At 42.6% G+C, this 249690-nt stretch overlaps 2 protein-coding genes and 1 non-coding gene across 8 annotated transcripts; 2 read left to right on the plus strand and 1 right to left on the minus strand.

The window, feature by feature from the left end:
- Positions 1-12681: 12681 nt before the first annotated feature.
- On the minus strand, positions 12682-12789 carry LOC123785577 (U6 spliceosomal RNA). Its single transcript, XR_006777674.1, has one exon. It is a non-coding gene; the product is annotated as a U6 spliceosomal RNA (small nuclear RNA).
- Positions 12790-26619: 13830 nt separating this feature from the next.
- Positions 26620-196264, plus strand: PRLR (prolactin receptor). Of its 3 annotated transcripts, none has more exons than XM_045787232.2 (10): positions 26620-26780; positions 150126-150187; positions 173274-173386; positions 176412-176544; positions 177902-178071; positions 181970-182139; positions 184235-184376; positions 185662-185761; positions 186266-186335; positions 188074-196264. In XM_045787232.2, the coding sequence occupies exons 3-10, from the start codon at positions 173317-173319 to the stop codon at positions 189094-189096; spliced, it is 1878 nt and encodes a 625-aa protein (XP_045643188.2). In that variant the 5' UTR covers positions 26620-26780; positions 150126-150187; positions 173274-173316; the 3' UTR covers positions 189097-196264. The 3 variants fall into 3 exon arrangements, with proteins under 3 accessions (XP_045643188.2, XP_045643187.2, XP_045643189.1); XM_045787231.2 differs by lacking the exon at positions 26620-26780 and adding an exon at positions 68219-68389; XM_045787233.2 differs by lacking the exons at positions 26620-26780; positions 150126-150187; positions 173274-173386; positions 176412-176544 and adding an exon at positions 176552-176730.
- Positions 196265-207127: 10863 nt separating this feature from the next.
- On the plus strand, positions 207128-239558 carry AGXT2 (alanine--glyoxylate aminotransferase 2). Of its 4 annotated transcripts, none has more exons than XM_045787227.2 (14): positions 207128-207290; positions 212867-212955; positions 214449-214633; positions 217387-217510; positions 218770-218864; positions 220403-220496; positions 221150-221243; positions 224975-225075; positions 225754-225846; positions 228614-228746; positions 229975-230066; positions 231594-231743; positions 235077-235175; positions 238850-239558. In XM_045787227.2, the coding sequence occupies exons 1-14, from the start codon at positions 207203-207205 to the stop codon at positions 238955-238957; spliced, it is 1545 nt and encodes a 514-aa protein (XP_045643183.2). In that variant the 5' UTR covers positions 207128-207202; the 3' UTR covers positions 238958-239558. The 4 variants fall into 4 exon arrangements, with proteins under 4 accessions (XP_045643183.2, XP_045643184.2, XP_087724069.1 ...); XM_045787228.2 differs by having other exon boundaries at positions 212870-212955; XM_045787229.2 differs by having other exon boundaries at positions 207207-207290; positions 212821-212955.
- The last annotated feature ends 10132 nt before the right edge of the window (positions 239559-249690 follow it).

The following is a 249690-nucleotide window of genomic DNA, read 5'->3' on the forward strand; positions in this document are numbered from 1 at the left end:
CACAGGTGCACACGAAGCCCTGGCTCCAAGGTCAGAGATACATGTAGGACACATGCGGTATTTTTCAAGGCATCAGAGGGGATGGGTGGGATCTTTCTTAAAAAGTCTCTAAAAATATTTCCCTGGACCTCGTCTTAACTTATGTACTTAGCATTGGCTCCTGTACCCAAGAAGGGAGAAGAAGGAGAGAGAGAAAGGGAAGACGAGAAAGATGAAAGGAAAGAAGAAAAGCAGGGAGGGAGGGAGGAAGCCAGGGAGGGAGGGAAGCATTAATTGAATGTGGTCACTAGGTTTTAGGCACTGTTGTTTATATACTTTCTCACGAAAAAGGAAATTAGGGCGCAAAAGTGTTGAGTTATTTTCCCACTACCAGCCACCTAGTAAGGGATGATGCCAGGCTCTCTCTCTCCACAGCACATGTTCTTTCCAAATGCTGTCTTGTCTCTCTTTGAAATGTTTACCAACTTATACTAGTGACAGAATGAAACAGAACAACCTCCACAAATAAATGCAAATCTTCAAGGGCTTTGACCCTGTGAGGCACAGATTTATGGATATCGCCTAAAGAGGGTCCAGATCCTTTAGAATGTATAACGGAGAGAGGATGGTCTAGCTAATATAAAATAAATTTGTGCTAGGACTGTCACAAAATCACCAATGTTGAGTAATTTTTAGTAATTTTATTGGGCATTGGTAACATCTACTAAAAGCAAGTTAATGAGTGGATTTTTTCATTCCAGTGAAGACTTCACACTAATACTCTGAAAGCAAGCATTTGAAAGGGCTTGCTGGCTGCCAGGAAAGGAACCTGGAGTTTAGAAACATGTCTGTCCAATAGTTGTAATTATCCCCATTTAGCAACTGAAGAAATGACAGTTCAGAGAGATAAGTGATTTGCTCAATTAAGTAGTCATGAGTAGCCAAGCTGGGTGGCAAATCAAGAAATTTTTACTCCCAAGACCACACAATTAACCTTTCTGTATTAGCCAGTGTTATAATTAACCATATAACGTTGGCATTATCTTAAATCTGAACAATTAGCTATAGTAATTAGACGCTACGTAGTTTTATCTTAAAAAGAGGTCAGTATATACTGTTATAATTATTACTATTCTAAATCGAGAATAAATTACTTTCAGGTCATTTGTAACTGAGACATATCCAAAATCACATGAAATTCTCCCGCCTACTATAAAATTAAAGTAGAATGTATTCTCTAATAAAAACAATAGCTAGCCACTAGTATGTGCTTGGTAACATTCTAAATATTCCTGTAACGATTATACCCATTTTATGCCTATTGTTGAGATGTGACTGAGGCACAGAGAGGTTACATAACTTGTATAAGATCCTAAAACTGGTATGTGAATCTATGATTCCAACTACCTGGTTTCAGAGCCTGTGCTCCTAAATAATGAGATCTGTTAGTGCAATCAAAGCAGACGTATGCATGCGTGTGCACACACACACACACACGCACAGTTAAGTTAAAAAATACAGGAAGACGCAAGACCACTAGTATGGACTCATTAAAAATGTCAGTGTCACGGAACGCAGGATGATTGCTCCAGAATAAAGATTAAAGACAAATGACAATCAAATGCAAAACATGATCCTTAAATGAATCCTGATCTGGGAAAAACACAAGCTATACAGGACGTTTGGGGACAATTTTGGAAATTTGAGTCTGGACTGTATATTAGATAAGATTATTGTCTCGCTGTTAAATTTTATACTTTTGTGGTTATACAGAAGAATGTCTGTGTTCTTAGATGCTGCATGCTAAAGCGTTTGGGGATTTAGTCTTGTGCTGTCTGCGACTTTGTGTCAAATAGTTCCAAAAAGATAAATATACAAACGCGAATGAGAGATAAGGCACAGTGAAGTTCGAGGATACAGCTATAGATACATACGCACACGCACAGAATGACAGATAAGGAAAATACAGCAAATGTTAAATAATTGTCTATGAAGATTTCTTTCTCTCCCTAAAATCTTGAAAGTATATCCCTTTTAGCTGCTCCCTCTCAAACTTTCCCTGGACCCTGTTTCTCTCACATGCCAACTTGCATATAAATTCTGGCAAATAACTCTCCCTTGAAATCCTGAACAGATTAATTCCATTCTTGAGGTCCTAAGCTCCCTCCTTTCTGAAGTCCCTGCCCACACTGTTCATTTCCTCTCGGCTTATCTCTCTTAAAAACTGCGTTTTTTTCCATGTCTCATTCTGGATGAGTCACACCATTAAGCAGTTGCCTAATGTTGATGTGTTTTGCTCACTAAGGTGCTATTTACCAGGGCAAGTGGTAAGAAGGGACTATGGGTCCTGAAGATTTACTGCAGGGGGTGGTCTGCAGGACTTTAGGGATTTACAAAATTCTCCTGGAACTGGAAACATTTAATGAAAGATCCACCTTTTTCAATATCACTCTATCTGCATTCCAGTCTTCTATCTTCTGTTGGCTTTTGACCAACAGGAATAAATTTGGTTTCTGAATTTGATATCTCGAGGCTTTGTACTGGAACCTGTCTTCTACCTCAAATCTTTCCTAAAATCTCTAATTTGAAGCTTTTGTGGAAATGGAGGATATTCCTAGTTAGCATCTGTGCAGAATCTTACATGTGGTTCTGAAGAAAATTAATGCAAATTATACCCATGTGTGATGAAAAGTAAGTCTCTGATAGACCTAATAGTGATTTTTCAAAATATAGTCACCTTGCTTCTCTAACCAGTCAGCAAAAAGGGAAAAACACACATCTCCTATTATTTCTAAATTTTATATTTGCCCTTTGCTAATGACCATGGTGAATTTTACTGCTTACCTTTGATCAGTTGGTCTCTGACATTCTTGAGTCATTTCCTATTCGTTTCTTTGAGGTGTCATACAGGGCATGAGATAGAGGATGGAAGTAGCAGCGAAGACAAGCTATAACAACTGAATTGGTCTTTCAAAATGTGCGCAGTGCTGGAAATGAATATACAAGGTGTCACAGTCACAAATTCACACAGCAGTCAGAAGGCGACATGAACAAGTGAAATGAGTCTGGATATAAAAACCACCTTCCTTTTAACCATTAGACTCTTTCCATGTGTTCCCCTAGAAACACAGGGCTCTATCAGTTTAATGTTTACTTTGTCACTTGTAGCAAACTAGACAAAGAAAAATATTGGTCTAGGAAAAACAACAATGCAAGTGAAATAATAAATAACCACCAGCCTGTGGCTGGGAGCGAGCACCATGTCACAGAGAAACCACCACTCAGTACAAGTGACCATTGACAGGTGGGAATGGGAGCCCCTGTGGAGACAGACAGTATTTTTTTTTTTCAAGAAAAGCTGTGAATATACATTTTATGGTAAAATCTCCCAATTTTTAAATACTATGTGATCTAGTCATTCCACTACTGGGCATTTACCCAAAGAAAATGAAAACACTAATTTGAAAAGATTCATGCACCCCTATATTTATTGCAGCATTATTCGCAGTAGCCAAGATATGATAGCAGCCCAAGTGTCCATAAACACGGAATGGATAAAAAAGATGTGGTATACGTACTCACTGGAATATTACTCAGCAACAAAAAAGAATGAAATCTTGCCGTTTGTGACAACATGGATGGATCTAGAGGGTATTATGCTAAGTAAAATAAGTCAGAGAACGCAAACACTCTATGATTTCACCTGTATGTGAATCTAAAAAAACCCCAAAACCAACAGACTCATAAATACAGAGAACAAAGTGGTGATTGCCAGAGGGGGGTGTCAAGAACGCATTACATAGATGAAGAGGATTAAGAGGTACAAACGTCCAGCTATAAAATAAGTAAGTCCTGGAGATGAGAATACAACATAGAGGATGCAATCAATAATATTGTAACAACGTATGGTGACAGGTGGGGACTACACTTATTGTGGTGAGCACTGAGCAATGTATGGAATTGTTCGACCAATATGTTGTACACCTGAAACTAATATAACATTGTGTGTTCATTATTAATTAAAAAATTAAAATAATACAAAAATTTTATAATACAAAATCTCCCAACTTTTGAAAAAAAGTATATGAGCGGCACTCAATTCCATTACTAATGTTGCCCTTTATGGTCTCGGTTTTATGTATAAATGAAATGACCTTGTATCAGCATAAAAACCTGCACTGTGTGATTGGCTCAAATTGCAATAGCATGAATAGAGATTTAACAGCACCAAAAGTATTATTTCCTGGAAGATTTGTGTAGTTGATGAAAACGGAGGTAGCCTCCTCTTAAGAAAGGTGTTTATCGGAAGAGCAAACATCAGGACAATTTTGAGAACAACCTCACTTCCAGAAAGAGTGTAAAATCATATGATGTCCAAGGTCCTGCGGCCTTTTTAATTCAAGAAGACAATAAGCCAAGTGACTCAAGCAAAGGAAGAATTTCCACTTGGCCTGGGATCGTTGATCGACTTCCGGTTTACAGCTGAATGATAGAGGGCAAGGAGCACAACTACAGAAAAACAAATCACTTTCTCCCCAGTACAGTTGGAGAGGGGTGGGTGCCACGCATCCGGGTGGACAGTGCAAAGGTCTGCTTCCTCATGTGAGCAACGAGCGGCGGTGTTTGCCTTTCCGGGGAGCCGAGCATGCTGTTTGCCTTGGCGGCCACCCCCTGCCCACGTGGAGAACCTGGCACGTAGGAGTTCTGTGAATTGCCGGTCCTACCCTGGAACAATTTAACAGGAGACAGGGTAGAGAGGGCAAGGAGAAGCGATCCTGCCACCTGCCCAGCTCATCTCTTTCTCTGTCAGTCCGAGGCAGACAGCAGCCTCTGCTCACCCCATTCCTCCCATATGGAGCGAGAGTTGGCTTCATGATTCCAGCCAACGAAGGAGCCCCACAGGTGTGGGAGAGGGTCTGGAAGAGCCTGGAGAAGCCGCTGTCCACGGCAGCTCTGGCGGGAGCTGGTGGAGCCAGCACCCCCCACCCCTGCCAAGTGGGGTCCCAGCTGTGTGGCTCAGCCCCTCTCAGCCTTCAGGGAGCCTTTGCTCGCTCCAAGAAAAAGCAGCTTCTTTGAGGCACCCTAGGTTGGACAGAGAAAGAGTGTACTTTCCCTTAAGATTAAAAAGAGAGAGAGAGAGAGAGAGAAGGAACAGCAGATCAAATGATAACTTCCTAGATTTTGTGTCTTCCCCACTTTCTAGCTAGCAGCCAGCAAGCTGATGATTTAGTCAGAGAGGGGGGCGACAAGATCTTCCTATCTCTGCTCCTACCAGCGCAGTACCCCATCCTAAGGACGTGCCTCAGGACAGAAGAGAGCTGACCCTGTGGACGGACGGCTGTAATAAACATAGACAGGGGCCAGGAGTTCCTGCCTGTGGCCGAGGGGATCTGTGTTCCCAGCCTGACACAGGCCAGTGGCAAAGGAGCAAGATAGCAGACCGGCAGTTCAGTAGGACCAAAAAATACACTTATTCCTTCTACTCTCCTCTCCTCCCCTCCCTGCCCTCCCCGGCCTTCCATTCTCCTCTCGTCCCTTCCCTCCCATTCCCTTCTGTCTGCTCTCTCTCCCTCTCCCCCATCCCATCTTCCCTCTCTCTGTCTCTTCTCCCTACTCATGAACATTGAAATTAATATGTTTATAAGATCTGGAAGAAAACAGCATTTGGAGAGTGTATTTTCACTTCCCAATGGGCTCATCCTGACTCTTTTGGTTCCAGCAAACTAGTGGTGTTTTGTTTCGTTTTGTTTTGTTTCTATAGACCCTACCCAGAGCCACAACCCCCCTTGAGATGCATTTCAATGGAGGTGCACTGTGCCTGTGGTGGCAGCTGGGAATGTGTTTCATAAAATTCCCAGCCAACTAGTGGTGTTTTCTTTGTTCACGTCTCTGTGACTTGAGGTTAAAGCCCTGCAGAGGTGAGTTGCGCTCAGCTGGGTACCACCATTCCCTGCAGCCCTTACTTCGGTCTAGCAAAGAACTATAAGTTAAGGAAATCCGCAAACACCGTCTAGAGGACAGTACTTGGAATCACTGTTCTCTTACAGCCCAGTCCTGAAGCTCTGAAGCCAGGAAAATGTCCTACACTTACCTCTTTCTGTGTAGGAAGTACAAGAAAAGAGAGGAAATGATAAGCGAGAAGAGGGGCAGGCTCCGAGAAAGTTTTTGTTTCCAAGTCAAAAAAAAAATAAAAGGAATTAAATGATAATAAAGATAATGCTTAAGAAAATCTCTTGGAACTGGACCCCCCAATGTCAACGTGTTTTTATGACTGTGTTGAAGGTAGCTTGCAGGCCAGGCAAGCCTAAGCAGGATGTTGCCCGCTGAGATGCGCGTGGCAAAGAGAGCCCGTCCCGATGCACAGAGAGCAGGTGCTCTCACAGGTAGATGCTGTTACTGAGACCACTTGGGAGCCAGGCTTCTCTCTACATCACCCACAGAACTCCAGATCCTTACAGTTTACAACTTGGCTTCTTAGATATTTACAAAGTATCAGGTTTTCTTTGGCTCAGAGGGAGACGTGGCTGGAGGCTTCTGTCCCATAAACTAAATTGCCAATGTCTCATAGAAGCTAGACTCACAGCAGTGCTATGATGTCATGGCCCTGCATGGCCTGGACCCAGTTTTGTGACTTTGGAGAAGCCTTCATTTCTCCGGCCCTTGATCCCTTAGTTTCTAAAAACAGGGGGGAAAAGTTTTTTCTTGTTATAATAGCATTAATTGAGGTAAAATTCACACACCATTAAATTTACCCTTTTAAAAAGTATGCAGTTCAGTGCTTTCTAGTATATTCACAGAGTTGTGCAACCATTACCACTATCTAATTTTAGAACATTTTCATCAACCCCAAAAGAAACTGTACTGTTTAGCGGTCAATCGCATTTTCCCCCTCCCCTCGGTCACTGGCAACCACTAATTTACTTTCTGCCTCTATGAATTTGCCTATTCTGGACATTTCATATAAATGGAATCATATGTCCTTTTTTGTTTGGCCCCTTTCACTTAGCAGAATGTTTTCAAAGTCCATCCATGTTATAGCGTGTATCAATACTTCATTCCTTTTTATGGCCAAATAATAATTCCACTTGTGGCTCTACCGCATTTTGTTTATCCGTTCATCTGCTGAGAGGCATTTGGGTTATTTCCACTTTATGGCTATTATAAATAGTGTCTCTATCAACATTCATGTAAAAAGTTATTGTGTGGACATATGTTTTCACTTGTCTCGGGTATATACCCAGGAGCGGAATTGCTGGGTCATATAGTCACTCCATGTTTAGCATTTTGAGAAACTGCCAGACTGTTTTTGGCCACGCCATTTTACATTCCCATTGGCAGTGCTGAACAGGGTTCCAATTTCTCTACATCCTCATCAATGCTTGTTACTGTCTGTCTTTTATTTTAGCTTTCCTAGTGGGTTGGAAGTGTTTTCTTATTGAAGTAGAATTGCGAAGAATATCCCACTAGCATCAGGTGTACATCATCCTAATTTGATGTTTGTATATTATGAAATGATCCCCACAGGGAGTGTAGTTCCCGCCCGAGGCATGCCAAGTTATTACAATATCACTAACTATAGTCCCTGTGCTGTGCATTACAGCCCCGTGACTTAATTATTTCATAAGTGGGAATTTGTACTTCCTAATCTCCTTCCTCTATTTTCTCTGTACCCTCATCCTCTCTCTTCTCTGGCAACCAACAGCTTGTTTCCTCCATCTATGAGTCTGTTTCTGTTTTGTTTTGTTCTTTTAGGTTCCACATATAAGTAAAATCATATGGTATTTTTCTTTCTCTGTCTGACTTATTTCACTTAGCAGAATACTCTCTAGGTCCATCTCTGTTGTCACAAATGGCAAGATTTCATTCTTTTTTATGGCTGAGTAATATTCCATGATATGTATACACCACATCTTTTTTATCTCTTCATCTGTTAGTGGACAGTTGCAGTTGCTTCCATGTCTTGGCTACTGTAAATAATGCTGCAATAAACATAGAAGTGACTATACTTCTCTGAATTGGTGTTTTTGTTTTCTTTGGATAAATACCCAGAAGTGGAATTGCTGGATTGAATGGTAGTTCAATTTTTAGTTTTTTGAGGAAACTCCATACTGTTTCCCATAGTGGCTGCACCAACTTACACTCCTACCAATAGTGTATGATGAGTCCCTTTTCTCCATATCCTTTCAAACATTTATTGTCTTTCTGATAATAGCCAATCTGATGGGTCGGAAGTAGTATCTCGTTGTGGTTTTGATTTGCATTTCCCTGATGATCAACGATATTGAGCATCTTTTCACTGGCCTATGGCCATCTATATGTCTTCTATTCAAGTCCTCTGCCCATTTCATAATCACGTTGATTGTTTTTTATATATTAAGTTGTGTAAGTTCTTTATATATTTTGGATCTTAACCTCTTATTGGATGTGTGCTTTGCAAACATTTTATCCCAATCAGTATGTTTCCTTTCCATTTTGTTGATGGTTCTCTTCACTGTGCAAAAGATTTTTAGTTTGATGTAAGTCCACTTCCTTATTTTAGCTTTTGTTGCTCTTAACTGAGAAGACTGGGCCAAATACATACATAAATAAATAATGCTTAGACTAATGTCATAGATAACTACCTATTTTATCTTCTAGAAATTTCATGGTTTCAGGTCTTATGTTCAAGTCTTTAATCCATTTTGAATTTATTTTTGTATGTAATATTAAAAAAATGGTCCAGTTTCAGTCTTTTGCATGTAGCTGTCCAGGTTTCCCAATATCATTTATTGAAGAGATTGTCTTTTCCCCATGGCATATTCTTGCCATCTTTATCATAGATTAACTGACTATATATGAGTGGGTTTATTTCTAGAATCTCTATTCTATTCCATTTTCTGCTTTCATGCAAATACCATACTGTTTTGATTACTATAGCTTTGTAATATGGTTTGAAATCAGGGAGCATGGAAGCTCCAGTATTGTTGTTCTTCCTCAAGACGGGGCTTTGGATATTCAGAGTCTTCTGTGGTTCATACAAATTTTGGCACTCCTTGTTCTAGCTCTGTGAAAAATACCTTTGGTAATTTGATGGGGATTGCATTGAATCTATCGATGGCTTTGAGTAATACAGACATTTTAACAATATTAATTCTTCCAATCCATTAGCATAGTATATCTTTTCATTTATTTTCACTTATTTCCATTTATTAAATGAAGAATTTGTCTTCAATTTCTTTCATCAATGTCACAGTTTTCTGAGTACAGGTCTTTTACCTTATTGGTTAAATTTATTCCAGATATTTTATTCTTTGTTTTCTTCCAAATCTTATTTAAGTTGCAGTTAGGTAACAAACAGTTTCAGGTGTAGGATTCAGGGATTCATCATTTGCATCCAATACCCAGTGCTCATCACAATAAGGGCCTTCCTTACTACCCATCACTCATCTCTCCCATCTCCCTACTGACCTCCTCCCCAGCAACCCTCAGTTTGTTCTCTAGATTTAAGAGTTGCTTTTATGGTTTGCCTCTCTTTCTCTTTTACCCTCCATGTTCACCTGTTTTGTTTCTTAAATTCCACATATGAGTGAAATCATATAGTATTTGCCTTTCTCTGACTGACTTATTTCACTTAGCATAATACTCTCTAGCGTTATCCACATTGTTGCAAATGGCAAGATTTCATTCCTCTTCATGGCTGAGTAACATTCCATTATATATATGCATGTACATATACTACAACTTCTTTATGCATTCATCAGTCAATGGACACTCGGGCTGTTTCCATAGTTTGGCTATTGTTGATAATGCTGCTGTAAACATCAGGGTGCATGTAGCCCTTCACATCAGTATTTTTGTATCCTTTGGGTAAATACTTAGTAGTGCAATTGCTGGACTGTGGAGCAGTTCTATTTTTAACTTTTGGAGGAAACTCCATCTGGTTTTCCAGAGTGGCTGCACCAGGTTGCATTCCCACCAACAGTGTAAGAGGGTTCCCCTTTCTCTGCATCTTCCCCAACATCTGTTGTTTCCTGACTTGTTAATTTGAGCCATCCTGACTGGTGTGAGGTGGTATCTCATCATGGTTTTGATTTGTGTTTCCCTGATGATGAGTGATGTTGAGCATCTTTTCATATGTCTGTTGGCCATCTGGGTGTCTGCTTTGGAGAAATGTCTATTCATGTCTTCTGCCCATTTTTTAACTTGTAATTATAAATGAGATTGTTTTCTTAATTTCAATTTCTGATAGCTCATTATTAGTATATAGCAACACAATACATTTCTGTATGCTAATCTTGTATCCTGTTACTTTACTGAATTCATTTATTTGTTCTAATATTTTTTTCATGGAGTCTTTAGGGTTTTCTACTTAGAGTATCATGTCATGTGCAAATACTGATAGTTTTACTTCTTCCTTTCCAATTTTGATGTCTTTCATTTCTTTTTCTTGCCTAATTGTTGTGACTAAGATGTCCACACCATGTTGAATAAAAGTGGTGAGAGTGGGCATCCTCATCTTGTTCCTGATCTCGGAGGAAAAACTTTCAGTTTTTTACCACTGAGGATGACACTAGTTGTGAGTTTGTTATATGTGACCTTTATTATGCTGAGGTTCATTTCTTCTAGACCCACTTTGTTGAGAGTTTTTATCATAAATGTTTGCTAAATATTGTCAAATGATTTTTCTGCATCTATTTAGATAATCCTATGATTTTTATTCTTCATTTTGTTTTTGTGGTGTATCATGTTGAATAATTTGCAGATGTCGAATCCTCTTGCAACCTTGGAGTAAATCCCACTTGATCATGCTGTGTGATCTTTCTAACCTATTGTTAAATTCAGTTTGCTAATATTTGGTTGAGCATTTTTGCATCTATATTCACCAGGGATATTGACCTGTGATTTTCTGTTTTGTGGTGTCTTTGTCTGATTGCTACCAGGATAAAGCTGGTCTCATGAAATGAGTTTAGAAGTGCTCCTTCCTCTTCAGTTTTTTGAAATAATTTGAGGACAGGTACTAACTCTTCTTTAAATGTTTGATAAAATTCATCTATAGTACTATCTGGTCCTGGACTTTTGGTTTTTGAGAAGCTTTTAAAGTACCGATTCAATTTCATTGCTTGTAATCAGTCTTTTCAGATTTCCTATTTCCTTGTGATTCAGTCTTGGAAAGTTGTGTGTTTCTAGGAATTTATCCATTTCTTTTAGGTTTGCAACTTGTTGGTGTATAATTGTTCATTGTAATCTCTTATGATTTTTTTCCTGTGATATCAGTTGTAACTTCTTTTTCATTTTTTATTTTATTTATTTGGGATCTTTTGCTTTCTTTTCTTGACGGTCTGGCTAGAGGTTCATCGTTTTCTTTTTATCTTTTCAGAGAACCACTTTCAGTTTCATTGATCTTTTCTATTTTTTTAGTCTCTATTTCATTTGTTTCTGCTATGTTCTTTGTTATTTTCTTCCTTCTACCGACTGGGTTTTGTTTGTTTATTTTTGGTTTTTGTTTGGTTTCTTTGGGTGTGAAGTTATTTCTTTGAGACTTTCCTTGGTTCTTGAGGTGGACCTGTATCATTATGAACTTTCCTCTTGGAACTGTTTTTGCCGTGTCCTGTAGATTTTAGAAAATTGGGTTTCCATTCTCAATTTGTCTCAAGGTATTTTTTATTTTCCTCCTTGATTTCTTCATTGATTTCCTCTTTGAATGCTTCATTGTGTGTTTAGATGCATGTTATTTTAGGCTCCACATGTTTGTGTTTTTTCCAGTTTTCATCTTGTAATTGATTCCTAGTTTCATACCATTGTGCCCAGAGAAGATGATTGATCTGATTTTAATCCTCTTGTGTTTATTAGGACTTGTTTTGTGGTCTAACATGTGATCTATCCTGGAAAATGTTTCCTGTGCACTTGAAAAGAATGTGTGTTCTGCAGTGGTTGGATGAAATGTCCTGTATATATTAAGTTCATCTAGTCTAACGTGTCATTTCAGGCCAACGTTTCCTTACTAATTCTCTGTCTGAATGATCTATCCATTGGTATTAACTGGGGATTTTAAGTCCTCCACTATTATTGTATTACTGTCAACTTCCCTCTTCATGGCTGTTAATGTTTGCTTTATACATTTCAGTGCTCCTAGTTTGGGTGCATAAATATGTATGAATGTTACATCCTTTTCTTGGATTGACCCCTTTATCATTATGTAATATCCTTCTTTGTTTTGTTACAGTCTTTATCCTAGAGTCTGATATCATTTGAGATGACTATTGCTACTCCAGCTTTCTTTTTGTTTCCATTTGCATGGAATATTCTTCTCCATCCCTTTACTCTCAGCCTATGTGTATTTTTAGATCTGAAGTGAGTCTGTTATAGGCAACACAGAGATGGGCCTGGGTTTTTTTTTTTTTTTTAATCCATTCAACCACCCTATGTCTTTCGATTGTGGCATTTGGTTCATTTACATTTAAAGTAATTATTGAGAGGTATATATTTATTGCCATTGTGTTAATTGTTTTTTGGTTGTTTTTGTAGTTCTCTGTTCCTTCTTTCTTGGTCTTTCCTTGTGGTTTGATGGTTTTCTTCAGTGTTGTTTATTGCTATGTTTTTTGTGTCTCTATTATAGGTGTTTGGTTTGTGGTTATTATGAGGTTCATATATATTGATATATATATATATATATATATGGCAGCCTATTTTAAGTTGATGGTCATTTAAGATCAAATGCATTCTAAAAGTATGGGACCCTTCATGAATTTGCATGTCATCCTTGAGCAGGGGCCATGCCAATCTTCTCGGTATCATTCCAATTCCAAAATGAGAAATTGATCAGTAATTGTCAAAAATGACAACCCTGAGTGAAAAGTACATTTTATTACAGAACCCAATATAAATTTAATTTATACATCTTATTTTAATTTAATAATTATAATATGTATGTTAAATCACTGTATTGAAGTCCAATATTTTATAAAATAGTATTTACCCTTACTACCTGCAATATACTTCTTTTCTCTCTCTTTTTATTGCTGGTGGTCATGAAATAAATTGCATGACCTGCTAAGTAGTTCACAGTGCACAGTTTAAAGTCTCTGATCTAGATCATTAATTCATTCAAAAGTATTATTTCAACACTAGCATATGCCAGGTTGCCAAGTATTGTTCTAAGTTCAGCAGAGAATTAAACAGACAAGAATTATTGCCCCCATAGAGCTTCCATTCTGGAAGTGGGAATACACACACACACATACACACACACACACACGATATATATGATATATCCCTATAAATTATATGGTATGTCAGATTGTGTAGCAGATATTATTAGTGCCGCACACATAACCCTTAATATCAAATCATATCATCTTTGCACACTTTGGTGTGCTTCCTCGTATTCCAGGAGCCAAGATCTGCATGTCTTTGCTTTGAGACTTTTTCCAAAATCACAGAAGGCTTATTTGCCCACTTTAAGGAGAAGCAGAAATTAATACTCCATCCCCAAGAAGCCTACACCCAATGACTGATGGAAGTTGGTGTAAAAATACCCCAGCTTCTTCTGCACTTGAGTAGGGTAATTTTGGAGCATCTTCCGAGAAACCACTTATACTTGAAATCTTGGCACAAAGTCTACTTCTGGGGTAACTCCAACTGTGAAAGAAGATATACATGTTTTGATAAAAAAATTAAACAGGAAAAGAGGTTAGAGAAGAGCATAGGGGATAATTTTAAATGGGGAGATCTGGGAAGGCCTCACTGATAAGAAATCAGTGCTATTTGAGGAAAGGCCTGAAGGCAGGAGGGAAGAAAGATATGTGGCTATGGAAGAGAAAGTATGTTTCAGACAACGGGAACAATAAAGTGTAAAGGCCCAGAAGCAAGAGTAAGTGGACGAGTGCAATGGACTAAATGTTTGTATCACTGCAAATTCATATGTTGAAGCCCTAATTTCTAATGTGATGGTATTTGGTGATGGGCCTTTGAGAGGTAAGTAGCTTTAAATGAAGTCATGAGAATGGGATCCCCCATGATGAGATTAGTGCCCTTATAACGAGATGAAGGGAACCAGTCCTCTTTCAGCCATGTAGGGATATAACAAGAAGTCAGCTGTCTATGAACAAGGAGGAGAGCTCTCACCAGAACCCAACCATGGTGACACCCCGATCTCAAACACCCCGCTTCCAGAACCAGGAGAAATAAATTGCCTGTTTAAGCTACCCATGATATCTATGTTACTCTGTTAGAGCTTCCCTAACTGACTAAGACAACCAATGGAACGACAGCAGGAAAAGACAGGAGATGCATGGGAGAGGTCTGAGATATAAGAGGTATATCTAAGTAGACACTTGTAACCTCACCATTTTGTTCTCTGACCATATATTGCTGATTGAGGGTTGTACATCTGAAATCTGATTCAAAATTATACCATGTTATTTAAAGTCAGAAAATGTGGTAATGGCAGGCAGAGAAGCTGACAGAGGTGTCAGGGGTTGTGTGTGAACATATCAGAACTTCATATATGTTGGTTTTTTTTTAAAGTAAGCTTTCTAAAAATAAATAATAAATAATAAAGTAAGCTTTCCACATTGACTTGCATGGTTTCCCATTATTAAGTAAGTCTTACCGCCAGGCTTTAGGGGTGCCCTGGGAGCTTTCACATTTCCAGTCATTAGCTGATCTGAACCTTTTCATTGGCTGTTTATGGCGCAATGCAATTGTCTTTTGACATCAGTTTTCTCATCTAAAAAATGACTCTACCAGCCTTGAACACCGCTGACACCATCATACCTGTTTGGTAAACACTCATTCATTCCCTTAAGGAAGGGGATGGATCAAAAGAACAGTAAGAGAATAAAGGGGCTTGAGAAATAACTTTTGGGTTGTTATGGGGAGAAAGGTCTCCTCCAACTTTTTTACAGTCACGTTTTAGAGAAGGGAATTCCTTTTATGCTCATCCAAACATAGAGCCCATCTTTGTTTAAACTCTTTCAGTGATGGACTCCTCACTGCTTTGCAAAATGGTCATTTCAATTCTCATGCCCCATTGATTATATTAAAAGTTCCCCATTATTTTGAATTAAACTCCAAAGAACTTTCTAAGCAACTCAAGTATCTCTTTCATGTGACAATCCTTCATATGATTGAATAAAACCAACCCACTTGCCTCGGTTTTCCTCTGCCAAACATCATCAGATCTATAAGACATTCCACATATGATTGCAAGCACTTGAACATAACTTGGGCGATTTACTTGTCAGCAATTATACTAACCATAAACCTTACTGCACACCCGATGCTGTTCTAAGTGCTTTTAGTTCAATTATCCCATTTACTATTCAAGCAGTCCTATGAGGTGAGTACAATTATTATTCCTATTTTATAGATGAGGACGATATGAAACATAGAAGGTAAATAATTTGCCTAATGACGTATAACCAATAAGTTGTGGAGCCAGACACTCAAACTTGCTAGTTTGACTCTAGAGCTCATATTATTCACTCATTCTGTCCTACCACCTGTCAGAAGTTCAGAAATAACAAAAGTAAAACCAATGAATCACTGATGTAGTACTGAGTAAAAGTTAATTGTGCAATCACTAAAAAGACAATTTGCAAACCAGGAGCACTCAAACCAAAACATGGAAAGAGGCTCAAGGGTACATTGTTATAAAGCAGCTTTACAGCATGAGAAAACAGTGATTTTATTCTTCACAGTGATTGGTTATAATATTAGAAATTTCTTAAATAATGAGGAATTGGTCAATGGTCCTTATATCAACCTTGAAAAACAGTTTACGTTTTGCTTATGATTTTTAGAGACACAAGAAAAAGTGACCCAGGTCAAGTTAGTCTTGCAAAAATAAGCTAAGTTAAGTTTTGTATGTTTGACTTAACTGGTTTTGTCTCCTCAGCGAATTTTCAAGGCAAGTATCTGTTTGTTTTTTTAATTTTAACACACCTATCCACTAACAAACCCATGGTTAATTACTATGAATCCAGACTAAGATTCAGACCTTCCGGCTCCTAGTCCAATGCTCTTTTCACCATGTCACATTATCCTGAGTGTGGATGGAATGCCCTTGGGAGAAAGAAAGGGGGTTCGGGGAAGTGAGAAATGGGTATAGAATTCCCAAATCCGAATCCCCAGAAGAACTGCATATCTGTTTATCTTTCACTTCTGTTACCAAAAATAACCTTCCCTATTTCTGAATTTAGTCAGGAAAAATGCACATTGGCAAAGACAAAAAGGTAGTCTTGCTCTAGAAAAGACTTCTAAGAGTCTCCCTAATTCTCACACCTTAGGCCCCAGTGAACACAAAGATCAGGGAAGTCTTCACTTCGAACCAGGAAGGAAGCAGTGGCCTCCAGCCACATACCCTTTTCACCTGAGGCTGTTGAGATGGTGAAAATTCCGCGGTGAAAGCTTCTTTTGTGTGGTGTTTTCCTTCTTCCCCAAAGAGCTAAGAGATGGAGTAAGGAGAAAGGGATGGCCTCAGCTTATAAAGCTGAATCTGAAAGATTTCATCAAGAACGTGAACTCTCAGGAAGGGCTCATGAAGCAAAATCTCAGAGAAAGGAACCAAGGAAGGAGACAGAGATGACAATTGCCAATAGCATTATCAATTGTCAATAGCATGGCAGCAGGCAGGGCGATCTACTCAACGTGAAAGCCAGCTCATGCCATGTTGCTCAATGCCCCAGTGGCTTCCCTCTTCCCTCTCAACAGGAGACTTAATTCAGAAAGGCACTATCAAGTCCTCATTCAGAACTCTGCTGAACTTAAATTATCAGAGAGGGTCATCTTGACTCTGGGACTTAATTCAAATTCTCTCTATCCCATTTCTCTGCTTTGTTTTACTTCTTAGCATATACCACTCCCTGGCATATGGTTTGTTTGTTTTTAGTCTCTCCTCTCCCCAACTCCAGAATATAATACCATGGAAGACATTTCAGACTGAGTCTAATTTTTTTTTCCTGCTATAATCCAGCATCTAAAACTGAAACTGATAATTGTTGATGGATGGATGAATGAATGAAAAAAAATGAATGAACAAAACTAGGAGGAAAAAAAGAAAGCGGATAGGTAAAGATAATAACAAACAAATGAATAATTTCAATAGTAAGGAGACCTGAAAAATGAGGTTTGTAACCCAAATATGGACCGGAAGATGGGGCAAGATGAGAGGAACTGATTAAGTCCTTAGGGGTTTAAAAAATAAGAATGTTCATCTTGTCTGCAGACCAACCAAAAGCCTGTTTTAATAGCTCTTTCTCTCCGATCCCACACACACAAAAATGATTCCAATAGCTTTTACTTAGTGAGCCAGACATATGATCTGTACTAGTTCCAGTCTTCACAGTGACCCTGAGATTAAGGAATTACTATTCCCACTTTGCAGATGAGGAAAGTGGGAGCAAAAAGTTAAGCAGTTTATTCACAATAACCAAAAGTTGAACACCACTCAAATGTCCACCAACAGATGAATGGATAAACAAAATGTTGCATATTATTCAATTATAAAAAGGAATGAAATTATGATACATGGATAAACCTAAAAAAAAAGAAAAGAAAGAAAAGAGTGTGCTATGTGAAAGCAGCCAGACACAAAATGTCACCTACTGTATGATTCCATTAATATGAAACAAACAGAATACATAAATCCATAGAAACAGAAAGCAGACGGGTTGCCAAGGACTGGGAGGAGAGGGATGGGTGCTTAATGAGTGTAAATGGGTCCTTCTTTGGGGGTGATGAAAATGTTTTGAAACTAGATATAGGTAATGGTTGCATGACATTGTGAGTATAATAAATGACACTGTATTGTACACTTTAGAATAGTTGATTTTATGCTCACCTCGATAATTAAATTAAGCTTAAATTACATGGTTAGTAATTTGCACAGTGTTAAAGTGAGTTCCTCAAGTTTAAACGAAAGGACACTAAACAGCAATAAGAACACATATGAAAGTATAAAACTCACTGGTAAAAGTAAATATACAAATGAATACACAAAACTGTAATACTGTAATTAGAGATTAGCATTAAGAATAACTATAACCACAAATATTTGATAAAGGATACACAATATAAAAAGATGTAAATTGTCACCATAAAGCATATGGGGGGAGAGGTCAAAGTGTAGAGTTTTTATATAGTATAGAAGTAATGTTGTTGTATGCTTAAAATACTCATAACTATAAAATGTTTTATGTAAGCCTCATGGAAACCACAAAAAAATACCTCTAATAGATAAACAAAGAGAAAGAAAGCAAACATATTACCACAAAAAACCAACAAAATACAAAAGGAAGAAAGCAAGAGAAAAAACAACAAACAAAAGAACTACATGACAGACAAAAACAATTAGCAAAATGTCAATAGTAAATCCTTTCATATCAATAATTACTTGAACATAAATTAATTAAACTCCCTAATCAAAAGAATGGCTAAATTAATTTTTAAAAAAGGAGAGAATGAGCGAACCAACTATATGCTATTTACAACAGACTCACTCTAGATTTAAGGACAAACAGGCTGAAAGTGAAGAGATAATAAAGATATTCCACAAAAATGTAAAAAAATAAAAGAGCAGAGAGGGCCAAACTTATACAGACAAAATAGACTTTAAGTAAAAAACTGTCACTAGAGGCAAAGAAGGATATTATGTAATGACAAAAGGATCAGTTCATCAAGAAAATATAACAATTATAAACATATATTCACCTGACAAGAGAGCCCCTAAATAAATAAAGCAAAAGTTGACAGATCTGAAGGAAAAAATAGACAGTAACATAATAATAGTAACAGACCTCAATAACCCACTTTCCATAATGGATAGAATATCCAGACAGAAGAGCAATAAGGAAACAGAGGACTGGGCAGCACTCTAGACCAAATGAACCTAACAGAAATATATAGAACATTCCACTCAACAGCAGTAAAATACACATTTTCTTCAATCACACATGGAACATTCTCCAGGAAAGAGTACGTGTTAGGTCACAAAATGAGCCTTAATTTCAATTGTAAGAATATTGAAATCATACCAAATATCTTTTCAAAAACAAAGTGGAATGAAACTAGAAATCAATAACAGAAGGAAAACTAGAAAATGCACAAATATGTGGAAATTAAATAACACACTCTTGAACAACCATTGCGTCAAAAAAGATATCAAAAGGGAAACCAGGAAGTTACTTGAGACAAATGAAAACAAAAGGATAACATACAAAAACTTAGGGGATGCGGCGAAAGGAGAACTAAGAGGGAAGTTTATAGTGATAAACACCTGCATTAAAAAAGATCTAAAAACAAAACCCAACCTTAAACCTCAAAGAGCTAGAAAAAAAGAAAAACACTAAGCCCAAAGTTAACAGAAAGAATAAATAATAGAGATTAGAGAAGAAATCAATAAAATAGAGAACAGAAAAACAAACAGAAGAAAATCAACAAAATCAAGTTGTTTTTTTTTTTAAAGATAAAGCAGACAAACCTTTAGCTGGACTAAGGGATACAAGGAGAGAAGAATCAAATAAATAAGATTGTAAATGAAAGGGGAATTATTACACCTGATAGAAGAGAAGTAAAAAGGACCACAAAGGACTACACAGGAGAACCCCTGTGTGCTGTTGGTAGGAATGCAAAATAGTGCAGCTGCTTATGGAAAATAGTATGAAGTTTCTTCAAAAAATCGGAAATAGAACTAACGTATGGTCCAGCAATCCCACTTTGGGTATATATCCCCAAAATTGATATCAGGATCTCAAAGAGATATCTGTGCTCTCCTGTTCACTGCAGCATTAGTCACAATAGCCAAGATAGGGAAACAAGTTAGTGTCCATGGACAGATGAATGGATAAAGAAAATGTGGTATGTTCATGCAGTGGGATACTATTCAGCCTTTAAAAAAGGAAATCATGCCATATGAGAGAACGTGGATGACGCTGGAGGACATGATGTAAGGGACATAAGCCAGTCACAGAAAGATAAATACTGCATGATTCTACTTATATTTGGTATCTAAAATAGTCAAACTCATAGGGATGCCTGGGTGGCTAAGTAAGTTAAGTGTCTGACTCTTGATTTTGGCTCAGGTCATGATCTCGGTCCTGGGATTCAGCCCTGCATCGGGTTCCCTGATCTGTGGGGGAGTCCGCTTGAGATTCTCCCTCTCTTCTGCCTCTCCCCCACCTTGCTCACGCACCCACATGTGTACGTGTGTGCACGCTCTCTCGCTCTCTCAAATACATAAATAAATCTCTAAAAAATTAAATTAAATTAAATAGCCAAACTCATAGAAGGAGAGTGGAATGGTAATTTCTAGCAGCTGGAGGGAGGAGAAAATGGGAAGTCATGGTTTAAGGGGCATAAAGTTTCAGTTCTGCAAGATGAATAAGTTCAAGGAGAGCTGCTGTACCATGTTAGGTCTATAGTTAACAATATTGCATAGTACACTTAACATTTTAAGGGGGTAAATCTCGTGTTAAGCTTTCTTACTACAATTGAACATACGATAATATAAAACAATATTCCTCATGTATCAGAAACGTAGTTGGAAATTTATCTGACAGCATGTTCCCAATCATATGATTTCTCAATTTTACAATCTGGGAAGTGGAATTTATAACATCCAGCTGTCCTTATATTTCCCTCCATCCCTTCCCCAAAATACATACAAGATAGAGATGGAAAAAGCGTGTAAGTCGAGGTCAACTTTTCCCCTGATAACAATCAGGCACTTTGAGAGGAACACACCTGTTACCCTCACTTGGGCTTTATGAACTCCAGCCCTGAAGCAGCAGATCTTGTCAAAAAACAAAGTCAGATTCAGAAGGTAAGGGTCGGGTCTGAGATCCTGCATTTCTAATAAGCTCCTAGGTGATGCCAACACAGCTCGTCTAAGGACCACACTTTGGGTAGCAAGACGCATACACACTAGCCCAAAGAAACCCGTGCACCTAAAGCACAGACTAACAACTCGATTACATTTTATGCAGAGTGCCCAGTTTCCCTCTTTAAGGTCAGGAGACGTGGATCCTCATCGGTCAACAGACCAGCTCTCTTAGCATCTTCCACGTGGAGAAAAATATTCCCATTCCCATGTTCATAAAGGTTCATTGTACTTAGCCTGACTGCTTATCCACTAGTGAGGGTTTCCTTGGAAGAAAGGAAACATTATCTAATAATAGTAGTGCCCTATATTTACACATGGGTTTATGATTTACCAAATGCACTGACACATGTCACCTCATATCAGCCTCACAATGATCTTTACGGGTAGAACAGAGGAGTAGATTATAAACCTACTTGATCAAGCAAGCAGATAGAAGCAACTGCCTTCAGAATTGCAGTGATCAGGGAAAGCTTTTAGAAAAAAAGTGACTTTGAATACGAAGATCAGGAACAGATACAGTTTTGAGTAGGTGAGGACTGGGGGCAATATCATGCCAAGGAGGGAAGATGGGATTCAAACACACTGTAAATATTTACTGAGCTACTACTCCCCAAACCAGTAAGATCAGCAGGAGCAAGTAGGCACCATTAAGGAGTTTTAATTCAGGGAGTGATCTTGGTTTTTTTTTTTGTGTCTTTTTTTTATAATAATATTTTTTTATTATTTTATGCTAGTCACCATACAGTACACCCCTGGTTTCTGATGTAAAGTTCGATGATTCATTAGTTGCATATAACACCCAATGCACCATGCAATATGTGCCCTCCTTACTACCCATCACCAGCCTATCCCATTCCCCCACCCCCCTCCCCTCTGAAGCCCTCAGTTTGTTTCTCAGAGTCCATAGTCTCTCATGCTTCATTCCCCCTTCTGATCACTCCCCTTTCTTTTTTTTTTTTTTTTAAGATTTTATTTATTTATTTGACAGAGAGAGACAGCCAGCAAGAGAAGGAACACAAGCAGGGGGAGTGGGAGAGGAAGAAGCAGGCTCCCAGCAGAGGAGCCTGATGTGGGGCTCGATCCCAGAACTCCGGGATCATGCCCTGAGCCAAAGGCAGACGCTTAACGACTGAGCCACCCAGGCGCCCCTACCCCCTCTTTCTTTATCCCTTTCTTCTCCTACCAATCTTCCTAGTTCTTATGTACCATAGATGAGAGAAACCATATGATAATTGTCTTTCTCTGCTTGACTTATTTCACTTAGCATTATCTCCTCCAGTGCCGTCCATGTTGCAGCAAAGGCTGAGAACTCGTTCTTTCTGATAGCTGAGTAATATTCCATTGTCTATATGGACCACATCTTCTTAATCCAGTCATCTGTTGAAGGGCATCTCGGCTCCTTCCACGATTTAGCTATTGTGGACAATGCTGCTATGAACATCGGGGTGCATATGGCCCTTCTCTTCACTACGTCTGTATCTTTGGGGTAAATACCCAGTAGTGCAGTTCAGGGAGTGATCTGATCAGATTCAGCATGGGAGCGTTTGGTTTCACACAGGCAAGGCTGGTGAGAGGGAGGCCATCCAGCAGGGGGCTACAGAAGGGGAAGAAGTGAGAATCGATGAAGCGATGAAGGCATGACCTGGAGCATTAATAGTGGAAAGGGAGAAGAAAATACTTGTGTCTGATTGGGTGTAGATTGTGACAGAGGGAACATTAACAGTTGAAGCCATCAGAAGAGATAAGCTTTTATATCTCAAGGACCATAAAAATGTGCATGCCCTTTGACTTAATTATGTCTCACTGGGATTTTAGGCTAAGGAAATAAATCCCCCAAAGGCAAACTTTCTTTCCACAGACATGTCCATTGTAGTATTATTTATAACAGTAAAAGTTTGGGAACAACTGAAATGTTCATAAGATGGTATGATTAAGTAAATTACTGTGCAATGAGAGTAAAACGACATTATAAGACTGAAGAAAAAAATGAAGAATATTTTTAAAAGACCGAAATAAACACAGAGGTATGTTTCCTGGGTGGAAGAATTAATGCTTCAATACTATATATTTTTTTCAAATTAATAAATAAATGTAATGTAATGCCAAAGAAATTTTTTAAATTTGAACAAATTGATTCTAAAAGTTTATGAAAAAATACATCATATGTATCAAGAAAATTTTAAAAAGAAAGACTGTGATAAAGTACTTGCACTAATTGGTATTATAATATGCTATTTTTACAAGACAGTTACCAAAATCATGCATTATTGGCATGCAAACAAAACAGAGTAGTGCCCAGAATAGACATGAATATACATGTAAATGTAATGTATGATATTAACATCAGAAATCATTGGAGAAATCCTGGATTTTTCTATAAAGGGAAATGGGATAATTGATTATGCATTCAGAAGAAAATTAATATTTATAATATTTATAAATAAAAATATATAATTGTATTTAATGTGTGTAATATGCATAAATATTTAATATACTAATATGTTAATAATTGCTTGGTCACATTTTAATTAAAATATATTATAATTGAATATTAATTATATAGTTCATATATGTGATATTTATAACATATTTATAATATTTATAAATATAAAATGTAATAAATATAATGTTTACAATATTTTTAAATTCCTAAGATAATTAAAAAGCTATTGTTAAAAAATTAACAGTAGTAGAAACAAAGAAGCAATAGAGAAAATCCAGAGCCTTAACCCAGAATATAACGGACAGATTTGATGAGATGAAAACTCAAAACTTATGTGCAGTAAAATAGTTCATAAACAAAATCAAGGGAAATAGGTCAGAGAAATGTTTACAATAGATTTTACTAGGTGTTAATATGTATAATAGCAGAGACCTCAAAGATTAATTTTTAAAAAGACAAACATACCAGAAGAAAAATAGGCATAGGATTGAACAGCCACAGCATAAAAAAAGAGTTCAAATAATAAGCATATGGACTCAACCTCCCGAGAAGTCAGGAGACTGTGAATTAGAACAATAAGACACCATATTTTGCTTACCCGACTGGCAAAAGTCAGATTGATAAAACCCAGTGGTGCCAAGAATGTGAGAAAACATCATTGGTAGGAGTATATATTAGTAAGAGTGTATGTTGCTAAATATTTGGGGAATATTTACCTACCTTATGATTCAGTAATCTCACTTCTAGGATTTTCTTCTATAACAATTTTGGAGAGCAACTTGGCAGTGATCTATCAAAAGTTCAGTTCTCATTCCCTCTGACCCAACAATGCCATTTCTAAACGTCTATCCTAAGGTACATGCAAAGATAATCATGGCAGCACTTTTTACAATAAAAAGCTGAAATTACCAAAGATCTAACAATGGAAGGATGGTAGAATATATTACAAACTAGACAGCCATCAAAAATAATGAGTTAAGTCTGTAGCTAGTAACCTAGAATTTATAACTGCACTAAACTTAAAAAAGACAAATCACAGAAATTGTTACATTTTTAGTTTAAAAAATGTTTGCAGGTGCATATGGAGACATGACGACATACATGTAGGAAAGGGATAGATATGCCCCAATCTGTTCATGGCGGTCACCTCCAGAGATGAGATCAGAGGAAAGGAGGAGAGAGTATGATTTGGGAAAGTTATATCTGACTTTATAGACATAGATCTAGATTTTTTTTTAACAGTGCTGTGATGTGAGTGATTTTTTTCACTCTTGGTATTTTAGCATTTTTCTTTTTCTTTCTTTCTTTCTTTCTTTCTTTCTTTCTCTCTCTCTCTCTCTTTCTTTCTTTTTCTTTCTTTCTTTTTTTTTTATATATATTTTTGGAAAGGAATATAGTCCTCAAAGAAAAAAGATGAAGAACCAAAGGCAAAACTGTTCCCAGCCAGGAAGAAGGAGAAAGAAGAGAGACACGGGCAAAAGGAAACCCAGAGAAGTCATGGACAGGACAGAAAGGGTCTGGGGAGGGCCGGGGCTGAGAACCAAGGAATGGCAGCTTCGGGAGGAAGAAGGGAGGGAGGCAGGGCACTGCGGAGAGGCCAGGATGAGGATGCCACCCAAAGCACAAAGGATGAGAAGCAGTGTTGCAAGCCGGGGTGCAAATAGGGATTAGGCAGCCCTGTTCCACTCTGCCTGTGCGTCTCTGGAGAAACAGAGAATCAGGGCCTCACCCTAAACCTCCTCAGTTAGCAGCTCTTCAAGTGACATCCAGAAGCAGTAGCTTTGAAACACTCCTCAGATGATGCTGGTGTGCAGTCAAGGTTGAGAACCACGGATTGAAGGCATTCAAATCCCAGTGAGTCAAGGAAGCTGAGGAGCGAGGTCCCCACCTTCCAAGAGTTGACAGTCTGGACTTACCTAGAGTGCTATCTTTTTCACCAGCTATTAAAACTGTCTGACTAGAACAAGTCCAAGAAAACGGAGTAATCCTTTGCCTTGCAAAGGTCATACAGAAATATTCTGTCACTGAAGTTTTCATGTCAGCCAGCAGTTTGGGAAATAAATAGGGTTTGCCGACTTGTGTGGCCATGATGAGTGGAGGCAAAGGTCCCTGGAGGATCACAGGGAGCAGATGAAGGCCGTGCATGAAAGATGCATCTCCCCCTAGAGGGACAGAACCAGATGGAGTCTCTGGCCATGTTACTGAACAGGAAGCATCAGGTGATGGAGGTGGGCTTCCAGTCCAAAAGGATGGCCAAAGCATCCTGGGATTTTCAACGTCTTCCTGAGGCCTGGCGAGTGGCTGCCAGTAAACATTATTTGCCAGTGATTCCAGGGGTGGCAGTAAAAGTGCCATCAAAGGCGGGAAAGCCCAGCGTTCCAGTAACTTTTATTTTTGAAACAAGAGAGGCTTTGTTTATAATATCTCCTTGATACTAGCTCTGGGTTATGAAACAATCAGCTGCAGTATTAATCAGTGGCATCAAACAGACACGAGCAACTTAGTAATCGTTGGATAGCTAATTGATTCAGGCACTTACTATTTGTTTCAGTACCTGTTTTTGCAAGAGAAAAGGCTGCGGTTGTGGATGGTTTTGTTATTACCAAATTAAAAAAAAAAACCCTATTAGAAAAAATAAATTCTACATTTGCAGAAAATAAGAAAAGGGTGGCCCTACTTGTGTGGTGGAAAGGAAACACACAGCACCCTGGAAATTTGGGCTTTGGGGTATCACGAAAGAAAGCGAAACCCTGCTTAGGTCACTGACTGTTTATTTTCTTCTGCCCCTTTCACTCTGACCCCTCCTTCTTGTCAGGGAAGGGGAGATTCAACTCCCTGGAGCCCCCGCCAAATATTGTCAAGCTGCCGTTACTCAAAAATAAGGAAAGATTTTTGACACGGAGACTCTCCACGTCTTGACTGCCTGCAGGAATACCATCTTTGAGGTCATTCCATTTATTAAGCCGTTCTTAACGATTATTTTGTCTCTGCATTTTCTGGGGCCGGCTCAGTGGAAGACGTGTGGCCCTGATCCTGCGAAACCAATCTGGGCTAATCAGGTATTTCTTCTCCACGTCTTTGCTGTGCTCTGGCTCCCCCCAGCACCTCCCTCACCTTGCAAACCTGGCAGGCTCTGGACATTTTGCATGCTGAAGAAAATCACTGTTTTGCCTCCAGCAAGGAACATAAATGTTGCAACACTGACTCCTCCTCTAATGAAGAAAGGGGGAACAAGTGCACCGAGTTGAGCTGCTTCTCACGGAGCCACCGGGCTGGGGACGGTGGCGCCCAGGCTGGGATCCTGCGCTGCGCGTCTTCTGGGCTTCCCCCACCCCGCCCCCGCCCCCGCCCCCGCCGCCTTTCCGTCTTACTGGATCCTCTCCCTGTCTCTGGATTTTACCGGCTGTTCGAGAAACAGCTTTACACACAATGGATCTCCACGTCCTTTTGCAGGAAGTGCTCACGGACTGATATGGCAGACTTTGCTCCCAGGCAAAAGTGAGTAGCCACCGCCGGGCTGAGCCTGCGGCGGACGCGAGGGCTGCGGGTTCGAGGCCCGGGAGGCACGAGGGCAGCGCGCGCTAGGCGCGGGGGACTAAGGGTTCGAGGCCCGGGTACGGCGAGGGCTACGGCTCCAGGAAAGCACCAGAACCCAGCCGTAGGCGACAGAGGCGCTGCCTGGCAGCGGCCGCAGGTGCGAAAGCCGGGGCTGTGACCGCAGTCAGCCTTGCTGCCCCCTCGGAGAGAAACTAAAAGTGCCTCCTCCCCCTTACAACAGCACACCTTGGTCTTTTTAAAGGATGCGCCCTGGAGAGGGAGTTTCGGCGTGACCGTGGGATTCTCACAATGTAAATCATTTACGTCAAACTGAAAAAGAAAAAATAGCGGGAAGGGGCTCGGGCATGTGAGGTGATGGCCGCGGGCTCGCGCGGGCTCCCGCCGGCGGCGCACACTCCCGGGCAGCCGGTGGGGAAAGTTCGGTGTCACCCGCGCCGGCCCGAAAGGCGGGGCTCCCCCGCGAGGGCAGTGGGCGCCGGGGCAGGTCCGAGGCTCCCGCCAGAGCCGTAGCCCCGAGCGGGGGCGGGAGGGAGGCTTTCCAGCCCCGGAGGCAGCCGCGGGCGGGCCCGCCGGCTGGGAGCGGCGGACTCGGGAGGCGGACAGGCACGCTCGGGTAACTGGGGAGCGGGGCGCCGTGCGGGGACAGCAGGGCGGGAGTGCCGGCTCCGGCAGCAGGAAAATATCCTTGCAGTGACCTCTACCTGTATCCTGGGGAAACAGCCCGCGTCGCCCTCAAGCAATTCAGGGTTTTCTGTGACTGCACTTGAAAACGTTGCAAAATAGTACTATTAATCTGGAGAGATGCGTTTGTTTTCATTCATCAAGTTGGCTGGTAAAGATCCCCCTCCCCCCACCCCCGCCGCCCAGTCTCATGCTTCTTGGTCAGTGGAGTGCTGCTATCCCTAGCGGTGCCTCTGGCTGTGCAAACTCTGGCAAGGCAATCATCCTCTGGGCCTCGGTTTTCTTTGCAACATTTAGGGAAATTAATCATTCCATATATGTATCATTAAACGTTGTATATGTATATACATAGTGTATTTTATATATAATATATATACATTTACTATATATATATACATTTACTATATATATATGGGGTAAATGTGCTGAATAGTGTAAGGAAGAAGCAGATGAAAACTTTAATTTTAGTGGTTCTTAAAAATTGGGAATCATGGGTGCTTTTGAGAATTAGCTAAGAGTCTTCTCCCAAGGGGGAAAAATGTTCTTACCTAAAGTTTTGCAAGCAATCCCTCAAGATTTGTGGACACTCCCTGAAAACCCTGCCTGAACCCCAGGTAAACATTCCTCTTCTTCCTTTTGAGGACCTTTTGTATCAAGACCACCTCCCTAAGCCTCTGCTGGCAGCTGGGCTGGCTAGGAAAGTAATCTACAGCCCTCCGTGGGGGTATGGAGTCAGCCATGCTGCTGAAGGAGCAAGCACTCCTGTCATGAGTAAGCTCCTGGGATACAGTTTCCCAAAGGCTTCACCAATCTCTGCCTCCGGGGGAACCTTCCTCACAAACCCTTTTCATGACTTTCCAAAGGTGAGGTCCTCACCCCTGGAGTTTTCAGTCCTATACACAGCACTCGAAGGCCACCTGTAGAAGTCACGGTCTCAAAGACAACTCTTCAGGTCACCCAGCTGGATGTCAGACAGTGAAGCCGAAGCTTTTTTTCGAAACGAAGTGCTGTTTGCTGCCCTGTGCATAGTAAGAGTAGTAATAATGCTCTTTTGGACCTATGCACTTTTCTTTTAAAGTACTAAGGATTCCTACTGGGGCACCTGGGTGACTCAGTTGGTTAAGCGTCCGACTTGATTGTGTCAGGCTCCATGCCCAGCATGGATTCTCTCCCTCTCCCTCTCCCCCCACCAAAAAAGAAAAAATAACAAATAATAAATAAAATAAAGTACTAGGGACTCCTGTCTTATGGGACCCTGAGGCTTCCATTGGCAATGCTGGCAGGGTACAGCAGAGGACACATGGAGCTTTGGAACCCAACAGACTGGGCTTCAAATCTCAGCTCCCACACTTGAACAAGTCACTGAACTACTCCAAGCCTCACTTTCCCTGTTTGTAAAATGGGGAGCAATACTGCCTTTCTTGCACAGTTGTTAGGAAAATGAGAAATGGAGGGGCGCCTGGGTGGCTCAGTCGTTAAGCGTCTGCCTTCGGCTCAGGGAGTGATCCCGGCGTTCTGGGATCGAACCCCACATCAGGCTCCTCTGCTGTGAGCCTGCTTCTTCCTCTCCCACTCCCCCTGCCTGTGTTCCCTCTCTCGCTGGCTGTCTCTAACAAATAAATAAATAAAATCTTTAAAAAAAAAAAAAAAGGAAAATGAGAAATGGAAATGGCTGGTTTCTAGTCCGTAGTAAACTGGTATTATTAATATTATTGTGAGGTTATAAGTAAGTGTTAAATAGTTTCATGCTTTTTTTAAAGCAGTTTACTCTTCCACGGGGCTTGTGTCAGCAAAAGAATGAGTAAAGTCAATTCTGGTCTAATTAGTGTCAAAGATGAGGGGTGGATTCGAAATACAGAGTTGGCTTTACTGCTTCCCCTTTATCAAGCGGAGCAGTCTGTGTTGCCAGCAAATAAAATGTGCCCAGACTGACAAGGATTCTCGACCCTTCCTCCCTATTCTCTTTTGGCCCATAATCTCGAACATGGACTCGCTAGCTCTCTGCTTGTAGTGACAAATACCCCTGCGTGGACACTGGCGAGGTCTCATGGTTTCATCCATTTCCAGAAACCCTAGAAACTGTCTCTGTAAAGAGAATTGTCCCCACTGTCATCGTTCAAAGTGAGGCACAGATATAGCCAATTGAGCTTATCCCGTCTCTCTGTATCTCTCCACTTCTCTCTGTGTCTCTCTTTGGTACTGGCCCCTCAGTTTCGAGAAGCTGGATGACGTGGAGATGTGGGAAAGAGATACCAGAATCCTAAAAGGAAATTGGATACCTTCAAAGTAGCCATTCCAAAGATTGGTCAGTTTTCCGGCAAGGCATTCTTGCATGCAAAGACGACAACCCTGGGACCTCCTTTTCACTGAGCCTTCGAGACGGACTAAGCACTTTGCTACGTGACCTCAATTGATTCTCATAGCAACACTGCAGGGTATGAATTATCATTTAAAGCTTTACAGATAAATTGAGACTTTAACAAATTTACATAATTTGTCCAGTCTGCAGAGCTGCTGAAAGGCAGAACCAGGATCCCAGCCCAGGTCTGTCCGACTTTGACGCTCACTTTTTTCACACTGCCTGGTGCCGCCCAGCTCGCTGGCATCAGAGGGTTGCCTCATGCCCAGGGGGTCCCAACCCAGTTCTTCTTCTTCAGAACATTTAGAGCAGGAATAAGCAAATCTTCTAGATGATTTAAGTGGTGTGAACATACACGTTGCATGCGATACCTTTTAACAGGCAGCGACAATGAAATGGCCTGTGAAGAATGATCTTCTCAACGCTTTCCAGATCCAGCTGGGAGAAGTGAGTTAGGCAACACCAGGCCTCGGCAGGCAAGGCTGGCTCTGAGCCACTCACTTCCTGCAACTCTTTTAGGTTCAGAAGAGCTCTGAATGTTCGCTCTCCACAGCCTTGAGAATCAGGACACCATTTACAGTTACCTCCCTGCGTGAAGCATTTATTCATTCGTTTATTCATTTAACAAACACTTGCAGAGCTCTGTGTAAGGCAGACAAGGTCCCGGCTCCTGCGGAGCTTCTATGCTAGAGAGAGGGACGGATAGGAGGCAGGTGAGCAAATGCAGAAATAAGATCATTTCAGATACTGAGAAATGCTATGAAGAAAGCGAAGAGCGGCTGGGGGCTCAAGAGTAACCGGGCTTGGAGGCAACTGGAAATACAGCAGCCGAGATTTCCGCAAAGAGGTCACTCTTGCACTTAAACCTGCGTAAAAAGAGGGAGCCAGCCTGAAGAAGGCCTGGGGACAGACTGCCTTCGCAGAAAAACCCCCAGGGAAAGAGCTGGGAGCGGAATAAATGGACCAGTAGAGCCTCAAATATAATGAGATGGCACCTTGGAAATCAATTCGAGTTTTACGGAGGGGAAGTTCTTGACTGACTGCCCGTCATACTCTTTCTTCTCGGCTGTGCTGTGGACTTATCTCCTATCTTATTTAACCTCCCCAACCACCTGGTGAGTTTGCTGTTTTTGTCTTGATTTGATAGTGGAGGAAACCAAGATTCACAGAAGGGAAGCAGCTAGCATGAGGTCACAGAGCTGGTCTTCGAATCCCGTGGTCTGTTTTGCTCCAAAGCCGAAAACTTTTTGCTAACATAGCATGTGGCCTTTGAAATAATCTCTCCCGGAAGATAGCAAGGAGCTAACAGAAGGAGAGTGTCAAAAGTATATTAGGTGACTAAATGCTGACAGGCGATTTGTATCTCGTGCCCCAAATTCCAGTGAGCGTGTCTAAACTTGCTCCGTGCAGCACATCAGCTCTAGCCACGTGTGAGGACTGGGTACTTGAAATGTGATTAGTCCAAACTGAGATGTGCTGTAAGTGTAAAAATATACGCTAGATTTCAAAGACCTAGAGCCAAAAACAAAAACAAAAAAACAAAAAAACCCACCTCATTAATTTTTATACTAATCATATGTTAGAATGGTAATATTTTGGATGCATTGGTTTAGATGAAATATACTATTAAAATTAATTTCATCTGCTTCCTTTTAATTTTTTTTTAAGATTTTATTTACTTATTTGAGAGAGAGAGAGAGCAGGAAGGGAGGGGGCAGAGGGAGAAGCAGACTCCCCGCTGAGCAGGGACCCTGATACGGGACTTGATCCCAGAACCCTGGAATCAGACCCGAGCTGAAGGCAGATGCTTAACCGACTGAGCCACCCAGGTGTCCCTCCTTTTAATTTTATTTTTTTTAAAGATTTTTTATTTATTTATTCGACAGAGATGGAGACAGCCAGCGAGAGAGGGAACACAAGCAGGGGGAGTGGGAGAGGAAGAAGCAGGCTCCTAGCGGAGGAGCCTGATATGGGGCTTGATTCCATAACGCCGGGATCACGCCCTGAGCCAAAGGCAGATGCTTAACTGCTGTGCCACCCAGGCGCCCCCCTCCTTTTAATTTTTTAATGCGATTAATAGGAAAGCTCAAATTGCATATATGACTTGCATCATAATTGCATTTAACAAAACTGGTATAGACTAATGGGTGACAAATATATGATAGGAAACTTTTCTCCCTTCTTCCTAACATAATTTCATCTTTATTCTTGGCTCAGACTTCTCAAGTCTTACCCATAAGGCAAATCTCAAGAAGTTTTCGAACATCCTAAGACCAAAGCGTCATTTTGAATCTAAAATTAGATTTACCTTAAAGTCACTTCCCAGGACAATGTCTCTGTCATTCTGGCACTTCATAAAATTAGATTAGGAGACAGCTAGGCCTTCATGTCTGTGTGCAAAGCCCATCAAATAAGACATCTCATTGGGATGATGTTTCTTCCTCTCTTCCTTTTGCTTAAAACAGCCTGAACAATATGAAGTCCCAGTTTCCAGAAGGACTGCTCCAAGAATATCACAGAGGGTCATTTTGATTTCTTTTGTCCGCTAGCTAAAGTGGCCCTTGAATATCACATCACCAAAGTAAAGATATGATTTGTTCCTATAATTTCATGTATTCCAAAGGGAAAGCAGTCTGATTCTGAAGTTGTTGCAGAAAGCCTCTGACCTGGGATATTGGAGGCCTGGATTCTACTTCGTCTACTGGTTTGTGTAACCCTCACCCTGCTTCCCCCAGCAATCCTGTAGCAAGTTCAGAGCTGATGAGATAATGCCACATAAAACGCTCATGAAGAAACATGCTATACAAATGTTGGCTGGGTGTCACTGATGACCTGAGGACTATAGACATTCATCCATGGGAAAGAGTTTCCTTTCTGTAGCTTGAGCAAAACACTATAGGAGATGTTCTGGGACGCCTAGGTGGTTCAGTTTGTTAGGCGTCTGCCTTCGGCTCAGATCATGATCCCAGGGTCCTGGGATCGAGTCCCGCGTCAGGCGCCTTGCTTAGCCGGGAGCCTGCTTCTCCCTCTACCTACTGCTTCCCCTGTTGTGCTCTCTCTCTCTCTCTGATAAATAAATAAATAAGATCTTAAAAAAAAAAAAAAGAAGAAGAGATGTTGTTTCAGATATGCAAATAGTGTTTGTTCATTTTCACTTGAAATCTACATCTGAGGGGGAAATGACAGTGAGAAGCTGAGCCCAAGTGAATTTTAGTATATCTACATCAACAGCAACCGTATCCTTCAGCATCTTTTAAGTCAAGAAGTCTGTGCCAGACTCCAGAAGGAAAATAACAGAACAAAACTGAGGGCTTTGCTCTGGAGGAGCACATTATCTTGTTGAGAAGATGGGCATAAACATAAAAACACCAGGAGCAATGTCAGATAATATTCTCCAAGTGTTAGGTGAATGAAACAGAGTTTGGAGATTCCAGAGGGCAGTGTGCCCGAGAAAGACAAGGTACAAGATGGACATCAAAGGGTGTAAAATGAGGCTAAGGACAAATGGAGATGGGGAGAGAGGGCATTTCCAGTAAGGAAACATGCACGTAGTCCCACAACAATAGGAATGTGCTGAGAGGGTTTGGTGTTGTGAAAAGGAATGATTGGCATCATCACCGGGGAAACTTTTACAACATACTGATCCCTCAACCCCACCCCCACAGTTTTCATTTAATCAGTTTAGGAGTAGGGACGGGGTATCAGTATTGTTGTTGCTGTTTTTTTTAATTCTCCAGAATATTCTAAAATGAATATTGTGAGTCAGAGTTGAAAATCACTGAGCAAAAAACACAAGGTTTTTAGATCATAATCATGGGAAGGTAAATTTAAGGGGTAATATTTGAAAGGGGATTAAATGGACAATCAAGAATTGTGGTCTTTATAGAAACTTGATATACACGTATATTTCTTTTTTTTTTTTTTTCTTTTTAAGTAGGCTCCACACCTAACATGGAGCCCATCACGGGGCTTGACCTCATGACCTGGAGATCAAGACCTGAGCTGAGATCAAGAGTTGGATGCTTAACCAACTGAGCCATTTAGACACCCCTATACATGTATATTTCTATGTAGTCTTTTTAATTCATAGATAATTGTTGTTCATAGTGACCCTGTCCACTTGGGTATGGCTAAAAGTTGTAACTAACTGCCTGTTTCCTTACTCTGTGTGTGCTTTCAGTGTCCTGTAGTCAAGTCCTAGCTAAGTGTGGGGCAGTTGGTATCTCACAGTTGCTCGTATCCACCAGGCTTGGTGTAATCTTTGGGAAGGGCTTTATTATCATGCCCATTTGTGCCCACAGTAGCTATTTTACAGTAATCTGTAAACTTCCCTCACCTCTCCAACTTGACAAATTGGGAAATAAAGTTTAATTACTTGCCTTGGGCCTTGAGGCTAACTGGCAACGAGGTGAAATGAGAATTCTCATCCACTGCATTCCCCATATCTTATTTGGCTCCCAAAACGAGTCAGCCCAGTCTCCTGTTGATTTAGAATACGCTGTCCCGGCAATGTTATTTCTTCAATGAATGAATCAGTGTTATAGATCAGTAGGTGAAAAATGACAAGTTGGCCTGAGCTGCAGCGCTGTGATGATGAGTGTCAGCAGGGCAGAGGCAGCCACAGCAGTCCCAGGAGGCCCAACCCTACGATCTAGGAGTTCCTATTCAAGTGAAAGTTTGGCCATGCCTTTTACAGCTCCTCCAGCCCTACCTCTGTGAAGCGAAGGCTCCTTAACCCCAGAACTTTGGGGCTATTCTAATTCCTCTCTGAAGCTCCTGTTCACTAAAAGATACAGATTTTTGTTACACACCTGAAAAGAAGAGAAGAAAGCCCAGCAATTTTTGCAGCTGCATTTTTAGGGAATTCTTTGTGTGTTTGGGGAACTTCTGGATTTCTTGGCAATGGTGAGGCCGGGAGATCTTCATGAAAGGTAGTGGAAAAAAGCTAGAGTCTGGGCACTAGACTCTTTAGAACAAGAAGATCAGTTAATTTTGCACCATCCCCAAATGGGTTATTTCCTCTTTCTCTGTCTCTAAGTCCATTACCGATTTAAGAACAATTTCCAGGATCTTCTGTTATAGCAAAAAGCAAGTCTCTGAAACCGTAATCCTCAACACCAATTGCTCATGACAGTCATCTCAGGAGCTTTAAGAATACACATGCCCAGGCCCCACCCACTGACCCACTGAATCAAGATTCTGGGAACAGAGCCTGGATATCTGCATTTATTTACAATTCTCCTGGTGATTATAATGTGCTTCGGTACGAGCTGATCTTACTGCTCAGCTAAGATCAAAATCTTAATTACTTATTTGTATTTCTCCTTTTGTTTTGTTTTAGATCACATGACCCCAGAAAATCATCCAAACCATATTTTTGTTGTCATTTTCCTCTTTGGGCACCATGGTTTCTAGCATAATATTAAGTTTTCTACTTATCTAAACTAACTCCAAACTCAGAATGCCCTGCATAGCCTCATGACAAAAATTTCTGTAAGTGCCATTTGGAGATCAGATTGCCAGAAGCTCGATAAGTATGAGATTGAAAGATAAAGGTTAAGCTTCTCTGCCACCCATGCATTAAATTTCCCAATTGCTATGTTCATCTTTAGCAACACTTGCTTTCCTCTCTCAGCCATTTCAAAGCCAATTAATTCCATTCTTGTTCACACCCTTATTAAAAATGTAATTACAGCAGTATTCTCCGGGGATTGTCATTGGATAGACTTTACAGAGTGAAATGGCCAAGAGCTAACTAGGTTGTGCAAAACCCTCTCAGCCCGAGAAGTCATTTGGGATACAAGAGACTACCAGCCCCAGGGTATGTTAGGTAAGTCATGAATTTTAGTTTGGAAAGAGACAATTACAAGTCACCCAAAGGTAGAAGAACCTAGGATACAGAAAATGGTTGTGGAATCAATCTGAGAATAATAATCCAGGGTCTAATTAAGTCTGAGACTTGGAAGGTTGTATTAATGCCAGAAAGCATTGGGTGGCCTAGTCGGTTAAGCGTCTGCCTTCGGCTCAGGTCATGACCCCGGAGTCCGGGCATCCAGCCCCACATTGGGCTCCCTGCTCAGCGGGGAGTCTGCTTCTCCCTCTGCCCCTCACCCTGCTTGTGCTCTCCTCTCTGTCTGTGTCTCTCTCAAATAAAAAAATCTTTTAAAAAAAAACAACCAAGTTTTTATACTAGATTTGGAGGGCAAGGGAGAAAGGGAGTGATGTACCGTTGTACTTTTCTACAGTGTTAAGATTGCAGAATTAGAAGATAAGAAATTGTGAAGGACGTTGCAAAGAGTAGGGTGGACAAAGCCCTCCTGGTAGCCAAGCATCATGGACGTTGGCAGTTTTTATTCACTCAACTTTGACAGAGGGTCTGCTACGGCCAGAGGCTGTTACGTGACCTGGAGAGAGAATGATAAAGTTCCTGCTGGAATGGAATTTATAGTCCTGTGAGAGGAAACAGATATCCACATTAAGAAATCAGTAAGTAAAATCCAGTAAGTTGGTTAGTGCTTAGATCAAGTGAGGTAAAGGGAATGACGTCTGATGAGGGCTGCTTTGAATAGGATCACAAGAGGTGTTCTCTCTGACGTGGTGGCATCTGAGCTAACACGTCAGTGTCAAAGCAGTACAAAAATCAGGAAGACAGAAAGCCAGGTAGAAGCCCTGAGGTTGGAAAAGGGTTGACAGTTCAGGAAACAAAGGAGATCAGTATGGCTAGATCTCAGCGAGGAAGAGGGAGAGTCAGGAAACAGCCCAGAGGGCTGGAAGTCATGGGGTGGAGTTAGGATTTTAAGTGCTTTAAGGAAATTGTTGGGAGGTTTTAAGTAGGGGAGTAATGTGTTCTTTTTTTTTAAATTCAATTAATTAACATCTAGTGTATTATAAAATATCTTATAACATGTATTATTAATATAGTGTAGTTTCAGAGGTAGAATTTAGTGATTCATCAGTTGCATGTAACACCCAGTGCTCATCACATCAAGTGCCCTCCTTAATACCCATCACCCAGTTACCCTATCCCCCCCTACTTCCGCTCCAGCTACTCTCAGTGTGTTTCCTAGAGTTAAGAGTCTCTTCTGGTTTGTCTCTAGAGGGTATTATGCTAAGTGAAATAAGTCAGTCAGAGAAAGACAATTATCATACGATTTCACTCATACGTGGAATTTAAGAAACAAAACAGATAATCATAGGGGAGGGGAGGGAAAATAAAATAAGACGACATGGGGGAGTAACGTGTTCTACATTGCATTTTTAGAGCTCTCCTGGGCTTCCGTGTGCAGAATGCAGCATAGGCTGGAAGCAGAGGGGGAACAGGGCAGGTAGAGTGGGTGAGGGTGGACCCACTAAGGCGGGAGCATGGAGTAGAAGAAGGGTGGGAGTCAGGTGCGGTGTTGGAGGTGGGGCCAACGCGCCTTCCAGGTGCATAGGGCCAGCAACAGTGATGGCGGACCTAGTCCTGTCTAAGATCGTCGCTTCTGCCCCATCCCTACTTGGGTCACTGGTTTTGAGCCAAAATGGAATAAGATCTAATGCTATTTGGAAACATTAGGGATTTTACCCTAGCTTATTTAAGCAGAAAAAAAAAAATCAAATTCCTGTCCAGGGAGAAATTTGTTTGCTGCTTTTTACCTCCTAACCCTTAAAATGTCATCCTGTCTCATAAGACTTTTTTGATGGATTTTATTGGTTTTGATTACTATGCTTTCCATAAATGCTGGAAACGTCACATTCACGTTCCTGAGTTTATCTTTTTTTCTGAGTATTTGGACACTCTGGCTGCATTTACCGAATCCTTCATGCCATCAGACATTTACACATGGCTTTTTGCCATTGGTCAGTTTCTCCACGTAAATGCTGACATCATAATAGTAAGCATTTAATGAGCACTTACTGTATCCAAGGAATTGTTTTAAGAATTTCACATGTAATCCTCTCAGCCACCCTTTGAGTGAGTACTCTTACTACTATCATTTTATAAATGAAGAAACTGAGGCAAAAAAAAAAAAAGAGGTGAAGTCATCTGCCCAAGTTCACACAGCTGGAAAGTGGCCAAGCCAGGTCTTGTACCGAGGCTCGCTGCACAGCTCCACATTCTCTAGCTGTGCTGCTTTCCTTCTGTTTCCTTTCCACTCTTTGCTACATAACTGAAGCTGCTACCTTCAGAATCAGACTTGTTTCTTCTGCAAAACCCCAGGGTGCCACTAAGAGACGCTTTGGCGGGGGCAGGGCTTCTGGGAGTGGGACTGGAGAGGAAATGCCACAATTCAGAGGCTGGATGATTCAGCCCCTCTCCAGGAGGACTCTGCATCTAGGGCATCCGGCCAAGGTGGGAGGAGACCCACCCTCCCAGGGAGCTGGCTGGACAAAGTTGCCAACACCTGAGGACTCTCATGAAATGCCCCCTCTTCTCCTTACCTCCTCTTCTGCCCACTGCTCATAGTTCCTGTGTTGTGCCCACCTACCTGTCCCTTCTCAAAAGATGGAAGAACTCAGAGTTCCTCAATAAGCAATGCGACAAATTCTGGTTGCTCTGCGGGGTCATCTGAGGCTGGCCTTTAGAAACTAATGACAACAAGAGGGTCATTAATTTGTTTGTTATCACATTTTTTTCAGATGTAGTGTTCATAATTTATCAGTCGAGTATAACACCCAGTGCTCATCACATCACGTGCCCTCCTTAATGCCCATCTCCCAGTTACCCCATCACCTCACCCACCTCCCCTCCAGCTACCCTCAATTTGTTTCCTATACTTAAGAGTCTCTCATGGTTTTTCTCCGTCTCTGATGACTTCCCATTCAGTTTTCCCTCCCTTCCCCTTATGATCATCTGTGCTGTTTCTTATATTCCACATATGAGTGAAACCATATGATAATTGTCTTTCTCTGATTGACTTATTTTGCTCAGCATAATACCCTCCAGTTCCACCCATGTCGATGTAAATGGTAAGTATTCATCCTTTCTGATGGCTGAGTAATATTTCATGATATATATATATATATATATATATATCACATCTTCTTTATCCATTCATCTGTCAATGGACATCTAGGCTCTTTCCACAGTTTGGCTATTGTGGACATTACTGCTATAAACATTGGGTTGCATGTGCCCCTTCGGATCAATACATTTGTATCTTTGGGGTAAATACCTAGTAATGCAATTGCTGGGTCATAGGGTAGCTCTATTTTTAACTTTTCGAGCCGCATCCATACCATTTTCCAGAGTGGCTGTACCAGCTTGCATTCCCAACAACAGTGTAAGAGGGTTCCTCTTTCTCCACGTCCTGCCAGCATTTGTTGTTTCCTGTCTTGTTAATTTTAGCCATTCTGACAGGTGTGAGGTGGTATCTCATTGTGGTTTTGATTTGTATTTCCCCAATGCCGAGTGATGTGGAGCATTTTTTCATGTGTCCGTTAGCCATTTGTAGGTCTTCTTTGGAGAAATGTCTATTCATGTCTTCTGCCCATTTCTTGACTGAATTATTTGTTCTTTGGGTGTTAAGTAAGTTTTTCATAGATCTTGGATACCAGTCCTTTATCTGATATGTCATTTGCAAATATCTTCCTCCATTCCGTAGGTTGCCTTTTAGTTTTGTCAACTCTTTCCTTAACTGTGCGGAAACTTTTTATCTTGATGAAGTCCCAGTAGTTCATTTTTGCTTTTGTTTCCCTTACCTTGGAGACGTGTCTAGTAAGAAGTTGCTGCAGCCAAGGTTGAAGAGATTGCTGCCTGTGTTCTCCTCTAGGATTTTGGTGGATTCCTGGTCACACTGAGGTCTTTCATCCATTTAGAGTTTATCTTTGTATATGGTGTAAGAAAATGGTCCAGTTTCATTCTTCTGCATGTGGTTGTCCTAGCCTCAGCAATCAGACAACTAAAAGAAATAAAAGGCATTCAAATTGGCAAGAAGAAGTCAAACTCTCACTCTTTGCAGATGACATGATGTGTTATCATATTTTTGCTTTAAAAATATTGAAGATTCTCTCCATAGTTTCATTATTAGAAGTGAAATAAGCCTGGGGAACACAGTAGTCCAGACTGTTTTCCCTACCTTCTTCTAGAAAATTCTCTCAAGTTACTTCGTTTTCCAGTAATCAGTGTGAAAGTAACAGACCTTCCTCCTTTCCTAATGGTAGTATCAGCAATGAATTTAACAGAACTGAGGTTTATACAAAGAAATGCATTAAAGTTTATCTCCTTTAATGAATTCTTCAGCAGCAAACTGTAGAGGCAATAATTGTAAAAATTCATCTTCTGTGCTGTAAGTTTTAACTTATTATATATTTCAGTTAAATAGAAGGCATTTTTTCTTGCTCCAATTGCCGTAAGGTAATTTTCTATAGAAACTGACATGCATTCATTGGAAGTGTTGAATTTATGTAATCAAGTCATCAATCTGTTCATTCAACTGTTTGATTTTCAATAAAAGTATTATTTTAAAATGTTATACAATGTATGTCAGATATTTCCTATGGTTGTATTAACTTCCAAATTCAAAACTACAAAGGAAAAAGAGAACTATAATTATAGTTGCATTAGACTCTCATCTTATTTAAGTTAGGAAGACAGCAGTGGGACATCAATTAATTTTTAAAAAGTCTTCGAATATCTTCCAGATAGCTCAGAACCCTATAGACAGCTTCATTTTAAAAAATTTGTCTTTAGGATTTTTTGTTCCAGATCTTTCAATCCTAAAATTTGTATGGAACCAGAAAAGACCCCGAATCACTAAGGAAATGTTGAAAAAGAAAAACAAAGCTGGGGTCATCACGTTGCCTGATTTCAAGTTATATTACAAAGCTGTGATCACCAAGACAGCATGGTACTGGCACAAAAACAGACACATAGATCAGTGGAACAGAATAGAGAACTCACATATGGACCCTCAACTCTATGGTCAACTGATCTTTGACAAGACAGGAAAAAATATCCAATGGAAAAAAGACAATCTCCTCAATAAATGGTGCCGGGAAAATTGGACAGCCACATGCAGAGGAATGAAACTGGACCGTTCTCTCACACCATACACAAAGATAAACTCTAAATGGATGAAAGACCTCAATGTGAGACAGGAATCCATCCTACAGGAGAGCATAGGCAGTAACGTCTTCAATATTGGCCATAGCAACTTCTTTCAAGACAAGTCCCCAAAGGCAAGGGAAACAAAAGCAAAAATGAACTGTTGGGACTTCATCAAGATAAAAAGCTTCTGCACAGCAAAGGAAACAGTCAACAAAACAAAGAGGCAACCCACGAAATATTTGCAAAAGACATTACAGATAAAGGGCTGGTATTCACGATCTATAAAGAACTTCTCAAACTCAACACCCAAAAAACAAATAAGTCAAAAAATGGACAGAAGACACGAACACTTTTCCAATGAAGACATACAAATGGCTAACAGACACATGAAAAAATGTTCAACATCATTAGCCATCAAGGAAATTCAAATCAAAACCACAATGAGATACCACCTTATACCAGTTAGAATGGCAAAAATTAATAAGGCAGGAAACAGCAAATGTTGGAGAGGATGCAGAGAAAGGGGAACACTCTTACACTGTTGTTGGGAATGCAAGCTGGTACAGCTACTTTGGAAAACAGTACAGAGGCAGCTCAAAAAGTTAAAAATAGAGCTACCCTATGACCCAGCAATTGCACTACTAAGTATTTACCCCAAAGATACAAATGTATTGATCCGAAGGGGCACATGCACCCCAATGTTCACAGCAGCAATGTCCACAATAGCCAAACTGTGGAAGGAGCCGAGAAACCCTTCAACAGATGAATGGATAAAGATGTGGTCCCTATATACAATGGAATATTGCTCAGCCATCAGAAAGGATGAATACCCACCATTTGCATTGACATGGATGGAACTGGAGGGGATTATGCTAAGTTAAATAAGTCAAGGAGAGAAAGACAATTATCATATGGTTTCACTTATATGTAGAACATAAGGAATAGCATGGAGGATATCAGGAGAAGGAAGGGAAAAATAAAGGGGGGAGGAATCAGAGAGGGGGGTGAATCCTGAGAGACTATGGACTGCAGGAAACAAACTGAGGGTTTCGGGGGGGGGGACGTGGGGGGATGGGTTAGCATGGTGATGGGTATTAAGGAGGGCACTTATTGCAATAAGCACTGGGTGTTATTCGCAAACAATGAAGCATGGAACACTACATCAAAAACTAATGAAGTACTGTATGATAACTAATATAACAATTTTAAAAAGGAAAAAATTCATCTTTAAACCAATAAAGTTATTTCCTCCCTTATTGGAACAGGTTTGATTAAATATTCAGCAAAAAGTGAGAGTGACTATGTACCAAATGTTTGTACGTCCAGAAACCAAGTCATTCAAATCTCAGAGCAGTGTGATGGGAGCTGTTCGATCACAAGGGTGACTCCATCCATCACCTCCTTCAGGGCTTAACTAGAAGAATTTTATTTTTCTCTTAGCAAACTTTTCTGATTTTACTTTTCAAAGGACATCACTGAAACCGTAACACTGTTCAGACCTGTGACTTTTAAAACTGTACTTATTTTTGTACACGGTTTAAAATTCAAGGTACAAAAGAGTGTTCATTGAAAAATACTTCTTTCTCCTATCTTGCAGCCACCCTTTGCCCCCATAGGCAATCACTCTTACTGGATAATTATCAAAAATATGCCATGCTTTTATGAAGATACACTATGCAAATATGGGCTAGATGTCCTTTGTTTAGTTATTTCATAGCTTTAAGATGCTGCAACCCCTTGAAGCCAGAGCTTGCATTCTATTGCTGACCTCCCAGTCCTACTAGCATGGATTCTATATTGGTCCCGGAGCTTCCTGTCTAAACTCAAGTTTAGGCACACTCAGTGTGCCTAGTAGAGGATGAATAGCAATATTTTTGGAGAAGGTTCATCTGACAGGTATAGAGGAGGAGATGAGATTACATAAGATGTCCATGTGTGGGTATTGGTAGGCATGCGCTTTCAATGGTGATTTTACAAATAATCCAGATGGAGTAGTTAAGTATCAGGGTGAGAGTTACCCTCTGTGCCTTACTTTCTCATCTCCACAATCAGGACACTGAAACATCCGTTCCACAGTTGCTGGGAGAATAAGACAAGATGAGCGTATGTAAAATGCTTGGCACCAAGGAAGCACTCCATTCATGGGAGTTGTTAGTTTCACCTTCATCAAAGAACTCATGACTTAGTGGTGGAAACCAACGAATGTACGGTCAATGAGGCAAAATTATAAGGGCATGGACTCAGTGTTGAGTCTGAGCTTAGCATGATTAATGAGCCTCTAAGTCCCTCAAAAATCCTGTCTGTGTCATTCAGTTCAAACATTTCCCTTCCTTCCTGCACTTCACCAGCAGACCAACATGGCAGTTCTAGTTGGCAGTCCTTATAAAAGAATTGACGTGAATGCAAAAGCAGCATATTCCTTCCTTCTGCTGAATCTGTTTCAATCTGTGCCACTAGGAAGGGTCCATAGAAAGTTTGCTAAACCTCTCTTAGGCCTCAGTGTCCTTATTGGGAAAAATGGAGATGATAGTGCCTACATTCCAGGACTATTCCGAGGATGGAGTACAATCATGGATGAGAAGCACCTCATCTATGCTTTCCCCTCAAATGAGCCTGTGCCCTTCTCCCGTGAACCCCATATATTCGGATGGTTAAAGCAGTGTGTCGCACCTAGAAGAAAGGCTCAGGATGACAATCGTTGGATTTGGTGACTTGTGCACCCAGCCACACATGGTGCACTTTCAGGACCGTGCTTATAGCCAGATACTTAATTGGGAGTACATGGGCCTTTAGAACCCAAATCTGATAAGTATTCAGGAAAACTCCTCAAGAGAGATGATGCTAAGAGATTAGCTAAATACCCTTTCTCCAGTTGCCCTACATTTGATGCCAGCAGGCACATCAGAGCCAGTTGGGCAGTGTGCGATTCCGAGAACTGAGAAAAGTGGAGAAGCACCTGTTCTTCCTCCAGTAAAACCAAGGCAAAGGGAAAAGCTCAGGGATAGATTGTACCATTGCAAGCACAATGGGGAAGGTTGGAAATGGGCTGCAAAAAAAAAAAAAAAATCTCATTGCTGGTGAGGACACGGCTTCTCACTCATGCTAGAGAGCCTGTTAGACTAGTCTCAGGCCAGACAAAGGCCAGAGTGGCCAGGGGCTGGACTCTACGGGCACCGGGCCCCGGGCACCTAGGATTGAAGACCAACCTAACAAAGCATGTCTGTTTCCATTTGTGAGAGATGAAATGATAGGGGTTTTGTGGAAAGCCAAACAATTGCAAAAGCAAGAATGCCTGCTTTCCTGTGGCCACATAGAGGGGGCCTCAGACTCGGTGGCTGTGTGGCGCCGGCTCTGTGGACTGTGCCAGAAGGAACTATTAGGGTTAGATGGTTGTTGTTGTTCTCAGGTTAATTCTTATTCTTTCCATATACTTCTGATTCCTTAAACATAACTGTGACTAGTGCTATGAAAAGGACATTTCCACTTGTGAACAAAGTGTGTGGTAAGAATCCAACAGCAAAAATCTGCAAAAGACTAAAGTAGGTATAGGAACAGCTGTAACAAGGGCTTCAGATATCCTGTGTTGTACTGTTCAGGTGAGAATCAGTAATGTCCGGGGAATACTTGGAAACCTAAGGCACGATCCATGTGTAAATCACTTAAAAGGTTGTGGGTTTCTTTTAAAATTAAAATCACATATGGCGGCTTAGGGAAATCTTCAAATGGAATGTAAGCAATGTTCGTGGATTCTCACCAAAGTTCTCAGGAAATGGAGTAAGAACTTGCCAACTACACGTCAGATGTAAAGCCGCTTCCCACAGTGGTATTTCATGGAGACCTGCTTTACAGAAGTGGACATTGACTGGGACCTTTTTACTGATGCTCCTTTGGAAGCAATGAATTTCCCGGTAGGACTTGATTATCGTACAATGTGATAGGTAGCTCTGATTATCCAGGCACCTAGGACATTATTCAGAGGCAGAGCACTAAGCTTCTCCGGGAATCTTTCTTCTATGCAGGTAGGCGGCTGCTATGGAGACTTCCTTTTTGTGGGTGAATTTGCCCAGCAGATGGCAAACATTCAGTGGGAGAAGAAGGATGACACCGATTATCGCTGATGATGGTTAAAAATGAAATTACCTTAATGAATCTCAGACTTGGACTTAGTGACTGAGTCAGAGCTCTAGTTTTGTGCATGAAAGGCTCAGTCATCATGTCTCAAAGTCGAGATCTTGATCATTAACTGCTGGGGCTTTTTTCTGCTCGGTTTTGACAGAAAATTTAAATTCTCTAGGGGATTCAATGTTTTAGAAAATAGGAGAGGATTTTAATATTGCCAACCCCAACATAGCAACTCCCTGACTTCCAACTGATATCAATTTGTCACATGGGAACTACATTCAACTACAAACTCCACCTTTAACAATGGTCTCTATATTCTGGGCACTACTGTCAGAAGAGGGATCAAGGCATTTGCCCACAGGTGGAAGTTTGTCCCAGAAAATGTGTTTCATTATGCAAAGTGGGAACAAAAACCCCCAACAATGGCTCGGTTTTTCTAACTTATTCTCTTATATAACAATTTAGGCAGTGCAACTGTTGTGATTACCAAAGTCATGTCATAATACATGTATGCAGATTGATTTCATACCAGGGAAATTCATGGGGGGAAAAAAAGAAGAAAAGAAGTCTCTATTTCCAAAGACTATGAATTTGGTGTCTCTGTGGGTAAAATCCTGCTAATATATTTGGTGTACAGGAAAGTGCAATATTTTGATCTGAAAATCAGAAGCCCTAATCTTAATTCCAGCTGACCTTATGGCATCATCTCAAACTTCTGAGTTTCATTTCCCAGTAATTCCATGATTCTTTGTGGAAGGGGAGCCCCAAATTGGAAAGCATCAAAAAGAGCCAAAATACAATCAGAAGCGTGTTTTCTCATCATCCCCCTAAAATTCAGGAAGCATCCTTAACTTGATTACCAAACCTCCAAAGATATGATGATCAAATGATGGCTAAATATGCATTTTTTAGGCTTTTCATATGATTATCTGAATTGCTGCCCTAGCCAAAATCCTGCAGCAAACAAGGGGTGTTCATCTAGAGAAACGCATTTCATCTTGCTTAACGTGGACCTCAAATATGAATAATATTAGCATGTTCCTAATATGTCCTAGCCTGGAATCAGCAAACTTCTTTTGTATAAAGCCAGATAGTGAAAAGTTTTAGGACTTGCAAGCCACACGGCTTTTGTCACAATTATTCCACTCTGCCCTTGTCAGATAAAAGCAGCCCCATAGCCAATGCATAAATGAAAGATGTGGCCATTTTCTTTTTTTTTTCAAGATTTTATTTATTTATTTGACAGAGAGAGAGAGAAAGAGAGCACAAACGGGGAGCAGCAGGCAGAGGGAGAGGGAGAATCAGGATCCCCGCTGACCAGAGAGACTGATGTGGGGTTCGGTCCCAAGACCCTGGGATCATGACCTGAGCCAAAGGCAGATGCTTAACCAACTGAGCCACCCAGGTGCCCCTGGTGTGGACATTTTCCAACAAAACTTCATTATCAAAAATAGCCAAAGGGGTCACATTTGGCCCATGGGTTATATTTTGCTGACCCCTGTTCTGGACTCTCTTAATACCTCAGTGTCCATCTGCTGTCATATCACAGATTTAATTTATACTAAACCCTGTTTAACTTATTAATATTTTAGTTAATGTTATATAATACATTATGAAACTGTTGTCACACCGTACGTGATTGTATCTAAATTCTTGTTTGCTCTATTAATATTTAGATAATATTACATCATGAATATGTTGTCATATCACATGTGATTTTTTTTAATCTTTGTTTGTTCTATCAATATTTGTAGTCAGTAACAAACATGACTTGAGGTAATGAGTCTCTTAACTGCCTAATGGTTAATGTAGTAAATCCTCTCCCCTTCCTTGACCTTTTCTGATGCAAAGAGATTTTACATAGTTACAGTATTGGGAATAAGTCTATTTACCATATCCCTGTCTCTCTTGCTATTAACCATATCCTGTGATAGCTTTTATCTTTGCAGAATGAATAGCTGTAATCTTCATGTTTTGTCCCTCAATAACCCCATCTGCCTCATCTCCTTGATCACGATACGCCTCCATCAGTGAGTCTCTTCAGGCTTTGTGGGTCCTTGTAGTGTAGTGACTAGACCGGGACAGAGTGTTCCGGCTTGGTCATATCCTCTCTTCCTAATGCTGTCCAGTTGTATCTTTTGACTGCAGCAAGCAGTAAAGAAAGTAAAAAAAGGTGAAAGTGGGGAAGAAATTGAGAAAACCCAGAGGATTTTTGGAAGAACAAAATGGACCATATGAGAAGGAAATGTTGACTCTTGCAAAACACTCTGAAGTGGCTATTAATGCATTCTGTAATTCCTTTAAATCTTAGTTGTGGACCACAGTTATGCTTTCTGGAAGGTTGAAAGAGTGAGAACAAAACTAACATCCTGCCTTGCGTAGGAATGATCTTGTAGAAATTTCAAGTGAAGAGCTCTGGTAAGAGTTTGTCTGTGATGGAAACAAACACGCAGAGTGTACACAAGTCACACTTCTGTGTGGTGAGAAAATTTGGGACATAATTTAGCACAATGGGCTAAACAACTCTGAAATGAGCTCTCCTGCCCCGACAGGACTACGCTACTTAATAGGCAAGATCTTCCTTTGCAACTGAATTCTCTCCTGTGCCCTCCTGACCCAGTGGGGAAAGTTAACCTGATTAGAGAGGTCAGTTATAAAGGGACTGTGTCATCACTGAAAGTCCTGTGCAGGGGCATCTGAGTGGCTCATTTGGTTAAGCTTCTGACTCTTGATTTCGGTTCCAGTCATGATCTCAGGGTCATGATATCGAGCCACATATCGGGGGAAAAAAAAAAAAGTTCTGTGCAGAAGTTCAAATTAAAATTTATTATAATCATCATTGGAAAATGCAAATGAAACAAACATATCAAACTTCATGAAACAAACATATCAAACCACTTAGACACTATGCCTAGTGCTGGGGAAATAATAGCAGAATGGTCTCTTCCCACGTAGAGCTTGTAGTATAATGTGGAAACAGAGCCAATCAAATGCAAGCATGTTTGTAAGTATGGTAAGGACAACAAAGGGGAAGTACGTTGTTTACTAAAACAGTAACTGTGAGAAAGTAATGATTGACCTAAGATCAAAATGGGAAGGAAGAGTTTCTCAACAAAAGGAACAGCACATGCCAAGGCACCAAGGTAGGACAGAGCATGCCAAATGTGGGGGAATAGAAGAAACTCAGAGAAACAAAATATAAGAAAAAGCTGGAGAATGAGAGAGATGCCAGGCCACATAGGATCTCAAGAAGCAATAGGGAGCCTTTGGGGTGTTTGAAGAAGAAGGATAGCATGTCCTGTTGGTATTTTTAAAAGGAAATATCAAACCATTCATTTAGGGAAGAAATAGCTTAAAGTTAATGTTTTATCTTCTTTTTCAAAAAATCAAAATGAAATAATCTAAGGGAAAAAAAACCAACCACTCAGGCTACTCTGTGGAGAATATTGTCAGAAGCAAAAGTCAATGCCTATGCACTTAGTATGATTTTTAAATTATAGCCTGGAAGGTGGCCCAAGCCTCTGTACCATCACACAGTTAAGACGTTCCTTTGGGAAATGCTTGGAAATGAATGTTTGATTGACACCCTCCATGAGTTTTAATACTTTGGGATCTCAGGCAAATATTTAGAGGATGAAAAAGGGATTTAATTACCCTCTGTTTAGGAACTCACCAGCCCTGATTTTCGCTACTGTTTACCTGGTATTTCCATCTCCATGAATTACTTCCAGCAGTAAGCCAACCAGTTGGTTTATCCTCCAAGTCTGGTTAGTTCTTAACTGTGGGTCTTAAGTAGCTTATTGGTCTCTGAGGGTTTGTTTTTTTATTTGCCTACCTCTTGACTTTGCCCCAGGAGAAGAACTGTGCAGGAGTTCAAATTAAAATTTATCATAGTCATCATTGGGAGTAACTCTGCAAAATTCATGATACAAATGTATCAAACCACTTAGACACTATGCCAAGTGCTGGGGAAATAATAGTGAGCAGAATGGTGTCTTCCCATGTAGAGCTTATAGTATAATGAGGAAACATGCCAATCAAATTTGCTCCAAGAGAACTGTTTTTAGGTCAATGGAGTCTAAGAAAGTTTGATTTTATTTGGTACTTTAGGGAGATAAAATAATTTTGCATAAGAATATAAATGTTTACATATTATAGAGTAGGTGAGGAGTCCAGGAGTCAGTGAATGGTTAGAAAAATGGATTTTTAGGGGCGCCTGGGTGGCTCAGTCATTAAGCGTCTGCCTTCGGCTCAGGTCATGATCCCAGATTCCTGTAATCGAGCCCCACATCAGGCTCCTCTGCTGGGGGCCTGGTTCTTCCTCTCCCACTCCCCCTGCTTGTGTTCCCTCTCTCGCAGGCTGTCTCTCTCTGTCAAATAAATAGATAAGTAAAATTTTTTTAAAAAATGGATTTTTATATAGGCTTAAAATTTTAATTACTTTTTTCTGGCATTATAGAATGGAATAAAGAAAATTGGTATCACCCATATTCCACCACCTAGAAAAAGAATTACTGTTTACATATGGTAAATTTTTTCCTCTTTCATTTCTAAAAAAAATTAGCAATATATTATATATGCATTTTTTAAAACCTTTTTTTAAAACTTAATGTTACATGATAATCAATTATATGTGTTTCTGAAAACATGTGTTTGAAGCCGTCCTAACATTCCATCCATAGGAATTACTGATTTTGCCAATTTGATAAGTCTAAAATAATATTAATTTTCATTTCTTTGATTACCAGGCATAATTATTTTTTCATACATTTACCACCCTTCATATGTCTTCTTTAATGAATTACTTCTTATGTCCATTATCAAGATTTCTATTTGTTTCTCAGTATTGTCTTAATTTTTAAGAAATGAACTCTCTTTTAAGGATATTAATCTATATTCTATAATATTTATTATACATATGTTTACCCACTTTGGTCTTTGTCTTTTAATTCTGTGTCAGGTATTTTTGGTAAACACACTAGTAGATTTTTATGGCTCGAGTTCTATCCCTGTTTTCCTTTGTGATTCCTTTGTAGCTGTACTTAGTGTTATGTATCAGGCAGGAAGCAACATACTGAGAGTAAAACAGAACAAGACGGGTGGCTTTGCCTTTCAGAGCTTATAGTCTACTGAGGAAGACAGACAAAAGCCAAGCACATTATATTACACATTATGTAATATGTGAGAGAAAGTACAGGGCGGCATGAGGCCCCTAATCTGGATGCTGAGTTAAAAGAAGTCTTCTGGAATGAAGCAACTTTCTAGCTGAGTGTGAAGAGACGGGGTGATGTCAGTTGGGGCAGAGAAAAACAGTATGTGCGAAGGTGCGTGTTCAGTGACCTCAATGCTAAGTGTCCACTGTGCGTAGGACATGGAGTGCCATGGGAATGATGGTGGAGGGTGTGGGGAGACCACCAGGAGGCTGCTGTTTGCAGTAGTGCAGGGGAGAGAGAATGATGATGGGCAAGGAATGTGCTGCATCATCGTTCATCCCTTTTCCCTGGATAAACAATGCTTTGATTATACAGTTCTCACGCCTATCATATTGTCTACTACAGAATAATTGATTGTTTTATTGTCCTATGTCAGTTCGGGGGCCAGCACCATACTGGTTTTGAGTTTTATGAAACATTTAAACTGGTAGGACATGTATCCTCTCATCACTTTTCACTTTCAGAATTAATTTGTCTACTCTTGTCAGTGTGTTCTGGGTAAACTCTAAAACGATTTGGAAAAATTAGGAAAGCGTATGTATATATATGTGTGTGTGTAGAGATATATGTGTACGTATGTATGTATATGCATGTGTATACACACACACACACAATCTCCCATTGGTAATTGGATAACGCGTTAAGCCTATAGATCAGTCACGAAAGAACTGACAATCTTTTTAATAGAGTCAGCTCATCGGGAAGCATAGAACATCTACCCATGTACTCGAATTTTTTTTTATATTTCTTGTTAAAATTTTATAGTTTTACTCAAATAGGTTATTCTTTTTTGTTAAGGTTATTCTTATGTATCTTATAATTTTTGTTTTTTCTTATGAATGGATCTTTTTTTCCATATCTTCTCTCTGCTATTGCTGGACTAATGCACATATATTTTCTTTATATCTAACTATTTAACTCTCAATTGATTATAAGAATTTTTAGTTGATTATAAGAATTTGTAATCATAGTGTCTATTAATAATATGGTAATTTTCCTCTTTCCAATAGTTCTATCCAATTTTTATTTGATGTCCTCTAGCATTGATTACAACTTTTATTAAATAGTAATGATAATGGTGAACATCCTTAGTATTAATTTTAAGAACAATGCCAGTTATTTAATATTTTTTTATAAGTATGTTCTATGAGAGCTAATAAAACAAGCATGGGAAATGCTACAAATGAAATCCTCTCTCCCAAGGATTAATAATTCATATTCATAAATTAATGGTATGAGATATGCAATAAAGAAACTAGCTGACCTGAGCTGAACCCACATTTCTAAAATGTATTTGACCACAGCAGTCTTTTCTTTCATTTGGAAATTTACACCAGTGATAACAGTCAACACTATATTCATTTGATCTTACTTTTTTCAATTTTTCTGTGCACCCTTGTCTTTTTTTTTTTTTAATCTATTGCCACGTGGACTGTGGTTTGGTTTTGCTTTTATTTTTTCCAGTAATTTAGAAGACAGTCATCCTCTTTTTATTCTACAAGTGATTGCACTTAAAGTTTTCCAAACACTTGCACCTGTATTTTATACTTAACTGAAGTCATAGACATGACCGACATGACCATCTGCTTTTCTAATCAAGTTCAGAATGAAAGGATATGCTTAAATAGCCCTATTAAAAATGAGACATTTAATCCATTTTTTTCCTTTCAACCATTTTCTCAGTATTTGTGAGAATAACTTAACATTTTTTTTCAGGTTACTGTCAGTTACACATTTTATATTATTTTACTTCTCTTTCATGAATTTTTTAAATCTATTCAGCAACATAATCATATTCACAATACATTCTTGGATAGTTACATGGTTATCTGGTTTCTGTGTACATAGGTATTGGCTACTTACACTATAAATTTCTTATTTTGACTCATTTTAATTAATCTCTCAGGCAGCTAACGATATCTTTAAGAGTTATTGTAAGTAAAGCAAGGAGATCATATTTTTTTGAATCCTTTGATCTGCTTAAACAAACTTCTGTTGTCTTTCACCATAAAGAATGATTTTTCCTGTGTATAATATTCTTGTCTCACCATCTTTCTTGCCTTTTGCCTTTAAGTCATGTGGTGGAAAAATCTGAGATGATTCATATTTTTGTTTCTTAGTAACCTTTTTTCCCCCCTGGACTTAAAGGTTTTGCTTTCCAATTCAAATATTTTGTCATAACGCATCTAGGTGTGAGGTTTTTTTTCTGATTTTCATAGCACTTGCTGAATCATGTCAATTTTCAGAGTCAGACCTTCCATTAGCACTGGGACATTTTCTATTTTCAAAGCTTCTTTTCTGATTTTGAATATTTCTTCAGTTATGTTTTATTTATTCTCTTCTTTAAAATGCATTCTTAAAATTTGAATGCTTTTTTATGAGATGTAACTTACATCCAGTGAAACACAAAGACGCTAAGTGGACAGTTTGATCAGTTTTGCCAAAACTCATATATATCTAAGTAACCACATCCCTACCAAGATAGCTAACAATCCCATCACAGAATTTCCTCATATCCCTTCCCAGGTAATCCCAACCACAGAAGCAACACTGATCTGATTTCTATCACTTTAGATTTGTTTTGCTTGTTCTGAATATCATATAAATGGAATCATACAATAATATTATGTATGAGACTTCTTTGCATGAATTTTTTAGATTTTTTTGAGATTTTTAAACTTTTTTTATTCAGGTTTATTAAGTGATGTATTTTATATTCTTTTACTTCTCTTTCATGAATTATTTTATCTATTCAGCAATGTAATCATATTTACAGTGCATTCTTGGATAGTTACATGGTTATCTTTTTCTGTGTACATAGTTTTTGCCCATGTTGTTGCTTGTATCACTGATTCATTTCACGTGTTGCTGAGTAGTATTCTATTACATGGATACTGTATGATTTGTTGGTTGATTTTCCTATTTATGGATACCTGGCCTATTTTCAGTTCAGGGCTATTATGAATAAAGTGGCTGTTAACATTCTTTTTAGGTTTGTTGTGGACATAGTTTTCTTTTTTCTTTTCTTTTTCTTTTTTTCTTTCTTTCTTTCTTTCTTTCTTTTTTTTTTTTTTTTTTTGATAATTCTGTAGGGATGGAATTTGGAGGTCAAAGACAGAGAATATATTTAACTGTTAAGAAACTGACAGCAGTTTTCCGAAATGCTTGTTGCCATTTTACATCCCTCCCAGCCATTTATGAGTTTCACTTGCTCTATATCCCTGGTGAAACTGGTGTTGTCACTCTCATTTAGCCCTCCTGGTAGGCATGTAGCACTATCGCATTGTGTCTCTTTTCCATGAGTATAAATTGGCCCTAATTTGACTGTGTGACCTACTTTATGTTTCTGGCATCTCGTCTCATTGAATCCTTTTAAGGAGAACAATGTAGGGCTTCTATATTTTAAGGAGTGTCTGCTTCTGTGTCCCCTACTGTCAGTCTTACCTCTTACTGCCTTCAGAGGACATAGTAATACAATTATTAATACTATTCATTTTTTTATTTCCCTACCATCGTCCTTGACTGACCCAGCCTTCTATCTCCTAACAGCTACCTGTCCACTTTCACGGTGTCTTTTTTCTACATCAACCGAGAATGAGAAACGGTTTTCTAAAATTGTCTTTGAGAGGGTGTTTCAGTTTCCTTGTTAAATACTTTATCCACTGTCTGTGCTATTTGCTTTTCGTGCTTACTCATCCAGGAATGAAACTGAATCCACTTAGAACCAATATTTGTGAACACATGACATGTGCAATGTGTTCTGGGACCTGTTCGATACGTACCAGGCTGTAAGTTTTCTGGTTCACAGCTGGAGGGCAGAATGACATGTCCTAGTTCAGAACAGCCATGACACTGGTGTAGCTTTGTGTATCGAGATACGATCTCCTCTTTCCCCACCACCTATTCTCTTACGCTCAAGGCAGGAACCACAAAAATTCATCATCTTCGAGATGCCTTTCTTCCAGGACTCTTCCGCTCTCCCCCCACTAGTCTTTACTCATTGGATATATGTTCCAGGATCCAATGTGCTGTTGCCTGCTCTTGTAATGTCCCAATTCACTGTTTTCTGAAGTTTGAGATTTCTCTGTGAATATGGAAGGGATGCTCTGCTGGGTTGAAGATGGTCGCATTCAGCGAAAGGGTAGCTGAACAGTTTTCAGGAAGGGAGTGAACTATCTGCCTGTCTTCTTTGAAGCCAAAGGTTTGGTTTTGTTTTCAGCAGCAAATTGTGTTTGTTAGTAATTGGGGTTCACCTTTCAGCACCGTGGATCATGTTAGTCCTGATATTTCCTCGGAGTTTCTGGCTGCAGACTGACCGTAGGTCTTGGGGTTTTTTATATTGTCTAGACCTATTCTTCTCTTCCTTTCGCCACACCATGTCTTTATGAGTAGTCAAAAACAGGTACTTCTTTCCAGAAATCTAATAAATGTCTTCTTAAGTCCTTTTCAATTTTAAGATTTTATCATTCTGCCCATTTCCTCCATGAATCTTGGCTAACTTCCTCACCTAATCAAGTCCAAGTTTGTGTGAACAACTATCATATTTCTTTTTTTTACATGATGAACTCTTTATCATTCTTTAGCATTTTGAAGTTCTATCTCCAGCAGAAAAACCTTTTACAGATGACCAGATATCCTGGGGGAGAAGAATGGCAGAAATCTAATTAATCCTATTCTTATTATTTTCTTAAAAGGATGACTAGGTGTGTGTCTTGAAAGATGTGGCATTATCATCTCTGAGTGGCATCTGAATTCAAGACACCTAATGCTCACTGAGGTCCTATGATGCATCAGGAATTGTACTAGAAAGTAGATTATAAGACATGATCTCTTGCATTGAGGAATTCAAAGTCTTCTTCTTACCTCTACCATTATCATGGGCAGGACTGGTGAGTCCAGCCTTTGGAATTTGGAAGTCACCCACATTGTTTAAAATTCTTTTGACTAGAGATGCCTGGGTGGCTCAGTTGCTAAACATCTGCCTTTGGCTCAAGTTATGATCCCAAGGTCGTGGGATGGAGCCCCAAGTCGGGGGCCTTACTCAGCAGGGAGCCCGCCTCACCCTCTGCCTGCTGCTCCCCCTGCTTATGTGCTCTCTCTCTCTGACAAATAAATAAATAAAATCTTAAAATAATAATAATAAAATCTAACAATAAAAATAAAAATCTTTTGACAGTCATACAAATATATATTTTTTCCCTTTAGGAGTATATTCTTTATGTCTCTCAGGAAAGTTTTTGACTCTGGAATTATATTGCATTGTTCTCTGAGGGTAATAAGATTGGTGAGGTGAGAGCCTTTGAAGAATAACACTAAATAGCCCAGAAACTAAGACTGAGGCTTCAGCGTGGCTCTCAAGGCATCCTATAGGAATCCTCTGCCGCGTACGATGAAAATCACAAACCCTGCTCCCTCAGGAAGTAGACCTACCCTAGCCATAAGATTCAAAACATAGCTATTAAATATTCCATCATCATACATAAGTATGTGTTATACACAGGATACTTTTCTAATCCAGGAGTTAATCTTCTTTTTGAAGTTATAATCTTCTTTTGAGAGAAAAGTTTCACACAATTAGCCTTTGAAATATATTCCCTGAAGTACCATGAAAACATTGTCCCACAAAACAGTGTTTCTAAGAAACACATATGTCCCTGCCCTTGATTTTTCTTATCACCACCAATAAAAATAACAGCTAGGTTGTTCTCTTCATGACCCTCAAATAAATAAATAAATAAATAAATAAATAAATAAATCAGTCTTTACTTTCTCAATCTTGACTTGTAACCCCAAGGATACCAAACAAAGATAAAGGTTCAAGGAGAAAAAGATCAACTACCTGCTCAAAATATGTAGCATAGCAATTCTGAGCTTTTGATAAAGACTCAAAATTCCCATGTTTATCCACTAGCTGAAAAAAGGAGCTTTGTTATTAGGAAACCATATTCAAGAAGTAAGGTAGCCCTACTAACAGCTTTCCTGCTCCCATATGAATTACTGGTCTCTTTACACAGATGTTTGACAGGTTCTTAGCAAAGCTGTATTGGACCAGCACAGAGCCCCATCAGATCTGTACTAATTGCTATGGAACCATCATTTACTAGATTTCTGCTCCCTTTTATGCCATGAGTGGTAGACAACACTTCAGACCACAAATGGGCAGAACATGTTGAATCCGAAGTTTGGGCATGACATGATGCTGTCTGCCTCCTTGTGATGATTTCAGATACAATGGAATGACCCTGGCCATGGTAGGAACTCAAGAAATCTTGGTTCATCATTTCTTTTCTTCCATCCAATGGGTCTTTTTAGTTACACATGCAACAGAATGTCCCACTGAACACGGCATCTCCTGCTGCCACTGTCCCCTCTGGCATAACCACATGGTAGATAGCTAAATGGGTTTTTTTTTAAGATTTTATTTATTTATTTGACAGAGAGAGAGAGACAGCCAACAAGAGAGGGAACACAAGCAGGGGGAGTGGGAGAGGAAGAAGCAGGCTTCCAGCAGAGGAGCCCGATGCAGGGCTCGATCCCAGGACTCCAGGATCACGCCCTGAGCAGAAGGCAGATGCCTGACGACTGAGCCACCCAGGCACCCCAAAGGGTTTTTTTAACTATATTTTGCCAGGAGCCCAATTTCTATAGCACTAGACTCCCAATCACTAGACTTCTACTACCTATAGAAAAGGACAGCTCAGTCTTTCTAAAAGGATTGTTCTCAAACAAGGGAGCATTTGAGGCAACTCATCAACAAGGTAGCCTGGTAATTGGTGCTCCTTCCAAAGCCAGATGAAAGATTTGTGGTTGGCTCAGATCGTCTTCTGTCCCATTAGAGAGCAAAATTTACCAAGGACACAGCTGACACCGAGACGCCATCAGAGATATATGACATGTTTAAGAATGAGGTCAGGAATAAGGTCATTAAACAACATCCCTTATTTGATTACATTAAAGGAGGAATTTCCACTGACATTTTCAGAGACATAAAATAATTGCCAGCTTTCACAGGAGCATAGGACTGACCTAAGGCTGTATTGCATTCATGTCGTGTCTTTTTGTTAATATATCTTGTATTATTAGTTTACTTTCAAACAGATGCCCCAACATATTTTTCTGAAGTAGAAACAAGTCATATTATGATCATTGTTCTTACGAGAATTACCTAAAACGTATTCATTTAATCTCGCAATCATTTTCCAACTGCTGTTCCTTGCCCTTTATACACTGAATATGATGTAAGGCACAAATATAAAAAGGTGACCATTTTCTACCCTCAAGAAACACCCAAGTCGGGTGGGGGAGAGAGATGTAATAAAGGCATGGATGGGGGTGGGGGCAGTTATCGAACAAGCGGAAGAAGAGAGTAAGGAGGAGATTCTATAAAGGAAATAGCACACACAAACTTGTAGCGAGTCACATGTTCCTGAGGTCTGGAGCAGTTGCAAGTAGCCTGGCAGGCAAAACACACAAGGAAGAAGTAGCAAAGGACAGCAAGCGTAGCTGAGAAAGTAGTTTGGGTCAGACTGTAAAGAGCTGGATACCGAGCTAAGTGCTTTCTTCTGTGATTTGTGGGAGTCACAGTTAGCAGAGGACTTGAAGTCAGACCTCTTGAATCGCAGGCATGGTTTCGTCTGCGGGATTACGCTCGTCCCTCCTGATGCAAATGACCGCCACACTGGATTTAACTGAAGATCACCGAATGCAAATACATAAATTGCCTAGCGGAAGCAATCATGGAGTTTTCTTCTCATTATCTCCATGGAATAAATGAGGAAAGTAAAGTATAAAGAGTTAAGTGACTCGTCCAGAGTCACACGACGAGTTAGGTGATCCCAGGCAATCTGGCGTCAGAGACTGTAGTCTTAACTGCACCACGTATCCCCCTTAGACCTAGAGATCTTTATGCATTTGTGTGTTCGACTGACGTGAGCATTGGCAAGTAAAGGCTCCCTTCCGGAATAGATTTGATAACTGGCTAAGTTGGAAACTAAAAGGATGAATGGTCTATAATGCAAGTCTTGGGATCAAGGAATGAAAGATACTCCCTAATCATGTCTCCAGATATCTTTTTCTTTACCCTTTCCTGGCTCTTTGAAACCAGGCATCTGGGACAGGGCAGCCTCATCCTGTTAAGAGCAGTGAAGTATTAGAAGGATGCTACTCTGAGAGGCTGCAGATACTGCAATTGTATTCACTACCCCAGACTTTGAAGTTAAAGCCTGCAAACCTGAGAGAGAGGATTTTGTGCCTGATTAGTATTGGTTGTTTGGTTTTGTTTAAATATTCATGGAGAGAATGGCAAAGAAATTGGACTGTAAGTTGAAGTTCAAGCAGGACAGACAGGCCCTACAATGCTTCTCTTTGTGCAATGATATTAATAACATCCAAACAGGCCTTAGGGCTGTCTTCTTCCTTCGTACTTATCAAAGGAGTAAGATATCATTTTCCTTGGAAGCTTGAATGTTAAATATATTCCACAACAGGATTTGAAAATCATGGTTTTAAAAGTCACCTATTGTGTTTTGAATATCTCTAGTCTTCGATACCTTATTAGGAGTCAATATTTGCTGGAAGTTTAACATCAAAGATCCATTGTGTGGTAGGAGGCAGAGATAGCCTGAAGCATAGAATCAGTACGGTGGCCATTGTTGCAGCAGGACATATCTAACAGTGTAAAGAAAAGCTTTCAGCTAACTAGTACAGAACTTCCTCAGCTTACAGTAGGGTCACATCCTGGTGCACCTATTGTCAGTCGAAAATACATTTAGGACACCTGACCTACAGAACCTTACAGCCGAGGCTAGCCTACCTTAAATGTGCTCAGAACACTTCCATGAGCCTCCAGTTCATCCCAATCATCTAACACAAAGCCTATTTTATAATAAAGTGTTGACTGTCTCATGTAATTTATTGGCTACTGTACTGAAAGGGAAAACAGCATGGTCGTACGGGGACAGAAGGCTGTAGGTGTAATAGTTGTTCACCCCCATGATGGCTCTTTGCCATAGCCCAGCATCACCAGAAAGGCTCTTCCCACATATCACTAGCCCAGGAGAAGATCAAAATTCACAATACAACGTATGATTTCTACTAAATGCATATTGCTTCAGTACTGCCGTAGTCGGAAAATCCGAAGTCAAACCACACTGAGATTGGAGACCGTCTGCGCGGGGGTACACTGCAACTGCTGTGCCCAGTGGTGATCTCCGTTTCCCCGGAAGTGTTCGAGCAGGGATTGAATGACCCTTGGAGGGTGGTGCTGAGGTGGAATAAGAGCATGATGTCCGAGGCTAGAATGGCCTCCAAGTGTTCCTGCAGCTCTCAAGTGTTAGGAAATAATTTGCAAGCACGGGCCTGCCCAAAGACCTGAGTATTCCATTTTATCATACTGACCCATTCCATATGGAAGAGGATGTTCAGTCCACTTTTTGGAAGTCGTTGTCATCTTCATGTTCATTTTTCTATCTCTGAAATTTTAATATATGTTGAGCATATAGATATTATATATCCATATGTTATATATTCATATGTTATGTATTGACAAATAGTTATATAGGTCTATGCATCTGTGTGTATATGCATATGGCAAATACCTTTAGCAGCATTTCAGTAATCCTCTGACCATGTTTGCAAGGTAGAACATGAGAGGTATTTCTATGATTATAGTACAGATGAAAAAACAGGGGCCCGGGATCTTCCCACAGTCTCCTGCCTCTGATGCTTGTTTGGTAATGGCCCTTTGAATAGAGTCCCTTATTTTATGTGTGGATATTTTGTTCAGTTTTAATTACAATGAAAACTGCTTAAGGGAGGGGCCATAGGAAATTTGGATAACTTTCTATGGAGATTGTATCGTTTGTTTGGTTGCTCTAGAATGCATTGTTCTTGGTCTAAGATTTCCCCTCCTCACACATAGGTAATATTTAAGAAGCACATCTTAAATTCAGTTGTCATGCAAGCACTTTCCCAATCTCTGGTCAGAGCAAAAGGAGGCTATGCACAACTTACATCTGATGAGACAGCTACACGTCAAAGCATCCCGACAACAGGGCGAATTTCAGGTAATGTGATGCTTCTAGGATTTACATAGAAGTAGCAAGATAAATGTGTATGGGTGACGAAATCAGCTCCTGCCTGGTCAAATGGTAGATTTCTCAAAAGCATTTGTAAAACTGGATCCAACTTTTGTTGCCTTAGGGAGACTGTATAAAGCAGGAATAACTGCTAGATTAAAAGGAGAATTGGTTTGCTTTCCTGTTGTGATGTTGAGAGGCAGGGGTGATGGTTTGGTTAGACCCTGCTGGAGAGCCCTCCAGAAAAAGATTCAGAGTCCCCTGCTTGGAAATAAGAAGTCAACTTTTTTCTTTCTTTCTTTCTTTCTTTTTTTTAAGATTTATTTTATTTTAGAGAGAGAGAGAGAGTAGAGGGAGAGGCTGAGGGAGAGAATCTTCAAGCAGACTCCCTGCTGAGCACAGGCTCAATTCCATGACCCATGAGATCATGACCTGAGCCAAAACCAACAGTTGGATGCTCAACTGACTGAGCCACCCAGGCACCCCTGAACCTCTTTCTGCTTTGGCTTTGTATAAGAAATCTCACTCAAGAATCAACTACATATTTTTATAAGGTCATGGTTTTGCAAGATACTGGTACATGTTTTCCCAAGTCAGTGGTTTCACTAAGAACTGAGTGTCCTAGAACTGCTAACGTTTCTGAGCCATCTTGGTAGACACTAAATCAAATAAGCCCCCACCCCAGGGCTTGTCTGTATTCCAAGCCAACACAGGCATTATTCTCTCTTGCCATAAAGATTCATTTGCGGTACTCATTAGTCATTCTCCAAGCTTTTAACTTGGGCAAGCACAGATCAGTGTCAGATGCTTTTCTTTTTCTCTGTTGGGATACCCTCAAAAAACTGAGCTGTACCAACTGGTGAAAATTCTACCTTTATTTTTCTTGTCCAGCTGAATCTCCACTTCTTCCCTTTCATCTTATCCCCTTGCCCCAAAGCAGTGCTTGGTATGCTAATGTCACTCTCATGATGGATTCTTAAGATAGCACCAGGAGAGTGAGCAATTGAACTTCTACCTCTGTTTAGTGCAGTGTCCCTGAGTCATAGAAGATGGATCCAAGTTTTTCACTGCTCTCATGAGATAGGAGACTCTTCACCAACATACTTCACTGCCAAAACATGGGACAAGAAGGAGAGAAGGTTTCCAGTAGATGAATTTCTGCTCACTCCTGCCCATCACCTTGCCTTTGCAGAGTTCTTCCAGGGATTTATTTCTCATTCCATCCTCATAGAAACTCCAGGAAGTATGTATTATCAGTCTCATTTTCAGAGATGAAGAGAATGAGGCAAAACGGTGAAGTGACGTGCCCACGGCCACGTGGCCAAGAAGCAGCCAGGCAAGGGCCTGGGCACAGGTCTTCTGACATGTGCCGTATCCAAGCCTCTTTTTTCTCCTTCCTGGCTGCCTTCCCAGTTTTGTGGAAAGAATCAAAGCCTGGAAGGATAAATAACAACAACAAGAGTTAAAAACAAAAAAAGCCTTTGCCATGTGCTAGATTCCACACTAATAACATCAGGTACATTATTGCTTTCCACCCTTTCATAATTTCCGAGGGCTAGCCTCAGCATTCCCACTGAAAGAAGAAACTGGGTTTCAGATAGTGTAAGTGACTTGCTCAAAGTTACATGGGTTGGTAGAGACAGAATCCATCTCTAGGTATTGAACCATGGAATCTGCTAGTTCCATCAAGCAAAAATTGGAGGGGAGGAAAAGAAAGAAAGAAAAAAAAGCATGGCCTTGTGAACAGAGTCCTGAGCAAAAAGGGTAAAAGATCTGCGTCTGAGTTCTACCTCTGCTTCTATTGCTCTGTGTGATCTCGGGCGAATCTGATGACTCTGTGGACTGTTTGCTTCTTATTATAAAATGGGGCTGGTACTGTTTGGCCTGGTATCTCAGAGAGGAGGATCCAGCCAGGCCAGACATGCCTGTAGTCTCTCAAAGCTGGAGAACACCGTACAAAGAGAAGGTATCATTCTTAGTGTTAGAACTGCCCTAGTGTCCTGACCCCTCATAGCACTACAGGCCAGTCTGGGCTCTTCCCTCAGCCCCCTGTTCGCTCCATAGCTGCCAGATCAGCTTGGTTAGGAAGAACTTCATTCTCAGAGAATGTGTCCATAAGAGTATCTCCATTTCCTTGTAGTAAGAAAATTTATTGAGTGAGATTAAGCTACCCTCTACAAAATATATATATATATATTTATATTTATATTTATATTTATATGATAGATTTTATTTATTTATTTGACAGCAGAGAGCACACAAGCAGGGGAAACAGCAGAGGGAGTGGGAGAAGCAGGCTCCCACTGAGCAGAGACCCAGGTGTGGGGCTCGATCCCAGGACCCTGGGATCCTGACCCAAGCCAAAAGCAGACTCTTAACCACTTAACCGACTGAGCCCCCTAGGCACCCTAAACAGTATATTTTTGAGCAGTCTTTTCCTGGCCTCTGGGCAAAGCCATTGTCAGTTAACAAACTAGAAGGAATCACTGCCTGGAGGGTGTTTATACTCTGGGAATGACTACCAACCTTCTCTTACTCTGGAGCAAGTAGGGCTTTCACAGGGAAGATCCTAGGGCAGCTTGGGGCCAAGGCCAAGACAGAATGAATTGCTTTTGTGTCCAGGGTCATTGACCATCACGAGAGTCGCCATTTACCGATTGCCTCCTATGGGACAGGTGCATTAATACATTATTTCTCCTGATTGCATTGTGAAGTATTTTTATCCCCAGTTTCCAAAGGAAGAAAGCTAGGTTCTGGGAGAAATACTTCTAGAGCTCTAGTAAGTTTTATACTGGTCTTCCTGTCGTGTCATCCATCCCCTGTCACCTCAACAACTAGCCAAGTTTCCAGTTTCCCACCCCTCCTCCAGGGCAGCCCTCCTTCCTGCCAGTCATCAAAGCCACTCAGGGCTCAGAGGGCCATGCTGGCAGGAAAGAAACGGCATTTTCTGAAACTCACACCCACACTGTGGGTTGGGTCTAGGCTAGGACTACTGACCCGGTCTCTACTTTTTTTTTTTTTGGTTGGGAGGAGACTTTCTCAAAGCCTCTGTTTTTCTTCTATTCATTCAGTCCTGGGTTTCTATTTAGTTGTGATGACAGATAAAATATTTTTGGAAATTTTGCTGCCTTGGAGTACAAATTTGGCATTTATGGCGATTGAGGAAGCTACAAAATGTAGTGGGAATTGAAGTATGCCAAATACTAGTTTTCAGCCTCCTTTACAAGTCTCAGTCACCTTACTTTGGAATATCAAGATAGGTTATGTGGTTACTGCCTTGCTCAGGTCATAAGCAGATTTTATTTAAAGAACTATAAAGGACAAAATGGAAAGGGGGAGAATATATTTGGTTTTTTTCAATGTTCAAGTTTTAAAGGAAAGTGTTTTAGAAAATACTTTAGAAGTTTCCTAAATTTCACTCCCTTTAAGGTAAACTTATAGCTAGAAGAGTGGTGATTTAAAAACCTTTCTGTCATTACCCGAATCACAGGAAACTGGTGGAATTTTTTACTACTAGTCACATAGAACCGCAGAGTAGATCGCAACTCTTCCTTTCAGAAAATAACATTTTCAACCAGATATGTTATCTGCCTCATAGATGTCATCATTTTCACATCTGGGAGATCTTAAGCTGATAATGTCCACAAATCACGCAGGCTGGCTGGGGGTGGAGGGGAGGAAGGGGGTCCACCCTGAATTCTGTCTCTGGGAAGATCCTGCATTTCTCCTATAGCACTCTTTACATTTAAAAAAAGCCCCATTGTCTTGTGAACCGGCAGAGCCTCTGTAACCTTTTGGGGAGGTTAGGGGGCTTACAGCCACATTTCTACGCCTTTTCCCTTGTTTTTCCTGCTTCGGAGGAAAAGAAGTTTCCTCTGACACTGGAACTTCCTGCTCAAGGGACTGACTCTGCTTTCTCAATGTGGCCAACTCTGGAGAACCAGAAATCCAGCCTGTTGGGGGCAGCCGACATCACGAGCAGAGGACACATAATTAGCTCCTTTGAACTTTGCTGTTGTTATTGTGGTGGTGGTGGTGGTGGTGATTGAGGGTCAAAGAGTTCAAGGTGGGGACAGATCAGCTGGCTGCAGGGAAAGTGTCAGGCTTCTTGGCTTAATCAGCTCATTGAACTAACAGGTTACCTGTAGAGAGTATCTGCAGCTCTGAGGACAGTGCTGTCAGAGCTGCGGTAAACACAGTCTAAGTGACTGATTCTAGAACCTAAACCAGGTAGTGGTAAAGAAGGGGTGGGCAAGAAGGAGAGAACAAAGACCCAAGTGGTGAAAGTTAGTAATAAAAACAAAGCAGGAAACCAAAAAAATACTTCTTTCGACAGCCAGCCCGTTTTCCTGTTTAGAGAACTGTTGTCCCCCTGCTTAACCACAAATAGCAAAGAATGAAATAAATCAGGGCACCTGGGTGATACAGTGGGTTAAGCAGTCGACTCTGGGTTTCGGCTCAGCTCATGGTCTCAGGGTCGTGGGCTCGAGCCCTGTGTCCAGTTCCACACTCAGTGCGGAGTCTGCTTAAGATTCTCTCCCTTCCCTCTGCCCCCCTCCACCACGCTCTAAGTAAATAATTAAATAAATATGTTTTATAAAAGAATATAATAAATTAAGATTAAATGGCCAGTTTACTCAATGGGAGCAGGGAAGTTAGAGTCAGGAAATCCTGCACTTGTCTTTGAGAAAGGAACGAGGCAAAGAGATGATGAAAATGCCGTTGCCTGTTCTGTAAAATAGAGAGACTTCTGTAAGCAACCCGCAGAAACACACCTTTCGTCTGACGCCAGGAAAGCCCACGGGAGATTATCAGCCTTGCAGCCTCTGTAGGGGCTCCACTGAGTCAGGGCACGAATAATAAAGTGTTCTGTTTGGGTACTTCGGCAGGTATAAGACAGCTTCCCTGAGTACTGCTCTGCCACGGCCCGGGACCAGCACTATGTGAGCAGGAAAAGGGAATCCTCCGGAACAAGGTTTTCTCAACCCTCCTGCTCTCAGAGGGGCCTGAGATGGCTCCAGGAGAAGGATACAATTTGTCAGCATCACGGAAAAATTCCTGAGGTGGATCTGGGCTCCCCAGAAAACTGCTCTGTCACCGGGGGAGCCAAAGGGAGGCCAGAGGATGTTGTAAGAGGAATCGAAGGGCTGGCTAGAGAAACGGTCCCGTGCCTCCCCAGTGCAACACCCAGGACTGCTGCAGCACTGTCAGGGCAGGGCCCAGAGGCTGGTTTGCCCTCTCTCCAGGACGGGCGTGGCTCCCCCGCCCGCCAGTCTCGTCTTCATGCCGTTGCATGCCCAAGGAGCATTCCCCAGGGGCTGAGGCAGACCCAAGCTGGCAAACTCAAGTGGTAAGGGAGCCCTGAGCCTTGGCTTCTGGTAGCTTTGCTCTGGTCCACAAATTGAGCAAGGATGCGTGCTCAGAGCAGCACTTACTGGTGACAGAGGCTTCCTGAAGGGGGTGGGTCTCAGCCCAGCCCCAGAGTGCTCTCTCAGAGATGGTGCCAAGTTAGCGCACTGGTCTACCTCCAGCCGCCATCCACATACACACCCTGGAGGTCCTTCTCTCCAGCCTCATGACTGAATGGCTGTGATGAGAGGACTGGCAGTCGTGGTCGTCGGAAGGGAGAGAGGGAAGCTGAGCTGAGCGGGTGAGGCAGAGATGCAGACTCGAGGAGAGCTTAATCCTTCACCTGGGCTCCAACCCCATCTTCAGTCCCAGATCCGAGCCAGCCCACAGGGAAGCCCAGCAATTGGGGAAGCAGCCAGAGGGGGAGGAGTTGGCCCTCTGGCTAAGTGGTGTTCAAAGACAGAAAAGAGAAAAGCAAAAAGTGATTATAGCTTTAAACCCTTCCACTGAGTCTGTGAGTCCCTCCAGGTCCTAGAGCAAGGCACATGTGGAAAGCTGGTCTTTCCCTCTTCCTTTCCCATGTGTGATTTATTTCTCCTCATGACTAAAGTTCTCGGTAAAATGATTTACCTTGGGTGAGAAAAAGTTGAGGTCAGTGGAAGGTGGTGCCCAAGGACCTACACATCCTTGCCCCTGAGTCCCATTCCCTCGGAGAGGTCTTGATTGGCCTCCGCTTAGTCCATTTGCAAACACACTGGAGTGTCTTTGCCAGTGACTTTGGGCTGCTGTCCAGGCTCCCAGGCAGAAGCTCTGTGCCCCCCTCCTGTGCAGCAGTCCTCATGCCTTAGCCTGGGGAGTGAGGAAGATTATTTCAGCAGAAGCAATGCTTTTGAGGAGGCAAGCCCTGCTAGCTGAGGTTTGTTCTGCTTTTGCTCATGGAGGTCCCAGCCTACCCTCTGCCTTTTATTCACTTTACTTCTACCCCCTGCCATGCAAGACTCCTTCAGCTTCGGGCTAAGACCAGACCACTTTGACATTTTAGAATATGGTTTTGTAAGAAACTCCAGCTAGGGCAGTCATTGCCAACCTCACCTCCTCAAAGGAACAAGAGGACTTCTCTTCTCTTAACTGCCATTGCAGTGGTTTCCGTTGGTGGTCAGAGCACATTGGTGGGCACACCTTGGTGGGCAGTTGGAGAACATTGAGCATCTCTACTCTTATAAGCAAAACTTGGTTGACTTCTTCTCTTTCCTATTTTTCCCTCAAGGATCCAGGGAACTGCTCAATGTGCCCCAGAGCCTTGCCATGTCTTCTTCAGAAATCTTGGAGACATTCTCCCAAAGGTGTGACAGTTTACCATGCCCTGGGCATCTTCTCATGCTGGGGAAGGCGGTAGAAAAGAAAACTATGGCTTTCATAGCGCCATTTCCACACCCAGCCTTCCTGTCATTATCCTTAATGCAAACAGAGGAGGAGGGGCTAGGATGTTCTAGAAGAAAACGGTTGGCACAGTCAGTTCAAAAAAGATTACCCTGAAGCTGTGGCTCCAATTTTATACAGCCATTTATTCACCTAGCGTTTATTGAACACCTACTATGTACCGGGGTTCTAGGGCTACAAGGTGGATGACAGACGGCACTACTGCAAAACCTAGGGGGTTGAGTCTAGGGCAGACCCTCACGGCCAATGAGGATTCTACGCTCAGGGCAGATGTCCCTCGGCCCCAGCTAGCTTCTGCTGTGGGGAACTGCCTGCCTTGCGGGCTGCTTCTGGAGGGAGCAAGTGATTAGGTATGAGGAACAAGGGTACAAGGAGATGCTTCTCCTCAGGGAGTCAGGCTTTGGAGAATTCCTTCACGAGTTTCAGTTAGCCTTAAGTAATCCAAAATGGGCTTGCCCTTATATGAGCCCCCTTTCTCTGTGTGTGTCCAGTTTCTGAACAGGCAGACAGCATGTGAGTGAGAACCTTAAGAAAGTAGGACTATTCTCTCACTCTTTTTGCTTTTTCTCTATTTAATTTCCTCTCTTCACTTCCTTTCCTATTATCCTCCCATACTCTTGGCACTCCCCAAAAGCTTAGTGGCTCTTCCCTGCCTACAGGATTGAGTTCAGACTTCTCGGCTTGCCCTTTCATGGCATCCAAGCTCAGTATAGGACTGTTGAATATGGTATCAGAATGAACCATTCTCTTGGCGTTTTTCAGTACCTGTATTTCACAGGAGTTGATGGACTGCTTTTTCTGGAAACTTGAGGATTAGTATTTTTCCTTCAAAATCAACTTTACTTTTTGCTTAGAGCCTGTCAAAGACAAAGGTCTTCTCCCCACCCCCGAGCCCAGCCAAACCCAGTAGACAGAGGTGAGCAAGCTTTCCTCTGACCCCATATTCTGACCCTTGGAACGAGCTGAAACAAAGTGTACCTCATGTTTTTCAGCAACGGGTTTTCTTGCCTGCCCTCTCCCCATAACTGAACAATGATTACAATCCTCTGTACTTTAATATGTAGATAAATTATTAACAGTGGGTTGTACCTTTTCCCAGGTTGTAAAAGGATGACTGGTTAGAGTCCCAGCGTTCTCCTTGTCAGTAGAGGAAATGTAGGGGAGGATGTCATCTCAGGTCACTAAGACTTAGAGACTCAAGTCTCTAAGACTTGTAACAAAGATGTGGCAAGCTCCAGCCAGGAGTGTGAATGGGGTGACAGACAGCAGGAATGCCACAGGTGAGCCTTGGTGACTTTCACCTTTCTTTGTCAATTTTGATCCTTTTTTTTTCCGTCTTTCTCTTCTGGAATTGGAAATGGGCAGGGGGCAGGGAGTATGACTAGGATATCAATGATTGTACAAAGGTCTTAGGGAAAGGTCTGTGTTTTAATACGAAATGGGCAAGGGCACTATGTGTTAACATAAAGGCCAACGTGAAGGCCCACTGTGGAGCCCAAGTATTGCAGGAGGAAAGTGTGGACCCAGCCTGGGCACAACGATCAAAAGGCCAGCATGATAATATGCCAGCATGATCACATGACAGACCAGTCTATCCTAGGGGACTGGGAAGGGGCAAACTGGGGGGTGGGGGAAGGCAGGGACTAAAAGATACTGGAGTGAAGGATGCATTGCCTTGATGTGCAATTGGAAACATCTCCACATCCAGGGGAAAGGCGGAGAGAGAGAGGCCAGCCAGTGAACTGTGCAGAGCCACAGGAGCCCATGCATGCCAGATTCAGGTCAGGGTGATTGGGGCTGAGGTGTTTTGTTTCTTTTAACAGATGCCTTTTTTTAGAGCAGCCTTAAGTTTACAGAAAAATTGCAAAGAAAATACAGAGGGTTCCAGTGTCTCCCAGTCTTCCCTACCTACAAATTCCTGTTACTAACATCTTGCATTAGCGTGCTACATTTATTACAATGATGAACCAATATGGATTCATTGGTATTCACTCAAGTTTGTGATTTACATTAGGGTTCACTCTTTGTGTTGTACAGTTCTGTGGGTTTTGACCACCTCATGTCAGATAGCCACCATTACAGTGTTACGTGGAATAGTTTCACTGTCCTGAATTCCCAGCTCCCCCAATCCTCCTTTCTCCCAAACCCTTGGCGGCTACTGATCTTTTTACTGTCTATATTTGGCCTTTTCCATGATGTCATATAACTAGAATAATATAGAATGAAGCCTTTTCAGATTGCCTTCTTTCACTTAGCAAATATGCATTTAAGTTTCCTCCATGTCTTTTCATGGCTTGATAGATCATTTCTTTTCAGCATTGAGTGGTATCCCATCGTGTGGGTGTGCCACAGGTTGTTTATCTGTTCAAGCAGACTTTTCCGTGAGTTAAAAGGCAGAAGCAAGGGGCGCCTGAGTGGCTCAGTCGCTAAGCGTCTTCCCAGGTCCTGATCCCAGGTTCTTGGGATCGAGCCCCACGTTGGACTCCCTGCTCAGCAGGGAGTCTGCTTCTCCCTCTCCCTCTGCCCTCCCCACCTCCGCCTCTGGCTTGTGCTCTTTTGCTCTCACGTGTGCATGTGCTCTCTCTCAAACAAACAAATAAAATCTTAAAAGAAAAAAATAAGGCAGAAGCAATGAAAAGAGTGGATGAAGGGAAAGTAGCAAGGGCCACATCACAAGATGTGAAAGAAGTGAAACATTTGGAGAAGTGGAATAACTTGAGTGAGAGGCCTGAACCAGCCTAAGGGAAGGTTCTTGAGACCAGTATTCAGTGGGAGAGGCCAGCGGCTCACCGACTCCCACCAGGCCTTCCCTGCTTTTATAGACATGAAATTTTATAGAAACTTCATAAGGGCAGGAACTATGCCAGCCTCACCCTAAGAGCCCAACACATGGCAGATATCCAATAAATAATTGTTGAGCCATCTAAACCTCCAGAATCTTTTCTAAAGAGCAAGCTTGCCCAATCACCAGGAGATCTGAAGCTCCTGAGGCTGGCCCGTCATCTCAGGCTGTCTCAGCTGCCTGCTTGGCCGAGACCCTCTGTGCCATGGGGTAGGGCAAAGGTTACCTGCGACATTCAACTTCTGCACTGGGAAAGCATCTCTCTCACCACCATCTTCACCTGCCTTGTGAGATGTTCTGTGGACACAAGCAGAGCCAACCGTAGGGAGGCAGGAGAACCAAGGGAGGAATAGGTCAACCTAACATACCAAGTAAAAAAAACCATTCTCGCCGTAGGATTAGAATCTGGCTTTCTGCGCACTCATTTTTCAGCCCAATCACATGGCAGTAGAATTGCCCACATAACTTCTGTAGAACAGAAAGAACAAACAGGGTGATTCAGGTGGTCAGCAATAGCTATGAGAGCCAGAGGAGCCATGCCTTCTGCTCAGAATGGTTGCTCACACGTGGGAAGGAAGCCTCCGTCACAACAGTCACAATCGATGGGCGGGACTGGTTGGAGCCCGGCCAGGGGAGTGCAGCTGGATGGAAGGGGTTGCTCTCCAGGGGAGCTGGTAAGTCAGGTCAAAAATTGCAGGACAAATAAAAATGTGCCAGTTACAAATTACTAGCTCAGTGGTTTTCCACGGGCAAAAGAGCATATCACTGGTATGTTGGTGCAAGGTCATTGCTTAAAATGTGGTCCTCTCCTAGGCCATGATATTGGTGTTCCTGGGTACCCATACCACTTTCTCTCGGTGTAATGAAAAGGGTAAGTGAGCCCAGGGAGACGATGAGGGTGTTTGGCTTGCAATCTGTTTCTCTTCTACCCATTATGTGCTCCTGTGTCTCAGGCAGTCACCACAACCAGTGGAGAGCTCTTGCGAATGTCTTATCTACAAAAAAGAATGTGGTGGCTACATAGCCCAAAGGCTGTCCTGAGCAGTGGGGCTCCTCCGGAGACACACATGGACTCCTTGTCCCCACTGTTACATCCCTCAAGGAGGCAGAGTTACTGCGGACAGTTCATTGGACAGAGGGCAGAGGTAGAAACATGAGGCAGGCTGAGGACTAGCTGCCTTCCCGCCTTGCAGCTCCACAGTGGCAATCCCTGAGGAAGGAGGACACGTCTGTGAGGTGGATGGCTCAGGGCGATGCTGTATGTTCCCGGAGGGGCAGCAAAAGGAGCCCCAACATCTCCATGGAACCAGAAACGCAAGCAGAGGAGAGCCAAGCTCAAATCACAGTAGCGGGTCAGTCTTGGGGACAGCTGGCCTCCCCTAACGCAACAGCATCCGGCCCCTTCTGCTGCCCCTGGCCAGTGTCTGCGACATTGCTTGCTCATACGGAGCCCACAGAGCTGCAACAAAGTTTTCCGTATCCAAAATATTTATGAGGAAGAGAGTATCTGTGCCTCACTGGAGTCTGTTTTCTTGGGGCATCTGCTGTTTTGGTGCTTTCCAGCACAGAACTTTCATCTTAAATTCTTGCTCATTTGCTTTTGTCTTCACATGGAGGGCCTGCCTGTGGAAGTCCAGGGCACAGTCTACCACTTGGCAATAGCGGTGGAGAGACAGTGTGAGCCTCAGTTACTCTGCCCTGGGAATATGCATTGCAACAATACAGTCCTCCTCTTCCCTCCTCCCATTCATGCTTTTCCTCCCCGGCTTTCTGGAACACTCTTTAGACTTAGCTCCTTCCGTCTTGGTCTATGCCCTTCCTTCCCACCCATCCTGTTTGTTAGCCACAGACGTTGGAGCCCATTTAAACATCCACCCATAACCAAGGTAAAACCTAAGCATGGGGCTCAGAGTCCCCAGAAAATTGGGAGGTGGAGGAGAGAGGAGGTCACAGAGCTGAGAATGGCATGCAGAGGCAGGCACTGGCTCTTTCGCAAGGAGCCCTGAATTCTCAGGGCCATTAACGAACAGACATTTATGACAGAGCCCAGAGCCATGCCCTTACTGTTCCTAACGAAATTATAGGTCAGTCACTTATTGATGTATTGTCTCAGCAAATGCTGACTGAGCACCAGTGAGATGACAGGGTAGGCCTTAAACACAAAGATACCTTGTCCCCAAAACGTGTGTGAGTGACACAGACACCTGGACCCATAATGGTGTCAACAAAGTGTCATGAAGTCTGGGGTCCTGAAAGACACCCGGGCGGTGGGTCTGCGTGAGGAAACTGGGAGCCCATCTGGGCTGATCTGGGAGGAAGTCATAAAGGACTTGACACCTGAACTGAGTCTTGAAGGTAGGGTTGAGAGGAGGAGGGCACTGGATAGCATGTTCTCGGCAGGAGCCAATGCAGGGGCAAAGGCACTGAGCAAGCAGGGAGGTCATTGGGATTAAAGTGGCTGGAAGCCTCAGTGCATGGCCCAGGGAGAGTGAGACCAGAGAAGGCAGAGCCAGCTCAGGAGGGACCCGGAGGTCTTTGCACGGGAGGACGGTGCACCAGAGAGGTGTGCAGTCAGATTTATACTTCCAGAAAGAAAGCCTAGCTGAAATGTGGAGAACAGTTTCGAGGGGACAAGACAGTAGACACAGAGAACGCATCGGAGGCTGTTACAATAAAATTGGCTGGAAATGATATCCTTGGAAGCCTTTCTCCTGTCCACCTTGGGCTTCCTGTCAGAGGGGAAGGCGAGCTGGAGAAAAGAGCTTGCAGGAAATCATTCATTCGTCTCATCGTCTTTGTGCTGCTGGTGACTGCGATGGCTTTGTGTTACAGTCACCATCACGTAAAATCACCATTGCGTGAACATTCCCCTCTGATGAAAGCTAGCCTCCAGGAGTGTGTGAGACGACAGACATCTGGTGTGTAAGCCGCTCAGCTTGCGGTCCTTGTTCTGGCAGCTCCAGCACACTAACACAAGCAGGAGGTCTCACAGTCCCTTATGGAGGATACTGAGGTGCAGAGAGTAAGGGCTCTGAGTGAAGAAGAGACACACCCTCTACATCTCCAAGATCTCTCCAGGGCGAGTCCAGGTTACGTTCTAGTCTGGATGCTGGGCAGCCCAGCCAACAAGACAGTGTCATGCTGTGGGAGAGCCGCAAGGCCAAGTGATTAGCACTCATGACACCAGCACCTCCCAGGAGAAATATAAGGCACTAATGTGCTTGGGAAAACTTTCTCCTGCTCCCAGTATTTTGAACAGAAACAGATGCAGCCAAATGTAATCCCCACTTTCCTCCTCCCCACCCAGCCTCTCACCACAAGGACTCAACAGGCTACTCTTAGAGCAACAGACTCGTGGTCGGAGCAGAGACGACTGTTCTTGCTCCTTCATGAGCCTCCACCTGTCCTTCCCAGCAGTGTGTATGTAGAAATTCCACCAGTGTCGCTGCTCCTGCTAGGAGTCCCAGAGTTAATTATCAACAACCAAACAAATTCAGAGTGAGTGCAGATTTGGTTTTGTTGCAAGGCTTGTACATTTTTGAGAAGCACGTTTCCATGGGAACTTCGCCCCCATTAGATTCCTCGTCAGGGCTCAGGGCAGAGAGACAGACACATGTCAGGTATGTAATTTTAGCTAAAAGAGACCCAAGCCAGAGACCTCAGAGAACTCACTTGGAAAGTTTTCCCAGGAAAGTGGACTTCCCTATTCGACATCTCAACCAGACTGGTGTTTGGAGGGAATAAAAATCATGTTACCTTGGAAGGAACTGGGGTAGTCTGGCCTGACTTGGGGATTATTTAGAGAGAACATCATTCATTGTACAACAGAACTTTAAATGACGATCAGCTCTTAGGAGAATTTGACTCATTGCCTACGTAAACCCACTGTGAAATGAACACATTTTGGAATTTAGGGAGGAAGGGAGGTGGGGATTCATTTTGTTTCTTCTTAGTGTGTGGATGAGGCTTCTGTAATTAATGGATAGCCCATGTCTAGAGAGCAAGACTAATGCCTCCTAGGTCAGTTTGCTTCCTGCTCAAGGAGGTCTGAAAGCCTGGGATGCTTCAGAATGCCCTGTAATAGATGCTTCTCTAATGTCCTTCAAACAATTCCCTAAATTTTTTGTGCAAAATAGAACTTTCCTTTATTGCTATAATACATAAGTGGACCTTGGCTTGAATCATGCCAAAATCTCATCATTCTAAACTAATTGTTACCTCACGTTTGCTTAGCATTTGTGATACATGTAGCACTAGGGTAAACTGTGAAGGGTAAGTCGGATGACTGACCTCTTAGATGCCTCATGGATACGTAACATTATTTGGAAGGTTGAATAAATGCATGTGAAGTGCTTAGAACTCCACTGCAGCCTCAGTGTGTCCCTGTTTTGGCCTAGTACAACCATGCCCTGTGAGAAAGGGAAGGTGGTAGGGTGCAGGCAGAGTTGACCTTATCGGTAAACACAATAGGTGGGCACCCATGTGTGTCAGGGGTCCCCACACCTATGTCTAATTCATTCTAGTCCACCAATTCTCACAGTTTCATAATCTTTTAAAGTTTAAGGGTGCCTCAATTAAAGGCAAAAACTCTTCTGAAGGGTATTATTTTATTTTTTTATGTTTTTTTATTATATTATGTTGGTCACCATACAGTACATCCCTGGTTTCTGATGCAAAGTTCGATGATTCATTAGTTGCTTATAACACCCAGTGCACCATGCAATACGTGCCCTCCTTACTACCCATCACCAGCCTATCCCATTCCCCCACACCCCTCCCCTCTGAAGCCCTCAGTTTGTTTCTCAGAGTCCATAGTCTCTCATGCTCATTCCCCCTTCTGATTAACCCCCCCTTTCTTTATCCCTTTCTTCCCCTACCGATCTTCCTAGTTCTTATGTTCCATAGATGAGAGAAATCATATGATAATTGTCTTTCTCTGCTTGACTTATTTCACTTAGCATTATCTCTTCCAGTGCCATCCATGTTGTAGCAAATGTTGAGAACTCATTCTTTTTGATAGCTGAGTAATATTCCATTGTATATATGGACCACAACTTCTTAATCCATTCATCTGTTGAAGGGCATCTCGGCTCCTTCCACGATTTAGCTATTGTGGACATTGCTGCTATGAACACTGGGGTGCATATGGCTGAAGGGTATCATTTTAATCAGCCAACCACTATCAGGAATTCTTTTACATCTTCCCAGGAACCTAAAAGAGCAACAGTCTTACAGGTAAAGGCACAAGAAAAAGGCCAATCTTCTGATGAGAGAGAATTCAGACCATCAGTGGAGATGGTCATTTGACATCTAGACTGATCCACTCAAAAGTGACTTTTTTTTTTTAAAGATTTTATTTATTTATTTGACAGAGATAGAGACAGCCAGCAAGAGAGGGAACACAAGCAGGGGGAGTGGGAGAGGAAGAAGCAGGCTCATAGCGGAGGAGCCTGATGTGGGGCTGGATCCCATAATGCCAGAATCACGCCCTGAGCCGAAGGCAGACGCTTAACCGCTGTGCCACCCAGGCGCCCCAAAAGTGACTTTTTTCTGTAAGAATAAATTCAGGTTTTAGTGGGTTGTCTGCTTGCAGGTAGGAAAATTTTTTTGAAAACTCTTATTCCCTGAGTGAGTGAGTTGGTAAAAGAAGATGGTGGAGTGCTTCAAATACTATGCCTAATTTATTTTTCCCAGAAATGTATCCATCTATATCCCTGAGGTTTTGACACTCCACTCAGTTCTGGGCTTTCTATCTAAAAGAAAGTGATCACATGCCCACATGTGTGTCTACAGCTGACCACAGTGCAGTACGAGGATTTCATTCAAACTCTATGGCTTCTTTCCATGTGTGAAGTAAAGAGGAGAAGCACATAGACCCTAACGGGATCCCGTTTTCTGTATCTTAGAGACCCTTGGCCTTGATTAAATTAAATTAAGCAAATGGGATGGGATCCTTAGGAGAGAAACTTAGGACCTGGGATCAGGCCACACTTTCTGTATGTGGAAGTCATCCCATGGGCCTGCCAGCTTTATTGAAGAACCTAGGGATTAAGGCCAGGACGCATCAAGAATCCTGTGTTCTATTCTGTGATGTACCTTTGACAAGGGGCATTGTCAGCTTACAGTTTGTCCAGTGGATGGTGGCAAGGAAACAGATTGATGACACCAGAGAAATGTGAGAGTTGGGATGTTGTTTCCCAGAGGAATATGGTGGCTGTCTGTTCTTTAAAGGATTGTCATATGGAAGAGGGAGAAGAAGTATTCTTCTTTGCCCCAAATGATAAAAGTAGGACTAGGGGAAGGAGGTTATAAGATGGCCAAGTTTTTCTAGCAATTAGAGTTGTCTAGAGTGAAGAAGCATTATGCAGGTTGATACCTTGCCTGGTGTTTGATGTGTTGGTTCAGTGGTGGGGGCATGGGGGGGTAGAGGGGACACCAGTCAGAGGTTGAAGAGGAAATGCCTTCCCTTGGGCAGGAGACTGGACTAGTTGCTAACTATAAAAAATGATTTTTTTTTAAGTGGGTGAACAGTAAAGTGGTGTGTGATCTCTGTATTCCACAAACTTTCATTTCCCACATCAACTATTTCATGCACAGAAAACCTGAGAAACGAAGAATCTAAGAAGGTTGCAAGGTATTTAAAAAATACCTTAGATCACAAATGGCAGGTGCACAGTGTGTGGCTAAGAGCGTGGGCTGTGGAGGCCAAGCCCACAGGGGTTCAGATCCTGCCTCTGCCCTCGTTAAGCTCTATGATCTTGAATGGATTATCAAACTTGGATATGCCTTCACTTTTGTGGCTGTAAGGTGGAAATAACACCTGACTTCTCCTATTGTTTTGAGTCAGTTACTGCCCCTAAGACTTTAGAACTCTGTCTGGCACAGAGTGAGCACTCAATAAATGTTAATGATTGTGGTCACAGAAGGAGAAATCATCATGATTTCTCACGTCCATAAGAGAACTTAAACAGCGTAGCATTCCTTTCAACCAAATGCATACATGTTCAGCAGTAATTAATTCTGTAAGTGGAGTGAATGACAGCTAGTCCTATGAAGCAATAGAAAAATAGACCCTGGTGATTTTTTTTTAGGTAGTGTAGCCCAAAGAGAATGGAAGGGTAGCTGAGTTCCTAGGATTTCCCTGGCTGTTTCCTTGGACTGTGTTCTGGCTTCTTGGTTCCCCAAGAGAAATAAAAGTCAAAGCCTCATCCAGATTACTCATCTACCCCAGTGTTGGCAGTGCAGTAACATCTGGTTGACAACTTAATTATCTCTACCCTAAACTTTTTTTCTTATCGTGAAAGACCTGTATGACCAGGGGAAAGAGGAGAAAAAGACACAAGAGGGCTTAGTTTCTTATCTTGATAATTGCCTGAGAGAGCTCGTTGGGGGTCTAGGAGCCCTTCATCCGAACTTCAGTCCTTTGAATTTCCCAGATTCTAATTACTTTGCTGACCTGGCAGCTAACGAAAAGAGGGTAGAAAGATCTTGAATGTCCCTCTCAGGACATATTATGCGGCTCTTGAGATTCTCCCTTCTAATTTGTCCAAATGAAATAGATCGCTGGGGAAACAGCAAAAGTTCCTGCTGTTGAGAAAAATGTTTTCCAGTCCTGGGAGTTACACCACTTTGACTCTGTGTGAAATAAGGCAGCTCTGTCTTGACACTAAATGATCAATTGCATATGATGGGATGAGCTTATTCTTCATGCTCCCAATAAATACAACGAAACCACGGACAACTCCGGATGGTCTCTTCGGAAACTGTATGGTGCCAAGAACAGGAATTTAAATTGGTTCCTTTCTCCTTGGGTTGTTTATAAAACCAACATTATTAAAAAATACTAAGAACTATTATGCTTCATTAGTGTGCTCTGGGGCATGATTCAGTGCTTGGGTAATAGGCGCTAATCGTCCACTAATCATGCCCATCTTCTAGGACTCTTCCAACTGGTACGTTCATGCTTCCCCTGAAATTTTGAGTAGGGATGAAGCTGTAGCTAGAATCCAAGTGTGAGATGAAAATTGTTTCTCCTGATTGCCTTGTTCTTTATTATTTCTTCCTCTTTCTTGTATTTTTTATGACATTAGCCATAAAATCTATCTGCATGGAGATCTGTCCAGTACACAGAACATTACATAAGCTCATTTACAGAGGGAAAATTATTTCTGGCAACAGTATCACTTAACTTGGAGAGGCACTGTTTGGCCAACTAACTGTGGGACGGAGAGTCAGGCATAGTCAGTGCACCGGTTTCTCTAGGTCAACAATTATAAGCTATTCTTTATTTGACTTAGCATATATGTCGATGGTGGTTAAAATCAGCAAAACTTTCTTCACAAAGCTTTCATTTGTCCAAGAGGTTTTTCCTATTGATCTGTAAAGAATGCCCACAAAAGCCCTTGGTATGAGAACATGGGCTGCAGGTTAGGTTCTCCCTGGTAGAAAATACGTTTTCAAAAAATTCAGTGTATGATGGTAGAACAGGGGTCAGATACAATGTGGCATGTTCCAAGTCCGCTCTCAGCCATGTGCAGTAATTTGTCAGCTCTACCTAACGACAGTTGAAGACCTTAAAACTGCTATTGGACTCCATGGGAGATCTCCAGAAAGCAGAAGGTGGAGAAACATTTAAATGTGTGTGGACAAAGGAAGAGAGCAACGTGGGCAACGTCCACCTTCTATTTGCACGCACAGAGCCTGAGTCGTTGTCCCTGGTTTCCTTCCCTCCTAAGAGCCTTTCTGTTTAAGAAGGCTTAGGATCTATTCCCCTTAATCATAAAAAAGGAATTCACTGGGTTGGAAAATTTTAGCCTCCACTTTATTCCTTACTTCACAAAGAATTGCACTTAATCTGTAAATGAGGTCTGATGTTAGAGAATTGGATGCTGCAAATTGGTATTATTAAGCTTAATAAGAGAGGGGAAAAACTCTTTTAGAAGAATAATATAGGCTTAGGGGGATCTCTCACTTATTAGGCATCTGCCCAGAGATGTTTCTGAACTTAACAGTTACGTTAAATAATTCAAAATTACTATAAGTGCACAGCACTTTCCTCCCACAATCTTACTGAAATTAAGGGTGCCAAATCATTCTCTCATTATTACTTCACAGTGGAAAGGTATGGCTCCTCCTGCTATTAGGCTAACTAGACTTTAATGCCTGACTCATTAATGTACAACAATGCCAGGATTAGTGAACATGACTTTGATTGACTCTAGCCCTAAGAAGATCACCCTTGGTTACATAAATAAAATGATCAGTGAAATTCCTATGTAAATATTGTTGGCTGGTTTTGGACATTCAATGACATATCCCAATAAAAATATTAGGACACATTTTCATTCCTATGAAACCTCAAGAATTGGGCATTTTAGGACTTAACTGAATGTGTCACTCATTACTTTTGTCCAAGGACATACTAACTAATGATATATTTTTAAATACCTACTATAGGCCACTTCCAGTCTTGAATTGAGGAGGTAAGATATATTTATCTTCAGAAAAAAATTCACTAACACAGAACCATATGCAATAAATGTCAAAATGAGAAGCATAGAAAGGTGCTGTGTGAAATGACTGTGTGACCCCCCCCCAATGTAGGCTCTGTAAGCACTTACAATGGTAGATAGTTCTTTATCTGCTCGCTTGTGTATTATTGTCCCACTGTGCTGGACTGGAAGCTTCATGAGGGCAGGGCCCAGAGCTCAGCTCTTACACCACCTGTCTTACCTGGCCTGTAACTAGCAATCAGTAAAGGATTTTAGCATGGAGGAAGCTACATAGAGAAAGTAGGGCAAAGGATGGGCAAAACTTGAACAGATATGGATGTTTAAAGGCCAAGGGAACAGATAAGCCAAGACAGGAAGCAAGGCTTAGCATGGCAAATATATCCTTTCACTGTCTCAGCAAACATTTGCAGATCCCTTCCCATCTGCCGGATACTGTGTGGGCAGTATAGATACAAAGGTAAAGAAACATTCCCATGGGCTGAGAAGAGATTTTCAGACCAACGTGGATAACCTGAGGTGGGAGAGGGCTGGCTGGGATTAGGAGTGGTCAGGATTGGTGAGCTGTGAAGAATAGAATACATTTGGTGTGAAAAACTGTGGGACCTTCGTCTTGACAATAGTGAAAAACAGCAAAAAAAATAAAAATTAGAGAAGGTTAAAAAAGTCATTGGGAAGGTCCCATCATTGTTGGGAGAAAGTTTGTTAACGCTGGAAACTTTAGTTGCACACGCTGAGAACCACTATCTCAACACTTAAGAAAAGTGAGATATATATTCACAGAGGCAGAAATTTCCAGGGCTGGGTAGTATTTGCATTTTTCTTGTTTGATTTTTACCTAATGAGTATGTTAATAGTATTAACAGTGTTTTGTAATTTTTTTCAGAAATATGACATATTCCCTTAAATATTACATTCCTTAAAAGCTTCGGTACCTTCGGTGTTAAAATGTGGTTTTAGGGGAGCCTGGGTGTCACAGTCGTTAAGCATCTGCCTTCGGCTCAGGGCGTGATCCCGGCGTTCTGGGATCGAGCCCCACGTTAGGCTCCTCCACTGGGAGCCTGCTTCTTCCTGTCCCACTCCCCTGCTTGTGTTCCCTCTCTCGCTGGCTGTCTCTCTCTGTCAAAATAAATAAAATCTTTAAAATAAAATAAAATAAAATAAAATAAAATAAAATAAAATAAAATAAAATAAAATGTGGTTTTAGTATATTCATAGACCAAAATCTTTTCTAGCAAACTGCACTTTCATCTTATAATATATTTCAATGGGATAAGGGGACTTGGTCATACTAAGTTCATAGAGAAACTTCGCTAGAATTTATCTGCTCTGTGACATTTCTGTAGAGTCAGAGAGTGTTGTAACTACCATCAGTAACTAACCTACCTCTTCAACGTGGTGTGTCCTATGGAGCATGCAGTGCTCCATATACATTTTGCATTTTGTATATGCAGCCAGATTTGAATAATGTGTATTCTGGTTGCAAGCTAGTTCTTCCACAGGCTATGTAACTATCTTCAGACCCCATAAATAATTCAAACTACAGCCAGGAGCACAGATGTCAACTCTTAATAAGGAGTGTTTATGACACGTAAGAGCCAAGCATAGTCGGCTTCTAAGGACAAGTGGGAAGACTAAGAAGATCCGAGAGTAGAAATGCACCGTAACATCATCTTTCGTGAAGGCCTGTTTTGCAACTGAGTGACAAAAATCTGTATTTAAAAAGGTGAACCTTGGAACAGTATAAAGAGAAATAACCAAATTAAAAACGGGCACAGGACCTGAATAGGCACAGCTCCATAAAAGATATCCAAATGGCCAGTAAGCACATGAAAAGATGCTCACCATGGTTACTCACTCACTAGAGGGGGACAAATCAAAACCACAATGAGATACCACGTCACACACACAAGAATGGCTATCATTAAAATGACAGGAAATAACAAGTGTTAGTGAGGATGTGAAGAAATTAAAACCCTCACACTCCACTGATGGACATATCACAACGGTGCAGCCACTTCAGAAAACATTTTGGCAGTTCCTCAAAAAGTTAAATGTAAAGTGACTGCATGATCCAGCAATTCCAATGCTAAGTAAATATCCCCCCAAACTGAAAACAGATACTCAAACAAATGCTTGCACAGGAATGTTCATAGCAGCCCTATTCACACCCTCTAGAAGGAGGAACAAGCCAGGTGTCCATCAACAGGTGCATGAGTAAACAAAATTTGATTACCTGTACAATGGATTATTCCATTGAAGGGACCGAAGTAGTGATTGATAAGCTGTAACACAGATGAACCTCAGAAACATTATGTAAAGCGAAAGGATCTAATCACAAAGACCATGTATTGGATGATTCCATTTATATAAAGCGTCCAGAATAGGGAAATCCACAGAGATAAAAAGTAGATCAGTGGTTGCCAGGGGCTGGGGGAGGGAGCATAGGAAGTGACTGTTAATGTTACAGGGTTTCTTCTGGGGGTGATAAAAATATTCTGAAATTGGTTGTGGTGATGGATGCTCAACCTTCACATGCCAAAAACCCACTGAGTTGTACACTTCCAAAGGGTGAATTTTGTGGCCTGTGAATTATTTCTCAATTTAAACAAAATTTTAAAAGGAGGGCAAAAAGAAGATTAAATTTGGGATTATTGATGGTTTTTTTTGAAGCCAATTGGTGTGTGGTGAAATTAGTCCTTGGTTTTGGGGAAAGCCATGAAAAAAAAAGTATACTTGGGAGAAGTTATAAGCAAAGAGATGGGTGAGTCAAGAAAATTGGGAGATAATTAAATGATAACAAGAAACAGTCCACAGAGAGATTAAGTTGTGGTTTCTGAAAACAATCAGGCAGATGTACAAGGGGCCGTGATGCATATGTGTGTGTATTTGTAATACATAAATGTACATGTTTAGTATTTTATCATTTCTAATACATATTATATATTACATATTTATACTTTATTATATGTTATATATATTATGTAATTACATATATTCACATGGGAAAAATTCTCAGAGAATATACCACTAAATGTTAACAGTAATTGTCTCTAGTTCAAGGTGACTTAAATCTTTTTCCTGCTTTTGCTTCTCAGTATTCTCTCACTTTGTGTGCAGTGATCAGATAGTAATTAAATAAGAAGAAGCAAGTGGTGGGCACCTGGCTGACTCAGTCGGTTAAGCATGCAACTCTTGATCCTAGGGCTGTAAGTTCAAGTCCCACGTTGGGTGTAGAGATTACTTAAAAATAAAATCTTAAAAAAAAAATGGGTGGGGAAGGATGTTGCTTGAGGTCTGTTCTCTGATCAGATGAAGACAATAGGAGCCGTTTTTAAAGTCTTACTAAAAAATAATGTCTGCTCGAGGAGACTTGTCTTCACATTGGGGGAAATCACACAAAGTGGCATCACTTGCTATTGCTTAGAAAACTTATTCTTAGAAACTCTGAAGGCAGAGTCTACAAAAGGCCTTTTCCCCTGGCCTGCTAGGTTCTCCTTCAGCTTGCGGCACCCACATGTGCACTGTGCATAGTCCCGAGGTACTGGACCTATCAGAGAGCTATCATTTCTCTGTCTATCCAGCTGTCTATCTCTATCTATCGATCGATCTTTAATCAGGATGTCTATAAGGCAGTCATAAACGTAATGAAAATTCCTTTGCTAAGTCCAAAAATAACTTTAAAATCACCATTAAGATATATCACATGCCAGACCCCTCACCTGAGCTGAGCACATGCCATTGACTAAGTCAGACACACACTCTTGCCTCTGAGCTTACCTCCGAGGCGGGCAGGAGCCAGGAGGAAGCCAGTCTGGGTAGGACAAGCCCCACAGGCTTTGTGATGCTCAGGGTGGGGCTCTTACCTATAATTTCCAGTCTGAAGCTGGAGGGCAGAGACAAGAATCGCATCCTGGGAGAGTTCCCAAGGGGAAAGCCAAGGTGGCAGGTCCCCAAACAGGTCAGAAACAAGGGTCCGGTCAGACAATAGGAGCCAAGACATGGAGAGTGGTTTGGGTGTGGGGCAGAAAAAAATGGGGTTCACTGGAAAACTAGGTGGAGGAAAGGGAGGGGTGGCGGATGGAGCAAAATGGCAAAGTGTCTGCATCGGTGCCTGGCATCAGGCTCGAGAATGTTCACAGAGGCATTGTTTGCAAGAGAAAAATGTGGGAAACAATTACGCATCCACAGGAGTGAACAAGTTAATTGCGGGGTTTTTGAATAATCACATTTTCTGCATAGAAAATTAATTAGCCAGAGTGGATGTGTCAACAGAGAAAAAGAAGAACAGAAAAAAACTACCCTTAAAACGAGTGCATGTTAACAACCGCTTTTTCCTTCACAATTTGTTTGCTGAAGCGTCAGTCGGAGTGTCTTTCCGTTGACTGTGACATAACTTTTTGAAGGGGTAAGAGGCAAAAAAGTTTCAGGTGCCAAAAATAAAGGAAACTGGGAAGAATTTAACTTCTGAACTCGAAGGTCTCTTGCGAGAGGCCTTTGAGGAGGGCAACATTCTGCATTGTGTTTCCTAATGTTCTTCCTTAAATAAAGGGCCATGGACTTCAGGCAATGTTGTCACTTGAGCTCCTAAATGATTCTTCCAAATCCCTTAGAATTGAGCTCTGTAGGGTCCAGCAGACCTGCTTTGGCTGCTCCTTCACGGGAACAATGCTTCCTAGGGAACAGGATCAGGCCTGAGGAAGAGGAAAAAGCAGGTGATGACTGGATCCTTGCCCAGAATAAGAAGTCAATTTTCTCTGCCTGCCACCGTACCATCACAGTGAAGGTTTTCTAGATTGTAAGAAGTTCTCATAAAAATGATCTCACATCTGAAAGGTGTTGAATGTTATCGGCCAACATCTGCACAGATGTCCCTAGAGAACGAGACCTTGATAAATTACACCACAGAGGGGATGGGTGCCGGCAGAAGAGGGGCAGGAGAAGGTGAGGATAAAGACAAAAGGGGTGAAAAGTGTGGAGTCAAAGCGTGGGGATAAGACATGCTTTGCCTACCAGACAAGTTTTTTCAAGGCTGAGACACGTGGGTGGCTCAGTCAGTTAAGCATCTGACTCTTGGTTTCGGCTCAGGTCATGATCTCAGGGTTGTGGGATCAAGCCCCATGTCCGGCTAGGGCTCAGCAGGAAGTCGGCTTGAGATTCTCTCTCCCTCCCTCTTCCTCTGCCCCTCCCCCCAGTCCTACTCTCTCTCTAAAATACATAAATCTTTTTTAAAAAAGAACAATCACAATAACAAACAAAACCCATAGAAACCAAAAAACTATTTTTTAAGAACAAATAATAACCCCACAACGTCAGTATCAGAAACTTTCTTCTCATCCACAAGGTTGAAGCAAAAATGAGTTTATTCCATTTTTCACCAAACCAGAACTCATTTCTGCTTAAATAAAAATATTAACACTTTCCTTTGGAACAAATGAAGTGCTGTTTCCCTAGAAAAAGTACATCCAGCAGTAAAGCAGACCCCAGGTCTCCACTGTGGTTTGGGGAAGGGAAGCGGGCCCCTACAGTCTGAAGAGAAATGCCCCAACAGCACTCCTGGCCTCCCTCCGTCTCCTGTGGGCCTAGTTCATCCTGGAAGTCTGAAGGCAAGTGAACCATGGATGCAGTCCAGACAGGGCAGGGCAAGGAGGAGGTGGGGAGGGCAGTCCGGGTAGCAGAGACCGCGCATGCCCCGGTGGGGTAGTAGGGACCGCGCACGGCCCGGGTGGGGTAGTAGAGACTGTGCACACCCCGGGTCCGGGTAGTAGCGAGTGTGCCCGCCCTGGGTCGTCCCGGCCCAGGGACACGTGCTTTCTGAAACTGGCTAGTGCTGGTACCTCCCCGTCAGTTTAGCTATTTTAGGAGCTTGTTCCTCCAAGCTGCCCCAGGCCCTCGTGTTAAACAACTCGACCTTGACTGAGGTTCAGGGGGAAAAAAAATAGTTAGCTTTCAGTATTGACATAGCTTATTGAATACATAGTACAGTTTTGCTCTGGTTTAAAAGTCCTGGTATTTCAAAACACATAACGTAGGTCAGATTACTTGCATCGCACACACACACACACACACAATTCTATACTTTTTCAAAAAGTAAATATCTTTTAAAGGTATCTCCTAGAGTGAGTAGAACTAAGGTCTTATTTAGAAACCATGGCGGTCCCTAGGGAAAACATTTTATTTATTTATTTATTTTTTTTTTGCATTTTTCAAAGGAATTTAATGGGCAAATGCAAATGTAAGAAGAAATTGTTATTTCTTTATGAGCAGCATCTGAATGTCCCTCTTGTTTTTTTTTGTTTGTTTGTTTTTTAATAATGATTTTTTATTATATTATGTTAGTCACCATACAGTACATCCCCGGTTTTCGATGTAAGGCTCGATGATTCATTAGTTGTGTATAACACCCAGTGCACCATGCAATATGTGCCCTCCTTACTACCCATCACCGGTCTATCCCATTCCCCCACCCCCCTCCCCTCTGTAGCCCTCAGTTTGTTTCTCATAGTCCATAGTCTCTCATGTTTCATTCCCCCTTCTGATTACCCCCCCTTTCTTTATCCCTTTCTTCCCCTACCGATCATCCTAGTTCTTATGTTCCATAGATGAGAGAAATCATATGAGAGTTGTCTTTCTCTGCTTGACTTATTTCACTTAGCATTATCTCCTCCAGTGCCGTCCATGTTGTAGCAAATGTTGAGAGGATTTGATCTCAAGTAGTTCCCAGACCCTGACCTTCCGTGGCCTCCAACCCCAGCTGACATTCATGCATCTTTACAGCCATATCTTAAATTTGTTGAGATACTTCCTGTTCGGGTAGACAAATATCCACTGCCTGAGCCCCTGGACTTCCTCCACTGCTGTTCCAGCTGCCCTGGTCCTTTCTTCCTGGGCTCACCCCACATGATCATGGACCCCAGTACCCAGTGATGAAAGGGTCTCCCTCTTCCTATCCAGCACAGCCAAGTGCATCTGTTCTGAGCGGTCGGTGCCCAGGATGTACCTGTTGCTTAAGAGTCTGAACATCAGCCCTGTTTACACAAGAGTGACTTGGGTGACATGCCTCACCTACAGAGAGAAAAATCAGTGCCACTCATCTAGAAGCAATCAGCTCTTACTTTGGGCATCTCCCTCCGCAGGCCACCCCATCATCCATTGTTAAGACTCAGCAGACTGAATTACACATCTCTCTAGCCCGTGGCTGTCGGGGGAAGTATTCATACATTTCTCTGGCGTGATTTGGAATGCCCCTCCGAGGACAGCTACTGTAACTTTCAAGTTGTTATGTACACCGGGTTGCTATCATGATTGTTTGTTTATTTTTTGATTCCCTGTGTGGCTTGTTTGTTTGTCATCTTAGAGTTGTCTGCAACAGTAATTATGGCAGGGTTTCTCCATAGGTTGTAATATCAGTTAAACAATTATTGCTCATGGCCAATTAGTTCCATCATTAAAGATGATCTGGGGATAAGAGTGAGATTCCCGGGGCACCTGGGTGGCACAGCGGTTAAGTGTCTGCCTTCAGCTCAGGGCGTGATCCTGGCGTTATGGGATCGAGCCCCACATCAGGCTCCTCTGCTATGAGCCTGCTTCTTCCTCTCCCACTCCGCCTGCTTGTGTTCCCTCTCTCGCTGGCTGTCTCTATCTCTGTCAAGTAAATAAATAAAATCTTAAAAAAAAAAAAAAAGAGTGAGATTCCCTTTAAGAGCAAACACAAGGAAAAAAACAAACAAGTAAACTTGAACTGGAAAAGAGGAGACTAAATCCACTCTCAGTACCAGTAAGCAACTCCGTTCTCCCGCCAAATTACAGACCTTCTCAAGAGCCGGGGAGTCCAGTTTGTTTATTACATTATTCTAAGTACCTGTAATGGCGTCTGGCACACAGGAGACGCTCAATATATATTTATCTAATTAATTGACCCAATAAATTAGGCTCATACCTTGCTTCTGATGCTAACCCTGTGCTTCCAGTAGCTGTTTTAGGGCCTAGTAAATTTCGAGCTCAGTTCATCTACTTCTGGCATTTATAGGCAAGGAGGCTTTTACTTCTGTTTTTGAAACAAACAAGCCAGTGCTACCAAATAAAAGAATGGGGAGACCTGTCCTCCACTCCTGGCTGTCCACCTGCCTGAGTCTAAGCCTCATGACGGTCTCCTGGAAAGGAGTTCCATTAAGGGAACTTAATGCACGTGACGAACTTCTAATGAGGTTTTTGAAGTTTATTCTCATCGGCATGATCAGTGATTTTCCTCGCGTTCAAACGTTGCCGTCCAGATCCACACGTACACACTGCTGGCTGTGTTGCAGCCCATATCGTCTATGCTATCGTGTCAGTTTGGGTGATTTCTTCAGTGATGTATTTTGGGATCATAATGATGTGTTCTCAGTAGAGCCTCTTGACTGAGCCAAAATTTACATTTTTGTAAACCTCCGTGAAACAGCCTTCCTCAGTGACAATCTGTAATGCCGTGTCCCGGGGAATTAAGTGGCAACAGCGAAAAGGACCACACTCCCAATCACAGAGACCCAGCCTTGAACCCAAATAGTGGACAGCACACGGGAAACTCATGTTGTAGATGAACTCAGAGAGGTGACTCAGGCTGGTTGCTTATAAAAATGTAAAAGCAGGGGCGACTCGGTGACTCAGTCGGTTGAGTCTCCAACTTTTGATCTCAGCTCAGGTCTTGAGTTCAAACCCTGCATTGGGCTCCACACTGGGCATGGAGCCTACTTAAAAAATAAATCTTTAAAAATGCAAAAACCAGACTATGAGAGTAAAACATCCACCTTAAGAGATCATGGTGTACAGAAATGGAGAACATTCCATAGCACCTGATGATTTGGGTTATTCAGTTAATATTAAGTGATGTCTAAGAGTTGTGTGATAATTCAGAAAGTCAAGGGTAAGAAACAAGATGGAAGCCGATTCTAGTGGGTGGTGATAAATCAATGATTAGTGATCTTCACAGTACTTCCTCATAAGGATCATTGCTAAAAGTTGTTGCAGTGACCACACAGCCTTCTAGGATTGCAATGTTCTGTTGTAAACAAAATCGCAAACAAGATGTACCGTTGAAGTGGTTATCTATTTTACACCATCATGAGTTCATCTTCTTGATATTAATTTACATCATTAGAATACCCACTGTTCCAAAAGCCTTTTTTTGAGATTTCCTGGTTCATTCTCAGGAACCAAAAGCTGGTGTGCAGAAATTAATATTTTTATATTGACCCAACTACCACACCAAGATACTTATATGCATGAAATGTATTTTTGCCTTACTGATAAAACAATAAAGAAGACCTTGAGTAGCTAATAAAATAAGGTCTTTCCACAAGCTACACACAGAGAGAGATTAAATAGAGTTAAATGGTCAGGTAGAGACTCCAAAATGCTCTGTCAGTCTACATCTGACAAGTGTCCATGTCCTGTCTTGGGTCATTCAGTGCCTTGTTGTTCATAGAAGGAAAGTCTATGTAAAATTCAGCATTAATCAAACTAATATGAAACTGATTAACCACAATACAATTGTAGCAAATCAGCCTGATTAGGAGAATTCTAATCAATTACTGACTCACAACCACCCACCAGAATTGGTTTCTTCATCATCATTTGATGAAGATTCTCAGTTAAGCACTTGAGAAGAATTTGTTCTGCCTTTGCTATCATCCAGAGCTTCCAGGATTTTAGTGTGGGATCTGGATTTGCTGACAGCCTCCTAGGATATGAACAGAGGACACACTGGTGAGCTTGAAGTCCTATATCAATATTATGTATCAATTGAATAAGAGAAATGAAAAATTAGAACGTGTAGCATCATTTTATCAAATCTGCAAACTGCAATGTAGTCACACCGTAAATAAAACAGGATCTTCAGTATTCCCAGGACTACTTAATTCTGCCATATTTTTCTTTCAGGAAGGACAACTTTAGCCTTTTCATTGTCTTATCCTTTTCATTGCTTCTCTTGGAATGAAATACTTACATTATAATTCAGTTCAAAATATTTTCTAATTTCCATTGTGATTTCTTCTTAGACCTATAGGCTTATCAAAAATATATTGCTTAATTTACAAACATTTGGGGATTTTCTAGTTACTCTGATATTAATTCTTAATTTAATTCTACTGTGGTCAGAAAGCATACTCTGGGACTTCAACCCTTTGAAATTTACTGAAATTTGTTTTATGGCTTAGTGTATAGTCTATTTTAGTGAATATTCCATGTGCATTTGAAAAGAACATGCATGCTATAGTTGTTGCCTATAGTGTTCTATAAATGTCAATTAAGTTTTTAACCATGTTACACAAACCATCTTTCTACGTAAATCCTTACTGATTTTTATTTGCATATTCAATTTTATATGAGAATGGTATATTAACATCTCCTATGATTATGTATTTGTCTCTTTTTCCTTTCAGTTCTGGAAATGTTTGCCTTATATACTTTGAGGGTATGTAATTACATGAGCATAGATATTTATTTTCCTGATGAGTGTATCCTTTTATCATTATGAAGTGTCACTCTTTTTATCTCTAATACTTCTTGCATTAAATTCCACTTCATCTGATATTAGGTATAACTACACCAACTTTCTTTTGATTAGTGTTTTGATGATGTATCTTTCTTCATACTTTTATTTTCAACCATTCTGTGCCCTTACTATCTTATAATGAAAGTATTTAACCAGTTTACAGTTAATGTTATTACTGTATCATTTGAATTTAAATATGCTATCTTAATATTTGTTTTCCTTTTATCCATCTATTTTTTTTTGTTCCCTTATTAATCCCTTCTTGCCTTTTTTAAAATTTTGATCACTGACAATTTTTAAATTATTCCATTTGTTCTTTTTATTACCTTGTTAAGTAGGCCTCTGTTATAATTGTTTTAGCGGCTACTCAAGGGTTATAGCAAGCATCTTCCACTTAATTAGTCTACTTTGTTAGTATTTTAATACCTTCTGAGATAATGCAAGTAGCTTACAAAAACTTAATGTCATTTACAACTCCTTCAGCCTTTTGTATTTTCGTTATGCATTTTGATTCTACATATATTGATAAACGCAGAAGATATCTTTTTTTATTATGTTAGTCACCATACAGTACATCATTAGTTTTTGATGTAGTGTTCCATGATTCATTGTTTGCGTGTAACACCCAGTGCTCCATGCAGTACGTGCCACTGTCATTTTAAATAGGCCGTTATTTATTTAGAGTTACCCGATATTTACTTTTTCTGGTGATCTTTGTTCCTTCCTACATTACCATGCTTCTGTCTGTGATCATGTTCTTACTGCCTGTAGAATTTCTGTTAGTACTTCTTTGAGTTCAAAGCCCCCAGCTGTGTATTTTCTCAATTTTAGTTTGGACTGACTTCTCTGTGGTTCCCCTCGTTCCTCAGTACTACCTTTTAAGACTCAGTTTCCTTGATGCCTCTTTGCCTGGTGAGACTAACTCAAATCCCAGGACATTTTATACTAGTCCACATCTGTTCCCTGCCCCCAAAATTGGCAAATGCCTTAAGTGGAAAAGAGCAGAGGCCAATGTGAGAATTGCCTCAATGGGCTTCCCTTATCCCTGGGATCTTGTATCCCTCTGGTTGACTCCAATGCCCTTAAAGACTTGGCGATAGATGATAGATAGATAGATAGATAGATAGATAGATAGATAGATAGATAGATAGAATATATATATATCTTTATTATGAATTATATTGTATCTTTAATATATATGTATTGTATTTACTTATACTGCATATATATGTGTAGTATATAAATAGATAGTTGTTCTTAGCATATTAGTGTGAATAGTGTGAAACAATCTACTCCATCTTTGCTAGCATTTAAGATGGAACTTCTCACTCGAAGGGTAGGGAAAAGGATGTTGTAACATTGAATTTACCATCATAAAGACATTCTCAAATGTCAGGCTATGTGGATTCTCAAAGCTCTTTAGCACACACAGAAGCCAGAAACCACTATTTCTTGTTATGTGTTTAAGGGTGTGTGATGGGAGCCAAGCGTAGCCACAAACTGCCAGATGATACTGAGATACCAATGATTACTACTCAAAAAACAGTATAAAAAACAACATAATCCGTAAGGGAAAACAAATACAATCAGTTGATGAAGAGATTGCTACTTTTACTACAGGGACTGCAAGGGTTCTACAGTACGGCCATTATATTTATGCCTCACAACTTGTCCTCATTGAAGGCCTCTTTTGAGAATCTTTAAGAATAGGTCTACTCCCAGTCACGGTCTACCATAAGAGAAGCCGTGTTGCCGGAGACATCCACACACCTCACCCATGGCCACAAGCTTGGACAGTGATTTTTCTCAAGATTGCCCAGACAAAGAGTTTGCTGATTTTTAAGACATAACATCCAATGCATATTTGGCCTTTTCCTCCTTTTACTAAGCACTGAGGACCTCGAGTGACCAAGGACTCAGAAGTAGGTACTAGGAGAAAGATGAAAAAGGAACTTTGACTTTGACCTTCAACCCTTAGACTGTGGGCTCCCCATTGATAAGCGTTACCATGGTTGTGCCCAGGGGACAGGGCGGGGGGGGTGGTACCTAAGAGCTGAGTAAATAAATAAATGAACAACTAAGCTAAAAAAAAAAAAGAAAAGAATAGGTCTACTCCCGTTTTTTATGCCTATAAACATGAAGTATCAGAGCTTTGTGTCATATTTCTCTTCAAGACTGACAGGAAAACGTTCAATGCGAATGCTCTCAACATCTGTGATAACATCCCAGAAACTTGGCTAAATCAACCCAAAGACTCACCCATCCAAGTTGATTAAGTCACTTGGTTAACTCTGTGGACTATCAAATCTAACTGGGCATGGGAGAGGAAGAAAGTTGAGAAAAATCAAGATTATAGTTGAGAAAGCAGGATATTCCCCAGTTATTATCTTGAGTTTTTGCCCCTAGAATGTTTTTTATGGACGTTGTTATTACAAAACCCACGTGTTACATTTACAGGCCATGCTACCCAAAACAGAGCTGGTTATAGCTGGAAATTTATCCCAATATTGAAAAGATTCAAGAAAACTTAGCACGTGCCAGACTTTTTAGAATAACCCACCATGGAACATGACCATGAAGCCATGGACAAAAATTCATACTCATTGTGAAGGATTATTCTAAGACTAATGAAAAAGGAATGATTGTGGAGGATCCCATCTTAAAGTGTCCCAAAGCATATCTTGTTTCATCTCAACAGTCAAAGCTCTGGATTATTATTTGCAACACATTAATGCTAAACAGTATTATTTCCCACCATGGACCTACACGTATTCAAGTTGTACATCAGAAACATGTGAATGGAAATCATTACTATCAAGCAAATGGTCATGTTGCAAAGATGGTCCTGATGAAGCTGGTCCAAGGAGACTGACCATTAACAAGTTCCAGCTTTCTCTCAGAGTGTGATTCTATCCCATGTTCACCAGCAGGATTTGGTTCTGCTAAAATACTCATGGAGCTGCATTGTCTTATTTTGTCTTAGCCATTTCCCACCATACTTTCATGTAGGTTAATCAGAGAGTCAGTATTATGCAGCTGCATGGGATGCAAGTGTGAACTGCTGATGCTTTTACCCCTTTTGAGTTTTTGTTAGTTTTTTGTTCCTATAGCAAAATGTTGCAGTGATTTTGGGCAGGGGGCAAGGTGGTGGTTGGAGAAGAGAACTCATGGAGTCATTCTGAGTAGGTTTTTGCCCCACTAAGAGACTGTGACTGATGTCTCTGTGTCTCTAAGTCCTCACACTGAGTAGAACTGCTTAAGTAAGAAGTCAGTCAGGAAATATGGGGGTTGTGAAAGTTTCATAGGTCATCCATTAACTGACATTTCAAATGTAAACGTACAAAATGAACTCCTTATTTCTCTTTCCCTAGTAAGTGAACCGTCCTCAACCTAGACTCAAACCAGAAATTTATAAATTACCCTTGATTACTATTTTCCACCCCCCTATGCATTAGCAAGTCTTATTATCTTTATCCCAAAGATTTGTCTCAAATCCCATCGCTCTTCACCAGTTCTGCTGCTCCCATGCTAGTCATAAGGTCATCATCTCTGAACTGGACTTAGTCCTCTAGTAGCCTCCTGCAGAAGCCTGATTCCACTGTTTCCATCATTCTTTCCACCCTGTCTCTCCACTCCCATTTTCCAAACAGTTGCCAAAATGATTCAGGACAAAAACTATATCATGTATTAAAACTTTCATAGCTTCTCAATGTACTTTGACTAGAAACCAAACTTCTAGACCCTGACGAATTCAGTCCCTATCTGCTTCCACAATCTTCTTCTATAAGATTCCTTTTGCCATACGCTGTAGCCATGCTGGCCTCTTGAGTACCTCAAGCAACCCAAGTGCTCTCACAGTTCAGGGTTTTTTGTATCTGCTGTTTCCTCTGCCTACGAGGCTTTTTCTGTGGCTCTCAAGCAGTTGACTTCTCCATTTCTTATGTCCAGCTTATATAGTCCATACTCAGAGAGCCCTTCCCTGACCACCCATCAGTAAACTGTCCTCAGCTTCATGGATTGGCACCATACCACATTTACTTTCTCCTTGAAACTTACCATTGTCTATCATCGTTGTATTTATCAGCAGTTTTTATTTTTTTAATAAAACAGCTGTTTATCACTTGTTTCTTGTCTTGGCTCAAAATACATCTAGCTCTATCTCAGACCTCAGTTTCAATAAGCAGAGCTCCTGGCCAGGTATTTGCGGCATAGGAATTGTCAGAGCCTCCTGACAAGTGGTAATGCAGTGTCTGTATTCACTTGAGCTGTATCTGAGCAGTGACCAAGTCTGTCTACTCATCACCATGTCCCCAGTACAATGCTTTTAGATAGTAAGCAGTCAATAAGTACTTGACACAGGTGCAAATGAATGAATGAACTTTACAGGAACACTAGAGCCAGAGAAACTTGAAGTTTGAGAAGTTAAGAAATTTTGGCACTCGAAGAGCATTAGAAAATTAACATAAAACTTCTTTTGTATTACTGTGAAATGTGTGATTCAGTTTACACGTACAGTTTCAGGAATACACAGGCTTCATGTAGTGAAGGTGCATTTCAGACTCGACCTTACAAATTTGACTGTGAGAGTGCCAACCTTGAACGGAACTAAAAGGAGGCACAGTCCTCACTCCTTCGGGGCATGTTCGTGTTCATGCGGCCTAAATACCAGTTTCCTTGGTCATTATCTTGGGTCCTCGTTCTTCCTCAGGAAGTAATGTTCATCTGGATACATTGAGTCCCAGTGTTCAGGCAAAACAAATCCCGCATCGTTCTAGCAGGCTTGCCAGAAGGGTCGGGCCTTTGCTGCCTGAGAGGTACAAATAAGAACAGGGAATTCCCAGTTGTAGAGGAAAGTCTGATTCAAGAGATTCACTGGTAGAAAATATAGGCATGTTCATTCCAGGTGTCCATTGGCATATATCAATGTACCCTCTTCCCACTCACATGGCAGTAACTCTTAAAAATAGAAGTGGGTGGGGGGATGGGTGAAAAGATAAAAGGGATTAAGAGTACACTTGATGAGCACTGAAAAATGTGTAGAATTGTTGAAGCATTACACTGAATACCTGAAACTAACATAACACTATATGTTAATTATACTTGAGTAAAAAAACCACAATAAAAAAAAAAACAGTTCATCATTTCAGTTAAGAGCTGTCAAAATGGCGATGGGGTAGAGGAAACTGCCTGGAAGATGGCAGAGACTAAACGTATGGAGAGGTAGACTGTGAATCCAGTCCTACAAGCAGTGCTCACCTTGGACAGGTCACCCTGCCGCCACCACCACTTGGCCTCCCTTTCTTCATCTGCGATATGAAACCACTGAACCAGCTCATCTCATTCAGCTCTCTCAGCTTTGACTCTTTGATTTGAGAAGTCTTGTGTTCTGCAGCTGCAGTCTCAGGCGATAATCCCCTCAACGGCTTGTGTATGTAATTATATCCTTACTTTTCTCACAGAGTTTCATAAAATAAGAATCCCGTGCAATTCATTTTTATGCTACTTTTGTATTCCTGCGTATTTTGAGTAGAAAAATCCTTGTATACACTGCCTTAAAACATGGAAGAAAAATATGAAAAATGCACCCTGGAGGCCAAAAAGCTTCTTTGATTAAAGACAAGTGTGGGTCCAGGGAATTTGGGCTGCTTGAGCTCTGTGGTTTGTTTTTGGAGCTAATCTTGAATTGCAGCTTTTGTGTAATCTACCAGAAAGCTAAAGGAGATTGAAGTCTACAAAATACTGATGCTAAGATAGATACATTTTATTTCCTGCCAGAGGACTTCTTTTACCATAATCACTAATAAGCCTTTTTTTTTACTGGCAAGGATAAAAGGCTGGCAGGTCTTGACACAGTTCTAAATAATGAAATCTTGCTATTTGCAATGACATGGATGGAGTTAGAGAGTATTATGCTAAAGGAAATAAGTCAGAGCAAGGCAAATACCATATGATTTCACTCCTATGTGGAATTTAAGAAACAAACAAACAAAATGAGCATAGGGGGAAAAAAGAGAGAGAGAGGCAAACCAAGAAACAGACTCTGAACTATAGAGAACAAACTCATGGTTGCCAGAGGGGAAGCGAGTGGGGGAGATGGGTGAAATAGGTGATGGGGATTAGGGAGTGCACTTGGGGGAGCATCAGGTGTTGTCTGTAAGGGCTGAATCACTAAGGTGTACACATGAAACTAATATTACACTATATGTTAACCTAACTGGAATTTAAATTAAAAAATTTTAAAAATTAAATAAATAAATAAATGTTTACTTACCAAAAAAAAAAAAAAAAAAAGGTCTTGAGACAAATGTTAGAATTAAAGGCCCAGAATTTGTCTTTATGCATAAGACTCACTGGGTAAGTGACAGCCATTTATTGTGACCACGTATAACATTCACAGAAGAATATGATTAGGTGCTAAATACCCAGCAGCTCGAGATTTTGTTGTTTTATTTTTTTTTAATGAAGTATAGTTGGCACAATGTTACATTAGTCCCAGGTGTACAACATAGTGAATGGACAAGACTATAGCTTATGCTATGCTCCTCATAAGTGTAGTTATCATCTGTGACCATACAACGCTATTACAATTACTTTGACTATATTCCCTGTGCTGTACCTTTCATCCCGGTGACTTACTCATTCCATAACTGAGCACGTGTATTTCCCACTCCCTTTCACCTGTTTTGCCCTTCCCTCCCCCCATCTGGCAATCATCAGACTGCTCTCCGTATTTATGGGTCTACTTCTGCTTTTTTTGTTTGTTTGTTCATTCATTTGTTGTTGTTTTTTAGATTCCACATTAAGTGAAACCATATGGTGTTTGTCTTTCTCTGTCTGAATTATTTCAGTTAGCATCATACCCTCTAGGCCCATCACAAGAGCTCAAAATCTTTAAAGCCCTAAAAAGTTGGTTTTGCAAAAGTATCACCTGGAAAACTTCCAGCTTTCCTTTATCACAAAACTTTTGGAATAGGACAAGGGTCACCAGTGTTTCAAGGCTCTCAAGGAAAAGATGCTATTGCTTGCAAAATTATCCTCTGTGAAGTTTGAGTTTCCAGCATGGATCTGTCTGCACGGCCAAGTGTGCAGGCTCTGGCCCGATCTTCATCAGCCAAGTCAAGAGGACAGTGGAGGCCTTTATCCAGATAATCCCACGTCAGCACTGTTCCCCTCAGAAAACGAAAAGAAGCTTACCTGATGAAGCAGAGAGCCTTGCCAATTAGACAGAATTAATGTATCTTCTATGACTTATGCCACAGTCAGATATTTTCAGGACAAAGCATTTAGTGAGCTAGACACCATTCAGCCAGTTCCTTCAATTTTCTACTGCACTTTGCTTCTGTAAATACGGCCACAGTTTTGAAAATAAGTCATGTGGGTAGAGTTGTGTCTTTAGGGATCAGAATGCCTCTGAAGAATAGCACCATATTGGTTGGTAGAATGTTGACCTGCAGAGGTCACTTTCCAAGCAGAATCTGTGGTCTTCATAAAGGGGCATCCAAACCATCTAGTTCACCCCTTTGCAACCAGCATCAGGCCTCTGTGGGATCAAATAATTTTAGAGCTGTAATCAGCTCTGTAATAGGAGATAAGAGCAGAGGAGCAAGGCCCTACAGGAGTTAAATCACTTTCCAGGGTCACACAGGAAGCTGGGCATGAAGCCGGGATGAGAATTAGTGGCTCTCTCATTGCATCATTATGCTTGTCTGATAGCTGGCAAGGGAGAGCAACATAATCCATAGCCTTGGAAGAAAGACCTTTGTCAGGTAGGGGTAAGCAAACTATTTTGTAAGGTACTGAATAGATAAATATTTTTGGCTTTGCAGGCCACATGGTCTTTGTCACAACCACCCGACTCCATTACTATAGCATGAAAGCAGCCACAGACAGTATGTAATGGAATAGGTGTATGCCAATAAGGATAGGCTGTATGCCAATCAAACTTTATTAATGAACACTGAAATATGAATATCAGTTATCACATGTCACAAAATATTGTTTCAACTTGGATTTTTTTTTCAGTTATTTAAAAATGGAAAAACCAGGGACACCTGGATGTCTCAGTCGGTTGGGCGGCCAACTCTTGATTTTGGCTCAGGTCATGATCTCAGGGTTGTGAGATTGAGTCCCGCGTTGGCTCTCTACTCAGTGTGGAGTGTGCTTGTCCCTCTCCCTCCCCCGCCCTGATCTTCCCACAACCCCCCCACACACACTGTGAGTGTGCCTGAGCGCCTATACCCACGCTCGCGTATGTGCGCACTCTCTCTCTCAAATAAATAAATAAATAAATAAATAAATAAATAAATAAATAAAATCTTTAAAAATGTAAAAAACATTCTTAGCTCATGGTGGGTTGGATTTGGCCTGGGGCAGGAGCTGCCTACCCCTATTGTAGAGTAACACATTTCAGCCCAGGAGAGAATTGATCCTTTATCCTAGATGATACCCATCCTCTCTGACTCCACTCCACACCCAAAAACCTTAAATCTCACTCATGTGTCCTCTGCAGAAGTGCTGTCACATTAGACTATGAAGTTAGGTCACTTTTACATTTCATCTATCAAGTGCCTTATTTAATACAAGTCATCGTAGGTATGACGAAAGTCATAGGACTTACTTGGAAAAGGACAGAGGGGAGAATTCCTTCTGACAAACACAGACTCAGCCACAAATGCCAGTTATATTGTCAGTGAGTGGTGGTGTGGATAGTACTTAATGACATCAGCCAAAGGAGAATATAATGTTGCCTGTTAACATGGCTTTCATGGAAAATACAGAATATGCCCCAAACTCCTTACTAACATTACTGACTAACTGTTTGCAATGAAAGGAAATAGTTGGGTTTATATGTAAATAAAACTGCCTCAGGAAATCTGCCACATTCCTTGGATCGGTTGGAGTTCTAGTGGCCCATTCGTTGGACAGACCTGGTTTGTTTGCTCACTTAGCATTCAGCCAAACATTCTCTTCAAATCCAAGGGCTTTCTAAGCTACTGACACTGTTCGCATTAGAAGGGTGGACAGTCTTCTGTTAACACAAGTTTTTTCTGGGTTGAGAATAAGCAGATTCAGGTCTGTGGTTTTTCTGACTTGGATGAGGGCAGCAGGTCTAAACTAAGGTAATAATGCTTTTTGCTTTTTTTTCCTTTCTTGACTGGAGTGCCCTCAGACAAAAAGAGTGATCCATGAAGGTTTTCTAGAAACCAAGAGAAGGCTAAAGGATATCACATCAGTTAGTTGCCATAGTGGTGACCTTTGGCTGGAAGCACCACAAATGAAGGGCTGTAGGTGGATCACCAGAGCTATACTCCAGACCCCTACCATGGGGTCCAAGGCCCTGAAGACCACTAACTCATACTGCTCTTGCAATCTTGTCACACAGGATACTACCTCATGAGAATTACTAATGCTGGTACAATGTTGCCTGTTGTGATATCTGTGGTCATCAAGACCTTTTGGTTGCAAGGGGTAGAACCCAACTCAAACTGTCTGAACAAAAATAAATACATAAAAATAATAAATACCATTAGCTCAAAAGTCTGAAAAAACTATGGCTTGATCTTTAGACATAATTGCATCTGGTATTTAAGAAGCAAACATCATCTCTCCTTTCCTTTGTTTGTCTTATCTCTGCTTTCACCTGTGTTGGCTTCATCCTCTGACAGCCTTTCTCAACGTGTAGAGAAAGCTGGACCCTGACATTTCCAGACTCATAAGGTCCTTGCAACTCAGTCTCAAAAAGAAAGAGCTTCTCTCCTAGCGTCTATTTCTGTCTCAGTGAAAAGAGAGACACTTGTCTCTCCTTGTCGCTGCTTCAGTCATATGTTCACCCTTGGACCTACCGTGGAGTCCGGGGGGAAGGAGTACTCTGATTGGCTAGCATAGGCCAGATGATCACCTATTCAGTGTTACTAGAATCATGCGGAGTGAGCAGGAGGAGGTTTGACAATGAAAGAATGTGGGACAGACACAAAACAAAAAGCTGTCCACTACACTAGTAAATTATTCATTTGCATTTAGCAAGAACATGGTTTTCATAAAGAGTAAGCAAATCAGAAGCTACCTGGTGAGTCACCAGTTATCTCTAGACATTTCGTTATTCTTTCTCCATTCCCTGGTCTTCTTTCTTTCCTTGCACTGAGTTATGAGCTGAAGTAATACACATGAAAAAGGCTCTATGGTGCTCTCGTTACTCTCATGCTCTAGTTCAGGAGGGCAGCACATAAACAGCAACATGCAAGTAATTGCCGTGGGCTGTGATTTTTGCTCAAGGTGCTGGTGATCCGCTCTCTGTGGGCCAAAGATGACAGGCATAAAAGTGTTCATCTTCCTCTGCTATCGTGAGGATTTAGATAGTACAGAGACTTTGATGCCAGTACTGACATCACTGCCTTACAGAAGCCTGCCTTAATTCTGACGAAAGGATCATCATTTTTGGCACAACCCACGGGTTCTCTAAATCCCCAAAGTGTAAAGCTAGCAAATATATGGCTTGTGGAAGAAGTTTCATACCATGGCAAGAACACAGCGAGAAAGTAATACATTTTTAATTAATGTTTAATGGAAAATTAATCAGATTCCTCAGCTGGGAAGGAGGTATTAGATACAACACACACACAAAAAGTATTTTTCAGGTTACCCTTAAAAACTACCAAAACTTATCCAAAGCAATGATAAAATAGGAAGACAATGACTTTTCAAGAGGAGAAATTATAATCTCTAGGAAAAAAAGAGGATAAAGTCATTGGGATTTCCCTCCTTTGGTTCTTTCCTTACCTTCTTCAGGCTTTCCAGTGGTTTTCAAGACATGAGGCTATGTGTGCTCAAAGTAGAAGACGGAGGGTTTTGGAACACCACACCCCCGTGAATAAAATGAGGTGTTTGGATGAATGGGGCCCATGGTCCCGTCCAGTGTGGACATACAGTAATCCTGTGCCCAACTTTCTGATCTAGATTCTGAGCTTATATTGAATGCGGCACAAGCAACCCCTAAGAACCACCAAGCGCTGCTGTTAAGGGAAGAGGACAAGTCCTTCCCCTGATGAGACATCTCATCAACCAGAAAGTGGTTAGTCAGACTGGATATGATAGTATCTGTACCTCAGCCTCCCTGGAGTGTCCATGAGGTCCCTCAAAAGTCCATGCCTTGCATAGGAAGTCAAGAAGATACTGTGCTGATAAAAATTTGGACTTCCAGTGAGAGTTCTGCCCCCATACTTGGGGAAGAAGTGCATATTGCAGATCCTAGATATTGTCCTCGGCCCAGCTACACCAAGTTCTCTTTACAGAGGATAAAGGAATTAATATTGTTGACATTTTGAGGAAAGCTGAATCCAAACCACCTTAGATGCTGTTTCTTTTACACCAACCCTCTGAGACCACACTATTATGGAAATAATAGTGGGGTTTTTTTTATAGTAAGCCCATAGGGTTAGTTAAATTTAAATGGCATAACGCATGTAAAATGGTTAGGTGCTCATTAGAGGATAGCCATCAACCACTCATCCATTCAACAGATGTTTACTGAATTATCTACCATGTGCTGGGGTTATTCTTAGTGCTAGGGAAATAGCAACAAACAACACCATCAATGGACCTTATGTTCTCTGTGTAGGAGAGAAACTAAACAAATAGTATGGCAGACGCTGATAAGTGCTAAAGAGATAAATAAAAAGAAAGGAGGAGTATTATGGAATGTCTAATGGAAAAGCAATTGCAAATAGAGCAGTCGTGGAAGGGTAGACACGCCTCTAGTATTTGCAAGGCTTGGGGGAAGGGTATAAGTAAAAGACTGCCTGCTACATGTCTAAATACTTGATAAACTATGCAATCAATCATAGACTTGTCTTCCCATCTTGACCACATACCTTCATTACATCTTGGAAGGCCATGCTCAGATTTGGAGTTTTCAAATCCTCAGAGCACTGCACTAGAATGTGAAGCATTTTGCCTCTAGCCCATGTCCCTCCCCATTCCCACCTCTTCTCTTCTCACCTAAAACAAGGTCTTATACCACAAAGGCTCTCAAACATATGTGTGTGGTTGCCCCAGCCCAAAAGCCCCGGTTCCATGCACGTACCCCATAAAGAGCTGCTTCTCAGCCCTCCTCTCAGGCTTAGGAATGTGCCCACTGGCAGCATGGACTTAGAAGTGGGGTTAGGGGGGCGCCTGGGTAACGCAGTCGTTAAGTGTCTGCCTTCGGCTCAGGGCGTGATCCTGGCGTTACGGGATCGAGTCCCACATCGGGCTCCTCGGCTGGGAGCCTGCTTCTTCCTCTCCCTCTCCCCTGCTGTGTTCCCTCTCTCGCTGGCTGTCTCTCTGTCACATAAATAAATAAAATCTTTAAAAAAAAAAAAAAGAAGTGGGGTTAGGTCACAGGGGCAGGGAACTCTGGTTCCTCAGAATGTTCTCTAGGAGTGGGGACGGGGAGGGGGCTCTCAGTAGGCACCTCACTTTAGCTCTGCATACTGCTTGCCTCTCTGGAAAGGGAAGAGTAAGAGCCATGCCCTCTAAAGAGGGAGTTCTGGGACAGTTGCCCTCCTTGCCTGGATCAAAGGAAAGAACCAGTGAAGAACCCACTGACATGGCAATTTTGAGCAAAGACCCAAAGAAGTGGAGAGAGCAATCCATGGAGGATATTTGAGGAATGAGTATTGTGGACAGCAGAAGTGACAAGTGCAAAGCCCTGAAGTAGGAACATGTGTGGTGTGTTCCAGGAGCATCGAGGAGGGGCCCAAGTGAGGGGAGTGGTGATTTCAGAGAGAGACCTGGAGGCCAGATCCTGAAAAGTCCTATAGGTCATTATAAGACTATGGACTTCCATTTGAGCAAGATGGGAAGCCGCTGGCAAGTTTTGAATAGAGAAGTAGTAGGATCTAACTTACGTTTTATTTTTTTTAACAAATTCAATTGAATTCAAATTAAGTTAAGAGTTTCTCATGGTTTGTCTTCCTCTCTCATTTCTTCCCATTCAGTTTTCCCTCCCTTCCCTTATGATCCTCTGTACTGTTTCTTATGTTCCATATATGAGTGAAACCATGATAATTATCTTTCTCCGATTGACGTATTTCACTTAACATAATACCCTGCAGTTCCATCCACGTCGATGTAAATGGTAAGTATTCATCCTTTCTGGTGGCTGAGTAATATTCCAGTGTGTGTGTGTGTGTGTGTGTGTGTGTGTGTGTGTGTGTATCACATCTTCTTTATCCATTCATCTGTCAGAGGACATGTCGGCTCCTTCCATGGTTTGGCTGTTGTGGACATTGCTGCTATGAGCATTGGGGTGTATGTGCCCCTTCTTTTCACTACATCTGTATCTTTGGGGTAAATACCTAGTAGTGCAACTGCTAGGTCATAGGGTAGCTCTATTTTTAACTTCTTGAGGAACCTCCATACTGTTTTCCAGAGTGGCTGCACCAGCTTGCATTCCCACCAACAGTGTAAGAGGGCTCCCCTTTCTCCGCATCCTCGCCAACATTTGCTGTTTCCTGTCTTATTAATTTTAGCCATTCTGACTGGTGTGAGGTGGTATCTCATTGTGGTTTTGATTTGTATTTCCTTCATGACAAGTGATGTGGAGCATTTTTTCATGCATCTGTTGGCCATTTGGATGTCTTCTTTGGAGAAGTGTCTGTTCATGTCTTCTGGATCTAACTTATGTTTTAAAAGAATCATACTCCCTCTCTGATTTCTTCCCATTCAGTTTTCCCACCCTTCTCCTAGAGTCCTCCAGACTCTGGACTCTGGGAAACAAACTGAGGGTTACAGAAGGGAGGGGGGTGGGAGGATGGGACAACCAGGTGATAGGTATTAAGGAAGGCACGTGTTATGATGAGCACTGGGTGTTATACGCAACTAACGAATCATTGAACACTACATCAAAAACTAGTGATGTATTATGTAGTGGCTAACTGAACATAATAAAAATAAATAAATAATTTTTAAAAAATAAAAGAATCATACTGGCTGGGCTGGAAATAGACTGCAAGGGGTGAAGACAGGAGTAGGGAGACCAGCCAGAAGGCTAAGGCAATCATCCAGGCAAATGGTAATCACTTTAACCAAAGTGGCCGCAGTGAAGAAAGTGAGAGGAAGTTTTGTTTTTAAATCTCATTTAAAGGTAAGAGTTAACAGGATTTTCTAGTGGGTTGGATGTGGAGGGGAAAGAGAGAAGAGTCAAGGATGACTCCAGGGCTTTTTGGCTTGAGTAACTGGAGAGATAAAGTCAAAAGTTTTATTTACTTTGTTTATCCGTTACATAGGAGTGAACATAATTATAAACCATATTACTGGCAGCAGCCAATAAAAAGTCTCTGGATGATTTGAAATGCAATAAAAGCAAAAGGTTTTAAATAAGAAGGGAGATAAGCTTGTATTGTTCTGCCTATGCAAGCAATGTGTAGAACTGGGTACATGCGTATTTTTTTTTTTTTTTGTACACTGGTATTCACAGCTGGACAGAACTTGTTTGCAAAATCATAAGTATTTTTTTGTTTGAACTTCATTTTGTGCCTTTAATCAAAAAGGCAGCCCCTAAAATTACTGTAGTACCATAGAATGAGCACTTGGTCCTGTCGTCAGTCCTGGGCACGCCCCTTGTTAGCTTTGGGATCTCCAGCAAGACCTTTAATTTTTTCAGGCCTCAGTTCCCACATCTTAAAAATGCAGATGACGGTTGCCTGTTTCGTCAGCTCTGAAACAGCATCCAAATCCCAGGTGTCATTAAATACTAATAGCCTCCATTTAAGCAGAAGTTTAAACAAATATTTGGTCTTACCCGTATTATGATTTATACTCTTGTTCATTGTTCTTCCTTGCTAGGAACAGTTGATGATGGGGTGGTTTTTTTTAGCTATGATTTATGTGATTGAAGAAGTAAAACTAGTTAGCTCATTTGGTTATATTCTGAAATTAATGAGGTGCTCTTTTTGTGTGTGTTCACGAATTAGCTTCACTCTGTATCTTGGCCACACTTCACCTCAGCTTCACAAGTGAGTGGAATTGATTGCAATATGGATCAGACAAGAAAGTGTAAATCCATCACTCCTGTTGAGAAAACAGCTCAAAAAGCATCCCTGCTGGTAGTAATATTGACTTTATACTTGAAGGACACAACCTTGACTCCCTTGTGATCGTGGCAAAGAATAAATACGTACATAAGTAAATAAGTAAAGTAATATAGGAATGACCATGTAAGACTAAGTAACTGTAAAGTTTAAAAATGTCTCATGAGGGGCGCCCGGGTGGCACAGCGGTTAAGCGTCTGCCTTCAGCTCAGGGCCTGATCCCGGCGTTATGGGATCGAGCCCCACATCAGGCTCCTCCGCTCTGAGCCTGCTTCTTCCTCTCCCACTCCCCCTGCTTGTGTTCCTTCTCTCACTGGCTGTCTCTACCCTGTCGAATAAATAAATTAAAAAAATCTTAAAAAAAATGTCTCATGAAATATTTGGGCACTACAACAGTTGAGGCATTATTTTCATAGCCTCCTAGAATTTCTACACCTTAAATTATTTGAAATTCCAGTTCTAGCTCTCAGAATCTTTGCTTCCTCAAATGCAGACCAAGAAGTTGGACGCCTTTACTTCAAAGAGGTCTTCCAGCTTAAGAGATCAGTAGTTCTAGGAGTCTTCTTCCTGGAAACTGTTCCTTCCAGTTGGCGTAGTAAATATATTCATGTGTATTTTATTTAATCCTGAACTTTACAATCCAATTTTGGTGAACTGCAGTTATTTGAAAGTGTCAACAAATCCTCTGGCATCTGAGGAAATTATTATCAAAACCAATTAAGGGAGTTGTCAACCCTGTGTGATTGATTTTGAAATCTATCAGCAGGGCTCTCTCTGGAGGCAAGGAACCTCACTGGCAGGCTTTGCTGTAAAAGTGAAGCAACCTGGGATGACACCTGGGATTTGGCTACTGCTTCAGACTTAACCTAATGGGCGGTTGTCATCCTCAGGACAGGGACAGGGCAGCTGGCTTCCTGTAGCCTTGCAGAAATAATGATGGGTGTGTGTGTGTGTGTGTGTGTGTGTGTGTGTGTGTGTGTGTGTGTATAATGGGGTAGAAGGATGAGGGGCAGCTGGCAGAGACATGAGGGAGAAATGGGAGGGGGAAAGACAATCACAAAAGCAGCAACCCACCCTGAACAAATGAAAGAATTTCTTAGAATGCAACACTGGCTGTATGTGTGAATAATTGGCTGGCAAATCATTTCCTTCATTTGTTTGTTATATAAAAATGATCATTTCAGTGTTGATGATGAAAGCCCAGAAGGAAGTTAGGGCTTACTGGTTAGTTCTGCATATGCCTTTTGTGTAGAATAAAGCTTCATAACTGGGGTTCTAAATCTCTGGCCCATAGACCTGAACGGGCAGATTTGAGACTGGTCATTACATAATTTTTGAGAGCGGAATCTCCGGTGACTTGGCCCCAGGAGCAAAAGGAAGGGCAAAACTAGAGAACATTCCAAAGCCTTTGCCTACATCTAAATCACAGTTCTCTCGGCAGATTACCGAGAAACCACGAATTCCAAGGGTTAATGCGTGTGGCTTTTGTTGGAGAGATTTCTGCTAATTATCTTTCTTATTAAAATATGACAGCCACCCTGTATTAAGTGCCCACAATATACTAGGCATTTTATACACATGATTACCCCTCCTCGAAATAATCCTGCATGATGGATATTATTCTCCCCATATTAAAGATAAGGAAACTGAGACCTAAGAAAGTTATTAGCTCCAAGTCAAATAGCAAGTTAACAGAGGAGCTGTGATTTAATTCCAGGTCTTGCCAATAGCAAGTTTTATGCCCTTTTCCATACCCTAGCTTGCCTCTGTTTGATTGTCTGATAACTTGGCAAATGTGCACATCACCCTAGTGGGCCTTCATATACTTCTCCCCATTCTGTCGATCTTACTGCTGTGAGTGAGATGCGAATGACAGGAAATCATAATATACATCATTGTCTTCAGTGTATAGTTGGTTCCTTGTTCTGCTTTGGTTTTCTTCCTTGTTGGAATATTTATTTTGCCTTCGATGCAAACTAACAATATAAATTTTATATTTTCTCTGGGATACCTCGCTCCCAATCCATTGTAAATAATGAAAATTGGCCTAAAATGTTTAATTTAGAAGCTGTAAAATAGACCTTACTCAGACAATACTTGCATTAGTGTGGATTCATGATGTCCATTTGTCCCTAGAGCTGTAAAACCTTCCAATTAAGCTAATCACTACTATTGTTATGTGCGATATTGGAATTTTATTCTATGCTTTTCCATTCCTGGCATCCGTGCTTCTAAATATAATGTGATATAAATTCCTAAGTTGTTCTGGTAGTTTTGCTAAATTTTTTTGTGTGCGGATAATTCGAAGGGGAGGAGCAACATTTACTAAGAAGTGTCCCTACTTACATGGCAGCTATCTGAAGCTTACATCTGCTATAGTAATGGCTTAGATGCCGGGAGTCCTTAAGTATCATCGTTCCAAAATTTGAGCTTCCCAGTTTTCTGCACAGCATGTTATCGTGTGTAAATATTTTCCAATGTACCATTTATTTTCTTGAAGTACAAAAGGATACAGTTATTTACAGAATAAATCTCACCTGGGTGAAACAATAAAAATGGCTGTGCATCAGTAAATTGTTTATTAAACCTTGTATACGTGAATGAGGTACTGGGAATGTGGTTTGTCGTTAAGGAGAATGGATCACACAGATGAAGCCTGTATCATATGCTGGTATCATATAGGGAGCTACTACCTAAAACTGAAAATGTTATTTTTTATCTTACTTTGTTATTTATGTTTTTTGACTTTCAAACAAACAAACGAACAAACACCTTTGTGTTAAAATGGGCTGAATTACAGTGTGGCAAAAAACTCCATCGGTATGTTCCAGTGACCAGTTGCTTTATGACAAACTGTCCCAACCTAGTGGTGTAAAATAACAATCATATTTTTATGCTTACAAATTCTGCACGTCAGGAAATCTGACACAGCATAACGGTGATGTCTTGTGTCTGCTGCCTGATATTTGGGTCTCCACTGGGAGCATTCAAAGAGCTTGGGGGCTGAAATCATCTGGAAGCTTCTTCACTCACGTGTTGGGTGCCCGGCTGGGATCACACAGACTAGCTGGGACTCTGGGACTTGTAACAAGAGCACCTGAGCGTGAACCTCTCCGTGAGGCTTGGGGTCTGTGGTGGCTGGATTCGGAGAGGGAGCGTGCAGAGAGCCAGTTCCAAGAGAATCAAAGCTGCAAGAGCAGCTTTCTGGGCTCTTCTGACCCGGTTTCCACAGTCGTGAAACATCACTTCAGACTCTCAGCTCAAAGGGGAGGAGACATGGAGTCTACCTCCTGCTGGGAGAATGGTAAACTCACACTGAAGAAGAGCATGCTGCATGGGCAGTATTATGGGCCACCGTGATCGTCTTTGGAATATACCATCTGCCACGCGCCGGCTTGCAACAACAAGGGCTTGTTCCCTGCTCAAAGTCTGCTGTGGATCCAGGCAATTCTCCAGAGTAATTGTTGGCCTAGCAGTCCAGGCGGCTGCTTCCATCTCGCAGCTTCTCCACATCACACGTGACTCCACAGGCACGGCTGCAGGGGAAGAGCCACATGGAAGATCCCATCCCAGCTCTTCGATAGACCACCTGGAAGGAACATGAGTCACTCCTACTCATGTTTCATGGCTCACATAGCCATGCCTACATTTAACGGAGCATACAAATGTGTGGTCTTCCTGTGTGCCCACCAAGAAAATAGAGTTAGAAATTCTGGCAAAGGGCAAAAATATCTTTTTTTAAATGTTTTTTTATTATATCATGTTAGTCACCATACAGTACATCCCTGGTTTTTGATGTAAAGTTTGATGATTCATTAGTTGCGTATAACACCCAGTGCACCATGCAATACGTGCCCTCCTTACTGCCCATCACCAGTCTATCCCATTCCCCCACCCTCCTCCCCTCTGAAGCCCTCAGTTTGTTTCTCAGAGTCCATAGTCTCTCATGCTTCATTCCCCCTTCTGATTAACCCCCCCTTTCTTTATCCCTTTCTTCCCCTACCGATCTTCCTAGTTCTTATGTTCCATAGATGAGAGAAATCATATGATAGTTGTCTTTCTCTGCTTGACTTATTTCACTTAGCATTATCTCCTCCAGTGCCGTCCATGTTGCAGCAAATGTTGAGAACTCGTTCTTTCTGATAGCTGAGTAATGTTCCATTGTATATATGGACCACAACTTCTTAATCCAGTCATCTGTTGAAGGGCATCTCGGTTCCTTCCACGATTTAGCTATTGTGGACAATGCTGCTATGAACATTGGGGTGCATATGGCCCTTCTCTTCACTACGTCTGTATCTTTGGGGTAAATACCCAGTAGTGCAATGGCTGGGTCATAGGGTAACTCAGTTTTTAACTTTTTAAGGGACCTCCACACTGTTTTCCAGAGTGGCTGTACCAACTTGCATTCCCACCAACAATGTAGGAGGGATCCCCTTTCTCCACATCCTCTCCAGCAATTGTTGTTTCTTGCCTTGTCAATTTTTGCCATTCTAACTGGCGTAAGGTGGTATCTTAGTGTGGTTTTGATTTGAATTTCCCTGATGGCTAATGATTTTGAACATTTTTTCATGTGTCTGTTAGCCATTTGTATGTCATCATTGGAAAAGTGTCTGTTCATATCTTCTGCAAAGGGCAACAATATCTATCCCAGCTTCAGACATCTTGCCTGAGTGGTGAAATCCTGTCATTCCCATCAGTGCTGGTTTCTGTACTTTGTCAAATTAGTTCATTCATTCCTTCATCCATCTAACAAATATGTATTTGATGCCTACTATGTGCAACACATCAGTAGCTAGTTCCCAGAAAGGATTCAGCTACCTTCAAAAAGCATCTGATTTTACTCCAGAAAACCAATCAAAATTTCAGTTGCTTGGTCATTGATTCCTTTGTGTGTGGTGGGGGGGGGTGAGGGGCAATGGACAGATCCTACACTGTCCTGTCCCCTCCAAGGAATATGAAATAAGACTTTTTTCTCTCCTTATCTCCCAAGATAGTGATTTTATCATTTTTTTACACTATTACGGTCAAAACCCTTTTTCTTCAATATTCGTCATCTATCTTCCCTTTTGCAGCAATAATTTCCTGACAGACTATTGGGGATGCAGCTGTTATTTCCAGAAAATGCAGATGGTGGCTATTAAATTGGACACTGCCATGGCAATAAACGGTGTGATAAATTAAATGGCTTTAATCCAGTTTAGAGTAATCATGCATCATTAGTCTGACAGCCTGATTCTACAGCCCAATTCCATGTGCTGTTGTTTTAAGAGGAAATTTAGATATCAAGGCGGCAAACTGTGGATAAGTCTGGACAGAAGTCTCCCATTTTCCAAAAGCAGAGCTTGTAACTACATTTCAACAATGAAAGGAACGAAAAACAGCAGGAGCTCTGTTTGGGGCCAGTTTGTGTTTCAGTCTTCAATTAGAAAATTGTGTTTCTAATGGAAAACCATAGGACAATCCTTACTCCCTGGTGAGAAAGAATGAAGAGGAAGAAATGAGCCCTATGACTGAAATAATGATATTGTGGTTTTGCCTGGGTAGCTGTCTTCCTAAGTGACCTTGGGTGTGGAGAAAATCACTCTTAACCTTGGTTTATCCATTGCACCAAATGTCCCACTGGAATTTTCTAAATTATGAATAACTTAGGGCAAGTTCTTACTTATAAGCCAATGATAGGAAATGTAAACAATGGAAATCGTTGGAGGTACACACTAAAAATATCTTCAGGATGTGTTTAAGTAAATGTATAGCCGGCAAAATTAAAAATCAGGATTGACAAAGCTCTTCAGAGAGACCCCTAACTTTTGAAGTGCACCCCCAGTGACAAGAGCCTCTGTGAGAAATTGCTTAAGAAACTTAGTGGTCTGCTAGCTTATCCCAGTATCTTATGTGCGTGTTTAAGAAACTTAGTGGTCTGCTAGCTTATCCCAGTATCTTTTAGCTTATCCCAGTATCTTATGTGCGTGTTTAAGAAACTTAGTGGTCTGCTAGCTTATCCCAGTATCTTATGTGCCTGCAGGCAAAAACTAGAATTTATAGGTTAATATTGTAGGTTTTAGTTTGTTTCAGCTATATGGCTTTGTGAGGGCTTGCAAACTAGGTCAACCAGTCAGCCCTCAGATCTCACATACCGTATTTGGCTGAGCCAAAAGGAACAAACAGAGATATTATCAAAACCACAAGCAAAACTGTCAATAGGTACTCAGATGATAACTTTACCTTTTAATGAAATCTCAGGTCTTTCAAGGTCAGTCAGATGTAAACTAAGCTGGAAGATGATTATACTAAAAGGAAAGTTACTAAGCAGCACAACATTTTGAATTCCAAGAATTTGAGTTACATCACAGTAGATAAATATCACCAACTTCACCAATTTGGTGCTTTGGAGTCCGAAGCACTATTTCAGAGCCCGGAGTTGTACTTCTCAAGTTCATCTTCTGGCGTTCTTCTAAACTTTTGAAGGCTTACCAGTCCTTGAAAATGAAAGAAAACTCTGTATGTATGTTTATATTTTATGTGTATGACTTGCATCTTTAAAATTCTACATGCATGTGTACTTCTTAAATCCCCAAACATACGTGCTACCTATCATTTATTTCTTTTCCAGGCTGAAGTACAAATAATGGTATTTTGAATGTGAAACTAGGGACCCCCTTGCTGGCAATATCAAATTCCTCTAAACTGTTAATTTAGGGAATTTCCTCTTTTAAAATCAAGGTTGGAGCTAAGTGGCTTCTAAAACCTCTTACTTCTCTGAGAGAAGGAAAGGGGCTGGTATTTACTGGACACGCACCATATGCCTGTGCTTACCTATAGTGCCTTATTTAGTCCCAGCAACGGCCCCATCAGGTGAACGTTACCAGCCTTCTCTTACAAATGAAAAACCCAACTTCATAAAAAATTAAGCTTTGTCCAGATTGACATGACCAATCAGCGCTGAAGCTGGACTTCCCCTCCAGATCTGTCCAGCATCAAGCCCACTGTCTCCCATCCTTGCCCCTCCCGACTTTACGTTCTGTTTTGCAGTAAGCAGTGACTATCTACCCCACATAACATTGAGCTTTTCTTTTTTCTTTTTTCTTTTTTTTTTTTTTCTTTTCTTCAGGAGAGTCTAGAGCCAAACCTCTACTCCCTTTACTGGCATCACAGAAGGTTTCACTAATTCTAAACAAATAAACACAATGACAACAACAGGGACTCCGGGAAACAAACTGAGGGTTTTAGAGGGGAGGGGGGTGGGGGGATGGGCTAGCCCAGTGATGGGTAGTAAGGAGGGTACGCATTGCGTGGAGCACTGGGTGTTATACACAAACAATGAATCATGGACACTACATCAAAAACTAAGGGCGTACTGTATGGTGACTGACATAATAAAACAACAGCAACAACAGCAAGAACCTATACCCTGGAAATTCAACCTAAGTTGAATGGTTGAAATATTATTAGTGTGTATAGGACAGTTGATCAGCATCTAATTGATTACACAAAGTGAAGTTCAAATTAAAACAATTTTCTAAATAATTAAGGTCAAAATAATTGCTATTAAGGAAAAAAACAGCTTGAAATATTTAAGAGAATGGGTTATAAAATTTTTCAACTTAAGTTAGTGCCATATACTTAGAGAATTTAGTCAAGACACCTTTCCAAGTTTATACCTTTAAAAATGAGTGGAAAAAGTAAACCTATGATTGATTCTGTGTTGTTTACTTATCTGTATTATAAACATAAATGTATTTTCCATATTTTTCTCATGAGGTTTTATTTTTTAGTATCATGTTTTTGTTTTTTTAAGTTTTTATTTTAATTCCAGTTAGTGTTATGTTAGTTTCAAGTGTACAATATAGTAATTTAGCACTTACATACATCGCCTTGTGCTCATCACAGACGCACTCCTTAATTCCCGTCACCTATTTCACCCATCCCTCCCCACCCACCTCCCCCTGGTTACCATCAGTTTTTTCTCCATAGTTAAGAATCTGTTTCTTTTTTGTTTCTCTCTCTCCTCTCTCTTTTTCCCCCTTTGCTTGTTTGTTTTGTTTCTTAAATTCTACATATGAGTGAAATCATACAGTATTTGTCTTTCTCTGACTGACTTATCTCACTTAGCATAATATTCTCTAGTTCCATCCACATCGTTGCAAGTAGCAAGATTTCATTTTTTATGGCTGAGTAATATTCCATTGTATGTATTTTCATAGTTTGGCTATTGCTGATAATGCTGCTATAAACACTGGGGTGCAAGTGCCCCTTCAGATCACTACTTTTGTATCCTTTGGGTAAATACCTAGTAGTGCAATTACTGGGTTGTAGGGTAGCTCTATTTTTAACTTTATGGGGACACTCCATACTGTTTTCCAGAGTGGCTGCACCAGTTTGCATTCCCACCAGCAATGCAAGAGGGTTCCCCTTTCTCCACATCCCCACCAAGACGTATTGGTTCTTGTGTTGTTGATTTTAGCCATTCTGACAAGTGTGAGGTGATATCTCATTATTTCATTGTAATTTTGATTTGCATTTCCCTGATAATGAATGATGTTGAGCATCTTTTCATGTGTCTGTTAGGATCTATATATCATCTTTGGAAAAATGTCTATTCATGTCTTCTACCCATTTTTTAATTGGATTATTCATCTTTTGGTGTTGAGTTTTATATTATAGTTCTTTATATATTTTGGATACTAACCATTTATCAGATACATCATTTGCAAATATCTTCTCCCTATTCTGTAGGTTGCCTTTTAGTTTTGTCGATCATTTCCTTTGCTGTGCAGAAGATTTTTATTTTAATGAAGTCCCAGGGGTTTATTTTTGGTTTTGTTTCCATCGCCCATATCTAGAAGGAAGTTGCTGCAGCCAATGTCAAAGAGGCTACTGCCTATGTTCTCCTCTAAGATTTTTATGATTTCAGATTTCACAGGTGTTTCATCCGTTTTGAATTTATTTTTGTGTTTGGTGTAAGCAAGCAGTCCAGTTTCATTCTTTTGCATGTTGCTGTCCAGTTTTCCCAGCACCATTTATTGAGGAGATTGTCTTTTTTCCCATTGCATATACCTTCCTGCTTCGTCAAAGATTAATTGACGATATACTTGTAGGTTCATTTCTGGACTGTCTGTTGATCGATGTGTCTATTTTGTGCCAGTACCATACCATCTTGATGACTACCACTTTATAATATAACTTAAAGTCCAGAATTGTGATGCCTCCAGCTTTGCTTTGCTTTTTCAAAATTTCTTTGGCTATTTGGGGTCTTTTGTGGTTCACACAAATTTTAGGATTGTTTGCTCTAGTTCTGTGAAAAATGCTGTTGGCATTTTGATAGGGATTACATTAAATGTCTGGATTGTTTTGGATAATATAGACATTTTAACAATATTTGTCCATCCGATCCATGAGCATGGAATGTCTTTCCATTTCTTTGTGTCATCTTCAATTTCTTTCATAAGAGTTCTATAGTCTTCAGAGTACAGATCTTTTACCTCTTTGGTTAGATTTGTTCCTAGATATCTTATGGGTTTTGATACAATTGTAAATGGGATCAATTCCTTGATTTCTCTTTCTGCTGCTTCATTATTGCTGTATAGAAATGCAACAGATTTCTGTACGTTGATTTTGTATCCTGCAACTTTACAGAATTTGTGTATCAACTCTAGCAATTTTTTGGTGGAGTCTTTTGGGTTTTCTATATATAGAGTATCAAGCTGCAAAGAGTAGAAGTTTACATTCTTCCTTGCCAATTTGGATGTCTTTTACTTCTTTTTGTTGTTTGATCGCTGTGGCTAGAACTTCCAGTACTATGTTAAATAACAGTGGCGAGAGTGGATATTCCTGTCTTGTTCCTGACCATAGAGGAAAAACTCTCAGTTTTCCCCCATTAAGGATGATGTTAGCTGTGGGTTTTTCAGGTATGGACTTTATTATGTTGAGGTCTGTTCCCTCGAAACCAACTTTGTTGAGGGCTTTTATCATGAATGGATGTTGTACTCTGTCAAATGCTTTTCCTGCATCTATTGAAATGATCATATGGTTCTTATCCTTTCTTTTATTAATGTGGTGTATCACGTTGATTGATTTTTGAATACTGAACCACCCTTGCAACCCAGGAGTAAATCCCACGTGATGGTGGTAAATGATTCTTTTAATGTATTGGTGGATTTGGTTAGCCAGTATTTTATTGAGAATTTTTGCATCCATGTTCATCAGAAATATTGGCCTGTAGTTCTTTTTTTTTTAAAGATTTTATTTTATTTATTTGACAGAGATAGAGACAGCCAGCGAGAGAGGGAACACAAGCAGGGGGAGTGGGAGAGGAAGAAGCAGGCTCATAGGAGGAGCCTGATGTGGGGCTCGATCCCATAACGCCAGGATCACGCCCTGAGCCGAAGGCAGACACTTAACGACTGCGCCACCCAGGCGCCCCTGTAGTTCTCTTTTTTAGTGGAGACTTTTTCTGGTTTTGGTATCAGGGTAATTCTGGTCTCGTAGGATGAATTTGGAAGTTTTCCTTCCTTTTTGATTTTTTGGAATAGGTTGAGAAGAATAGTTATCAACTCTTCAAATGTTTGGTAAAACTTGCCTATGAAACCATCTGGCCCTGAACTTTTGTTTGTTGGGAGTTTTTTTAATTATTAATTCAGTTTCTATGCTGGTTATTTGTCTGTTCAAGTTTTGTATTTCTTCCCATTTCAGTGTTGGTAGTTTATATATTTCCATGAATTTATCTATTTCTTCCAGATTGTCCAATTTGTTGGCATATAGTTTTTAATAATATTCTCTTATAATTGTTTGTATTTCTGTGGTGTTGGTTGTTACTTCTCCTCTCTCATTTGTGATTTTATTTATTTGGGTCCTTTCTCTTTTCCTTTTTGGTAAGCCTGGCTAGAGGTTTATCAAGTTTACTACTTTTTCCAAAGAACTAGCTCCTGGTCTCATTGATCTGTTCTATTGTTTTTGTAGTTTCTATATCATTTATTTCTGCTGTGATCTTTATGATTTCCTCCCTTCTACTGGCTTTATGCTTCATTTGTTGTTCTTTTTTCTAGCTCCTATAGGTATAAGGTTAGGTTGCTTTTTTTGAGATTTTTCTTGCTTCTTGAGGTAGACCTGTATTGCTATATACTTCCCTCTTAGGATTGCTTTTGCTGCATCCCAAAGATTTTGGACAGTTGTTTTCGTTTTCATTTGTTCCCATATATTTTTTTTATTTCTTCTTGGATTTCCTGGTTGACCTCGTCATTGTTCAGTACCACATTTTTTAACTTAAATATATTCGTAGTTTTCTCAGATTTTTTCTTGTGCTTGACTTCTGGCTTCATAGCACTGCGGCCAGAAAAGGCCCATGGTATAATTTCATTCTTTTTGTATTTGTTGAGGCCTGTTTTGTGACCTAATATGTGATCTATTTTGGAGAATGTTCCAGGTGCACTTGAAAAGAATGTGTATTCTGTTGTTTTAGGATGGAATGTTCTAACTATATCTGTTAAGTCCATCTGGTCCAGTGTGTCATTCAAAGCCATTGTTTCTTTGCTGATTTTCTGTTTAGGTGATCTGTCCATTGATGTAAGTGGGGTGTTAAAGGCCCCTACTATTATTGTGTTATTATCAATTAGTTCTTTTATGTTTGTTATTAATTGTTTTATATATTTGGGTGCTCCCATGTTGGATGCATAAATATTTACAATTGTTACATCTTCTTTTTGGATTGTCCCCTTTATGATTATATAATGCCCTTCTTTGTCTCTTTTTACAGTCTTTGTTTGAAAGGCTAGTTTGTCCAATATAAGTATTGCTACTCCAGCTTTCTTTTGATATCTATTCATCTAACGTTTCTACACCCCCACTTTCAATCTGCACGTCTTTAGGTCTAAAATGAGTCTCTTTGAAGCAGCATATAGATGGGTCTTGCTTTTTTATCCGTTCTGACATCCTATATCTTTTCATGGGAGCATTTAACCCACTTACATTCAAAGTAATTATTGATAAATATATTTTTATTGCCATTTTATTATCATTTTATCTTTTTATTATGGTTTCTGGAGATCTTCTGTTATCTTTTCTTGTCTTGATCACTTTTGGTCTCCCCTTTGCATTCAAAGAGTCCCCTTTAATATTTCTTGCAGGGCTGGTTTAGTGGTCATGAACTTCTTTAGTTTTTGTTTGTCTGGGAAACTCTTTATCACTCCTTCTATTCTGAATGACGGCCTTGCTGGATAGAGTATTCTTGGCTGCAGATTTTTCTCATTTAGCACTTTGAATATATCATGCCACTCCCTTCTGACTTGCCAAGTCTCTGTTGAGAAATCTCCAGCTAGCTTTGTGGGTCTTCCTGTGTGAGTTAAGGACTTCTTTTGTCTTGCTTCTTTTATGATATTTTCTTCGTCACTATGTTCTGCAAATTTAATTACAATATGTCTTTGTATTGGCCTGCTTGTGTTGATTTTGATGGAAGTTCTCTGTGCCTCCTGGATCTGGATGTCTGTTTCCTTCCCCAGATTAAGGGAGTTTTTAGCTATTATTTCTTCAAATAGATTTTCTGCCCCCCTTTCTCTCTCTTCTTCTGGGACTCCTGTAATGCAAATGTTATTGTCTGATGGAGTCACTGAGTTCCCCAAGTCTATTCTTGTGTTCCATAATTCTTTCTCTCTTTTGTTCAACTTTATTATTTTCCATTATTTTGTCTTTTAGGTGACTAATTCGTTCCTCCACTTCTTCCAGCCTGCTGTTCATTGCATCAAGCCTGTTTCCAATGTCATTTATTGCACTTTTCGTCTGTGATCGATTCTTTTTTAACTCTTTTATCTCTGTGGTTAGGATCTCCCCGATGTCTTCTATTCTTTTCTCAAGCCCAGTGAGTATCCTTATGATTTTTGCTTTAAATTCTCTATCAACCATGTTACCTATATCAGTTTCACTTAGATATCTGGCCATGGCCTTATCTTGTTCTTTCATTTGGGATAAATTCTTCTGCGTTAGCATTTTGTTTAAATCTCTGCCTTCTTCTGTGTGTTAGAAAAGCCATGTCTTCTGCTCCTGAAAGCAATGGCTTTATGAAGAAGAGTTCATGTGGTGTCCAGGGCCTGTTGCTTCAGAAACTGTCTCCAGTGTGTGCTGTGTGCTCTGCTGTTGTGTTCTGGCTGCTCTATCCATCAGGCGAGTCATCTGCGGAGGCTCTCCTCACCTGCTTGGACAGTGTTTGGTCTCTGGCCTGAATGTGGCGAGTTTTATCTAGGTGTGCTCTGGTCTGCTTGTGAAATGAGACCTGACACCAACTCCACCAGAACTGAGGCCCTTTCCCTCCGGTTGGGAAACGTGGTGTGGGCAGAGGTTTGTGCTGGTCTTCTGGGGTGGGGGGGGACTGCCACACTAGGACTGAGGCAAGCATGACTGAGAAGGGTAGTCTTGCTAGACTGCATGGAGGTAGGGCTTGGTGTAAACAAGTTAGGCAGCTAGTGTCAGCGCTGTGCTGCTTCCCACAGGTGGTTCTCTGTTTATGATGACTTGTCAGGAAGGGAAATGGTGCCAGCCAGCTCCTTGTTCTCAGAGAGGCATCTCCACCAATGCTGCCTGTCAGGGTCACACTCTGAGAAGAGAAGTCTCCCCACTGTGTGCCCCAGGCATTCCCCAGATCTCCATTTCCACACTATTCATCCCAGTTGTTTGCCTGACTTCTCTCCAGGAGCAGTGTACAATGCCCTCTGGGCTCTATCCCAGCCAAGGAGATGACCTTTAAAACTCCAGGTTTTAAGCCCTACTGCTTGCAAGAACTCACACAGTTTAGCCCTCTTGTTTTCCAAGCCAATGGCTTTGGGGAAACGTTCTCCTTGTGCATTCCCCTGTGTGCTCCTCTCTCTCTCTCTCTCTCTCTCTCTCTCTCTGTCTCTCTGTCACACACACACGCACTTTTCCACTACCATAGTTTTCTCCCCTCCACAGCAGCCATGATCTGTTTAGAATGATTTGATAGTTATCTAGCTGCATTCATGGGACAAAATGAGCCTAGCATCTTCTTACTACACCACCATCTTCCTCTCCTTCCTCTCAAGAAGTTTTTAAAAAGCAATTTTCTTCCAATTCTACCATAGTAAATGCATTCACATGTCTCACTTGCAACAATTTTTTATCCAGTTGCCTCCATAAGAAGTGCCCATATATATTTGACAAATCTTTGGGTTTTGTTTCTCTTTTTTGCCACATTTTATTTTCTCTCTCTCTCTTTTTTTTTTTTTTTTAGTGTTGTTGACACACAATGATACATTATTTTCAGGTGTGCAGCATAGTAGGGATTTGACAAGTTTATACATTATACTATGCTCACTACAAGTGTAGTTACCAGCTCTCCCCATACACCACTATTACAATATCATTGACTGTATTCCTTATGTTGTGCCTTTGAGTCCCATGTCTGTTCTTTTTAGAGTTAAAATATGTTTGTCCAAGTATAAAATAAGCCTTTTTTTCAAGAAGTCAATAGTGCTTTGAATGACTTCTATGTTCTGATTCTTCTAAATTGTTAAAGTTTTAAGTTTGCCTCTTCTGATTTGGAATTTATCTTTTATTTCTGACCCTGATTTTTTTAAAAGATTTATTTATTTATTTTAGAGGAAGAGAGAGGGAGAGAGCAGAGGGGTGGGGAGGGACAGAGGGAGAGAAAGAATCCTGAAACAGACTTCCCACTGAGCACGGAGCCCAACTTGTGGATTGATCCCAGGACCCTGAGATCACGGCCTGAGCTGAAATCAAAAGTCAGGCGCTTAACCAACTGAGCCACCCAGCCTCCCCGGCCCTGATTTCTACAAAAGTATTTTTCCCAGCTAACCCTCAGCAATCATACAGTCACAGCTTTAGTTATCATGAGTCCCATTACCATTCAGCCTCAGTTAAACTCTACCTCCCAAGACATAGATTCTGATTGTCAACATCTACTTTGAGTGAAAAATGGTTGAACTATCTTCTTCATTTCATTTCAACACAAGAAAGAAATCTTTTTAAAACTTTGGTTTAATAATTCCTGAAATGGGAATGATAACAAGACTCTCATAAATCTGAGAAAACATTTCATGCTTCCAGAAATGAGGAGAGAAATGAAGCAACAATGTCACTCAGGCACAGTTGGAAGCAGTGCCACTAGAGCAAGGAGTAAATCTCAGGCAAAGCGAGCAGTGCAGGAACTGGCAGCAGAAAAGTGAGTCTGCTGGGAGCTGGAACAATTGTAAACCTTTCCCAGTTGTGGCTGTGCTTTCTAGGCAGGTTAATATAAGAAGTTGTGAAACCAAAAACTATATGAAGAATCAGTGATGTATAGTGATGTATACAGTGATGTATAGACAAAAGAGACTGACTTTTAGTGGCTTGACAGATGGAGTAATGTTGGAAAGAGGGGCTGGCATCACTATCCTACTCTTCTCCCCAACATCCAATCCCATTCTGGGTCCCCAGAACTTTAGAGATAGGAGTAGTGTGTGTGTGTGTGGTGATGTGATTGGGGGTTCTTTCCTGCTCCCAGACCAGTTGGATGTCTCCATTTTCCTCTTCTTTTCTTTTTCTCCAACTCCTTTCCAAAAGAATGAAAGAAGTTATGCTTCAGACAGGTTTTGGGGCACTAAGTAAGGGCATGACTTAGATCTGCAAACAAAGCAGACTTGATTGCCTGGTTAATTAAATAGTTGTTCTGTGAGAAGCATTGCTCTCAGAGAAGCTCTGAGGCTGCCTTTCATCACTCTAAGCCTATATACCCGGGGTCTCCATCCTTTCCCACAGAAAGAAGAATTAAATTTCACATTCTTAAACCATTGACAACATGTGTGTACCCCACCCTGGGCATGTGTGCCTGATTTCATATTCTTAGGAAGAGTTATAATGGCACACACATGGGGGAAGACATTGAGGTGTTCCCCAACCCTCAATCAGAAATAATGTTGCCACCCATATATGAATACAGTGGTGCTTAAAGGAAGCCTCTGTTAAAGTGTTTCTTCTTATGAAAATAAAGGCCTTTATGGGAGGAACTTAATCTTTGCTGTATTCAACAATGTGAGAAGGAAAGAAATAACGAAGATTAGAGTAGAAATAAATGAAATGTAAAATAGAAAAATAATAGAAAAAATTAATGAAACTGAGAATTGATTTTTGGAAAAGATAAACAGAATTGACAAACCCGTACATAGACTAATTAAGAAAAAAGAGAGAAGACTCAAATAAATAAAATAAAGAGACATTACAAGTGATACCACAGAAATATAAAGGACCATAAGAGACTATTATGAGCAATTATATACCAAACTACTCAGTAATCTAGAAGAAATTGATAAATTCCTAAAACCATACAATCTACCAAGACTATATTTTTCTAGTTATTTTTTTATTTAAATTCAATAGCCAACCTATGCTACATCATTAGTTTCTGGTGTAGTGTTCAATGATTCATCAGTTGCATATAACACCCACTGCTCACCACATCATGTGCTCTCCTTAATGCCCATCACTCAGCCAACCCATCCCCTTACCCACCTCCCCCTTCCGCAACCCTCAGTTTGTTTCCCAGAGTCAAGAGTCTCTCATGTTTGTCTCCCTCTCTGATTTCTTCCCATTCAGTTTTCCCTACCTTCCCTTATGATCCTGTGCACTCTTTCTTATGTTCCACATATAAGTGAAACCATATTATAATTGTCTTTCTCTGGTTGACTTATTTCATTTAGCATAATACCCCCCAGTTCCATCCATATCAATATAAATGGTAGATATTCATCCTTTCTGATGGCTGAGTAATATCCCATTGTATATATAAACCACATTTTCTTTATCTATCCATCTGTCAAAGGACATCTTGGTTCCTTCCACAGCTAGGCTATTGTGGACATTGCTACTATGAACATTGGGATACAGGTGCCCCTTCGTTTCACTACATCTGTATCATTGGGATAAATACCCAGTAGTACTATTGTTGGGTCATAGGGTAGCTCTATTTTTAACTTCTTGAGGGACCTTCCATACTGTTTTCCACCTTGCATTCCCATCAACAGTGTAATGTTTCTCCACATCCTCACCAACATTTGTTGTTCCCTGCCTTGTTAATCTACCAAAACAATATTATAAAGAAAAAGAAAGACTTAATACACATATAACTAGCATGGATATTAAATCAGTAATCAAAAACTACCCAACGAAAAAAAGTCCAGGATCAGATGGCTTCACTGGTGAATTCTATGAAACATTTAAAGAATTAATCCCAATTTTTTTCACACTCTTCTAAAACATTAAAGAGAAAAGAACACTTCCAAACTCATGTTACGAGGCTAGCATTACCAAAGACACTACAAGAAAAAAATACTACAGGTCAATATCCCTGATGAATGCAGATGGAAAAATCTTCAACCGAATACTAGCAAACCAAATCCAGTAACACATTAAAAGGGTCATACACCATGACCAAGTGGGATTTATTGCTGGAATGCATAGATGGCTCGATATATGCAAATTAATTAATGTGACATATCACATTAACAGAATAAAGGATGAAAATCACATGATTATCTCAATACATGCAGAAAAAGCATTTGACAAAATTCAGAATCCTCTCATGATAAAAACTCTCAAGAAACCAGGAATAGAAGGGAAACCTCAAATAATAAAAGCTGTATGTAAAACACTCATGGCTAACATCATATTCAAAGGTTAAAAAAAAAAAGAAAAGAAAAAAAGAAATCTTTTACTCCAAGATCAGGAGAAAGACAAGGATGCCCACTCTCACCACTTCTATTCAACATAGTAGTAGAAGTCCTAGGCAGAACAGTTAGGCAAGGAAAAGTAATAAAAGACATCTAAATTGGAAAGAAAGAAGTAGAAATGTCCCTTTTTGCAGATGACACAATCTTACATATAGGAAATTCTAAAGAGTCCATAAAAATACTGTTAGAACTAATAAATGAATTCAGTACAGTTGCAAGATACAAAATAAACATAAAAAATCAGTTGCATTTCTATACACAAACAACAGACTATCTGAAAAGGAAATTAGGAAAACAATCCCATTTACAACAGCAACAAAAAGAATAAACTACTTAGGAAGAAACTTAACCAAGGAGGTGAAAAGTTGTATACTAAAAACTACAAAACATTGATGAAAGAAAGCAAAGAACTCACAAAAAAAAAGGAAAGATCCCCCATTTTCATGGATTAGAAGATTTAATATTGTTAAAATGTCCATACTGCCAGAAGCAATCTACAGATTCAATGCAATCCCTATCAAAATTCCAATAACATTTTTTAGAGAAATAACAAAAACAGTTCTACAATTCCTATGGAACCACAAAAGACCATGAATAATGAAATTAATCTTGAGAAAGAAAAACAAGCTGAATGCATCACACTTCCTGATTTCATAATACATTACAAAGGTCACAATAATCAAAACAGTATGATACTGGCATAAAGAGGCATATTGACAAATAGTCCTGAATAGAGAAGCCAGAAATAAATCCAAGTATATATGGTCAACGAATCTTCAGAAGGGTTCTAAGAATATGCAGTGGGGCAAAGGATAGTGTCTTCAGCGGATACCCCTGGAACAACTGGATATCCACATGTGAAAGAACAAAATTGGACTCTTATCTTACAACAAACACAAAAATCAACTCAAAATAGCTTAGAGACTATGAAACTAGTAGAACACATATGAAAAGCCTCATGACGTTGGTCTTGTCAGTGATTTCATGGATATGACACCAAGAGCACAGGTAACAAAAGTAAAAATAAACAAATGAGGCTACATCAAGCTAAACTCTTCTGTACAACAAAGGAATCAATAAAGAGAATGACAGAGCAACCTATGGAATGGGAGAAAATATTTGAAACCATATATCTGATAAGAAATTAATATCCAAAATTTGGATAGAAATCCAACAACTTGATACCAAAAAAACTCCAAAAGAAACAAAAAACTAATAACCCAAATTTAAAAATGGGCTAAGGATTTCAATAGACATTTCTCCAAATGAAGACATACAAATTGCCAAAAGATATGAAAAAATGCTCATCGTCATTAGTAGTTGGAGAAATGTAAATCAAAACTACAATGAGATAGCACTTCACACCTGTCAGCACGGTTATTATCAAAACACAAAAACAAAAACAAACCCCCAAAAAAGTCTTATAGAGGATGTAGAGAAACTGGGACACTTGCATGCTGTTGGTGGGAATGCAAAATGGTGCAGCTGCTGTGGAAAATAGTAAAGAGATTTCTCAAAAAAATTAAGAATAGAACACTATATGATTCAGCAATCCCACTTCTGGGTATATGTCCAAAAGAATGGAAATCAGGATCTTAAAGAGATATCGGCACTTCCATTTTATTGCAGCCCCATTCACAATAACCAAGATATGCAAACAACCTAAATGTCTATTAACAGATGAGTGGATAAAAAATGTAGTATATACATAGAATGGAATACTATTCAGCCTTTTAAAAAAAGGAAATTCTGCAATATGTGACATTGATAAGCCTTAAAGACATTATGCTAAGTGATATAAGACAGTCACAGAAAGACACATGTTGCATGATTCTGTTTATCTAAAATAGTCAAATTCATAGAATCAAAATATGGTATGATGGTTGCCAGGGCCTGGGAAGAGGAGGATTGAGGAGTTAATAATCAATGGGCATAAAGTTTTAGTTAAACAAGATTAATAACTTCTACGGGTCTGCCCTACAGCATTGTGCTTGTGGTCAACTATAATATCCTGTATGCTTGGAAATTTTTAAGAGGGTAGATCTCATATGAAGTGTTCTTACACAATAAAATAATTTTTTAAAAAATATGTCAAGTATTCTGTATTGGGGGGTGCTTACCTGTTTACTCTCCTATCTTAACTCCAATTGCCTTAGTCATTGATAAAAAGAAATGTAGGCTCTTTCTTTTATCTTTTACACGTCTTATAAAGCACATGCTTCTAAGTAAAGAAAGGTGAGTTTTGTTTCATGTAGTATTAAGCTTTTGTTTATTGTTTCATTCAGTCAGCAAACATTTGTTGTGAACCTGCCATGAGCCAGGCACTCAGCAATGTTTTGGAGATATAGAAGTAAGACCCCTGGGACGCCTGGGTGGCACAGCGGTTAAGCGTCTGCCTTTGGCTCAGGGCGTGATCCTGGCATTATGGGATCGAGCCCCACATCAGGCTCCTCCGCTATGAGCCTGCTTCTTCCTCTCCCGCTCCCCCTGCTTGTGTTCCCTCTCTCGCTGCCTGTCTCTATCTCTGTCAAATAAATAAATAAAAATCTTAAAAAAAAAAAAAAAGGCTCCTACAGGGTGCGTTTGGTAAAAATGGGAAACCCTCAAAGATTCCTCCAACCGGAAAGTTCTAAGAACTTCGTCGAGTGGAGACTTGTTCCCTTAACAGGAAGGAAGGCAGTCATTTACTGTGTAGTTGACATAAATTAGGTGTTGTCAACTTTTCTTGCCATGATTTCATCAAATGGAATTGCAGACCCTGAAGAGCAACATTTCTCTTCTTGTCTTTATTTTGTTTTTTCAAAAATCACCCACAGGGCAACTGAATGCTCCCGCAATATGTGTTAGGAAAAAAAACCAAAACAGGTAGGCACTTCTGTGCAGTCAGAATGAGTCTGTACTCTGTTAACACATAACGTTTATGAAATCAATTTTCGGTACCTGCTGGATCAGGCTGATGTGTGAACTAGCTTCCCACAGCCCATCTTAATCGTTCCTGGGTGATTTGCCGGGGCTGATATTTTAACACGAATACAGAGGGGATGAGCACTGTTCTCCTATTATATTCATTACTTTGCCACACCATGCTGGTAAATAATATGCATATGATAATTTGAGAGACACAGTGTTCCCATTGCTCTTTTTTTATTCCTGGAACTCTTGTCTTTTATAAATGCTGCAAAAATCAAGGGCGAAATTACCTCAAAATTTGATCTTGCATTCCTCCTGTTCATCCTTGCTTGTGCCCACACAACACATATAGTACATTCTTCATTTGGCCAGTGGTTTTAGACAGAACAGCCCCTTCTGTTCATACTCTTACTGTAGAATGTTCTAGAATAACTCAATGAAGACCCATTCATTTGCTGATTTACAAATATATTTTAAGCACCTACTATATGCCTGGCATTATGCTAAACCTATGCTATGTTTAATAGAACAGTGGAAAAGATGAAAGCATCTGAATCAGGCACTGTTGGGGGTTTTTTCCCAAACTTTTCCAAAATCTGCGGCATCATAAAAAGACAAAAGAGAACATGAAATGTATATTTTATTTTATTTTTAAGATTTTGTCTATTTGACAGAGAGAGAGAACACAAGCAGGGGAAGGGGCAGAGGGAGAGGGAGAAGCAGGCTCCCCACTGAGCAGGGAGCCCAATGCGGGGCTCAATCCCGAGACCCCAGGATCATGACCTGAACCAAAGGCAGACACTTAACGACTGAGCCACCCAGGTGCCCCGAAATGTATATTTTAAATAAAAGTGTCCTAATAATGAATGAGAGAACTCAAAAGCTCTCCAGAACACATATTTCAATGGCCAGCCTTGAGTAACTTGACAAGCTAGAACAACAGCATGGTTGGGCCCATGGATTTGGGAGAGAAAGCCCCATCTATAGACTTGGCATTTTGAAAGCAGATGCATAGATCAGTTTTCTTAGAAGTGAACACATAAGTATGTTTCACTGAGAGTAGAGCTTTATTTATGTGTATTTAAACTATCAGAATGTTTTAGTCCTTGTGGTCGGTAATTCTTCCACTTACTCATTTAACAACTATTTATTGACTTACTACTGTGGATCTATCAGTTGCTGCGGTAGGCCCTGGGAATGAAGAGTCCTACCCTGCTTGAGGTTACATTTGGCTCAGAGTAGAGTGAAAATAAATAAATAGACAATCAAATATACCAGATAGTAGAACTTGTGGTGTGTGTGTGTGTCTGTGTAAAAGGGTAATTTATGATTAGGTGGGGCCAATCTTGTAAACAGGGGAGGAAAAGAATTTCAGGCAGAAAACAGAATATTTGCCTCTTGTTTCCAAGAGGTGGCTCTGCCTGGACAAAAGCAACATACAATTATCTTAATCAGAGGTTGGCAAATCCCACCTACCATCTGTATTTATAAATAAAATTTTAGTTCTGCTTTGATAAGTGAAGTGTTTTTACAACACAGCCATGCCTATTCTTTTTCACAGTGTCTGTGGCTGTTTTTATACCACAACAACAGACCTTTATAATGGCAACAAAGGCACTATGTTTTTCTGCAACACTGAAAATATTTGCTATCTGGCTCTTTACAGAAAAAGTGACCAAACCCTGATAAATCAGCAATTTGAATGATCATCACATCTGTTGTCTTTTTTATTCTGTTGTCTTTAGCCCTGTGCGATTAAACAAATCATTTACAGAAATTCTGCTAAAATGCACCTAATGAGGATAGTTGGTATTTATTGAGTGAAATTATGTCCCAGGCACCCTTTAAAGCACTTAGTGCTCACCCTAACCTTATGTGGTGGAAACTATTATCACTCTGGCTTATAGATGAAGAAACTTAGACACAGAGAAGTTAAGTGACTCACTTGATGCCGCACAGCAAGTAAGTGGTGGCATCAGTATTCAAAACCAGACAATTTGGGTTGTAAACACTACCCTAAACCAACTTTGCGATTTAACATTCTGCAACTCCACTACCATAACAGACCCATTGCTGAAAACTGCCTGTCTATTCCCAGTTTGCACAAATAAACACATGTCCTGCTCCAAAAAATTTACAGCTTGCTTTGGAGTCAAATTTTACAGATATTCCTTGCTTAGCATTCAGAATCTAAAGAAGACTTCCAAGTAATTGCCTCTTAAACTTCATTGAGAAGTGTTGGGCAAACAATTGGTGCTGTCAGGAATGGCCCCGCCAATACTGGAAATCTAGACTGCTCTTTAATTACCCAAATGTGCTCACTATTAAATGTACTAGATAATTCTACAACTTTCTCCCTTGTCTAGGCTGTAAGACATGCCATTAGAGGTAATACCACCATTCTCTTCTCCTTATTTTCTAAGGATCCAATGTAACTTCTGCATCCCCTCCCAAATTGCTTGATGATTTCCACTAAAACCCCAGGTATACTTGGTATAGCCATGTATAAACTCACCTGAAAACTGTATTTCAGAAATCCCCAATTCTGTGATGCCCAGTTCAATCTAGACTTCTAGCAGCCCTATTCCTGAAACTGTATATGCTAATCTCTATGAAACAGGTCTGTATTTCTAGATCTTCTTCCTTTTTTCTTTCTTTCTTTCTTTCTTTCTTTTTTTTTTTTTTTTTTGCCAGCATGTTCATTTCTGAAGAGATGCCCACATGTTGGTATAAGCTTCCAAAAGTCGCTTGTACTGAAGCACACATCCAATGTAAACACTCAACATTAGAGAATTGCCTATTTTTCTAAGTTGAAGTACGGGCTATGAATTGTTATTGTGTAGCCATAAAGTGCTAAATAGTGCCCAATCACACAGGTGGTCACCATCCCTGTCCTCGTGGGGTGGGGGGGACAGGGACCACCAAAGAGAAAATGAATGTACAATGTAGCGAGCATTATAATGAACAAAGTGTAGGATGATACAGTCTAGAATCATGGCACCTACCTAGGACTTGCGGGTGGAGAGCATGGTCAAGGAGCTCTCTGTAAGTGTGTGTGTGTGTGTGTGTGTGTGTGTGTGTGTGTGTGTGTGTGTGCAAGTATTTTCATTTACAAAACGGAATTAAACATTTTAATATTTTAACACTTTAATATTTTAAAATGTTTTCCACCGGTTGGCTCCTGCTAAAAAGGAATATGTCCTTCCATTAAAGGAGCTGATACAATTCAGTAATTGTTTCTGTGTCTCTTTTCTTGTCTTGCCTTGTTATTTAAGGAGCATAAATAGGAGTTTCTTGAAGTCAGAGAATAGCCTTTCATGACATGCACTCAAATGTGTAGGTGAATCAGACACCTACATCCTTGATGAGGGAGATGGTTTTAAAATACATGGACCAATGGGAAGACAGACGTGTGTGAGACAAGGGTTTTCTTCCTGGATTTTTAAGAGTCCTGGACCCCTGTGCTGATGCCTCCAAAGGGGCCTTAAGGTGCAAACAAGAGCCTGAATGGATGGGACTGGTCCCGAGCACTTTCTTATCTTCTCTCATCTATTCTTATCTATGGTTTGAGATTCCCTATAGATTTTCCCTAAAGAAAAGTAAGTTACGCTCCTTTGAAAAAGTCTCACGAAGTGGCAGAAGCTCAGACTTTTTATTTAACAGGTCTGGGTTCAAATTACAGCCCAGTCCCTTAAAACCTGTGTGTCTTTAGACCAATCGCTAACCTGCCAGCCTCATTTTCTTTATGAGTACAATGAGGACGGTAATAGCTATTGTTATCTCCAAGTCATGATGAGGATTTTTTTTAAAAGTGGTAAGTGTGCCTCACAGTAAGTTCGCATTGGCAGTAAATGCTTGCAGACCGTGCCCTGCGTCAGCACTCACAGGGTAATGAACAACACTGATTCACAGCCATTGATGGGATCTCACTTTCTCTTTTCAGTCTGTCACCTTCCTTCCAACTGCCTCTGCTCTCAGAGCTCAAGGAGGACTTTTAGGCAGGTGTTTTCTCCCCCTCTGGAAGGCAGTAGTTTTCAAAGCATTGACTTTGGACCAGCAGCATCCATATCATCTGAGAAATTGATAGAAATGTAAAATCTCAGGGCCTACCCCAAATCTATGAATCAGAAACCGTAGGGTGCAGATTAGCAATCTGTGTTTTAACAAGGCTTCTAGGTGATTCTGATGTACACTGAAGTTGGAGAACCACGGTGAAGAAGAGACTCATGTGGTCTGGCCATTACAGTGGAAGCCAGCAAGGAACAGGGTGGGCCTGTCAGCCGCAGAGACAGGAGTCTAGTAAGAACTGAGTCTTTCAAGGACTGGAAATGAGATCCAAGTCGAGTCCCAAGGATCTCTCCAATTAGTGTTCAAAGCTCTTCACCCTGATGCTGCCTTTCCCATGAATCAGTGACCTTCTAAGGCCGTGGTTTTCAACCAGGGGCGCTTCTGCCTCCCAAGGGTATTTGGCAATATCTGGAGACATTTTTTATGGTCATAACTAGGCAGTCAGTCCTGGCATCTAGTAAGTCAAGTCCGGGGATGCTGAAAAACATCCTGCGAAGCACAGGACAGCCCCACAGCAACAGAGAATCCAGCCAGAGTGTCCGTAGTGCCAAGTTGAGACAAATAACACAGCAACAGAAAATCCAGCCGGAGTGTCCGTAGTGCCAAGTTGAGACAAATAACACAGCAACAGAAAATCCAGCCGGAGTGTCCGGAGTGCCAAGTTGAGACAAATAACACCAAACTGCCCTGGAGGTCGTCCTCCTGATCTACTTGCCTCTCTTCCCACAACCAACTAACTTCTTTCCCTTGTACCCTGCAAGCTCTTAAACTGGCTTCCATGAACCCTAAGGAGGTTCAAGGACCTTAAAGAGTCCATCGACTCCCAAAAATATTTACAAAATATATCTATATGACATATATATTGTTGTCATGTTTGTTTATTTCTCTTTTGGGGGGGCAGCATTTGGGAAAGGGTGCTGCATGGCTTTCATCAAATTCTCTGAAGGTTTTCTTCTCTCTTCACTCTGTGTATTATTTCTCTACCTCAGAGTTCTGCTCATTCAGCGTTTCAGTTTGCCGATGGTTTCAGTTCACTCTAGAATCACAGCTACTCTGCTGTCTTTCTACTTTACAGCTTCTCAACTTCTATTCTTCCTGCTCCTTTCTTTTCCTTGTCATATTTTCCACTTCAAATTCCCAAGATGGGGAGTCTGATTCTCACTGCTCTCCCGTCTTCAGGAAGAGCTCTTCACACCAGCCACCCTCCTAGGCCCCTGACAGTCCCATGTAATAGGAGCCCTGGGACCCTGGCCAGACCGCAGGCACATGGAGAAGGCCAGTGGGGGGCAATGTCCAGTACAAAGTACGGCCGTCCAGGGCAGGCTCCCTCAGAATGGGCACGGGTTGGGGCAGGCACCACGATTGCCGCATCTAACAAAGATGGTGAGAAAATCTGGGGGTTGAGCTGTCCAAGACCGTGGTTTCCGTCTCTAGAAAACCGTATTGCTGATGGACTCAGAAATTGGAAAGTGTTTATTTGTAGTTGAAAGTGAACATGGTTTAACAGAAAAGACTTGTCACAGAAATACTCTGCAAGCTCTTCTCAGTGATTACCTCCCACAAGCAATTCCTGTAAGGTTTAATCAGGGATTTTCATGGGGGCAAGTTCAAATGCAGATTCTGAGCCAGCAACCCCCCTGCCCCGGCCTCTGGGAGCTGCAAAAACAGGCAGCCAGTATTGGGGAGTCTGTCTTGTTAAGCTGATGACACTCCCCCAGGCCATCTGGGAGCTGGGTAATAGAATGGCAACTCTAGACTAAAGTCTGGTCATTGCTGGGGCAGATCAGAAGGAATGGGGAAGACGTCTTCAGGTTTTTAGAACTGTGGGATCTGTGATACAGGACAGGGCAGAAGGAAGGGGGAGAGAGAATTAAGATCATGAGTGCATTTTTACCACTGGATTGAGTCTCACTGTATGAGGTTCTGTAAGTGGGTGTGTTGGGCCCCCTCCCTCCCTTTCCCCTGGAACTTCCCCACTTAGGTGATCGGTTCTTGGACTCAGAAACCTAGAGCTGCAGTTGTGTGTCATGTATGTGGCTGGACTCCGGCCACAGCGGAGGGGAGACGGGGAGCAGGGAAAGGAGGGAGGAATGAAGGTCGAGTTCAAGCAGGAGAGGGGATTCAGTTATCAGTGAATTGCCTCTCAGTCCTAGATCCTCCCTTCGTCGCCTGCTTCTGTAATGATGGGAGGAGACCCTTGCAGGCGCCTCCCTTCTGCAGGAAGGATGAATGCGACTTTGTCAGCAGAGAGCACTGGGGATGGGAAGGCTTTTCAGGAGGAGGGGCTTCTCCTTCTCGTACTGGAGTGCTGCTGTTTGGTTTCTTTCTTGCTCCTGTCACATGGTCACAGCCATAGACGTGAGGAGAATCTGCTGGTGCTGCTCTCCACCCACCTGTGTGTTTGCAGTCCCATCCCTGACCCTGGCCAGGTGCTTACCTCCCTGTGGACCGCTCAGTGTAGCCCTCGTGTTGCCCCACTGGTGGGTGGCCCCCCACCCTTGGCTCTGTTGTGTGCTCATCGGCCAGCATCATCCAGCCAAAACCCGGAGGGCTGTCTCCAGCTTGCCTGGTACTGGAGCAACCCGGGGAACTTCTTTCCCATCCAGAGGCCTGACACTGTACCTCCAACAAGGTGTAAATCCCAGCCTTACGCAGGGGCCTCTGTTCCAAGTTTGTTCCTTCCTTAGGTATTGTTCCCAGGCCCTAGAGAATTCTTTAGGGTCACTCCCCTGTTATAATGATAATGTTTGATATTAAACTTTCCTTGTGTGTGTCGCCTGGATGGCTCAGTCAGTGAAGCGTCTGCCTTCTGCCCAGGATCCTGGGATTGAGCCCGTGTGGGGCTCCCTGCTTAGTGGGGAGTCTGCTTCTCCCTCTCCCTCTGCTGCTACCCCTGCTCGTGCTCCCGCTCACATTCTTTCTCTCTCAAATAAATAAAATCTTAAAAAATAAAATAAGAAAAAACAAAAAAAAAAAGAAAATCTGGGGGTTGAGTTCTGGCTCGAGGAGCCACAGGCCATCTGGAAAGCAGACAGAGCATAGCGTCCCTCTGAAGCAGAAGGCAGGGTACAGCGAGAACAAGCCGAGATTCAGAAGCCTGTGATGAGGGTTCATGGAGTCGAGTGGGAAGGGTGATCCAGGACGAGGAAGAAGGGTTAGGGCTCAAGGGCTCGACATAATCAGGACAGAACCAGAAACAGAAATGAACCGATAACACGGAACAGAGCAGCCGAAGTGTGGCAACTATTACTCCCTCTCATTGCCTTTACGCCCCTCCTTTCTCACCAGAAGCCAGTCCACCCAAAAACTCTGCACAGAGGCTTGTAGGACAAGACAGCCAGGAATGCTGCACCTGTGTGCTGAGGAAACCGAGGGGCCCAGACAGCAAGCAGCTCTGAGCTTTGATTTGCCCTCTGTGTCTCTCATCCTCCATATGCGTCTTCTCTCTCTGGCCCTCTCTCCTGTCTTTTACTTTTCCTTCGCTGATTTCACTCGGATAGAATTAGTTTGTTCTTCTGACCAAATAGTAGACAAGTATTTGTTTCCTGATTCTTAATTTTAAAAGCAACAGAAGAGAACGCTAAGGAAAAATAGCACAAAACTCTAAAGCACATTAAATTATATTTGTCTTTATGTAGGCTTAAATGGATTATTCTTCTTGGGATTGATAGATTCAAAGGGGGAAAAATGATGTACTATATGTTGGCTAATTGAATTTAAATAAATTTTTTTAAAAAGAATATCATAAGAAAGAGAAAATTAAAAAAAAAAAATGTTCCTTGACCCAAGGTTATATACATGGGTTAGGTGACTAGGACGCATCACCCCAGCCTCAAGAAATACCTTAGAACAGTGGTTCGTGGGGCGCCTGGGTGGCACAGCGGTTAAGCGTCTGCCTTCGGCTCAGGGCGTGATCCCGGCTTTATGGGATCGAGCCCCACATCAGGCTCCTCTGCTATGAGCCTGCTTCTTCCTCTCCCACTCCCCCTGCTTGTGTTCCCTCTCTTGCTGGCTGTCTCTCTCTCTGTCGAATAAATAAATAAAATCTTAAAAAAAAAAAAAAAAAGAACAGTGGTTCGCAAGCTTCGTCACACATTGGAATTCTAATGTTCAGGGGGCCCCTCCATTAAGTCAGAATGTTCGGTGGCAAGGGAGCCGGGTATCAGTATGTTTTAAGGTTTCCTGGTGCTTCCCACGTGCAGCAGATTTTAGGAACCACTGCCTTAATGGCTGTATTAATAAATCCCTGACCCTGGCTGGCTGCTGTCTTGCCACTTTACTTTTCATCAAAAAGTAGAATGTGACAGAAAGCACATTTTTTTCCCAGTTAATTGAATTAAACCCCAGTTAATTGAGGTTGTGCTGTAATTTATTGCCAGGAGGCCACCAGAAGGATAGTTGCTTCCTTCAGTGAAAACAGCAGTCAGACTGGCATTTTGGCACCCTGTGGTCAAAATAATTGATTTATCCACTGATTTTTGGTTGTCAGTTTAATCTTCAACTTTGTAACCTGGTGTTTTAATTTATCCAGATACAACTTTGGACCCTGGGGATTTTCTGACTTATTCACCACCTTGTTCTCCAGAGTCAGTTGCGAGCAATAAACTCTGCATGGTGTCAGATCTTTGTGGGCGAATCCAAGGAGAAAGCACCCAGCAGGGCCCCTCCAGCAGCACCTCATCATCTCAGTAAACATTTCCAGAGCTCGCCCAGTTCCAGCTCTGTCTCAGCTCCCCAGCTTCTTTTCCATCTTCAAATGTGAAGGGTTTTGTGGTTTTTCGTAAAGATAGTTGAAGGACTATGGGGCCTATGTCTGAGCACATTCTGTTTCGATGGCATATTCTCGTAACTATTTGGCAAAAGAGTGTGAGCTCATTGGAGCAAGACCTTTTGGTGCTTCTATCGCTTTGTGCTTCAGTAGCCCAGAGCCCCTCATCTGCTGGTGTACAGCGTATAAGGAGAAAAAGCAAGCCCTGTGAGCAAAGGATCCGACTCAGGGCTGCTCAGTCTTCAGGAAAAGCCTAACACACAACTTAGTGATGGTCCCCGAAGGCATGCCGGATTAGTAAACAGAAAATTCAGGGGGTTCCTGGGTGGCTCAGTCCAGTAAATATCCGACTCTTGATTTCTCTGGGTTGTGAGATCGAGCCCCACATGGGGCTCCGCACTCAGTGTGAAGTCGGCTTGAGATTCTCTCTCCCTCTCCTGCTCTCCCTGTGCTTGCTTGCTCGCTCACAGGCATGCTCTTTTTTTTATCTCTCTCTCTCTCTCTCAAATAAATAAAATAAATCTTAAAAAAAAAAGAAAAGAAAAAAGAAAGAAAATTCAGGCTAGTTGGACTCTATTGCCACAGAATAAACAAGATTAAAATGCAGTTAACTGGAAGTTTAGTGAGCCAGAGGCAGTAAGTTCAGAATTAAATAATAGATTTGCTTACTAAGAAAGCCTGTGGCATCTCCGTTCCTGGAGGAAGTGTGTGCTGTGGGATGGGGATCAGAGATTGGGTCACAGTCCTACCTTGGTCTCTAACTTGCCATATAACCACGCATGTTGCATGACTTTTCAGGGCTTCTCTGTTCCCATCTGTCAAATGAAAAGTTGAGCCGAGTGATCACCAAAGTCCCTTATTATGTGCTAACATTCTATATTATACATCAAAACAGGACAAGTAGCCTTCTGTCTTGAGTGGGTATTGATAGCAGCTGCATTTCAGAGGTTCCTTCCAACTCAAGAATTTACAGACTAATTCATTAGTTTCTTTCCTATTTTGAACTGCAGAAATACAACCACATCTGTATTAGATGATGCCAAATAATTGGTCGTGATTGCCCAATACACATACTGAAATGGGTAGGGAAAAAGTAACCTGATGTCTGGGATTTGCTTTTTAAAAAAATAATAATAAAACAGTGTATCCAGTAATCTATCCAGATCTTACAAGCTGCCTTTTGGGTCGGCACCTTTTCTGAATATGGAGTCTGCATTCTAGAAAAAGGAGTCAGGAGCCTGGTGTGAGCAGATGTCAGGGTCTCGAGTGTTCTGGGCATAGAGCCAAGGGACCAAAAGCCTTAGAGGCTGCACAAAGCCTTTTCTACAGATCTGGGGTGTGGAGGTTGAGTTAATTTACCTTTTCCTTCCTCCATATTATATGGATAGGTTGGTAAAGTGAAAGCAGTGTCCCCTGAGAGGGAAAATGGAAGCCCTGAGAGGTTTTAGTGACTTTGCTGGGGATGCAGACTAATGGCAACGTCAAAGGCAGAATGAAGGTTAAAGGGTGAGGTTCTATGACTACTTCTCCTCCGCGCCTCCTTCCGCTGCTGCTGGGGAAGTACCGCAAGTATAAATATGCTTGCCCATGCGGGTTTTGCATTTGTCCATTACCCGAATCTCCGTAACCATTCTTACAGCTCCTTCCAGTGGCTAGAGCTCCCCTGGAATAAAACTTCACAAGATCTCCGAGCAGTGAGCTCAGAACACCATCCCTGGCTTCTTACAGGACATGAGCAACTTTCCCGGTGGAAGAAGCATGGATGCTTCACAAGAATAAACATGTGCTGCATCCGTCTCAGTCAGGCTGACCAAATCCTAGCCACTCTAACTACTTTTACTAACTAAAAATGCTATCAGGTTTTAAATTGCCTCATGAAAGAAGTATGAATTGGTCACACACCAGCCCGCTCAGGTACAAACCATCTGTATTAATTTCTTGGGGTTTCCATGACACAGTGCCACAGCTGGATAGCTTAAAACAACATTTGTTTTCTCACACTTCTGTAAGATAGAAACCTTTAATCAAGGTTTCAGCAGGACCAGGTTGCCTCTCAGACTCCGGGTCTGAGAAGAATCCTTCCTTGCCCCTTGCGAGCACCTGGTGATGGCCACAATGCCTGGCCTTCCTTGGCTTACAAGCCCCGCCATCCCCCTCTCCGTCTCTCTTGGTACATGTGTATGCATGTCTCTCTCTACTTCTTATGGAAACACCAGTCATCGTTGGTTAAGGGCCTATTGTTACCAGTATGACCTCATCTTAACTAATACATCTCCAATGACCCTATTTCCAAATAAGGTCACATTCTGAGGGGTGACTTTACCGTCTCCTTTGTTCGGGATACAGTTCACCTCATAATATCGTCCAAACAAATGACACTGTGAGAAGGTTTCCATCTTTACCCTCTGTGGTGGCTAGGCTCCTGACTTTACACAGTTTTAGAGCTAAAATTCCATTTCTGTCTGGAAGGTGATTTTTGACGAGAAGGATTGAGAGAACAGCTCCCTCAGAAACCCACGTGCCATCCTGTGTGACATGATCCGCAGAACCCAGGTGAAGCCAGGTGCTGCCGATGCAGTGATGGCTGGGGGGAGCCAGGCTTGCGGTGGGAAGGGCTGCTCAGGGTTCATGGCTCACCACCTGCAGCTCACCCTGCCGTGCCGGCCCTCACCCCTCTCAGTTCTTCCCCCTCTCCTGGCTCATTCATTCTGCTTTGCTGAAATACAGCTGCTTTGAATGGAGCCATTTTAATTCTGTTGCACATGAGCTGTAAACCAAATAAGTCAAACCATACAAATCCAACCACTACCACGAGCAAGTTATCCAATTATTGGGGTTTTTTAGGTGGGGGTGGGGGGCACCTGGGGCCTTGTATATCACAAGGCAAATACTAATCTGCCTGCAGAGTCAGCTTGCCAAAGGGTCATCATCCAACGGGGGGTGCTTAACAGAATCGCACAGGCTGGTCATTGAGGACGTTGAGATCCATGAACAAATCCTACCAGGCAAGGTCTGCCTTCACCCCCTGCATTCTGAAGCAAGCATCCAAACTGCCTGGTTGCAGATGGCCAGAGTAAGTCACTGGGCTTCTTGGATTCTGGGTAGATTTCCTGGTTCTCTTCTTTCTCTCTCTTTCTCTATCTATCTCTCTGTGAGGATCAGGTCCTCAGGGAGAGGAGTGGACAGTGAAAGTGGATTTGCAGAATCAAAGCCCTGTGCCCACTCCCACCCCCCTGCTCAGCACAATACCTGCCATCTGGGCAAGTGGAAAGGAGGTAAACCCCTCTGCCACTGGCAGAGGGTGGAAGGTAAAGGAAGAGGAAGAAACAAGAAGAGGAAGTCGGTGTGAAAGGGGAAAGAAGACATTAATCTTGGGTAAAATGATCAAGATTCATATGAGGTAGTGGTCTCTGAATGATGAGCTGGATGTAGCCAAGGTTCTGAAACCCTTCCAGATTTCAGGGCCTCCTTAAATCCAGTTAAGCCCCAACTTAAAACCACTTAAACCCCAACTTATCTTAAAAGCCATTAAGCCCCAGCTCCACATTTGCCATGGATGATCACTTGACCTTTGCATAAATCCTCCCTGTCCTTGTTGAACCGGAGACACGGAACAGAGTCAGGGCCTTGTCCGGGTGGCACAGCTCCACGGTGGCTCGAGTCCAAGCAGCTCAGCTCAGCACGCAGGAAAGCTGAGGGGAAAACACGACTCTCAATCTCTAGAAACTGGATTGGGATTTTGATCCAAAGGACACAGTTCTACCATTGATTTAGTGCCTTGAACAGTATGTGGAAAAAATCCCAGCCACCAAAATGAAAAGTTTTTTCCCTCGATGCCTAAACGCCAACCATAATTTTTCTGAGTTCTCTCTATTGATGTCCCTGTTCTAGTCTAACTTCTGTTGTGATACCCACTCTTGAAATTAAAGCTGCCTGCATTGCCACCGACATCATCCAGGAAGGAGAGAATGTGCCACCATCTTTTTTTTTCCCCGTCAGTTTTTATCTATCCTGCTTTGTATTTATTAATGATGGCTCTGGTTCCCTTTTCAGTCTGAAGCCACAGAGGTCTTGCTCTGGGTCAGCTCTGATTTGGAACAGTCCTCAGCAGTGAGGTTTTGGAAGGAAAAGTAAGACAACCAGGGTAGGGGGCAGAGAGAGAAGCAGATTTGGAGGTTTGTCCTAAAAATTGTACTGCATAAATGGAGGGTCAATTATCTCTGGAACTGTGCTTCCTAGCAGTCAAATACTTGACAGACAAGCTACAAATGAGGACAAGCTGAATTATTAAGACTTTGTGGAGGTGGGAGGGGGAAAGGGGAATAAAAGCTTCATGCTCATCACTATTCTCCAAAAAAGACTATTACTAATAATGAGGGCTGCTGACCATAGAAGACTATCATCATTTTTGCAAAGAAGTGGGGGAAATAACACACTAACGTTTCTTTTGAACAACTTTATTGGGATATAATGTACTCACCATAAAGTTCACCTGTTGAAAGGTACGGTTCAGTGGTTTCTAGTGTATTTACAGAGTTCTGCAACCATTTTCAAAATTTGATTTGAAAGCATTTCATCACCTCAAAAAGGAACTGATTACACATTAGCAGTAAATTCCCTGTCTCCTTTCCCTCCTCCCCCACAGCCCCTGACAACCACGAATCTACTTTGTGTCTCCGTAGATTTGCCTTTTCTGGACAATTCATAAAAATAGAATCCTACTCTACGAGGTCTTTTGTGGGCTGGTTTCTTCCGCTCGGATAGCGTTCTTGAGTTTTGTCCATGTTGTAGCTGGTGTCAGTATGTCATTCCCTTCATATTGCTGAACAATATTCCATGATAAGGATGTATGACATTTTATGTATCCATTCATCAATCGATGGACAACACACTGGGTATTTTAATTAAAAGACAAATTGTCACAATCTCTGTAATCTCCATCGGGCACCTTTTTAGCTGTAGCTATTAGCTCATTAAACAGTCCCTGATCTTAGTATTTTGGACTTAAGGGAATTTAGTATCGATAGCAAAGAATAATTTCTATTTAAGTTTGTGGACAGTGGATGTCTGCAGGATGGCCTAATGAGAATAGCATAATAAGATCATGATGTTTTTATTTGTGTTTTTTAATTCTCTTGATAGAGTGGATCTGTATCTAAAAGTACTCACCGCTCCCTTCTAATAACATAACTTGAGAGTGTGTGGAATCTTGTGGATGATACCGACACAGAACGTAGCCTCTGCCTACGAGTTCACAGCTGAGTGTGAGACCGAGCACCATAGCCAGTCTGCTAGGGGTCTGCTAGCTGTACCCACCTGTCTAGGCTGTCAGTCTCTTTTCCTGCTTCTGGCTCAGGTATGAATGAGGAGACACGGAAAAGAGGAGGGGTGGGGAGCAAAGAGGTTCCTCAGGTCTTAAATGGTGCCCTGGGGTCCATATTCAGGCAGTTCTCACCTGAGGTTGTGAAACCCTTACTGTCCGTTCTCCTTACATGGGGAGTAGTGGCCAGACTGAAGGCTCTGGAATTCTGGCATGGCCATTTCCTAGCTTTTAGATGTTGGGCAAATATTTAACCTGTCTCGTTCTCATCAGCAAAGTGAAGATAATGATAGTTCTTATTTCCCAGAGATGTTTGAGGGTTTCCATAATTCCTGGCACATACTAAATGTGCCATCCGTGTTCACCGTTAATATCGTTAGCGTGTATTAATTACTTGCTATTTTCTGCAGACTGCGCATCAAATCTCCACAACAATCTAAAGAGGTAGCTAACGGTATGGCCACTTCCCAGATGAAGAAATGGAGATTTGAGGAATTTCTGTCCTCCTTAAGGTCACATGGCTAGAAGGTGGCCTAAGTCACATTTGTATGCCTTTCAATCTGGTTCTGAATTGTGTGCGTATCCATAGGACGGTCCCGCCTACATGCAGTGTGTCATGCTGGCCAATATGCTGCATGCTGGGATGTCACTGTAACAGCACTGAAACACTAACTTGTTTTCATAATGAATGATCGATGCAATAAGACTTAGGACTACTTTGGAAAATGTCACCAAAACCCATGAGGAAAAAAACAGAAGTAAAAGCCAGGGATGAAGCTGTTGGAACCAATGCAGGGCTGAAGGAACCTCAAAGTAAAGCAAACCATCTAGCTAGCTGCTATGTCCTCTTCTGTCTGGGTATCCAGGCCCCTTGGCTTATGGGCTAGGAGAAGCTGCACAGGGCACCCTCGAGCTCTAGATGATATGTTGACTCATTTCTGTCAGCTGGGGAATTGGTGTCTTGTGCCCATGTTGACATTTCAGGTCTCAAATTAATGGTTTTGGATGTCCCCATTACCATCACCACTAACCCACCATCAGCACTTTTAAATTAGTCTTGGGAGCAGAAGAGTAAACAGAAGCACAGCCTATCATTTCGCCAAGTTCAACTACCCCTAAAAAAAAGCAACATCTGATAGTCAAACAAACAACTAGATTGAAAAACACAAGTGTCAGCATTGACACACGCTACTCCGTGAGGGTCATTAGCTCTGCTGCTCCAAGAGTGAGGGAGAAAACAGCTCAGGGACCAGAGATAAATAGCATTTTGATGGTCCCCCACTGGCTGAAGTCATAGGAAAGGTAATACAGATTTTCCTCCTAACATTCCTCTCTGAACAATCTCCCCGATCATACAGTATAAAATAGAAACAATTTTGGGTCCTAAGCCTAAATAATCCTAAACCTTGGATACTAAAACCAGGAAATATTTATTCTCTTACATTTCTAGGTAAAAAGGTGTTCTCGATTCCTATTACCACAATCATAACAATCTGCTATTTTAATTAAAAGAGTATGTTCTCTCCCCAGTTATAGTATTAATGGCTTCATGGGCGTAAAGAACCTTTTCATAAGCCTGCTTATGGGGATTTAGAGATCAGGACGGAGGTAACATTTTTTAAATGTTCTTAATATTGCAATCAATTGGGGATTGTGTTTTTAAGCCAATTCCTTGAAAATTCTGGATAATGTCTTTTCATTAGTTGCAGGTTGTTTTTTATTGTCCTCTTAGTTAGGAGTGTAACCCTAGCTTGTAGATACTATGAGCTTCTTCAGGAAGGTGGATTTACACTTGCAGTCTCTGAGCTGAGCTAAGCAGGAAGCCATTTTGCTCAGGTCCACTGGTGGTGGCGGCCTTGTCCCTGCCTCCAGCCTGCAGTCGCCCCAATCGAGATGATTGTTGGCCAGTTTGTGCAGACACATTTATGCCGAGGTTCTTCGCTAGACTGGAACAACTACTCTGCTTTTCAGTGATCTCAATTTGATGTTGTCATGCTTATAAAATCCAGCTCTAGGGGCACCTGGGTGGCACAGCAGTTAAGCATCTGCCTTCGGCTCAGGACGTGATCCCGGCATTATGGGATCGAGCCCCACATCAGGCTCCTCCGCTGGGGGCCTGCCTCTTCCTCTCCCACTCCCCCTGTTTGTGTTCCCTCTCTCGCTGGCTGTCTCTATCTCTGCCGAATAAATAAATTTTAAAAAATCTTAAAAAAAAAAAAATCCAGCTCTAAATTCTACCCTTCCCTGCTAGTCAATCCAGGAGACCTGGACTTTGGTTCTTTTTAAATTATCAGTAATACCCTTTATTTACTTTACACTCACTCCCAGAAGGATTTGAAGTAACCTGCTTTAGATATGGTTCTGCTGTACTGTGACCTTGGGCAGGTTGTCACAGTCATAAAAGTTCTCACCTTTCACAGTGCTTCACTGTTACAAAGCCTTCTCCATCCCTTCTCTTGTTAAAGTTATTACCCTCCGAGAATACCAGTAGACCTTTATGTTTCTGGTAGAGCTAGCAGATGGGAAACACTTTGGAAAACAAGAACAGTGGACAAATGTAAGGGTCCCCCAGTTAGTCTACTGACTGGTAGGACTAGAGTTTCAGTATGTTGGTCCAACTTTGGCTTCAGCTCTGGCCTCCAGAGAGTTCCCATCCTGGATATTTGTCAAGAACAAGAGAGTAGAAATGCCAAGACTAGGGGGTCAGGGTGGATATCCTGACAAGGACCCATACAAGGAACTTCTTGGAAAAATACGTATTGAGGAATTTGGCCTGGATATCAGTAGCTGGAAAGGGACCTTGAATTTTCCTAGCAGATGATTTCAGGAATATCTAAATTCTGGAGTTTAGGGATCATGGACTACAGCTTAAATTGTAAGCCTATGGTCTCTAAGAATCACAACATTTCAGAGTTGGAATCAGTCCCCTTACTGATCTTCCAGCCCTGATCCAAGTACGAAACCCTTCTAGTGTTCCATATGGTCTCTGCTCAGGGAGCTTGTCTCTTACCAGATAGTTCGGGTCATGACTGGGACACAATAATCATTAAATAGTTATTTGTCCTCTTGAGGTCAGGCCTTCTGTCTTCTTTTTTTTTTTTAAAGATTTTATTTATTTATTCGACAGGATAGAGACAGCCAGCGAGAGAGGGAACACAAGCAGGGGGAGTGGGAGAGGAAGAAGCAGGCTCATAGTGGAAGAGCCTGATGTGGGGCTCGATCCCATAACGCCGGGATCACGCCCTGAGCCGAAGGCAGACGCTTAACCGCTGTGCCACCCAGGCGCCCCAGGCCTTCTGTCTTCTAACGTGACCTATTCATTGTGGTTCTCCCCAGTGATGGGCACATGGACTGTCCCACAAGACACGTTACTACTCTTTTATTAAACTCGAATATGCTTCCTTGTGATTTCCTCCAGTTAGAGGATGTCTTTTCTTGTGCCTTTGGATATACTTTCTCGGTGCTCACAGAAGCCCTGAATGATTTCAGAGCCAATGAACAAAGCCCCTGAGAGTTGGCGCATCTTCCTTTTTACTCTCAACTTTTCCTTGTCTTCTATTTCTCTTCCTTTTCCTCTGATATTTGCACCCAGCTCTCTTACAATTCTTCAGGAAATTAAACATGAACTCAGACACAGAAGGCAGAGCGTTCCAGTGAAAAGAGAAGAGGAACTTGGTTCAAACCCTGACAAATTTTCACCTTTAAAGCTTTATAACAAATATTACTATTTACCTGATGGGGGTGGGAGTGTGATAGAATATAAGTGAGTATTCGTTATAAATTGCCATTACTATAAAGCTACCAAATACCTTAATGTTAAACTCCTAAAAGATCTCAAGCATCACGTGTTCCTGGATTCTTGTTTTATACTAGGACATTAAACTGAGAGGAAAAGTGACATGTCCAAGGACCACAGCACCAGCCAGAAGCAGAGCTGGAAATGGAAGCCCGATTTTCCAGCTCACAGGCCTTTACCCCTCCTACTGCCTCTCTATGGAACAATGAAATCAATAAAAGGACCCACGCACAGACCCTAAATAGTACCCAACACATATTAGGTGCTCAATAACTAATGGCTGAAGAAACATATGAGTAAATGAATCAATGAATGACTCATACTCCTTTACTATGATGACATTTTATAGTTTCCCTCCAAATGTCACTTCTGTTTTTAATCATTTTCTTATTAGGTCTCTGTTAAGCAGTTCAGTGCCCCAGATGAACTTGTGAAGATTCTATGAGACAGTGTGTCCTGTGCCTTTAACTAGGCCATCCATGCCTGCCCCTGGTTGTTGGAACTCAAAAAGACACAAGTCCCAGATTCTCTAACTTCCTCCTCTGGGCTCGTGTTTACTTAGCCCCTGACCTTTGGGCTCTGTCCCCCGTTCCCAATCAGGCCTTGCCTCTTGGACCTGACAAGTTGTTTGGCTTTACCCTATTTTACCCTTCACACTCTTGCTCCCTCTCCTTCAATCTCAATCAAAGTTTTGGAATTTCCCTTGGTTCCCTGAACTCCCAGGCATCCTGGCAGCTCTGTGCCCCCTAAACAAGGCCCTCTCCCTTGACCCATATTGGTGTGTCTGCTTCTGCCTAATATGTAGGTCAGACACTCTCTGGGTTGTAGCATTTGTGAGAAATATTGATTTTTGAGACTTGGGGCTGGAGGGTAGACTTAGGTTCTTCATATTTCTGTGTTTCGGAGAAGAGAAAAAAAAGGTATTTTTCTTCTTTATTTTTTCTTCCAACTTTTTATTGAAATTACAGTTAGTTAACATACAGTGTAGTATTAGCTTCAGTTGTACAATATAGTGATTCAACATTTACATATAACACCCCTTGCTCATCACAAGTGCATTCCTTATTCCCCGTCACCCATTTCACCCATCCCCCCACTCACCTCCCCTCTGGTAGCCATCAGTTTGTTCTCTGTAGTTAAGAGTCTGTTTAATGGTTTGCCTCTCTCTCTTTTTCCCTCCTATCTTCATTTGTTTCTTAAATGATACACATGAGTGAGATCATATGGTATTTGTCTTTCTTTGACTGACTTATTTTGCTTAGAGTAATATACTCTAGCTCCATCCACACTGTTGCATTGAAAATGGTAAAATTTCATTATTTGTTATAGCTGAGTCATATCCATTATATATATATACACCACATTTTCTTTATCCATTCATCAGTCAATGGACATTTCAGCTCTTTCCATAATTTAGCTTTTGTAGATAATGCTGCTGTAAACATTGGGGTGCATGTATCCCTTCGAATTAGTATTTTTGTATTCTTTGGGTAAATACCTAGAAATGCAATTGCTGGATTGTAGCGTAGTTCTGTTTTTAACTTTATGAGGAATCTCCATACTGTTCTCCAGCATGGCTGTACCAGTTTGCATTCCCACCAACAATATAAAAAAGTTCCTTTATCTCCACATCCTTGCCAATACCTGTTATTTCCTGTGTTGTTAATTTTAGCCATTCTGACAGGTGCGAGGTGATATCTCATTGCAGTTTTGATTTGTATTTCCCCAATGATGAGTGATGCTCTTTTCATGGGTCTGTTGGCCATCTGTATGTCTTCTTTGGGAAAATACCTATTCATGTCTTCTGCCCATTTTTTAACTGTATTATTTTTCTTCTTTATTTTTTTGTTAACTGAACTAGCTCTTTCCACCCCTTTCCATCTGTTGCCTCTGGTCTCCCATTTTAATGGTGCTCAGATTTGACCTGCCCATGAAGTATGATTCTTGTTTACTTTATTGGGTTATTTTCCCTTTGGGGACTTTATACATATATCACACATACATGTACACATTGCCATATAGATCTGCATTATTTTCCTGAATGCTTGAAGCTTCCTTCTTAATCCCTGAGTGTATCTGACAATTTATCAAGACTAAAGACTGAACTTGGGTTAATGTCAGTAAATAAGAAAGAGCTGTGGTAAATTCACCAATAGGGGATTATCCCTGAAGTTCTGGTATGGACAAGACTTATTTATTATCTTTTTAATCTCTGTGTCTTCTGATGAATTACCATTTAATATCTTCCCATTTAATACTACATCTACCCCTGCTATATTCCCAGCCAGAATATAAATTCCTTCAGAGCATGGACTTGATCTGTTTATATTCACAGCTCAGTCTTCAGAACCTAAGAAAAAGTACTTGGCAAACAGCAGGCAACCAATCAATGTTTGTTAAATAATGAATTGATGAATGAATGAATGAAGCAGGATGGAGTTGTGGTTGGACCACAGCCTTAGGCATCAAAGAGATTCCTGTTTCAGCGATGCCGCTTCCTAGCTATGAGACTTCTCTGAATTTCAATTTCTTTATCAGTAAAATAGGGATGGTAATGGTACCTCGCTCATAGGTTTGGGGGGATAATTAAATAAGAGAATGCCTATTAAAGTTCTTAGCACAGTTTTGTTCTTAGCTGGCATATTTTCAGAACTCGATAAATGTTGACTGTTACATCTTTTCTTTTCAGTGAAAATCCTCAAATGTTGAAGCTTATTAAAGATAACTGAACTAATTTAATATGACTCATAGGGATGACTGTACTAAAGACAAATTAGTTTCATTCATCTGTCTGCAGGATTTTACTTACAGAGCCAAGTTGACAAAACATGTATCAGTCATACCTGCCTTGTTTAAAACACTGTACTAGGATTTCAAGAGTGGGCAAGATGCAAGGGTAGAAATGACCGAGTCTCTTCCTCCAGGGACATAAAATCTGGAGGAGCTACTATGTGGGCACTACTATGCTGAGTATATATGAACACCAGGTGCTATTGCCTCCCACATCATCTGACTTACTTCTTGGGCTTTGCTGAAAATTATTCTCCAATGCTTAGCCTTTCTTTTAAACCCTTACAATGAGCAGCCCACTCACTACCTCATGAAACATCTCATTCTACTTGGGAATGGTAGTCACCATTAGAAAGGCTTTCCTTAAAATTAGCACAAATCTACCTTTCTGTGATTCCTTTTCTTTTTTTTTTTTTTTGCCTTTCAATTTCCTAACTTTATTTTTTTAAATAATATTTTTTATTATATTACGTTAGTCACCATACAGTACATCCCTAGTTTGTGATGTAAAGTTCCATGATTCATTACTTGCGTATAACACCCAGTGCACCATGCAATACGTGTGATTTCTACACATTGATCCAACTTCTACCTTCTGGACACATCCAGGAAGAAAAAAAAAAAAAGATTTTTTTTTTCCCCTATATATCAGAAGTCAGCTAAGTAAGACCTGCAGGCCAAATGCAGGTACCCATTTATTTCTGTAAATAAAGTTTGTTGGAACACAGCCAAGCCTACTCATTTACCTATTGTCTGTGGCTGCTTTTGCACAATAACAGACTAGTTGCAACAAAGAATTTATGCCCTACGAAGTCAAAGATATTTATTATTTGGCCCTTGAATAAAAAGTTTTTGACCTGTGCTATATATGGAAGACCTTGAAACACTTACGATTAATATATCTCCACTTAAAGTGGGAAGCCCAGAACTGGGCCTAGAACTGTTGGTGGGAGCTAATGAAGGCAGAATGAAGACACAATATCACCTCCCTTGCCCTGGACACCATACTTTTAGTGATGTGGCCAGAGATTATCTTGGTCTTTGAGTGACATGTAATCCTAGATTGTATAAAGGACTATATCTCTGAGATTATTTTCCCCAGGAGCTTCTGTTAAATTCTACCTCCCCACCCTGCACTGCTGTAGCTTAGTGTTAGAAACTATGTCCAAAACTTTACATCTTTCCACCCTGTCCAGAGCAATCTGAAAACAATTGAGCATATATTAAAGGGCTGCACTGGTCAGTGTCAGATAGGAAGAAGATGATATGCTTAGGCTAGGATTTTTTTTTTTTTTGAAGATTTTATTGATTATTTGACAGAGAGAGATAGCCAGAGAGAGAGGGAACACAAGCAGGGGGAATAGGAGAAGAAGCAGGCTCCCAGCATAGGAGCCTTATGTGGGGCTCGATCCCAGAACGCCAGGATCACACCCTGAGCTGAAGGCAGACCCTTAACGACTGAGCCACCCAGGCGCCCCCAGGCTAGGATTTTTTAAAAGAATATAATCAAGAGCCCATTGGCATACCTGTGGGCAAGGTTGAGAGAACTAACAAGGGAATTTGTCACCACCCTTTCTCCATAGATGGGGATGGGGGGGAGAGATTTTGCTGGGACTCAGTGATAGCTGGAGCCATGGAAGAAGAGCTGCCCAGCTGGGACTATGGTGGTAGAAACACAACCATGGCCTGAACCAAGCCACAAGGAAGTCAGGGAGGGAGGGAAATATTACCCTGATGCACTCCACTCCCACCCTCTGCCTCCTGTGGGTGGAGCCCAAGCTGAAGCTGAAGGGCAAGAGCCACTGAAGTCACCTCCACAAGGCACAGGGCAGGACTGAGAGGAGGTGCAGAAGTTGGGGCAGAGAATGACAGATCTAAATGATGTGCCAGGCACTTAATAAATGCTGAATGAATAAACGGAGGGATGAATGAAGTGAGCCCAAGGCCCGTCTTTCAGTTAATGTTTGTTGAACTGCAGAAATGAGTGTCGGGGCCATGATCTCCTTTATAGCCTCTTGCCCCAGAGCCATCACTGCTACCGCTTGGCATTGCAAACTTTCTACCCCAGTGGAGGCCTTGTCCTGTGCTCCATGCCCTCTGCACCCTTCCCTAGCCTCAGCTGACACCTCGGGGTTTCCTGCAAGAATGTAAAAAGAGTCTGGATTCTTCTGAACAGAGCTAGGACGTTATCAAAGAGAAGGCTTTCAGTCCTGATTTAAGTCAGAATCTAAAACACATTTTAGAATGTTCGGAGTCTTAAAAACAAAACATTCAGCATCACTCTACCGTATGGAGAGAAACTGGTGGCTTTTGAGAAAGCTGCCCCAGACATTTGTGTTACGGGCTCTGGATTTGCCAGACACCTCATTATCAAGTGCCCTGGGGCTAGCTGTTTCATGTCCAAATGGCCATCAACACATCATAGGCTTTTATTGCAAAGATGTCTGGGCTCTCCGTTCATTTTGCCAGTAACGGTAACGCTGAGATAGTGGGGTGTGTGAGAGAGATCCTCAGTGGCCCGCTTGTCACTCTCACCTCCATCAGTTGAGTCAGCACAGGGAGTTTTCAGCACTTGATTCCACATGGGATATTCCTAAGGATTCTGAATTTTGAAGACACACAACTTACTTGAAGGCATTGATTGGTCTGCTACTCTAGCTAGATTGTTTTAGCATGGAACGCGCAAGGCAAAATTGGGCACTGAATTAAGAATTGCTGTCCCTATATCAAAGCAAATTTTAAAAAGTAAGTGTAGACGTAGATGGGCCAATTTTGTATTCGAGTCCTGAGATCATTTTTGTTCTAACTCAGAGCCGTACTACTGGCAATTGTCACCTTGTGCCTCGCAGACTCAAACCAGTCAGTTCCCAGAGTTTAGAATGTCCTATACAAAACCCGGGGCCAGATACGCTGGAAGGAGCAAAGTGGGAACCGTGATTTCTGATGGGCACAGCCCAAGTGACACAAGCCCACACCCGACAGCCCAGTGAACAAACTTCTCCTCACCAAAAGTTAGTCACACTTGGAAAAGCATTCTTCTGCCAAAGCTCATGTGAACCCATGAGAAAGCATCAAACCCGAGCTTCCGGTGACAGTGGCCAAATGCCCAAATTCATCCACAGCTATGACGGGATTTGTCAATAAACTTCACTCAAGGTCTCTAGGACCAAATTTGGTCAAATCTAATCCCAATTACAATGACTGACAAAATTTGAGTAAAATCTACAGGTTAGAGAGTAGTGCTGTATCAGTGTTAACTTTCTGGTTTTAATCATCACACTGTGTCGAGGTAAGAGAACGCCCTTAGTCTTAGGAACACATACTGAAATACTTAGGGGTTAAGAGGCACCGTGATTGCAACTTATTCTCAAATGATACAGAAAAATAATAATTTGTGTATACAGAGAAGAGAAAATGATAAATTAAATATGGTAAAAGATTAACTATTAGGGTATCTAATGATACCTTTATGGGATTTTATTTTTTTACAATTTTTGCAACTTTTCTGTAAGTTTGAAATTACTGCATAATAAAGTTGCCAAGAAACTAATTCCAAAAAACGAGGGCTATCGAATGCCTATCACTGAAGGGCAGTGATTGCAGTCACGTGGTGCTGTGAAGTGAGTCAGAAATGATCTCTCCTCTTTGTCATCTGTCAGCTAAAATTAGTCATTTTCTCTTTCAGCTAAAGAACCCTTCTATTCATGGAGGTAAGCACTGCGGAAGCTTTCCACATGAACCCTGAAGGTAAGGGGAACTTGATCACATGTCCCTCTGTCGCACCGCCCATCTGTCCTGCTGTCCATTTCGACTAGGCAAGGGCGGGGACTCGCCTAGCTTGGCTCACAGAGAAAATAATTCCAAACTGGTCAATGTCCACGGTGTCTCATTCTGCTGTTCTTTCTCAAAGGCCTTTTCAATCTCCCCAGCCTGTCCTGCTCAGAAAAAAACTTCTGTTTTTCTAAAAGGAAATACAAAAACTATTAATAGCTGGTATCTCTTAGTGGTACAATTATGAGAGATTTTTATTTTCTTCTTATGATTTTTCTGTACTTGAGAGATTTTCAACAATGTTGTGTTACTTTCAAAATCAGGAAAAGAAATACTGTTCATTTTTATTTTCCCAAGCAGCTCTACATAAATTCTTGCCATAGCTTTCTTTGCCCCCCTCACCCCCCTAATATCATCACTGCTTTGTGTCTCCATCCTCCCAACCCACTGACAGACCTCATGGAAAGACTCAAGAACAGGCCCTGGGTCTTCTCCTTCTACCATTGGCAAGCAAAATCATTTCATGGCCTCACGGCCCACTGAGTCCCAGGCCCAATCTGCTGGCTAGGATCTCACAAGCTATTGGTTGCCTCTCCCCACTTACAGTATCCTCTGTTTTCCTGAGAGCACATGACAAAAGTCTCTGAGGTGACAAGATGAGAACAGGTTAATGATTGTGTGGTATTTGGAACTCCAGAGGAATACCTTAATTTTCAAATGTAGTTACAAATTAGAAGGCATTCATATTTTTACTTTCTGTTAAAATGCATGATCACGGGATTGTTACTTCGATTTTTGTGTTTATTCTTAATGAAAAGCTTGGTTTGTTCTTATTTTTAAGTTTGCACTCCAGTCTTAAGTAATAAATCCACCCATGTTATCAAAAAAAAAACAAAAACAAAAACAAAAAACTCTCTCTTGCCATTTTGACGTTGGAATTGAGTAGAAATACTTAACTCACATTTTGCCCCTTCGCCCCAACTTAAATATCATGCCCCTATTCCATCTCCCTAGGATGCCAGACCCAGCTGACCAATCAGCCATATGAAGTATTAAGACTCCACTTTGTAGGTGGAGAAGCCAAGCCATATGGCTTTCCTCTGTATGGACTACAGTAAAATGGGATCTAGACCCACTGAGACCAATGCGACTGTGTAACCCTGAGAACGCACTCTCTCTTTCAGAAGAAGTTAAGGATTCTTGAACATACGAAACTGACTGGGTCATTGGTAGAAGAAAATTGTGGCCAAAATTGTCCTAGGATTTCCTAAGGCCACCCAGGATATTTACTAGTTTTCCAAAATTGAAAACCTGATAGCCCTCTGAGGTTCATAGGGCACTTCAGTGTTCAGAACCAAGCCTGAGCTTTCCCTGTGGCCCAGAGGTTCTCAGCTTGAGCACTGTTGACATTTGGGGGCAGATCATTCTTTCTCATGGAGGCTATTCGTCCCTGGGATCTTAGCAGCATCCTTGATCTCTGCCCGCTCAATGCCAGGACAGCACCCCACCCTACTTGTAATAATCAGCAATGTCCCTAAGGTTCCAGGAAGGACAAAATGTCCCCCTAGCAGTGATAATAAAATAATGTTTCCAGACATTGCCAAATGTCCCCTGGGTCGGGGTGGGGGGGCACAATCAGCCCTATGGCCCACCACTCTAAGTTACCTCAGCCCAACAAGAACTTCTGTTTTTCATGCAAATGGACTGAAATTTATAGAATTCAGATGTACATTGTCCAAATGCTCTGGCACAGCAGGACCCTGTGGCGTAAGACAGCCTTCCCCGGGAGTATCTGGTGACACTACAACTGGTAAATCAGCCTCCCCAGACGACCAGTCTCTCTGCATTTCTGCCCCTTGATGCCAAATGCCTCAGAGGATTTGTTTGAATGGAATGCAAACAAAGAACAGGGTAGCACTGAATACTGTGAGTAGTCCTTCCATTCATGAGGACAGAGAGGTCCAGAAAACCACCGTGTAGCCTGAACTCTCTTGCAAGGCACCAGGGGGATTTGGGCTGCTAGTTTTTATTTGATGGACCACATTATTGCACTAAAGATTTGGGACTCAGTCTCCAATTACTTCATAAAATTTGATATTTTTAAACAAGCAGACACCCATTCTTGGCAGTGGTTTCACTGGAAATCCCTTTTCCGATTCCTCGGAGAGTGGAGAGCAGGTGGGACTGTGGGACCAGCTCTACCTGTGCTACCAAGTGGTGACCGAGGCCCCGAGAGAGTGAATCTCCAAGCGCTGAGATTGGTCTACACTCCTCCTGCTCATCTCCAGGGGCGCCTCTTTTTCCTGGTCCATCTCCCTTCCCTGCACCCACCTCCCATTATCCCCCACCCTTCACTCAACCTAGTCTTTGGTTTGAAAGGCTGTCTCTGATGCCCGTGAGTATCTGTGAAAATACAGGCAAGAATTCAAGAACACTCATATGGTCGTCCAAGAGAAACAGAAATGCAGCTCCGTTTCAGGGTGAAAAGAACAACCAGAAAGCAGTGTTCATAAAGGAACTCAGAGGAGAAAATCTCCCTAAAAGAGAGGATTAAAATTAAGCCTAGAATCGCAGTTCTTGGCCAAGACTTCACCAAAAGGGCCACTGTCCATTTTGTGGCCTTTAATCTGGTGTCTGGTCTCTTTGACTTAACTGTTAGCCCTTCAGTCTTGTCAGAATGATCTCCCTAACAATCTCTCCCTGACACCTCCTCCCGAGGGTGGAACTGAACACCACTCTGACTGGCAACGCCAGGTTCTTTAGCAAGAGTTTGGCATCCTCTGGACTCTGCCTATTCCAACTCTCCACCTCCAGCCTTTTCCCAAGCTCCCATCTGCACGACTCCAACCTTAACTTTTGCAAGACTGCAAGAGGAGCTTAGAAGCAGCCCAGGGCACTGGGGATAGGGAGGGAGGGTGGAATGTGCCCTCCACAGAGTGTGTTTTGAACTATGTTTAAAACTCTATGCCTATAATCTTTTCACCGCCATGTTTGCTTCCCAGGGTCCTTCAAACTCCTACCATTTAAGCCTCTTCCTTGACTAACATATGGCATTGCTCAAAACCTATGCACTGACCTAAAGGGATAAGACCTTAATATATGGATAAGAATCTGTTTATCAGATTAGCTTATTGGTACTTCTTTAAGATGAGGGCCTTGGAATTTGGACGTAGGACAATTTCATTGGGTTGCTGCAGAGAGATTGAAATGATGGAAATCTTGAGCTCCAGACCCACACTGTCCAATAGACTAACCATTAGCCCCATTTGGCAATTTATGTGTAAGTTCACTAAAAATAGATAACTTTTAAAATTCAGCTCCTCAGTCACACTGACCACATTTTAAATGTTCACATGTGGCTAATGGCTACCATATTGGACGGAGCAGATAGAGAACATTTTCATCATCATAGAAAGTTTCATTAGGCAGCACTCCTCTAGCCTGAGGCTGTTACTGGTGATGGGGAGTTCTGGAAAGGGGATTTTGGAGAGGAAGCCTAAAATCACCAGTTAGGGAGGGAGGGATAGAGAAGAGTAGAAGGAACAAAATTCCAAAGGGAAGGTGGAGGGGGACAAAAGGCAAACTTTGTATGCTTTGCCAAGGGCCCAACCCTGACCAAATATGCATCCACTCTGCCACAAATCTCTCTTTGTTGACCCCTGCAAATAAAGGAGTGACTGGGGTCAGCTTTGGATCCCATTTCCTCCATTGTATGGCCCCTCGATTCTGTGGGCTCCTTTGGAAGCAAGAGATCCTATCCCAGATCCTGAGCTGAGAGGGCTCAGTGCATCACTCACACACGGAAGTCACTGGGCGCCCAGCCAGAGGGAAATCACCATCCCAGTAGCATAAGGCATCCCATCAGTTTCCAAGTGTTCACTTAGAGCTGGGACTTCCAAACCAAAAGACATACAGGGGAAAAAGAGTAACTTCTCTATCTGGAATTAGACCTCTAGAGAGTCTGGGGGACCTGGTGGACCCAAGCAGCCATTGTCATCCCTTACTCATAATGGCAGTTCACCCCTGCATAGTGCTAGCTTGCCGTCGTGGGGAGCATTTCCCATATTAATCCAGCTTATCTTCACAGTACTTGCCTGAGGAAAGCAGGGCAGAGAGGTACCCTCTCGTCACTTTCTATGAGAAGAAATTCACATTCAGAGAAAGCGATGTGCCACGGTTGATCAATTGGTAAATGGCAGAAGCAGCTCCAGAAACTATCCTCCCACACCGTCTGTGGCTCGGGTCGCCTCTCTCAAGTGGTGAAGGTTATTTTGTACCTATCCAAATCCCCACATGTGTCAGCCCCAAAAGGTCTGACCTGGCCTCGGATCATGACTCGAGTTTGTATCCAACCCAAGCCAATGACAGAGCCTCGTGGACTCGTCATTACCAGTGACCCATGCAAGTTGCCAAGCAAGAGGGCAAAATGAACTCAAGCCTAGAGCGAGCACACTGATATGACTTTTCTTAGAAGACCCTTCTAGACAAATGCCGATATCCAGAAAATGGCAAAAAGGGAATGGTGTTCATGGCAGCCTCTGCGCCAGACTTCCTGGATCCGTTTTCCTGTGCAAGACACAGGCAAGTACTGTTTTCCTGGGTCCCCAAACTCTAAGTCTGCAGGGGGAAACATGCCAGTGGCTTTTGCTTGCTAGAAAAAGATGCAGAAAACTGGATCAGATTAGTCCATTTATTGGACTTTCAATAGTTTGGGCCAAATATATATGACTTATTCTCAGATTTGAAAGAATTTCTCACTGTATGGGAGCCATTTACATATATGGCTAAATGGCAGATCAGATTCTGTATTTTCCTTTGACATAGCATGTACATAAATAAACAGATATGCAGGGTGATTATTGGACTTTTGCTTCTGGGAAGCTCTAGTACTAAGTTAGCCATTGTCCAGAGAACTAGAAAGCAAAAATCAAAAGGATAATCAAATAGATATAGCAACAGTGAGGACAGTGACAAAATTAAATGATTACTTTAAATGTGCCCAATATTGTGATGAGCCCTGGATGTTATACACACTTAATGAATCATTGAACACTACATCAAAAACTAATGATGTACTATATAGTGGCTAACTGAACATATAAAATAAATAAAATAAAATAAAATAAATAATAAAATAAACGTGCCCAATAAAGCAATACCCCTAGTGACAACATACCACTTCATTGCTTCCCTCTTACAGCAACATCCAGATACTTCTCAAGGTCCACCTAGCTCTACTTCTAAGCCACAGAGTTAAAACATACCCATATCATCAATTAGACTACTGAACTGTCCATGTAGACTTTGGTGAAATCCCCCCCAAGACCAGATGCCCAGTCAAAAGTAGGTGAAACAGTGGGCATGTAACCCTCACCAAGAATTCCTGAGAAAACCGATTCCAGGTTTGACAATATCCCCATGAACCCACTCTTACCGTTGGGGGAAGCTTCTCCTCCCTGCTCTCTCTTTTTACCAGGGAGGAAAATCTTTTCCAGGAGATCCTAGAAGACTTCTGCTCTGGCTCAGCGGCTAGAACTGGGTGGGAAAACCACTCCTAAACTAAGATACATGGAAAATGAGATTATAGGATTCCCTTAGACTGATGATACCTTCCCATCCTCTGGGACTGGACAGCTGCTAGCTGACGAAACTGAGCTCTATGAACAAAAGCAAGGGGGAAAACGCAAGCAGTGTCTGCCCTGCCCAGTTATACCCACGGCTGTGAGTTCCCTCCCCAGGGAAGCCACCCAGCTCCTCCACCAGGTCAAATCTGCCCACCATTGTCTCGCATGGTACCTGCCGAGCTCCCTCGTAATGCTTGTGTCATTTACATATAAGTGTTTTACAGCTTCTCTCTCCACTACAGACTGTTAGTACTAAGGGGGTTGTTTCAGCACAACACGGTATTTTCAGGGCCCTGCCCATGCCTGGTGCATTTTAGATGCTCAGTGGATATTTGTTAAAGATGGATTGATGAATGGGTGGATGGGTGGATGGGTGGATGGATGTATGGGTGGATGAATGTTCCAGCCACTAAACTAGGTAGACCCTGCCTTTTTCTGCAAATGCATTAAAGAGGGGTGAATCGTGGTTTTCCTTCCTCCTCCCCATTCTCACTTACTGAAACTGCCCTGGGAGTATTTACCGTTCCACCCCCAGACCCAGCCTAACTCAAGGACCTTGGCCATTACATCTTTGATTGAACAAGTGGCTTTTTGTTAAGAAAGGGCTTCTTCTGAGGGAAGCTGAATAAAGGGAAAAGAAGAGAAAAGAGGAAATATAAGCCAGTAAAAGAGACAAGTAATTATTTTGCTGTATAAGTAGTTCACATGTTTTGAAGGAAGAAGCAAGTTTGAAAGAACATATTGTACACGACTGAGAAAGGGTGATTAAATCCGGTAGAGACAGGATGTGCTTGTACGAGATGGAGGAAAGTGAGGGAAGAGAGGGGGGGCTTTGGGACAGGTAGTGGTTTCAAGCTGGGGCAACAGGCAAGGAGGTGGGGCCTTAACCCTGGAGCCCACTGGCTGTCCCACCTCCTCACCACGCTTTGAACTTCCAGATCCTCCCGCTCTGCGTCCCACGGATGAACAGAACCTGAGGGGCCAGGAGAAAGCAGGTGGCCAGCTTCTGAGAGAGAACCCCACCGAACTTCTTAAACTCCTCTTGAATAAGATGACCCACCCTTCTCTGAGGCTCTGAAAAAAGAGTTTTTCCATGAAATTGCCTTTTACCCTTTTACTTATCAGAAGCTTAATGGCAAATAATGGCTAGTTACAACTGGTTATTTTCAAGAACTCTCAGGCGGACACAGTAATGGAATTCAGAGAAGCGGAGGAAATTCTTAAAAACAAGGGAGCAGGCTGTGGGACATCAAGAACCATTAGAGTCCCGCTTTCCTGCCCGGTGGGGAGACAGGGCTCAAGTTTAGCCACACGCTGATTAACACAGGGAAGGTGGCTGTCAGCCGTGGCTGCCAATTTTGCCACAATAAGCAGTTTCTGTAGTCCCCACATGGGGACCTTCTCCATGTAATTACACCATGAAAGGACAGATTTTTACTCGGAGACTAGGTTTGTGGTGTTAAAAATTTTATTGTGACTTTTTCCCCCTCAGTGAGAAAAGTGATAACCTTTTATTTTATGTAAGTATTTTAGTAATATTTTATTTCAAAAGCAATCATTTTTTTTATTTTAAAATCATCCTCCTAGAGATAACTACTGCTAATATATTGGTGTGTGTATCTGCTAGTCTTTCTTCTGTGCACATAAAATATAGAGAGACACAGATATTAGAATTGAGGTCAAAGACACTTACTTTTCATTCCCAATCTTCTTTTTCCTTTTCACAGGTTTCTATATCATTAAATTTTTTATTACATTTTTTAAAGATTAGATAATATTTTACTGTATGACTATACCATGATCTAGTTAAATAATCCTTTATTGTTTGATACTTAGATTTCTTTCAATGTTCTCCTTTTACAAATAGTGCTGGGGAGATTTTTTTTTTTTTCTTTTTGCTATGGAATTGTTTTTGCACACCTCTGTTCATTCGGAACCAATTTCTAGAAGTGCATTTTTCAATTCAAAGTGTATCTACATTCACAAGGCTTTTAATATATATTACCAAAGGGATTGCACCAACTTACACTCAGGAGACAAAGTGCCAGTCCCACCTCTACCCTTGAGCAGCCAGAAGTGTTTGCAAACCCAGTGATATGGTTCTGAAATCTTACAGGGGTGGAGAAAGAATAAAATAAAATGTTTTACATGAAAATACTTTGAACATTGAAAGTCCCACGAAAATGCTTGTTGCCATTATTATCAGTTTTTAAACCACCCAGGATGGAAAAGGCATTACCTCTCTCAACCATATATTCCAATAATTAACAGGATTTAAAGAATAAGATCCTTCTCAACTTCCCTCTAAATACAGCTGACACCCGATAAATTCCATTTATTCGAAACCATTTATTGGGCACCTTGTATGCATTAAGCTTTGCATTAAGTATGAGGAATATGGAAGAAAAATAAATAAACACAGTTCTTGACATCAGTGAGCTTCTAGCCTCGGTGGATACCTGGAGAAAAAGACTAAGTCCGGATTCGTTATGAGATCCTGGGTGCTCCATAGGCAGGGCATCCTCCATTTGGGGAGATCCAAGGAAGTCCCTCCCTGGAGGAAGGAAAGCTGAAGCTGAGCATAAAGAGGCAGCTGAGTTTTGGTTGGGTGGCCATGTGCCAATCCTCACTGTTTCTGAAACGATATGGAGAAATCACACTGAACTAGCAGCTATACTCCTGCACAGAAAGGGAGCTGGTTCCCGGGGTGAAGACTTTAATAAGTCACATGCTGGGAAGGCTAAGACCTCCTCTGGGGGTATACTTTGAGGAACACTGGGATAGGTATAATTTCTCTAGAAATCAGCCTGGCATTTTTGGTCCGTGAGGCAGGAGAGTGGAAACTGAGAGTAGAATTGCTTGGGACCACAGAGGGGATTTTAGAGAGGTCTGGAAGGAAGATGAAAGGGGTGAGAGATGGCATTGACCGGGCCAGGAACTTTGGAGTGGAAGACAGAGATGCCTAATAAGGAATTTTGCCAAGTGACTGTCGTGAAGTAGGCTACTTGTCTACCTACAAAATCCTCGCGCTTGTGAATACATAAAGGGACATAGGGCTGCGTGTGGTCTCCAGTTGGGTGGACTGAGAACGGAGGCTGCCTGTTGAAGGCTGCCACACCAGGTTTACCCATCTTTCCTTCTGTAGGCATCTGAGCGCTCCTGTGTGCTCAGAAAACTTCTGTGAAGCAGGAAAGCCCTCTTCTGAACTGCATAGGATATTAAAGTGAACGTCACCTGCTTCTCCTCTCATTCTGGCTCAGTGTGCCCACTTGGGCTCCCTGCGTCTGGCACGTGCACAGAGTTTAAAGAAGAGGCTGGGATTGTAATAGGGCCTTTTAGGCAGTCAAGGACATTCAGAAATGCAGGCCAGAAATCCGGGTGTGTGTCAACCCCTCTGCTTAGGCAAACCCATGGAAAGCATCCCAAGCCATTTATATTTTGACTTGACAATTAACAGAACTTCGAGTATCAGCAAAGCAGCAAATTTCCCTTTCAAATCATAGTGTTCTTGTGGTCATATTAAAATTAATTTCTGTCTCTAAAGCTGAGTTGAGAAGCATGGGAATGCAACAATAGGACGTCTGCCAGGTCAAGAATGAAAGTCATTATGGATAATCTTCCAACAAGAGTGTTAAAAAGATAGGGAGAAATTGACTAACCTTTTGAATATTGACTTCCGAATCTTTTTTTTTCCCATTGGCGGTGTCAGGGTTGTCTGGAAAACACACCATCGATTATATGTTGTGCAAAGAGGTGATGTTATTATTGAAAAGCAATGAGTCAGCAATGACTTACTGGATTCTGCCAGGCCAAGATTGTGGTAGCCAAGTATGCAGACATTTGCATAGGCGCACTCCACTTTTGTGAGCAAATACTTTGGTACCGGAAGCCTAGCAACCAAATGAGAGTTAGACTTACTGTTTGTTGTTGTGCTAATGGCACAGTAGACTTATTAAGAAATACAGGGAGAAATCCTTTTATAATTGACAATAGCATTTGCTTTTTAAGATATTAAGCATATTTTAGCATATTTTTCTAAGCGCATTGTCTTACTTTGGGATACAGAAATCCATCAATATTCAAAGCTCACTTATTCAGCAACCACATCTTTGTTAGTTTTGTTACCCATCTGTCCTTGAGTTCAAATGAAAATATATGAACAGCTTTATTGGAAGAATCAGTAAGGTCTCCTATCCCTCAGTAATAGGAAGGGCCTATAGATTAATGCGAAGGACGGGTTTCAGAGTTCAAGGTCAAGTGCTCTTTCAGTGGATCTGTGAATCAGAAGAATGTATTACATATGGTCTTATAAACTATTCAGTCAATCAGTCGTCCAGCAAGTGCTGTTGAACACCGTGAACATACATAAATGTGACAGTGTGTGCGGGCGGAAAATGCAGAGGAAGCCAGACAGGTTACTCTGAGAGTTTGATGATGGTAGTCAAGGTGGAACAGTTGCAGTAGGCCACATGGCAGAGATTTCCCACTTACTCGAAGGTCTTGATTAAATTGGTTAAATACAGTAGTTACCATCCAAACTAAGCTGCACTGACTCTCCCTGGATTAGCCAGGCTAAGTAGTGCCAGCCATTATAATACCCAGGCTCTCTATAGCTTGGAAGCTTGATAACCAAGGGTTTACTTGTCACCCATGTCACAGTTCATTGGGCATCAGCAGGGGATGCAAGACCCTTCCATCTATTGGCTATGCTTGGCTCTTCAAGTCCTGAAGTTCATCTTCCTCTGACCAGTACTGGATAAGAGAGAAAGAATTAATGAACAAGAGAATGAAAATGTGTGAAAAGTTTTAAATACCAGGACCAGATTAGAAGCATATCATTTTTGCTCACTTTCAGACGTCACAACTCAATCACCTCATCCCATCTAATTGCAAGGGAGTCAATCCAATGACCCTTAACTCTGTGCCCAGAAAGAAAAGGAGAACCAAATTTCTGATGGACAACAGAAGTTTTTAACACTCCTGTGAATGGTCTCCCAGGATTCTAAGATGATAGGAAAAAGCAGGAAATAAGGAGGAAAAAGTGCTTTTGATACTTTCTTGAGAATTTCTTCTTAGACATATTAAATTTCTCAGATGTACACACAGCCCACTCTCGATGTTTTAAAGATTCTCCCATTAGGCCCTTGGCCAGCGCACTTCATCTTTCCAGGCCTTAGTCGTCCCATATAGAAAAGTGAGAGATTGGACCAGAATCTTTCAAGTCTTTTGGTTCCTTCATATCCAAAATTCTAGAACTCCTGCTCTGCATTTCCTCCTGAGACAAATAAGCAGGGAGCCAGGGAGGCAATGCCATGAGGCCAATAATTTATTTTTTATTTTATTTCTAACTTCTCTTCTTATTTCCCAAGCCCAGGTTTCTACAAATTAAACTATACATAATAGACAATGTTGTTACCAATATAATAGTGATTTTTTTATGGCAAAGTTGTTTTGTGTATGGGTGAACAGCACATTCACACCCACATATAAAATGGCCACAGAGATCCCTCTGTGAGAAAATAATCTTGTTAGAAGAGTCTTGCAAAACACGTTCTCCTCCTCCTCTCCTGCCCTGTATTAGTTCCACAGTGATAAACAGTGCTACCTCAGTGGCTTACAACACTTACTTTCTGCTCACTCTGTGTAAGGATGGCACATCAGCTCCACGTTGGCAGTGGCTCTGCTAGGATTGGTTGGACTCCGATGGGCTCCGCCTGTCTTCTTGTTCGAGAACCCAGACTAAGGGAACAGCTACTATCTGGAACATCCTGAGGGCATGTGGAGAAAAAGAATAAGAAAGCCTAAGCCAAACCGTGCCATGTGTTTCAGGCTTCTGTTTGGACACAGCAAAAACAACCACAACCATTCACATTCCATTGGCCAAAGCTTTTCACACAGCCAAGTCCAAAGTCATTGAAATGGGATGTGTATTCCTACCACAGGGTGTAGGATTACGTTCAATGACAATGGATGACAGTATGTAATCCTGTGACTGGGAGACAACAAATATTTGAGGAGTATAATCCAGTCTTCTCACACGCCCACCCCCTCCATTGAAGTCCTAAATGTGACACTTCTCATGGAGAAGAAGCCACTTGACCTCCCTCCTTCTGTGGTGGAAAGTTCCTGGGTTAGAGACAGTTTGGGAGGGAGAAACAATCAGCCATGTGGAAACAGAGGGATTTAGCAAACATTTATATAGTCCTCATTATACGCTAGGGACTGTTTTAAATTCATTGCCAGCAGTAACTCATCTGATCTTCATCACGGCTCTATACAGTTGGTCCTAGTATTATTCCAGTTTTCCAGATGAGGAAACTAAGGCACAGAGAAGTTAAGTAAGTTGCCTATGATCACATCTAGTAAGTGGCAGAAATGGGATTCCAACCCAGGTAATCTGGCTCCAGAATCCTTATTCATAGACACTAAGATGGGAAGAGGAATGGGACAAGTCCAGCACCACGGACGAGCCGGTTGCTGATAAGCTATGCTTTTAGGGGAGACATAATAATAATGTCTGGAAGTGACAGACCTTATTTCAGTAAGACAAGTATTACCATATAATAATAATGTTTCAGTAACACTTGTATGTTTTTCAGAATATACACAAAACCGGGCATTCTCAGATGGTTGGGATGCAGGCCACTGTCCTATGTCCCTGCATAAATGTCTTCTCTCATGGAGTTTATGCTTTAGTGGAGGCAGACACACCATCAACACAGCTAAGGAAAAAACATCATAGGTCAGTGATGGTAAGCCCTGTGGGAATCAGTAAAGTAGGACCGGAGATGAAGAATGTAGATCAGTGCTGGAGACGGGTTGCAGTTTAAAGATGGTGGTCCATGAAGGCCTTGCCGATAAGGTGACATTTGAGCAATGGCCCAAAAGGGGTGAGGGAGATGGATATTTGATGAAAGAATGAATGAATGATCAAGCAGATCTAGCTATCCCTGTAAGCCTTTAATTAATTAACTAATTAATTTAATTAAAAAACAAAACAAAAAAAAAACAATTACTTATTACTTATGCCCAGCCCAACCACCCTTGGCCCTGGTGTATCTCAAGCTTCTGTGCTGGCTGAGCCAGGCCCCTTTTCTCTCTCACATGGTTGTGGCTGCTCCCATTCCACCAAAGGATTTCCTGCAGGCGAAAGGGGGAACAATCATGATCTTCTCTTTAAATGGCCAATGGATTTTTTCTGATTGGGAATATGCGGGGGTCACGTGGTGGCGGTTGTTCACATTGTTCTGGGGCGTGGGATGGAAGGAGAGGGGTTGATGTGGGCTGTTGTTAGTATGTCTACACACACGTGCGTCTAAGACAAGGCTGATCATATTTTGCTCAACAAGATAGTGAGCCAGGATGACAGACAGAGCTAATAGAACTACTGAGCAATGAGCGAATGAGGCGTGAAGCCTTTGGTGGTGTGCAGAGATTAAACCTGGCTGATACCAAGAATGCAAAAGGAGAAGAGAGTATCTGCTTTCCTGCTGTCCGACTTCTCTAGGAATGAGAGGGGTCAGATCAGGAGAAGCCAGGACCTGCAAACCAGTCATACCGCCCAAGGAGAGCAGGGGAGTGCAGAGGGAGGGAAAGAGGGATTGCACTAGAGGGAAGGGGGAAAGCAGCAAGCTGAGCTGTGACAACTGGGCATTCGGCAGAGATCCAGAATCTGCTGGGCCTGGTCATGGGAGAACTAGGGTCTTCACAGTTGACAAGGCAGAATTACAGAACCAGGGCACTGGGCAGGACCCATGCAAGGCTTTCTTGGCCTTCTCTCACTGGATGGACATTCATCCCAGCACCTAGAGATAGGGCTCCAAGGGCCCCAGCTGTGGAAACCTGTGGTTAGAGGTAGCCAGGCAGGTCAGGGATGTCTCCAGGCTGTGTGAACTGACACACACTAAGACCTTTTATCACAGAAACCCCAAGCTACGTGGGAGGCATGCTTAGGAGAGTTGAGGTAGGCTGAGGGTTTTTTTGTTTTGTTTTGTTTTTGTAATTATGATAGGTTAGTCAGGATACAGTACATCATGAGTGTTTTTTTTTTTTCATTTCTTTAGGCTATGGTTAGGTTTTTGTGTTTGTTTTGTTTTTATTTTGGTTTTGTGTACCATATTTAGAAAACTGATTAATTAAACAATCTGCGCCCGCCCCCCATCTCCGATGCAGTTGTCAGCCGGAAGGAACGACATTAACATGCAGAGCCAGCAACGGGCAAGGCCCGAGCAGGGGCCCAGGAGGCCCTCTGCAGTCAGCACAGGAGAGGGGCGCAGAACAGGAGGAAGTCTCCGGGAGAGGAACCGGAGGAAGGGAACGAGTCAGGGCTCACGGGGCATCCCCCAGTCAGAGGCCGGTGTCTGCGAACTTGCATGAAGCTGGCCTCAAAATTCAACTCCCAGGTTCTCCTCTTACGTGGGAGAGCATCGGGTCCAGAGAGCTGGAGCCACGTTAGGCGTGCGCCGGAAATGTTTAACAACTGCCCCTGAGAAAAAAAGAAGAAACACGAAACCCTGATTTGTAGCATTTGCCAATTCCCGTGGTACAAACCCCCCACGGTGGCTGACCTCGGGCTGCCAACATGAAGCCGCCCGGCTTGCAGCGTCCCTGAAGATGCCTCCTGGTCTGAGCAGCCCGCGGAGAGCGCGCTGACGTCACAGCTCCTGACGCACTGAGCCCTCCCCCAGGGGATTCCCTGAGCCCTGGCTAGGCCCAGAGGGTGGAGACGCCCCCAATTCTACCTTCACCACGACTGTCTTCCTGCGTCACCTCTTCGCCTAAGAACCATCTACGCGCTGTTGAAAATGCCCTTCTGTAAAAGGCACAGCACGGAATCTAGTCAGTGGTGTTACAAGAGCGGCCCCCGGTGACGCACGGTGGCTACCCCGGGGCTGAGCGCGGTTAACACAGAGATGTCGAATCACGACGGTGCACGCCTGAAACTAATGTGACGTTGTGAGGCTACTCCACTCCAAGGAAAAACATTTCTTAAAGCACAAAACATTTAAAAATGCCCCTTCTACTACAAACGTGTGACCGGTAGATAAATAAGTCCTAGAGATCTAATGCAGAGCCTAGTGACTGTAGGTGACGATGCCGTGTCATAAACTTCAAAGCTGCAAAGAGACCAGGTCTTGATTGCTCCCATCAGTGGGAGGTGACGGAGGTGCTCGCTAACACTGAGGTGGTGATCACATCGCAGTGTGTAATGTAGCAAACCAACACGATGTAAGCCTTAAACTTATACAAAGTTATATGCCAGTTATATTTCAATAAAATTGTTTTAAAAAATTTGAGATGCCACTTTCTAGGCCCTGCCCTCTAAAACTTTTGACCCATTGTATCTGGGGTGGGCAGTGGTGCTTAGAACACTCTAGAAGCAGTGATCCAGGAACACCCACTCCTATTGACGGACCATCCCTGCATCCCCATGGCACCCAGCACCAGAGCCACCTCTGGGTAGGGGGAGTACACTGAGGGAGGCCTTTATCAGGTAGGGGGCCCCTTGAAAGGGCACGGAACCCACAGCCCAAGGGCCTCTGGTGGCCATGGCAGGGTGGTTAACAGTACAGATCTCAGAACCCAACTACTGAGCGCCTCTCCCTCCATACAGTGCTCACTGGCTGTGTGACCTTGGACAACTCATGGAGACTTTCTGGGCCCCAGTGACCTCATCTGTAAAATGGGTGTATTATTAATAGTACTTGCATCTCAGGTTGGTTATGAGGGGAGGCACGTAGTGTATCCTGTGTAAGCGTTTGCCTGTTTTATCACCACACATTTTTGAGCACACTGGAGGCTTTCAGGGTAAGGTTGTTGGCTTAAACCACTTACCCCTTCGAGCTTCAGTGTTCTCATCTTTGAAATGGGAGCAATGATGCAGCAGTCATCGTGGCAGGAGTAGGAGTAGGAGTGGTAACAGTAGCCGCCTCCCTGCCCACTGCACAGGATTATTGTAAAAATAAAACGATAATGATGAGAAAGTGCGAAGTGCTTTGTAAACCATAACTCACTGTGGAGACAAGAGGTTTGTCATTTGCTCTTTGATGTTATTAATTTGAGGCAGGACTCAGAGTCTAAAGCCTGGGGTCCCGTTTTTGCTTTGCCTTCTACACTGAGTGATGGCACACACAGCCCAGTACTTCTCTGAGCCTCTCCTGTCAAACAGGGCCTCTTAGCAGAGACGTGACATGTCTCAGGTGACGCTAGGTCAGTTCGTGCCTCCCCACCTTCGCTTCACACTGGAATGTTCCGGAGGGCCTTTTAAAAATGCCTGTGTACAGGTGGGCCCAACCCTCAACCAATTAAGCAGAATCTCTAGTGAGAAGGCAGAATGGGTAGTTTTAAGAAGTTCCCTATGTTGTCCCAATGCGAATCCTGGATTGAAAACCACTGATTTCTGGAAACGTCTGGGTGGCTCAGTCAGTTAAGCCTCCGACTCTTGGTTTCCCCTCAGGTCATGATGTCAGGGTTGTGGGATCAAGCCCTGCATCTGGCTCCATGATCAGCGGGGAGTCTGCTTAAGGATTCTCTCTCCCTCTCCCTCCCATTCTTTCTCTCTCTTTCTGAAATAAATAAATAAAATCTTAAGAAAGAAAGAAAGAAAGAAAGAAAGAAAGAAAGAAAGAAAGAAAGAAAAAGAAAGAAAGCAAGCAAAAGAGAAAGTCATCAATTTCTGCGGAACAGCTATGTAAGTCTACAATGTATGGTGTTTTTAAGAATGTTTTTAGTTAACCGATGATCTCATGAGAAGCTAGTTACTCAGAAAATCAGGCCAGCGTCTGTTTCGCGCCTTCTGCCGGAGCATGCCCTTGCCGGGGAGGACTGCCCCTCACCCACATGCTTTCTGGCCTTGAGGCCAGGCAGGCGTGTGAGAACCAGCCTCTCTCAAGTCGGATGCTGCTGGGATGCGGTGGCTGCCCAGGGGAGCTGGCGCACGCAAGCCTGCAGCCACGGGGACGCATTCAGCGCTCTGCCTTATTAGAAGTGACTCCAGCGCAAAGGTGCATACGCGACAGTGTGGCAGTTCGCCCCGCTCCGGTCGGGAGCCAGGAGATCTTTCTGCTAAACTCCCCCTAGGCGGTACCATGCAGAGTCAGCTCGGATCGGGACAGGTGCTGCCTCTGCCCACCCTCTGGCTCTCAGGGCTGGGTGAGACCACCAGGCGGTCTCCCAGCACAGTCTCCACCAAGTCCCCCCTCAGTGGCCCCTCTGGAGGTCATGGGAGAGGAGGGAGGGAGGGAGGGAGTCAGGAATCGGAGGTTGACAGTTCGTATCAGCCTCTGTATTGTCCCTATTAACTTTCACACAGCGTGGTGTTCTGACGACGCCGCAGGCTCTCATGGGATGGTCATTTTATATAAAAGTAGTTCCCTTGTAGAAAGTGCCAGATGTTTCCCACCAAAGGATATCTCATAATAGGGAATAAGATGGACAACTCTTTAAGAAGCAATAAAATGTAAACTTGATCTTGCAATGATAAAAAATAATAATAACAGATGGTCACATGAGCAAGGGTCCTGCGGTGAAGGTTCGCAGGTAAATGTGTAAATATGTTGTCTGGCCTCGGGACACAGAAACAGGTCGTTGCTGCGGGCACACGTTTGACCGCAGCGCAGGGAGAGCTAGAGCCTTCATCGCCCTCCTCGGGTGGGGTTTTCAGAGCACCACGTCCCCAGCTGCCACCTTCTCCTTAAAACCTCTTCCCTCCTCTCTCAAAGACAGAAGACTAGGCTGGCTCCACGTCTAGTGTTGGATAACATCAACATACGACCAGGTCTCTTGTATGCAGAGTTTCATACCATATCTTATTAGATTCTTTTTGGGCTTTTCCACCTTTACAGCTTCATGGATTCCCTTACTCATGCTACGGGCAGCCACTGACCATTGACTTTGGGCAAAGTTGATATAATGCTCTTAATCTTGAGTCTTAATCTCAGCCTTCTGCTGCCCTCCCCGCCCTGAGCAGATTATGGCTTGTTTCCAGACTAAACGTTGGCATTCTATATTGGAAAGACAAGCCAGACTTATGCAAATCAAAGGGTACCTCTGGGGTTCTCTCCCTGTTATTCTAGCCTCAGGCCATCTAACCAGGGTGGAACAGCAGGTAAGGAGACCCAGTGGCCAGAGAACCCCAACCGGGCAGACCCCAAAGGAAGCACCCAACACAATTCCTTACAATTAAAGCCAGAGATGAATACATGTAAAATTTGTTTGCAAGAAATAAGACTTTTTACATTTTTAGGACAAGAGAGAACTTTGAAATTTGATTTGCATTCATAGTCAGGAGATGGGGCAGGTGGTGTCCTCACCGTTGATGATGGGAAACTCAAGTTGGAGGAGCGCAAGAAGATTTGAGGAGTTTCGGGCTTCCCCACCATCTGTGTCTTGTTGTTGTTGTTTTTTTCTTTTTTTAATGTCCTGTATTCTTATTCAGAGTTTCTTTATTCAGAAGTGTTGAAACTTGTGATTGATTCTTCTCAACAGTTTTAATTTTGAAAATAGTCAACATTTTAAATTGTGAAACTACTCTTTACTAGATGTCTAGTAAGCTCAGAAAAATACAACGGATGGATATTTTATGTTCTAATTTTTTTAACTGAAAAATGTAAATATTTAAGTCCACTTAAAATTGTAATAGGTCTTGTATTTTCATCTCCATTCAGAAATAACTCACCTGAAACCCATTTTATGCAACAAAACTCATCAGGTCATTTGTTCTTATTTATTATTCTTTTTATTGTCTCATCAAATTTACATGCTGCAAAATTGTAGGCTTTTTCTATTTCGTTCCTTTTGGGTAAGTAATGTAAATTTATGCACTTAAAACCAGGAGCTTCATCAAATTTTATTTTTTTAATTTCCTATGTCTTTTATTTGATTTCTTTAAACAAACAAGAATCACCCATTTTTCCCTGCCCCCCCCACCCCTCCACCTCTGACAACCACCAATCTGTTCTCTGTATCTGAGCTTAGTCTTATAGAGATCGTTAGGTGATAGACTTTTTTTAGATTCTGGACATAAGAGAGATCACACGGTATTTGTCCTGCCATCGGAGTCTTGATCATTTTTATCAAAATCCACAGTTTGCCAAAACCTGGAAATGACTCAAATGTCCATCAATAGTAGAATGAATAAATAATGGTCTTTCATTCGATGTACTATGAAACAAGGTAAATGAGACAAAGTGAAAATGAATTTTGTAAAACTACACGTAAAAGGATGAGTCATAGAGCAATGTGGGATTAAGGAAGCCAGACACATGTGCTTACAAAATGCACGTTATAGGTTCCATGTGTATAAAGTACAAAAGTAGGCAAAAGTAATCTGTGATGTTAGAAGTCAGAAGAATGGTTTCTATTGGGTGGGTAGAGATTGGGAGAAGACAATCAGGGGGATTTTGGGGGCGCTGTTAGTGTTCTGTTTGTTGACCTGGTTGTAACATGGGCGTATTTACTTCGCAAGAATTCATTAAACAGAATACTTAAAATTTGTGCATATCTTACATGTGACAGTCTTTAAAGAAACCCAAATCTTGGGGCACCTGGGTGACTCAGTTGGTTTAGTGTCGACTCTTGGACTCAGGTCATGATCTCACGTGTTATGGGGTTGAGCCCCACATCAGGCTCCTGACTCAGCAGGGAGTCTGCTTGAAGACCCCCAGTCTCTCTTTCTCTCCAATAAATAAGTAAATCTTTGGAAGGAAGGAAGGAAGGAAGGAAGGAAGGAAGGAAGGAAGGAAGGAAGGAAGGAAGGAAGGAAGGGAAAGAAGGAAAGAAAAGAAATCGAAATCTTGACTTGGGCCCCACTTACCCATCAGAAATTGAGCTTGCCATAGCTAGGTAGGTTCTCAGAGTCACTGCTTAACATGGTAGGTCCATTTCTAGAGTCAAGGAAACTGGGTCAAAAATTTCAAATTAGAGCATTGGAGCAATAGGGGCAGATGAGGCAGGACAGGGTGGGGACCGCACTCACTTAGGGAATCACCAGGTTTTGGGAGCAGGTCCTACAAAATGGCAGAGCTGAGATCCCTGGTGTTCAGGATTGGTTCTGGGCCTGAGTGGGCCAGAATATGCAGATGGTGTGTCCACAGTGGGTCTACCAGTGGGGAGACAGTGGGGAGTGGTGTGTTGGGAGCTCAGATCTGTTATTCTTAACTCTCAGGAGCCACACTGCCTCCCTTCCTATGGTTCGCCCTCTCCCCTGTGGATAGTGGGGTCAACACACGCCATGGGACTGTGGCCCTGATTTTCCATCCAGGGAGAGTAGCTCTTGTTTCTTAGAAAAGCAAGCTGTGAGACATGAATTTCCCTTTTTCAACTCTTGGCCTATGTAGAAGAGACTTGGCTTAATGGAAGAGCGTGATGAACGGAAGCTTTTGGAAGAGGGCCTGGGCAGGATCAGCATAGAGCAAAATGGGGAAGAAGGAGGATTTTGTGGAGATCCTGCCACAGTGGGACATAGCATGGTGGGAAGGTATTTTTGAATAAGATAATGGGAGGAGCGTAATGTTGGGGGGGTCTCTGAGGATTCAGGAGCAAGGCAGCTGGTCATGGGCAAGGTGTGGGGGCTGCCAATTTCCTGCAAATCTGCTCTTCAGTCCTGAGTCTTGCATTTTTAAACCACAGTCACACACACCCTGGGAGCTAGTGAGGACTGAGGCCAAGATTATTGTCCTTGAACTGAGGTATGGGGCTGACTTTTTCCTAATTGGAGTCCAAATATTTGGAGCGATTTGTCCCAGGAACCATCACTAGAGCAGACTGTGGACCCTCTTCAGGTGTTCCAGCCCCGTCAATAAGGAGGCCCTTGATCAAGATCTCACTTGCAGTGGGGGCTGGGAAGCCAGGGGGAGGCTCAGAGAAACAAAAACCAAATCTATCCCTAGCCCAGTATCCACCAGCCCTAAAAAATCGTTAGTGGACAAGCAGGAGGTATGCCTAGTTCTGGAAAAAAACACAATACATGACCCAGTTTAACATTCAGCATAGCTTCCCTAGGAGTTAGCAGTTGTGATTACCTTTCTCTGTGAAGGTTTACTTAACCACTGTGTTTGACCTGCTGAGGAATAAGATGCGGGAGGAGCTGAGAAGTCATTGTTGAAACACAGTAACACCACCCCTAGGGCTAATTCCCTGTCATGGGGATTTCAAGGCACCAGAGAGTACATGGCCACTATTAACCAGATTCCAAGACAGTCAAGGAGAACCCCCGGGAAAATAGGTTTTTGTTTTTATTTTGTTTAGTTTTTTAGTCCATAAAATACCCCTGAAAAGCATTCTTATAGGAAAACTTTGTTTAAGAGAGTTTCTTGGAGCCTGGGCCAGCACGCCAGGGAGTACGAGCAATGGCAGTGCCTACTCCTCCCCGCCCCCAGCCCGCTCGCCCTGTAGATCCCTTTCTTGTGCAAAACACATGGAGCCCTGACTTGGTAGAGCTGTCCAGACAGCATCTGACCTTCCCCAAAAACTGTGACTTACAGAATGTTGATCTCCAGCATTTTGAGGCAATGCCCAAAAGAGCAGAGGAGTCTCAATAAAACGATATTCTAGAACTTCTTCAGCCAGTGGGCCAAATTCCATCCCTAAACCAGGATGAGTAATCAGATCTCCAAGACAAAGAAGTCTCCCAGGGCTATACAGACCTCATGAAGCCGGATTTGTGGGAGCAAAGTGTCGGAGAGCCTCGCACATACGTCGGGCCGGGAGCTGAGCTGAATTTTCTGAGGTCTGGCTCTCCTGACTCCACGCCTACTCAGGGCCTGGCGTGCTGCCCCCTCGGGTCCATTGCTGCTGTCCCCGCTGTCCGCTCCACCCCGCATAGGAGGAGGAGTCATTGCGCTGTCCGTCACAGACCGTCTGCAAATCAAGATAATTCTCAGATGCTCTCAGCTTCACTTCATTTCTCTCTCCCATTGGCATGGGACTGACAATTTATTAAGCCTCTCTGTACTTCAATATCCCCACCCGTTAAAAGGGGAGGTAATCGTCTGTGCCACTCATGGGGCCATTGTGAGGGCTAAATGAAATGCAAATGATGAGGACGCTTAGGGCAGTGTCTGGCCTGTGGTAACATGATTATACCCATTTTGAGCCTTTAGCAACTTGATTTAAATTGAATGACCCAAGGAGTTAGATGGGGCAGGTAGTTTAGAATGTGCAACCTGGAGAGGGGGAGGCATTTGGAAAGGTTCCTAGAAGAGCCAACGAGAAGGTCCCCGAAGAACCACATCCTGGCTTCCTCACAGGAGACTTTACTAAACCGAGAGCTCCAAAGAAGAAAGTACTTGATGGTAACTAGGTGCCTCAAATCTCTGTTGTCACTAAGATTTCTATTTCCAAGATGTCTGAGAGGGAGTGGTAGGAGGTAAAGAAAGCCTTCTCGAAGTTGTCCGTGGCGTGGTATCCAGCACATGGGAACCAGCGCTGGCCAGGAAGGATGGGCGAAGGCTGGTCTCTTCAGGGCTCATCAAACAATACCTGGCTGCTTCAAATGCCTCAAGATGGGCAGCCTTGCCTCTGGATGTTCTTCCCTTGATTTATAAAAATCATAAGATTTAAAAGAAAATATATGCCATATGTTTCCAAAAATTTACACTTAGTTCATCAAATTTGTTGTTTTCTGAGAGTTTTTTGGAGTCCAACAAGACTAATGAGCCTTTTTCAAATGTCTTTAAAAAATGTTTTCTTCTTAGAAGGACGTTTAGAGGCTTTGAAATGTGTTCCAAGGGTAAAAATAATAGTATTAATAATAAATTGCTCAAAACTCTCAACCCCTGCAGGTTCTAAACTTACTTAATACTCCAAAACCATGGGACTTGAATTATTGCTGGGGTTTGTCATTGGTTGAAAGACGAGAAAGAAAGCACAGGGAGGTTCACTGGAATTCAGTGTGTGGCTCACAGTTATGCCCACAGCCCAGCAAACTTCTTGCTCAGCCTACACTTTCAGAGAAAGCCCCCCTGACTTGGCATCAATGAGGCCAGGTTGAATTCGTACTGAGGCTACTAAGTGTGCTGACTTTTCAGCCTGGCTTATTTTTGGCTGATGGATCGAAGCCCTCCCAGAATGGTTCTCTTGTAGGGCACGCAGTCTGTGTCACATAAAATGGGTGATATGTAGTTAGGTGACCACAGGGTGGAAAGAGGGCAATTTTTCTTGGGGGTCTGCCCACAGGAGCGGCTGCCACGCAGCTGCCCTTGAACGTTGTCATCTGATGACCCCTGGTGGTAGAATTTTTGCTAGCATGTGTGCATGGATGCTTCCGAGCCAAGCCATCCAACCATGTTACATTTTCCTACATTCCTTTCCTCCTGTTTTGTCATTCACATTAAGCAAGCAGCAAGGATCAGTTGCAAACACCCAGAATAAAGTGGTGCATGTGCCTGGCCAGACTAGACTGTTACTTCACAAAAGTTGCCTGGTGCCTTCTCTTTCAGTGAACGTCTGATACATTTCCTGTGGAAAGAGAAAGGGGCCAAAATGAAGGAAAGTGTGGCATCCACAGTTGTTTTCATTTTGCTACTTTTTCTCAACACCAGTCTCCTGAATGGTAAGTAAGGGACTGTCCCGCTCTCTTTAATTCCCTGGGGTGTTTCTCGAGAGGGTGGAGAGTCCATCTAGTCCTGCAGTTACAAGAAATGAAAATGTCATTCGCTGCTGTTAAATTATTTGCAATATTTTGGGCATTAAAATCAATGCAGAAATTAATGCAAAAGAATGAATGCAATAAAATCAATGCAGAAATTAATGCAAAAGAATGAATGCAATAAAATCAATGCAGAAATTAATGCAAAAGAATGAATGCAATAAAATCAATGCAGAAATTAATGCAAAAGAATGAATGCAATAAAATCAATGCAGAAATTAATGCAAAAGAATGAATGCAATGAATGCAAAAGCATGTCCCTGGGCTCACCCCGGGAGTGCAGTGAAGCAGCTTGTGTGAACGACAAGACCAGAGTCTCAGTCCAGCTTCTGTCAGCTGTTACTAGCTGTGTGACCTTGAGCCAATCACCTAATCTCGCTGGGTTTTCACATTTTCAAAGGGAGGACAATGATGTTCCCTCCACCTCCGATGAAATAATGTATGTGGAAAATCTTTGGAAAACAGTAAAGAGATCAAAGTGATAGCTGTCATGTGGTGGGAAACGTAGAGCTAGCTCTATCATCTGTGCTGGTGGGACAAATGAGGTTCACAGCTGGAGTGCGCGTGCCTGCCTATGTACATTCCTGGGCACCCACCGCTGTGTATTTTTTTGGCGTGGATACTTTTGTATATACTTCCGTGTGTATTAACTTTTCTATGTGTATCTGATTGCAAATGCTTCTCTGTGTGAGTATACATCTGTGCACGGACCTCCCTGTGTGTGTATATTTCCATGTGTGTTCCCGCGTACACGTCCAAGTGTACAGCTGCTATGTGTCTGGGGGGAGGGCTGTGCATGTGTGTGCTTGTGAGGTGGGCTCAAATGGGGACATATATGTGTACCTGTGTGTATGGTACCTAGGTGGTTGTCCCTCTGTTTGTGTGCATTTTTTTCAAGATTTTATTTATTTATTTATTTATTTATTTATTTATTTATTTATTTTATTTCTTTATTTTATTTCTTTATTTTATTTATTAGAGAGAGAGAGAGCACAGGTAGGCAGAGCAACAGGCAGAGGGAGAGGGAGAAGCAAGCTCTCTGCTGAGCAGGGAGCCCAATGCGGGGCTCGATCCCAGGACCCTGGGATCATGACCTGAGCCGAAGGCAGCCGCTTCACCAAGTGAGCCACCCAGGCGCCCCAGTCTGTGTGCATTTTATAAAGATAGTGAGATAGTCCATTAATTTTCATTGGCCCTGCTAAAGTGAGTGAAAGGAGCATTTGACTAATTGTAATTTCACAACTGTGCTCTCCTCTCCTGAGTTTCCTAGAGGTACTGTGAATAACCAGTGAAATGTGAAAGAGAGAAGCTTCCAGAGAGAGAGAAGAAGGACAACAGAGATCCACGTGATCCATAGGGAAACTTTTTAAGTGCTCAGATAATCAACAGTTGCCTTAACTGGCTTCTGAGAATGCTCATTATTGAGCCATAATGTTTGGGTTTGTTTTGTGTGTATTTTTTAAGCTTCTCTTTCTGCCCCGCATGCTCGCCCCCAGCCACAACAAAACACAACAAACAAATCACTTCAACCTGTGAGATTATCCTAAAGAAATTTTCCCTGGAGCCTAAACAAGGTTACAAATTTTGGCAGAGCTAACCCCAGGCTGGCTGGCACGGAGTTTTAAGGTTTCCTATAATTCTTTGATGGATTTTAGGGTGGCTGGGAGCTAGAGGGTAGCTTAGCTCCCTCTGACACGATCAGCCTGGTGTCCCAGGCCCAGCCTGTGCACTGCGTCATATCATTCCATGAAATTCTTTCTAGCCAGTTTTGCCTGGTGTCCCCTCTTCCCATGAATGTTCTCCTCCAAACTTGCTCTTTCTGATCTGGTGCTCAGAGAGCCATTGTGGCCTAGGAGTGGGGGGCAAGGGGAGAAGACAAGTATAAGAGAAAACCCCCCTGAATTGCTGAGACTGACACCTTTCAAAAGCTCTCCTCTCTGCTGCTGATTTTCTGAACTAAACAGTCAGGCATCCAGGTTGGCCAAAAGGAAGTTCACCAGGGGCCCGACGGGGCTCCTGCTAGCAGCACAAGGCAAATGCCCAGGACCACCCCTTTCCTCTTTGGACCTGACAGACAAGGAAGAGGAGAGGGAGCCAGCTGACCAAGAGCTTTGGGGATTTAGCAACTGAAAAACCCCTCTTGACATTGTATTTTCCACATCACCTTATTGAGACCTTCTAGCTTCCAACTGGGATTAGATAGGGCTCTTGGATAATAATGGTATCTGGTAACCAGGACAGCAGCTAGCCACTCCCCCACCTCTTACCATGCCTCCTACTCCAAAAAGAGCCATAGAACTACGAGGAAGCCCTTTGCAGCCTCACCACAAAAAGACCCAAGGGGAAAGGGGGAAATAGAAGACAAAAGGGACTAAACCACAAGAATGAGAAATGGGGGCAGGAGAATGAGGAGATACTGGGTGAGACTGGGTCAGAGGTCAAAGCCAAATGGAATCAAGGAAAAGTGAAGGGAAACAGGAAGGAAAGGAGAAGATAGGGGAGGGAGAGGGGGGCAGCCAAAGGAGGAGCGTCAGTAATGCAGGGAAAGAACAGATGCCCCGGATTGAGTTAATCGTGTGGGAATGGCAGAAAGATGGAGATTCTTAAGCAGATGGAGAAATGCCAGGGAGCACTGTGTCAGCAGAGTGTCCCAGGATGCTTGTGCCTAGGGCGGAATTCTTTTCAGTCACCCTTCTACTACGGAAGGATCACACACACACACACACACAGCTCTCTCTTTCTCTCTCTCAGTCCTGCCAACATCGGGGCAGCCCACAGAGGAATGTTGCTGGCATTTCTGAGCACCCCACCCCAAGGCTCCTTCACCCCAAACCTCATCACTGCCCTGGTCCCATCAGTTTGCTTCTGTCACCAGCAGGAGGGTCGGTTGAATGCACCTAATTTTTAAGTGACTTCTGACTTCTTCTAGGACAATCACCTCCTGGAAAACCTGAGATCTTTAAATGTCGTTCTCCTGAAAAGGAAACATTCACCTGCTGGTGGAAGCCTGGGGAAGATGGGGGACTTCCTACTAATTACACGCTGATGTACCGCAAGGAAGGGTAAAAAGCTCTTCTCTCCTACCAGCCCCCACATGACTGCTCTCAGGCTCTGGCACCAACGTTAGAATGACCACACTTCCCTGGATTGGCACGAGACAGGCTCCTACCACTGAGGAAAAGAACGTCACTGCCCATGTCTACAATCTGCTGTTAATGTCCTTGAGGAGCTCTCTCCATGTGCATAAGGTCATCCGCCAGCCCAGCAATAAAACACAGCATTACTCCCAGCGTCTGTCCCAAGCTCAGGTTGTAGCCCAAGGTCACATATGAATCTTTCCTAAATGCCAGTTACTTTTAGATGCTTAGCTATGAACCTTGTGCCATTTATAATTTTTTTAATAATTATTACTTTTGCAATCTCAGAGGATTATCATGCAATCCTTCACAACCATGGTGCAGCAGGTTTTCAAACTTGTTTCATGACCAAGAAAGTAAAGAGCCCTGTTAGCAAAGGAAGGTAAGGATTTTTCCTCAGCATTTGCTGATCCAGGATCTCTGATCTTCCAGAGGGCATATTGGCCGCTAAGGTGGCAGCGAGGGCTAAACAAGGTCATCTCTGGGTGGGGATTCTGTTTGACTCACAATGAAACTGTCCTGGGAAGCCCAGGAGGGCTGTAGCCTTCCCTAGTGATAGAAACAGTGACTGGTTTGCAACAGCTGGCCCCCCTCCCAAGGACGGCACTTCGTCCCGTACGACGCAGTTGCCCCTTCTGGGACCCAGAGGAGTATCATGTAAATAGAGTTCCAGCACTCAAACTGGCAACCAGAAAGAAATGAGCCTTCCCACCTTGTGCTGGGTCTTGCGTTGAAGCCCTCACGTCTACGTGAGAGCAGCCGAATGAGCCCCCTGCTCTGAAAGAGCCCCTTTCTCAGTCGTGTTATTCTGTTGCTGACTTAGGGCAATCCGAAATATACTGACAGTGAGGGTTACCTTCTTTCATCTTTTTTTATATAAATTCAACACGTATGCTCAATAAATGCTGCGTTGTGCATGGCCCCCCGGGCATGTGTACCGGGGAGAGTCACATTTCCTGAGATGACCAGTGGCAGTTCCCTGGGTAAGGCGGTGCCTTGACCATTGAGAGCTCAAGTGTGTGTTGGCAGGGGGCATATATCAGAAACCCCAGAAAAATCTCTTGAAGGGAGGTGTTGATAAGCAACAGAGTCATTGAGGACCTAACATAACCCTTCCGCTGTCTCCAGCACCCTCTTCCCTGCCCCATCCCCAGCTGACAGGGGCAGGACACAGAAGTTTGGGGAGCTGATCCCCAAAAGCCAGTGTTATTGATCTACTCAGAAAGAGACTAAACCCTTTTTACTACTTTCTTATTCACTGCTAATATATTACTCATTGCAGAGAGACAACCACACATGAATGTCCAGACTACATAAGCAGTGGCCCCAATTCCTGTTACTTCAACAAGAAGCACACCTCCATATGGACAATGTACATCATCACAATAAATGCCACAAACCAGATGGGAAGCAGTTCCTCGGATCCACGTTATGTGGACGTGACTTACATAGGTAAGGGAAGAGCCACGGGTAAGGAATTTGTTACTCCATTGTGGATTTACCCATAGTCAAACTCAGTTTGAGTCTTCTTGGCTTTTGGATGAATCCCCAAAAAGAAAAATAAGAAAATTTACAATATCCTTCTCAACTGAGTTTTTCAAACCAACTTTTATCAAGTCATTCGTGGCAGTAGGACTGGCACTTGGGATCCTTATGTTTCTGTGCTTTCCCTTGACCCTTCTTCTCATCCTCTTGCATCCAGAAGGAATGTTCTACTTATGCGTCGTCCCTTATCACTCCTTCCCTCCAGCCCTCCTCCTGCAACCAGTGTTCCCTTCGCCCTTGCCTTCTCTCTCCCAATGGAGCACAGAGCCGCTCCGTGGAGTAGCAGCTCCTAGAAGGTGTCCATCTGCTTCTGCACCCACAGGGATTGTGCCAACTGATTTGCCCCAAATTCTATTCTCAATATACATATGCTTCTTAGCAACTGAAGCTAGTACATCGTACAAGCACAATGTTTGGAGACGTCGTTAGCAAAGTAAAACAAAGCCAACCCGAATGCTGCTTCTGGCTTTGCGTGATCACCAGTGAGCTGCAGGGTAATTAGGCATCACTGTAGTGGCCTGGATGGTGTAGCAGGGGTGACAAAGGGAATCTTAGGAAAAGAGATGACTTGGCCAAGCCAGGGTTCAGCCCTCATCTTGGGTCATAATCTAAGGAATAGCTAATTAGGTTCATGGTTACCCAAGTCTTCCGGATTTACCTAACACCACTCAGTAAGGAAAATCAGATTAAGATTCTCAAGTGTTCACTTGCATATCATCCCAATGGCATGTTATCAGAGATTTAACCTTAAAAACTAGAAAAGCTTCCAACTCCAACCAGTACACACTTGAATATTTTCTCTTGCAGAAATCACTGGAATGAGCCTGGGGGGTGGAAACTGAATTTGATCTTAGTTTAAGAAACTCAGAAAGACAACCCCAGTGGCAAGTAGGAGGAAAAATAAATTCGACTCATATAAATTACTTGAGATACAAAGTTTTTCAGATGCTAAATGCCAAATAATTCCTTTGTCATGGGCTCTCTCTTACAAATTTAACATATGAGGGCAAAACAGCAAAAGCAAAAGAAGTTCTGAAATGAGCCATTGCTACAATGAATGTAGTCATAAAAAACGGAATCACTAAAGAGTAGTGCATTTGAAAAGTGAAATTGATGAGGGCATCAATTTCACATGCGCTCCGGAAAACAAATTCTCTGGTGAGAAAGTGTTGGGCCATATTTTCCAAAATAACGAAAGAAGGGTTTATGGAACTCTCATATCACCCTACAGTATACAGTGCTGGTGACAGATCATAGAAGTTCATTTAAAACTCGGAGTTGGGTGCCTGGGTGGCTCAGTCAGTTGAATGTCCGACTCTTGACTTCAGCTCAGGTCATGATCTCAGGGTCTTGAGATGGAGCCCCATGTCGGGCTCTGAGCTGGGTTGGAGCCTGCTTGGGATTCTCTTTAAAAAAAAAAAAATTTTTTTTTAATCCGTATTAACCACAGTGCGTTTTCTATCAGCCTGAGTCTCATCCAGTGATAACCCAAAGTTCAGAATGACAATTTTGGCAGATAATCTCTCAGAAATAGATTTTGTTGTTGTTCTTGTTGCTACTGCCATGGAAATTACATTTAGCAATGTTGAAGATGCTTGAAAGCAGTGATTCTCCACCCGGGGCTATGTTGCCTCCGCCAGGATATTTAGCAATGACGGGAAACATCTCTGATTATCGCAACCTGGGGAGAAGCGCTCAGGATATTACTGGCATTTAATGGGTAGAGGCCAGAAATGGTGTGAAGCATCCTACCATGCTCAGTGATGAGGTTACGGAATTCCCTTGAGGTTCAGTGGGGTGGAATCCGGAGCCGACGACCAAGAAAGAATTCTTGAGGTGTCTTTGGTGCAAAATTGGTGGTTTATGAAAGCACGGGGACAGGACCCGTGGGCAGAAAGAGCTGCTGCACCGGGGTTGTGAGAGGTGGCTGATTATATACCATGGGGTTGGGGGAAGGTAAGGAAAAAGGAAGGTTGAGAAATACTTTCATATGTTAAAGAAGACTCACAAGATACCAGAGGCCTTGCCATTGTTTTCCCTCTGGCAAGGCATTAACATGAAGATAGTTGGGAACTTCCTGGAGGCTGCAGATTATAAGGACATTTAATTGTATCTACATTCCCTTCCGGAAGCTAGGTTATTGATAGAAATGCTTTGTTCTTGTAAACTGCTAAAGACCTTTGTAAACTGAGGGAGACTTAAGTCTTGCAGGATTGTGGTGTCTATAGGTTAACTATTTCTTTGTCCTTTAGGGCAGCCAGGAGTGCCTGAGGAAAGTCACGTACATCCCATGGTGGGGGGAGGAGGGTTGCGGGGTGTCAGTTTCTGCTTTGTCTTCAGCTTGCTTCTGTTCCCTCATCACTCAGGACAGCAGCCCACCCACCCTCCCCAACCCACCAGCAAAGAAGCATCTGCAGTTGGGACACTTTAAGGATTCATCCTAAACATTTTGCTGGCAGTTTTGTCCCCAATAGTTTTTGATCAGAGGCATTTCTCAGTATACAGATGTTGTTTGTTTAGTAAGCACAGATAAAATTTTCTTTCTTAGGTAATTACTTAGTAACATTAGGATTAGGATTAGTGGCAAGTTTTCTAAAGTTCACTTTTTTAGGCAACTGTAGGTTATGATGCCAAAAATACTACCATTACATTCACACCCTCCTGGCATGGAGACTGATTGGAGGAGGTAATAAATGAACCCAGAAAATACTACTGACCAGCAGGCCTGAGATTAGGGTAAGACAAGCTGGTACCCGAGGCATTCCTCAGGGAGTACGCACAGACCTGTGCTTAAAGGAACCCGAGAGTAAGTGCCTCCTTATTTTTGTGTGTGTGGCATAATCAATAACATAAAATTCATCATTTTACCCATTTTAAAATGTGCAATCCGGTGGTAGTTCATTCACACAGTTATGCAACCATCACTCTCTAGTTCCAGAATGCTCTCACCACTCCAAATGGAAACTTCATACCCATTAACCAGTTACTCTGGATTCCCTGCTTTATCCCAGCCCGGGAACAACCACTAGTCTGCTTTCTGTCTCTATAGACTTGCCTTTTCTGCATATTCCAAATATATGGAATCATAGCGTATGTGGCCTTTTGTGTCTGGCTTCTTTCAGTTAGCATAATGGTCTCGAGATTCATCTGTGTTCTAGCATGTATCAGTACTTCCTTCCCTCTTATGGCCGAATCGTGTTCCATGATATGGATATTATTTACCCATTCATCAGCTGACGGACATTTGGGTTGTTTCCGCCTATTGGCTACTGTGAATAGTGTACTATGAACACTCAGGTACAAGTGTTTGTTTGAACACCTGCTTTCAATTCTCTTGGGTATGTACATAGGAGTGAAATTGATGGGTAACATGGTAATACCACATTTAACTTTCTAAGTGACATCCAAACCTTTTTCTACAGTGGCTGTACCACTTTACATTCCCATCAGCAATGTACAAGGGTTCCAATTTCTCCAGTGTTCTCACCCACACTTAATATTTTTCACTTTTTGAATTCTAGCCATCCTAGCAGGTATGAAACAGTATCTCATTGTGGTTTTGACTTGCATTTCTCAATGACTCTTGAGCCTCTTTCTGTGCTCATTGGCCATTTGTGCCTTCTTAAATTTTGCATCTTGCTTGCTTCAACCTAACCCCAGTTCTGCTGACCAGCACCTGATATCAAATGCCAAGAGTCTCATAGGCACGGTGGAGGGAAACAGCAGAGAGAGCTGCCTCTAAGTCAGACAGTTCTGTGTTCAGATACCACTTTTACTAAATATGGAGTTTCTTTCCTGTCTACAGTTGAACCAGACCCTCCTGTGAACCTAACTTTGGAATTAAAACAACCAGAAGACAAAAAACCGTATCTGTGGATGAAATGGTACCCACCCACCCTGGTTGATGTTAGATCTGGTTGGCTCACACTCCAGTATGAAATTCGGTTAAAACCCGAGAAAGCAACTGAGTGGGAGGTGAGTCAACTAGAAGCTTTTGGAAAGAACCAGGTCCTTGGCAAAGATGAAGCCTTTGCAGCTGAGAATAAGTCACTCCTCATTTTTGGGTAACCCTGTTGCCCTCTTGATGCTGACGTGAAACACCCCGACAGGGAAAGGCCTTCTCCCCTTCACTGGGATTGATGGGGGTCATCTTCATACTCCCCCAGAGCTAGCTCCTTGCACTGAACAGTGTCTTCCTCCAGGTCTCCAACCCACCTCTCTCAGGCTATCTTAGATTGAGACACTTGTGAATGTACTTACATGGCACCAAGTAGGAGGAAGAAGTCTCAGTGTAACCAGTCCATGGTCAATGGTATTTTTATTCACTTGCAAATACTTCAGTGTAAAGAAGAAATAATACAATAAATTATAGGCATTATAATAGTCTACTCTTAAATATGTTAGTATATGTCTCTTTTATTTTATTTTTTATTATTATGTTTAATTAGCCGACATCATTAGTTTTTGATGTCGTGTTCAACAGTTCATTAGTTGCATGTGACACCTAGTGCTCATCACCACACGTGCCCTCCTTAATACCCATCACCCAGTTACCCCATCCCCCACCCCACCCCCCTTCTGTAACCCTCAGTTTGTTTCCAGGAGTCCAGAGTCTCTCACTGGTTTGTCTCCCTCTCTGATTTCTTCCCATTCAGTTTTCCCTCCCTTCCCCTGTGTATGTCTCTTTTAAAAAGGGAACATTTGAGGGATGCCTGGCTGGCTCAGGCGGTGGAGTGTGTGACTCTTAATCTCAGGGTTGTGAGTTCTAGCCCCACACTGGGCATGGAGCCTACTTAAAATTTAAAAAGAAAAAAAGGGAACATTTGGTTTCATTCATATGTGGAATTTAAGGAACAAAACAAATGAACAAAGAACAAAGAGACAAACAAACAAACAAACAAACAAAACAGACTCTTAAATACAGAGAACAAACTGGTGTTTTCCAGAGGCCAGGTGGGCTGGAGGATGGACGAAATAGGTGAAGGGGATGAAGAGTACATTTATTGTGATGAGCACTGAGTTATGTATAGAATTGTTGAATCACTGTATTGTACACCTGAAACTAATGTAACACTTGTATGTTAATTATGCTTCAATTTAAAAAAAGATACTCTCAAACCCATTAGCGATGATAAAAATGCAATTTTTTAAAAAGGGAACATTTCCAAACATAGCCAAAATAATAGGATCACACATAGAAAATTAATTAAAATTCCTTAATGACATTTAAAAGCCAGTCCATATTTTAATTCCCCCAATTGCTTCGAAAAATACCTTTGACAGCTAGTTTGTCCAAATCAGAATCCACTCCAAGACCACACATCGTGGCTGGTTGTTCTATCACTTCCGTCTCAACGTGCTCAGGAGACTGGGTCACTTGTCCCATAGAATGTGCCACCTTCTGCATTTGTCTGATGAGTTCTCTGTGAGGTCATTTGGCTAATTTCTCTGCCCCTCTATTTCCTATAACCAGACAATTAGATCTAAAAACTTGATCAGACTCAGGTTGAACAATTTTTAGCAAGAGTGCTTCGGTGCTTCACGCCAGGAGATGGAAACCATCTGATTAACGCACCAGAAATGATGCTAAGGCCAACTCTGGGATCAGAGAGGTGACAACCTGATCCCTCGATTGTAAAGTTATGTTTCTTTTGTACGCTTTTGTTTCAACAAACTTGAAGGCCCGGTTCTCTTTCACCTAGGGGCTTTACACTAATTGGTAATCCTTCAATAAAGTCATTAGGGTTGACAAAATAACCATTTTTCAATTGTATTCACTGGTAGTTTTCCATAAAGTACAATTTAGAAGAAGGTAGAGGATAAGGAGCAGAGTATTTGACTCTATGCCAATAGAGTTCTCCCTGGAGAGATAGAAAGCCCATTAATTCTTGTGTGAGCAATACGAGGAGGAAAAGATGAGCTAAGAGGGTGGAATGGTGAGAACAGAGATTTATCTACAAAATTGAATCTGCTAGCCTCGGTTCTCCAATAGTTTATTATCTAGGGGAAAGGTCTATGAAGAAACAGAACACAAGTCAGAGTGACTTCTATCTCCCTTGTTTGTCCCTAGACTCATTTTGCTGGGCAGCAGACTCAGTTTAAGATTCTCAGCTTATATCCAGGACAGAAATACCTTGTCCAGGTTCGCTGCAAGCCAGACCATGGATTCTGGAGTGAGTGGAGCCCAGAGAGCTCTATCCAGATACCTAATGGTGAGTGTCTTGGCTCCCTTTTGCATATACTCCAAAATATTTCTAAAACGAAATGAATTTAGTAAGTTTGTATGTAGTAACTACTAACAGAGAAACTATCTTAAACCTTGGCCAGAAGAATAAATAAAGATGTGTTTATCATCTCTCCAGCCAACACAAAGACATCTGGAAATGTAGCACTGCTCCCTAGGTCACTGTCCGTGAGGACCAGTTTCTAGGATAAGATTGCAAACAGGGGCTTGGCATGTCTCAGAAGGCTTGATGGTCAGTCATTCTTCCCTCCCCATCTGCCCTATGCCTCTAATTTGCTCAAGGTCATCATCAGTCCCCAAATTTGTAAGGTGGATGCCATCTCAAAAGCATGAACCCATTCTCTGTCCCTGATGTCAGTTACATGTTGACCCCTACGTGAAGGTACAGTATATAAGAAGCACTCGATACTAAGTGCCATTAAACATGGCGGCTTGTGCTCCACAAGAGAATGATTCATCTTGCATTTCTAGAGTACGTTATGGTTTATAAAGTCTTTACCTTGTTTGGCCCTTCCAACCCTCTCAGGTCTTCAGGGAGAATAGGATTAGCATTAAGAGTCAAAAGTGAGGAACCTGAAGCTCAGTGAAGTTAGAGGTCTTACCCAGAACCACATGGCAAAGCCTAGCTCTTCTGACCACTTGCCCGGCCAAAGTACCAAAGCTTGCTTTGGCTTGGCATTGAAACAACCTTGAACTGTGGATCATGAGATTCACATGTTTATCGAGTTCAGCCCTGGCTCTTATTAAATAAATAAAAGCACAAGGTCTGGAGGCAGAAGGCCCAGGTTCACATCCCAACCACAGCTTTATAGTTTACGTGTTCATGGGGAAATCACTCTTTGAGCCTCCATGTCCTCATCTTTATACACCAGGAAGTGTATGTAAAGACCTTAGCACCATTGATGGCTTTCACAAGAGCTTAATATATAATGGCCTTTGTTATTATTACCGCAATGGACTGTGTGACCTTGAATTTCCTTTTAAAGGATCAAATAAAATAATACATAAAAGGATTTTGAAATTTGCAGAGTACTGTAAAATATATGCAACCTATTAAAATTTAATAATAAACATTAAACCTGTCACTGATACTACTCTCTTTGGATTGCTGTTCAAATCAAAAGTGGTGTAGGGAAGGGGGGGAAACTCTTTTGTTCATAACTTTTGCTTATTCTTTTTGTTTTGTTTTGTCTTGTTTTTGTTTTTAACGATGCTTTGATGTGATCAAAGCTTTCTGACTGTTTGCTTTTTAGATGTCACCATGAAAGATACCATCGTGTGGATCTTTGTGGCCGTTCTTTCTGCCGTCATCTGTCTGATTATGGTCGCAGCAGTGGCTTTGAAAGGCCATAGGTACCTCACTGCCCTCCTCCCATTCACGGCTGTCAGGGACTGCCGCAAAAAGGATAATGCAAAGATGTTGCAAGTCTACAGATAGGTCAGGCACTTCATGTGAGCCATTACCTGCAGTGTGTTCGCCCATACGACATCTTTTATCGGTGCTAGCAAAAGCAGCGGGATGGGCTGCTCTGAAGCTGGTGCTCTTTCCATCAAACTGAGGCTCCCGGCGGTGCATTAGTAAGACTCCCATTAAGAGCCGCTCCAATAGGAGAAGCAAGTAGTCCAAAGAATCCCCTCATTTCAGCATTGGCCTCCTCGAGGAGCCAGAGCTAGTTAAGATGTAGGCCCCTAAAATTATTGTCTTTGCTATTGATCGTTAGTCTCATGGAGCCCCGGAAACCTAACTCCTGTCCACCTTAGTCCTTGTGGCAGGTATTTAGAGAGAACACTAACCTTTCAAAAATTACAAAGTGAGAAGGTGAGTCATCTAATTCTTTTTTACAAATTTTTTTCTAGCATGGTGACCTGCATCCTTCCACCAGTTCCTGGGCCAAAAATAAAGGGATTTGATACTCATCTGCTGGAGGTAGGTGGCAGGGGTGGGGACTGTAGTGTGACTCGCTGCTTTGTAATAATGACCTTTACGCGTGCGCGCACAATTCCCCTCAATTCAGCCTGGTCGGCTCAGTCCCTGCCCAGCTCACCTGCTCTTCAGCATGCGTATTTAGAGAAAGACTGGGGCGGGGGGGGGGGGGGGGGAGGGGGTAACTAGATGTCAGAGGGCAAGGAGAGAAAGCCAGGAAAACATGAAAACACATAGTAATACTTGGCTAGAGTCACCAGGTCTGTTCATAAGCACAGAAATAACATTTTGTGCAAATATCCAATGTAGAAAGAGGGTGAATACTTTAATTAATACAAAACAGGGACCAGTTCCACCTCCTTTGTCATACTTCGGTTAAAGTTTTCACTTGAATGTTCTTTGAGTAATTGCAATGTCCTATTGTAATCGTTGCTCTCTCCGAGCACTCGGTAGGGACTGGATCAGCCCAGGGCGGCTAGTGTTTGCCAGGCCCACTCAGGCTCCTTCAAGAGGGATTTAAATTCAAGTGTTTGAATAAAAAGAGAGGTTAGAATACTTTAAATTTCTGTCCAGATTGAAATATACGGTTTCAATCTGACTTCAGCTTAACAGCGATGTAGCTAAAAGCAGTGACCCACATGTTACATCACTTGACGCGGCCACTGTGAGGCTGACAACACAGCAAGAACGCGGAGAGTGAGTCCCAGAGAATTTGGCTTGACTACACTTAGTTTGATTGCAAATATGGAAGCAGGGAGTAGAGCCCCAGAATTTGGACTCCTGGTCCAGTGCTCTAACCCCGCTATCCAGTCTCTAGTACTGACCTTCATAGAACCAGCATGAAAATCTCAACTAAGTAAATTAACTACTGTCTAGCTCGAAATTTGACCTTGTAGCCACAAGGACGTAATAATAAAATAACTACTGTTTTGTCACACACACAAAAAAGTTTTCATATTCTTAGTCACAATTATCTCTCATCTTCAAAAGAACCCTCCCAGATGGGTACTATTATTCCCATTTTACAGATGGAGAAAGTGAGGACCATAGAACAGCTTGTCCAAAGTCAGCACCGTTAATAAGTAACAGAGTCAAGATCTGGACACCAGTGCCTGACCTAAGTCAGGGGATCGGGACGAAGAGTGGAGAACAAGAGGAGACAGGAGGAAGAAGGGAGAGATGAGGAGAGGAGGCGGGGAGAGGAGGGACAGGAAATGGAGCAGAAGGAAAGAAAAGAGTAGAGTAGGAGGAGAAGGGAGGGGAAGGGAAGAGGTAGGAAGAGGAGGAGTTGAGAGAGAAGGACGAGACGAGAATCTACTGACTCCAGAACATGGTGGAGTTGGTTAGGAGGCCAGCAACCAGGTCTCAGGGCCAGAGGGTCCCAAAGCACCAAACGCAGGTGTGAGCACTGTGGTTTTTGCTGTTTCACAAACTTCTTATCGATAGCTATATGTTTATTACATGTGCGTATACTACTTGCCCAGGAAACTCGTAATCATTATTGCTTAGAAAGACACTAAGTTAAAATCATGAACTGACTGAAAGAAAAACATGAGATGAGTCGTAGTCCACGCGGTGATTGTAGATAGCCTGGTACAGAAATGTCTGACGTTCAGGAGACTCTGCGGGGCCGGTAGCACAGCCCACCTGCCCATAGGCAGGACCCCGGGCTCGGCCGTGATGCCCGTGTGGAGCGCTAGGAAGCTAATGGCCGCCTCTCCTTATGTCTGTGTTTTACTAGAAGGGCAAGTCTGAAGAACTGCTGAGCGCCCTGGGGTGCCAAGACTTCCCTCCCACTTCGGACTGTGAGGACTTGCTGGTGGAGTTTTTAGAAGTGGATGACAGCGAGGACCAACAGCTGATGCCAGCCCATTCGAAAGAACACCCGGGTCGAGATACGAAGCCCACGCCCCTGGATCCAGACAGCGACTCTGGCCGGGGCAGCTGCGACAGCCCTTCCCTTTTGTCTAAAAAGTGTGAGGAAGCCCGGGTGAATCCCTCCACATTTCACACTCCTGAGGGCATCGAGAAGCCAGAGAATCCCCCGGCAAAGGTCACCCGCACTCGGGACCCCCAGAGCACACGCCTGGAAGGCAAAATCCCCTATTTCCCTGCCGACGGATCCAGATCTTCAACGTGGCCTTTACCGCAGCCCCCCAGCCAGCACAGCCCCAGATCTTCTTACCACAGCGTCGCTGAGGTGTGTCAGCTGGCCGTGGGCCCGGGGGGGGCCTCGAGCACTCCGTTGGACAAAACAGACGCACATGCTTTAAGATCTCCAAAAACCACCGAGCCTGGAGGGGAGGAGAAGGCAGCTGAGCGGAGGGAAGTGGAAAGCTTCCGTTCCAAGACTGACCAAGGCACAGCATGGCTGTTGCCCCAGGAGAAGAGCCCTTTCATCTCTGTGAAACCCTTGGATTACGTGGAGATTCACAAGGTGAACAAAGATGGAGCGCTATCCCTGCTCCCAAAACAGAAAGAGAACAGCAACCAGGCAGAGAAGGCCTGTGCTCCTGAAACCAGTAAGGAGTACGCCAAGGTGTCCAGGGTGATGGAGGACAACATCCTGGTGTTGGTGCAGGCTCCGCAAGCTCAGAGCCTGGCTGCGTTTGAAGAACCAGACAAGGAGGCCCCGCCGTCCCTGCCGCAGAATCCAGCCGGAGAAGACCTGGCCTCCTTCGCCTCGGCCCCAGGAGGCTGCGGACTCCAGCTGGGGGGGTTGGATTACCTGGATCCCACGTGTTTTACGCACTCCTTTCAGTGATAGCTTGATTAACGGAATGATCGGTTAAAATGTGATTTTTTTTCAGGTAACACTACAGAGTACAGGAAAGGCACTCTACTAGAGAATGCTCGAGAATGTGGTTAGAACGACACTATACAGCCCATAGTTCGCGCCTCATGCTCCATTTTCAATCAGCTGCCTCTTTCTCCAACAGCTGATTCCAGAACAAATCGTTTTGTTTCCTGTGATTTGTAGGTTGACTTTTTTTTTTGCTATTAGTTATAAAATTATGTGTTCAGTGATATAAAAGCACATCGTTTAGTATTCTTGAGGGACAGCACCTAGGGGTATAGGCTCTGGAAGGGGCTTTCATGGTTTGGTATGTGACAGGAGGAGATGAAATACTCACCGTTGTTTACCACAGGAAGGTGATACATGGGAGAAAAATGCCATGAAAACCGCTGTCAAAAACCAACAAACCTTTGCTTGACCTTTGCTTAACCTTTGCACTCCTCTTTCATTTTATTCGCATTAACCAAATACGACTCACTTGAAGAAAGAATGCATTCCAGAACACCGACACATTGTTTACAGCAGTTCCTATCACCTTAGTGAGACATTGCCAATATGCAAGTGAAAATGATGCCTCCGGTTTTTTCTTAAAATGGTTTGAATTTGTTGAGCATGGGTTTTTTTTTTTTTTCTCTCCCCCCAAATTGTATTTTATTCTGAAGCCTCTAGAGAAAATAGTTTGGGAAAGTGAAATTTTCTGACACAACAGGTAAATGAGTTTCATGTGGCAAATTCTTCTCAAATGTTTTCCTGTTTCATTTCAGCATCAGAGATCATTTATTATACACCCTAGTCTTCTGTTAGGTTTAAACAACAACAACAAATCCCCAAAGACTAATTTTAAAAGATAATCACAGCAGGATGTTAATGGAAATACTGCCTTACTGTACATACAAATTCTACTTTAATATAAACCCATAAGTTTCACAATGTATTTTTGAAGACTATTTTTCTATCACTTAGGTAAAATAAAAGACTATTTTCTATCTTCCCAGTACAGCTGTTTACGTATATAGTGGGTACGGTGTTTTCTGCTATGAGGTTAAACTGAGTATTTGCGGTTCGTAGTAGCGTACGCCGTCGCAGCCCCTGTGCGTGCAGTAAAATGCCATAGCAACCCAAAGCCCATTGAGGAATAGGAAGTGGATGATTATATCCAATTTCCAGCACAGCGTAGTGTAGTTTATCTGATTCTTTTTATCTCTGTGGTACTTTCAGCAGTCGCCAGCCCAGAAGTTTAGGGCTTTCCACAGACCAGAAATTACTTCTGTAATTTAGGGCTACTCTGGGGCTTCTGCTCTTCTCCGGGTGAATATTCATAAAGGCACCATGAGAAGGTGAGTGATGACCTCTCACGTACTGTTTCCGAGAGAAGGTTTTGTTTGCTTTGAGTGTTCTGAGAATCCTGGGCAGCCACGAAAGTGTGAGCAAAGCCAGGAGCTAGTGTCTCTCTGAAGTGGGTCCATCTGCGAAGTCTTGGCCGAGGCCGAGACAGCACACACCAGACGCGTTCACATACAAGTTTGGAGGAAGCAGCATCTGGGGAGTGGTGGCAGCAGCTACAAAGGCCAGGGTCTGGGAGTAAGAATCTCCAAGTCGGTTCCCAGGGCAGCCTTCCCGAGAGCAGTCAAAAGCCTGGCTCTCCATTTTAAAGAGAGCATTCATGACTCATCGAACTGCCTCCCTCTGTTTTTCATTTCATCTGATGGCAAATCCATCCTCTGTGTTTACCCGCTAGCTGGATGTAGTGAAGTTGCACTCACCTCTGGGGGTTAAATATCCCACCGCAGCAAGCCCAGGCTGACAGGAACTGGACTCCACGGTGGCCCTGATGTCTGCAAGTGAGCACATCACTAGGGCTTCCAGAATTACCAAAGTGAATGGATCTGAGTTCTCTTCTCCCATTAAGAGTGAAAGGAACATTTGGGAAAGTTGTCCAAGTTCATCCAGTGCCCTAGGTCCTTGCTACTCAAAGTAGGCCAGCTGAGGACCAGCTGTCTCAGCATCGCCTGGCACTGCCTGGAAATGCCGACTCCCAGCTCCCCTGCCCCAGACCTACAGAATCCGGATCTGCCCCTTGCTAAGATCTTCAGATGATTCACGTGCACAGTGAAGTTGGAGAAGCACGGCCCCGGGTCACTGTTTCCACTAAAGGTACTTTAGTGCATAGGAACAACCCTCTCTTGGAAATACAGGTCAAGCCTCACTTGCACTCAGTGACACTCTATGTAAGGAGAAGGCAGACTTTTTAAAAAATCCATTTAGGGTTTAAATTTACAGAATGGTAGACAATGACTCGCAAAGAGGGCCAGGGAATATACTCCCCCGGGAGAGACTCTGCCAAAGACTTTGCCTTTCAAAGCCAGTCCAGACTGAACTTTTCCCAAAATAGTCCATTCTCCTCCAAAATGTGTATCAATCACTTTGATAATTTGAAAATTCAAAAATAACCTGTTTTGACATATGACTTGGCATGTGTGGAAAAAAAATGTTGTGGTTAATGACTCACCTTGAAGTAAATCCCCAAAATATCCCAATTAGCCACTCATTAAGTAAGCCAAGGTTACAGTGCTGTGGTCAATTAACACTCTTTATTTGAATTAAGTGGGGTTTTTTTTCATCTTCTGGAATATTTCCTATCAAGGAGACAGCTAGTGCAGTGGAAGGATGCCTACTGGGGATCAAGAGACCCGGGTTCTAGTCCTGGCTCAGAACAATTGCCTTTCCTGGGCCTCAGTTTCCTCTGAAGGAAATGTCAGGCCAATCGTCTCTAATATCCTTTCAAACTCTGGCTCCTTGATTCCATGACTCACTGAATATTTTCCAGCAAAGATAATTTACCCAGTGCTTTGATCGTAAGTAAGCTCACAATAATTGCCGTTCATCACAGACACACAAGTACTCTCCAGCGATGTGCTCTTTTGATTTCACTTTTAAATCATCAGTTCTGGTCAATCTTAACATGACACATGCATGCTATAAATTAGTTAGGTACGGGATCAGAGTCTAAGATAACATGCAAGTACATACTTGTGTAGAGAAAAGAGGCATGAGATTTTTTTTTTCAAGACATACTGAATGAGGCTCTGATTTTTAGAAAAAATAATCTTTTACTGAATCAAGCCATGCTTATTTTTTGCTGAGTCCAACAGCCCCAAATCACTTTTCTTTTATCTGACCGCGGCTTCTGGTTTTTATTTCTTTCTGATGAATTATAAACCACTATTGCACGGTTGGTTTAAAGAGCCATATGCTCTGAATTATAAAAAGTCATGTTTTTATAAACAAACACCTAAATATTCAAGTTACAAAGCACACGGAGACGGGCTAGCCAGTGGGTGATTTGTGGAAGCTGCTAACCCCAACTGCAAAATGTTGTCTGGTCAGTTTCAACGAACGGGTTTAAGGCACCTCAGCGTGAGCCCAAGTTATTCTCAGCTGCGTCCCTGACATTTCACAAAACGTCCATTCTCCTAAGTGCCTAAGACCAATTCTGGTAGGTGGGTATGTACCAAAAACTTGCTTTCGCTAGTTTGGTCCAGCGTGGGCCAATCCCTTACCACCTGTATGAGATCAAGGAGTTTGACCCCTTGTCCTGTAGTGCCCAACTGAATCGGAGACTCCTCTGAGTTCATGAGCTCCAGGATGCGGTTTGGCTGTGGAGGAAATCTGGTTCTTATCCTGGCATGCTCCACGGCTACAGTCACTTGCAGAAAGACTTGGCCCTGCCTTTAGTATCTTCTCTATCTCCTTAGTGTAGACAAGAAAGAAACAGATTTGTACATAGTTTACAAAGTGCCTTTCTTTACTTTTATAAAAAAGAAGTTTTGTTTTTGCAAGAAAAGCGTATTGATTGGAAAGTAAATTTTACTTGTTTTATGTAAATGAATAGAGAAACCAGAAAGCAAATGACAAAATGGTCTGAGGTCCAACCAGCAACTGTTCAGTGGATTTTTGTATTTATTGCTTAACTGAATTACCATAGAGCTGATGTGACTAGTGTAACTTATTTTGTCTGATGAGAAATTGACTCTGGCTAGGAATTGGGGATATGCCGGCCACCCTGTGATTCAAGACTCCTCAATTTAAAACAATATTGATATGCTTTTGAATGGCTTCGAATTGCATGCCTGGCCTGAAAAGGACAATGCATGCTCAGTGGAAGCTTGCACGCATACAGAAAAATGCAAATGACTCTGGAATACCATTGCCAGTGTTGCTAACCTAGACTTGCCATTGATGAAAGCCTCGTGTGTACTTCAGTGAACAAATTTCATGTTCTGCCTTTTTGGCTCCAGCACAACAGTAAAATCCAAGGTTTCAAAGGTCCAGGTGCAATGCAGGAAAGTACGGCTGACATGCCCTTAACCTGAGAACTGGACGGTGTCACAAAGCTTGAGAGAACCATAGACATCTGTTGGTCCAAGCTGGCTTGATTTTCCTTAACATCCTGGCTTCTTCTTTCCTTCTTAGCTATCCATACTTCTAGCCTTTTTTTTCTTCTGCTCTAGGGCCTGTATTTTTCCTAAGAGTTAATTATGTACCCTGGCAACCGTGGGACGCACAAGAAACTAGGTTATCTGTAAACGATGACTTTGGCCCCACAAAGGACTAAGTCAGATGTTAAATCAGCCACACAGATGTCACGGTGCACATTGAGGGTCCTTAGTCACCTCATGTAGAGATTTGCATAGTTAGAAATTGCAGCTCAATTCATTAACTACTTAATTAATTCAAAGGCCATTAATAAATCCAAGCTACATCGATGACGCAGTTCTGAAGGTCTTAAGTAGAAATTTAAAAATACAAAATGATTGCTTGAGAACACTGTAACCAGAAGTTCTATGTATAATTACAGCCTGGACTTTTTCCATGATTACCAGATATAATCTACAAATCAAAGCGTTCTCTCCCTAGGCTTGTGTGTTTCAGTAAGGTGATTTTGGGTCTGAGATCATCATGCTATCTCTTTCAATGAAAGGAAAAAAATAGATAGGAAATAGGACATTTCCAGAGGTTTGGGCATCTCAGGATTCCACGAAATGCTGACAGTAGCCTGCTAAACCCAAATGTTATCGGACAAAGTGAATCTGTAATCTATTCAGTGTTCTGAGCTTATGGCTAAGAGATGTACGTACCTCACAACACCACGTGCCCGTCGTTGTCTTGTCCACATCCATTCCTTTGATTTATGCTCTGATCTCAAGTCAAGAAGCACTAAGACGTGTAAAGCGGAAAAACGTATCCTGTTTATGTGACTGTGGTCAATGAACACAGAGACCCTCAGACAATCGTATTCTATTAATTAACTTTTTACCTGCTCCTGATTAAGTTAAAAAAACAGGGATCCCTAAAACCTTTGGCTAGTGAAGTAGTGATAATCAAAAGAAACCTTTAATAATTACGTTTAAATTATGCTTTACCTGGATAAATGTCAAAATACAGTCTGAGTTTTTCCATGCAAATTTCACGAATCCTGAAGAAAAAAATCTTGTTAGGATGTTAATCTGAAGTCAAAAATCTGTATGGCAAAGATACCTCTGAAAAAGAATTTGTTTTATAAAATTTCTGATAAGATGTTTTGAATTTTTAAAAGTAACTACCTCCCCTTCTTGTCCTACTGTCCTTCCTCCAAAGCTGCTTATTGTTTAGAAATGGAAGATCTCACATCTCGTGCTTTGACTGTTCTTCAGTGGCATATGTGACGTACTGGCCATGTGACATTCCTGACTTTAAAATAACTGTTCTATTATTTGATATTATATTGCTGTATGTGGTTCAACTGTTTGATGCATTATATATAATCCTTGTATTGTGAAACTCATCATGTAATGCAAATGAAAATAATTATATAATGATTTATAATCTATCCTTGTGTATTTCCGTATGATTGTGTCTGTGTCTGTAAAAGAGAACTGAAAAAAAATGTAATCATGTATTTCTCTTGAGACTGCGAATGTACAAATTTTTTTCTTATCCTTTGTCTGGAAGTAGTATCTTATGCCATCGTACCGCTGATCTGGGGTGTTACGTGATTAGAGTACAATCGAGCCACTGTTTAAAAGTCAACCCCTCAGCTTTGCTTCCTGTGACTTCTGAGAACTTTTTGAGTGCTATTTGCATCATGATGCTTGCTTTTGTGCTCAATCATTCATTTTAAACAATTTCATGAGTCTCATGTGGAAACCAAAGCAATCTAGAACCAGCCTGTTGTGTGAGCTGTGTTTTCTGTAAAGCCATATTGAAGCAAAGACTATGTAATAGCAAAAGGTTCCATATTTCCAGAGCTTTCACTACCTCTGCTTTTTCTCTTTCCCTAGAAAATACCAAGCAAAATTCTTCAACATGAAGTGGGAAATTAGAAGTGATTGTTTCAGTAAGTTGCTGGGGATTGGTTTTGGTTCGGTTTGGTTTGGTTTGTTTTAACATGAGAATACACCTTCTAATTCACCACTTTGTAGGTTTATGCAAGGGTTTCTCAATAACCAGTTTTACATTTTATAAAAACTGGCTGACAAATAAAGGCCGGAAAGAATAGTAAATCTTAGTAAACCAAAAAAACCATAGAGTGCAGATTTTTCCCGAATGATGAGTCACCTCAAGGTGGTTACCCAAAGCCATGATAATGATATTCCTCACAATTTGATTTCCCTAAAAATAAATATTTTCCTTATTTGATTTTAGCCATCAAATATATTATGGAATGGGAAAAGTCAGCCATATATCAGAAATAGTCTTGTTTCGATTTAAAAACACGTTCCTACATGTACTTATTGTAATGTCTCCTTTTTTTTCTTTTTAGTCTTAAAGAATTTTAGAGGACTATAGCTGTCTGATTTATCTTGCATTTTTAGTTCTGTAAATCTTTGGTTATTGCACATCATTCTTTCCATTTTCCATGGATTGCTATCCTTCCATTTTGAGGGGACAACAGAGACCGTTAAATCCTTGTCAGTAGTATGGGAGATTATGCTAACTTGCTGTTGTCATAACATCCTTTTACTGCACGCCAAAACCAATGCTTGCCAAACAAAATCTTAGACATCCCAGTATAATATGGTCATTATATTTCTATTCATGTTATTGACAATACCCAATTCCGTGCCTGGCTCAATAAATGTGGATTTCCCTTGCCTACCCGTCCTTTATTTTCATTTGATGGGTAAATAAGCAAAATAACATGTGTGTGTGTGAAACAATTTTCTTGAAGCATTTTTGCTGCTAAGGGATCTATAATCTGGAAATTGTTGGTATAAGTTGGACCGAAACAATTTTCCTCCTTTATCTTCGTCCTTCCATACTATTGCAAAACAGCCTTTCCTTCTTCCATCCCATCACTTTCACATGAGAAGCTGCTAAAACGACAGTGAGATGGAATGAGCAACACAGAGATCAAGCCAGAGAAGCTCACTTAAGCATTGTGAAATAAGGGAAAGGTCAAACCGTTTTAAAAATGGAATGCTTTTGAATGGTAGGATTCATCCACATTACGAGCAATCATTTCTGACAAAATCATTGGATTAAGTGTAAGATGATAACCTCTTCTTTTTAATGGATCTGGATCTAGAAACCCTCACCTACTGTTGATGTTTGTGTTAAGAATTATAAAATAGTGTGGGGCTCTGCTTTACACATACTTCTCTGCCTCCTAATTCTTTCATGCCATGTCTCACAGGAACAATGAGGAATTTCTTACATGCTCCGGCATGGCTTCCGTCAAAGCACCACTGACCCCTCCGTGCTTATGTTGGTACCACCTGCCTTTAATTCTTGTGCACACTTTTACTTCTAAACTAAAAAATTTGGAGTGTCAGTCACCAGACACAACATTCATATAATTAGTGATGAGCTGGAGAAGAAATGTGTAGCCAATTTTCCAGAATTATGGTATGCACATTCCTGCAAGAAAACAAATTTTATTTTGCCACTTCTTGCCAGAATCACATCTGAAACCTTAACCTCCCCAGACTTCCTACAACTTGCTAATCAAGTTTTATACCTTCTACATCTTCTCTATTTTTCAGAGATGGAGAGATAGAGCTTCCATTTAATAGCAATCTTGAAATGTTGCAGGTTGGGGGTAGGGTAGGAGTGAGCAGGGGTGCAGGAAATAGGGTTATTGCAAAGGCCCCAAAAAGGACCTCACTGGCCAGGGAAGCAGATTCCTGTTGCATCTACCCCCTGAGAGTCCCTCCAAACCACGCAGGTGAGACTGAACCCATTCTCGGTACTGGAAAAGCATGTTCTACTTTGGAGATCTGGACACCCACAATGGAATTCTTTTACCTACAACCTCCCCCACCTCCCCCACCTCCCCCCTCAACTTCTGCTGCCAGCGCAACTGTCAAGCATTTTTCTCTTATTATGATCAGGTGCACATTAAAACTTAGGCTGACAAACAGACTTGAAGCACAGATATTTTTATGAATGTGATAAAATATTTTTTTAAAGAAAAGATTAGAAGACCTCAGTCAAATAAAACACTACATGGTTGTGGGTTGGTGAACACTGCGATAAGAAAAGGGAGCTCAGGAGTTTTTACTATTGTATTTATACATGTGTTTGAAAGAATTTGTAAAATGTCACAGGTACTTTTTAAGGTGACACATATTCACTCCATAAATTATTAAAAATTACAAGATGAGTTGAAATGGCACTTTCCAGTGGTTTTACTGAACATGATCAATATTGATATTGTTACTCAACTATATAACTTTACGGTGTATTTTTCTATCTTTCTTTAGAGCAACTGCTTTTGCAATGGTAACAATGCTTAGTTTAAACTGAATCAATAAATTACTTCCTGAACAATGGTTTTGGAGGGTCTTTTTATATACATGTGAAGCATGTATTTTATGAAAATACAACTTTGAGAAGTTTTTCCTTTGCTTCAACACACCTTACTAGGATGTATTCTTTTTTACAGTTTTATTTATTTATTTGAGAGAGAGAGAGCATGAGTGGTGGGAAGGGGCAGAGGGAGAAGGAGAAACAGATTCCCCGCTGAGCAGGGAGCCCGACGTGGGACTCCATCCCAGGACCCCGAGATCATGACCTGAGGCAAAGGCAGATGCCTAACCAACTGAGCCACCCAGGCGCCCCAGGACATATTTTTTTAAAAAGAAGGGGAAGCGGCTCCTGGGTGGCTCGGTCCGTTAAGCATGAGACTCCTGGTTTCAGCTCAGGTCCTGATTTTGGCTCAGGTCATGATCTCAGGGCCACAAGATCCAGCCCCGCCTAGAGCTCCAGGCTCAGCAGAGAGTCTGCTGGAGATTCTCTCTCTCCCTCTCCCTCTGCCCCTGCCCTCTCTCAAAAAAAAAAAAAATTAAAATAAACAAAGGGCAAAATGTCATGCTAAGCCCTTCTGGAAATTAAAACACATGGTCACATGCTGCAATATTTGTCTTAGAACATTCTTCAAAAGCATTTATTTCAGGTATGCCATTTTATGCTTGTCTTTCAACACCTTCTCTGCATTTTTTTTTTTTTACTAAATCTAAATCAAAACTGACATCTTGCTTCCAACTCATCTTAGTACTACATTCCACTGCCCTCAAGATCCCCCAGTCTTTATTCATGTGCCAGACCTGAGCCTAAAAAACGCAAGTATGTTTGGAAACACCCAGAAATTCCTTGGGCCTCCTGGGAAGAACTAAGAATGATCAAAAAGAGAGTTCCCAAATCTGATATACAATCAGCTTTCCCAAATGAAGTTTAAACCACAAATCTCAGTGCCCCAAAATCCACATTTTCTTTTGTTTGATTCTTCCTACCTAGAATTATCCTGTTTTCACTTAAAACTTCAGCTGAGATTTAATCTCCCATTTATCATCTTATATTTTTTGTGTAAAATAATTCACACACACTTGAAAATTACAGAGGGTGATATAACAAAGACGCATATACCACCACTTGAACTTCACAAATATTACCATTTTACTCTATCTGTTCCTGACCTTTTAAAAAAAAGTGAAACATCCCAGACACAGTGGTATACATCCCTCAGTGACCCGATTCTCTACCTCCCGCTCCAGCGGCAACTACAATCCTGCAGTTGTGTATCCTTTCTGCCCATATTAAAGATGCATTTACCTCATATATACGCACCCATAAGTAAATATATATATAATTATCCTGGGTGCTTACGAATTTTACATAGATAATAACATATACCATTATGCACCTTGATTTTTTTTCTCATTCAGCATTGGGTTTTTGAAATCCAAATAGCTTCAGTTTACTGGATTTATCTGTTATGATTATATACATATCTACAATTTATTTGTTAATTCCTATATTAATCAACTTTCCATTTCCACTATAAACCAATGACTCTGCAAGGAACATTTTATGCAAGCTTCACTCTTTAGGAATTTGCCATATTTTCTCTAGGATATACATCTAGGGGTGTAACTGTTGGGTCATGTGGAAGATACATCTTAACATTTCCTCACTATGGATAAATTGTTCTCCGAAGCCATTGTACCCATCTGTATGCCCATCAGCTGTGTAGGTGGGTCCATTCCTTTCTTGACATTGTCAGATATTTGACAATTTGATGAGCATTCAATGATACACCATTGCTGTTTTAACTTTCATTGTCCTAATCAATTCGTTCTGTATCTGAATAACTCATCCTTTACCTGCTTATCTTTTACGTCATCCTTGTCATCTACCAAGTTTCTACAGATGTCCAAGTCCTCCATCTGGACTTCTATTCCAGCTCGGTGGTTGATTCAGCTATCCCTGCCCTCGTGTTTCCTGTTTTAGTACCCCAGTTTTACGCAGTCTGGTTATCTGGTATACTAATTCCTACACCTCCATCTCTCCTTCAGGATTATTCTAGCTCTTCTTGCCATTTATTCATCATATTGAGATAAGCCTATCAACTTTCAAAAAATATCGTGCTGGGAATTAGATTTTGTTAATTGAGTTTATGTGTTAATTCTGGAAGGAGTTAGATCTTTATAATATAGTGTTCTAATCATGAACATGGTTTACCACTTCCTTTACTATGGTATTAAGTAAACTTTTATGCTATCCTTCATAAATATCTGCTTGTGTTTTAGTAGACTCATTCCGAGGCACCATAAAATTTTTGTTGCTATTGTAAACAGTATCTTATTTTAAATTATTTTGTTCTGAGAAGTTGTTGCTTACATATAGAAACTGCTGATTTTTAAATATTGATTCTGAATCCTGAAATCTCACTGACCTCTAATTATTGGTTCTCATAATTTGTAGGTTTTCTTGGATTTTCCATTTTTACAATTATATCATCAGACTGTTAACAAGTTTGTTTCTTCTTTTCCAGTCCTTCTATCTTCTTGATCTAGGTCTTGGAGTTCGATTTCCAGTACAATGTTGAAGGTAGTGGACATTCTTTCTTGTTTCTGACTTTAAAGAGAATTTTACCAAAAATTCACCATAAAGTATAAGGTTTCCTATAGATTTTTACAGATACTCTCAGATATATTAAGCAAAGTCCTTTCTATTCCCAATTTGCTAATAATTTCATATCTCCAATTGGTGTTAAAAGCTCTACATCTACCGATAACAATTTTTTTGTACATCTACTGATAGGAAAATGTGGCTTTCCCCTTTTATCTGTTTCATGTATAAATTATTACAGAATTAATTTGGAGAAAAGGCTTTAATGCTAAATTACTCTCACATTCTAGGAATGAATTCTACTTCATCATGATGTACTTTTACAAACTTTGTTTTATTCAATTTGTGAAAATTTTATTTAAGATTTTCATTCATAAGATTCATCTCTTTTGCTACTTGAGATATAATTTTTTAGGTGATTTGTAAGTTAAAATCTTCTAAGACTATAGAAATTCTTCTTTCTCTTTGTAATTCTATCAGTTTTTGTTTCGAGGCTATTCTATTAGGTATAGATAGATTTCAATGTTCAATCTTCCTAATGAATTATCTCTCTCATTGTTAAATATGATATCCTTTATCCTTAATGATTTTTTCTCCCTTTTTTTTTTTTTGGATATGAATATTGCTCCACTAGCTTTCTTTCCACTGGTTAATTCGCCCCTGGGTCTCTTTCTATCTTCTTACTTTTCTTTTCTTTTCTTTCTTTTTTTTTTTTTTTAGATTTTATTTATTTATTCGACAGAGATAGAGACAGCCAGCGAGAGAGGGAACACAAGCAGGGGGAGTGGGAGAGGAAGAAGCAGGCTCATAGCGGAAGAGCCTGATGTGGGGCTCGATCCCAGAACGCCGGGATCACGCCCTAAGCCGAAGGCAGACGCTTAACCGCTGTGCCACCCAGGCGCCCCTCTATCTTCTTACTTTTCAATCGTCCAATGTCACTATATATTAAGTGCATCTTATAAACAGCACATAGCTAGATTTTGTTTTTTCATTCTATTTGAGAATTTTCTCCTTTAGGTGATAAGTCAGGCCCTTTTGCTCTTCTGGCAACCCTTCCTTTGTTTTTCTTTTACAATGGGAATTAATTTGTAATCTGCAATTTAAATCAGCCAATTCTGTAATAATCATTATAAGAACAGGATATAAATAAAAGGTCCTAGTTATAGATAATTCACTGTATCTGAGTGCCTATGTTTAGGGTCAGCTCTTCTCCCAGTCAGGAACAAGCCCGATCACCAGGAGCCAAATTCTACTGAATCTCATCCTGCTGCAACTGGAAGAGACATTGTCCTATGGTTACAACATTCAAGGGGATGAACAACTGGAGGAAGTCCAGCTGCTAAAGGGCCTATGTAAAATATATATCTATCTTCCATACATGTAACCAAAAAGAGATTAATTTAGATGTTCTAGACCCACCTTTTATTTTTTTTTAAAGATTTCTTTGTGTATTTGAGGGAGAGAACACACAAGTGCATGTGGGCCAGCTGGGGTAGGGGCAACGGGAGAGGGAGCCCAAGTCAGGACTCTGCTCCAGGATCCTGAGATCATGACCTGAGCTGAAATCAAGAGTTGGTCATTTACCGACTGAGCCACCCACACATCCAAAGATCCTCCTTTTAAATACAAATCTTCCTCAATTACCTGTCAAGCATTGGACTATACCCAGTACTGACAAAGCTTGATGAGTACTGTGTACCAGGCACTGTGTCAGGACACGCAAAGCGTTATGGATGAGTTCTCTGTCCTCCTGGGCATCACACTCTAGTCTGGGAGGCTGAGGTGACCATTGTGTGTCCTGCTCTCCAGACTGACTTTTAAAAAATATTAAGTCTAATAAATCGAAACGAGCCTCATCCAAAGAGTGCATCCTAATAAAAAAATTGAAGGACTTTGACTTTGCACCATTTTTCAAGAAAATCAGTGCTTCATGAAACTCTAAGGGTTATGGTATCAGAGAACATCTCCACGCAGTTATTTCTTTGAAAACACCTGCCATCTCTTTACTTCACTCTGAACGCGCTGCACCTGCCCTCCTTCACAGTCCATTCACTGTGAAATGGGATACCTGAAATACGAGGTTTCCAGTAAATTGGATTTTATCTGAAATCCTTCCAGAATTTTCCCTTTCCTTCAACTCCAGGACTCCTAAGCAAGTTAGGAAAGAGAAAGGATCCCTTTGGAAAAGTGTTATTTATCCTCAGTAATTCTTATGGACCCTGCTCTGTCATTGGCAGAAGTACTAGATTCGAAGAGCAAAGTTCACCCACTCAGACTTAACTGATAAATCATTAGCCAACCTGTGTACCAAAAAAAAAAAAAAAGAAAGAAAGAAAAAAAGAAACCCTTATAATTATTAACTTAACAACAGAATTTGTCAGGTTAATAATTTTCCCCATTACCTCCCCATGGTTTCCCATTGTTTCCATAATTATCAATTATCTTTTTCAAGGACAGATTACAATATTTTCCTACCTGATAAAATACATTCTTAAGCTGCAAAGTAATTCATTTTTAGAAGAATAGAGATGGCAAGCCTCTTAACTGACATCCTGCTCCCCCTGTTTACCAGTCATGTGAACTGGGGTCCTTTTTCATCTTCTCCAGTCCCATATATAATGGAGAAAATTATACCTAATCTGTGTGAAGGAAAGAGAAGGAAGGAGAAGAAAAAGACTCTAATAACTCAGAGATAACATCAGTTTATTATTTTTTTAAAATCTAGGGATCCAGGCAAATCCTGAAAGTCACAGCCTAGACCTTCTTTACCAGGAGCAGAAGCCACTGGAGCCATAACTTAGAGAAACACTTACACAGCAATTTGGACAAATTGCTGCAGGCTGAGAGTGGACTAGCATGAGAATGAGAAGCTCCCTGGTTTCCAGAGCCATTGAGGACCCCAAAGTGTCATGCGCCACACCTGCAGTAGGAATATCACTAGGTTGTCACAGTGAAGGTCCCTTCATTATTCTGGCCGGGGAAGGGGAAGAATAATCATTGAGAAATATGCTCAGAGACTTCACTTTAATAAAGATCTATTCTCTGGGGGAAATAACTTGGTCAGAGCCCTGTGTCTGCTGCACGAAGGGCAATTCTCCCACTCCAGCCCCCTCTCTGCTTCCTACCTCACCTAAGAGAGAGAAAAAAGAAGAAAGTGAAGGTTTCAAGGAAATAGATTGGAGAAACTAAGGCCAGGGAGGAGAGTAGAGGGTAAGAGGTTTAAATATATGTATATTATACATTTTATTGTATTATTTATATTATGTTATATATTATCTATAAAAACTATAAAATATATATATTTACATTATATTATATATATTTATATAATATGTTATATAAATTATACATATAATTTATTTTATATAATAATTTATATATATGTAATATATACATAATATATAATTATATAAATTACATATTTATGTAAATTTATATATATATATCTATATATGAAACTGGAGAAGCACGTGTGAAAGTTACAGTCCAGAGACATAAGCCCACTAAAAGACTGAGATCTAATCATAAGATTTTAGGGTTCCTGTGTAATAACAGTGAATTACAGCTCAAAGAGCTGCCAGATCCTGACTCCATTTAAGGAGTTTCTAAGGGAAGCCCTAAGACAACAGGGAATACAAAAAACAAGGACACTACAGGAATTTGAATCTTCTGGCACCTACAGCTATAGCAAACATTAAACACATGCCAACTTTTAACATAAAACAGATTAACATAAAACCTCACACTACAGACTTACTCACCAGAGATCCTATTATCCAATGCAGCATGTCCAGCTTCCATCCAAAAGTTGCAAGGGATGCTAAACCGATAGGAGAAAGATACAGTAGAGACAAAGTAAGCATTAGAGCCAGACTCAGATATAACACAAATTTTGGAATTATCAGACAACTTAAAGTAACTATGATGAATACGTTAAGGACTGTAATGGAAAAGGCAGACATTATGTAATATCAAACGGATAATGTAAGCGGAGAGAAGAAAGCTCTAAGAAAGAATCAAAAAGAAATGTTAGGAATCAAAGGCACTGTAACAGAAATGAAGAATGTCTCCAATGGGCTCATGGGCAGAATGGACCCGGCTGAGAAAAGAATCCATGAGCTTGAAGATAGGTAATAGAAACTTGCTGGATTAAAACGCAGTGAGAAGAAAGAGTGGGGGGAAAACATCACAGGACCTCCAAGAACTGTGGAACAATTTCAAAAGTTGTAATATATGTATAATTGAAATATCAGCAGAAGATGAAATACTGAAATGATAATGGCCAAAGAATTTTCCAAAATCAAACAAAACCGATGATAGAATATTGTGAAAGAAGTAGGAATCATGACGCCGATCTGTAATTTTTGCATAAAAAGCTGTCTTAATGGCTATAAGCAGGTTATGAAATTGTATGTGTATACACAGGTATACACATGTAATAAAGGATTTCTGGAAGAATCTTTACTAAAATATACCAGTCAGATTTGTTGTGGTTTTTACTTTCTTCCTTACGCTTTTCTAGACTTGTGTCTGTTTTCACAAAGAAAGTATCCTATACTATGGTAATCAGAATAAATGTTTCCCCTTTAAAAAAGATGTTTTCCCTTATGTTTTTAAAAATTTGTGTATTTATTTTAAAGAAAGAGAGAGCATGCGCATGAGTGGGGGAGGGGTGGAGGGAGAGAGAGAGAGTCTCCAGCAGACTCACTACTGAGCAGGGAGCCCGGCGGGGCTCCATCTCAGGACCCTGAGAGCAGGGCCTGAGCCGAAACCAAGCACCTGCCGCTTGACTGACGGAGCCACCCAGGCGCCCATTTTCCCTTTTAAATCATGAAGGTACAACTTCCCAAATTGAAGCCAGCGAGCATGCGGTGTCTGGCTTCCCCACCCAAGGCAGCCCCTGATGTCGTTGGGTGCCTTTCACCGAAACAATCTCTAAGCTAACAACCCAAGAGACATCTGAAGTCAAAGGAGCTGGCGGCCTGCAGTGCTCACAAGCACAAAACCCATGACCGCCCCGCGCAGCAAAGAAAGTCTGCCAGCCTCAGGAACTCAACATTCCCTCACCTCGGGCCCGCGGCACGACGGACTGGGTGCCCCGGGACAGCTGGCCAGCCAGATGCCATCGCCACTCCCATGGGAACCCACACAAAAGGGGACAATTTACACCAAATTTTAAACGCTTTCTGTGCTTATCTGGGGCCCTCACTTCCTCTGGGCATCTGGGGCAAAAGGTTGTTTCCTAGATGTCGGTGGAGGGTGTGACCGAGCCAGTTGGCCTCCCTGCGGGGTGCTGCAAGATGCCCCCCTGTGCGGTGTTCACCGGTCCCCCACCACTGCTGCTGGAGGTCATCGCGAGCACAGGACCGCCTGTGGCCCTGAGAGCTGGACACAGGCGGCTAGACGCTCCTGGCCCCTCCTCTGTCCTTGGAATGGGACTTCTGCTCCCCTCTCCCTCACCGAGAGCTGCTCCGAAGCCACTGCCTTGCGAGTGTGTCCTTGAGACCATCTGGATGGTCCAGCGACAGGTGGAAACTCTAAGGAAGAGTCCTGCTAACCTAGTTAGGGTCTCTGTATAAGCTTCGAAGACTGCGGCGGGTAGGGGTAGAGATGTGCTTGTCCTGTGGCTGCCCCGCAAGACAAGCCTCGGAAACTCTGGGGTTATTAGAGCCCCCCCCACCCCGACCCCCCCACTCCCCATCCCCGGCAGTCCGGAGCCGCCTGCCTCTTTCTTCCGAGCCTCTGTGCCAACCGACACCCCGCCCCACCAAGCTCCAAGCGCCCTTGTCGCTGTCCCCCTTAAGCCCCGCCACGCGCGGACGCACAGACTGCCGTCTGTCGCAGACGTGCACTGAGAGCAACTTGGATGGGGTCTCAAAACCATGGCTCGGAGCAGAAAAGAAACGACACGTTTACATAAGTTAAGAACGCATCCACTCCACACGACACACGTTTTGCAAGAATACACACCAACAAAAAGATACATATCACATACAGAAATAGTCACCGATGGAGATTGGGGGTGGGGTAGGCAGGAGTGACAAATGGGAATTCTAGAAATCGAAATAGAAGGAAAATAAAGCCTGACTCCTCAGGTCTCAACTTCTTGGCCTCCTCGGAGGCGCCGTTGTCCAGAGCCTTCCTAGCTATGTCATGCCCCTTCCTCTTCCCCGGAGAGCACCCTTTTCCCATAGTCCCCTTCTCTTCCTCGGAGACCCTCAATACCCACAGTCATTTCTTTATCCACTCACTTCATGCATATCCTCCTTTTCTCTCTCTTATTCACAGGCCTCATTTCTCAGTCTCTGACCTCTTCAACTATATCTCGAGCCTTCTCTGCCCCCGCCAAACCCTGCAGCCGCCACCACCCTCACACAGAGACGCCCCTCCTGAGAGAAACCGCTGGAGCAGAAAACTAACGAAACTCGTCCGGAAGGCCTTGACTTTGGCTGCCTTCTTTCTCTTTTCTCTCTCCCACCTTCTTTTCTTTTCTCTCCCCTTAGGGTGCTGCCCTAGTTGCTCTGGGGCTTGTCCAAAGTGAAGGCAGTAACCACTCCAGGACCCACCCTCCCCCCCCAGCTCCTCCCCTTCCACCCTAAACTCAAAGTCCATCTGGTCCGTGAGCAGTTGGAGCCCTTCCTCCGACCTGCTTCCCCGGGCACTGGCTCTCTCACTGGCAGGCATGACCCCAGCCTGGAGACACTCGCTGAGAGCTTGGCTCCTGCAGACGTCCTCTCCCAGGATCCCCAAGATGTGCCCTTCCTTGAGCCGTGAGTGGAAACCAGGAGCACATGGGTCAGCTGAGGGTTGGCCAGAGGGGCGGGGCTGATTTCAGGGCCTGTTGCCTGGGGTTCTGGGATTAGGCCTGCGTGGGGGCTTGGAGACAGGCCATCTGACACAACGGTCCTCACCCCGGCAGATCCATGCCCCCTGTCCATGCCCAGCATTCTGCGTTGGCCCCCCTCTTGCCCTGAAAGGAAACCCATGCATAATAAAACCCAACGATGCACAATTTCAAAATGAAAACAATATGGTATCTTAGCTGTAATATAAAGAAGAAATAGAAGGAAAGCCATTCAAAGTTAAGTGTTAACTGCAATAAATAGATATTCAAGGATGATGACTTTAGAAGGCATACAGCCTCCTCATGAATTCCCACCAAGCCCCCAGGAGGCAGGACCTTCACCTCAAGCCTTGACAAGGAAACAGACTCAGGAGGGCAGCCATTTCCCCAGAGACACTCAAGAGCAAGGACTAGACCCTGAGCCTCTTCTTCCACTCAGACTCTTTCTCCAGCAGGGACACGAAGTGTGAGAAGACCTGGGGTCACCAGCCATTGGTGGCTTCACAGAGTCTATCTTCGGCGCTTGTGATTTTCCCTGTATACAGAAGTGACAACTTCCTACCCTAAAGCCAGGTCTGTCTGACTCCAAGTCAGAATGATTCCACCAGGCCCTTCCTTCCCTACTTTTCCTCCAGCCTGTTTGGGCTTCTCTTTTCCCTCAGTCATGGGTCTTTTGTCAGAACATCATTTAACCCTGTCATTTTCTGAGAAGGAGCTAGAATTACACCCAGAGTCTTATGCTCAATAAGGAGGATATTACGCTGCAAGTACCAGCTGTCGACAAAGCAAGAGAGAATGCCCTCCCGCCCCCCTCCCCCTTTCCTAGCCCAGCCCCTGACGGTTGTGGTGCTGGTGGTAGTGGGTGAAGCTTGCAGGTGAAATCTTTTTGCTCAATTACTGGGGACTCCTAACATAGCTACACCAAGGAAACTACAGAGGAAAAGGACTCTTGCAAACTTAGGCCATGTAGACATGAATGCCATGCTCTCCCCGGCCTTTCAAGGACCACTGGGGCTTTATTTCTACTTTCTGACCTATTGTACCTAGAAATACGCTTGCTTGGGTTTGTTCATTCAAACACGCACTCGTTGACCACACCCTTCTTAAGAACCTGCTGTGTGTGAAATATACATTCGGTCAAAAGTATCTGGGTGCTTACTAGGGACCCATACGTAGACAGAGCCCTGGGGCACAAAAAGCCATGGTATTGTTTTGTATCCCAGTGGGAGAGACTGAGCACAAACAGACAAACAGACAAATATGTAGAAAACATCCAGTAGGGATACATGCCATAACAAAATCAAATTAGGGTGAGAAGATAGAAAATTAAAATGGGGGAGGAGGGAGGCGGGGTTGGGTTGAGATGGGGAGATCTCCAGGTGTTAAGTGTGGCCAGGTAGGAAAAAATAAATACGCCACCGTCCTTGTATAACACCTGCATACAGACTGATACACGTGTGGGTCAAGGATTCAGCCTTGCCTGTGTTTGACATGTACGGTCACTTGGGGCTAAATCTGTGCACAGAGTTACGGAAGCAGTTTGTTTCAATATAAAAGAATAGAGAAAATATCTCCGAGGCACCCTCTTCCTTACTAATTATAGTTGTTAAGTGTATATCATTTCTAGGGAGATGAGATGTGTGCTTAAAAGTACCATTTTCATATGTCTGTCTACCACAAGGAGGGGCACCTGGGAGGGTAGATGGATGGCAAATAATGCCCATTTCCAGCTGAGAAATTTCCCAAGAGTCCTGCAAAGCCTTTTCTAAGAAAAACGTGAAAATGAGCCCTAAAGGGAGGCCTCCCACCTGCTCTGCTCCGGGCAGTCCTTGCTGCCGTCTGCAGAACTGATTTAACCCCTGCCTAGGGTCAGGAGGGGAAGGCCTGCTCCCAAAAGTGCTAAGAGGAGGGATGGACCCGCCAACCTCGGGATCGGGCAGAGCTCTTGCCTGTGGACACCAGCAGCCGCCCTGCCTCACTAAGCAAAAGGCATCGATGGGAAAGATACGGAGAGGGAACCGAAAGAATCAGCGGGGAGGTGAGATGGTGGGCAGGAGGGGACATGAAGAGACATCAAGAGGGCCCGGCAAGGATAGAAATCCCTCCTGGCGGGAACAGGCTCTTAAGCATGTCATGGCTCTGATGAGGGCCTGAGGCCATTCCCTCCATGCGGGGCGTCTGCTCAAGATGTCACATCCTAAAGAGAGGACATCTTTGGAGGTCTCATGCCCATCCCTTGGCCTCACTGGTGGGAGGCAGGCCCCTGATGTGAGTATCCTGTCACTGAGAGCACGCAATTCAGAGAGACTGAGCGCCATAGCTCAATGCCAAGTGTCCCCTGTAACGTCCTGCAGACTGTGGAACAGTTTATGAAGGGAAAAGGATCCCCTCTTGGTTCTGGAAGCAGACAACATAACATTTCTCCCAAGCCAACCACTGCCCCTCAATTATTCAGACTTCAGCATAGTCTCAACTCACCTCCGTGAAAGGTGGCATCTCCAGACCTTAACCCTACCAAAGTCTCTCAAAACTACAAATGCCCCGTATGGAATCTGTCCCTCCCTTGGCCCTTAAGTGAATAAGATCTTTCTTTCTTAATTCATTGGCGATCCTAAGTAAATGAGATGTCTCAAGCGACAAGTTTTCTTAAAGTTACCTAATACGCTATGTAGAAATCAGGCATAGTTAGCATTTTAATAAATCACCTTTATGTTCTACAAACTATGTTCATTGTGTATTATTAAATAATTTGTACCTTTTTTTTATTTGAAAGGGTAAGGAAGATCTCGTTAAATACTCCCTCTGTACTGAAAACTGGTTATGAATGTTAGAAGACTCTTCATCATTGACGAGACAAGTTCCCCCCAGAATGTTCACATGCCCACAAAAATTGATTTCCCTCCCCTATTTTGCCCCAACAGATTTTCACTTTTTGATACTATAATTTTGGGGGAAAGAAAACCAAGTTAAGGTGACTTTGTTGTGGAACTCTGTGAGAATTAGGTAGCTGGAAAATTAAACCCAACTACCCATTTATAATTTGCATTTTTTTATACATATACAATGGCAGTGGTGTTCCCCAAAAAGAATTCCACCTTTAAATGTCTTGGGTTGTCCAGGTGAACTGGAGAGGAAATTGGTGAATTGGATGAAAATCATTAAGCGTCATCTGTGTTTAGCATCAGGCTAAAAGGGCAACATCATCAGGTCAGTTAAAACAATAATACAGAAGCCAAAAAAATGTCTATCCAGAAATAGACCTGGAATTCCATTTTGTGAACCCAGTTCAGTTATCCCTTCCCCCACCTCTCTTGGGTCTGTCTACCCCCCCCCAACACACACATACACATGCGTGTATATGCACACCCACAATCTCCAAGAACACAAAAGTTTATTAACCCTCAATTCTTGTGTACTGTCCTCAAAACAGAGGCTACTTTGAATAAAGAATGAAGACAATTGTCCAGACATTTAGATTTTACATTCCTTTCTAACAAATAATGAAAACCAAATAATGAAAAGACTTTTTGTTTCTTTCTGTCCATCAGTTATTATCATTACTATTAGTTTTGAGTTTGGGTTGTTTGGTGACAGGGGAGCTACGAAAGGCGGCAGACTTTGTGAGATGTTATCTAGCCTCTCTTCACTATTGACTAATTCCTTTCCCTCCTTGCTTCCTTCCTCCTTTCCTTCTTTCCTTCCTTCCTTCTCTCCCTCCTTCCTTCCCCTTCCCACTTTCCCTCCTTCTTTCCTTCCTTCCTTCCTTCCTTCCTTCCTTCCTTCCTTCCTTCCTTCCTTCCTTCCTTCCTTCCAACAGGATTTCATGTGTTTCATTTGGAGCCCTCACTCCACCATCACATTCCTATCAGTTTGGTGAACAGAGAACTGAATAAACCTGCCTTGACTGTTTGAAATTTGGGCTCTTCTTTATCAAATCCTTCTCCCCCACTCTGCCCCACCCCCAACCTACTTTCATAATCCCTATAGCTTTGGAGTCCGGAGAACGTACAGCCTTCTCCATGGGCAGCTCCAATTGTGCAGGCAGGAGAAAGGGAGTGAAGGAGTGAAGGGAATTTGAATTCTTGGAAACACTCAGAATATTTCTTTTTTTTCTGTTTCAAAAGCGTACCTAATGCAGAGAGACACAATGACAAGCTTTTCAAAAGGTGAAATTCTCAGAAAACTTAAGCTGTTATTTTTTTTCTCATTTCTATGCATGGATAGACTGGAGTCACTTGTTTTTAAAGTAAGAGCAAATTAATGACATTAGTGATGATTTAGAGCAGGAAAGGGAATGAGATCTCTTGGAAAGAAAACATATTCAGAGCTGTTACTTTCCAGCTTCATTTAAAAACACAATTGTTCATTGTGTCGCTCAGGACTGTGACTTCGTAGCCGCACAAAACACCAACATTTCATCTATGGATTCAAACCTTCTTGCTGAATAAGAGGCAGGGCTTTCTCAGCTCTCTCTACCTGTAAAATGATCCTGATACTGACCTTGCATCTTCAAAAGTAGCAGAGTTCTTTTCTAAAAGTACTGCCAAGGTCTCTAGACGTCTCCTCCGACTGTGATATTCTGTAACTGCACTGTCCCGCCCCACTGCTGTAGACAGGTCAAAACCTGTGCTGGAAAGGAGGGGTGAAGGTGGCCAGTGGGCGAGAAAAAGAGAAGTAGGCTGGGAGCCAGACCCTCGGAGCTTCAGTCTTGTTCTGCCGCTAACTAGCTTGGCGAACTTAAGCAAAGTAATGTACCACTTGGGTCTGGTTTCCCCCTCCATAAAGTGAGCGTTTGAACAACAACAACAACAAACATCGGAGGCCCCTTGTAGCTCCAAATATTAAGTGACTCCTCTGGCTCACCTTACCTCTGCTTTGCTGTGGTCTGGTCTTGTGTTGTCATGGTCTTTGTGTTGTGTTTTAGAGGAAGGTTTTGTCTTCCGGGTCTATTCGTGTGTATTTGTTATCATAGTACATTGCCTAGCACCTATCTTTCCTCATTCCCTAGAAGGATGGGGAACGGCCATTTGTTCATTGTTTACTGAAAGCCAACCTGGCATCGGGAAGTGGGATTGGCGCAAGGACTCGGGCACTATGCATCTCAAAGCTCAGAAAGCGCCTCTATGAACAAAGAAGATCTATCCCAGCAAAGCTCGGCAGCGGCAGAAGTTCGGTGGGCAGGAGAGAGGAATGGAGCCCCTTGGGCAGGGGGCGGGGGAGCCCGTGAGGGACCACAGTGGGAAAAATGAGGACATCTCCCAGTATCCTCCATGCTTTTGTTGACTAGATTTGAAAGAAACTCTTTTTTCCTCCCCAAAATTTGTTACTGAGATACTTCAGTTTTTAAATCCAAACTAAAGTTTGATTTGAATTATCTTTTTAAACTAAGGAGTAAATGAAATTGCCTACGGATCTTGATTCAGATTACATATGTATGCAGATCGTTTTTCAAACAGGGTTGTTTGATGTTCCATTGAGGACCCTAACTCACCTCACCGTTAGTAGGTGCTTTCCGGACATCTGTGACCAAGCTTGGTCTTCATACAAAACCCAGAATGCCTCCATGTGACTTCACACCTGAGGAATACCAGGTAAGAGTCAGCTGTCAGTTACTTGAGGAAAACCCAAGAAAGTGGTTCTTCTTGCAAGGGCTAAATTAATCATTTCCTCAAGAAGGACCCACAGATGGCTTTGCCTGCCACTGAGCCTCGCATCCTAGATATTCTAGCCTTTAAGTCTCCGGGAGTGTCTGAACCCTCTTACTCCACTCCATGCTGTTGCATGAATTGTTGTGCATGTGTAAGAGACAGAGCAGATACAGACCGAGAGTACAGGAAAGAGACTATTTGTATTTATCACAGGAATATAAATATAGATACACACACAAAGATGATATATCACGAATGTGGTACCACACATTTACTTTCTAAAATGTTGTTTTCACTCTCTCATACAGCAATGCATGATCTGACCTTCAGGAGTCCTTCCCTCCAAAATATAAAGTTACGATTTTGCTCTCAGACTAAGAAATATTGGGCTTCTCTTTCTCTCTCTCTCTCTCCCTCCCTTTTTCCCTCTCTCCCTCTCTTCCTTTCTATCCCCTTTATTCTACATAATACTCACAGATTAGAAATTGTACAGTCAATAGTCATGAGGGACCCATAAAGAAGAGAAGTATAGGAGGAAATCTGATAAAGACATGAACACCACCAGCACTTCATTTTCTTTTCATTCAAAAAACAAAAAAAAACTGCAGGAAAAAAGAGAAAGAAAGAAAGAAAGAAAGAAAGAAAGAAAGAAAGAAAGAAAGAAAGAAAGAAAGAAAGAAAGAAAGAAAGAGAAAGAAAGAAAAGGGAAGGGAAAGAAATAAAGGAGGGAAAGAAGGGAGGAAAGAGAGAGAGAAGAAAGAAGAAAGAAAGAAAGAAAGAAAGAAAGAAAGAAAGAAAGAAAGAAAGAAAGAAAGAAAGAAGAAAGAAAGAAAAAGAAAGAGGAAGGGAAAGAAAAGGCATTACCACAGACATTTACTTCGAAAGCCTTTTTATTTTTTCTACAGCTAACATGAATTCAAAGACAAGGCTTTCCACTGAGAGGTAGGAAATTTCAGCCTCCGTCTTCATATTCGATCTAGAAAGGGATCGAAGGGCCATATCAATAATTGCCTGTACTTGAGAGGAAGGAAGGACCTTGGGTGAGGAGGACATGGGGCAAATACGCCCAGTTGTGGGCACTGGACAGCAGCCCCATGCTCGGTCAGTAGAGAGGCAAGATTGCATTTGGACCTGCTGTCAATCTTTTAAGAAACATGGAGGTGTGTTGGGGCGCCTGGGTGGCTCAGTCGTTAATCGTCTGACTTCAGCTCAGGGCGTGATCCCAGGGTCCTGGGATCGAGCCCCACATCAGGCTCCTCCACTGGGAACCTGCTTCTCCCTCTCCCACTCCCCCTGCTGTGTTCCCTCTCTCGCTGGCTGTCTCTCTCTCTCTGTCAAATGAATAAATAAAATCTTACAAAAAAAAAAAAAGGAAGAAAGAAACATGAGGTGTGGAAAAGAGAGATCTTAAACCCTGAAATCTTGCCTATCTACAGTCCCTCGCCTATGAACGTGTCCTGGAGATTCACAATCAACACCTTCCTCCCACGTCTATGGTGTATTTTCCGAAGCCTTTGCTGCTTCACCAGGGTCACATGGAATGGCTGTTTGATTATGAGGGAAACAGATACCTGGATTTCTTTTCTGGGATTGTCACTGTCAGTGTCGGTCACTGCCACCCGTGAGTATCCTTAAAATTCCAGTGTTTTCACTCCAGAAGAATATATGGAGAACCAGGCTAATGCTCATGTTAGTGACTGAGAACTCTGGTTAAAAATTCTCTCCCCTTAGGCATATCCGGGTTTATGGCTGCCAGTTCCCTGCTATCTCCTGGGTAACAACATCTTCACACTGCACTTTTTGTTTTCCTGACAATGCAAGATGTATCATGCTCACGCCATGTGGCGTGTACCATGGGATTGGAGTGTGTGCTTGTCCCCACTAGAAGCAGTTTTCCAGACAGAGGCCATGCACTGAGGGAAAGGCAGAGCACATGGGGTGGCTGGGTGTCAGGTGTGAGACGATGAAATGAGAACTCCCTCCTAGCCTAAGGATCTTCTTCACCTCTGACCGGTGGATGGGGAAAGAAAGGATGTTAAGAGAGAGGTGTAAGCATAGCTGGAAATTTACATGAGAGATGCATGGAACCCTTAATCCTGGGATTCTCTGGACCCTTGGTCATCAACCCACCCACACAAATGCCCCGGGCAGGGTCCTCTGTGGTTCTTTTGTTTTTGATGCCACACTATCATTTTAATGCCTATTTGCTCCTCCCTCTAATCATCTGGCCAACAAAACTCCCATTAAGTGAGATCAAAATACAGCCACAAGCCGAAATCAATGGAATAAGTTTTGGTCCTTCTGTCAAAGCAGGAGCAAAGGGTCTTCCCCTCCAGCAGCTGCCAGGTGGTCAGAGCGAGTTTTAATTCCAGGGTCTAGCCTCACCTAGTCCTCCCAGAGCCTTCTCCTTCCTGCTCCTGTCTCCGGGAGGCACCAGTGCCATGCGAGGTCCTAAGGAGCGCGTAAAATAAAATTCGGAGGCAGTCTAAAACATGTGATAAGCACACATGAAAGAAGGAAGGAAAAAAAAGTAGAGAAAAATTTTAAACATTCTCATTAATAATGTTGGACAGTGTTGCTGTTAGTCGACCACTCACTGGCTTTCATGAACTTTGTTCTTCTCCTGATCTCCCTCCAACCCTGCAGCTTACCCTCTGACCCCCTGACTTGGGTGTCCCAGCCCTTTCCTTAGCCTTCTGCTCTTCTCTCTACAACCCCTTCATGCCTTATTATTTCCCCCATAGAATAGGCCCCATTCCTGGTCAGTGAGTGACATTTTCTGCAGCCTTTCCCAGCTCTGTTTCTTTCACCTTGACCCCTCACCCAGCTACTAATATATCTGTAATAAACCCAGAGTGGGCATTAGGATGCCCCACATGTCCCACAGTCTCCAGGACACCCCCACCCCACCCCATGATATTCCACCATCAGTTGAAATCCAACACTACGGAGGCCAAGCCCATCGTACCCTCCATTAGACTGTTTCTACTTACATATTCATTTATTCAACGTGCACACGTGAGCCTCCTGCTCCTGGAGGTCCTCTGCCAGGATCTGGGTAGCCGCTGACTGCATCTCTTGACTAATCCTGGGGTTTCCCCGGTGTTACAGGCAAGAATGGTGACGTCATCTTTGACTCGTCCCTGCCTTTCAGTCCCCTTAGCCAACCTGATACCGAGGTCTAGCTTTCCCTGTGCTGAAATGCCTCTCCCACCGGCCCCCCACTAATTCCCACCAACTCCAGTCTCCTAGGAGCTCTCCTCCTCCCACACCTAGAAAGTCACCTTGCCCTCCTGGCTGGCCTCACCATTACCAGTCTTCCCCCCTCCATCCTACCGTCATGTGGCTCATATGTTTATTTTATTGAACAATGTGTTTATCAATTACCTCTTCTGTTTAAGTTTATTGATACTCTGTAATTTTCTAAAGTGAGTCATGGAACCCTGATTGCAGGAGAGGTTAGTTGGTGAAGTGTCCCATGAAAAAATAAGTTTTAAAAACACTTTAAACTCTATCTCCCTCCTGGGGAGAAACAGTGAGTATTTGACTAGCAAAGGCACTGGCAAGTCCTGCAGTGAAGAAATCTGTTTGACCTGGTATTTCTCAAAATGACTTAATTATTATTTATTTATTTAACCACTGAACTGATGTGTGTTTGTGTGTGTGTGTGTGTGTGTGTGTGTGTGTGTGTGTGTGTGAACAGCTATTAATAACAAACAGAACTGGCATGTAACTTTAGCCATTGCTGTCCTTTAGATCAAGTTCAAACATCCTGGCCTATATCTTCAAGGCATTCCTAGTCAAGTCCTACATATCTACCCTTAGTTCTTACTATCCCTCAGCATGAGTCTTCTGATCCTTCACAGAATATGGTTTCAGAGTTACAAAATGTTCATCAACACTGACCACTATTAGGAATCAGATACTGGAATCTCCTTTGAAGGTAGAAGCGTTGCTCTTGTATACATGTGCATGATGGATCTAGAATTCTTTAGAAGAATAAATGAAAAGACACCCAGGCTTACATCTAGTCATCTCTAGTTTCCAAACTGTTCAAAGGGTATTTATAAGAAAACCTAATTAGAAGAGATTCTCTGTCCTAAAGTAGGAATTTCTTTTCTAAAATCCCTACGAGATCATGATCTGGTCTCCTTCTGAACACCTCCCTTGGTGAAGAGCCCATGACCTTTTAAGGCCACCCATCCCATAGCCAGACAGCTCTACTGGTCAGAGTTCTTTCTATGTGTGGATGAAACCAGCCTCTTGAGACTGTGAGAAGCAGCCACACATTTGGGTTCGGTGCCCAGGGGTGTGTGTGTTGGTAGGAGCATGCCCACTGGCAGCCCGGGGACCTCTGCTCTCCCGTTTATCCAGGAAGGTAAACGCAGTGGCACAAAAGCAGCTTGGACGCCTGTGGCATACAAGTGCCCTCTTCTTCCACACTCCAATCCATGAGTTCGCAGAGAAGCTTTCGGCGCTTCTCCCGGAGCCTCTAAAGGTATGATGCTCTCAAAGGAACAGAAGTCTCATGATCCCGATGAAGCAGGAATATGAACAGGGAATTTGGTCCATGAAGTGAACATCTGAAATAGTGAGCTAACAGCCAAATCTGAACGGCATCAAGGAGGAGACAGGAATTCATGAATTGCTGGTGAAGCCAACCGATGTTCACTCATCACCTCCCAGCCTCTGCCTCTCCTTGGAAGTTCTCCTCACTGCCACGTGTCTGCAAAAGTCACTTTGCAGAAGCCCCAGCCCTCCTCTCTGGACACTCTCCTCTGTGTTCCTCGGGCGGGTTTATTTCTTTGCTCCAGGGCCCCTCTACAAAATCATTTGCATGTCTCCTTTTACAGAGTGGAGCCATTTTTTAATAAAATTAATATCCCATTCAGTTCATTCGATCTAAGATGCCCTGAGATAGTTTTGCTAAATGAGATGTTTTTCTGAAATGACTGAATGTTTTTTCAACTGAACTGAGATGGTGAAATGTTGGCTAAGATTTGCATTTCCGGATTCAATGAGCTAATATATGTCGTACCTAGAACAGTGCCCAGCACCTGGTGTGGGCTTTTAGTATTATTTTACTATATTCTCTAGATTTTCCATTTACTGTATTATCTACAAGAGCTGAAGAAAGCTGGACCAGCTACAACCTAAGGGCATCCCAGCGTGTTCCTGGAGGAGCAGGAGTAGGGATGTCCACAAGGGCGCAAGCACATAGGTCTGGAGGACCCAGGTCCCGTCACTTCTCCCCTTTCTTTTAGCCAGGAGGAGCTGCATTTTTTTTCTTTGTTTGCTTGTTTTTCAATATTCACACACACTGAATAGACAGGCCGGGACATCCTCTGGGGCAGCAGGATCAGGGAGCCTGGCTTGTCCAAGCCTTCAGGCGGGCAGTCGAGGTTCAAGAGCTAAGTAACTTAGTCCTCAGATCCACTCACCCGCTACCCATTCCATACCCTTCATCGAGTCTCCCCAGTTTGGCATTTTGCAGAGCACTGAAGAGAGCCAGTGGAAGCCTGGAATGTTTCACAATTGGGATAATCCTTGGCCATTTTTGTATCTCTAGCACTTAGCAGCTCTTCAATGAACAGCTGTAGGACTAACATAGTAAGTCAGGGATGGGACCGCTTGTCTGAAGGGAACTCTCCTTAATAATTAGAGGCTGGAACGCACAGTCTTTAGCAATTTCAAATTAATTGGGTAATAAGGAAATAAATTAATGTATGGTGCCGTGTGCCTTCTGTTTCCCTCCAGGTTATTTTCTTGGTGAACAGTGGCTCAGAAGCCAATGACCTAGCCATGCTGATGGCCAGAGCACACTCAAAGAGCACAGACATTATTTCTTTAAGGTAATCACGCCCTGGAATGTTCAACCCCAATAACATTGACTTACTCCAATACTAAATATCCATCTTTACAACAGAGTCTGGAGGGGAAGGAGGCTTTCCCAGGACTATCATTCTAATTTTAGGTGTTAGGGCAGAATCAAATAAATTTTATGACTGGATAACCCTATCTGAATTGGCCTGATCCAAGGCAGGGGTCCCCGACTGGGGTAACAAATAGCGTGGAGTACTAGCTATGTCATAGATCCTCCCATAAAATTAAAGAGATGGTCATATGTCAGTTTTCTTACTTTGAATGTATAGTATTGAGCAGGACATATGCCAAGTGGTGAATGACTGGTCGATACCCATAGATGCTCCTGGCTCTACCATATGACAGTGGGCCCGTTTTCATCTCTGCTTGTGCTAAGGAGCCCTCTACTTACTTCCTAGTGCGAGCTACACCAGGTTTTTCTTCACCTTTGATTCTCTTTAAGTTCGGAGGATTCATATTTAACCTGTATATTTCTGCTTCTTTGAGTGACTTTTGAAAATTGATAATTTTAATAACTTAATTATAAACCCTCAGCAGCTATGTTAGCATTAAAAATAAGAGAAAACTAAGCATTTTGCTCGCAGTTGCCTCCTTTGGGTGATTTTACGTAGCACATTGAAACAGGCTCTTCTACTGAGGATTATGCCAAAGAGTGGCTTGTGGTAAAAGTAGATGGAATGAAGAGATAGTCCCATTCTGTCACCTGTCTGGTCATAATTTTGGTCTCAATTCAAAAGATTTGATTACACCCAATACTGCACATTCCATATAAAACGCACGTGTAGTAACTACAAGCATAAGGAAACATTTAGTATCAAAGAAATATGGCAACAAAAAAATGTGATTGATGTTTTACCCAAATAAACATCCCGGAATATACATGTCAAATGTCGATCTATTCAAAGCAGTCAGGTGTTAGTAGGGTTCAACACACGTTTGTGTCTCATCCTTCAAGATGGATGACCATCCTTTTGAATCGTCTTACTAGTCATAAACCCCGTGTAAGGGTGATTTTGATTTGAGGAACTGTCAAAACCCGTATGAAGCCAAGACTGGTGATTAGGATGATTTATACTAAATATGATAGTTTTGGGTTCAAGAAGAAACAGAACCTGTGATCCTTATATGCCAAATAAAGTGGCTTATGAGGCATTTGTGCAACAGCCACATCTTAGGAACACACGTTTGGCTTCTCAAGATGACTACTTTGAAGACTAATGCTCGTTGAATATATGATTTCTGGCATGTTGCTGAAAGCTGAGTCTCACGACTGTACAGTAATCCAGTAGGGCAGCGGTCAAGGTCAGAGTTCTTGCCCAGATGTCCTCCAAATCTTCCTTTCACCATTTCAAATCAATGACCCCAGGAGAAAAGACAAATAAGTAAATTCTCCTGGCATAGCCTTAGAAGATTTCTTAGAAATCACTGGACTTGCATGTTAATGGTGTTCCTCTGAATTGAAGAAAAATGAACTTAACCCCACCTTCTCACTCTCTCTTCTCTGCAGAGGAGGCTACCACGGGTGCAGTCCTTACACACTTGGCCTGACAAACGTAGGGCCCTTCAGGATGGATCTCCCCGGTGGGTTGGGCTGCCAATCAGTGAGTTTTGAGATTTTTATGTTGTTTCTCTAAAGACTGCTCTGTACATGGTATGATTGATCAGAGTGTCCAGGTACTAGGATTAGAAATGAATATAAAGCCTATCATTAATCAGGGGCTGAATTTGACTTAGTTGAACCAAAGCCGACTTGGAGGAAATGTTTATTAGAAAGGACTTCAGAGTCTGAGTAATAATTCATGATAGAGATTTTTAAAATTTATTTTGCTTTTAAATAAGATCAAGTAAACTACAAATAAATGTATAGAAATTAGTTCTCAGACCCTTGAGTGCATCAGATTCCTACAGAACCATCCCTGAACTCACCTTCTGCTCTCACTTGCTATAGACCCACCTCAGCAAAAGAATCAGATACCTAATTATTCCTATTCTTTCAGACGCCCATGCTCACCAAACTCTTGAGCGGACACTGAAATCAGTTTCCTTTGTAAAGTGCCCCCATAACTGATTTCTAAGAAAAAAATTATCTTTTCAAACCAAAATATTTGGGTTTCATCCTAAGTGGGAGAGGAGCACAGGAGGAATCTCTGTATCAAGTTTAGAAGCCCTCTTACCCTGATCGGTATCACATGCTCCTTCAAATTGGCTACCTTGTCGTCCCATTTTGCCAAATTCCGTCTTTTGTCATTTGCAGACAATGTGCCCAGATGTTTTCCGTGGCCCCTGGGGAGGAAGCCACTGTCGAGATTCTCCTGTGCAAACAATTAGGAAATGCAGCTGTGCACCAGGTTCAAGGGGGCGGGGAGGGAGGTGCGAGGTGCATGGTGGAAGGTCGGGAGGGGTAAGGAAACTAGAGAAAGGCTGAACCCTTCCTAAGTGAACGGGTTTGAAAAAAATGGAAAAGGGAAGAGCCAAAGGAAACAACACCAGAAAGCCAACCCCCCCACCCCCGTGGAATCAACGCTTCTCATGCCAAGCGCCGCGGGGCTCTCCGGCTGTGAGGAAGAGCATCTCACGCTCTCAGCTAAGCTAAAAGGACTATCGCTTGGTACTTAATGAAAAGAGCTCTGTTAGCTCTTTTAGCAACAGCTCTGCTATCAATTTTGAAAGAAAACAAGACGGGTGGAATTGTTTACCAGTTCCCAATGGGGGAAGGGGGGGGGAGAATACTTTTAGCAAACTCAAAACGCCAGTCGAGAAGCTCCCCCAGGGATCCAGGATGCCAGCCAAAATGAGAGCATCTGTCAAAACTTAAGGCCACTCCCAAAGGCTGCTGACATCTCTTGCAAAAGTTTTAAAGGCGTTCTCAAAAGGAAAGCTTCGCCTTACCCAGCACGTTTTTATGTGCATTCTTTACCTATTCTGACCCCGAGACGTGGCTTGGAAGTAGGATCTCCTCTTTGTTAATCAGCGGGTCTCCCCTCGTGCTCGTCGGCGCAGTGCAGGACCTTTGAGCAGCCGCTCCTGGTAGTGCCGAGAAGAAGAGCTAAATGCTTCTGCCGAAGAGAGCCGATGGGATAGTCGGACTCACCGGGTTGAGAAAAAGAATGCAAATGGAAGTCGTAAAAAATCAGCTTTGAAAGGAAGAAAATGCACAGTCTCCTCAAAATTCAGACGGGATAATGGCAAAATGGAGGCAGGAGGATGCAAGAATGAGCACTGAAACAGGATGTCGTGGTCCCAGAACTTAAAACTCTAAGGAGATTTAAAGCTATATACATATGACTCTCCATTTTAAAAATAAGGAAACCAAGGTCCACAGCAGGGAGGCTGGAAAGCCAGGACTTAACCCCAAGCCTTCTGACTCCAAACCAGTGCTCCGAGGCTCTGGCCATCCTTGCTCACACTGACATCCCAGGAGGATGAACCCAGGCTTCACAATAATTCCCGTTCTGCTGGCCAGGACTGAGGAGACCCGTGAAGTCGGGAGACCTGGATTCCACTCCCAGCCCCGGCTGATTCAGCTATGATCAAATGCTCTACCTGTTGCGTCATTTGCAAGATGCAGAGGGCAGTACCTGCCCCCTGTCCCTTATTACCAGGCTTCGTGAGATCAACAGAAGAGAGCTTTCTGTACAGGAAGGCGTACAGTAGCAATGCCAAGCGTACCCGTAGAGCCGGACCTGTGTATCCTATCTTGATGGTACCAAGAACTAAAATGAGTTTCATGTACCTCATAGACTTCACTCTGACCACAAAACCATGAACTCAGAGCCTGGCAGGCAGAAGCACTTAAGAGATGACTGTTGCCTTCCCTCCCCACTCTGGGTCCCTCTCTGTCCATCCTCTCTGCCTCCTCCCTCTTTGAGACCTTCTCAGCTCTAGGCCAACATGACAATGCTAGAACCCCATGGTCATCTCTCTAGTGGCATCTGGAGACTAAATGATAGTGATGGACCTACATTTCTGCTTCTGTAAACTGTTGTCTTTGGCATATCTGAAGTCAGCTGTTTCCTTAATTCATATGTTCAAGAGACATGGCTGATATATATTTAAATGGGATAGGAGTACAAAAGGACTTCAGCCTCCTCCGGGGCTTTGGGGAGCTGAGAAGTGTTTGGTCTTTGTTGTAAAAAGGCGGATTCATAGGTTTGCAAAAGCAAGCCAGCGTGTAAAGCACTTTGAGTGTAGAAGATTCCAGTTCTCAATTCCTCTTAGGGTTCCTTCACTGGGTGCATACAGGTGCCAATCTTGGTAGAAGATCTTTCACCTCCGGACTCCATCATGGCCGTCCGCATGGGCATAAGCAGGGGTCCAGGTTGTGAGCCTGAGCTAGCTGTTGCTGTGGGAGATTTCCTTACCTTCCTCTATCCTTTTGTTCGGATTTTGTCTTTCCAAGTGTTCATTCCATAGCCTGAATTTCACATGTCACCCGTGATAACATTCACCTCCTAACGCCCACTGCCCCTCAACGCCCCAGATCTCGTACCGATCATGTCATTCTTCTTCACCTTTTGCAAAATGAGTTTCCTTTTCCTTAAGAATTGTTCTTTCTTGGCCTTTCACTGCATTTAACTGTTTCCATACTAGCAGCTAAGATAACAGCTCTTCCATCTCTACCCTGTTGCTCGCATGGTATCCAGGAGAACATCCGCTCTTTACACCCTTGCTGTTGCCATGGTGACGCCGCTGCACCCCGTCTCTCTCCAGAAGCAGCCTGACCTGGAGTGAGAGCAATGAGCTCAGGAAGGAAATGGGAAATGGGAAATGAAATAAGAAACTGATTACAGCAGGTGACCCCTCTCATCACTGAACCCGTGGGCAGCAGGGGACAAATCATGAAAGGTCTATCACAGCTTTAAGCAAAACCTTCTCTCGGTTTAGTTTTGTCCAAATTTAAGCCGTTAGGGTTGATTTTGCTCCACACTTTGACCTCTCCAGTTACAGCTCGGCTTGCTAAATTTCCACATTGTATCTTTTGGACAGATGATCCCCCCTTAAGAGTCATCTTTGGTTGTTTTCTCTTCCTTTCTTACTAAAAATTTTAAAATCCAGTCTTGAGAGGCATAGATTTATTCGTCTAGTATATTCTGATCATCACACAACTTAAGCGACGCTAAAAACGTGCTTTCTGGGTTTGATACCCTTTTCATTACTTCCTGCCTCACACTGCCAACCCCCAACTCCAACTAACAATGATGTCAGGTACCCCGGTCAAGCAAGCTTTCCCAAATATCACATGTACCTTAAAATATGTTTGGGGCCAGGGAGCTAGGACTACCTCCACGAATCCAAACAAGTGCTAGGACGGCAGGTGCAGTCACTGTCATTGGGGCTGGGGCCCTGTCACGTCCACACCTCCCTCTGCACCCTCTCTGCTGTCCATGGAGATGGGCTTCAGTTCAGAAACTGTGGGGTGGTGTTTAGAATCAAATTAGAGGCTAGGATAAAAATTCTGAAGGTTCGATCATGTATGGATGCAGTCGATCCGGGACCCTTGGTATTCCAGAGAAGCCTTCCTCTCCCTTGCTACCATGGATCAATGTTATCTGGCTCCAGTACATTCCTCTTCAGACCAGATTCTGGTTGTTCTAGAAACATACCTATTAATTCTAAAGACTGAGACACTCTGTAGCTTTAAAACCATGGCATCAAATTAAGTGGCAATAAAAGGTAAATAGAGTTATTTTCAAATAGATTAAATCCACACCCCAATTACATTTGAATTAAATCTACCCAGTTGAGAGGATAGGCTTCCTTGCGTGAAATAGCTCTGTATTCCAGACTCAGTGATACTTTGGGCCATTTCTTCCCCAGGTGGAAATGACTGAAGTGGTTTGTTTACATTTTTATGGCTATCCTACTCTCTCCGCTCAAACCTAAGTACAAGTTCTTCCAAAAGAATGTCCCCCTTTCAGAATTCTATATCCTGTTTACTGTATCCTAAGGATTCTAGTCAATCTACTCATCCTATTTTCTTTTTTTCTATATTTCCCCCATTCTACTGAATGCCATTCTCACATCTTTGAATCTATGTTTTGTTTGTTTGTTTGTTTGTGGCTCTTGGGTTTTTTTGCAGACTGCTGCCAAGCAAAGGACCAGTATATTGAACAATTCAAAGATACTCTGAACACTTCTGTGGCCAAATCAATTGCTGGATTTTTTGCAGAGCCAATTCAAGTGGGTATATTGACCCTAGACATTAACTGGGCTGACTTTTAAATTATCAGAGAGTTTTGACTCACACATTCTAGAGAATTCCAAAATATGTACGTGACCATTGCTGTGTCCCTCTCCAAATTCAATTCATTCTCTTGGTCTCCTAGAAAAAAGAGGGCCTCCGATTTTCTACTGACCTTCAAAAAACCATCTCCTGCATTCCTGGGCTGAACAGATAGATGAAACTATTGAATTCCTAAAATTCTGAAGAAAAGGAAACTCCAGCAGACTTTAGTTGCTGCATACCCACACTGTCAGGGGGAGCCTTTCTTCAATATTACCAAATCCCCTTAATCCACTTTGTTTCTAATGTCAGAAGAGAATAAGCATTTGCGTCCTTTTCCCAAAAGGCGTGGCATAGAGTAATGGCCTCTCTCTTCACCCAGTTGGAATAGTTCCAAAGACCAGTTTAAAAGTTGCTAGTATTAACAATGAATCATGGAACACTACAACAAAAACTAATGATATACTGTATGGTGACTAACACAACATACTAAAATAAAATTTAAAAGAAGGAAAAAAAATTGAAATTGCTAGTATTACTAATGTTACCGATGATAATGATCTATCTTCTTTTTTTAAAATAGTTTCAAAGGTCTATGCTGTTCTTACAGGACTCCCTGGTTTGGCCTTTTGCAGGGGGTGAATGGAGTCGTTCAGTACCCGAAGGGGTTCCTAGGGGAAGCCTTCGAGCTGGTGCGAGAGCGGGGAGGCGTGTGCGTCTCGGATGAGGTGAGCAGCTGTGGAACAGGTGTGGTGTAGGGAGCCGGACAGGAAAGGCACAGGGAGAAACTTCTTCAAATCTTCCTCCGCAATCCAAAACAAAAGCATCTGCTGTGGGAATTACAGGATGTGGGTATGAATTAATGAAGACTTTGCTAGTTGAGTGGTTGGTTAGTGGGCTAGTTGGTCCATTTAACAAGCACAACAGAACTTAAATATCCAAATTGGAGTCTATCAAATGAGTGGCTAGCGGGCACAGATGACGCTGTCCTGACCCGAGGCACTTTTTAACCTTCCCATTTGGGGATTGTGTCAGGCAGGGGCAGCTCAAAAGCCACATAGGAAATTTAATCTCATAACCAAGTTTTCATCCTAATTTTGCCAAAACAGTATTAAACAGCCTGGCAGCAATCATCTTACCTTACTAACAAAACTGGTTTGGAAAAGATATTAAAAGAAAAAAAAATGCACAGGGCGCCTGGGTGGCTCAGTCGGTTAAGTGTCTGACTCTTGATTTCCAGTCGGGTCACGATTTTAGCATCTTGAGATCAAGCCCCCGCTCACGCTCTGCGCTGGGCATGGAGCATGCTTCGGATTCTCTCTTGTTCTCCCTCTGCCCCTCCCCCCCTAAAAAAAAAAGAAAAGAAAAGAAATGCAGTCTTTAAGAGAGAAGAGGGCCACCATTACAGATATTTAAAAACTAGTTCCAAAAAAATTCTAAAATAGCTTGAGTTAAGGCAGCATTAGTACAATAAGCATAAGTACCTCCAAGGGGACACTCGGAAGGGAACCAAATTCATTGGCTCTGTGAGCTTTAGCCTGTTTCATCATAATCACACCTCATATTAGAATATATCAAAGACAACAGTCTTCTGTCTACCGAAAATAGTAATAGAGGTCAAAGGACCAGAGGGTGGTCGCCAGGACCACGGAGTGCTCCCGGCTCATTCCTGGCTGACCAGTCATGATTCTACTAACAAGTGGTTAGACCCACGAAGAGCAGGCGGGGAGCTTGTGAGTATGTTTCACACCAGTTTCAGTCCTGCTGTCTTCACCTGAACATTTTCCTCAGCTAAACGTTCCCCAAAGCAGTCTTTGGGCTGTCCCCTCTGCAAAATTGTTTTTGCAATTTCCTCATGTGCAGCCGGGTGTCTGGTACCCCCAGACCTAGATGGCCCCAGAGCGCTGCACACACAAGCGAGGGCTAGCCCAGCCCCCCTTCTCCAACCTGCCTCTGGGAGTTCAGAGAACGCAAACCAATCAAAGTCCTGAAGAAAGTTAACTGCTAGTAAAAAAAGAAGAAAAGTATATTCTGTTAGTTTACAATTTGCTATGTCAGTGAGAGAATCAAATTCAACCTTTGGAATCAGCACGTAGTGAAGCTGCCACGGTTGGACCAATGAGAGAAAGTAGATTAAATTTTTAAAATATATGAGTTTCAGAATTTTCTAAGATAGGTGGTTTTATTGCTGTTTTTTTTTAATTTATTTATTTTAGAGAGAGAGCGAGCGAGTGCGTGAGTGTGGGGGAGAGGCAGAGGGAGAGAGAATCTCAAGCAGACTCCCCGCTGAGCAAGGAGCCCCACACGGGACTCAATCCTAGGAGCCCAAGATCGCAACCGCGGCCAAAATCAAGAGTCAGCCGGCCAACTGACAGAGCCACCCAGGTGCCCCAGTTTTATCACTTTCAAGGACGTAATTAGAAACTGCGTAACACAGGGGGACCTTAAGAAGGATTGTCCTAATGACTAAGTGAAGATAAGAATTGCTAGAACTATCTATAAGGTAGATATAGTAACAATTCTGTAAGGTATCCCCCATTGTAATTATTTCAAGGAAACTTTACCAGAAAGGCTCTGGTAGAAATTTGCACAGAGACGTCTGTGTGGCTTTATTCAGTTACACACTTCGGCTACTTTCGTATTCATTCTACTTGCTAAGCACCGACGTTTATCAGGCATTTGCCAGGTGTTGTGGAGAAAGAGAGGAATAAGATACAGTCCCTGTCATCAGACACATACAGTGGTGACAGTCGTCCAAGGTGAGAGGTCCTGATGGCAGCATGCCTAGGGGCCTTGAGGGGGAGCCCTACTAGAGCTCAGGAAAATCTTAGACCAAATGATGATGAAGCTATGTTTTGAAGGACAAGAGGAGTTAGTGAGATAAAGAAGCAGGGAGAGTGTCTTCTAGAAAGAGGGAAAAAGCATGCACAAATAAACTAAAGTGAATTTAGTTCAATCCTGATTTAACTGGCTTACCTGGATCATCTCAGGACATAAGTCTCAGGAAGGAAAGGAGATCTCAGGGAAGAGAATGACTAGTCTATGCAGGCTGGGCCACAGCCATACCAGCCCCAATCCACTCCCTGTAACTCCTGTTTCGTCCAGCCGGGCAGAAGCAGCTTCTCCTCTGCTGCCTTACACACTGAAGATCCTTATTAAGGATTGCTAACCAGAATGTTCCTTCCATGTGCATTATTTATATGACCCTTACAGCAGCCCCGTGATGTATTACTATTACCATTTCTACTTAACAGAGTTAACATAGGTTCAGAGGACTCCAGAAATATATCTAAAATCCCACAAGGCTAGTAAATGGTATCTGGTAACTAAAAGCTCAGACACAAATTAAGTGCTGTGCCCATGATCGTACAAGGATGGCGATGCTGATGACTGGCAGTGATGGCTTTGAAAAGGAAGAGGGGGAAGGGGAAGCGCACACAGTCAGAAAAGCCATCTTTGAAAGGTTTCCAATGAGTCTGGATTTGTTTCCATCAGGTGCAGACAGGATTTGGAAGGCTAGGCTCTCACTTCTGGGGCTTTCAAACCCATGGCGTCCTGCCAGACATTGTCACCATGGCTAAAGGGATTGGGAACGGCTTTCCCATGGCAGCAGTTGCGACAACTCCAGGTAGGGCCTACGGGCAGGTTGCATTTGCTTCTGGGCCTCTTGCATCGGTGATGGTAGAAAACAGATGTTTTGGAACTTGTGTGGGTTGAAGACAGTGACAGGAACTATACATGCATTTCCTAAGTAATGATAAAGCGAGACAGTCTGCCAGATTGTGGAAGAGATGGAAGAAAGCCAGCCCTGTTTGCTCTTGCTGCAGGGAAGACTAATACTCCCATGCCCACGATGAAATGCAGGGTTCTCACACTCCAGCAAGGTATAGGAAATTGTGCCACAGAAACAGAACCCACATAAGAGATCCCTTTTAATCAACCTGAAGCTAACTGTGAAATTTCCAAGGGAATCATATTCTGAAGGGAGACTCTTACTTGGCCTTGCTATTCCAATACGTTATAAACTCAAGGTCCAGAGTGGACAGTTTTCTCTGTTTCTGACTCATCAACAAAACAGCCGAATACAATATATCTCATTTAGCCAGAATATTCCATAAAATGAACATGAGAATAAACCCCTATTCAGTTTTAGTGAGGTTTTACAGAAAAGGATTTTGATGAACCAATTATGGTTAAAAATCTTTAAATTGTTTTTTCTTCCCACCAGTAGTAAGCACACTTCAGAGGTACTAAAGGATAATTAAGTGCTCTGATGGTTCAATGTTTTCATTGAATGAATAAAGATATGCTACCGAGTCCAAGCTCCCTCCGCTCGCCACACGACAGGCCAGTAATTTGAGAGGCGAGATGTTGGGGTCAGGAAAGCCAGCAAACCAAGGAGATGGCAGACGATCATCTTAAAGAAGCATCTCCCCTGGGCAGGAAGCCCAAACTCCTTGTTTGTTGGAGAAAGGAGGAAGCACAAGAGGTTTGGAGACAAAGGTGACCCATGTCTGTGGACATCTGAGAAAGGTCTTGTAACTTCTTTGTCCTTGGTCAGTTGATCTTTGCCTACAGGAATCTGGTCATGTTGCTTCTGTAAATCTTAACCATAGCATCGGCCTCTCTGTACTTCCTTATCTCCTCAAGTGATGTAGGTTTCAGGTAAAAAAACAAAAACAAAAAACCAGTTTTTGCAAATCTCAGCTGTAAGCTGAATGAAGAATGAATTGGGTACGATGCCATGAAATATATTTTTAATACAACACCAAAGTCAATATAATTCAAATGGTGTGATGGGAGATTACAGATAAGAAGGTCTCACTCTCTGTCCACCTTTCATTTTCTCCCCCTAGAGATTGCCAAGTCTCTGGCTACACGCCTTTTGCACTTCAACACCTTTGGAGGGAACCCTATGGCCTGTGCCATTGGGTCAGCGGTGCTCGAGGTATGTTCCAGCAGCCATGTTAACATCCTTCATTTCACAAAATGGCTACTTCAAGACCCACACACATCATCCAACCCCCATCACGTTATTCGAGTGAAACGGTAATTACTAGTCCATGAATTTAAGTTAGATTTCCAGTTGCTATTCTGCCCTTTCACCTCTTTTTAAAGATCTACTTTGGGTGCTTGAAGTATTAGACACAAAATAATTTATAAGAAACCTCACATGCATGGGAAGTAGAAGAAAAGGTCGCGAGCTGCGAGCACTGAGATTCCTTCTTCATTTGAGTCGTGTGTGATGGACAGTCACCAACTGCTGTCCTTGGATTCAGGTTAATTGTGGCCTGTCCTTTATGTTCTTCCCCCCTTTTGTTGTACAGTCATAGAGAGAAACTGAGTTCAGTGGGACCAAGGAGGTAATTCAGCCGTGGTTCAGCCCCACTCCCTGAATTTCCCTGGTGTCTCCTCTGCTCAACGCCCTTGCTAATGTGCAGGAGAGCATTTGCTTAAGTAAGTGCAGGGTATTACTGGAAGAATGTCCAAGAAACAACTCACTGTGGTTGTTCGTGGGGAGGGAAACTTGGCAGCTGGGGGACAGGGATCAGCGAGGATCATTCTACTGCGTACATTTTCATGCATTCTGATTTTTGAACAAAGCACATGATTCACCCATTCAAAAAATTTTGAGTATTTTTAAATAAAAATAATTAAGTAAAAGCTTCCCTTGCTGATTAAAAAGTATCTTCAAATATGATAAAATCACAAAATGAAAAGCGTGGGTAGGAATGTGTCATTTACTTCATTTTGTAGACATGGCCAACTTTTTTTAAGTGTTATGTCACCTCAACCAGATAGAGGGGATGTAGGTGAACGAACAGGTCTCAAGTCGTGAAGCCATGCAATTATTATCAGCTAAATATAAATGTAGTGTAGTGTGTGTAGTCGCCAAGAATCACAGGTCTCTGCCGTGAGTGGAAGTAGGTGAAAATTTTTTTTGCATCTTCAGGGCCCTGGCTCTGGGCCCACATGGGCCTTCCCTCAGCTCACAAGCCATGGCCCTGTGGTGGGACACGTGGGCAATGACAGTCTGTGTCTGGCTGAGGGCCACTAAACATAGGTCAGTAAGCTTCCAGTAGGGTGAGAATCTGTGACAGGTCTTCCCCCCAAACATTTGTTTTCTTCACCCCTGTATCCTACTTCTCAGCTGAGACTGGCAATAATGAACCCTGGGATTATGGCATCTGTGTTACAGACTGCATTGAGACGTGTCTTTTATCCTTTCCTAAATTTTTAATCACCCCTGAAGATGAGGAGGGTTTGGGGAAAGTATCCCTCAGACCAAGCCTCTTTGTCTCCTTACAGCAAAGCTTTTCGTAGTACAGAGCATGGTCACATTAGACTTTGGGTTCCAAGTGTCCGGTCAAGTTTCTGTAAAGAAGGTCATATAAATTTACCTCTCTGTGTTTCTCAGTCAATATTAGAACTTTTTTTTTTTAATGCAAGACCATTCGGAACTTTCTCTAAACAGGTGATTAAAGAAGAAAATCTACAGGAAAACAGTCAAGAAGTTGGCACCTACATGCTACAGAAGTTTGCGGAGCTGCGCGATGAATTTGAGATTGTCGGAGATGTCCGAGGCAAAGGCCTCATGATAGGAATAGAAATGGTGAAGGATAAGGTAGGTTCTGATCTGCTGTACTCTCTGTGACTTCTTGGGGTTGGGAAGAATTAAAGTCGGAAGCATGAGCTACAAGACCACTTCATTCATTCTCAGGCAGAGAGCACACAGGCCAGCGAGGCTCAGCAGAGCCCAGCAGAGATAGTAGGGAGTGCCAAACGCTAGCAGGTCGTCAAGAGCTCCAGAGGAGTGAGGGAGGGCATTTGGAACAGGGAGCTGACATTTTTTCCTGCCACTCAAGGCCCAGAACATTGGTGATGACTGAATATTTAGAATTAGACATATGGGGAAGGGAAGAAGTTATTTGGGGAGCAGCAGGTGGCCCAGAGAGCTCATGGAAGTAAGGGAGAAGGCCAGGAGAGAGTTGTGCTGATGGTTTGGGGCGAGGACATTAAGAATCTACAGCATTTTGTATCTGTCTGTGGATATTTTTCAGTCTCCCAAGTAACCAGGCACAGTGTGACTTTCTGATGACATTTCCCACTGTGACCTCAAACTCAATACGACAACAATTGAACTTGGCATTTTCCCCCAAACCAGTTATTCCTCCAAGTTCACTGTTCCTGTTTCTCACCCTCCATGGTTCTCCCAATTACCCAGGCTCCAGACCAGAAAATAGCCTGTAACTCCTCTCCCTTGTTTCTAGTGCCAAGTCCTGTTGATCCTTCTTCGACACATCTCTCAAATCCTTCCCTGTGTCTCCATGGCTGCTCCTGCAGCCCATGTCCCTCTCCTCCATAAAAGCGAAGCCTAGACCCGCTAAGGGGAGCAACAGGGAGAGAATGTTGGCACCATGGTGACGAGTCAGACTAACCCCTTCATCCTAACTCCTGTCCAGCTTTCTCTTAAGCGGCTTCTTGCTATTTGATCTGAACACAGCATCCTAGTTTAGGAGGGTTGATGCTCAATTATTTTAGGACTCAGACCAGACCATGTCTCTCCCGTTAATGCCACACAGCAGAGCCAATACAAAGCTAGAATGCTTAAGCAAGATATTAAAGCTAAGACAAGACAACAGCAGAATAAGAGGAACATGAGACTAGGTCCTCTGGCTCACAAGCCACAAATGCTTATCTTCAGCTTGTGGCCCAATTTTAAAGCCCAGAAGAGTCCATCCTAGGCCCCAACCCAGGAACTCCCCCAAAGATATCTACACGTCCAAGTCCAGACTCCACAAAGGAAAACTCAAGGAGAGAGGAGGGGTTCCTCTCTTTCCCACTGTTCTAAACCCAGCTGCTGCGTGCTCAGAGACACACGAACAAAATGTTCGTCAGGACTTCATCCGTCATGATTAAACATCAGCATCTGCTGTTGGTGAGGACATATGTTGGTACAGCCCTTTAGAAAGCAATTGGTCTGTATCTATCAACATTTAAAAGGTATGCATTTGACCGAGCAATTCCACTTCTAGAAATATGTCTGAAACAAATACTCATAGAAGTTTGAAAGCTATAGATGAGCAGGGCTGTTTATGGAATTGTTTATAATCACAAAAAATTGGAAACAGCATAAATGTCCAACAATAGATGATTAAACAAATTACCAACGAACTATGAAATAGCAGGTAAGCTTTAAGAAGGTGAGGCCCAAATACAATGACCTGGAAAGATTTCCAACAGACATTGTAAATTGTTAAAAGAAACTTGGAAAACATTATAGAGTATGACTCATTTTTCTAAATATGCATATAGATGTATTTGCACACATAGAAAAGTGTCTGGTTCACATGAAATTATCAACAGGAGGTGAACCCAGGAGTAAGACTCGGGGAGAGGAAACTTGCCATTTTACTTTATGGACCTCCATTTCAGTTTAAGGCTTTCTTCTCAATAACCATGGATTACTTTCATTTAAATGCAGATTTATGGGGCAGGGAGGACAAAAAACAGTAAACATGAAGCGACATTACACACCCACCAGGAGGTCGGTTAGGGACGGGCGCACGGATTATCAAGCGGCTGGGACACAGGCTTGAGCACAGGGCCTGGGCAGCGGGCCTGCGGCTGTGCCTCAGAGTTTCAGCCGGGCTTTTCTCTGAGGAATGCGTACATGTTCAATTAGTCACCACAGTTGAGGCCAGGGGATGATAAAACGGGCAAGGATGCAGGGAGGGTGCTGGCCCCGTCCCGAGTGAGGCCAAACTCCACCGGCCCAGCCCCTGCCTATCCAGCAAGACCCCACCAACTCAACTTCCCCACGGGAAACCTTTGCAGGGGGTGCTGAGTGCCCCCTGACCTCTCACTATGTCCACACCATATCTGACCACTTGACGGCTCTCACAGTTTATTTCAATTATTTCATCATAGTTTAGTCTTCCCCGTAGATGAGAACGTCAGCGGCAAGCAGGAATGCGCGATGACATGTTAGGACCAGTGAGAAGATCCTAGTCTCGTCCCCCCGTCCCAGGTGCTCAATATCCAGCAGTCTGAACGTCTGAATATTATTTTCCTTATCTCAAAGCTTTAAGACAGACAAAAATGCGAACATCTCTGGGAGGTCCATAGGCCAAGCCTGAGCCCCAAATGTCTGTAGTTCGGAAAGGCTTCCGCATCATGCAGACACACTGTCAGGCTTGAAATGACTAAGTCAGAGGGAGGCATCTGTACTTAGGCTGGGAAGAGAGGAGACATACAGAAAGGGCCCAGCCCCCAGCCCAGTGCCACCAAATGGGTAGTGGCATGTCTGGACTCCCAGGGAGAGACCAACCTCAGATGCTTGGTAACCTGAAACAGCCTCCGCCCGCCCCCGAAAGTGCTTACCTTTCTTAACCCTGGAGGATTAAGTCTTGGGGGAGAAAGAGCAAATTCTGCAAGCCAAGGAGATGAGGACAGCCGGCGCCACCCCAGCTGCCTGGGCGTGCTGTGGCCCAGGGAAAGCCTGGGATTGTTCATGCCCTTGTGTAACTTTGGAGCCATTTCCTGGGCTTTGAAATGAGCCCTTTATATGAACAAAACAAAGTGAACAGTTGAGAATTACCACATCAATAAAGCCGACTCCAAATTTAGCTAAGAAAGAACCAAATTCCCAGGATAACCATTAGCAGAGCCAAAGATTCACTGGCAATCTGCATTCAACTTAATTTTTTCTTTAGGAATTTGGGATGAATTGGGATAAAAACAAATATTTTTAATAACACCACCCCCCCAAAAAAATTCCATCCAGCAATTAACAGCTTTATTTTTCTCATAGCTGTATTCAATTACAGTGAGGAGACAGAGATTGAGAGGGAGAGAAGAGCACTGATTGCTCAAGTTGCTTTTTTTTTCTCTGTTGGAAAAAACGTCCTTAACAATTCAAACCCAAATAGAAAATATATTTTAAATGTATTTGCAGGTGAGCTGCGAGCCTCTTTCCCGGGAAGAAGTCGGTGAAATCCATGACAACTGCAAACGCATGGGGCTTCTAATTGGCAGAGGCGGCATTTTTGCTCAGGTGAGAGAAAGGCTGGTCTCTCCCTATCCCTTTAGGTAGGCGTCTCCCTGGGAGCCCAGTGCTGGTCTCTTTTCTTCAAGACCCAGCCCCACTTCCTCTGGGCATAATGCTCAGGTCTTTTCACGAAAAGGGTGCAGTGATGCCTGAGGACCACGAGGGGGCGCTGTGTTCAAATGGTTTAGTTACCGCCGCTCTAGGAGGACCGTCCAACAAGGCATAAGAAGAGATGTACAAAGCAGAGAATTTACAGTATAGGTCACAGTAGAGTCATCACAATCATGCAATAACTAATTTCTCTCATGCATGAATTAGTTCTAACCCTGTGAAAGCAATTCTAGTCGTTCTTAACTGAGCCCTGGGCTCTGACTTGAGGACCCTCACCCTGCTGGGACATAGTGGCCACTGTGGCCAGGAGGGACGTAACAGTGCCGACAGGCCGGGGTGACCCTGCAGGAGGGGTGGGAGACCACCCTGGCGGGGTCCCTAGTGAGATCTCAGAATGAGCCACTCCCAGTGCCCTTCAGCCTCAGGCCGGAAGCTGCAGAGTCCGCTCTCCCGGCTCCCCCCCGGGAAGGCCAGCTGTAGCCCCGGGAAGGCGTGGTCCTGGTGCGGCCCTGGCCTGTGGGCGCGCTGCGGCTGCTGGGGAAGCCCTCTCCCCAGATCGGTCACGCCGCAGCACCCTCACCCTGAAGTGGTTCCAGGGCGGACACGTGAGATTTAGGGTAGCTTCTGCTCCTCCCCTAATTTGTTCTTGTCCTTTGTCATCTTTCTTTCCCATTTTAAATGTCAGTCCTTCTTCCCGGTTTCCTTGCTCCGTTCCTGCCCCGTACTCGAGTCCAGTGAACGCTCTCGCCTCCTACTTCTCAGGGACACAGAAGCTCTTAAATAAGATCTCTGTGTCAACTCATCTGTCCCCACATCCGTTACTTACTTCCTTTCCTGAAGATTCAGGGAATGAGGTGTCTCTCCTATTCAGATTTAGATCATCGACCCGTGCCCTTGACTGCTGACACTCTACCTTTGTTCAAGGGGACATCCTTGCGTTCTCTTGTATCTGTAACTTTTCCTCAACTTCCCCTCACCCTGTTAAGAAATAGGCTTAAAACTCTCCCAGCCCAAACCAAACCTACTTCAAACAAAACCAGAATGAGCACTTTTGCTGGGACATTCTCTGTGAGTTTTTTCTAGTCCCGGTCACAAATATTTTTCTGTACGAATTAATGATTAAAAATCCTATAACTTATAAAAACACGAAACAATTGTTTACTTGCTTAGTTATTTCTTAGTTATCTGGAAAACAGTGTAAGTGCTAAGCACTAAGCAGCCCTTGCAATGATAAATAACATCAGTCCCTCCCTTCTCAGAGCTGGCAGGAAAGGAAGGCATACAAACAGCAAATTATAATACAATGTATCCAGCTCATCTACAGCTTTTTAAAGGCGTATCACAGCAGGAAAGAGCAGGGACTTCTAGCCCAGACTTCCTAGCTAGGCTGAGCCTTACTCAGTGAGATAAACCCTTGTTTACCTTGCGTAGAGCTCCGGCAGAGAGCAAAGGCTACAAGCTCGCCAGCATAAGGCTTGAGGCGGTGAGTGGCAATAATACAAAACCTTGATGCTTGTCAGGCACTGTTACAAACATTTTGCACTGACTCATGCAATGCTCTCAACAAACCTATAAGATGAGTACTATTATTGTTCCAATTTTACAGGTGAAGAGAAAGAGGCACAGAGAGGTTAAGTAAATTAGCCAAGTCCCACAGCTAGTAAGTGGCAGAACCAGGATCCAAGCTCAGGCAGTCGGATTTCGGAGTCTGTCCTCTGAAGATCTTGAATAAACCTGAGGGGCCGATTTTGGGGGCAGTGAAGGGCGTGGGGCTGGCTGATGGTGCTGTTTGAGCTCACTCCACAGTAGCCGGATAAAGGGGCACTCAGGGAACACTCCAGAAGTGTGAAGTGCGCAGGCCGGGACAGGAAGAGTAGGGAGCGGGGAGGACCGCGCCTCCTGTCGAACTCGGTTGCGAGACGGCCAGGATGAGCGCCGCTTGCAGCCTGCTCGGGCTGGGGAGTTTCCGGACATCTGTTCCTGCAGACAAGCTCAGAGGGGGGAAGCGGGGCCAAGTCACGGTCGTTGGCGTCGTCGGCCTCTCGGTGGCGAGAGGAGTCGTCTCGGGGAAGGGAGTCTCCGCGGGAAAGGCAGTGCGCGCCGGACACACACCTGCATGTGCAGGGCCGGGGCGAGGCCAGGTGCCCACACAGAGGAGAGTTAGCAAGGCCCGGAGGCACGAGGCTGGCGGGGTTCGAGGGGAGGGAGGGACCCCGGCGCCCCAGGCGGAGTCCCTGCCGGGAGGGTGTGGCTGGACCACGCAGAGGGAGCAGTAATGGCCAATAAGCACCAGGCCATCCTTCGAGGCCCTTGGGGTAAAAAGAGACGGTAGCTTTTGTATAGTGGCTGGGGGCGGGGGGGGGGGGCGTCCGCTTTTGATGCGGTGTGGTTTGGATTTGGGTTGGCAGAGCTTTCAGTCCGCTTGTTTACAGGTTTGGGGAGGGGGGGTGCGAGAAGCTGAGGACCCCCGAGAGGAGGGGACGTTTCCCCGAGCGAACGCGAGGCGCGGCTCCAGGGCCCAGGGCACCGACTTCCATCCGAAAGACCTGGTTCGCCTGCCCTTCAGGCGGGGATGTGAAACTGGAGGCGGGAGCACACGCCTTTCTAGAAAGATCTTGCCTGACAGCTTCTGAGCTGCAGGAGGCAAGGTCGTCTGTGACACGGAGGGAGAGGCGTGGGAGCTGAGGGAGCGAACTGGGAGGGAGGGGAAAGGTTTCCCACGGGCAAGGAAGCGGACCGAGGACAAGGGAGAGTTGGGACCAGCAGAGGTTGGGAGCCTGAAACTGGAACGGTGTCCCTCTGTCCGTCTGCCCGTCCGCCCGGCGGTGGCGGGATGTGCTCCGACCCTTCCCGCTTACCACCGTGGGGTGGGCGGTGCGGAGCCAGCGGGGACCTGCGGCGTGGGTGCAGCGGCAGGGGGTGCGGGGCGCGCGGCAGGACGGCCCGCTGAGAAAGTCGTGCCCACCGGCAACCGGACGCGGCTGGCCGGGCCGGAGAGGGAGGGAGACGCGGAGCCGGGCCGCAGCCCGAAAGCCAATGGGGGATGAGGAGATTGCAGTTTTCACGGAAAGGGCAGATGTGGTGGGAATCCAAAAATCCGAAATTGGATCGTTCCTGGTGAAGAGGAGGCTCGTGGAGCCGGCCTTGGGGTGGGGGTGGGGGGATGGATGCAGAGGAGCAGAGATGAAGGTTCTGGGAGTCGTGGCCCTCAGGAAACCGAGAAGCTATTTTGGAGGGTTGTATACCTTGACATGGAGGGCACCCTCGGTACCCGCAGAGATGAGGTGTAGATAGGGGCCCAAGACCTCAGTGAAGGTGGTGGAAAGACCAGGAGGTGAACAGATGGCAAAAAGGAAGACGGGCAGAGCCAGATGGTACCAGAATTGTTAGGAGACCTAGAAGGTGAATGGACTGGGTACAGCACTGGGGAGGGAGGAGACCAACCCAGGAGGGAAATATAAGACATGTCATAAAAATAAGGTTTAAGAGCCTTCGCTTAGTGCATTCTCTCGAAGTTATGTTTGATTCAATGTGATGATCCGTTGCTCTGTTTTCCTTTGTCTCCTCAGACATTCCGCATCGCGCCCTCGCTGTGCATCAGTAAACCAGACGTTCGTTTTGCAGTGGAAGTATTTCGGTCTGCCTTAATCCAACACATAGAGAGAAGAGCTAAATAAAATGTTTGAAAAGAAAAACCATAAGCTTCAAGAACTTCCCACTTACGTTCAAGGGTTAATTTGAGGAATTCAATCAGATAATTAGTATTAAGTTGTATGGGACGTGGTTGACTGCCTACCAGCAAATGTGTTACCAGAGCCCCCATTATCTTGAGAAATCCATCCTTCAAGAACGGATCTTTATCCCTAGCTCAGAGAATAAATCCTAATTATTCTAGGTTAGTTAGGGTCATTTAGTTCCCCCTGTCAGCGATTGGCTTATGCATGACATGTGACATATTTTGGGACAACGAATCCTGAAGAAAAATATTTTGGTGGAGGTGCCTTCAGGTGAAGGTTTCTTTATTCTTCATTCTTCATCACCAGAAGACATGTCTTCTTGCACAGATCGTCATAGGTCATGCTCACATCATGTCAGCCATTTTGAGGCCACGAAGAGAAAGCTTCTTTGCTGGGGTTGAAAGGTAGAAGGAAGCTGAGTCCTTAGTAATGTCAATGAGCCTCTGACTTAACCAATCCTTGGAGCTTCTTGTTATCAGATAATAAATTCTGTGTATTGCACAGCCTCTTTGATTAAAGCTTACTATGATTTCAACCATAAGCATCCTAAGAAATGATGCAGAAAATAACTGTCCCCTTCTTTTTTAACTCCCTTAAAATATCTATCAGGGCCTTCTTCTCGATTCCGACTTCCATCACCCCACCCTGAACTAAACCCTTGTTACTTTTATTGCAATAGCCTCCAAGGCCAGAATTTTCCAAACTTTAGTCACTAGAATGCACATTTCTTAGCGTTTTCTTCCCCATATGTATATACCACCCATCTTAGAATTGACTTAATATTTTTCCTTAATTTAACTTGTTTTACTTAGACGTATTTGATAGTAACCTTTCTATGGTAGTAATAAGTGGGAAATCAGTACTTCTTGTCATACTGGAAAGTAATCATACAAATAAAATGAACACAAACCAATGTAATTCAGTTCTAGCAAGACGCAATTTCTTGCAGATGTTCCCAGTCTGAGGGAACATCTTGTTCTTTGTTCAAAGGGGAGATTAGAGAGTATTTGAAGGGTGTCAAAACTACAGGCAAATTGATACCCTCTCCTTAAACACAAACAGAAGACAGTCCACAGAACTGAAAGCGAAACAGCTTTCTCAGCATGCAGTGAGATGTGAGCTGTGTCGAGCTGGATGCCATGTTCTCATGGCCTCCTCCCTGGGGTGTCTGTTCCACTAACCTATCCTATACCTCGCTGCCAAATTTGTCTCCCATGGGCATTGACTTAAACATGGCATTCCCTTGTGCAAAACCTTCCAGTTGCTCCCCATTGCACCCTGGATAAGATTGAAACCCCTTTAACAAGGAGCTCAATGCCCTCCAGGACCCAGTTTCCAAACAGCCAACAGTTCAGAAGTGCTCTGTTTTGACAAGGGGAACGATCATTGAATTGAGAGCCAAATGATCTGAATTCTAAGTTCAGTTCTTCCACCACTTATTTGCTCTAGATAACCTTGGGTGAGCCTTCTAACCAATTTTTAAAGCCCATTTTGTTCCCAGGCTTTTCAATGCTTGCCCTTCCTACCTCCTGAGTTGTGTTGGGAATCAAGTAAGTTAATGAATGTAAAAGCACTTTAAACTATGCAAATAGAGATTCTTCCCTTCAAGCTACATTTCTCCTCTTCCTTTTACTACAGAATCTCCCAAGAGCAGTATTTGTACTTCAGCGATCCTTCCTCGCTTCCTGCCCATGTCTCGACAACTAGGATCTCACTCCTGCCTCTCATTCCTTGGAAACTGCCTTGTCAAGAGGCCATCAATGACTTCCTTATGACCAAAACTTAATGTTTCCTTTGAATGTTCTTTCTTTTTTTCCCCTTTATTTATTTGAGAGAGTGAGAGAGAGAGAGCACAAGCAGGGGAAGCGTCAGAGGGAGAGAGAAGCAGGTTCCCCACTGAGTAGGGATCCCGATGTGGGGCCTTATCCCAGGATCCCAGGATCATGACCTGAGCTGAAGACATGCGCTTAACCCACTGAGCCACCCAGGCACCCCTGAATGTTCTTCCTAAACAACTGCTCCTTCTTGAATATGATTCCCTTGGCTTCGGCAACGTGGTCCTTCTATCTCCGATGGCTCCTTCTCCGTCTTTTTCCTGGCATCTCCTCAACTACAAGGTTCTGTCCTGGGCCTGTCCTGGGCCATCACTTCTTCCATGCTACACTCTCTCCTCTAAGTAACCTCATCTACTTTGGGAATCTCAGCTGTCCTGGCTATGCTGATGACTTCCAAATATTCATCTTCAGTCTCAACCTGTCTTCTGAGCCCCAGCCCCAAGATTCTAGCCGTCTGGACACCTTCGTTTGGATGTCGCAAGGACACTTAAAATTCAGCATATCTGAATATCTCTCCTCCAAGGAACCCTTTCTGGATTGAGGGTAACTTTTTGTCTCGGGCTCACAGTTCAGGGCACTATTTTCCTCCAAGTTATCTTTTTGCCCTTCCTATGACTAAGTCTCATGAATACATTCTCCAACATTGTTTTTCCAGTATGTCCATTTACACCCAACTGCCTTAACTTGGGCCATCGTCATCTCTTCTAAACTATTTAAACTACCTCCTAACTGGCATTCTGGACTTCTTCCCAATCCATTCTCTGCACTGATACCAGAGTCACTTACTTAAACAATAAATACGATCACATCTCTCATCTCCTGACTCCTTTGAGAGTTCCTTATTGTCCATGGAACAAAGTCCAAACTCCCAATTATGATGACATTCAAGGGTCTTCACAATTTGCCCCAAACCCCTTGTTTGAGCTTACTCTTGCTGTTCTTTCCATACCATGCACATCAGTTCTTTGATCCTATAATTCACTCTACCTGGAACGTTCTTCCTCTCTTCTTTGTCCGTGGAAATTATGGAGTCAGGGGGATTGGACAAAGAAGCCAAGACTTAGTTCTTTGTTCTTCTTCAAAGCCTCCCCATTTTCAGTACCCCTTTTCTTTAAAAATAAAGTAAAAGGAAAGAACATTGAAAATAAAGTTTATGATAAAATTTTGGGAATTTAGCAAAACATGAAGAGGAAACAATAAAACACAAATTTAAATAAAACCAAAGCAAAATAAAATGTTTCCACGCTCCAGCCCAGGTCCCTGCCAATGCCAGAACATCATCTTCTGGAAAAAATGGTCTAAAGGGATTTAGTTGTTCAGATAAATTCCTGGAACATATGCCCTGCGACTTCCTATAGGAGCTTGTGTATGCTTACCGGTGCACTGTTATTCTCCCACCTCCAGGGGTCGCTCTAGAGTAAAAGCCACCAACGGAGTTCTGCCAGGTAAGGGGGTCCTGGGCCTCATTTCCTGACTCCGACGGTTGTATGGCTCTGAGTGCCTGTTGATCAGGAGAAACTGCTCCCTTTTCTTGAAAAGCATTTGGGGACTTAAGAAGCATAAGCCATCAGAGGCATGGAGCAGAAAGGGCAAAAATTATGGCCTTCGAGCCTGGATGGTCATTCACTTCTCTCACGAGTTTATAAACATGATGGGTTCCTACATCTTTCCATTTGGAGCCGTGGGCAGGAGCTTCGCACCCCCATTTTCCCCCTTCCATTTTCTGCTCTACCCACAGGAGGTGGGAGGTAAGCCAGCTTACATAAGGCAAGGAGCCCACATTCTTGCCAAGCTCTTTTTTATTTCCTTTCTTGTTGAAACGGTCTAAAGTGAAGATAATGAACTCAGCTCAAGTAAACTTTTCTCCACACGAGGAACATATTGACGGCTCATCATGTGATTAGAATATAGCAGTAAAATGTTGGCAGCTGTTTAAAAATTCTTGAAATGCCAATCCACTCACGAGGGAGTAATTAAAAAAAAAAAGACCCCATCACATCAAGCTTTGGTTATGCCGTTAATAATGATTATAAAGAGATGTAAAAAGCACTATAAACAGATAACACAGTAACAAACTATGCTCTTATCTGTTTTACAAAACTCCATTTTTTCTGTCAGTGTGGTTTTTGACTTTCTGCTAATTTAAGCTAACCTCAGAAGGTACCTCTAACCTATGGGGGAACTTAATTCTTCTACCTTTTAAACCCCACTTAAATCTTACATTTCTTGTAAAGAACCACAAAAGAATAATAGAAACACGTCACAGGTGCCTGGGTGGCTCCGTTGGTGAAGCGTCTGCCTTCAGCTCAGGTCACGACCCCAGGGTCTAGGCATCAAGTCCCACGTTGGGCTCCTTGCTCAGCGGGGAGCCTGCTTCTCCCTCTCCTTCTCCTCCCTGCTTATGCTCTCTCTCTCAAATGAATAAATAAATAAATATCTTTAAAAAATAAAAATAAAAACATCACAACATTTGCCACTTGGTCATCAGAATGCCAAAGCCAGAGAGCATTCTCGTCCTCGCAGAGCGGGTAGAAGGCTGCTGGGCCCTGCGTCAGCCGACCGCTCTGGCTTAACTAAAGCTGGAGGCTCACTTCCAACTGGGCACAAGCAGTGAAAATGGGTCATAGCTTTGCCCCATTATAAACTACAACGCCACAGAGTATCTCGACAAAAACGAAAGGTCCACCTAGTTAAGTAAGAGCGAAGGCACGAAACAAAGACTTCTTTATACCAATCCAGACGCAGGGAGTGTTTGGCAGGACTGACAGTGTCCTGCCAGCGGCCACGAAGAAGAGCCGCCACACAAAGAAATGTCCAGAACACAGTCTAATTAAGAACTGGGCAGGGAGGGTCGCTGCAGACAGCAGCTAGTGCAACACGAACTTTTAATTAGTCGGGACAACACGATGCAAGGGAGTGAGCCCGCACACTCTCTCCACTTGATTTGTTTCCAGCAAATTCCCCTCTCTGTGCTGAAGCTTCCCCTGTCCAGAGACTAATAGAACCTCATGGAACCCTTATGAGGGTTCAACAGAAAATACACTGGCAGTTGCTCAATTAATGTTAACTCTTTCCTTGGCGTCTCTTGCCTTTTGACACAGAACTGCTTTAGCTGGTGCGTGGCTCTCACCGCCTCAGGCTAATGTTTATTCTCGTGTATAGGGCTCATCTCCCTCCCCAGACTCCACACCACTGGCAGCGCGACCTCTTCTCCATCCTCGTATGCCTGCCGAACACAGGGCACCTCACAGAAAGGCAAGGACAAACTCTTCTGTGCGCTGCACGGCCTTTATCCGCAGAAGCTACAATGTCACCAACAGTTGACGGCAGCAGTTAGCCCGTCTGAACTAAACCACGAGCCATCTGATAGAGGCTTGTGTGAGTGTGTGTGTGTGTGTGTGTGGGTGTGGGTGTGGGTGTGGGTGTGTGTGGGGGGGTGTGTTCAGAAACCTCTGTATTTAGAAATATTTATAATATATATTCTTAAACATGTGGAATATATCATTGGAAACATATAGAAATACGTATTTGGAAATGTATTATATAAGCGTAGAATTTCAGGTAACAAAGTACCTAAGATTATTTTATTTGTTTGTTTGTTTGCTTACAGTTTTATTTATTTAAGTGATCGCTACACCCGGCATAGGGCTCCAGCTCAGAATCCTGAGATCCAGAGTCCCATGCTCTCCGGACTGAGCCAGCCAGGCACGCCGGGATTATTTTAGAAAGTAAGGAAGCCGCCCTTGGATGAGTTGTGAGAAGACCACAGTATCTACAGGAAGAATGGAAAGGGCTCCCAGATACCTCTCTTGCCTTCTCCAAAGGGGTGTCCCAATCCTTATTACTCTCCTTGGGTCCCCAGTTCACATCCCTGCTGTGCTCACACTGGTCTCCCCCCGGCAGGACCTGTGCTCACCCTCCCGTCCTCCTCCCGCAGGGCCGCGCTCCCCACGCCTGCAGGCTTCCGCACCCACTGTTTCCTCATTCTTCTCGAGCCAAGCCAGCCACGTTCAAGGGCAGGTTGTTATTTCGCAGAACCTTTGTTCTCTCTCCCTTAATCACTCCAGGTTCTCTAGGATCTTGCTGCATAAATTGCTCATTCTCTGCTGGATTTTCCCCTTCTACATTCTCCTTCCTTCTTCCCCTCAACCTATAAATGATTTTCTCTCCTATTAAAAAAAAAAAATCTTTCTTTAAGCACATTTCCTCTTCCTAAAAGTGAAGCTGCTGTGGAGAAGTTGTGGGGCGCTGCTCCAACCTTTCTTCAGTGCCCTGCAGGCTGGCTCCCGGGAGGCTGTTCTGTTAAAGGTCACCAGTAACTAGGGGCGCCTGGGCGGCTCATCGGTTAAGTGTCTGACTCTTGGTTTCGGCTCCGGTCATGATCTCAGGCTCGTGAGACAGAGCCCCACATCAGGCCATGGTCAGTGCAGAGTCTGCTTGAGTTCTCCCACTCCCTCTCCCTCTGCCCCACTCCAAACCCATGCTCACTCTCTGTCTCTCTCAAATAAATAAATAAATAAGTCTGTAAAAGTCACCTGTAACCCCTGTGATGGTTATTCTTATGTGGCTACTTGACTGGCCATGAGATTTTCCAGATATCTTATTAAGCCTTATTTCTGGGTGTGTCTGTCAGGGTGATTCCAAAAGAGATTAGCGTTTGGATTGGTGGACAGAGGAAAGCAGATGGACCTCCCCGGCCCGGGGGGGGGGGGCCTGAATAGAAGAAAACAGTGGAGGAAGATTGGATGTGCCCTGTCTCTGGCTGACCGCTCGAGGTGAGACATCGCTCTCCTCCTGCCCTCCTCCTCCCCCTCCCCGACATCCCTGGTTCTCAGGCCTTCAGACCCAGGCGGGAATGTGCACCTTTGGCTCCTCTCCTGGGTTCTCCGGACTTCAAACTACAGCTGGCTTCTCTGGGTCTCCAGCCTGCAGATGACGGAGTGTGGGACTTCCCAGCCTCCCTAATCACGTGATCCAATTGCTTATAATAAATCTCTTTCTAGATATAGCTATATATCTATGTAGATATACATACATACAGAAAATCTACTTACAAAGACGCGTATGTGTATCAGCCTATATAGATATATACAGACATCTACATAGATAGATATCTGGCCCGCTAGCTAGCTAGCTAGATCCTATTGGTTCTTTTTTTTTTTTTTAAGACATTATTTTTAAGTAATCTCTACACCCAGTGTAAGGCTCGAAGTCACAACCTTGAGATCAAGAGTCACGTGTTCTACCAACTGAGTCAGCCAGGGACCTCAATCCTATTGGTTCTATTTCTCTGGAAATAATAAAACCCCTTAACTGCTAAATTCAACAGAATGTCTTCAGCCCTCCCCTTGGCATCTCCGTGGCAGCTGAGACTGTCGGTCCCATTCTTCATCTAGAAATTCTCTCCTCTACATTTTTTTTCCTAATCGCTCCACACTATTCCATCATCTCACCACCTCTTGAGTCTTTGCATTCTTACATGTCGGTTTTTGTTTAGTTTGCTCTCAGCTGCTATTATACCCCAGGGATTTTTACCTTAAACTCTGTTTTCCCCTCTCTGTATACTACATCTGAGTGATTTCATCCATGATGCATGACGTCAGGCTTTTTACTATCTAGATGCTGAGGATTCCCAAACATACCTCCAGGGCAACCTCCCCCGGGCCGAGAGAGTCAGGCTGTCAGCAACTCCTTGAACATTTCCCCTAAGTAACTCCTGCATTCTCTTCCTCCTCCCTGGAGGACAGGTGGCTCCCACAGCCTTCTTACTGTGAGAGCCTGGTGCCGGTAGTCCCCCCGCCCACCCCAGTCAGTCCTAACCAAACTTCCAACTCTGGCTTGCCTCCCTGCCGTCCTTTGTGCTGCCCCCGTACCTGCTGGCCACAGCTTTCTCGCCTCCTCTAACTGCCCCAGCTCTGGCTGTCATGGCTGGTTGGGTGTTTCATCGATGGCCCTTGGTACACTCTGGGCCTTCTTTGCCTTGCTAACGGTCCTGTTCCCTTCCTTGTCACGTGGCCCACCCTGACGGTCATCCTCATCCTCATCCTCACCCATGCAAGAGTTAAACCATTGGTTGGTCCTGTTATCTAATTCTTTTTCTGCTCTAGCTAAGAGCCTCAATTTGCAGGCATCATTGATTGCCACTTGAAGCAAATTTTTAAAAAGCAAAAGGTAGGAGGAGAGAATGAAATTATGCCAGAAATAAAATATTTTTAGGACTTTTTTCCTTCCTGTGATGGTACTAGGGGTACATCAGTATAGTAAGTGAACTTCAGCAGAGGTGTCATTAAAAACCATTCTTCCAGTGAGTTCCATTCGGCACCGCCACCCACCAGGACCTGGCACGGGGAACTTGATCCATGCTCTCCCAGGGCTCCTGAGCCCCTTCCACCAGCCTGGCTAGAGGGCCCTCTTTATCCTTGGGAACATCCCTGGAGTCAACTCCTAGACCCCTCCAGTAACACCCCGTCTTTCTTTTTAGCAATGTTCTACCCTCTATCTTCTTTTTAGCAGGGAGCTTTCTCCCTCCCCAGGAGCATTGCCTTCCCCTACTTGTACACCTCTTTCTGTACTTCTTGAAGTAGAATTTTTACACCCAGAATCGACTCCTCCCTTACCCGTCTAACACATCTGGAAGGATTGTGGGGAGAGGTGGTGGGTTTGGGTACAAGGAAGCAAGATGTATCTTCACTTAATCCTTTTAGTGCAGCAAAGAAAGAGCAAAAACCAGTTTCGTTTCTGTATTAAAGTTTTGAAGATTCAGGTTTTGCCACTCTTGAAAAGATCTTTTAGAAATGCATGCTGTCTAGATGCACTCTTGAAAAGATCTTTTAGAAATGCATGCTGTCTAGATGCACAATTTTAAAAGAAAGTATTTGAACGAGAAGAACGAAGCTGAAGGATTCACATTTCCTGTTTTCAAAGCTGATTATGAAGCTACAGTAATCAGAACAGTGTGGTACTGACATAAAGATACACTTTTAGACCAATAGAATAAAGTAGAGAGCCCAGAAATAAACTCTCTCATAAATGGTCAGTTAATTTTTGACAAGGGTGCCAAGACCATGCACCCTGGAGTAAGGATGATTTTTCAACAAATGGAGCTGGGGAAACTGGATACCCATATGCAAAAGAATGAAGCTGGACCCTTTCCTTACAATATATACAAAAATTAACCCCAAATGGATTGAATACTTAAATATTGATCTAAAACACATAAAAAATCTTCATGACATTGGATTTGGCAATGATTTCTTGGATAAGGCAACAAAAGAAAAAATAGGTAAATTGGACTTATTCTGAATTAAAAGCTCTTGTGCATCAAAAGCACCATTGAAAGAGTGAAAAGACAGCCCACAGAATGGGGTACAATGTTTGCAAATCATATATGTGATAAGGGCTAGGAATCGAGAATATACCAAGAACTCCTACAACTCAACAACAACAAAACAGCCCAACTCAAAAATGAGCAAAGGACTTGTCTAGCCATTTCTCCAAAGATGATATACAAATGGCCAATAAGCATCTGAAAAAAAATGTTCAGCATCACTAGTCATTAGGGAAATGCAAATCAAAGCCACAGTGAGATACCACTTATACCTGTTAGGATGGCTATTATTCAAAACACACACACACACATACACACACACACGAGTAACAAGTATTGGGGAGGATATGTAGAAATTGGAAACCTTGTACATTGCTGGTGGGAATGTTGTCCATTATGGAAGCAGTGTGGTAGTTCCCCCAAACGTGAAACACAGAATCACCATAGGATCCAACACTTCTAGGTATATATCCAAAAGAATTGAAAGCAGGAATTCGAACAGATATTTGTATAATTGTGCTTATAGCAGCATAATTCAGAATAGCCAAGAGGTGGAAACAGCCCAAGTGCTTTCTGGATGAATGGATGAACAAGATGTGGCCAATGCATACGGTGGAATAGTATTCAGTCTTAGAAAAGGAAGGAAATGCTGACACATGCTACAGCCTGGATGAACCTGGAACACATGATGCTAAGTGAAATAAGCCAGCCACCAAAGGGCAACTAGTGTGTGCGTCTGCTTGGAGGAGGAGCCCAGACCAGGTACATTCGTAGAGAGGAAAAAGCAGAATAGAGGTTACTAAGGGTTGGGGGAGGCGGGAGTGGGAAGTCATTGGTTAGCAGGTCCAGAGCTTCCATTTGGGGTGATGAGAAATGGCTAAGAGCCTAGCAGTGATGGTCGTGCAACCCTGTGCATGTGCTTAACACCACGGCCTTGTACGCTTGGAAATGATTAAAAGGGTAAATGTTACGAGTTTAAACACTTTTGCAAAGAAGATACTCATGTGTAGGGAACATTTTCTCCAGCAAGCACAGAGTGTAGGATTAATATAGAGATTTGGATTACATAAACCGGTGCAATGACACAGGGAATCCGTTGCTTTAAAGCCAACAGGCCTCACTTCTCTGTATCTGGGTAAGAAAAAAATGTTCCCTGCAGCACGGAGAATTCATGCCTTCTCTTTGTGTCTGGGTTTCTCAATACCAGACCTTCAGTCTGCGGTGCCTCTTGGACCTTACATCTGTAAGTAGACGTAAATACCAGCAGTGGTCACTGTCGGCTGAGCGCCCTTACCAAAGCAGGGGACAGTCTGTCCCCTGAAGCAAGTGCTCTCATCTGTGAAATGAGCAGGTTGAACTAGATAGATCCCCAACGGCGCTAGCATTTGGCTGCTCCTGAAATTTTAAACAAGTAGTAGGTACATCGAGAGGGCTTTGGTATAGATCTTCCTGGAAACAGAGCTGAAGTGGATTTTTGAAGGGTCTGGGCTTGGTGACTTCCGGTGTGTTTG

Source organism: Ursus americanus, chromosome 15 (genome assembly GCF_024610735.1).
Source record: "Ursus americanus isolate L20-20 chromosome 15, mUrsAme1.1.p, whole genome shotgun sequence".
Lineage (NCBI taxonomy): Eukaryota > Metazoa > Chordata > Mammalia > Carnivora > Ursidae > Ursus > Ursus americanus.

Bases quoted from the DNA above. Each gene is read 5' to 3' on its own strand.
- PRLR (XM_045787232.2), top strand. From the start codon at position 173,317: ATGAAGGAAAGTGTGGCATCCACAGTTGTTTTCATTTTGCTACTTTTT. The intron at 173,387-176,411 runs GTAAGTAAGGGA...GACTTCTTCTAG, and splicing joins CAACACCAGTCTCCTGAATG to GACAATCACCTCCTGGAAAA. The intron at 178,072-181,969 runs GTAAGGGAAGAG...TCCTGTCTACAG, and splicing joins TGTGGACGTGACTTACATAG to TTGAACCAGACCCTCCTGTG.
- AGXT2 (XM_045787227.2), top strand. From the start codon at position 207,203: ATGACCCCAGCCTGGAGACACTCGCTGAGAGCTTGGCTCCTGCAGACG. The intron at 217,511-218,769 runs GTATGATGCTCT...GTTTCCCTCCAG, and splicing joins TTCTCCCGGAGCCTCTAAAG to GTTATTTTCTTGGTGAACAG. The intron at 235,176-238,849 runs GTGAGAGAAAGG...TTGTCTCCTCAG, and splicing joins GAGGCGGCATTTTTGCTCAG to ACATTCCGCATCGCGCCCTC.